Genomic DNA, 238628 nt, shown 5'->3' on the forward strand with positions numbered 1-238628 from the left:
TGGTCGAAGAATTCTGGTACAGATTGTACACCACGTAATTTTTGTATCATGTCTTATAAAACACTATGATGTTTTTTTTTTTTTTTTGAAGTCTAATTACACCGTAAGTTTAATAAACGAAACGTTTTGGCAAAACAGAGATAATTGGCAAACAATGTACAATATTCAAAATGATAAATCATTGATACTTCGTCGTAGAGGTTTTATAGAAGATCACTTGTCTTTCCTATGTTTTTTTGTTTTTCACTCTCAAACAATATGTCTATCATTGATCTATGGATGCACTGAAACTGTGTGTAAATTACTGTAACTCACAGGATTTATTTAAATGCAGCCTTATGGCAAGATATAAAATAAATTCTTGAAGTTTCTTTCACACCTGAAGTTTTGTCATTCATTCTCATGTGTTTTTGTTTTTAGATTCTATTTTTTTTATTTTTAGTGATGTTGAAGCTTCTTTTTCTTTTATGTACTTAATTATTTTCTACCACTTGTATTTCTGAACGTTTTATTAGTTTTTGAACACCGATTTAAGAAAGAAAATTGCGCAATAAAAAGGAGAATTAAAAAAAATAAATAACCACTTTGTAAAATCAAACATGAGGACATAAACACAAAATGCAGTATGCTCATTTTTTTTTTTTTTAAATTCTGATTTAAAAAAAGTCAAAGCTTTTTTCGTCTGAACACATGTTTGCTAAATTAGCGTTCTGATATTTTTCAAAAACCATTTTAACTTTTAAATTTAATCTGCGCAATGGAAAAAAGTTAGAAACTTTAAATTGTTTGATATTTATTAGGAAACCTTTTAAATTCACCAAATAATTTTAATTGCCTTCTCTTGCGTATGATTTTTTTTTTAGCTCTCTAGCAACATAATGTTTTTTTATCTATGCATGCAATAAAATCGTGTTCCTGGATTACACTGCAGCTTACTCTTTTTTTTTTAAGTGAAACTTTATTTTAAGAAAAGCAGTAAGTTACCTCCTTAAGCCAGGGATGAGGCAAAACTACCGGTATTTTTTTGTTCTTATGGTTAGATGTTAAACAAATTTATTATGATAGTTTCGTTAACAGTAGTTACGTCTTCGTTCACTCTCATGCGTTTTTAGATGTTTTTTTATTTTTAATTAAATGAAAAATAAAGAAGGTTTTTCTGTTTTTTTTTTTTTTTTTTTTTTTTTTTTTTGAATTTCAGCTTGCAACTTTTTATATATGTGAACAAGTTATTAATATTTGCTTACAGATTTGAGAAACTAAAACTGCAACATAAGAAGTAATAACTAATATGAATTATTGAAAAATATTTGTCCTGTTTGTAAAAGAACGTCGGCAAAAATAAATCCCAAAACAAGTATGATCAATGTAAGTATTGTCTTTAGTTTTAAACTTTTAAAAGTATACAGCAACAAAACAGAAAATTCTAAGAGTTGATGCAAAAGTCAAAATGCTGTTTTCTTCTGAACACAGTTTAGCAAAAGGAACTTGTTATTTATTTATTTATTTATTTTTAATTTTCCTTTAATTTTTAAACTCTGCAACTGAAAAAAGTTTTAAACATTGAATAGATGGACATTCAACAAGAACTTTTTTTCAGCTTACACTGTTTTTCTTCGTTTTTTCCTTGGTAAAGTACACAAAGGCGCAAAACGCTCAAATGAAGTACGATAATTTAAGAATAAGTATTTAACACTAATAAATGTCAAAAGTAGTTGTTGTGCTCGCAAAAAAGAAACAATAAATGTCTGGTAAATAATGCCAATAATTTTTAAAAAAGCTAAACTTTGTAAAAGTTTTTATAAAGAAATTCATTAAAAACGACACCGTATGAAGTTTTCTTTCGAATCTTCATTTTTTATAGCTGCTGAGGAATCAGTGTTGAATTTAATCTGCAAAAGACACTTTTTGAATTAAGTTTTACAAATTCTTTTATAATTTGTTCTTGTCTTTAAAATCAAAGATACCCAGGCCATTTGTAGTTTTGGTGTTTGACAAATTGATAATATCAGTTGTATTGTAAAATTTTAAATACATCAACATATTAGAAAAATTTCTCCTAACAAATGGTTATAATTTGCAAAAAAAGTTTGTAAATACACAAACGATTGCTTACTTCTGAAACAAAAAAAAAATCCTTTAATAAAAAACAATGAAAAAAAAAATCATTAATTTAAAAAAAGACAGCATCTCTTGTAGTAAAAGGAGTGCAGAACATTTATCATTTATTCCTTTTTTTATTTTCTTTCTTTTAATTGTTGCTTTCGCAAACAAAAAATTAAGAAAATTTCCAGTTTTTTTATTACATTGGAGTTAAGAGTATTGTCAAAAAGATAATAAAATTTGAACCAATGGATTTAAAAGAAACATTCTGAACTTTATTGGAAAAAAAAAATGTCCAAGATATTTTTATTTTGATTTTAAGCTGGGCAAGTGAAAATTTTGAAAAAAAAAATGAGTATTTTGTTGTTTATCAGGAAACGTTTGAAATTCATTAAAGAAAAGTGTAAAATATGCAAAGGCATGAAAACCCATAACTAAAGTATAAACTTTAAAATGAGTACAAAACATGAAAAGGTTTTAAAATATTTTACTGCTTTCAAATAATAAGAAAACGTATATGTCTGATAAACAAGGCCCAAAACTTCAATTCAAAAACTTGTAATAATCTTCACTATGGGATATATTTAAAGATCCTCCTTTTGATTTTTCTTTTAAATCATTTCAATTTATGAAATTGCACAGAAATACGAGTTGAAATTAGTCTAGTTAGTTTACAAATAAATTTTACAAATCGTTTTATGTTTATTTTTCTTTAAAATGAGATGTTAGCATCACGCTTTTTGTAATAAGTAGTGTTTTTTAAATTAATAATATTACTTCTAATGCAAAATCATATAAAGTCATCGACATATTCGAAAATACCTAATTCACAAAAGACTATCATTTTCATTTAAAAAAATAAAAGAAAAAAAAGCTTGTAAATATTTAAAAATTGTTTTTTCCTCAAAAAAAAAAAAAAAAAAAAAAATTCTTACCTTAAAGTCAAAATAATGTAATTTTATGAAGACAGTATTTTGTCACCGAAGTACAGACCATTTTTTTTACTTATTTTTTTTTATTTATTTATTTATTTTTTTAATGGAAGAAAAATAATGAAAAGTCGAAATTGTTCAATGATTTTGAATTTTGACTCTGGTCCAATGTAAACTGTAAACTAAACCACCATGAGACACCAGAAGTGTCTCATAAAAGGTGACAAAGATTTAACTCTTTCCGCGCTTCTTCTCGTCTAAGCTTCCTTTGGCTGACGGAGGGAATATGAAAGGGGGCGGAGGGGTGAAGAATGAGGAGAAGAATGAAAGGGGGCATTATGACTTCCCTCGCCTGAACGCTTCTTAAAGAATCACAGCCAAGGACGAAGTCCTTGTACGATTGATAAAGCAATGCGCATTAATAATCAATGTCTGCGACGAATCAAAAGGGAAACGAAATTAAAATCATCACATTACCATCCCGCACAAATACAAAACAATAAAAGTTATCCCTTATACGGTGTTTTAAAATTATGCAGGTTTAGATGCGGCGTTTCTCCATCCTTTCCAATCCACCTCCTTCCTCCAGACGGCTGGCGGAGATAGGGGGGAGAAACGCCGCACCAAAACCTGCATGTACTACTGACAGAATCCCCTTTTACTCTTCAAAATGTGCAAAGATTCTTCAACTTTAGATCTAAAAACTTATTAAATTCAAATGAACATAAAACACCAGCAATCCTCGTGGCAGCTGTTCATAACCTTCCACCACTGCCTTGTAAATACCAACTGACTCATAAAATTCACTGATAGCACTAGATGGTTTCACCGTATTCATGGCTTGCAGCAACATCAGTTTAACCCGCCTTAAATTCTTATTATTAAAATCCATGTCTGTTACTGGTGCCGTTACCCTAAATAAATAACATTTAAAAAAAAAAAATCTTGAGTCGAAGACAAAAACATTTCAAAAGCTATCTTTTAAAGCGATAGCTTTTAGCCAACGTGAAAAACAAAACACAGCCTCCCATCGCTCCAACTTCTGAAGCTCTTCAACTTAGTTCCCCCGAGACTTTTTTTTTTTTTTTTTGATATTCAGAAACCGTAAATAAGGGTAAAAAGTCACGACATTGATCAATAGTTTCTCCGCTCACGCAGTGAAAAGCAAGAGTGTTTTAGATTTGTTACCTGTTACTTTTCGCGTCACAAACGGCTTTCGGATCAAGGTCGAAATCAACCGAAATATAATCCAACATGCTCTTGACCCAGGAATCATTTTCCGACGTTCAGCGATGAAAAGTCAGTGATTCGATAAAGTTTAACCAAATCTAAAATTAAATATTTTTTATGGGATAATCTACTACAGGGATTTTCAACCGCGGACTTGGTCCAATCCTCAGATTATACCTCTCCACACTGAAAAAGTTTACGGATTGAAAATAAGTCAATAAATAAATGAAAGATAAATAAAAATAATTGTGAAATATTGGACGATATTTTTTACTTAAGGCCATTAATTCAAGACCTTGAATACATAAATTTGTCTTTGAATGCTGGTAACACTGAAGTGTGCTCACAGCTCTTTCCTCTCCTCATTGAAAAAGTTATCGGATTAAAAATAAGTCAGTAAATAAACGAAAGATAACTAAAATGTGGTTGTAGAAAGTCCAACGTGTATCTAGAAACTTTTGTTGAATCTTCTTAATAAAAGATCAAACCCAAACACCTATTTACCTGGGGGGCATCTCTGTTTGCTGGAAATAAAAACAGTCCACCTTTTATTCGGGACTAGCGATACCAGTACGACTTTGCCCGTAGTAAAAAAGTAAGATCATTTGGTTCGCCTCTATATTTACAAATAATGGATGATGAATTTCTCGTCAATATGGTACGTTAATTTTCTCGTCCATGTTATGGTAATTCGCTCGGTGCAGAAGAAATTAACTACACCAATGGTGGTAAAAATAAAATCATAGAAAAAGAAAAAAAAAAGTTCAAAAAATTGCTTAAAGGTGCACACCTCAATGCTACAAACTAATTTTGTGCCAAATTTCATGAAAATCGGTCGAACGGTCTAGGTGCTATGCGCGTCACAGAGCTCCAGACATCCAGGCAGAGAGAGATCCAGACAGAGAGACTTTCAGCTTTATTATTAGTAAAGATTACCATCAACTCTTCAATTGATGATTATCATCGTGCTTTTACAAAAACCTTAAAATCTAAGAGATAAGTAAAAGTTTCTGAATGTATTAGCGTTGAGATTTCAATGCTTATATTCTCGCCTTTTAGTAATAATAAATGATGGTAAAATAATTTCTCAAATGTACAGATGCACATTTCTTTATTTTATTTATTTATTTATTTTCTTCACAATTTTATTCATTCATGTTTTTTTATGAACAACAGCTAATACAAACAAATTCATGAACTTCTGACATTTCCTATCAACCGAATTCAACTCTATTTTTAAAGCTCCTGAATGCTAGACACAGATCTATATTTTATTGCTGCTATACTTCAAAACTACTGACGATTACTACGGCAACTGGCAATTGGTTTTTGCTATTTTATTTCAGCTAACATTAAAGATGCATATTACTACTTGAACTTTTGGCACATATCATAAACATCCATTAAGAATACAGAGAAGTCCATCAAACATCGTCTTTTTTTTACTGCCCCACGTTGACATCCATATCCGAATTTTCGCAGTTACGACACAATTGCCCGAAGAACGGCGCGGTACATCCCCCACCTTCTCATCCACTTTTCCATGGCTCCCACGTTCGAATTTCGAACACGCAAACATCCTCTCCTGCACTCATTTTTCTCTTTTGTAGTAAAAAGATGTGTGTAGTCCATGAACAGGGGAAGAAATATTGCACTCCTCCCCCATAAACCAATTGATACTTTTCATCTCCATGACAACGAGTGAATTTAAAAAAAAGGGAAGAAAATTTTTTTTCAGGAAGATTTCATCTTTAAGATATTGATCGTTTACGGAAAGATTTTGAAGACTATGCTTGAAAAGTTTTGATGGTAAAATACGCTGAATAAATTGAAGCATTTAAACAAACTTTTACTATCCAATTTTGGAAAAAAAAAAGGACCGTTCAACAAAAACAAAAGATTCTTTAGAATGTGATTCAAAAGTTTTGATAGAAAAATTCTCAGTAGGGGGGGGGGGTAGTTACAGGTTTTAAACAGCCTTTACTAGCCAATTTTTAAAAAATTGCCAGTTTAGAAAATATTCTTTAGAATATGATTGAAAAGTTTTGATATTAAAATACTCTAGAGTAATTAAAAAACTTAAGATTTTTTTTTGTTTTTCTATTGAAAAGTATGACCAATTTGCAAAGATTCTTTAAAATATGCTTGAAAAGTTCGGATAGTAAGATATTCTGTAACAATTAAAGAATTTAAAAACGTTCTTACTATCCTATTTTGAAAACCTTGATCGTTATAGAAAATGTTCTTTAGAATACGGTTGAAAAAATTTGATAGTAAAATATTCAGTAGCAACTAAAGTAATTAAACAGACTTTTACTATCAATTTTGAAAATATTGATCGTCTAAGAAAAGATTCTTTAGAATATGTTTCAAACGTTTTGAACAACTTACTATTAGATAAAGTATTTAAACGGAGTAAGTATGGAAAACACTTACTGTTAGATGAAGTATTTAAACAAATTTCCACTATTCAAAAAAGTTTTTCCCTACATATCACCGCTTTATATTTAGAAACTAGCAATACCCGCACGGCTTTGCCCGTAGTAGAAAATTAAAAGGTCATTTGGTTCGCCTGTACATTTACAAATAATGACTGATGAATTTCTCGTCAATTCGCTATGTTAGCTTGTTCACCCATGGTCGCATATGGTAGTTTGCTCGTTCACGTTTTGATAATTTGCTAGTCCACTTTATGTTAAGTCGTTCGTCCCCGTTATGATATAAATTTGATTGGTAAAATGTTCCTAAAATTGGAATAGAAAAAGAACAAAATCGATTTTTTGAAAAATCACTTCGAGGTGCACACCCTCATGCTACGAACTAATTTTGTGCCAAATTTCATGAAAATCAGCCGAACGGCCCAGGAGGCGCGTCACATACATCCAGAGATTCAGACTTTCAGCTTTATTATTAGTAAACAAAAGATGTTAGATGGAGATATATGAGAAAACTAGATCACAAGATACATATTCTCGATAAAAATTGATTCGAATTTTTCGTGTTAGCATCAACACTCGCTTTTGCGATACATAACAAAGGCGGATCCAGCTTTTAGTTTTGGAGCAGGTCAAAAAATGACAATCGGGAGGTGAGGGGTATGTGAATTATTCTATTATTTATGGGATATCTGTTTTTTAGCCCGAGAATTTCTCGAAATTGAAGTCTCAAAACAGGTATTTCGCTATCTTTGGATAATTTAAAGGGGGGAGCATGACTCCTCTCCCCCGACCAAACCCTGGATCCGCGCTCGATGCTTGTACGAAAAATATTAAAATATATTTAGTATTCACACTCGTTGAACGTGTTGCGACTATTCCTTTTCATTTACTTACCTTGTACAATGTAATATTTTTGAAGGTAAGGAACCCTAAAAAAAACATCCGAAACGTTACTGATGATTGCCGTGTGAGGTTTCGGGATTTCACTGGTTTTAATCCACTTCCTGTGAAAATCAAGAAACATTGTCAAAAAGTTTCCTAAACTGCTACAAGTAGCACGAATGTAGTTGTTGAAAAATATTTTTAGCTTCCAGTTTAAAAAATAACTGAGCGTAATTATTAAGTGCATCGGCTTCATTTCGATTAAGGCCTGTCCAAACTGATTAAGTTCCCAAAAAGAGCGACTAAGTTTCTGGATTCCGTAGCTTTGCAAGCATTGCAAACGAATTACATTCTTGATACTTACTTTCAATTCTGGCTTAGCTTTGGCCATGTTTGCAATACTTTCTTTGTAAACCAGGAAGATGCCAACAAAATATATTATACCTACCTAAGTTTACTCTGAAGGTTCAAGAGACACGACTGGCTTTAAACTAGAAGAGTTCTGAATTCTTCAGAGAGATGCCAGGATAATTTCAGGTAGGTTACCGAATTAAAGGAAAACATTCCTGTTTTTATAACAAGGGTGACCACAAGTGGGGGGGGGGGGATTATGGTGCAAGTTGCGCCATCAAAATATTTAAATTTATATTTTTATTAATTTATTTAAATTTATTTATTGCGTAGCACATTGCGTAGCACAGCACTTTTCTAATAAAATAAAAATAATAATAATTACAAACAAATAAACGAAGGAATAAAAATATTTTTAAAAAAATAATAAAAAACAGAGCTAAAAAATGAAAAATAGAAAAGGGAAAGAGGGTTGAGAACAACTTGGGAGGGGGGGGGATTTGCGCCATTGACACTATGGGCACCCCTGTTTTGTAAGATATAATACTGGCAGAAATTGGGCACATCTGCTGTCTATTATTCACCAGGAACGTTTCTGAATTGTTTTTACAGTGAATATGTTCCTACAATTCACTCGCACACTCACATTCAAAGGGAGAGAGAAATTTTAGTTATTATGTCATTAGAATTTAAACATAATATCTTCCCCTCAGAGCAACAGTGAGACATCAAATCCCAGAAATAACTCTAAGCATGACCCCACTGAATACTTACGGGCCGTGGCAATAGCAGAAACCCATGGCAACAAAGAGGGCGCTAAAGGGCACCCCTGTTTCCATTACTTTGCCATTAATTGGTGGATGTAGGGAATACCAGTGGCGCCTCTTAAGGTCAAAATGGGCGACGTCCAATCAAAAATATAAACAAACTTTGAAACATTGATCATGATTGGTGGGTGCATGAGCTGCATTGAAACGTTGACATTGATTGGTGGATGAATGAGCTGCATCGGTTTAACACAGAAAAGTCAAAAATGCTCTAAGATATCTTACTGTTGCTCTGAGGCGACGATATGCATTTCAGTTATTCACGGTAATGAATAACACCACTTCACGGGGTGTGGGGTCATTTTTGAAGCAACTTCGCACGAAAAAAAAAAGTTCTTGCCACAAACAAATCCTTTCATTTAGATACATCAGTTTCAACCTACACAGAACAAACAACGCAAATCAACTTCACAACATTTTACCTGAACCATGTAACCAAACGCAAAATAGTACTATAATAGAAAATGGAAAAATTTAGTTATTAGAAAAAGACAGATGCAACAGTACAGATATTTTTATATAACTCTGTTCATATAATTTTTACAAATGTTCCACTTTTCATACCGTTTAAAGAGTTTTTTACTGTTTTTCTGTATTTTAACAAAAACTGCAGAGTTATGTTAAACAGAAAGCATTAAAATTTTGAAGAATTTAAAAGCAAGATTTATATCAATGCTTTAGGGGAATACAGGATATTTCTGAATTCTTGGGCAAAACTTTAAGGGGTGATAGTACATACCAGGACAAACAATATAACGGCAAAAATAAGGGTCCCAAATGTTTTCTCAAGGAGATAGGCGCCATTAAAGTTTAGGGTCCAAAATTTCAAATGATAATAAAAAACGGAAAAATCGGTAGATTCGTTTGCGGTTTTCTCTGAAATTATTCTTTTCATCAGCATTTTCTTGAAAATAAATTCTGAAGATGTAGTTTAAAAAATCCCTATAGAGGGCGTTTTAGACCTTGGAGTAACGAACAACTATTTTTTATCGCTATTTTTGAATCTCATTAAATGTTTTCTAATACTGGGATTTAACTTAAATTTTCAGCATAAAATTAGAATCATTGGGTGTGATTAAGTAGCGCAAACTGAACTGTGTTCAGTAGTTAAAATACACTCTGTCACAAAAAAAAAAAAAAAAAAAAAAACATTTATCCAAAAGGGAAACGAGCTATCTGCAAGAAAATTAAAAAGGGTTTGGACTATAACAAAATAAGGAAATGATTACGAATTTAGAACAAAAGATGGTTTTATTAGGAAGTTATGACACAATAAAGGTTACAAAATCGTAAGTTGTATAGCCTCCACTAGCAGCTATACAAGACAAAACAAGGCATCGTATGGAGTGAAATAGGTTACCTATGACCACTGGGAATAAATCGGGATTCATCGTTAAAGATAAAAGATAAACCCAGTCAATCAATTGCAGTGAAAATCCAATCGACGAAAATCCAATCCATCGCAAAGGACGCCAGTTCCAGATCCCAGTTTCTTTTAGTCTGCTCAGGATTGTTTTTCTTGATATCATCAGTTTCTTGGAAGGTGTTAAACGACATGGGACCAATGTTAGCAACCTTGTTGATACGGTAGTGGCCGCTCTTATGATGTGCTATCTTCGAGCTCACTTATGTTTCTAGAATGCCTTAACCGACCGCCATTTTTTTTAACCACACTTAGCTACTACCATATCGCTCCGACCGAGGTGGCGGCAGAAACGCGCGTACAATCAATCTGCTTCTCTGAAACCTACTGTACGTCCCTTTAAAAGTCCAATAATTGTTCGCATACTTCTAAAAGTCACAGTAGCGTCCTTACAACTCTGCAGTTTCGTTTGAAGTCCCCTTTGACAAGAGCCTTCACACTTTCGATTGTACCTATCTGCGCATCTTGATTGCGCATAGCGCACTTACTCTTTCGTCACTGGCGACAAAATTTAAATCATCTCTTACCAAACTACATTCCTGTCGAATTTGTAGGTTGCAGCTCAATTTATTCTTGATGTATACATTTTTTGGTGACTAAGTGTATTTCAACCTTTGAAGACAGTTCAGTTTCTGCTACTTAATCATTCCCAACAATTCAGATTTTTAGCTCAAAATTTAAGTTTAAGTTCACGTATTAGAAAACATTTAATGAGATTCAAAAATAGCGATAAAAAAAAAGTTGTTCGTTACTCCAAAGTCTAAAACGCCCTCCCCCTATCGGCATTTTTAAAACTACATCTTCAAATTTTATCTTCAAGACAATACTGATAAAAAAAAATAATTTTAGCGAAAGCCGCAAATGAATCGACCAATTTTTCCGTTTTTATGATCATTTGAAATTTTGGACTCTAAACTTAAATGGCGCCTATCTGCTTCGGATGACTTTTGGGACCTTTATTTTTACCATTATATTGTTTGTCCAGATGTGCACAATCCTCCCAAAGTTTTGTACAAGAGTTCAGAAACACCCTGAACAATCTTTTCTTAGCTGCTATAATCTCTCATTTTCACGTTAAAAAATTACTTTGTAACATCAACTTGTAATTAATTTATGAACAATTCATCGCTAAAAAAACGAACTGGCGTATCTCACTTTCAAGCATTTTGCAGAAAACCGAATTAATGATTTCCAGTTTACTGTAAATGTGTACTGACACTGTACCGGCGCTAAAAAGACGAATGGGCGTACCTCACTTTCAAGCATTTTGCAGGAGACTGAATTAAAGATTTCCAGTTTACTGTAAACGTGTACGGACATAGTACCGTCGCTTAAAAGACGAATGGGCGTATCTCACTTTCAAGCATTTTGCAGAAAACCGAATTAAAAGATTTCCAGTTTACTGTTTCGCTTGAGAACCGCCACCAGTGTGAGGGACTGTAACTTTTTTACTATTTATTGTAGAGATACGCCCATTGGTCATATTATAAAATCGACTTTGGACATTTCTATGGTGGTCATAACTCATTTTTCGATTTTTTTTTTTTTTTTTTTTTTTTTTTTTTTTTTTTGAGATACGCCCATTCGTCTTTTTAGCGACGAATTAAGACATTTTTGCAATTTTTCTTTTACTATGAACAGTATTTCAGACACATTTTTATGATCATCAAGTAATAACCTAAATGTAGTCAAAAAAAAAAAAAAACATTCATTCATGTCATGTTGAAAAGACATACAATTCCGAATGCATACAGGTTGTTACGTTAAAATAAAACAAGATAGAAAGAAAATTCGAAATAAATTCTAAACGTCAAGAACGTGAGGGAATGTGAGACCACGTGAGAGAAGCACAGCTATGAATCCCACAGTGAATTGAAACTATAAAAAATAAAAATAAAACAGGCGGTCGTGTTCTAAGAATGATTGTTTTTGTGCCTGCGGAGATTTCTTCTTCCTCAATCTTTTGGCAGGATTCGCATTTATTTTGAAGGTGCGATGGCAGCAGCTCGGGTTGAACGAGGACTAATTTATTTCTTTTGGCAGACAGATCACGTGGATAAGCGTCAGAACTTCAGCTGTAATGTGGTTGATCTTGGATGAATTGATTTTTGTGGCATATGTTAACCACATGTCAACGTTTATCTATCTTTCTCACTTTCTCTCTCACTCTTTCTCTTCATATATATATATATATATATATATATATATATATATATATATATATATATATATATATATATATATATATATCCTATTTAGAAGACTTAAATGTTGCAAGAGAGCAAAAATTTCTAGCTAACGCCAATTATCGACTTTACTGTTAATATTTTTCAGCTTATAACTTCTTAAAGTTAACCTTGCATTAAAATAAAAAATAAAAAAATGCATGGAAAAAAATCAATTTCTTGAAGAAAATTACAAATTTTAGGCCTTTTGCTAGACACCTAGATCTTTTTTGATTTGGATAAATACTTTTGTGATACATGTGAGGCTATAGAGGCAACGTTTTATCCATATGAAATTTTGAATTTGCACATTTTTCTTTTGATTCGGCCTAGTATATACAGTGCTGGTTCACTCTTTCAGGCGCAAGTCGGCACAGGTTGCCGTAGTTCAAATTATATGAAACTTTTTTTTTATAATTGTTATCACCCCAAAGGAAAAAGATAAAAGGTTGTGCGACTTGAAAAATCGACTTTCGTTTTTTTTTTTTTGGAGGGGGGGGGGGAGGGGCGACACCCTAATATATATAGGGGTAGGGTATGAACAGGGCCGTCCCAAGGGGGGGGTGAACGGGGCAGTCGCCCCGGGGGCCACAAAATGAGGGGGCGCCGCAAGGCGCCCATCGTTCCGACGGAACACGACGGCATTCACACGAAATGAGGGGCGCCTTGCGGCGTCCCTCTTCGTATAAAATGCATCGATTGTATAAAATTAGGGGCGCCTTGTGGCGCTCCCTCATTTCAGATATCATAGATACGCAGCCATAGACACACAAAATAGAGAATCATAGCAATGATTCTCTATTTTGTCCTAGAGCAGTGATTCTCGACCTTTTTTACTCTGCGACACACTTAAGAAATTTCTAGATCAACGAGGCACACTGAACTTAATTTCGCAATGGTAATAAGAAATGTTTTTATCATTCACTGGTAAAAAGACTGGGGGGGGGGGTGGATTTTTTCATATGAATAAAACAATCCTAACTAACGTAGTGTATTTAAATTTATTTAGAAAGTAGAAATATTTCGAATGTATTGATGTTGATAATGAACAACAAAACTACCTATATCAGACTTAACAGAAAATTATGCTCGATGTGTTTCAAAGCATTTCTGTCAAACATGTCATTAAGGTGCACAATGCAGTTAAACGATGTATCAAAATATGTTTCAAGAAAGAAGCAAGCGAGAAATTAAAACCAAGCACCACCTGCCTTGAGGAGCAAAGACGTTTGATGTTCGGCTCTATGCTGAAAAGAGCTACACGAAGTTCTTGATCCAGTCTCTTTAGAGATGTTTTTTTTTTTTTTTTTTGCAGTTTTTTTTATAAGTGTGAGGGCTGAGAAGCTGAGTTCGCAAATATATGTTGTTGAAAATAGTAGCAGCAGATCAATAGCAAAACAAGAGATGCTGAGATACTCATTTTTAACCAGCAACCAAAATTCGTCCAGAGGTACTTCGCTTTAACTTTAGTTTAAGAGTACGGTCGATCTTAAGGTCCATAAATTCTTCTCGCGCCTTCAAAGAAAGGTTTTTAACTGATTCATCCGCAGATGAAGAGAATGGATCTCGCCCAAAACATTCAGCAGCTTTTATTCCATGCCATTTCTTTCACATACCATGTTGATGGTCCGTTTGAGCATGTCCAAATGGCGACGATCTTACTCTCTCCACAGGTGAATTTTTGATTTGAACCCGTTCAGCTTGTCCATACGTGTAATCGAATTCTCTCCTTGTCCTTGCGTTTTCCGATTCAATTCGTTAAGGTGTTCAAAAATGTCAACCGTGTACGCTAGTTTTGCTAGCCGATATTTGTCTTGCAACAAACTGGCGTACTGCATTTCGTTTCTTAAAATCGAAAACTGTCGTACCTCGTCCCTCAATTCAAGAATTCTTGATAGTACCTTACCACGTGAAAGCCAGCGAATCTCTGTATGAAGAAGTAGGGAGTACTAATCTGCCCCCATTTCTTCACAAAGTACGGAGAAAAGGTGAGAATTAAGGGACCTCGATTTTAAGAAATTCATGGATTTCTCGACTTCATCCAAAGCTGATTTCAGCTCATCTGGTAAGATCTTTGCCATAATAGCTTCACGATGGTGGAAACAGTGTACGGTTTGAACACTTGGGTTTCGACTTTTCACATTCAACTGGAACCCTATGATAGGTCCTTCATTGCAGCAGTTCCGTCGGTGCAAACACCAGTGCAATTTTCCCACTGGATCCCGTTGCTTTTCAGATATCCATCTGTAGCGGAATATCTCATCACCGGTTGTACCTTGAGGAAGTTCTTTGCAGAAAACATAATGATCTTTAATGCGTCTCTCATCAACAATGCGCACAATGGCTATGAGTTGTGCACAGCTTCCGATGTCTGTTGATTCATCAATTTGAAATGGAAAATTTCCAGCTACTCGTAATTTCTTTACCAATGTTGTTTCTATGTCACCCGAAATGTCATCAATTCGTCTCCTGATAGTGTCGTCACAAAGTGGCACTCGGACCGCCTCCTTCTCTGCTCCAGGTCCTAGCATTCCCCGTACAATTTCTTTGCACGCTGGTAAAATAGGTGTTTCACCGACAGTGTGTGGATTTTTCGCATTATCTTCTTGCAATCACTTGAAGTAACCGATGTCTTTGCCTAGGTAAGAAGGATGTTTAATAGACAGGTGACATTTTAATTTGCTAGGGACCATCGCTTCATTTGAAAGTTTCTCCGTGCAAATGAGACACTCAGGTCATGGTGATTTTACATCTCAGATCCACGAAAAACCGAACGCCATGTATCCTTCGCTGCACTGCTTACTCAGCGACTTAGCCTTTTTACTTAGAGGTCCATCTGTATCAGTACATTCAGTCGCAGACTTAGCAGCTGATGAGCCTTCTCTAACCAAGAATTTTTCCATATCACATTCGCAATTAAAGCAGATGTTTTGCGGCAATCCGAATAACACACTGAGCGTATGCAGACAAGTCAGAATGTCATTTCTGGTGAATTGAGCGTGAATAATTTGTGTCTAAAATGAGACCAATAAATAATAATTATAGTAAAGTCAATAGCGAAACATAAGTTTGAAAAAAAAAATTTTTTTTTCTTTTTTTGCAAATTTGTTTTTTAACAAAAAAGCAATACATATCTGATCGTTGGCGTCAACGTATGCAACAGGTAAAAGTAAAGACAGCTGCAATCTTAATTACTCTCGGAATTGTTCAAACAGCAATAACCGAAAATATTCATTCGTCTTAGATTTTGTTTTTGCACTTTGATTTTTTTTTTCTTTTAATTTCTACTCTGCTAAGTCTCAGAATCGAGATTTGAGAAGCAACGATAAAATGAAATTAGGATCCCTGCCTGGGGGAGGAGGCGATACTCCCGTTTGCAAAAAATTTAGAAGAAATTCTGTATAGTAAGTTGAATGTTGATATCGTGAAAATTATAATACGTTTTCAAAAATTGAAAGTGATAGAATCACAAGAAGATTTAAAAGAGGTGGGGCAACAAATCCCGCTTCTCTCCTTGTTGGGTATGTCTTAATGCACATGATCGACAGGGTGAATTGAGAAGTTACAGAACGATACAAACGATATTCGGTCGTAACTTTAAAATAAAATACATCAAGGCTCTTTCTTCTTGTAACTACGAAATTACCGCAGCACAGCTGGTTCTTTGTCGCGGCGCACCAGTGTGTCGTGGCGCACCAGTGTGCCGCGGCACACCGGTTGCGAAGCCCTGTCCTAGAGCAGAAAAATATTCCTGTCTCTCAGTCTCCAAAACATTCGTTTTCTTTGCATCATTGAAACAGATACAATTTCTGAAATCATAACTGTTTAAAATCAAACAAAAGGCACTTCTGATTTGTCTAGTTCTCACCAAAATTGCTTGAATTCTGCCCCTGCATGCAATGACGTAACCAGAAAAAAGTTTTTAAGGGGATACATTGAAAAAACAAAAACAAAAAAAGATTTTTTTTTTTTTCGATCGGATTGAAGGTGTCCGGTCAAAATTTTGAAACTTTTTGTTTTAAAACGCAATTGTAGCCTTAAAACGCGATTATAGGCCATGTTTATTGACGTTAGGGTAAGGGCTCAGAGACTGTTTCCGATCGATTTTTTTTTTAAATAAATTGAAATCAATTCTTTCTCCCCCTGCAAATTTTCAAAATTGAAGTTTCAAAAACGCAACTTTAGACAAATTTTGAAGATTTTATGGATAGGAGGATCTGGAGCATTTCCCAGGAAAATTGTTCAAAATTATGGTTTAAAATATTCAAGCAATGTTTTACTTTCAGGGGCTGAACCAATTAAATTTTTCGTAAGTGTCGTTTGAAAAACCCATTGCTTGTGATATTAAAGAAAGACGGCAAGGGGACCCTTGCACGAATATTTTCTTGAACTCAAGTCTTAAAAGCAATTTGTAAGGCGATATTTTGTAATTTCAGGGCCAGTGATTCTTCGAAATAAGAGCTCCGAAACACAATTTCTGAGCGATTTTCGATGTTGTTGAGTATTTGTGGGTTTCTCCCTAAAACTTACAAATATTTGATGCAAAAGAATAACATCTTTGTTTATAACATATAAGAAAGCTGGTATTAAATTGGTAGAAGTAAAACTAAAAAACTCTTGAAAAGAATCATTGGCTGAGTCCAGATCGAAATTTAATTTTGATTTAATTTACTTCGATAAATATATTTTCTATTTATAATCAGCCAATTATTTATTCGTGTTCTTAGTTTGATCAATATGAATAACTAATTCAATTTTAATTGTTTTTTATCTTGTGAGATAACATTTTCCTAGATAAATATTTGGATTTTTAACATTTCCATTTTTCAAAAAGTTTTTGCTGCATTAATGTTTCACAAATATTAGAAACAGATTTATTGCTTGTGATTTAATGTGTGTTATTATGCATAGCCCTTTGATTGTTCTGTTTATTAATATGTAAAAAATTCAAGTATGTATTATGCACTGATGTTATAACTAACTTGATTTTTCTGTGTATATGGGGGGACGCCAGGAAACTTTCGCCCCGGGCGCCGTCAGCTCTTCGGACGGCCCTGGATATGAATTGGTATAGGAACGCATCAGAAAGCCGTTCCGGTACTCCAATTCTGTAAAAATAAAATTCCTCTTTCACGTAAAACTATTCATGGCTCATGATTCCATAATTTCTCATTGATGTTCCAGGATTGGAATTTTTTCGAATTCATCTCTGGTGATTACTCGTAAAAAAATTTAAAAAAAAAAGAACCTTTGTGTGTGTGTGTTTTTGCTCTTATAATTTAAAGAAAACTCACATAAGGAAATCCAGCTTAACACAACTATGTTAGAAACTAAAGATTGCATTTTCAGCACTTAAATAAGTGTTTTTTTTTTTTTTTTTTTTTTTTTTTTTTAGTGACATTAAATTTGGGAACAGAAAAAGCAATGAAAAAAAAAAAAAAAAAACCCGGAAATGTAAATTAAAAAAAAAAACTTGTGGTCCTTCTCTCTTCCCACAGAAAATTCAAAAACTATTACAATTCATGCTGCAGTCTGTCTAGAAAATGACAAGTCAAAGAATAACAAAAAAAAAAAATAAAAATAAAAATAACCTACAATTCTAAAAATCTTCTTTAAAGTTATTTTACATTGCAACGACGAAAAAATTTCGGTGAAAACACAAAGGAATCTTAGAAAAATTTGTTAACATTTCTGATCTGCGGGTGTTACAATGTCAGCGTTCACGACTTGAAGAATTCTGCCAAACAGAGTGGCCGGAAACAGGCACTTAGACAGAGTTAAAAGCCTTGCTCATCACTTAGATCTAATGTTATCGTTTGGCTCCTGTGGGGGAGCTTCATTTTCAAGTCGTTCTTTGGCCTTCAAGACCTTACATGAGATCAAAAACAATACGAAGTCTTTAAACTGTGACTTATATTCAAAATGCTAATTACAACACCTTTTTTTTTATTTCATTATTATTATAATTATTATTATTGTTTATTTTATTACATTTTTAATTTAATGATATATTTCACTGGATATATTTTTTGTAGCAATATTTTTTATCAAGAACAACCTGACAGCATTTTTTATATGGTAGACAAAAATACTTGATAAGCATATATAATTATTTAAAAAAGAGGGAGGTTTACATCAGCTGTTTTTCCCCTTTTTTAAGCCGAAGCATATCCAAATAAACTACATCCGATTGTTAAAGATGATTGTAATGAATATTTTCCATAAAATGCTAGTGAATAAAACTCGAAGTTAATACGTCTACATTATGTATGAATGAGCATTCTCCCTAAATTTTTAACAAGAGAATACTTTACTATTATCCTATCTAATGCTAATGTTGCATAATTATTTTTTTCCCTCGTTCCCTATACCAGCCTTAAGTCCGCTGGCCATATGTGGATCACGAAGCTGATCATGTGGGGCCCGCTGATATGTTCGATGTTACAAATCGAAAAAGGTATTTTGAAGCCTTCCAAAACAACCAGTCATCTTCATTTGGCATCACGAATGGCTGACGCAAATTTGACGTCAAATAGTCAGAAATTAGTTTCTAAAAAACAGTTGGAAACTTAGTATCAATAAAATAATCACGCAAAGTATGATAACAACAATTCTTTGCTTGTAATTTTCTTTTCGGTTTTTCTTCTTGTTATTTACAAATATTTAAATATATTTTTGTTTCATATATTCATATGTTCTGGTGCACGAGATTTATCTTAGTATAAGATGTGGCCCGCGAGTAAAAAAAGGTTGGACACCACAGTTCTATAATGTATGGTATGTTCAGAAGACACTTGACGTTTTTTCCCCCTCAAAATTCCATTATGTGCAAAAAATATTTCCCTTTCGATCAAAACATTTACCAAATCTACGTACATAAAGGAGCTTTTGACGGAATTCCTTTGAGAACGTTAGCAACCTACTGTGCCGTTACGTTGAACTTCTAAGAATATAAAGACATTTTTAAACAAAGGACCAAAAGAATTTCTCGCCTCTACCCCACAAATGCCAGATCAAACAAAAACAGTCCAATGCAGTAAAACGAAACAGAAGTAGATACAAGAAAAATAATACTCCAGCCTATTAGTCTTATCGTCTGCCCAACAGAGCGGAAACACAAGCCACGGCGATAATGAAAATATAATAGCAAAGTAAGAGCAAAATAAATAATTCCAAGAAAAAAAAACATTAAGGGATTCACAGACAAAGAAAATGGAAACTACGCAACAGGTCTTAAAAAAAGGTAACATTCCATCCTTGCTGTTGCCACCGAGCTGAAGTAATTATTTCCAATAATAAGTTGATATCTTAATTAAAGTAATTAAGAGTTGTAACCAAGCATTATTTAAGAGCAGTTTTGACATCGGATATTTTCTTATCGGAAAATCAGTTGGTTGAATGAAAGGCATACCACTTCAAACTGAATCGTTTATTATAAACCTATGATAAGGGATAAAACAAAAAGAACGAACTAGAGCGTAACACAATACGAATAAATGCATCATGATTTACAATTATATGAAATGAACAATAGATAATGTTTTCGGGGCTTAAGATTGTTTAAAACGTTTTAAAAGTTTGTCCCAAATTCATTTTTCCAACTGAAAAGTATGATCTTTTTCAGAAAGTTTTGCGGAGTTCCTGAACAATTCAAAGGTTTGTATAAGCAGCAGCAGGAGCACCCCGATGGGAGATCACGAGAGGTCACAGTGACCTCCCGTGATAGAATCACTTGTATGATGGACACTTGACTGTAAGAAAATATTTTGAAGTTGTTTCACTGAGCCAATATATGTACTCTATTCTTTTTTTCCCCTATTCTTGCTGTTATTTAACAGTAAATTTTCTGTTAAATAATAGAAACAGAACTGGTACATTTTAATTTCTTCTCTCCTTCTATCATCTGTATTTGGTTCCTTTTTATATTCTACCCAGAAAAGCACATGTTTTTACTAATCAATTTAAAATTTTCTTCAAATTAAATAATAAAATATTTTTATCCCTTTTTCTTTTTTCTTTCCTTTTACTTCCTTTTACAAAAAAGAAAGTATTGTATTCGCTAAAAAAATTTCACTCAAAAATCGACTTTAATTTCCATCTTACTCACCCGAGAATGAATTTTGAGGTTTTTTTTTTTTTTTTTTTTCGACTCGACCACAGTTGGATAAGTGCCTAAGAACGTATAGACACGCGAAATATCTATTTTAACGATTACCGAATTAATTACGAGTTTTCTCGTGACGTCTGTATGTACATATGTGCGTCGCATAACTCAAGAACGGTATGTCTTAGAAAGTTCAAATTTGGTACGTAGACTCCTAGTGGGGTGTAGTTGTGCACCTCCCCTTTTTGTTGCATTTGGGTGTTTCTAAAGGGGTCTTTTGCCCTTTTTTTGGGGGGGGGGATCATTGTTAATTTCGATTTAAACTCAAGTGGTGTTATTATTTGGCGGACACTTGGCGATATATCGCCAGTCTTTTGGTCGCCAAGTTTTGTCACTAACTTGGCGACAAATTTGGCGATTTTTTTTAAAATCTGATTTTAATTTGATCACTGTTGGTGATATTTAGAGAGTAAATTATTGAATCACATTAAAATTGCCAGTAATGGAGAAATGATATTAAACTGGAGTAAAAGGAAGTCATGTGATGCACACATCAGCTCGTTTTTTCACATTTTACATTCAACTTATAAACTTATTTAATGTATTCTTTATAACAAACATGAAAGCATCTCTTTCTATGACTTGTACGTTTAAAAGCATGGTTTTCGGCTAAAAAGAATTAAATTCCGTTTCAGGTTTTTTGAAATCTGCAATTTTCATACTCTATAGCAAACGGAGAAATTTCAGAATATTATATTTTATTTTAAAAAATTCTAAATTAAAGTAATTCAATTATTTTAAAAGAATTATAGAAAATATTTTTTTTCTGCTACTGAACTGACCAATATTTAAGTTAGTTAAACAATTAAATAGGGTGTTCTACAATTATTATCCTCAAAAAAAAAAAATCATATTGAAAAGTAAATTAAAAATAGAACCAGGTCTAAATTTGCATAGGACCTCACGCGGGCTCAGTCCCTGATAAATATTATTTTCAATTTTCCATGATTTTTCACATTTTGGACGGAATTCATACTATTTACGCATCAAAATAAGTTCTAGCGACTGCAGGGCATTCCTTTTGCTAGAAAAAGTTCAGCATACAACAAACCTTTCCAAAATGAAATATACATTTCAAAAACTATGCTTCCCCTAAAAAATAAAAAATTATTTATTTTCAAACTATAGTAACGTTGCTAAAACAAAACATTGTTAAAGAGACCATTTTAAGAGAGGCGTTCATTTCACTGTGACCGTATATTGATTTCGAAAGACAAAGTTGACCTTCTCAACAAACCTTTTGTGGAGGATGCGAAGGCAAACAATCACCAAGAGAGAAAAAAAATAGCTTTCCTTTTATCTACATACTTAAAAACCTTCCTCGTTTCCTTGTGTGTTTAGAGATTCCGCCATCCTTGAATAAAAGAAATTCTTTGTTCTTTAATTATGCCAGTTCGTTGGGGCTTAATTCACTTTTGTTGTTTTACATATGGCCAGACGTTCATTAAACCATATTCATTTCTTTGTTTTTTCTCATAATTATAGACAATTCATTTCGTTGATGTTTTAGAATTTTTAATTGAAAAATATGTAAGTAATCATTTTCGAAAAATATTTTTTGGTATGGTTCAGCTGTTGGATCAAACAGAATAATGCTTCTAATTATGAAAATGAGAGCTCTCGTATTTCATTGTGTTAAATCAATTTAAAGTTCAGAATTCGAGGAACTGAAAATCACAATGTGAAAAAGCAGGCCCGGATCTATGATTTTGGGGCCCCCTGCAACAAAATTTGTAGGCCCCCTCTCCAAGGCCAGCAGTGTATTTTTGTACGTTAATAAGTGCTAGTTATTTTTTTTCTTCAATTTCTTCGGTTGCTGGGTCCCTTAGGGACGTGGGCCCTTCTGCACTGCGAGGTCTGCGGGTGCGCGGATCCGGGCCTGTGTAAAAGTCATTGATCGCGATTGAAATGTCATCACATTTTAATTGCGTTCATACAAATCACGATTGAAATATGACGAAATGTTATCAAGAACATGAACAATTAAACAGGTATTCTCTTCAGGGTTTGAAATTTTTTAATTGAATCGATTTTGCTTACAATGTTCACTGTTGCCTATTAAATATGCAAATATAACACGTCTAAAAAATAAAAACATAATTTTCATCAAAGTAAAATAAAATCTTAAAATAGAATGCAAGGGAGAGAAAGAATGATGAAAGGATGGATCTTGGAAAACGATTGCTTTATATGTTTCAGGAAGTTTGATAGGTGGAGTTAGTAGGAATTAAAATCTGAATGGTGATATTGTGCCGCAGCTTAAGGATTTAATACATGGTGAAAGGTAGCTGTAGACGGGTCACTTAATCAAAATGATCCTCAGTCCCTTCAGAACTGGTATAAAGGACATGAACATTCAAGAACTACTAATCATTTAAGAATTGATTAAATTACTTGGTTTTTGAGGTTGACTCTTTATATTCTCCTAATTATTATCTTGCAAGAATTTCTCGCTTTGGGATAGGCAACACCCCAAAATAGGGATTGAGAGATTTGGATTGGCATGAAGTTTGTTTAAGTTCGATAGGATCGGATTAAAAAAAAAAAAAAAATGCTCTTTAGATTGATACTTCTTTATTGAAGAGGAAAATGCATGTTTAACGGAGGTGAGTTTATGTTCTTTTAGGTAACATGTTGAACTGCATTACAATTTTGAAAATCAACAAATGAACAGGAACTATACAAAGAAGAAGAAATCTTTCAAAACTTTAATTAAAAAAAATTTTTCACAATATATTCAGCATTATGTTCGGAAAAATACGATAATATTTCATTTTCAGAACGTTCGCAGTGTCACATAGAAACAACTTCTACTTCAAACAATAATCGTGTGATATGGCAATGATTCACGCAAATAGCGGCTCTTCGCAGAAATAAGCAAGAACGGAAATGACCAATACCGGAAAATTCTGAGACAACTTTCCCACAAGTTCCTCTCTCCCAATAATAATCCCCAACGGGCAACTCAGAGCATTATCCCGCAACGATAACAATGAAAAACAAAGAAAGAACAAAGAAGGGAAGCAGAAAAGGGAAGACATAAACAAAAGATGGGAATTATTTCTTTAAAAAACGAGCAAAAGAAAGCAGAAAAGGCATAAAATTAGATAATGCACATATTGGAAAGGAGATCTCTCCTCCAGCAGCCGACAACGCCCTCTGGAACCATGGAGTGAATTATCATCCCATTAAAACCGGCAATGATAGTTTCTTCTTTTGTCTTTTCTAGACGGTGGTCTCTCACTTCGTAAAAAATGACTGAAGTAAGAAACACATTTATTATTTGAGTAATGAATACTCGCGTTTTAATGAGATTGTAACAGCGTAAATTCTCAATATAACGATACCTTGTTTTACGTTTCTCATCAGTTATCGAGTTCCTCAGTTCGAACACCACAAGAAGACAGCTGTTCCCAAAGTGGGTGCCACGGCACCCTGGGGGACTTCAGGGAGAGGTTAGGGGTACCGTGGAGTATCCAAGATTTGAAATCTTTTTTTGTTAATGAAACAAAAGTTCTATGAATGGGAGTTTGAGGAGAATGAAACTCTCACCTGGTTTCAGATATGCACTTCAATAAAAAGTAACAAAGAATAGTGCATCAGTACTCTTTTAAGATTATTAAGAGTCATAGCCATAAAAAGGTCTTTTGCAATTAAAAAAAAAAAAAAAAAGCGGGAACCCTGTTACAGCATTTTGCTAATATGTAAACATGATGATTATCAATCTCTATATACGTATGTATAATACTGTGCCATTTAAATATGGATGAATTAATTAACGTATATAAATTAGAGATACAATGCATGACTAAGGCAGGGGCGGCAAATAGGGGGTCAAGAGGGGGCGGTCGCACCCCCAAATTTTTTGAGCAGAATGATAGAAAATGGGTGAATTTAATTTATGTAAGTCGGAAATCAATGTTCATTAAAAAAAAATCTCGCTGGTTCTTAGTAACTACTATTTGATGAAACTCGACACATTCCCAGACTGGAAAAAGGGTTTTTCGTTATTTGGATGATGACTTAGAAATTCATGAAGTATTTTCCAGCCTTTTCAAAACATAGAAAACTGATAGCGAACCATGGTTAATTTTAACTTAAAGAAGACATTTCCTCATACAGGTTAAATATTTCATACTTGTGTGCCCAGTGTAACGATGGTATGTCCAATAGGAGGTGGTGTGACTGCATGGTTTTCACAAGAAAAGTCCTTGATATTTTACATTCACTTTTACGCTCATTTTTTAAGTGTATTTTTTTTAATGAGTGTTCATCGCTTTCTTTTGCTAGAAACACGTTTCAGGTGCTCAATGCATCATATGCTTTCATATTAACTTCTTAAAAATGCATGTGCTTACTAAATAAAATTTTAAAAAAGTATCAAAAAATACCTTTTATGGGGCTCTATAATTATGCAATCTCGGAGTGACACAAGATGGTCTTCAAGAGTTAAAACCATAAAAACATGTCTCTATAACTTCAAAGCAGTGATTTGATGACTGGAAGAATTATTGCAAAACGATTCTTTCAATGGTGAAAAAGCTCATGCCCTTTAGCATGTATGACTTTGTTTGAATTTTTATTCAATTTGTTTGTATTGAGGAAAGTTTCTGAAAAATGCCTTACTCTATCAAAACATTTTCAATCCGCTACCCTTAATTTTCGGACTATTCAAGCCACAGTTCAATCTACAATTGATCTGTGCGTTCGTAATACTATAGTTCAATCCACAATTGAAACTGAAAATAGATTTTACATAGATGTATTTATTGTATTTCAATCAATCATGAAACTTTTCAAAAAACACCTTCCTCCGAGCCAATTAAAAAAAAAAAAATTCCACATGATGATGTGAAGTCAAACATTGATTTTTAATATTTTGTATGAAGTAATAGATTCAGTTTCGAATAAAATTAACGCAAGATTTGGTGATAAATATTTTTCTGTATGGTTGGCTCTATATTATCTGGATTGGATTTTGAAAACGAAAAACAAAATGTTTTAATTATGAGTAAAATTTTTAGCATGAGGCAAGAAAAAATTACAAGCAATATACCGACAGACCGGTTATCACATCCAGAGACTGTAGTTTCGTCCTTTTATGAACTCATCAGTCTGGAATAGTGAATAACAGAGTTAGAGGTAGATGACATCTCATTGAAACTGAGAGCGTCGACGAGACTAGATTATTCGATGATGAAAAATTAAGGCCCTCACAATTTTTGAAGTTGCCAGAGTGATTTTGAAGAGTAAGATATAAAGAGTGTTTTCTTACATAACTTTGTTACTTCAATTATTTCTTAAGTGTTCCAATCCGCTCCTAGTAGCGAAAGATTTTTTTTATGTCTCAGGAAGTTAGAAAATTATATTTTCGAAGTACAATGGGCAAAAAAAAACTTTTTCTATTTAGCTGTACTGGCAAAACAGCTCGACACTGGGCACTGATAGATTAGTAACACGATTCCCTGCTCTTCCATTTTTCCAAAAATCATGCATTAAAATTTTTCCAAAAGGTATAAAAACTTTAGTATCGAGATGTTTTTTATGATAACGTATTAGAAAACGAATCAAAATTTTAATTGTTTCTAAACGCTATTTTTTATTCATATTAAACCGATTTTATGAGCATTCCTGTTAGCTAATGTGTGTTTTGTAAAACTCGGTAATACATATTTAGAAAACTCGACCCCCCAAATGAAATGCTGAAATGCCGCCTCTGGACTAAGGTTCCGTGAGAAAATTTTAAATCTTCAAAGGTTGCCGCGACTAGTAAAAGATTTGGAACCCATGCATTTAGGGATAAATTTCAAATACGGAAAAGAAGAATCCCATTTATCGCGCCTCGGTACACCGCAGAATCGATTATACAGCAGGTGCCATCATGTCCCTAGCTATTCGTATTAACATATTTAAAAAAGATTATTATTTTTTTAATTCGAGAAGACTATTGATTCTCGCACGTCCAACTTTTTTTTTATTTGTAGAAATGATATCTATTTACTCAAATGGAAGAAAAACAGCGCTTAATTTGTACTTAATTGCGACTATTTATTAGGTACTACAGAAAAGACATAATCAATAGAAAAGTTTATTTTTTAAAAAAATGTCCAGAACTTTTATATTTAGCTGAAAATTCTAGAAGGACTTACTCTTTGCTTTCCCCCACTTCAAAAAAAAAAGATTTTTGGACGGTTATCTCGTTATGAATGTAGGAAAAGGATTACTTCGTCATTCGAAAAAAAAAATAAAAAAAATATCAAGTCATATTTTATCCTCAAATGAGGATTAAGTACTGCTAACGCTCCTTCAGTGGATGAAAGTTAGAGATCAATTGTAAAGTTTGGTTTAATATTTTTAATGCCTTTACAATTTTGTGATGTGCACGTTTCCTTATTTATACATTGACGCAGTACCACATAAAATCTAATTTTCTGTTCAAGGCCAAAGCTATGTAGAAATACACATGAAGAATTATGACTTAGGCCAAATTTACATTACGAAAAGTTAATGATTTTTGAACTTGAACTTAAACAGAAGATTAATTTTCAACTAATGAAAAAATAATGCAATTGATTTGTCCGTCTATTTTATTGTTTTCCAAAAATCAATTCTATCTTTTTCATTTGAGGAAACATGTTAAGGAAATCTTGATATGAATCAGCACTCAAATCCTTATGCAAGGAATCCTTCATTAGGCACATTGAATAAATAAATTAATTGATAAATAAAATGCTGATGTAGCTGAGAGATGGCGGATGAACTGGAAGAGCAAAAACAGAACACTTTATTTTTTAATAGGTAGGATCTGCGAGAGCGAGCAAGAAGTTACGTTTTTACTGATCGTGCAATCTCGCCGATCATGCCTACTACAAAATGAACTGTACCCTTTCCGCTTCCAGTTCATCCGCCATCTCCACGTGGTCAAACTTTAAATGTAGTAAGGATTATAATTTTTAACACGCAAAGTCTGGAGAAAAGTTTTCTTAAGAATATTTCCAAAAAGACCACCATATTCAACTTTACAAAATACACTGGACGCCTGTTAATTGAATCAGTGGTTAATTGAATCAAAACCGTTTTAATGAATCAAATTGTCAAAAACAGAACAAAATCTAGCTTTACTGAATTGGCCGCTTTATTGAATCAGCCACTCTTTGGAATCAAAACTGTTTAGAACAAACGTGATTCATATAAGCGGCGGCCACTGGTAAAAACCGCAAAAGAGAATGGGGTGGTTTCATTCAGTCAAAAGTACTACTTTTAGCCGTTGAAATGGATAGAATGAGCAAAAAAAATTACATGCACCCAGTAAATACTTTCATTTTCCCAACAATGTTTTTAAATTAATTTTTTTAAATGTCCGATTTTTCAAACAAGGCGTGGTCTTTATGACGTCACAAATGATGCAATTTGGCGCATCTTTCTAATACGTTTCCACGTTATGATAATCAAGCAGCGAATTAAAATTGCGCTCTACGCTTGCTATCAGCCCTATCGTTGCCAATACAAGTGAGTAAAGATGCGAATTAAATATTTTGTTCTGTGAATGGCAACATTGAATGGCATTTCATCATTTATGATGTCACACGACAGAAGTGTAAACAATAAAAGCGCGCCAATTTAAGTAATTTTTTAAAAATATTAAACTTTAATACATTATTCAAAAAATGGTCAGATCCTATGTTTTTAAGTATGCTCTTTCAGAAAAAAATACTTTTAAAATTTTGGAAACGACCCCATTAATAAAGAAATAAAAATAATAATAATTAAACGTGGTTGATTCTTTCAAAATGAAGAACCACAAAGAAATATTCAAAGGCACCTAAGATTTTTACGTGATTCTTTTGCTCCACATTTTATTTTTTTCTTCTTTCATTTTTGATAGCTAATCTTGTGAATTCATTCAATTTGTTCTGCAGCCTGCAGCGGTGAGTTTACTCGTACAAGAATAGTGCAAACTCGAAAACGAATTAAAGTAATGCATATGAGGCATAAAAATGAGGCAATCTAATTTTAGAATGCTTTATTTTTTAATGGTTTATTTTATGGTTAAGAAACAAAATGCATAAGTTAACAAACGAAAATCTAAATGCATTTTTTTTTTTTTTTTTTTTTTTTTTTTTTTTTTTTTGACACACTCCCTTGCAATAAAAAAAATGTAATTATACATCCAAAATTGAATGAAGCATTCTTAACTTCATTGGAAACGCTTCAGATAAGAATTACTTTTATAAAAACAAAAGAATGATAAAATATATTTGGGGAAGGAAAAAAAAAACACAAGTATTTTGATGCGAAAGTAAAGGTATTTTGCAAATTTCGCATTTCACTTTTTACGTCTCTGAAACAGATTATTATTTATCATTATCTTGTACGTAAACAGCTCATGACCCATGAAAAAGAAAAGATATTTCTACATAAAAATCTTGACTGTTTTTCGGTAGAAAATCAAAATGTCAACGGTATGAGATACTGCTTTTAAACAATGTGTTTATTTTCAGATACTAAGTCTCATATTAGGATAAACAAAAAAGGTTTTTCAAAATGTGTAATAAATTCAGAGGAATTACTAAAAATTAAGAGGAATAAGCAATATCTTTTTTGGAGAGCGCCCTTCTTCATTCAAAATTGTTTGCTAAATACGCCGGAAAATTTGACAATTTTAAGGTTAAACTATATGATGTATGTGAATTATCCTTCTTTCTTTCTCTCTCTCCGACCCCCGTTTTCTCGAGCAACTACACATTATGTTTCAATAAATTTCAACACATACTGTTTTTTCATTTTCCCGCTTTTTTACGAGAACAGTTTTCAAGCACTTTTTTTTTTTTTTTCAATTATGTGTGCAGATAAAAAGAACATGTTTACTGTCGTACTTTGATCCAAACGTAACTGTACCGCTTTTTATTAGCACAGAATGTAAGCAAGCCCTTTGTTACTTATTTAAAAATTACTTTAAGCACCTCATTTCTTAAATTTTGTGCAAAAACTTATTGTTATGTAATATTAGGCCACATTTAAACTGCCCATATGTGTCCCCAATGCAGTGTCCAAATGTGCCGCATAGTTAGACGTTTATAATTTTGTTAAACCAAGCCTAGTAGAAATCTTTTTGATCAACATTTGCTTTGATTTGTTGATCATTATTGTTCAACAAATAAGCTTTGTATTTTCACATAATTAATTTTCATAATTCAATACAAAGGTGTATTAATTAGGATCCAAATAAATCTAGCATAAATTACATTTTAAGTTTCAAAACGGCGTGATTAAAACAACTCAGAAAATTTTCCTGCCCTCAAATTTTCTTTGGAAGTGGATCATAGTGCTGCTATTGAAATATATATATTTCATAATTTTCATTTAGATAAATTTGGGAATATTGAGCCGTCCATATGTGACCTGTTAGAATGTGCCCCCTTCTCCCCCACTCTGTATGAGAGTGAAAAACACTGTGAACAAAAGAGGACTCGCCAAAAAGAGTAAAAAATAAAATGAAAGGAAATAAATTGAAAAAAAAAAAAAATAATAACCAACGAAAGTCCACCAGTCACCATCCCCTCTTTCATTTTTAACACAATCACGTCTTCCAGTATCTGGGTTCGGTTAAAATTTGATTCCTTTTTTCCTTATTTATCTACTAGTGGTACCCGCACGGCTTTGCCCATAGTAGAAAATTAAAAAGTCATTTGGTTCGCCTGTATATTTACAAATAATGGATGATGAATTTATCTTCAATATGCTCTGTTCATTTGCTCCCCACGTTATGTGTGATTCGCTCGGTACAGAGGAATTAAATCCATCAATAGTGGTAAAAATACAATCATAAAAACAGAACAAAATCGAATTTTTGAAAAATCGCTTCCATTTGCTCCCCCTATTTGCTACGAACTATATTTGTGCCAAATTTCATGAAAATCGGCAAAACAGTCTAGGCGCTATGCACTTAATAGACATCCAGACAGAGATCCAGACTTTCAGCTTTATTATTAGTGAAGATTCATACATACATATCGACGTTGCCTACAATGCTACATGTAGGGGAGAATGTTGTACCTTGACCATGGTGTACCTTGCGCCATGCATTCTAATCAGCTAGCGCTTTTACCTAGTGAGGAATCACGGTTCTATGTCAGCCATGACAGTCTCCACCTGCCAGAGCGAGTTGCAGGTTAAAACTCCATGTGGACAGTGATTGTTTTGTGATTTGTGCAAACAAAAAGTAAATAATTCCAGCGTTGCTCAAATGAAATAGGACTTTTAAAGATTAGTGTTACCCAACTGATTGACCACTATATCCATTGCCTATCTCTCGGTAAGTGTATTCAACATTTAGTCTTTACTTTTTACGTAGCTGTTAGGTTAGGATAGCCACTCTTGTATAAACATGCACCCTCGTGTACCTTGAAACCAAGCTCTATCTTGTACCTTGAACCACTGGATCAAGGTACAATAGGTTGTTGTGAGTGTTTTTTTTTTTTTTTTTTAGGTAGGATTTATTCATGACTCGAAGTAAAACTGGAATCAAGAGGGATCCAGTAAATGTTGAGGAATTGCAAAATGCTATTGAAGCAGTAAGAAGTAATGATCCTGACAAAAAAAAATGACTTTTAGAGAGGCCGAAAAAGTGAGCAGGTCAACCATTACTAGGCATTCAAAAAAGTTGAATGAAAGATGGTCCAACAAACTTGAATACAACGTAAGTTATGCAGTTAAGCGAGTACAAGAGGTCCACGAGCTTCATGTACCATGGACCAAATTACATAAAATTTGTGAAAAATATACAAAAATAGAAAAATATTTTTTTTATAATCCGAAACATTTTTTTACTTATGCAAAAAGGCTTGAAGTTAAGTTTTAATAACTAAAAACCGTAAAAATCGCATAATATTTTTTTGAAAACCAAAAAGTTTTAAAAGTAGTCCAAGGTACAATAGTCTCCCCTACGAACATTTTATGATAGGTTTTCATTACATAAGATTTTCATCAACTTTTCACTTCTGACTTCAATGACATTAGACTGTGCAACAGTTGAAAGGTGAAAGTAAATAGCGTGGGTCGTCATTTGAGCGTGGTTTGTTTACTTTTATATCAGCTGCAAAAAAACATATTTCGCCAAACACCCACGCCAAATCATAGAAGTCTTTCGTGCTTCTTATTACAATTCTGTGATTAGTTATTTGCATATCAGCCGCCAAAACAAAGTATTTCTGATTGGACAATTCAATGGTTTATGGCCTAAGTCATGCGGAAAATCGTTTCATCCATCAATCTAAAAAAAAACTATCAACTTTTTATGTCTGTACACCTTCTTTCCTCGGTTAAGGTTAAGGTCAAAAAGAAAGCTGATCACGATATTTTCGTTGCATTTTAAAATGTGAATCGATAAGCAATTCTGAATAACTTTCACATGTGGAAGCATTAAACTGACGTAAAAAAGTGAACTGAATTGAAATATTTGAAAATATCTCGTTACAACGAACTTCAAGGGACCTCAAATTGTGTTCGTTGTAACTGGAATTTTGTTGTAATGGAAGACACGCAATGTAAATAGAAACTAAATCAGGACTGAAAGTTTATTTCGTCAAAACGGATAATTCGTTGTATCGGTATATTCGTTATAACGGGAATTCTACATAAATGGCGCCCTAATTTAGCAAACTGAAGATAGTTTATCTTATTGCAAAAAATTATTTTTCATGAATTGATTAAAGCAAAATTTAAATATTTCTTATGCAATATTTGTATCCCTTTGTTTTTACAAAGAGAAACATATTATCTATTCCTCCTTCGGAAACTGAATTTTAGTTATAAAAATTATGTGCATTTTCGCCATCCCACTGGATTGGTATTTAATTTTACAAGCTGTAATATTTTAAAAAGTTATGATTCGCGGTAAAGTAAAAGGTACAAAATAATGTATTTTATATGCAACATTTATCATTGAACACTAATATGTTTGCATCCAAGCCCAGATCTAAGGACTCGCAGACAGTGCAGTGCGGGGGGCACCTCAACCCTAGAAACTGAAAAAAAAAAAAAAAAACCTAGCACTAAGACTCATTAACGTTGCAAATAGTATACATTGTTGGCCTTTGGGGAGGGGCCCAACAGATTTTGTTTCAGGGGGGAGGGGCCAAAATTTATAGATCCGGGCTTGTTTACATCCTTTTAAGTTTATTATTCTATATTTATATATTTACTATACAATTTCACTTTTTAAATTTCATATTTCCAGATTTATAGTATTCAAATACACAACAATCACCAAAAAAAAAAAAATTACAATATCGCAATGTTAGTAGCTTGGCAAAGAAACTTATTTTAGCACAATCAATGAAAACAGATCACAAGTTAAGAGTTTGAAGATAAACATTATCTTTACTAATAATAAAGCTGAAAATCTCTCTGTCCGGAGGATGTCTGGATGTCTGTAGGATATCTGTAGGATGTCTGTAGGATGTCTGTGACGCGCATAGCGCCTAGACCGTTCGGCCGATTTTCATGAAATTTGGCACAAAGTTAGTATGTAGCATGGGGGTGTGCACCTCGAAGCGATTTTTCGAAAATTCGATATGGTTCTTTTTTTATTCCAATTTTAAGAAAAAAAAATATCATAAGATGGACGAGTAAATTACGAAATTATCATAACGTGGAACCGTAAGATGGGTACAAGCCAACTGGCGAGAAAATTCACCATACATTATTTGTAAATATACAGGCGAACCAAAAGACCTTTTCATTTTTCTATTACGGGCAAAGCCGTGCGGGTATCACTAGTAGGAAATAAAATTAAAATGCAAATGTATAAAAACGTGGACATTATACAATAACAAACTCTCCTTCTCTTTAAATAGGTAGATATATTGTTACAAATCCTGTAAATAGTAATTATTGTAGTAACGTAACCTGTAAATAGTTTCCCGTAATGAATATACAACCCCTTTTTCATTCGGCTAAAGTATACGACCCCTATTTTATTTTTCTTTTCATTGATAACGGTCTACGCATTTCGGGAAGCCGAAAGAAACGTGTAGAATGTTGTGGAAAATTCTTTTCGGTGTATTTAAGCCGTTAGCGATGGATAAACAGTCAGTTTCGGTTGATATTTCGAACTGAGAACATTTTGCTCTGTTTATAGCGAGGCATTTCGCTGTGTTGTTTTCGTATTTGGAAGTAAATACGTGTGTAAACGTTGAGTTTACGGTGTTGTGTGATAATTGCTTAATTGCTGATGAATAATTTAGCAGTTGTTGAAGATCTTCCCTGTACATAGTGTAAATAAATTTCCTGTGTTTTTATCAAGAACTGTGTCTTCATTTCAAGAAAGTGGAAGTCGCACCGAATCCGTTACAATTGGCGCCCAACGTGGGGCTACTTCAGGACTTTCTTGCAGTAAGTGTGACTTTGGACATTTTTTTTTCATAAAGACTTTTTAAATTTGGACTTTATTTTTATGGTGATTACTCGCGCAATGGATGAACAATTAAAACAACTTCTGGAAGCAATTAATGCTGTGAAAAGTGACTTGAGCGAAAGTATGGCGGCTAATCAAGAACAATTAAAAAGTGATCTGACTGCAAGTATGTTGGCAAATCAAGACCAGTTAAAAAGCGATTTAACGGTGCTGAAAAAGGACTTAACGTCTAACCAAGAAGAAATTAAAAACGACCTTATTTCGGTAAAGACTGTGATGGAAAATAAATTTAATGACATAGAGCATCGAGTTGATGCTATTGAAGAAAAATTTGATACCGTTGAAAGCCGATTCAATGCTGTAGAAAATAAATTTGAAGATGAAGATAGAAGATTTCATCTACTTAAAGAAGAGATCTTTAAGGACGTGGAAAGGAGATTGGCGACCGCGGAAAGCAGCTCTGTACAGTTTGGCGCTCCCACATCGGTTGCTCGACCGTCCATTAAACTTGCCACATTTGATGGGAAAACTTCGTGGCAGGTTTACAAAACTCAATTCATGATAGTGGCGGAAGCGAACGGATGGGACTCTGCTACCAAGGCCTGTCATCTTGCAGCATCCCTGAGAGGTGACGCAGCGGACATTCTCCAGACCCTTCCGGACAGCCAGCGCCTGGATTTCGCCGCCCTCACATCTGCGTTGGAGCTTCGCTTCGGTGAGAAGTGCCAGAAAGATTTCAGCCGACTCCAGTTGAAGTCCCGTTTCCAGAAAACCGGGGAAACCCTGCAAGAGCTAGCGGCGGACGTCGAGAGATTGTCTCATCTTGCTTTTTGTGACTGTCCTGCGGATGTTCGAGACAACCTGGCACTCAACTACTACATCGACGGGGTTCGAGATCCGGAAATCCAGAAAGCTCTACGGATGGCGGATGTCAAAGACCTGAGTTCTGCTGTTGTGTATGCGATGAAGTTAGAGGCCGCCCAGCAAGCAACCCGCAAGGATCGCCATTCAATCCGCGGCGTGAAAACTGATGAGCCTGATCCGGTTTCGTCACGTTTTGCTGAACTGGAAAAGCAAATAAAAGAAATTGCAGGAATCCTCAAAAGGACTTCGGCTCCCAAGGACCATAATGGGCAATCACTTAAGTGCTGGAAATGTGGTGGCGAGGGTCACTTACGAAGAAACTGTGAAGCTCGTCAAGAAACCAGAGGGAAGAGCACCTCTCCCTCGCAGGTCCAGGAAAACTAAGCCATGGCAATCTCGCGGGGCGGAGGTCGCCAAATTGGAATGAGCCCCATCCCAAAGTTTTCCAGATTTCATCGACGAGTGGCGGCAGTAATGGACTGTTTGTTTACGCATATGTAAACGGGTTTCCATGCGAATTGATTATTGACACTGGAGCCAATGTTACGATCATTAGAACAGATGTGGCTCGTCAATTTGGACTCAACATTCTGTGGACGCCGCCCTGCGTTACCCTCCAAACTGTGACAGGTGACAAGATCGAGATTGAAGGTAAAGTGAACTTAGAAATTGTGTTTGGAGATGCCATTTACCATCATACCGCATTCGTTGCTGCTATCATAGACCCCTTCATTCTCGGATTGGACTTTTTAAAGAAGTATGACTTCAACCTCGACTTCAAGACTAACGAGCTGCACTCGACGAGAGAAGACATAGCAGTCTTTCCCGCAGAAAGTGATGTAAAATCCGCTCATCAAATAATTGCCCAAACAGATTTATCAATTCCCTCAAGGTCAGAATCATTAATACCCGGCTCCATTGAAGAAAGCAATAGTTTTAGATTTGGACTCATTGAATACCCCAACTTAAGCAATAACCCAAAAGGAGTGCTGGTAGCATCTACGCTTGTGGACCTTTCTAAGGATGTAATTCCTGTGAGAGTCGCCAACGTGAGTGAAAGGCCAAGGAATATCCGGAAAGGCGAAGTGTTAGCAACTTGTACTCCCGTAAACTGCATCATTAGAAGAATCAATTCCCCCGAGACTGTGTCTTCTGAGTCCTTGACATCGAAGTTAATTGGGAGTGCACCCTTATCGAAGGATCAAAGAACTGCTGCGGAACAATTGGTGGACGACTTCAAGCATCTGTTTTCATCTACATCGGAGGATGTTGGCCGTACGAATTTAACGCAGCATAGGATTTACACTGGAGAACACCCCCCTATTAAACAGCATCCAAGACGACTACCGTTCGCTAAGAAGGAAGAGGTTGAAACCCTTCTGAAAGAGATGAAGGAGAATGATGTAATCGAACCGTCATCCAGTCCTTGGGCCTCTCCCATCGTCTTGGTCCGAAAGAAAGATGGCTCCACCAGATTTTGTGTCGATTACCGACGACTGAATGAAATCACCAAGAAAGACAGTTACCCTCTTCCACGGATAGACGACACCTTAGACACTCTTTCCGGACACAAGTGGTTTTCGACCCTGGACTTGAAGAGCGGCTACTGGCAGGTTGAGATACACCCTGATGACCGAGAGAAGACAGCGTTTACAACTGGACAAGGCTTATGGCAGTTTAAAGTGATGCCCTTCGGCCTCTGCAATGCACCAGCTACGTTCGAGCGTCTTATGGAGACAGTGTTAAGAGGACTTTCCTACGAATCCTGTCTGGTCTACTTAGACGATATCATCATCGTGGGACGCAGCTTCGAAGAACATCTGGCAAATCTTAGGAAAGTGCTGCAAAAGCTTAAGGAAGCCAATCTGAAGTTAAGCCCGTCCAAATGTAATTTGTTCCGCCGGGAAGTGAACTACCTTGGTCACATCATCTCTTCTGAGGGTGTACAAACCGATCCAGAGAAGGTATCTGCGGTCAGGAGTTGGAGTCGTCCCGAAAACATCCATCAGTTGCGAAGTTTCCTGGGGCTCTGCACGTACTACAGGAAGTTTGTGAAGGGTTTTTCCAACATTGCACGACCTTTGCATAAGCTGACGGAGAGCAAGCAAAAGTTTGAATGGTCAAAAGAATGCGAAGATGCATTTCTACGACTGAAGGAGGCTTTAACATCAACGCCTATCCTCGCCTATCCTCAGCCTGAAAAATCCTTCATCCTGGACACTGATGCGAGCAACGAGGGAATTGGAGCTGTTTTATCCCAAGAAATTGACGGAAATGAACATGTCATCGCTTACTGGAGCAAATGCTTATCAAAGTCGGAGCGAAATTACTGCGTCACCAGAAAGGAGTTACTGGCCATAGTGAAAGCTGTAGAACACTTCCATCATTACCTCTACGGCCGAAAATTTCTGCTTCGGACAGATCATGCCTCGTTAACTTGGCTTTTGAACTTCAAGAATCCAGAAGGCCAGATAGCCAGATGGATACAGCGGCTCCAGGAATATGACATGGAGATCAAGCATCGAAAAGGGTTATCTCACGGGAATGCTGACGCTTTATCAAGGAGACCCTGTCCTGAGAACTGCCACTATTGTTCCCGAATCGAGAAACAGTATGGAACGACTAGCCCTACCGCCTATCAGGTGACAGTGACTCCAACATCATCAGAACCTGATCCATGGAGTGATGACCAAGTTCGAAAAGATCAACTTGAAGACCCCGACATAAAACCAATTTTAGAGTTCATGGAAAGTGACAGTCGACGCCCTAGCTGGCAGGACGTTTCCATCTTCAGTCCTGCAACAAAAAGATACTGGGCTTTATGGAACTCACTCCATTTACGGAACGGCGTGCTACACCGGAAATGGGAATCTGACGACGGCAAGACATCTAGGTGGCAGTTACTACTTCCTCGATCCAGGATTTCAGATGTTCTGAAAGAAATACATAGTAGTGCGACTGGAGGACATTTTGGTGTCTTGAAAACTCTCAATAAAGTTCGGGAGCGCTTCTTCTGGAGCAAGGCGAAGGATGACGTGGAGAAGTGGTGCCATTCTTGTGACGCCTGTGCTGCTCGTAAAGGACCGAAGAAGAGAAGCAGAGGGAAGCTACATCTGTACAACGTTGGAGCTCCTTTCGAACGAATTGGGATCGACATCCTGGGTCCTCTACCAAGAACTGCTGATGGGAACAAATACATTCTTGTTTCCATCGACTACTTCACCAAATGGCCGGAAGCATATCCCATTCCAGATCAAGAGGCTACTACCGTAGCAGAGACTCTAGTCCAACATTGGATCTCGAGATACGGAGCACCTTTGCAGATTCATTCCGATCAAGGGAGGAATTTCATCTCTGCTGTGTTTAAGGGCCTATGTCAAATTTTCGGAATTGAGAAAACTAGGACAACACCACTACACCCACAATCGGACGGCATGGTGGAGAGATTTAACCGCACAATCCTGAATAATCTCTCACTTATGGTATCCAGAAATCAACAGGATTGGGACAAGAAGCTACCTTTGTTCCTGCTGGCCTACCGCAGTGCTGTCCACGAGACTACCGGATATGCCCCATCTCAGATGCTCTTCGGACGAGAGCTTCGGCTACCTTGTGATCTCGTCTTCGGTCGTCCTCCGGATGCGCCTTCATCGCCTGAGGAGTACATCCAGGATCTCCAGGCCCGGTTGGAAGACGTTCATAACTTCGCACGAGAGCGAATCAACATCGCGGCGGAGAAGATGAAGACCAGATACGACACAAGGTCTACTGGACATGAATTCAACGAAGGCGACAAGGTTTGGTTATGGAATCCCATCCGACGGAAAGGTCTTTCACCCAAATTGCAGTCGCATTGGGATGGACCCTACAAAGTCCTTAACCGACTGAATGACGTCGTAGTGAGGATCCAAAAATCACCTAATGCAAAACCTAGGGTTGTACATTATGATCGGTTAGCCCCATACTATGGCCATAGTTCATGAGTATTACGTAAACAACCATGGTTGATAACATCTTATTTGTAGATAATTTTTTTGCTTTTAATGTTTAGTAATATTTCTTGTTATTATTGTGTTTCCTATGCATTATTGATTATTATTTAATGTGTGTATTTGTGAACATGTGATAGAAGTTTGGCACCCTTTCTGGGGATTGTACTGCCCGGGACGTGCAGTCCTTAGGAAGGGGGCAATGTTACAAATCCTGTAAATAGTAATTATTGTAGTAACGTAACCTGTAAATAGTTTCCCGTAATGAATATACAACCCCTTTTTCATTCGGCTAAAGTATACGACCCCTATTTTATTTTTCTTTTCATTGATAACGGTCTACGCATTTCGGGAAGCCGAAAGAAACGTGTAGAATGTTGTGGAAAATTCTTTTCGGTGTATTTAAGCCGTTAGCGATGGATAAACAGTCAGTTTCGGTTGATATTTCGAACTGAGAACATTTTGCTCTGTTTATAGCGAGGCATTTCGCTGTGTTGTTTTCGTATTTGGAAGTAAATACGTGTGTAAACGTTGAGTTTACGGTGTTGTGTGATAATTGCTTAATTGCTGATGAATAATTTAGCAGTTGTTGAAGATCTTCCCTGTACATAGTGTAAATAAATTTCCTGTGTTTTTATCAAGAACTGTGTCTTCATTTCAAGAAAGTGGAAGTCGCACCGAATCCGTTACAATATTTTTGTGGTGGTCGCGGAAAAAAATTATCTATTTTTTTTATGATACTCAAAATTTCGATCACAAAAAAGTAATTGAGGCAGTGAGAAGCAAAGATATGTAAGTGGATATTTTCAAGTTTTGAGTAAAACGCGTTTAAAGATATGATCCTTGATAGACTTTCATTGATAACTTTTTCTAAATCATGCTGTATAGCAGCTCCTGTCAAGAATACACGCGCTACTCTTGAACCAAAATTGAGGAGATGTTCTCCTACAATTAGTGTGTACTCCAAATTTTTATATTTTGGCACTTACATCCCTTTGCTTCTACTTCCTCAATTGATACTGTTTACCTGAAAGGGAAATACAAAAAATATAATCTGAAAGTAAAGGCAATGTTTTATCTATTGACTTTCTAACAGGATTTGTTTTGCCCTTTAGACATTAGGGAAAAAAATTTCCCTGACTTTTCCAGGCCATCCAGAGTAACAGACCTAGTATCATTTAAACCTTTCGCCTGATATTAATCTCATGACAAAATGTATCGTAGTTAAAGCACCATGCATAAAATATTAAATTCCTGGGCACAGCAATTAATGGGGTTCTGATTAAGTAACTCAAATACACTAACAATTTCAACAATAGTCAATGTAATGAAGAAACGTTAAAAATTTTATTTCCACATTATTTGCATAAATTTTCAGAATGTCCTAAAACAATTATTTTACTTATCAAAGGGTGCCTCCCCAATTCAAGGATGGTGGCGCTCTACCCTTAAACTCTACAAGCAAACCCTGAGAGCCAGGTCCCCCCCCCCCCCCCCAAAAAAAAAATGAGATTATAAACCACGAAATATCCATTTAAGGATTCCAATGGCAAAGTCTGAACCATGATCCATACAGGGGTGCCCACCTAGAGGGGAGGGGGTCATGGCGCAGACTGCACCATTAAAGTTTTATGGGGGGGGTTGAGGGTTATTTTTCTCATTTTAGGGGGGGGTGCTCTTGCTTTTGGGGAGGGGGTCTTCGAGATATTTAGGGGGTGCGCCCTTCGTAGGGGTTTGGGCACCCCTGATCCATACCCCTACCCCCGGTAGGCATCTCTGAATTAATCGTGCTCTCAAAACTTCAGCTATTTCTCCCAAAGAGGATAGAAGACTATCCTCCTTGATTACTCCAGCATCCCTAAAGCGAAGAGAACACTAAGCCTAACAAGGACTGTCAAAACATCCGACACCAGGAAGAAGGAAAAGCCGGTATGAAACAAGTCTTTGAACCGCCTCCAATTCAACAAAAACTCCCGCACGTTCCACAGAATATTTAAACTTCCTCAGTCAAAATGACAGCGGACATTCAAATACACGCAACGAAGGTAACAAAAAAAATAAGAATGAATAATATTTATTTCTTACCTGTAGTATTAAGCCAGCCTTCAACTCTTGCAGGATATTCATATAACATCCCAGTGCGTTTTGTGTACATGTTAAACATGGATTTTAATAGCTGCACAGAATTAAAAATAGAAAAGTGTTGCAATGATAATCCAAATCACGTTTTCTATATCCTATTGATTCCAAAAATCCATCCGATCGCACGCCGGATTGTCGGGTTTTTTACATGTCAAAACTCTCGATTTCTCCGTCCGATCGTCACAGCACCTTTTCGTTGCAGTCAAAATAATCGTCTGCGCTGGAGATCTCCGAGGCCTCGCGCAGCGGTTCGGTTCAGTGGTAGATGGCGCTGTGACATTTATTTGTTATTTTTGCGCACACGTGAATTCATTTTGATGAAAACTCGTGTCGCGTCGCGTTTTTAGGGAATGTTCGGATGCTTTTGACCTATTCGCAGCTTCAGGAAACCTCGTTTAAGAATGCTCAGAAGGGGTTGAATAAATGAGGTAATTCGGTCAGGTAGAAACAAAAAAAAAAGTCTTCCTTTCGGATTTGGTATTTAACTATATAAACGGCTGGCAAAGAGAGGAAAGAAATACGGTAATTGAAAAACCACGATATTTTGTGTTTTTAAGAGCGGTATCCGCACGGCTTTGCCCGTAGTAGAAAATTAAAAGCTCATTTGGTTCGCCTGTACATTTACAAATAATGGATGATGAATTTCTCACCAATTTGCTATGATAATTTGCTCGTCCATGGTCGTATTGGTAGTTTGCTAGTCCATTATGGTAATTTGTTCGTCAACGTAATGATAATTTGCTCGGTAAAATGTTCTTAGAATGGGAATAGAAAAAGAACAAAATCGAGTTTTCGAAAAATCGCTTCTAGGTGCTCACTCCCTATGCTACGAAGTAATTTTGTGCCAAATTTCATGAAAATCGACAGAACGGTCTAGGCGCTATGCGTGTAACAGACATACAGAGAGACAGAGACAGAGAATTTCAACTTTTTTATTAGTAGAGATGTTCATTTTAACTTAGTGTTTTGAATAGTTCTTCCAATGTTTGTTTCGAGAAAATCTCTTTTTAATCAAATTTTGAATAAGCAGCAACAAAACTTTTTCCTGTTTCAAAAATTCGAATATGAATAGTTAAAAATAATAAAATAATGATAACAAATAAAGTAAGAAAAAAAATTGCGGTACTCTTAAAATAGTGCATAAGGGGAAAAAAATTAATTTTTTTCTTTAAATCTTTGCTAAGGAAGTGGGGGACAAAAGAAAATTCATTGTCAAAATTTTTAAACAGAGAGAAGAAAACTACATTTCAACAAATCATTTGTATGAAAAAAATAATTAGCTCTCTCTTTTGCTTGTGCGAAAAGCAAAAGTTTTCGAATTGATTCAATCAATCAATTCATTATCTTCGTCAGCTGTCTTGCTGTTTAAGCAAATATTTAAACTTTTATTAATAAGTTAGATCAAAATTTGTATGTTATTCCTATTTTCCCGAAAAGTTATTAAGATTTTTTTTATTATTGCTTAAAATTAAATGAAAAATTAAAATAGAAAGATATATCAATACCAATGATATATATCATGTGGAAATCTTTAGAACGAAGAATATCTGATCGAATCAAACTATTCTTTCAAAAACTATAAGTAGAAAAAGGGGAGCAGACAAAACGACAGACATACATTTTCCCAGTATTATGCCTCCGACTTCTACACCTTACGTATTATAAAGAAAACTAATTACTACTCATTGAGAGATATATGTTCGTGAAATTTTGTCAGGTTTATAAAGGGTTCGATTAGTGTTGATGGGGCAGGCCCGACGAGAGGTCATGTCAGCCTAGTCGGAAAATAGGGACCAGGCCTTAGAGGGGTCCGAAGACACTCACACAAAGAAAAAAAAAAGAAAAAACAAAAAAAAAAAAAGCAAGCAAAAAAAAAAAAAAAAAAAAACTCTAAAAAAGTATAAGTTTCAATGTATGAAAATTTGATTTGGTGTGCCTATTTCTGTGTCGCATAATTTTTTCTTTTTGAACTAATTAGCAAGCTATATTTCTGACTCAAAATTATGATTGTTATTTTCATTTACTCTGTTGGTATTTACTGTAGCGGCACTTTATATACAGTAAATTGTTTTTTAGTTTATTACTTTCTTTTCTTCTTCTTCTTTTTCTCTTCTTCTTCTTCTTCTTTCTTTTTTTTCTCTTTTTTTTTTTTTGGAGGGGGGGAGGGCCCGGTGACAAAAGTGACTAGGAGCGCGCCTTGGCTCTCTGTGGTCCTGTGATGAGACCGTAAATCTAGTAAAATTAAAGTGAAAGTGAGAGTGAAAAGTTCCCCTCTTCCCGAATGGGTTAACTCGAGACTCGACAACACACTTAGTACTAAAGAAATTGATGTAATTGTTGAAATTATTTCTACGATTTATAACTATTGTCCAATAAATACAGCTATAAAGTTGGAGTTGCGTGAAGGAAACGAAGTACAGTAAAACCTGTGAAGTTGACCACCCTTTTAAGTTGACCACCTGTCTAAGTTAACTGTCTTTTTCAGGCACTGAATTAGCCTTTATCGTATAAATCAACCTCTATAAGTTGACCACCTGCTTAAGTTGACCAGTAAAGTAGTGTACCGCAAGTGGTCAACTTACACAGGTTTCACTGTATCTATCTATAACTTTTAGCCGATGAGGAGAACAGAAAAGTCACCAGAGGGGCCTGACTCCCATATTTTTTAAAAATAAGGGCCGAAAATTCGGTTTTATTGGTGTAAAAAAAAAGAGTGGGGTGATCTTCATAGAAATGAAATTTCAAAAAAAGAAAAGAGAAGAGAGGAAATTGAATGAGTAAATGAAGAAAAAAACGCGAATTTTTTTTTTCTTCTGTAAAGTTTAAAAGTATATGCGATTTATAAAAAATTTTTTTAGAAATATCTGAGAACCTGTTCATTAAGATTTCCCAGCAAAAGACAGCCGAAATGTACACGACAAGTTAATTTTTTACTAGAAAATCGCCCGTCATGGAATGACAGATGAACATTCTTTCACATTTGAACGAAGCAATTTCCTGTTTGGTGATATTTTGACAGTTGGAATGGTAACCCTAACTCTAGTGGATTAACCCTAAACTCCAGTAGGTGGCGTTTATTGTTGACTACTTTTTCGTTTCTTCATTCCTTTAAAATGACATTCTTACCTGTGAAACAGTTAAGTTACCAAATCCAGTTCAGCCTTGTCAAAATACAGTGTTTCCCTGCATGTCAAACATTCCCAAAAACTATTATCAAATCATCATGAAGTGGCGCGAGTTTCATTTTTGGGGACGTCAGCATTACTCGATCATTGGTTGTTATATATATGAGGATTTAACGGAAACAAAAATATTCGTTACATTATTGAAATCCGTGTCAACCCTCAGTTTGAAACACCGATGGCACAAAAGAGGGGAAAATACATGGGCTGCCAAACTTTGAAATAGAAATTAAAATAGAGAGCAAGAGTAAGAGAGAAAAAGAGAGATTAAAAAAATCGCAATGAAAACTCGTATGAGTAATGCTACCTAAGTAATTGAAGGTAAAAGAAGAAAGTAAGATGAAAGTTTATCGATAAGCTCGGGATATATGAAGTTTAACATAAAATTAGGTGAAAAGAATGTGTGTGTGGTCCCAGGTATCACTTCAGTCTAAAACGTTAAAAGTGTTGTTACTATAGTTACAGACGCTTCTATTTCAAACACATCAAAATACTAAAGTTGGAACTGAAAGTTGCATTATGAAAAATCAAATGTTTTTCTAAAAAAAGTAAGGGAAGCAGGTCTGCCATTTTTAGGAAGGGGGGGGGGGCACAGTATATATTCAGTACATTTTATAGCAGAAAAAACAACAGATTACATACGCACTTTTAGACTTCAATTTTGGAAAAATTCCGGGAGAAACTCCCGAAATCTCCCTCTCACTAACTTCACCAAAATCGTTAGAAAAACAGCGTTTTCGAAATTTTGAAAAACACCGGAGTTAAATCCCGAACTCCATACCTTTCCGTAACATCATCAAAAGTGGCCCACAATTGCGTTTTTAGGACTTCAATCGTGAAAATAATTCTAGGAGATACTAGAACCCCCCCCCCCCCCCGTCTCTCTTAAGATTGTCGAAAATCGCCTAAAATTGTGGTTTTGAAACTTTGATTTCGATAATTTGCCGGGAAGATCCCCGGAACCTCATTCCTTACCCTCACGTCATCAAAGGTGTCCTGAAATTGCGTTTATGGGAGTTCCATTACAAAGAAATTTCGACAGAGAAACCCGAGCATCGTTCCTTGAAAATTATCGAAGCCTGAAAGTTGCATTTTGGGAACTTCAATATCGAAAAATTGGTGGTAGAACCTTTAGCTCCTTCCATTACGTTTCCAAAGATGACACACAATCGCGTATTTTAGAACCTTAAATTTCAGAAAATTTTCGTATCGTCTAACATTGCACTTTTGCAACTTTAATTTCGAGAAATTCCGACAGAGTCCCGAACGGGCCGTGGTAGCCTGATCGGTAAGGCATTGGACTCGGGACCGGAGGGCCTCGGGTTCGATCCTCGCTGGTCGAACACCCACTGTCGTCATTAATGGGGACTAGGCGACGTTAAATATGCTCGTGGTCTCAATGTCCTCCAAGTGAAACGATACCTCTGGGGGTGCTAGTACTAGGTAGCTATTAGCTCCTGGACTAGTTCAAAATTCTCACTAACTGTTCGATCCGGTGATGGTGCTGCCATCTATCGGTATATAAAATAATGGAGGCAAGGCACTTAGTATGCAGTCCTCGACATAAATACAGTTGAAGTCAGTTGTGACTCTAGAATAGAAGATAGAAGAGTCCCGAACCCCATCCCTTCCAAGTCCATTGGCCTGTAATTGCATTTTTAGGAGTTTTATTTCAAAAAACTTTCGGGGGAGAGCCTCTAAATCTCTCTATCGTAAATATAATCCAAAGCTGTCTAAAATGCGTTTTTGGAACTTGAATATCGAGAGGCTGAATGAAAAGTTCCCGACGTCTTCCCAAACTAAAGATCGTGCACAATCGCATGATTGCTCATAATCACTTTGATGTCAAAAAATTTACGCGTAAGGGTCCTTGAACCTTTCTTTCTTCTAACAACATGGAAAAATGGTTAAAATTACTTTTTTGAAACTTACATTAAAAAAATTCCAGGGTGCAGTTCCAAACCTTCCTCTAACAGTCTATCGTCATCAAAGGTAGGCTACAGTCAGTGGCGGGTACAAGGGGAGGGTCATGGAGGATGGGGGTCACGCACTTCATCCCCCAAACCAACAAGAACAGTATCCGTCCACATTGTGCTCAATCACTTTATGCATAAAATGTAAACGATTAACATCTTATCAATTCATTAATTATTTTTGTGAACCACTTAGTTTCATTCTTTGTGAAATTAATTTGCAAGTCCCCCCCCCCCCCCCCCGTTAGCTGTCTTATTCCTGGCCGATTTGGTGTTTTTTATTGACCCGTAACCAACTGCTACCTTTTTTTCCTCCTCATATGTAAGCAGACCTGTCATTTAGCGTGATTAAGGGGGTCGATTGCAACCCATAACTTTGAATATTTAATGTTTTAAAGCCGGCAGATTCTTGAGAAAATCTGCAGATTATTTCTTAGATGGCGGGGGAAAAAAACGATGAAGTTTTTTAATTGAAAATAATTTAAAATTGCAGCCAACGAAAATTTGTGCGTATTTTCTGGGATATAATGCACTAGCATGTTTGAATGATTCTTAACTTTAGCTTGATTATTGTTCGGCGCTGAATTTTATTTTACTGTTATTCTAATATCGGATCATTTTGCAGACTATTTTTGGGTTTTTCAATCAATGTCTCAGACTTCTGAAAGAAATTCTGCTTCCGGTCTTATTCATTTCGGGGAGGCAATCGTCTCCACCTCCCATACTTTGAATCGTGATTGCTCCCCCAGAGTTCTTATGCACTTCAAGGCAATGCTAAGGAAACACGGCATCAACCTGGATTTTAGGTATGCATTTTTTTTTTTCTCTCAAAAGCTATTAACTTCCTAGCAAAACCAACGGCTGCTAAATCATAGAGTAAAAAACTATTTTCGTGCAGGCATTTTATTTTTGCCGCAGCTTCAATAGTTTTACGCCGGTATTTACATTCAAAGTTGATGAGTTTCTGAATAACAATTTCCCTTCACCTCCTTTTATTTTTTGGGATTCCTGGAAATGCCTTCGACACTTCTTTTTGATAAAGAATAAAATAACGTCATTAGAATGATTTGATTTCTTGGAGCTAAAGAATAGGATAACGTATGTGAAGAATAACCAGTAACGTTCCTTTGTCATTACTCTGAAACATTCCAAGACCGGCGTGCTCCCCCCCCCCCCTTTTTTATCCACGCAAAGATTTGAAAACATACTTCGCCGACCAGAGACCAGTGTGGAACCCTATAATTATGAGACCCCATCCGGTGGGTTTAATTTCCATTGCATCTCCAAGCACATTTCATGTCCCCGCCCTATCAAAGAAAATCAGAAAAACTGATTCAAAACTTTAGTTAATCGCACTTTCTTATTTGTATTACAACATACATTCAGCATCGTGGGAAATGAGATACAAAAGAATCCCAAGCATTCCCTCCCCCCCCCCCTTTCTACCAAGCATTTTCACGTCTAGAAAAAGAAAGAAAGCACTAGAAAAACAAGAGCTACTCTTTACCTGCAGTTTTTGATAGAGCTTTTGCAAATCACACATTCAAGACAAATGCCGTATTTTTTTTCTCTACAACATGAGCCCGTGTATTTTTCAAGTTTCAGCAACTTATTTTTAAACATGCTCGTTCAGATTTAATAATTATTGAACTAATATCGATTTATCGTTCAGACTATTTTTGGGATTTTAACTTTGCGTCGGAAACTGCTGAAAGAAATTCTCTTGGCGGGTTTTTGCATAAAAGTGGGCGTGTTTTTGTTTCTCGATAAAAAAAATGTACGCCCTTTGCTCCCTCCCCCCACCGGAAAAAATTCGAAATGACGACACTGTATGTGCGAATTGTCTTGATTTCTGTACTCATATTCGTATAATTATCATAATTGCTCCTTTCTAAATCAGAAAATGAATTCGCTTACTTGCTCTCTCTTATATACATATAAGATTGAAAAAAAATCGGAGTTCCTCAAACTCGTTACCCCCCCCCCCCCCTCCTACACTTTCCATTAGTTTTGATTTCACGATGATTAAGTGGACTTTGTTGTATTAAAAATATAGATTAATGCAATTTTTAGGAAGAGGTCCAAAATCAGATTTTACTGGGGGGATCTAAAATTTGAAGTACGCTACTGCTACACTATATTAAAAATTTATAAACTTGGGGGCGGCGCACTGCCAAAAATATAAATATACATTAATGCTCCGTTATAAGCATAGTTAATTTACTTTTTAATCTTAAAAATATCTGGAAATATAACTTGAGTGAATATTAATAATACAAGAAAATTCATTGCTGAAGATCTGTGATGCTGCTCATGTGCAACATGCAATGCTATCAAGATTTTTAAAAAAAGTTACAACGTGAACATTTTTTCGGACATAGGATTGATAAAGGTTGATATTATGCTACCTTCCTGTATCTATAAAAATGTTTAGAAAACTGTCGAAAACGGAAAAAGAAAATGGGGCATTATCGCCGATAAGGGGTGAGTGACGAGGGAAAACGACTGTCGTATTTTTATTCGGGGGAAGGGGGGGGGGTCATTTCCCACAAGAATCACCAAGTATAGTATCAGATGCATTTTGAGAGTTTTTTTCCCCCCCGCAGAATGAGTAATATTAGACTCGGATCTTTTAATAATTAAATTCACTTATGGATAATATTCTTTATAGTATATTAAGAATTTATCTATCACGATGTAAGAATTATTGTTAGGGCTGCGTTATTTAATTTTTGAAGCATGTTTTGCAAAAAGAATCTCGATCCAACACTACTTTGAAATCCCAACTGTCCTTGAAAACAAAATGCACCATCGTTGACAAAAGACAAAGATTTTGTCGAAATTGTTTGGAAGCACGATTTCTAATTGCTCGCAACGGTTTCAAGGGCAAGTTCAGGAAAGCCCACGCGTTCGCTGTGAATGTCACGTTGGTGTTTAGGGATATGATAAGCAATTAAGAAATATTTTCACTCTTTTCTTTCTTTCTGAATTTGTCAACCGTGACACTTTGCAGTCACACACGACTGAGCGGGAGAAAGCATTCTAATACCGTTGAAACTATTCGAACCTTGACGACCCCCAGCTGCATATAATGAACCGTGAATGACTGAGGCGGTCAACACTATTAGAACAGGAGAGAAAGTGGTATTATTCTACATTTTGTTTTCATTATTCTTATTGTTATTTTTACAGCTGCGTAAGGGTTCAAAAAGTAAGGTGACAAGGTAACAAGAGCCGTGACGGGGGTGACGATTCTCTGCATGAATACAAATCACGCTGAAGATGACGAAAATGATCAGAGCTTTCAAACGGTATCCACTAACAGGGCAAAATTTCAGTTAGAAGATGGTTGCGTTGAAGAAAACATGTTCTGCCAATGAAGCAAGAATTGTGACAATATATTTGCGTTAGGAGGTATTGGTCCAACTTCCTTACAGTCCCGACCTCGCACCTAGTGACTTTTATCTCTTTGAATCTTTGGAGAAACACTTGGAGGTCTGGCATGGTAGAAATCATCGTCAAGAATGAAATCGCATCATGATTACATGCTGAACCTGCTGACTCGGTTCTGAACTGCTGACCTCCCAGTTTCTTTTAAGATCCAAAGAGATGGAAATCACTTGGTGCGAGGTTAAGACTGTAAAGAGTCAAACACCTCTCAACTTTAAAAACCTTATCACATCTCTTGTTTCTTTGGCGGGACATGTTTCCGTCGACGCAGCCACCTTCTAACCGACATTTTGTGTTGTTAGTGGACAACCAGTTCCATCAGGCATCACTTGCTCTTGAGTCTTGCGTCGCCATCTTGTTTACGCCGGCAAGTTAACGGATTAAATTTTTGTTTTTTTAGCTTACTGACCGGGCTTTTAAATTATTTATAATTAAAACAATAGATAATTTTAAAAATATAAACTACTTATATTCTTAAATTATTTTATATTTACTAATTTTAAAATGGACGTTTCGATTCTTTTTTTTTTTTTTTTTTCACAAACGAAGTTAATGAAAGAGTTTAATGCACCGGTCAAAAAGAAGGAACTATACTCCGATGAACGGATCATTAAAAAGAACGACACTGCAACGCCTATACTTTATCACAAATCGGATTGGCAGTTCTCTTCGCAATAATCCAACTGTAAAACGAAAGCTCGATTTAAAGGCGAAAAATGAGTGAGCGTAAAGATGAGACATCCATAACCAAAACATTGATACTATTTCTAAACATAGGGGAATGTGGGGCAAAATTAAATAGTTAAAATAAACTACTTTTTTCAAAATGAATAAAAAATGAAAATTTGTTCTGAAACAAAGACAAAAAACAATATATTTTTGCAAAATTTTCATTGATACTTTTTTTTATTTTTGGTAGTAAATTTGCACCTCCAAAAAAGGTGGAAATTGTTCTTTTTTTTCTCTTTCATAAGGCAAAGAGAAAAACGAGATATTTTTCTTCTAAAATGTTTTTTTTTTTCGATTATTAAAGATATTTTTGATGAAATAAATGAGAAAATAAAAGAATGAATGAATAAATGTAAAGAAAATGAAGCAATAAAGAAATAAATAAATAAATCAATTAATTTATGAGTAAAATAAATGGGTGAATAAAATTAGGAATGAATGAATAAATGAATAAGGGAATTATTAAATGAAGGGATGCAAATTAAACAATTAATAAATGAATACATAAGTGATTTGATAAAACATTGAATAAGTAAATTCAACGAGCTATTTCATTTTGTCCCGTCCACTTTGTCCGCATGCATTTGACTAATGTACAAAGCATTTAAAATAGAAATAAGCTCAACATTAAACAAATAAATACTGAACCGAATATTAGTAGATCTTTATTACAATTTAAAATGCTAATAACAAAAACTTTATCATTTAATAATAACTTTTTTTTTGACTTACAATAAAATTTTACAATTCAAGTATCAAGTTTTAAAAATTGCTTCGTGTTATTATATTCTTAAATTTTCTGTGCTAACTTTTTCTTGAATGGAATAGACTACATGTGTTACTATATAACTAAAATACTAAAATACAGATAGGTGGCTCTAAAAGCGTAGTAAATATTTCAACATTTAACTTTGCCCCACTCTTTCATATTGCCCCACATTCCCCTACTTCGTATTTGTAGACCTGCTGGAGACGAAAATGTATGATTTGAACTTTAAAAAACTACTTTCTTCACAAAATCATCTTCAAACAATGATGACACCTACACTCTTGTTTAGAAACACATGGAACTCCCGGAATCTAGTCTACCATTCGCCAATGGTTTAGTTTCAAAAATGGCCATGAGTGTGGTAATCGAGAATAGAGCTTGTTTCCTTTTACATCATGTTTCCTATTCACCCCCAACTGGTTTTACTATTAAAAAAAATGAGATGAAAGCATGTTTACTGATACGTCAAAAGCATTTTCTTATAAAGTTTGTTCAAATTTATGTAGCTTAAAATATTTCAATTCTTAAGTAGTAAAATAAAATATGGAACTGAGTTAACTCGAAGAAGGTCTTTCGAACACAAATAAAAGTTTAAAACATTTCAAAAGCTGATATGTTGGGACTAAGGTTGTTAAGGAGAACAGGCAGACCAACAAAAATACATTTTCCAAGCATATAAATATCCAATAAAAATTAAATTATGCGTAGAATTCATATAAAATAAAAATAAAAGTGTAATTTTTCTTTAAACTTGAATTCTCCAAAAAAATAGGAAAAATGAAAATCTTAGTTTCTATTTTAAAAGATCCTTGAAAAAATCTTCAAATTTTCTTTTAAAAAATTCTTTGAGCCAATCTGTGCAGTTAAGATTCTTTCTTCATTTTTAGAGTTTCCTGCAACAGAGATATGAATACGGAAGTAAATTAAACTCAAGATTAACTAGCGAATCAAAAAAAAAAAAAACATACAGAAAGGTTTCTCTGTACATAGAATTAACTTTCTGTTTTTACGAAGAACAACGAGGGAACCATTACAAGATGTCACTAAACTTTTGAAAACTGGAAAAAAATGTATTTTAAAACACATTTTTTTCTAAAATCCTTGTTTCCAAGTGTGTTTCTAATTTTGTGGTAATTCATACTTCATTTTAATTTTAATTTCTGAATTCTTACAAAAATATAAATGAATTTTACGACAGGGGCGAAGCAATAATGAAATAACTTGAGCTGAATATATTCTGAATGGTTGTCTGTCATTGTAATATTTTTTTGGCGAAAGCTGTTTAAGAATTCAAAAGAACGAAGAAATTTGCAAAAAGCTGTTAATGAACAACGTATTGAATAATTAAATCTAATCACGGTTGTAATCAAGGTTAAACAAAAAATATCAACCTGCTCAGTTTGCCTTGAAAGCACCAATTTCCTAAAAAGGAGTAACCGGCAACTAAAACTAGGGTGAAAAAAAAATCTTAAAGTAACTTTTAAATTCATTAATCATTCTCATTAATTCTGACCTTGGTTGGAATTAAATAATATTTAACAAGATCAACTAGTAATTTTCAATAGTTTTTTTTTTTTTTTTTTTTTTTTTTTTTTTTTTTATTGATAAAGAACGCACTTAGGTGAGTTCAAATTCTGAAGTAGAAAATATATATATATTATTTCGAACTTACGTTATGAAACATTGAGCAATTTATTTTATTAATTTCAGGTCTACAATATCAAAGAAAAATTGCGCAATCCAAATACTGTAAAAACACTTATTTTCGCGAGCCGTAATTTTCGTGAAAATGAAGATATCTGATTTCAAAAGCTAAAAATTTCGTGAATTTTACATGAACTGAACTTTTTTTAATCAACTGCAAGTTGATTTAAAAATAAAAGTTAAAATATTTAACGAGGCTTACATCTTCGCAATGACAATCGGTTCGAGAGAATCGCAAAAATAAATGCCTTTACGATAAATAAAAAGTTTCTTTTTTCCCACACTTGTGCCACGAATTGGCGATTTCTCGCTCTCTCTCCTTTTCTTTTAGTTCCCCCCCCCCCCCCCCCCCCCCTCGAAATTTGGACCTATAGCTTCTGAAAAAATTCATTAATAGATTAAATATTTAAGAAAAAGTAAAGTGCTTTTTAAAAAATAGCAAAATTTTTCAACGATGTGGAACGTTTGATGATTTTTTTTTTCTTTTCAAAAGTTGGGTCTATAGTTTCAAAATTCATTTAAAGAAGGGAAAATTAAGTTAAGAAAACTAATAAAACTATAAATTTTTAATAGGAATTTGTAAAAGAAAAAAACTTACCGTTATGAAATATTTGACGATTTCTTTCTTTTACGAAAATTGGGACTGCTGTTTCAAAATTAGTTTTAAAAGGTTTATTAAGTTAAACTAAAAAAAAAAAAAAACCTAAATTCAAAAATTTAAATATTAAAAAAATAACTTACATTAGGGAACATTTTTTGATGATTTTTTTCTTTTGCAAAAGATGAATCTATAACTCAAAGAAAAATTATTAATTTCTCAAAAACTATAAATATAAAAAGTACATGGCTTGAAAACCTACGTTAAATTTGACGATTTTCGCTATTATGTAAGATAAACGGGTGTATGGTTTCATAAAAAATTAGATAGTTAAAAAAAATAATTAATTCAAGAAAACTAAATATATAAAAAAGAAAATTTCAAAAATTGAACACTTGTTTTTTAAAAACTCACGTCACAAAATATTGGACGAATTTTCTCTTTTGCACAAGTTGCTTTCCGTAGTTTCAAAGAAAAATGAACCAATCCAAGAAAAATTAAGTAATTAAAAAAATTTAAAATACACAGTAAAATTCGAAAAATGGAAAAATTCTATAAAAAAAACCCTTACATTAAAATGGTGAATTTTCTTACAAAAGTTTGGTCAATAATTTCAAAGAAAAATTAATTTGTACTAAAGAAAACAAAAAATAAAAAAGGACTTAAAAAATAAAGACATGTTTCTTCCTAAAATACGTTATGGATCTGATGACTTCCCTTTTTGTTTTTTAAATGAAAGTTGGATGTATAGTTTCAAAATAATAATAATAATAACAATAATTTATGCAGGGAAATGAAAAATAAGGAAAGTAAATATTTTTTAAAAGAACTTTTTATTATTATTATTTTGCAATTTAAACAACCAACAATTTATTTCCTTGACAGAAGTTGAGTTTATAGTTTCAATTGTTTCAAAAAAATTAAATAATAAAATAAAATAAAATAAAATAAAATAAGATAAAATAAGATAAAATAAGATAAGATAAGATAAGATAAGATAAGATAAAATAAAATAAAATAAAATAAAATAAAATAAAATAAATAAATAAATAATTGGTTAAAGAAAACGAAAATTTAAAACAGTACTTTTCAAAAAATAAGCCATTTTTTAAATACTTAAGTCTTGAAACATTTGACTATTTCTTACTAATTACTCTATTTTTAACAGAAGTTCGGTCTATAGGGAAAAATTTTGTTTCAAGAAGAATAAACACAAAAGTAAATTATAAAAAGAGCATTTTTGGCAGAATCTTCCTAATGAATTTGACAATTTTTCTCTTTTAGAAAAGTGGGTGTACGTTTCAAAATGAAAAGGATAATTCAAAGAAACTAAAAATTAAAAAAAAAAAATTTTAATGAATATGAAAAAAAAAATAAGTTTGAAACATTTCATGATTAGTCTCTTTTACAAAACTTACGTCGACAGTCTCAAAGAAAAACAACAAATTTGGAAAAAAAATATTTCACTCAAGAAAACTAAGAATAAAAACAGCAAATTTAAAACAAAAACACCACTTTTTAAAAAAAAAAATCTAGAAATATTATGAAACATAATACGATTTTTAATTTTTTAGACAAATTTGATCAATAGTTTCAAAGAAAAATTACATAATTCAAGAAAAGTTAACTTATTTAAGCAAACTCAAAATGAAAAAAAAAAAAGAACATTTTCTTTTGTTTTACTTACGTTATGAAAAATTTGACGATTTCCCTCTTTTACAAAAGTTCAGTCTATAGCTCAAAGAAAAAGTTTTCATTTCTCGAAAACTACAAATAAACAGTAAAAAAAAAAAAAAAACAGGTTTTTTAAAACTTACTTATTAAATTTCGCGATTTCTCATCTTAGAAAAGTCGATTCCGTAGTTTCAAAGTAAAATTTGATTATTTAAGAAAAAAAAAATGAGTTCACAAGAAAACTAAATATAATAAAAAAGTAAATTTTATACAAGGAACATTTTCTTTTAAACTTACGGTATGCAATTTTTTCTCAGTCATTATTTCACAAAAAAAATTAATTAATTCAAAAAAGTAAAATATTAAAAAAAAATAAAATAAAATAAAAAAAATGAACCTCACTTGCGTTGTGAATTTCGGATGAATTAATTTATTTATTAATTTTTATAAAAGATAGAGATGCATTTTCGAAGAAAAACTAACTGATGCACGAAAATTAAAAATGGAAAAAAGTAATTTTTTCAAGAAAATTGTAAATAAAAAAGTTATTTTTTTTAAATAAGGACAATTTTTGTAAAACCTTCATTATGACTTTGCGAATTTCTCCCTTTTAGAAAAAGTCTGCTTATTTGTGCTAAACAACGTTGGATATTTCTGTTTTATCATGATTAGTCTCTTTTACAGAAATTCTGTCTATAATTTCAAACACAAAATAAAAAAAAATTAAGAAAAATTAATTCAAAATTAATGGAAACTAAAAATAAAACTGGTAAATTAAAAAAAAAAAAGAAAAAAAATCATTTTATTTATTTTAACTACCAAAATGAAACAAAAGATGATTTCTTCTCTCTCTTTCTCTCTTTTTTTTGACAATTTAGGTTCATAGTTTCAAAGAAAAATTAAATAATTCAGGAAAAGTTAATTTTTTAAAGGAAACTTTAAAGAAAAAAAAATAAATCTTAAAAAATGAACGTTTTTTTAAATTTACGTTATGAAACTTTTGACCTTATTCTTCAATTATTTTCAGAAAATTAACAATAAAAAAAACGTAAATTAAAAGAAAGGAACACGTAATTTAAAAGTTATATTATGAAATATTTGACGATTTCTCTCTTTTGCAAAAGTTGGATCATCGGAGAAAATTAATTGATTCAAGAAACTAAAACAAATAAACTCATAAAAATAAATAAATAAATAAAATATGTGTAACATTTGACGATTTCTGCTGCAAAAGCTGGTCCCAAAACTTTGAAGAATTAATTAATTCAATGACACAAAAACAGAAACTGTAATTTTAAGAAAAATGAAGAACAATGAATATAAAAGAATAGCACTTGAAAGCTTTTTTGTTTATTTATTTATTTTTTGAATTATGACTGGGATCTGTTCGATCATTTACAAGATTGGACGACCCTGTTCTTATTTAATTATTAGAGGCTGTTTGATTGCATATTTAGCGATTTTTCAGATTCTCAAAATACAAACTTTAACTATCATAACAGCAATAGAAAAATCAGTGACGCATAAGTATTCGGAGTTCCTCACTTACGTCCAGTGGCGCCGCAGAAATTAGAATCGTCTAACCACGAAACACGCAAAATGATACTTTGGGGTCACTTGAGAGTGCTGAGGGGCGGTCTGCACAGTTATGCTGTAGCGACTCATACGGTCATTTCCCGCATCCATTTCATGGAGAAACATGACGTGATTCGGGGGAGGTACTGGCTTTTCAAATCAAATTTCTAACTATGCTGTTCTTTTGATACACCCGATGGACAGGAGTGCTCCGATGGGAGGTCACGGGAGATCACCGTGACCTTACAAAAAATTTCCAACTCGACAAATTTTATCTGACGATTCGGCAAAATCTGGAACTTCATTCCGCAAAACTATCATTATTCTGCGAAATTTGGAGTTTCATTCCGCAAAACTATCATCATTCGGCGAAATTTAGAGTTCCATTCGACAAAATTATCGTCATTTGACGAAATTTGGAGTGTCATCCGGCATAATTATCATCATTCGCCGAAATTTAGAGTTTTGTTCGACATAATTATCATCATTCGGCAAAATTTTGAGTTCTATTCGGCAAAATTATCATCATTCGGTGAAATTTGGAGTTCCATTCGGCAAAATTATCATCATTCGGCGAAATTATTATCATTCGGCGAAATTTGGAGTTCCATTTGGCAAAAATTATCATCATTCGGCAAAATTTGGAGTTCCATTCAGCAAGTTGAGAATTTTCGCCCTCCCAAAGATTTGAGTTCGGGGTGCCCCTACTGATGACCTGTTATTAAGAAGGACAAGTCATCGATGCATCGACGATAAACTAAATGCTGAAGCATAGGCGGCTGGTGCCCCAAAAAAGTGGGGGGTCAAAGGATGTGCGGGGGGGGGGGGGCAGGTTTGGTGACGACACACCTTTACAGCTAAATTTTTTCTTCAAAATTCGGGCAATTGAATTTTTATGTCATTATTGATGAATTGACCTTCTTCCAAAATTTCGAGAAACGGACTCAAAAAGCGGGACCAGGTGGCCACAGAAGATTCCCTCCTACCAAAATCAAAGTTCCATTTTAATTTTTACATAATGATAACAGTGAAAAAGCATAAAACAAGCAATTATTAAGTCAGTTCTTTCTTTAATCACGTGAATAGACCATCGCTATCATTTTTCATTCGACCCTTATTAGTTTTGTACTTAGAAAAGTGGAGGGGCCAAGTCCCTTTACCGTTGAAAGTGAGAGGGCAATTGCCCCCCTTGCCCCCTCGTACGAGCCGCCTATGTGCTGAAGAGTTAAACACGAAAGATGAAATATTTCACGCAGTACAAATGCTTAGCACAGGCCCGTGTCCAGGATTTCACAAAGGGAGGGGTTTCAAAGATCTTTTAAAAATCATTTCTCGCAGTGGCATGAAAACACCTCTTGTACCAAATAATTCATTCCTGTTTTATGGTTATAATCAAGCAATGGAGTACTTTAGGGGCCAGAGCCATTGATTTTAAAGCGCATTACTATTCCTAGGACGAGATAACAAGTATAGTATTATATACATGTAGGGATGTTTGTGACCCCTCCCCTATTTCCCCAAATTCCGGCTGCGCTAGTGGATAGAATGTTGTTTTACAGCTTCTTCAGAAACAAGCCTTTTTATCTGTTAACTACACTGCATATTGCAAAAGGTATTAAAAATTTCGCACAAATATTTTTTTTTTTTTTACATGCTGTATACCAAAAAATATTCCCATTGGATGTTTTGTATTGTCAGTCTATTCAGTGGTTCTTTTGCAACTGGTTTTCTAAAATATAATTTCAGTTGGTGAAGAGTGGGCACTCGTAAATTGCTGAAAAAAAATCAAAGAAAATGACTTAAAAAAAGAGCACTGGCATAAACATTAACACTATAACTAAGTTAAATATCATTTTCTTCATATTGCTTTTATCATTATTCTCCCCCAATGGGAGGGGTTTAACCCCTAAAACCCTCCCCTTGGACACGGCCCTGGCTTAGCAAAGCAAGGTGTTTAAGGAAGAAATCTGAAGAGAAAATTCCAGACATGCGTTTCAGATATGGGGAGAAGTTCTTTCTAGTACCTAAAAATGAAGCTATGTGAAACATGACTTTTCTTTATTTTTTCTTTAATTTCGACGTAGCAATGAAATTTAAGCAGAAACGATTATTGAATCACCTAATCAGTATCTAAATGAAAAACATAATTAATGTCGAATCGGCTCGAGGGCCAGCAAGAAATTTCTCCCAGGGGCAAAGAGTTCTAAAAACAGTCAAGAATTTCTCTTGGAATGGGGGGAGGGGGTTAACAGGTCATTGATAACATGTTAGGGTTGGCAAAAGTAGTTCAAAATCACAGGCTCAGGCTTTATTACCCTCTCCTCCCCTTCCCTCACACGCCGTGTCTTTAAATTGGGATTTAAAATAAGCTACTATAGAAATAAATGTAGCAATAGAAGTTATTAATAACTGACCTATTTGTCATAGCTTTCTGAAGAAATTTATTAGTTCCGCATTGGTCAAGAACTTTACGCAGATAATTCTAACACTAGCTCAGCAACAGAAGTATTAGTTTGGACATCTTCGCGCGAAGAAAAATATGCTACGGTGGTGATCAAAATGATGAGGATAAAAGAAAATCCCCAGATCTTGGCTGCATTTGGTCGGAAAAGTTATGCAAATTTTATGACTTGAAACTAATGGTAAAAGACACTTTTTTTAGTAATTTTGTTGGAAATACATAGAAATTTCTTATTCACACAATGAAGTTTGAATTTATACATTTCTGGTATTTGGACAAAATTATTAGGACAATTAGATTTGTATGTTCTAAAAAGGAAAATTTGCTTGTTTTTTGTTCTGCACACTGTAAAAGCTCAGTAAACGATTGGGGACGTCACATTCCATTTTTACAGTTATGCCATTAGGTACTCAACTTAAAGAATTTGAGAAAACGAAAGTGGTTGCTTGAAAAACTTCACGACTTACTGTACGTCAAATAGCAACAAATCTGAATGGATAAAGATGGGTCATTTAGAGCTTTCTCAATCATCGCTGCAAATAAGGATCACAAAGACGAACAGGTAGGAAATCTTCTATATCTGTGCGTGTGAAACACATGATAATGAGACGAGCTTGCTCCAAAAAACAAACATCAAGACATATTAGATGGGAATTCAAGTTATGATGCAGTTCTCGAACTATTCAACATGTTTTACAAAAAAAAAAAAAAAAAAAAGAGAAAGCTTTATGATATGAAACTTATGTCACGAACGACTAAAAAAATTCATAATGGATCAATGGTTGAGCGTTGCCAAAAATGCGTAGTTATGGGTAAAAAGGTGGGACAATGTCATCTTTTCTGATGCGAAAAAGTTTAATTAGGATGAACTAAATGGTTTTTGCTACTTCTGGCACGATCTCTGGAAAAAAAATCTCAACGCGTACATTTAGAGGCGGTTCAGTAATGGTCTGTGGAAGTTTCGCTACGAATGGAAACTATACCAATGTTTTTTGTGAATGCAAGAATGAATTCTGAGAGTGATGTTGATGTACTGAACAGTATTTTTTTAAAACCAAAAGCTGTTAAGTACTATTTTGAACAATTTGTTTCAGCAGGACAATGCCTAATTACATGTTTCTTAAACCTCCAAATCATTGTTTAATGCTTATTCCGTGAAATTGCTGTACTGGCTCGACAAAAGGATCGATCTAAGTTCAATGGCAATTTTGTAAGTCATTCTAGCACCAGAAGTATGAAAATATGGCATTCAGTGTCGAAGCAAGAACTTATTTTCTCCATCGAAAAAGTCACGATAAAAAATTTGCAAGAATGTTCTTCAACTTCCATGATATCAAGACTGATAAAAGTGATTGAAAAGAAGGGTGAAAGTATTGATTACTAATGTTTTTCAGGGCAAAATGCTCATTGTCCTTATAATTTTGTCCAGTTTTAACAGTGACATTTTTTTTTTATTTATCACGGCAAAACATTTATATTTTATCTTTTTGAATATACTGCTTTCCACAACGATTTCTAGCACAAAAAGGCACTTTGTGTATTAATTTCCCGGAATAATTTCAGAAATAACTTTTTTGTTTGTGCAATTTTCTGCTGTCCTTATAATTCTGACCACCACTGTATTAAAATTTGCCAGTTTATAATGAGACTTTTTAAAACGAATTTCAAGTGAAAAAGCGTTCTGCTGAAGCTCTACTTAAATATGAAAGGAAGTGAAAATTTCAGTATGAATGAACAGATCACATGAGGTTTCAATGCATACTGACGAAAACGTGTAAAATCACTTTAAAAACATGTATAATATGTAATGTCGTTTATGGTCACAATAAATGACGTTGAACGTTTACCTATCACTTTACAGTAGTATAGTGATTATATACTACTAAACTAATTAAAAATGTGTTTTTTATTTTTTCAAACATTTCCTCCACAGTCAGAGTTCTTACTCATAGCTATTTTACAAAAAACAAAAAGTAGTATGTTTTCAGTTTCATTATTTAAAACGGTTAATGATTTTCTTTGTTAAAATAACAAAATCCAGATTTTTATTATGTCTCATGATTTGCTTTTATACGAATACTTTCTGAGTGAAATAGAGTTGCATAACCGTTTGGTTATCAGACAGTTTTAGGGGTTATTTCTATGATAAATTTTTATATGGTTTTCTTATCTGAGAAAGAAATGTAACAGATTTCTATCGAAATTTCGAAATGTCTCAATAAAAGAGAGATAGAGAAAAAAAAAAAAGGAAATGGTTCCGTTCCTCCTATCATTATTCAAAATTATCATTTAAATGAACATAATTTGATTTTAATCTACAAATTTGATCCGGATTATCCGGAGACACGGATAAACGGGGACCGGATAACTGAGGTTCTATTGTGCTTAAGATTGTTAGGATATTGGACCAAAGAAATGAAATTTGGCATGGAAAATGAGAGAAATACACACACACACACACACAAAGGTTTTGAATTTAAGAATCTGAGAAAAATTACTTGAATTAGAGCGAAAAGTTTTTCTTGGTAAATGGAAGTTATTTTACTGACACAATGAATGCTCACAAAAATATTGATAAAACCAATTTATTTATATTTCCCCATTTATTGGAACTTTAATGACAAAACAGAAGGGACTTCAATAGGCTTGCCAGACGTCCCGGTTTACTTCACGTCCTGGAAAAAGATAAATTGACCAAAAAGGTTTTAAAATAATCAACTGTAAAGGATTGTTTAGGATAATTACTTTATCATTTGTAACATTAACTTGTAAAATTAATACTGGATTAGCTTGTGAGGATTTTTACAAGATTAAAACCAAAAAAGATTGTCTAAAAAAGTCCTACAAAATGAAAAGTATATCTAAATATTACGTGAAATACACCGCCAGCTCAGTCATTTCCAGCCGAGGACTGCAGTTTCGTGCTTATTAGCACTCATCAGCCCGGCATAGGAAAGTGACTGAGCTGGAGATGGAAAACCTCTTAAGGAAGCCAAGAGTGCGAAACAAACTGGTAGCTAATATAGAATTAGCAGACCAGACGAGTGACCGAAGCAATGGTTCGGTTCAACTCGAAGATTGAACGCAAGGCAAGGTATATTCAGTAAATTACCGCCATTAGCCAGGGCTAAAGCAGAAATACGTGAAATACACCGCCAGCTCAGTCATTTCACGTATTTCTGCTTTAGCCCTGGCTAATTGGCGGTAATTTACTGAATATACCTTGCCTTGCGTTCAATCTTCGAGTTGAACCGAACCATTGCTTCGGTCACTCGTCTGGTCTGCTAATTCTATATTAGCTACCAGTTTGTTTCGCACTCTTGGTTTCCTTAAGAGGTTTTCCATCTCCAGCTCAGTCACTTTCCTATGCCGGGCTGATGAGTGCTAATAAGCACGAAACTGCAGTCCTCGGCTGTAAATGACTGAGCTGGCGGTGTATTTCACGTATTTCTGCTTTAGCCTTGGCTAATGGCAGTAATTTACTGAATATATCTAAATATTGTTCTGTTTTTTTATTCATCATTTAAAGTAACTAAATTAAAATAAATTGTAAATATTTACTTCCAAGAAGTGAAATGTTCAAATTTTATCTGCTTATGTAATTTTTTATTACCTCTGTTTTAGGTTAATAATTAGTAACCATTCATTCACAGCATTGATAATAAACTCCTGTAAAACATTCCAAAAACCAGCCGCAAGTGTGTAACATTTTGAATACTAGCGACGCTGGGGGGGGGGGGGCACTCCCTCGTCCCGGTTAAACACTTCAGAAATCTGGCAAGCCTAGTCTTAAGTAGTACTTAAAGGGAAAAGTGGGACACTTTAGCAGGACATATTTAGCCAGAGGGACTGGGAGACAAAAAGCGGGACCGTCCCGCCAAAACCGGGACGTCTGATCACTTAACCTTTGCCTGCCTCCCCCCGGAAAACATTGAAATGACTGGCCTAGGTTTTGAATTTTTTTTATTTCTTTCTATCTAAAATGTATTCCAAAAGGTAGAACGTAAATCTCTTGCCTAACTGTATCGTGACTCATCAGACCTTGAAAGGAACGGTCACAAAATCTTATAAATCACCTCATTTTGAAGTCCAACGAATAAATAATCGTCATGCTCTGCTGACTGTGTAGAACCAAGACTCATGTTTGAAAAGTACGTCGAGGTTCTGTTGTGAAAGAAAACGACATGGGGAGAACAAAAAGAACAGACGAAGAAGTCTTTGTACTCTCGGATGTTTCTACTGTCTAGTTTTGCAGCAAATAATGCAGATTACAGATTCGTGTTTCATTTCTTTGGGGCCGTCATGCCATTACATTTTATTTCCCATGATACATGGGAGCCCCATCAGCCCCCTTTATCATGGGAATTCAAATCTTGTTGATTTTCAGTCATAAATAAGTTGTAAGATTTTTGTTAAAAAACAATACAGGATAACATTCAGAAGTTGACATCTTCAATGCAGGACCACTGCAAAGCAGTTATAAAGGTGGATTTAACTAATATTGAAGCGTTTCTCATGACTGTATGCAGACACTATGGTAGTTATTAAGAATTTACATGGGCTACAGAATTTAAGTATTTAATGCTTGATTAAACGGTTTCTCAAATGTTGCATTTTCCACCTATTTTTATTTTTCAAAGTAATCAACAGTAAATAGTTGATTAATCCCAACAAAATGTTACTGTGATTAATCCTACAATTGAGACAGTGAGAAGCAGACGGATGTAAGTGGACTAGTTAAAATTTTGAAAAAAAAAAAAAAAATGTGTTTGAAGTTCAGATCCCAGGAAGGCTCTTTTTGAAACGTTTTTCTAAATCATGCTGTAAAGCAGACCTACCAGAGCTATTAGCAGGGGCGTACCTAGCACGTGGCCACGGAGAGGGGGCCCGGGAGCCTCCTCAAAAAGGAAAAAAAACTTTCAGTGTATATGCTGCTAACTGAACTTCTTTTCGGTCTTCGGTGTTGGAAAAGCAAAAACATCTCTCACTAAACATTTTAGCCCATTATTCAAAATCTGCATGTTCACAGCATCAATTGCTTGTGGGCCTGTTACTTAGGGGGATATCTTGCAGACAGGGCCGATCCTAGCAGGTGTGCAGGTTGTGCACCGCACAAGGGCGGCCAAAGCAAGGGGCGGCCGCAGGCCGCATCACAGTTTTTTTAATCAAGCAAGATTCCTCAAGAATTTCTCACAAGATAACTTACAATAAAACAAGTAAATATGCTGAATTTTAAATGTTCAATTATCAAAGTAAGAGCCGATTTGCCGACAGCATAGCATAGTTTAAGAAAAATAGATTGTTAGGGAACATGGTGTTGGTTTATTGTCCATTAATATCTACTCTTTACACACATGCTTAATTTGGTTGCAAAATTTGTGACAGAACCGGTAATCAAGCATGGATACAAGGGAGGAGAGATGAGGGAAAAGGTCCCCTCCTGAAGCATGAAAGGGTGCCAGGACCCAGGGCGGCCGCTAATGTTTACCACCAAGCTTTTATAGACCTAAACAATGAAGACATATTTTATATATTACATTTAAAAAATCCTATACTGATTAGATACTCTCGCAAGCATTTCAAACAACAAATTCTGTTTTCAACAATTGCAGATGCGTGGAGAGACAGTGGAAAATTGCGACTCCCCTGAGAGTTAAACATATATCAATGACGAACTAAATTTTTTTAATTTTCCCCCTTTAGAACATTTTTTTAGAATTAAAATCACGAATGAACTGCCCGGTTTCAGATCAGGGCTCTTGTCCCGGGTAGTAAATTTAAACGTAGCTCCAAAACGAAGATCCAAAAGAATGCCATGACTTATTTAACGAGACTAAAGAAGGCTTAAAATTGCGTTTTTAGGACTTTAATTTCGGAAAATTTTGCTGTTTGAACCACGATCTTAAGGACCCAGTTAAATCTCTGATTCACTCCTTCCACCTTAACTTAATCAAACATAGCCTGAAAATGTTGGCTTTAAAATCCAAAATGTGTTTTCAGACGGCAACCCTTCTTAATGTCATCAAAAATTGCTTAATGATATTTTTCGTATTCCTTTTTTGAAATTTTTGCGATGGCGGGCCCCAAAATCCATTCCTAAACACTACTACCAAAGATATTCTCAATTAGCGTCTTTAGAGAGGCCTTTAATCTCACTCCCTTAGTTTGAAATTGACTTCAGTTTCAAAAAAAAAAAAAAACAGTTCGTGGGGGAATACTGTACCCCCGCTTGGTCTTTGTCCTATCGTTATCAAACAATGCCTAAAATACGATTTTGGGACTTCAATTTCTAAAAACTCTGAAGGAGAATTGCATGACTTATGTAAATTTTTACTGCGCTAGGACATATATACCCATCAATCGTCGAAGTGAGGTGGACAAAAGTCTATAGTTGTGTTTTTCAGATATTATAATCGAATAATATCCGAAAGATTCGCTGAAACTTCCTAGTTTTGTTAACGTCACCAAAAATAGCATAAAATTGCGCTTTTAGAAATATCCGCTTGGGAGATCCAAAACCCTTCCTTCCCAAAAATAGCCTAAAATGGATTTTAGTTCTGAAAAATATTTCGGTTCGAAATATTTTCATGTTTTCCATATCGTTTTCAAATATAGCCAAAAATGGGTTTTTGAAACAATAGTGCCAAGAAAGTACGGAGGAAAGCCGCCAGATCCTCTACCGTCACCAAAGATAGCCTACATTTGCGTTTTAAACTTCAATTTCGAAAACTTTCAAAACTGCTTGTTTAAAACTTCAGTTTCGGAAAATTTTCAGGAAGAGCGCCGATCTTTCCTATGCTACGGTCACAACAAATAGCTTCAAATTGATTTCAATTTTGAAAGAATTTTAGGGAAGAACTCCAACATTCCTTTCCCCTGAAGTCTCTAAAAAATTCCTTAAATTGCGATATTTGACGTCAATTTCGAAAATTTTCTCATGCACCTTGAATATACCCGACTCTTTTCTCCTTGCAACCAAACACCACCAAAGATTCTTAAAACTATTTTTCGTACGCCAATTTCGATAATTTTCTGGGAGCATCCCTTCTCCGTCCTTTCTCTGCTGTCACCGAAGACAGACTATAAAATGCGTTTTTACGACTAGTAAATTTTGGTATCTATTACTTTCTTCAAAGATATAAATTGTACCTAAGTAGTTTCTTATTATAAAACTTTTCTTCCTTTTTATAAGTTCGCCATTCTTGATTTTTTGTTTTTTTCTTTTTTAAATTAGAACATGATACAGAAATTTGAAGAAATATTTATATGGACGTCAAAGATTAGTCAAATTATGCAAATTACTCTTGAGGGGCGGCACATTAGGGGTTTGCACACGGGCGGCCGACAACCTAGAATCGGCCCTGCTTGCAGAGACGTTTAAAGAAAATGCTAAGGCAGCTATCTAAAAACATAAATTAACTTTATTTGGATTCTACATACGAAAGATCTTCCAAATTGCCCTTGCAAAGCGAACTGCCACGAGACAACCAACATCAACAAAAATCGAGCTATCGAATGCCACGAATCCACGATTCATGAACAGAAAGACATCTAACTAAATTGAACCGATAGGTGGGAAATTTGCATATCGAAAAGCGCCCTCTTGCGCACAGGTATACTCGAGGATTTTTATGGAGATTTTCCACAGCTTCCCACCATGAACTCTAAGAGTTCATCAATAGAACCTATAAAAAGAACTATAACAAAGGCAAATACATAAGGAAATTCTTCTCCTCACTAAACAATAACGAATGCAATAACTATAGGCTGATAAATTATAAAGATTATTATACAATAAACTATATGGTTACAAACTTATATAAAATATAATTTCAAATAGCTTTTTATGAATTAGTTTTATATTATAACGCCTCTATTTATTTTTCTCTGAATTTTTAATTTAAATTTTATTGACTGCTTTAGAATTACTCTAAACAAAAGATATTAAGGTCAACTGCAATTTTTCAGTGTTGCAATTAAGAAACCATATACTTAATTTTATACTTTTTAGTGCGAACCAAGCTTTAAGATATAATCTTTAGAATTGAAAACATTTTTTACATTTTATCACAGATCTCAAACTTGAATATTGTTTCGTTATTTTTGATGCATATTTATAATTAAATGCAAATAATCTGGAAAGACGTGCCTTTTTTTTTTCAATTATTCATTTTTAAAGTTTGATAACGAGTTTTGATATCAAGTGCATTATTATGTTTTCCAGATGCATACTACAATAAAATAATACAAAAAAGAATGTTATTTAACCAGGGGCGCTCGATGAGAGGTCACGGGAGATCACCGTGACCTCCCAAAAATAATTGCTCAGTAAATTTTGTCAGAAGATTCGGAAAATTTCGAGACATAATTGCAAAATTTCAATTTTAAATTTGATTTGCAAAGATATAAATCGTCAATTTGAAAGAATCAGATTAAAAACGCTTTACAAGTTCTATTTGCAACAAGCTGCACCCCTTTCTGGGTTTTAAACTAACATGTACTAACTTGCGGGGCTCCTGAGTATTGCAAAACAACAGTTTGTAAGTTTGAAAAGTCGCTTTCAAATTCGTAGTCTCTAGTAATATATTTTGCTTTCTAGCTAAGGACTTCAGATGAGACAAAGGTTTTTCGTTAAAATAGAAACCCTGCTGATCTAATTAACAGAGAAAGTTGTAACAAGCTTCTCATTTGATGCAAAAAAAAAAAAAAAAAAAAAAAAATCTGTTTCGAACGACATAGAGCGTTGAGGGGTGTTGGGAAATCTCATCACTTTAATAGGCAATTTACGTGAAATTTTAACTTAAGGGGTCTAAGGACCTTTAAACTTCAAAATTTTCGATTTTCTGGAAAAAATATATGTTATGCATAGTTTAATTCTGAACAATTTGATACCTTATTTATTACTATACGCCAAAAACTTTTAGAGTTATTGTAAAAATGCCTAAACTTTCCCCATAGAGATTTATATTAACAGTAGCTGTTTAAGCCTCTTTTTCTCAGGTGCCGGTTTCTTCGGTTTTCTCGTTTTGCGCGCATGATATCTCAGAAAGTTTCTTATATTATGTCCGTAAAACTTTCAATGTATGTTTATTTGGTTTATATTTATGACCTGAACCTAAATTTATTTATTTTTTCAAAATTATTTATTTATTTTTTTAAAATTTGGTAAGTTAACATCGAAAATTTCCAAAATTTTCGGTAAAAAATATTTATTTTTAAATATGAACTTTAATTTTTAGTTGAAATTTAGGTTGAGAACATTAAGATGTATCAGACAAACATGCATGAAAAGTTTTACGGAAATATATAAGAAACTTTTTGAGATATCATGCGCGCAAAACGGGAAAACCGAAGAAATCGGCACCTGAGAAAAAGAGACTTAAACAGCTGCTGTTAACATAAATCTCTACGGGGAAAGTTTACGCATTTTTGCAATAACTCAAAAAGTTTTTGGCGTATGGTAATAAATAAGGTATCAAATTGTTCAGAATAAAATTACGCATAACATATATTTTTGCCAGAAAATCGAAAATTTTGAAGATTAAAGGTCCTTAGACCCCTTAAAAAATTATTTATAAAAAAACTAACTCAAAATTCAAAATTAAAAACATGTGGGCTCGAAGTAATTTTGTACCAAATTTCAAGGTAATGGGGTCTGGATGCAGGTCAGCCACAAACTTCCCTTCACCATTTCCTTTGACGTCATTTTTTTTTTTTTTTAAATTACAGCAAACCCTCGTTTTACACGGGAGTTACGTTACTCGGAAATTCCGCGTGAATCAAAACCGCGTAAATTAAGATTAAGACTTATATCAGTGTTAAAATAGGGGTTAGGTTCCGTAGATAAAAAAAATCATTCTAGGGATTACTAATTTTATAATAATTTTAACGTGTACTTATATCGATTTCTATGCACAACACGCATAAAGAAAACAAATTAATTTAGCGTTTATGAAAAGGAGCTGGTTTAGGGTGGCTCAAAAAAAACTTTTTTTCAGCTAGAGTCCAGGACACCCCCTATTTTTTTTAGACTTCCTAATAGTATTGTGCTGTAAAAGTTTCAGCTTCTTACTCAAATTTTAAGAGGGTGCTCAATGACCCCTTAATTTAACATTAGCCGTAGCATAGAAAATGCCACATGTTTCGAAACATTTAATTTCCCTCAACTGTTTTTTTGTAAATAATTATTTTATTGCAATATATATACGAATATTACTAGTGTATATTATAATATGTAGCATTGTTTTTTCAGTTCAATGTATTTTTTTAAACCCCCCTCGACTTACGAAGCTTGGGGGAGGGAGTTGAGCATCGTCTTTCAGTTAAAAAGGAAATTAAACTTCTTCCAGTATATTACTATCCATACGTCTAAAAATATTGAGGGGTGCCCCGTTATACTCTGCTTCTTTGCAGAGCATTAACGCATTCATGATCATTTCCATGATATAACCTTCCTTCACTAACAAATCAGAAAAATCATTTCTGTTGTTGAGGAATGACTGAAAATTTTTGTTTTTTGTTCTGTGTCATCGATGTCGGTATGCTCAATGTTTTTGTCCTCCTTTGTCCAGTGAGTTCTGAACTGTGTGAGTTTAATAACTTTACTTCTGGAAAAAGCTCTCTGGAACCATTCGTATAAAATGTGTCCAGTGGCCCAAACTCGATTATTAGCATGACAAAATGCGGTTTATTAAGTGTTATCTGAAATCTTTAGGAGTTTAGATTTTAAAAGAGGGAAAATTTTATCTGTTTGCATTGACGCATCCACATAAAACCGAAACTCATCCGCGTAAAATAAAATAAAGGTGTCAAATCTTACCTGGTGGGCATCGAACCTTTTTTTCACAGTACATAATAAAAGCTCATGATCATCACATTTTCTCGAAGAATATTTCATTTTACTAGAATGGGGAGCAAGGGCGTACTTAGGGGGGAGCAGAAGGGACTCTGTAAAACCTGGCCCCCTCCCCAAAAAAATTTGAAATCACTCATTGTAAATAAGGATTTAATATTTTGCTCTGGCCCCTCCCAAAAGATATTTCTATATACGTACCTGATGGGGGTGGGGTGGGGGGCGCCGAGCAGAGGTTCTGTCGCTGTTCGAAAATGACCTAGTTACGTCCCTGAAACTGCGTTTATGTCATAGCACATTAACTGGTAGTAAAGTCTAAATCCCAGAGGAGAATTTATAATAATAAGCCTTAGGGAATAATTTTTTTTTTTCAATTATTTGAACAGCTATTAATTCTTGAAAAGTACATATAGATCTTAACAAAAGATCTAGTAAATGTGATTTTAAAAAAAAAGGCTTATTTTATTCTTTTTGATATCTATGCATAAAATATTTCACCATTTTGTTCAAAACGCTTTTTGATCATTTGTTTAGGATTTAGTTGCATTCTTTAAAATGGTTCAGAAAAAAAAAAAAAAAAAAAAAAGAAGAAAAGCCTTTGTTTTCTCAAATATGTTTTCCCCTTCATGTTTAATCATCCTAAAGGGACACAACATGAAAAGAATTAATTTTCTATTGATTTGCCACCTAATGATATAATTAATAAAATTTTATAAATTGTAATCGTTAAACTACAAAATTAGCATTACAACGCTTGTTTACGGTGTTTACTCACATAAGAGTGCATGTTTTTCAGATTTCCTGTAGTCTCCCCCCCCCCCCCCTCCACCTCGCACAAGGGCCGGCTGATGTTAAAGATTCCAGGGCCGAATTTCCTTCCCAGTCCGCCCCTGTTTAAGACCATATGAACTAACCCTGAGTATAATAGTCACTCCATAGTTCGGAGCGGGGGGTTTGTCCCCCAGAAAATTTTCAAATTTGTAGATTTAAAAATACACTTGAGCTGAGCCTTGACAATGTTTGGAAGAGAATAGGTTCGAGGGAAGTCCTCTGGAAAAGCTTCGGAGTTGTAGCTCTTAAAACGCAGTTTTAGACATATTTTTGGTCACAGGGGAGGGGGGGGGCAAGCCCCTCCCCTTTCCTGAAATTTTTTTATTTAAAGTCTTAAAAAAATGCATTTTGAACTATCTTTGGTCTACAGAATGTTAGGGGTCGCTGAAGAAGTTCGTTGGGCTCACCCTCAGGAATTTTCGAAATTGAACTCTTAAAAAATCGCGTTTGCAGACCATCTTTAGAAACGTTTAGAGAACCGACAATTTTTTGGAACAGAAACTCTCAAAATGCAATTAAAACAACTCTTTATAAAACAAAGACAAGAAAATAAAAAGATTTAACAAATAACGACTAATCAGTTAAACTTTATTTCAAATTTTAAAACCGTTGCTCAGTTTTTCAGAAACTCTCAAATGCATTTTGGGTGTTACCCTCCAAAAGGGTGTCAACTGGTTCAATGCCCCGTAGCGATGCTACTTTGATTAATACAGTAGACCCTCGTTTTACGCGGGGTTGCGTTCCAGGGAAATGCCGCGTAAATTGAGAGCTTATACTAGTATTAAAATAGGGGTTTGGTTCCGTAGATAACAAAATACTTCATTCTAGTGATAACTAATTGAGGCGGTGAGAAGCAAAGGGATGTAAGTGGCAAAATTAAAAATTTGGAGATAACCAGTACACATGGTAGGTGAACCTCTCCCCTGTCTTGGGGCAAGAGATGGTACTAGTAGCCCTGGTAGTTGCTGCTATACAGCATGATTTAAAAAAAAATTTCAATGAAAGTCTACCTAAGATCCTTAAACGCGTTTTACTCGAAACTTGAAAATAGTCCAATTACATCCCTTTGCTTCTCCCTGTCTCAATTGTATAATAAGTTTAATGTGTACGTATACTGACTTTTATACATAACATACATCGAGAAAACATAAATTGGTTTCGTGTTGTCTATAAATCATAAAGAGGAGCTGGCTATGATAGTCTTTTGGCAGTCATTAAGAATTTTTATCTGTAATTCTTTGCAGAGCATTAACGCATCCATGATCAATTGTGTCATTTCCATGATAGAGTCTTTCTTCACTAACAAATCAGAAAGATCATTTCTATTGTCTAGGAATGGTTCAAAATTTTCAGTGTGAACGTTTTTGGTTGTGTGTCACCGACGTCTGTATTTTTGTCGGTTTTGGCCTCCTTTGTCACTCCTAAAAGCTCTTCTTCCAGTGAATTCTGAAATGCGTGAGTTTAATAACTTTACTTCTGGAAAGAGCTCTGGAACCAATCGCATGAAATGTCTCCAGTGGCCCAAGCTCTATTAGTACGCCAAGATGCAGTTGTTACGCGTAATCTGCAATCTTTAGGAGTTTGGATTTTGAAAGAGGGGAAAATTTTATCCGTTTGCATTGCCGCATCCGCGTAAAACTGAAGCTCATCAGCGTAAAATCTTAAACCGCGCAAAATCGAAGCCACGTAAAATAAACATGCGTAAAACGAGTGTCTACTGTAGATTAAATATAATTTAAAATGTTGGAGAAAAAATTTAGAACTGAAGTACTTATACTTTTCCAAAACTCTTAAATCTAATTTGGCATCAGCCCCGCCCCCTTTTCAGAGGGTGTCTCCCATTGTAACTCTCCCCTCTCCCCGCGTAGTGATGCAACTGCGTTTGATAGAGTAAATATTAAAATATTTGGGGAAATTTTCTGAGCTGAAGGTTTTGTATTTTTCAAAAACTTGCAATTCCACTTTGGGTTTAACCCCCCAGACAGGTGACACCCAGGACGAACCTCCCCCTCCGTAGCGATGCCACTGCTATTAGTACTACCACTTGCCCCAAGAGAGAGGAGAGGCTCACCTCCCATTTATACTGGTTATCTCCAAATTTTTAATTTTTATACTTGCATCCCTTTGCTTCTCACTGCCTCAACTGTATTCTATCGCAAAAATACCATCATTACATAAAACATATACATTGAGAACAACACTATTTGTATCTTTTCCGCTTTTTTCAAGTGCATTGAAATGAATGAGGGATAGTGTATGTCAAAAATTTCGCTTTTTATTGCAATAAGGGGATCTTTTACAACACAAATCCCACGTTTTGACTAATAAGCCCATGTGTACACATCATAAATGATACATTTTAAGAATCCACATGCGCATTGTATTTTTGTAGTTTGCAATAACTAGAACCAATTAGTGATAGGTGTAAAGCGTCGGGTAACTGCCAGGCGGCTAACTAGTGGATAGAACTTTGAGATTTCAGACATAAAGTCCCCCACACTTCATGCTTTTTATGAGTCACTAACTTCATAGGTCAAAATAAATGAATTTCAATAAATATGGATTAGAATATATTTTTTATTCTCTATATATACATATTTCAACTGTAACAATTTAGAACAGAGAATTCAATTAGGCACTATTATACATTTACATCAATTCGAATGATTCTTACATATTTAAGGTAATAATTGATTTAAAGTTAGAGGCTAAAATTAAAATCTTACAAGAAGGGGAGATTGCCCTCCAGCAAGTCTGTCATTGAGGGGGTTAGAAAGTAATGTATTGTAGAAAGTAACATATGGGTGGGAGGGATGATTGTTGATTGATATAATATATGTATTAGCCCTGTTCTCTACCATCTTCAGAAAAAGAAAAAGAAATACGGGCCTACCCTCCAACTTTGTGGAACAAATCTTATTTGTTTGGAAAGGGGGCGGGGAGAGAAAAGTAGCAACATTTAATTGTTTTAACCTTCTACATATCATATTGCAGTCCACATTCAATATATCTTTTTCCCGCAACTTTATCCAAATTTTAAACAATCTGTCTCTATCTAACATCTTTTCCACCAATATTCCAAAAAAAAAAAAAAAAAAAAAAAAAGAAAAGAAATTAGAAATGTAGTAGGAATAATAGCAGTCTCATAAAAAAAGTCCTTTTTTTAATCAATTAGACTTAAGTCAAATTTCAGAAATGAATGTTAAAAACTTTGAGAGAAAATTTCAAATCCCAAAGGCAATAGATTTTGCTTTTCATTTAATGGTAATGTAAAATAAATTGAAAAAAGTTTCAGGCCAAAAAAAAAAAAAAAAAAATCTCCTCTTTCATAAATAAATGTTTTTATTTAATAATAAGTAAAACCTGCCATTGATAATAACATCTACATTTTTTAGGGCCACAAAGAGAGCAGGGTTTTTTAGGGTCATCCCCTGCCCTGCAGAGGCAGAATGCTTGACCTTGTTCTTTTTTGACAATGCTAGCCTAGTAATATTAATGCTAGTATAATAATTATAGTTGCACATAAAGATTTTTACAAGCCAATAAACTGAAGGGAATAAAAACTTAAGCCACTGTACGCCTCTTACTCAAAAGTTTTTGCTGTACTTTTGAATACTATATAGATAATAATTAGAGCAATTTTGTGTGCACTATTAAACAGGCTGTATTTGGTAGCCCACATAAGCATAGCAATACTAGACAATTGACAACAAGTACTCACTTTGTATGAAATTGATTATTTCAGAGGGGATCGGAAAAATTTGGGCAGTAATCCCATCCCCCTTGAATTTTAGCCCCTGAATAATAATAATAATAATAATAATAATAAAAAGAACACACATGGTTGGCATTTGGCTTTTATTGATACAAAGATTACACAGGGGAACACATTTTGGTGCACGATTTTATCAAACTGATTTTATGTGCAAAATATCAGTATGACTTGATTTTTTTTCCTATCAAGTCTTGCTTAAAAATAATAATGGTTATGTTTTTAATGTTAGCATGTTAATTTAGGCTTAAAATATAGGTTAAATTAAAACAATAGTTTCCAATATACTTCAGTATGACATTTCAATAAAATAATAAAATGTAAAATCTACAATAGTTAAATATAAAAAATAAACTAAAATTGTATTGTTCCACTGAGAAAGGTTCTGTTTGGCTATTTTGAATGAAGTTTTTTCACACAGCCTCCTTGCATATTTCTGTAGTAATGCTTTTATTTAAGCATCCCACCTGCCTTGAACTTCTCTTTTGATTTAATTATTTTTACTGTCAAATTTAGCGACTTTCCGGGTATAATGGAAGACATCTTTTACACATTTTGCACACAGATGCAGAAGTTTAAACTTTGAACTTCTCGTCAAGCCTTTAAATTTGGCGACTTTTCTTAAAATTTTGAGACTTTAAGAACTTACGTTTTGATAATTGGGGATTCGAGGGCAAACATTTCTGCGTGATAATAATAATAATAATAATAAAAAAAAAAGAAAGACTCAATATATCTTAATTTTTTTTATTATTTCACTATTTGTATGATCCCCTGGAAATATTAAAATATTAATTTGTGTATGGAAAAGGAAGATTTTTTTTAAGTAATAAAATATTACAATGATCATCACTTTAATTATGAATATTTTAAGTTCACAACTAAGATTGAACAAGTAGTATTATATATGTATACATATATACACACAATCTCTGCCAAAAAATATTTTATAACTTGAGCTAGAGGAAGCTGAAATTGACAGAAATATATGTACACTTTTTTTTTTCAGGAGAAAAATATTTTATTTACATATATTCAGATTAACATGAAGCTTATTTGTAAGCACTAGTATCTCTATAGTTTATAACAGTAGAGAAGAAAAATAGACTATAAAAATATTAATATGCAGAAACAATCATCAATATAATTTAAAAGACAAATATAAATTACTCATGGAATGCAAATAAGCAAAAATATAAATACTAGACTTTATATGAAATCAGAAACAACAGCAGGCACAATTTCTACTTTTTACATTTAAAGATGTGTGCATAGTTCTGTGAAATTTAGGTAATCCAAACTTTAACTCTACATATTACTAGGTATTGAAATACTGATGTTTTTGCCCAGGTAATCAAATCATGCACAAATTATTCATAGAATGGTGGTCTAAAACTAAGGTTATAAACACACCTGTGATATACAGGGTGTGGAAAAAACTGATTTATGTGTAGAAATATTAAGAGTAGAAAATGTTTTCAAATAGATTAATTGGAATTTCATTTGAGTCGAGGGATTAAACTGATTAAATAAAAGAGAAACTTTTTAAATGGCATATTGTCTGATAAGAATTTAAGGATTGAACCTTGAAACTGTGTAGTTTATTGAACTTTAAAATTCAGTTCCTGAAAATTTTAGAATAAGGTTGGAAATTTTATTTAATAAAAAAATAAAGGAATAGCATAACGTATGACAAATGAAAATTAGGAAACTTACGGATCTGAAGAAAAGAGAAAAATTGTGCATAAAATTTAAGCAGGAAAAGAAAAAAAAGAAAATGCTCTATTAATGAAAAAAATGCTTTGATTAACTGGGCTAAGGTAATGCCTAACAAGTGACTTCTTCACCCAAAAGCTTGAATTTATTGTCAGAGGACGGGGCTTCTGCACTGTCTTCACTATCAGCTTCATCATTCCTAGAATCATCTTCCTCTTCACTATCTGACTCATCGTAGTCTTCTGTATCCTCCGAAATTTTTACAGTTTTGATTTGAGATGAAATTGCTTCCCCATGTTTTCCACGGTGCGCTTGCACAGTTAAGATTTCATGGAGACCAGCATGATTTTTCCACATTTCTTTAATGAAAGAAGCAAACGAATTTAAGAATATTATAATATATATATTTTTTTTGTTTGCTTTATTTATAAATACAGTTGGTGCTCAATTTTGTGAACTCTTCTAATTTACAAACTAGGTACCAGTCCAGAAAAATCGTACATTGAAACAATAAAATTTTCTTTCATTTTTATGAACTGGAAAAAATTACTTTTTTACAAACTCCCAGAGGTCACACTCAGTGAAATAGGTTTGTAGTAGCTTTTGGAGCAGGGAAAATCAAATTTTGTAGCAGGGTAGGAGCTTTTATATAGATATTTATGTTGGGAGGAGCTCAAGGCAAATATGAAAAATTTCCAAATTTAGTTTAAATAATTAAAATTTTATTCACAATGAGTAGTTTTTGAATTTACTTTGGGAGGACCTTGGTTTCCCTTAAAACTACCATTGTAGCAGAGGGGGAAGAAGGAACTCCTTTTTTTCGTTCAGATGCATAAACCGTAATCTTAACTAATTCAGTTTAAAACTTTCACAACCTTAAAAGACTCCACTGTCATCATCAAAAATCTTTTTTAAATAAAGTATTTTTAAGACTATATTAATAATAAAGCTATGATGCTTTATAATTCTAAGGAATAACATGTTTGATTGCCGAAATCCTTAATTTCTGGAAAAAAAAAAGTGACATCCTAAGTGATTTTTAAAAACTTTGTAAACCGTATCTCTGGCAAGTGTAGTAAAAATTAAACACATTTTTGCGAATATTGCTCTCTTGAGCTGACATGGATGCAATCGGGTTGAAATTTTCGACAGGGAGTGACAAAAGAATACAAGTGCTTCCTCAACGAAAGTTGTGATATGAGTGCTTAAAACAATCATCAACAGAGTAATTAATGTTTTAGTGACAAATTGCATACATTACAAAATAATTGAGCATTACAGAAATGGTTGCAATTGAGTTTTAAAAAACATGAAAGACCATGCCTGGCAGGGTTAGAAAATATCATGATACTTTCGAATATATCAAAAATATCGGATATTTTGCTATCCGATACTTTTAGTCAGTGCAAACTAGAGTCGTTTAACAGTAACTGCATCTTCAAATCACTGCTGTTTTTTTTATATTATTATTATAATATATAGAACTGTAATTAATGTTTCTTTCATTATTTATGCATAAATATACATTTTATGCAAAAACTTACGTAGTTTAAATGACATTAAATGACTGACATCTATAATAATTTGCGATAATTTAATGCTTGAGGATAAAATATAACATAATTAAAGTTAATACTGGCTGTTATATTGGTTATTGACTATTATATTCATGTACTCTATAAAACTGACTACAAATATACATCACCCCTGTAAAAAAAAAATCAAACAAAAACATCACAGGTATTTCAATATTAATATTTCACTTTTAAAATATTGTTTATTTTAATTGAGTTACTTTAGCACCAGCTGCTTCACTCAATTTTCTTTTGTTATTCAAAAATAAAAAATATGTATTAGTCAGTGCACAGCCATAAAACATTATCCTTTATCATACCAACCAACCAACCATTGATTTTTAACGAGGAATTGTTCATCTATATTAGTATTGTTACATTACTAAACTTAAAAAATAAAAAATAGAAAAACAATATAAATTACATTATATCATGTTTATACATAGCGTGTTATTTTTATTAATAAATGGATGGATAATATTGATATGATTAATACACATAATTTTTGTATTGCAAATCTTGCAGTTTGAAATCGAAAATATCAAAATGTCATGATATTTTCAAAATAAATATATTCTGGTGCCTGGTATGTAAAAGCGTAATGACAGCCAAAATGCGTAAATCTTAAAATGCCAAAATTAGCTTTAAAACAATAGAATTTTTTTTAAAAAAGGTATAACATTTTGTTTTGGTGTAGGAAATGCTAAAATAATTTGTAGCAGATTTTTCTGTCTGTAGTTATTTGTCAAAGGATGGTGACCCCTGAACTCCACATAATGTCGAAGTTCTCCTTAAGAATTCTAGCAGCTAGACTGAAATTCTGAGGGAAAAAGGCAATCCCTTTCACTCTCATTGCAATTTTATATTTCCCTACCATAGATTCTATTCCTACAAAGAAATTACTTAATTTAAATGATCAGTGCACATGGATTAACAATCTGAATTTTTGGATGTTTGGGTTTAGTTTTATAGTCTGGGTTTCAATGTCTGCATTAAGAAATTTCTATTACAGCAGATGCCGGTAAATTGAATCAGTGGTTAATTGAATCAGTTGCTTTAATGAATCAAATTGTCAAAAACAGAATAAAATTCAGCTATATCGAATTAACCACTTTATTGAATCAGCCGCTAAATGGAATCAAAACTGTTCAGAACAAATGAGGACTGTTTTATCAAAAGGGAATATATTCATTTTCCAAAAATGTTCAGGTGGTGAGAAAAACGAGTTAGGGTAAGAGCAAATTAGTTTTATCAATTTCTCTGGGTACACAATTGAGCACAAAAGCACAGCAAATCATAGTCCATAGTAGGAAATGTTTGTGTAAAAAAAACAAGGAGATATAGCCATCTTAATTTCGGATATGTGCGCTTTTGAACGAAAACCTGAATGTTAAAAATTCCCATTTCACCAAAACTCTAATATTTCACCTTCTCATATTCTCTTATCAAAGTACATGAACCTAAAAGTTGTGGATTAAAATTTGAGGGTTTTGAACATAGGTGCTCCTTTGGATCTAAAAGTCTTCATACAACAGATTCTTTCAGGATATGTCCCCTTTTGTTCAAAATAAAACGTGCAGGGGACAGATTTGTTACCATTTGATCAAAAAGGCACACTTTACCCTTAAATAAAATAGGATTTTCCACATTTGGACTTTTTGAGAGTACCTTGAAAAAGGTCATCTGAAAGATTTAGAAAATGTCATAAAATGAATTTTTTTAAAAAGTGGATAAAAGTGGTCAAAAGTCCCTTTTGATTACTCCTCGAATGTGATTCATATAAGTGGGGGCCACTGTTGTATCGATTAAAGATGAATAATATTGTTTCTAATCAAACTAAAATTAAAGATTACTTCAAGGAGGGATGCTTAGATAAAAGTGATTAAGAGAATACTGTTATTGAATGCACTAATTTTGTCAAACTAAGACTTTTTTAATTAATTTTTGACATAAGAATTTTCATTCCTTTCATTTTTGGATTACAAGTGTATTCAGGGTCAAAGGTCAGTTAAGTCATTGACACATGACTTAACTGACCTTTTGAGGTTTGAATATCAGCTTTCATCATAGTTGACATCTCCTAATATAAAAATATGACCTTTTTACTGTAACTAAATTAGTGAACTTGTAGTGCAGTGGATTTTAGTATTTTTGCTCAAAATTTTGAGGCCATATTTCTCAAAGAAGATACTTGACTTGAAAAAAAAAATTGATTTGTAATGTTCAAGGGCCACTTCTGGCAGGTAAGGGATTACATTCTCGAAGAAAGTGCAAAACGAGTCTCACTCAGTAGTGTAACTAGGGGTTGGCAGGAATGGCTCTTGCCAAAGGCACAGCAGCTAGGGGGGCGGAATTTCAACTGATTTTTAAAAAAAAATGTTTAAGATTTTTTTTTTGACCATAGAACTTGAAAAATGCTTAAAAAAAAACCTCGCAAGAAAAAGAGCTAAAGACACATACATAACATCTACTGAGAAGGAACATTGGGCATCATTGAAAACAATTCTAAAAAAGAAAATAAGGAAAAAAAAATACAATACTGCCTCCTATTTGTTGAATAAACAAAATGTTCCAAAAAAAAAAGTTTTTTGGAGGTCACAATGACCTCCGGTGACTTCTCATGTGGGCAACCCTGGAGGGGGGGGGGGACGCAATTTCTTTAGTTTGCCAGGGGCGCTAAATCCCATAGTTACGCTACTGATCCCACTAGTGTATAGGTTGACATGTCCATCTCGTCTCTTCTTGGCAGACTGTGGAGGATAAGGAGGCAAAGTGCTGCTTTAGTTTATATCAGTGGCGGATCCACAGGGGGGGCGATTGGGGCGATCGCCCCCCCCCCCCCAACAGACTTCGTGGTTTTTTTTTTTTTTTTTTTACTATTAGGTTGCATACCAAAATAAATCGTTTTTGTTTGAACACTTTCTGAAGAATAATCTAATTTTTTTTCAAATTCAAAATTTATACATTAAATTTTTTTCATTTATGCTCAAAATTTAAATGATAAATGTTAAAAATGGAAAGCGTATTTCCTTCTCAGCATTTGTTTTATATCGTTCGAAGGTGTAATCATTCCTGCATATTTATAACTGGTGCCATACATACGTTTTATTTTTACTCCTGGGGGGGGGGGGGGTATTACATATTCCCTTAATTTGCGGTTTTTTAGTTGATTGATATGAAAATACGGGGTTTTTTTTCTCCTGTATCTATTTGATAAATTTAATTATTTTATATATAAATGTGAGTTGATAAAGTCAGTAGCATTGCTACGGTGGCGCGGATGGGTTTGCCCTAGGTGGCACCCGAAATTGATCTTCAACTTTTTTTAAAAAATTTAAATGCTTCAATTCTAAAAAAAATTCCCCAACATTTCAATTTATATTAAAAATTATTTTGCAGGGCGGGGCTAAGCCGGGTGACACCCCCAAGAGTGTGACACTAAAATGAATATGAGAAATTTCGATGTTTCAATTCTGAATTTTATTTCCAACATGAAAAAAAAATATTTTTTTTCTATCAAACATATTGGTCTCACTAGAAGGGCATTTGAGGCGGCTGGTACTCATATGGAGTGGGGCGGGGGGGGGGGGGGAGACACCCAAAACGCATGTAAGAGTTCCGGAAAAATGTAAATACCAACAGAAATTCGCATATGTTTTATAATCTCGCAAATGCATTGGTATCAATACGAGGGAAACGTTTATTTCGGATGATATCCCTCTCGGGGGGGGGGGGACACAATTTCGTTTTGTTTATGAATATTGTATGAACTTCGTTTCTTTCATCGAACATTGAATAAGGTTTTTTTTCGCCTTCGGTTGATGGGGAGGGGTGAGGGGTGATAGCCCAGATTACCACCCCGGTTGACATTCAAGTTTGCTACGCCACTGATTAAGTGTAATTTAACAATGTTGTAACAGAATATGGTTTTTTAACAGATCAATTTTTTTTTAATTGTTAAAAGATCTTTTCTGTCTCTTGTATTTCGCAGTTCCTAGTAAAATCTTATTCAAACAAAAGTAAACTACACTTAAAACGTTTTATTTTGATCCTAAATTTATTTTAATACTGGTTAAATACTGGAAAATTATGTTTTGTATAACGAAAATTAACCGCTTTATTTGCTTCTGGTTCTATCATAAAAGCAATTTTTGTTACAAGATTTATTTCGATACATCTTTATTTAAACTTTTGTTTCGCGCGCGCCGCTATTTGTAGTTTTTTCTTCTTCTTTAAACTTAATCTTGTTTAATTGTTTTTATATATCTCGCTATCAGTTTTAATTTCTTCGCTTTACAAATTATTGTTACTATTGCTAATATAATAAAATTATTATCTTTGTTATTACTGTTATTATTTTGACTTATTTGTGAAACTTCAGTTAATACTTTACAATACAAACTTTTACAATACAATAAGCGTTACTTTACAATAAACAATAGTCAGAACTTTCAGTCATCTCCGTGTCATAGATGTTTTATATTTCAGATAACTTTATGTAAATAGTAAATAAGCCAACTCAGCAGTTTTTAATCGTTTGCTTTTGTGATTTTTTTCTATTTTATTCAATGCTTTTATAAGATAGAGAGTAATCCTTTGACATCTCATAATTTTCCTTTGAATAGAGATGAATAAATAAACTGTGCTTTTTCTTAATCGAATATCTTTTTTTTTTCTCAACCTTCAAGAATATTGTGTAACTAGCTTTTGCCCGCGGCTCCGCTCACGTTGATGTAGTTTTTTTTCAATTGATTCAAGTTAATGGTCATTACAGGCAGAGGTCAAATAGTTACCAAAACATTGTTTGTCTCTAGTTTCGCCGACATTTCAAATTTCCTGCCCCCTTAAATGTATCAAAAGGTATGATCAAAACTGAAAATTAGGGGGAAAGAGAGTAAATGAAATGTTGGCAAAACTGAGAAGAAACCCAAAAATCACAAAAAATAAATCACGAAAACGTTCAGGAGTTGTAAAGAAGTCAGTTTGGGTAATTCCCAAAAAATCCAATTCGAGTGAGGTCAACTATTCTTAAATAAAGTGAAACAGTTCCCTTAAAATCCCGATCTCCATCAAATACATAATATCCAGCGCTACTTTGGCAATCTAAATTATTGTATAATGTGTAACTTCGTACCGTAGAAATCGTCCCAAAATAGGGTCAACAATGATGCTACTTGAAATGTTTCCAATAAACAGTAAAAATTTGGCAATTGTTTGAAATTGAGTTCAAAGACAAAGTAATGGAAGTTTTTACGCTGTTTATGAATTTGCGAATTAGTTGGCGAATTATTTTACGTGTTAACAAATTTCAAGAAAGAAATATTCAAGAAATGGCGGTACTTGGTTACATGGTGAAAACCGAGAAACAGTATTGCGTAGTCTTTAGCTTCAAAAACAGCGACAGTTGAAAAAAATGCCAAATGCCTTAGCTATTGAAATGATTCCACAAAAAAGGTTTGGCTAGATTCCAGCTGATCGATTAAATACCCAGTCAATACAAATAAATAAAAAAAACCATTAATTGCCTCAAAGTTGCATTAAAATGGAAAAAAAATCAGCCAAATCCATGTATTATTTGCCAATCTTGTGCAAAAATCTTACTTCAAGATTTGACTTGAGAAAAGCCTTGAACAGTCACGAAAAGCAAAGATAGTCAACAATACAACAATAGTAGTTATCGACAGGGAGTTGAGATGATACACTAAATATTGTATTGAGTTAAGGAAAACCTTTGAACATGGAACTAAAAAGCTCATAACTCGTTTTTTATTCTACTCAGAAATTTCGAACAGGTGCCATCTTCAGCAGAAAAATCAGAGCTTTCGATGGACATATAATGTTAATATGTGCAAGTATTTTTTCATCCCCTTATTAGAGAATTTATACGAAAATTGTGTTTTATTGCCCCCCTAAGGGGGTTTTGCCCCCCATTATGGGACGAAAACTACCCTATGTGTTATTCTGATGCATAAGCTATATTATTGTAAAGTTTCATCAAAATCCATTCAGTAGTTTTTGCGTGAAAGAGTAACAAACATCCATACATCCATACAGACAAACTTTCGCATATATAATAGTAGTAAGATAATATGTATTTTTACCCAAGTGGTAATAAATTTACCTTATGTTTGACTTATTTCTATTGCTATTATTTTTTCCTTATTATTAGTTTTTTTTATTTTAATTTCCTATTTTCTCCTACTTCATTTTCATTCTTTTTTCTTCGAAAAAAGAATTACACCGGAGTCTGAGAAAGCACGGCAATCGTCCGAGAAGAATCCTTCCTACTCAATACCTTTAAGTAATCGGAACCATATGTTTTTTTCGACCCATGTGTTTACCCCAAGGGAACAACGCGGGTGCAGCTTTATACCATTCGTTTCGAAAGCCGCTTTTCCCCCAAAAATCAAGACAAAGACAATTTCAAGGAAAGGAGCTCTTTACCGGTTTTCGTGTCAATTGTCGTCTTGTTCTTATCAGTGGTTTGGACTAACCGTCATTTTTTGCGGGAGGAACACTAACACATATCCTACACGTAGTGCTTTATTGAAACGTTTGCTAGTAAAGAGTTGTCATTCAAACTCTCCAGTTTTCCTGGCTTAGATTCGAGGATATTTTCAACTTTAGCGCTTTTGCTATTATTAAATATGGATTCTGGAGATGATGGCTGCGATGGCGGTGACCGTGCTGGTGCTCAGAAACGACGTAGTGGAACTCTGATTTCGTACTTTGCAAAAAAGTCACGAAACAATGCTAAGGAAAAGGAATCTGTTACATGCTCAGATGCTACGACATCAAATGTTGCTACCAGCCGGCAACAGGCAACAGCTGATGGTTGCAGTTTTTCGTCAACTACTGAAACTGGGGTACAAGCAACTACATCTTTATGTAACAATGCTGGTATTGACGGTAACTGTACAGATATTGGCTTAATCAACGAAAGTACACTCAACGATTTTCAAAAACATGAACTGTTGACTAACCATTGGAAACCTCCTATCAAATTTCAGTTTCCATATTCAGAGCACAAAAAGAATGGTCGGGTAGAGAAGAGGTATGCAAGTGCAAAGTATCTCGAACAATACGACTGGCTGGTATTTTCTCCTTCACAAAAGGGCTATTTTTATAAGGCCTGTGCCCTCTTTGCTGTTTGTGGAGGATTTAAGAAAACTGTTCCGTTATCTAAACTCGTGAAGAAACCTCTGAAGAGTTTCGCCAAATTGACAGGAAAGGATGGAGACCTCACAGTCCATGCCTGCAATATCTACCATAAGGAAGCATCGGAGGTCGCTGCTAATTTTTTACAGACATATGAGAACCCTGCATCTGAGATAGTGAATCAACTGCTAACGCATAGACAGGAGCAAATGGACCAGAACAAGAAAGCTTTGGTATTAATAGCGGAAACAGTTCTTTTGTGCGGCCGCCAGAATATCGCTTTTCGTGGTCATCGTGACGACGGGGTGCTAGTGCAAGAGCCTGTGACAGAAAATGAAGGAAATTTTAGGGCGTTACTCCGGTTCCGAGTTTCGACAGGCGATGAAAATTTGGAGCGACACTTGCGCACATCTTCTTCCCGCAATTCCTACGTCAGTAAAACTGCCCAAAATGAACTGATCGAATGTTGTGGCAAAGAAATTCAGAGGACAATTCTTGAACGAGTGAAGAAATCAATATACTACAGTATCATTTTTGACAAAACAACGGATGTTAGTCATTCATCCCAGTTGTCCCTTGTGCTCCGGTACACATTCAAAGAAACTGACAACGTGGAGGTGCGGGAGGACTTTTTTTCCTTTGTGAATTTATATGAGTCAATGGAAAAAAGTGATGAACAGAGCGAACTTCGACTGACCGGAGAGAAATTGGGAAAGCAGGTGGTGAAGCTGCTGAAGGAGAATGGCCTTCCACTAGAAAACTGCATTGGTATATCAACAGACACCTGTAGCATTATGGTATCCGAACAACACGGTGCAGTAAAACAAATTCAGAAGACAGCATCAACCGCTGTTCACAGCCCATGTTACAATCACTAACTAAACCTTTCTCTTTCTAAATCAAGTTCCGTTGCTTCAATTAGGAATGTGATTGGTGTAATTAAACAAGTTGCGTCATTTTTTAACGGCTCAGCGAAGCGGACCGAAGTCATTCGGCGGAAATTAGGGAGCCAGCTTATGTCACTCGTAGAAACAAGATGGGCTGAGCGGCACGACAGTGTCATGAAGTTTCGCGAGGACTTTGCTGGAATTGTAGATGCGTTGGAAGAAATATGAAATTGGCAGGACTTAAGTACTTCCACAAAAGCGAAAACGCTAACCCTGTCACTGTGCAACACAGAATTCATTGTTTCTTTGCTCAGCTTATCAAAAGTATTAAGCTTAACCGTTGCGCTAAGCCGGTACCTCTAGCAAGAAGATTTAGACATAGCAACTGCTACTGGAGCCGTGGAGGATGTTATGGAGGTGTTGACCAAGCTCCGGGAAAATGCTGATGAAGAGTTTAGCAGTATTTTTCAAAAGGTAATAGAAATTTGTGAGACCATAGGTCTAGAAGTAAAAATACCGCGCATTACAGTCAAGCAAACGCAGCGAGGGAATGTTCCAGCTGAGAACGCAGAGATGTATTATCGGCGAAAGGTATTCCTGCCTTTACTTGACTTTATTTGTCAAGACATACAGTCTCGCTTCAGTGCCGCAAATTTGGAAGCCTTGGAGCTGAAATATCTTCTCCCAAAGCACCTAATAAAGAAGGATGTTAAATCAAGTACCATTAATAATCTGAGTAGTCGATACTGGAAGTTGGCTAAAGCCAGCAGTGAGCACGAGATGAGAAGAGTTCTGGCTGCCGAAGTCACTCTCTGGCAAGCTAAGTTGCGAAGGATGGCCAGAAATGAAAGCAGAACACCAACAGTAGCTGAAGCTTTTGATGAGTGCGACAACAGTGTTTTTCCGATGATTAAATTCCTGTATCAACTTCTGTTGACACTACCAATAAGTGTCGCAAGTGCTGAGCGTAGTTTTTCGGCCCTGAAACGCCTTAAAGACTTGGCTAAGAAATTCTATGTCTCAAGAAAGATAAGTGGGCTTGGCACTTCTCCATGTTCACCAAGACATTGAGCTGAAGGCTGTAAATGTCGTGGAAAGATTTATGAAAACGAAGAATCGTAGACTGCAAATAGGAGAATAGAGACACAGTTTATTTTCCCACCTCAAGAGCAGCATCCAATCCCTGCCTTCCACACAATTTTCATATTTCTCCAAATTGTTGGAAATTATGTCTTTAGCAATTAAGGGTATTTATTTTACAAACCAGTTTTAAAAAGTAATTCTGATATTGTATTTAAAATTTCTTTTATTTGCCGTTTTTAAACATTTAATGCCTCTCATTCTGAAAAAGGCAATTTCTTTGCATCCGATATGGGAATAGGATTTTTCTGTTTTGTTTACTACTTTTTATAAAGAGACATATTTTTTTTATTATTAAAACTAATTTAAACATTTTAAAACGAAGCTGCGTGCCTTTTGAGAGTGTCAAATGTCATTAAATGCTGACTTAATTTTACTTTTGTATCAATTGTTTTAAATTTTGTAGTTTATATACATAACATTTCCAGCTAATATCTTACTTCTGCATAAATAAGTAAATGAAATATTAGACTAAGGGAAAACTAAAAATTAGTTGTGAGTATTTTGATTTTACCTTAAAAAATAAATCCATTACTGCTGCAAAGTGTAAATGAAGTATGTATCTTTTGTATATTAATTGTAAATTTTTTATTTATTCATTTACTGTGTTTTTTATTTTGATGTTTTTATTTTCAAAACTGAAATATCTTCGAATGCGCTATGCAATCGAACTTTTCTCAGCTTTCTATTTCGTATGTTATAAAAGGTAAACAAAAGCAAACATTATTTTTATTTTTGTTTAAATCATGAATTGAAATATTTTGAACGAAATTCTAGGCTCAAATGATAGAAGTTAAATGCTGTATTACTATTTTAATTTTTTTTTCAAAACTGTTTTAATTTTTGAAACATATACGTATTATTTTTACTTTTCAAGTCTGTGTTTATAAGTACGTGAAATCTCAGAATCAACTCAGATTGTATAGATTAAGAAATTTGCATTTTCTAACATTTAAATTATTTTCTATATTCAGTCATAAATTGAATTTTCATTAATTTCAAAATATTTCCTTTTCGACAGAAAACTCTGTTTGCAGAATTTGATATTTGAAATTAAAGTAAATATTTTTTTCAATCTTTAAAACATAAAAATTTCTGAATAAATATTGAATAAAACAAATTCTATTAGTGAACTTTGGTAGTTGCTTGTTTTCATTTTTTCTGCAATCATTAGACATTATTTTTATTCAAAAATGTATTACTGAGGAGATTCATAGAAATGCCTCATAAATCCATGTCATATCGATCTCTGAAAATCCCACGTTACATTAGAATGGTATTTTTTTTCATTCCATAATAGGATTAGAGAAAATTTATAAAAAATGACGATATAAGGGAATGTATTTCCTTTATTTGTAAGACTCAATTTAAAAGCTCATGAATGATCTTCGCAACGAAATAGCTTTTGTGCGTCCGATACTTTTGAGCGCATGTGAGAACGGATGGGATGGAATCATAGGCGGCTCGTGGGGGCAACTGCACCTCCTTTTCGAAAACAAAGGGTCACTGCCCCTCCGTTTTTCTAACTTCAAAGTTATAGATCGACTGGAAAATGCTGGTGCTGATCGCTTCACGTGTTTAAAGAAAGAAGAATTGACTTAATAAGGGTACTTTAAATGTTTGTCACGTTTTTTGATGAAGATTAAATTGGAGCTTTGAATCGAAAGAAGGAAGTCTACTGTTGATATTTGTCTCGAGATTTCAGGTCGTGTCCCTAGGTTTTTTTTTTGAGACGATCATTTAACCAACAACAAAAATACCATAGCCCAATTTTATAAAATTTAAAATAAAATAATAAATAAATAAATAAATAAGGGCGCTGCCCACATCCCCCCTCCCGTGACTTCTCTGACCCCCCCCCCCCCAATTTTTTGTGGACCAATCGCCAATGGATAAAATCGCCCCCCCCAAAACAGGCCTCTGGATCTGCCACTGGTTTATATACTAGTATTGGGAGATAAAGGGGATCAAGCTGCAATGAAATGTGATCCGCTCACATTTATAATCCAAACATGAAACAACTGAAAACTTAAATCTAAAAACTATGCTTGTTGTACTGGCAACACCAAAGGAGGCATTTTCTGCGCAGGATACTTAATTGACTTTTGAGGTAGAACATTTACAATTTCTGAGATTTCAATTACAGTTGACATCTTCTAACAAAAAATACGACTTATTTTACAGCAACTAAAATTAGTGACCATTTTAGCATTTATGGTCAAAAATTATGAAATTTTGAAGCCACAGTTCTATTTGGTACTATCTGATTTGGAAAAAGAATTATATCTGTGATGTCCATTGGATTTTGGCAGGTATTACATTTCGCTCAGGAAAAAAAGTGCAAAATAAGACACTCTAGTTCACACAATGCCAAGATTTCAGATTTAATGATTAACAAATTTGTATTTATACCCAGCATTAAAGTTTGAAAATGCTGTACCGGAAAACTAGCAAAATAGCAGCAAATGCATATATGTTCTAAGCCACTTATTTATTATTTTTTAGGACCAAGTGGAACAAGATATAACTTATTTACAAGATAATAGTTCAAAAATCAATTTTAAAACAACTTTCTAACCAAAAATTTATAATTTCAATAATGATTTTTAGAACTTGGGCAATTAAATTTAAAAAAAAAATGACTGAAGGTACTTGAACTTACCTTTTTCTTTAGTAAAACTCGGAGGATAGAATGCTAAGCAAATTGTCCGTCCATCTAATGCCATTCTTAAGATATTATTAGCAGCACGATATACATCAGGTCTTGAGGTCTTTGCAGTATGAAAGCCACGTTTTATAGCCCAAGCTGCAAAAACATCACAATTGGTTATGCGATGAAACTCCCACCATTTATTTCAATCCCATTTCATATTATTCTGAATTTTACAAATAGGGATCCTTTAAGTTATTATATGTGAAAAATGCATCAAACAAAATTTTGGCGTTCAAATTATAAAGAACGTTCAAAACTGCCATCACCGAAAGACAAAATCTAACAGACATTGGAGAGACACAAATATTATTTATGAAAATTTAGTAAAGAAAAACAGAAATGATATTTTTTGTTTTTTCCAAATTTACTCAGACTTTTATTATTAAATCATACAAAATTTGCTACCAGTCAGGAGCGGTAGTCTTCAACAGAATTTTTCATGTCATCAAACTGAACAAGGTCATCAAGTTTTACAGTTAATGGGGGGAAATGCTTTCTGATGTATTTTGAATATTTGATGTTACAAAAAAGACTGGAAGTTGTGCAATATGTGCACACTGTTTTTTTTCTTTTTTTTTTAATTTAAAATATATTTGCTTAACTTTAAAAGATTTTTCACAAGAAAGGTTTTTTCAAAATTTTACCATAACCATGGGACAGTACAGGGTCCATTATGAAAGTAATGAGCATTTACTGGCAAAATATATTTATTGATCGTAATTGGTACAAATGTTCAATATTCTTCAAAATACATTCCTCCTGCATCAATACACTTGCGGAGACGTGTTTGCTACGCCTGAAAGGCACCCTGAAACTCTTCCAAGGGAATGCCTCTCAGGAGCATTGTAACATAGTGTTGGATGTTTCCCAAGGTTCCCCAATGTTTTCCTGTCTTCTCTCTCTTTCTTGAGTCGCGGAAACAAAAAGAAGTCACATGAAGCTAAGTAGGGACTGTAAGGTGGTGAGGGATCACCGGGGGGGGGGGGGACATCCATAACGGGGTTCGTCGGCGACCTCCTCCTGGCTCCTCTTTGAATGCTTTGTGCCACTTCCCAGACTGTGATCTTGAAATGCAATCATCCTTGAAGGCTTCTTGCAGCATCTGGAATGTTTCGGTTGCATTTTTTCCAAACCTCACGCAAAACTTTATGGCGTATCATTGTTCAAGCGAACGCTCCATTGCGTTATGTTACAAAAGTTGAAAACATACTTCAAGCGGAGGCACTTATCTCCGCTCACACTGCTTGAAAGCAACTGACGACTGGATGCATTGAAAGGGCATATCCCGCACCACATTTCCCCATCCGGTTTTACCGTGCTGCCATCTATCGTCGCGTCACAATAACATTATGCTCATTACTTTCATAATGGACCCTGTATAAATAACATCAATAAGCAAATCATTTATAGAAAAATAATCAAATAAAATAATTGTGAGTAGCATACAGACAAGACTATTAGTACTGTAGGTGTGTATTTTTTAAGCCCTGATGCAAAAAAGGAAGGGGTTAATAAGTTTGTCGTGTATCCAGGGGTGCCCACAAAGGGGGAAGGGGGTTCTGGCACACAATGCGCCATAGAAAATTTTAGGGGTGTTGTTATAAAGGGTATTTTGGGCTCTCTTTCGGAGGAGGGGGAGGGGGATAGGCGGCCCTGATGCATCTGTCTGTGACATTGTACCTCCTAAACAGACCAACTGATTTCGATAATTCTTTTTTCTTGTTCGAAAGATGACTTGATTAAGAATGTTTTTAGCTAGGTCTGATCTTTGTAGAACTTTCTAATTAACTAGCACTCTTCTTTTAATTTTGGCAGTAAAAACTTAATTACACATTTAAAAAATAAGTACCAGAGAGCAAACTTTTCCGCATATGATGGAATACATTTGGAACTTCCAAGTTGCATAGAACTGGAATTATATAACCTTTTTTTAAAAACTAAATTTGAAATATAACTATAAGGCTTTATTCACATGATCGGTAACAATTTCATTGTTTCCAGACAAGGGAAGAATACTCAATGACTTAAAATTTTTATCTGTTGCCATTTTCTGTTTGTCAACAAATAAAATACTTGTAATTGATTTTGGTATATAAATTCAAGGCTTTAAGATATTCATATTTTCCTCTTGAATATGTTTTTGTGTCTCGCAAAACTTAGCGTGTGATTATATAATCATAACTTAGTAGTTGTCGTTAGATATCCTTTTCTGAGTTTTGCACATTATCTGGATAAAAATTAAGTATTCTCAAATTTTATATGAGTTCTGGCCTACAAGGTTCATTTTAATATGAGATGAGGTAGTTGGAGTCAGAGTATGGATTCTTCAAAAGTTGAATTGAAACTTTTTATTAAATTACATGTTCAGTTGATTATGGTTTGAATTTCATCTTACTCTACTTACTATCACTCACTTTCTCATAATGTGGGTAAAATAAATGGGCGAAACCAAAAACAACTACATTTTACATAAAATTAACAAAATAAAAAGTGCAATAACTAGCTTTTTTACTCTAATCTCAAGTGTTACTTGCAAGAGCTAAGTTAAAGTAAAAGTTAAATAAATGCACATTTTGAAGTTGCAACTAGATTTGACATTAAAAGGATTAAGGAGGAGGGATACCTGACAATGCTTCCAATTCTAAACTACCGACAGCTATGCAACGTAATATTTCAGATATTATTTAAAAGAATTCAAGCTAAACAAATAGAATAAGATGAAATTGATCTAAAAATTACAATAATTGAATGTACCTTCACAAATATCAAACGATGACCATTTAAGTTCTTCTCCTGGTTCAGAATATTCCAATCCAGGATGTTTTAGTTTAAGAATATTTTGAAGTGGAACACGTTGGCATAAAAATGCGATAGCTGAATACGGTTCTCTGAGCTGAGCTATAGGATAACATCCCATCAGAACCTAACAATCATTAGGGGAGAAAAAGTATCAAATCTACAGAATTCATTTTTAAAAAAAAATCTAAATCTTTTTCATTCATACAATAGAACATCTTATTAAGCACATTACTGCCGTGACTTAAATGAAATACAGTGAAGTACCATTTATACGTTTTTGAAGGGACTATATGAAAAAAGCGTACAAACGGAAAAAACGTATAATAGGTATAGGTTAATGTGTATTAGACTCTGCAGGGACCAAATTGATAAAAATGTATAATGGATAATAAAGTATTAAAGAAAAACTTATAAACAATGCTTCACTGTACATTCAAATGGTATTGAGGTGATTGATATGATGTTCATAAATTGAGGTGCTGTTGCACCTCCAATAAACATTAAAATGCATACCGGCTATAGCTAGAGGGGAAAAAAAGTAAATGAGCTTAAAAAATTAGTAGAAGTTATGTTCTATTTTCTTACATTGCAAAACCATGACTTTAGTTGCTTCAATTTTAATTGGTATCAAAATATATTTATCATAATTTAAAAATTATTTTCACTTACCTGAATGGGTTTAGGAACTAAAGATGGAAAGACTAAACCAGGGCAATCACAAAGTCTAATATTTTTTGTCAACATAATAGTTTGGTAATGCTTTGTATGACCTGGTGTTCTTGAAACACTCACAACCTAACAGAAAATATTTAAAATTATTTTTTCTTTCTGCAAAAGTTTCTTAGTTACATAATGCACATCAACTAATTAATAATTTCAAAATTAAATAAGTTATGCATTGAAGTAGGGAAAAAAAAGCAATATTAATTTTGCATAGAAAATGAACAAAAGCTAACCAGAAAAATAACTTATAAATCTGAAAATGGTTTTAGTAATATGTGTTCTGACATCAAGAATTAAATGCAACATAAAAACAATTTTCAAACCTTTGGGGGAAAAAATAACTTCTTAACACTTTTAAGTTTTGGAGCAATCAAAGTCGATAATAGCCCGGTCAAAATAGACATTCGAGTTCGGAAAAATTCCCATAAAGCTGAAAATTGGTACAGACCTTAAGAACATCATTATAAGTGAAATGTCAAAAGTCCTCATCGATCCGAGTGGAGCTAAAAATTTTATGCAAGGTCAAAGGTCAAAATTGAAATTTTTTTTAAAAAATTGAAAACATTCATACAGTGCTGAAAATTGGTACAGACTTTAAATGCATCATTGTGAATGATATATGAAAAATTCCCATCGATTCCACTTGAACTAAAAATTTTATGGAAGGTCAGAGGTCAAAATAAACAAAAAAAAATTAAAACATCGGAAAAATTCACATAGAGCTGAAAATTGGCAGAGACACAAAATACACAATTATAAATGAAATATAAAAAATCCCCATCGATCCCACTTAATATAAACATTTTATGCACGGTCAAAGGTCAAAAAATGTTTTTTTTATTTTTTTTTATTTTGCAATTATTTCAAAACATAACTGTTATTATGAAAAGCGCATATTAATTTGTAAATTATACAACATGTTGAAAAGACGTTTTTATATGAAGTTCAACTCTTTCTTGTTCAAATTATGTGAAAATGGTGAAACAAGTACAACATTATCCCTTATTTAACGGATATAAGATGCCTCTCAGTACCTATTATCCCTAATCAGATTCTTCAGGTGCAACAGCAACAATTTTTTTTAGTCTTTGCATACAAAGGTTGATCAAAAGTAACAAGTAATGCTTTGTATTCTCCAAAGCACAAAGTAAAGTAGTGTATATACTATTGTAGTTATTTGCAGGTTGGTGAATAAATGGTAAGAACAAAATTCTAGACATTGAAAAATCCATATTATTCTTTGTGAAAACTTCAATATAACCGTTCCAACCTGATAGCGATAAATTATTCCATTTCCCATACAACCATAACAAATCTATTTTCCGGAGTAAGAAAGAAGTTGTATCACTTTCATAAGCAAAATTCTGAGCAGTTATTTTACTATATCGTACTACACCATTATTGTGGTACTCTTGTGTTGGCACATGAGCTTTTTCTGCAAAATCTTTCGCTGAAATAATTTGTTTCATTCGCGATAAAGGATCTTCTGCTAAAACTGAACTTCTAGGAGTAATAATTTGGATTATGCCCATTATGTGTAGAGTGTTATGGCCATCTAAAGTGTGTAAGTTAATACCAGCATTGTCTGCTGCGTATTGAATAAATGTCCCGGTTTCTGGTGGTAAAATATGTGGCTGATGGTTAAAAACTGTAGCCGCCTCATACGCCATAGTATCATTATACGAAGCACTTAAACCAAAAGACGAGAAAATTTGTATCAAACGTTTAGATCCAAATCGTCGATGAAAAAAAACTGAGAGACCCAATTGTAATATCGAGATGAAAGATCTAGGACGAACAGCAGCCATAATACAGTGGCTGACACTAGTACATATTAATTTCAAATGTTCCAATTTAGATCGTTTTCTTTTTAAGATAATTTGCTCCAAAAAATAAGTCAATGACTCCGGAATGTCACTATTAATATTTTCAAACATTTGATATGGCGGGGGATAATTGTTAGTGTCGCACTCGACAGATCGAATATCTTTTTGAATAATTTCTGCTGCAGTCTTTAGTACCCTAAATGTTTCCTCTTTTGCTGGTTTTTTTTTTTTTTTCGTACCAAGCTTTGTTCAGTATATCGTGCTGAGTGTAAACAAATCATTGCTAAACTTCCACGTTTCTCGGTTATAATCATTCTATTGCCATACCTTAACTTTAATCTGTTTTTGATTGTTTTATCATCTGGGATTTCAGTTTTACAAATATTTTTCAGTTCTTATGGTGAAAACTGAAAATCATCATTATTTTCAATATAATCAAATATTTCTGTTATTGCCATAGTAACAGCGGGATTTTCAGGACGACCTGCTTTAAGACCTACAGAACGCTTTAGAAATGAAGTGTAGCAATTAGAATGGTACTCCGCTTCAGCAGCAACTAAATCGTATTCATATTGTATGCGTGCAATAACAATTTTTGCCACGTCATCTGAACGATTATGTGCAATCTTCAGAATATTATCTTTAAAGGAAAGAGTAGCAACTTGACAAATTCAACGACGTATATTCTGCTGTTTTTTCTTTTCAGTCTCTTCATTTGCTTCATCACCACAAAATAAGCAACAGTTTTTAAAACAAAATGTTGTCTCACCTGATCGGACTCTAGTACGAGGTGGACTGCTCAGAGATGTACTGGCCTCTGTCTCTTGTTGTCGTTTAGCTGCCGCAATGCTCACTTTCGGGTGTACATTTTGCGACACTGTACATGAACTGCCACCGACTGTTTGTCTTCCAAGTATTCAACAAACCCATCGTTCCTTGCACTACTTGAATCAATTAAAGGTTTTAGTCCGCGTTCAACAGTAAAAATTTCGCCTTCAGTCAAAGATTCACTGCAAATGAAGCAATCTTGCGACATCTTTGAAGAATTATTTGTTAAGGGTACGTATTCATATCAAAAATAGTATCAATAAACCCGACTTTTCACAACAAAGAATCACTCGCTGTTAATAGGAGCACTTGTGCGACTGACTTTGCTCATACAAAGGAATCTAAGCGCATCCACTCTCCCCTGAATGTAATTTGATCTTTTCAATTTGAAGGGGGGGGGTGTGAATCGTAAGAGGGGATAGGCATAGCGGTCAAGTGTAGTTTCTCGAGGTCACTCGAAAGAAAGAAAAGGAGCTTCAGTACTATTTCCAAGTTTCAAAAACTGCAATACCTTAGGAATGTTATCATTTATTGGGGGGGGGGGCACAAATATTGGGCTTTTTTAACACCTAGGCAGATGCAGTTTCTGGTTTTGGAAGTACTCGTTATCAGAAAGGGATCAAAGTAATTTTAGGGCACAAATAGGGGGTTTAAGGTCAACGAAATATGTCATCAAAATGCAGCTTTAATTTTGTCGCTTACGGGGGGGGGGGGGGGGGGGGGGGGGAGGGCTGGGGGGTTAGACCACCAAGGCACAGCCTCTAAATCTCCGCTTGTATGTACATAAATGCATAGTTTTCAAACTTTGTATCCTCTATTTTAAGACACTTACCGTTTAAGAGATATTTGTGAAAAATTGATTTTCTGAGCTTCGACCTTGAATAAAACGTTTAGCTCCACTGGGATTCGTTGGGAACGTTTGAAATTTCGTTTATAATGATGTCTCTAATTATTTCTATGGTAATTTCATAGTCAAAGTGCAATATTTAGACAAAAATTGGGATTTTAGGGTGAATTTTTAGAAATTTGAGTCCTTGAACTGCAGTTTTAGACTTTATTTTATCGCTTTAGGGAGAGGGGGGTATGACCCCTTGACCCATCCACTGAATCCCCTCCCGTTTGTGCATAATTATCTATTAATTATTTATTAATTATCTATTAATTTTCAATCTTTGTATCCCCTATTTTTACAATAACACTTACCTTTTAAGAGATAGTTGCGAAAAATCGATTTTTGACCTTTGACCTTGAATAAAATTTTTAGCTTCACCGGGATCGATGGGGACTTCTGACACTTCACTTTAGTGTTGTCCTTAACTATATTTGTGTTAATTTCATAGTCAAAGTACCAAATAGGGGTACAAATAAGGGGTCTAAGGGATTTTTTTTTAATATGTCTCCAATGCCATTTTAACCTATATTTAGTAGCTTTAGGGTGGAAGGTATGACCCCCATGACCCATCCTCGGAATCCCCACTTGTTTGTACACAATTGCATACCTTTCAAACTTTGTAACCTCCATTTTTTCCCTGACAATTATCGTTTAAGAGATATATATGAAAAATTGATTTTTTGACCTTTTACCTTGCATAAAATTTTTAGCTCCTCTCGGATCGATGAGGACTTTTGACATTTCATGTATAATGATGTTCTTAAGGTCTGTACCAATTTTCAGCTTTATGGGAATTTTTCCGAACTTTCGCTTTTTTTTGGTCTATTTTGACCGGGCTAAAATTATGAAACAAAGGTAATAAAATAAAAAGCTAACGAAAAACAAGTGTAAAACCGGGAGAAATACACCTGAAATGGGAGAGTTGGCAGGTCTGCCATATATAATACTACAGTTAAACTCGATTAATACAAAATGTCAAAAATCCAAATTTGTTCGTATTAGCCCTTATTCGTAACAACCATGAATCAGTGATACTGTCAAAAAAAAAAAGAGGAAAGGAAAACCTATATTTAAAAAATATTGCTACTAAGACACACATTGTAACCTAATATTTTGTACATTCATAAAAAAATCCACTTATTTCTTATAAATGAATGTTTTTGGAAAATATTGAAAAAGGAGGACGACAATTTACAATTGCAGAATAGGTGGTAATCCACAGTGGAAGATGAAGTTTTATCTCCGAGTAAATTGAAATGTCCACAGGAAAATAAATGTATGGTCTTTATTTTCAATGCTAAATATTTACTATTTTCTTCTTAATAAAAAATGGGACTTCTTCTACCTAACAAAATGATGAATTATTTGTAAAAAAGAAAATTACAGCATTCAACCACAAATATTTTAAGCAAAGAGGTCAGAAAATTTTGTTTGTCTAAGCCGAAACTTTCAATTTAATGCATGTATTATACGTGAAATTTTTAATGTAATTTCAGAGCAAACCAAATTTAATAAACCAACTGTTTGTTTTAGCTGTGATTTTGTATTAAATATGATCTTATTAAGAGAGTTCAACTGTACTTGTGATTCTCACTTGTAGCAGTTTGATTTGACAAAAAGTTAGTGGTGTGTGTATGAGGAAAAAAAAAATACACTCTTGTCATCCAGTTGAAGAAAAAGTAACTTTTACTTTTCAAAGATGTGAACTGATACAGCTTACTCAGATATTTAGTTTAATTCAGAGCTATTTAATCATATTCTTTTAATTATTTGAAGGATGTAATTGAAAAAATAATATTTCCCAGCTGCTGCCCAAAAAATTATGAAGCAGTTCAGAGGTTTTGCTAACTTGACAAGCAGGGGAGGGAGAAGCGGGCCACAATCCCCAGTATAAATATATAATTACACTAGTGGACCCGCACGGCTTTGCCCATAATAGAAAAATTAAAAGGTCTTTTGGTTCGCCTGTATATTTACAAAAAATGTATGGTGAATGCGCGTCACAGAGATCCTAACAGAGAGAGATCCTGACAGACAGAGAGACTTTCATCTTTATTATTAGTAAAGATTATAGTTTTTTTAATTAAGTTCTTAAGACTATCAGAATTGTTTTATTTTCTATTATTTCTAGCAGACTTTTGAAGCAGACAGCAACTAATTAATTGAACCCTCAAATCAGAATAATCTCCTAATTTTAACTTATGAAATTTGGAATGAGTTCGAACAGTTTTCAAGCGTGGGACAATATTTTTGAGCTTGAGGTCACATTTTTAGTAGGGGCCCCCTGATGGAAAGTCACTGTAACTCTTCAAAATTTAAAATTTTCTTATACAACAAATTTTGAGTACATAGTATTGCAAAAATTTTATTTATCATTTTTTAACTATATCTAGTGTCTTTTCTCATTAGATGTAGGTATGTATGCATGCACTTTTTTTTTCTTTACTGTTTTAAATCTTCAGTAAAATACAGAGTCTCATTTGGTAAATTGAGAATTTCTCCCTCCAAAAAAGTTAGGTTCAGAATGCCCCTCAGTTTTAGATAACTAAAACTAGATTTTAGTTACACTCATATAAGCTTTTTAAGATATTAGTATTTTTAAAAAATATAATAATAATCTATCGATATAAAATTAAATAAAGTTAATCTAACAAACTTACTTTCCTACCACATATTGCATTCAAAAATGAAGATTTCCCAACGTTGGGATGACCTGAAAAGGAAATATATACATAGATAATAAATATATATACATAAACGGATACACACGCATATGTCTGTGTGTGTGTATATATATATATATATATATATATATATATATATATATATATATATATATATATATATATATATATATATATACACACACAAGGGTTTTTTTTTCAAGGTCCGATCGATTGTGAAATGAAGACCACAAAAACAATGGAAATTCTTTTATTTGGAATATGTACATACAACTTCCTACTATTTCTCGAAGTAGTTGCTGCTCCGATTAAGACATTTGTTGAAGTGTGATACAAATTTTTTGAGATCCTCGTTATAGAAGGCGACCGCCTAAGCTTTCAGCCAATTCTGTACACTGATCTGCAGCTCGGCGTTGGAGCCAAACGTCTGTCCTCCTAGCCAGTGTTTCATGAGACAAAACAGATGGTAATCGGAAGAGGCGTCAAGTCTGAGCTGTACAAAGTATGGTCAAACGCTGTCCAGCAAAACTGTTGCAGGAGATTTTTGGTTAAACCAACAGTGTTTGGGAGCACATTGTCGTGCAGAAGGGCAATGCCTGATGACAACATTCCTCTACGTTTGTTCTGAATTGCCCTTCTTTCAGCATTCAAAAATCGAATTACAGCACACACTTCACACTTGGCGGGAGATGCAATTATTCGAAGCATGTTTCCTTGTTTACGGCATGCTCCGAAATAACGATAGCGACCTGATGCACTACACAAACTTACTTGAGAGAATGTGCAACAAATCTACGCACAGCGTAATCGGTTTGACTTTCTAGTTTTCACCCCGCGATCGATCGGACCTTGAAAAAAAAAAAAACCCTGGTATATCTATATATATATATATATATATATATATATATATATACATATATATATATATATATATATATATATATATAGAGAGAGAGAGAGAGAGAGAGAAAGAGAGTATCTGAAATGCTTCAACAAACCAACAAACTTAAGAGGATGATACAGTATGAGACCCTTAATTTGGAATCCCAAAATCTGGAAAACCCAAAATCCAAAACTTTTTTCCTTAAATATTTGTTTAAAAAAAAAATCCCATTTTCTTTTTCAGTTGCAAAAGTGAAAAATTGTTAACTCTGGACAATAATTGATAACTTTGTAACTTTACTGCATTTAAACGATTTTTAAAAATATATATTAACTCTCAAATACTCACCCACAAATCCAATTGTAACAATATTGTCTCTATATTTTTCACCACTATAAGGACTTGTATCATTAACAACAGTACTTTCTTTATTCCTTTTAATATCATCTGTACTTTCTTCTATTTCAAATGGAGAATCCACGTAAGAATCACCACTGGTTCCAATTTGGGATGCTTCAATGTCAATTTTTTCTCTCCAACTCGTTAAATTTACTATTAAAAAACATTTATTACTCAAATGATTAATGCAAACATTATAAAAAAAATGTTAACATTTTGTAGCAAAATTCCATACATGAACTATTTATTCATGTATAGATATTTTCATACACATATTTGTTTGATCTGCTAGCTAATTCATACAAATTACAACAATATGAAGTCTCTGACTTATGGATCTACAGTAGTCTTAGTTCAATGTGTTAGTGGTTTATGCTATCAATCGCTTTTTGTTATTAAAATCAATCGGTCCCTTTTTTCTCTATTCTTTTGTATGTTAAACTTATCATTTTATGGGATCATTATCATCCTTTAAGAGCCATTGTCTGTAAGGATCAGGCAGGTTGTGATTGTTGGGATTTTTAATTTTCTTTATTTTTACATAGGTTGTTCCTTGTCATGAATGTAATATAAATACGAAATTTGAGCTTTGTCTGACTCACCGTTTTTGAGAAAACATTTTTTTTGTTTAGGGGGCGTGGCACATTTTTGCTGGTTTTCCAAATTTGCAGATTTTAATGTGCTTGTTGCTTGAAGCGCCCTTATAATGACATGGATTTTTTAATTCCATATTTCTATATGGTCTTGTTAGATACTGTTACAGCTGTCAAATCGGTGACACTACGAGGGCGACGCCCACAAACTCCGTTTAAAAATGACCGAAAATGAATTTTTTTCTATATTCAAGGTCAATTTTCTCAAAGCGCCTTCATGATGACACTAACATTTTTAGATCATTTTCTAGCCACACTTACATACATCAAAAATATGTATCAAAATCGGTGTCACTATAAGGGCGCCAGAAGATATTGGAACTTTTATTCGATAAATTTCACAAAAACACAAATATTTAAAATCTAACTACAACTGTCGCCTCATAGGAGAGATCTGGTACTACATTAGGTTGATAACCAACATGTTTGTCTAACATTTGCACAAAAAAAATCGGTGTCACTCCTATTATTTTTGGAAATATAATCGTTCAAAGTTAGTACGTTATGGCGCTTTTTTTTAATATTTATTTATTTAATCTTTTCACCCCCAGAAAGTTTTTTTGAGCATATTTATTTTTAATTTAATACAAAAAAGTGTATCTTTTAACATAAACAGCTTTGGGCAGTTAGAGCATCTTTTTCTTTAATAGAAAATGCCCGTTTTGATATAAACCCCAAGTGCTTATATTGTTGCCCAAGTGCTTATATTGTTGTGTTCTTGGCTATCAGCCTTTTTAACAGCATTAAATTTATTTCAACACGGAATGGGTGCATAAAAATAGCTGGTCTTCGACTATAACATCATGTATAGAAGTGATGCTGAACCTACGGCCTGCGGACCACACGGGACCCGTGAAGTTCATCTATGTGGCACGCAGTTGTTGCCTAATTAGAGTAAGATGCTCTTACTTTAATAATTTTTAAGTTCAAGGGAAACAAACATGTTTTAAAAGAATATAAGTTTATCACCAGATTACTTATTAAGAACTCCTTCCTCCTGGTCTATTTTTATTACTGGTTGTTTAAGTGATTTACTAGCCTTTTAGGAAACATTCTGAGGATCTCATAGGCATTAAAATTGAAATGAAAATAAAAAGAAAATTTATTTATTCATTTTGTAACAAAATCAAGAAAAAAAAAATCTTACGAAGTATTGATCACTGAAAATAATATATGCATAATAATTGCTTTAAATGTTCATATTCCATCAAATTTTCAATATTTTTACTTCAAATTTTAGTATTATATTTTGATTGTATGCTGTCCCATTTTCTGAAAGTTTGGTAAGTTTAGACAGAAAACTTTGCACTTTATAAAAGTCAAAAACCTGCAAATAAAATAATTTTTTTAAAAAGAAATGTTTACTGCTTTGTGAATATAAGTGATACTTTCATTAAAATATCAATATGAATAGTAAGTTTATTTATTTCTGAAATTTATAGATTATTCCCAGCTATTTATAATGAAATGTGACCAAAAACCTTTTTTTTTTTTTGTTTCCTTAATTTGTTACTGATCCCCTAAATGCATAGGCGATTAATTTTTCATTGGAAAATGTTTTCTCATTTATGTGACAAAGGTTACAGAACAATTGAGGCTGTGAGACGCAAAGGGGTGTATTTGCCAAAATTAAAAATTTGAAGATAATCAGTACAAATGGTAGGTGCACCTCTCCTCTGTTTTAGGGCAACTAGGGTACTAGTAGCTCTGATGCATGCAGTTATATACCATAATTTAGAAAAAAGGTTCAATAAAAGCCTACCTAGGATCGGAAATTTAAATGCGTTTGACTCGAAACTTTCAAAAGTCTACTTACATCCCTTTGCTTTTCACTGCCTCAAATGGTGGCTCATTTTTTGAGAAATCTATAAAAACATGAATTTTTGAAAGTGTACCAATATTTTTGGTTATACAGTCGGACCTCGATTTAACAAACCTCTATTTAACGAATCTCGTAATTTAGCGAATTTTTCTCTTTCCCCGACTAAAATGAAGGCAAAAACCCAGATTTACCGAATAATAAACCCTGAATTAACATATTATTTGAACAGCTGAAAAATCATTTTTTTCGTTAATTTGAGTTAAAATATTGGATTGTTTTCCAAATGATATAGCCATCTTGCTTGAAGTATAAATAGACTTTTCTTGGAATCAGCAATGTTTGACGGGCCAGGGGGCAACCAAAGAATAGCAATTCTGATGCATGAAGTAATTATGAAACTCTCATTAAAACAGTTACTTTTTCTAGTGCTTTATATGGAATGGAAACTAAAACCATATCTCATACAGAAGGCTGTAAATGACACAGTATTTTTTTCTTCCATCCATAGAGTCGAAAGAGAACTGTTTCAAATCAAGTAGTATCAAGAAAATTGTCAAAATCTACTACTCAGCGCAATAAAATTCTCAATTAATTACTGCGTAATAAGTCGCGGAATGCAGAATAAAAAGTGCACACTTTCTAATTATGGATATTTTTGTGCAGTTGCTTTCAGATAAAGTAAGTGTAATTTTTTTTCGTATTCGGATATCATGAATAACCCCGATTTAACTTATAAAAGTTTCGGTCCCAATGAATTCGTTGAATCAGGGTCTGACAGTAAAGTGTATATATGAATGCATATTACCTATTTATTTACATTTGCTCATGCATCGAAAGAGAAGCTTTAAACAAAAACATAACTACCTTTATCACCAACTATTTCTTCACATAATTTTAAAAGGTTTCGTGCTCCAGCAACAGCCATGTGCAAGTTTCCAACCCTTCGCCCTGAAATATATTAAAGTAAATAAAAGTATGCTAAAAGCAAAAGTAAATACAGCATGCCCTCTTATAGAGAAGCAGCAAAAAGCAAATTTATGGCTTTAAAATAATAATTTCAATTCCCCTTCCCCTTTTAATGCATATTACAAACCTTTTTCTAATGAAATTAAGGTTATTACAAATTGTTTACTTTGTCCCTTTGACTTTACTATACACGGGTGCAACTGCCATTTATCAGCAAGTAGAGCGGTTTGAACTTAAAATATTTACTCAAAGTGTGGAGAAAAAACCTAGAGTGATACATTATTTGATAAGTTTTTCCACTTAGTTGATTTTCATCCAATTTTAATACAGTCTGTTGAATTGCTTAGAAAGAACAAGTATTTTACATTGGGGTCAGTCATGGTCAAATCACCAAGGGGAGAAAATTTGACTTGATATTAATCATGTTTATGGTTTATACTAATAACCATCGATTATGGACTAACCAAATAGTCATATATTAGGTCTAAGCGACATTGTAAAGCACATTATATTTAAAAGTTATAAAAAATCCAAAGAGAACTAGCATGTTGTGGTCATCACAAAACTTCCTTCTATATATTTCATATAATTCTGATCCCTCCCCATGATTGATGAGGAAGCAATATTCCCAACAAAAACAAAATTACATACGCCAAAACTTGACAACCATCCCGATTCTGGATTTATCTCAAAAGCAAAGCAAAAAAATTGAAAATTATTTTAAAAACCTTGCTTAAAATAATTACAAATATTTATTTGTTAACAAACAAAAGATGGCAACATTTAAAAAGTTTAAATCATCACGATTTTCTAGTCATTTTCCAACAATTAAAATCACGTGAAATATGCAGACGACAGTCTATTACAACTTATCTTTCTTATTGTTGCATTTATAAAGATATTTTTATTCAGATAAAAAAATAAAATAAAAAATCAGCCCCCATGGAGCGACTGACGCCAAAATTGTACCAACTCCTGTTTACATATGGATTCACATTTATTCCAAATTTCATTCAGAATGTAGCATTACTTCTTGAGATATGGCACTCACAATGGAGAAAAAAGAACGTTCAATTGCGCCACCCCCTTTTCAGCTGTTGACACCAAAATATAATCAGCTCTTATACCCTCTAAGGGCTATTTCTTGATAAATTTTTGTTTGATTCTGTTCATTTTTTCTTGAGATACAGCAGTTACAATGGACGATAAAAAACGCTCTATAGCTCAACCTCCATTTGAGCTATTGACAACAAAATTGAATCAGCACCTGTAACTGTTAGGGGCAACATATGGACCAAATTTTGTTTGATTCCACCAGTTACTTCCTGGGGAATAGCAGTCACGCAAAACTCAAGAAATGTCCCATTGCTCCACCCCCCTTGGAGGAATTCGCGCCAAAAACCAATGGGCACAAGTTCACATAGGCACATATGTGTACCAATTTTCGTTAGATTTCGAGAGGTAGTTTCTGCTGTAGAGCGGTTACAAAAAACTGGTCACACAAATATCTAACACACACATGGACACAGACAGACAGACAGACAGACATTTTCCAAAAATGGTCGAAATGGACTAAGCACACCTCAAAACGTTCGAATCCGCCAAAATTCGAAATTCGCAAATTTGCACGAATCCAATACTTTTTTCTATATATTAGATATAGAAGAAAGTAAAAATGTTGTGCTTGGTACAGTGAAACCTGTGTAAGTTGACCACTTGCGGTGCAATACTTTGGTGGTCAACTTAGACAGGTGGTCAACTTATAAAGGGGGTAATGATTATTATTATTTTTTTTTTTTTTTTGTAAGTCTTGCACCATGCATTCATTTTTTGACTAATTGACACTTACTCTTTCTGTTCAACTCACTTTCATTGTTTAGCATTACTTTGAATCAATAATATAAAATGTTATTCAAATATTTTTAGAGATTATTTCCCCAGAATGATGTATAGTATGTTATGCAAATTTAAAATTTCAGTAAATTAATCAAAAAAAAAAAGTCTTATTGTTTATGAAAAGTTACTCATTTTATATTAATAGTTCCTAAAAATTTATAGTTAATCAAAAAATAAAATTTTTTTTGTTTAACAACAAAAGAAAAACAAGTTTGGAGAATAAAAGGGTTCTTAGTAGTTTTCCCATGTGGTTAAACTCAAAAGGAGGTTTAGTTATGCTGCTGTTTCATTAGTTGGTAAAATGCTGGTCTGGCATCAAAAATATTCCTGGAAAGCTATAAAAAAATAATAAAAATAATAATTTGTTGAATAAAATTTTAAAAAATAAACCAAGTGGTCAACTTACAAAGGGTTTTTTGCAATACTTCAAACCAAACTTGGGGTTCATTAGTGGTCAAGATAGACAGGTGGTCAAGATAGAGAGGTGGTCAAGTTACAGAGGTTTTCTTTCATTATATAAGATAGGACTAATTCCGTTCCTGACAAAAGCGGTCAACATAGACGGGTGGTCAACTTACAAAGGTGGTCAACTTTACAGGTTTTACTGTACTATACTTGGTGGTACGAAAGTTCAAATTGTCTTTACTAGGGAGCTGTTCCATACAGAGAGACTAACTTCATTCTTTTGTTAACTTATGTTTTTTTCATAAGTGTCAACTACTAGTGCAGTGTCAACTATTGGTGATTTTACCGTAAATGAGTTCACAGTAAATATCATTTCAAGGATGAAATTTTAGTTTTATCCCCATCCCTCTTTATGTATCTTTTTAAATCTGTCTTATAAAGGTATAAATATTGCTTTATTAGTTGAAGTAAATAAATATTTTACTAATAATAAGAATAATGTTTTAAAAGCATGTTACATACTTAGTTATCAACTTAGGAAGCGTTCTCATAATGATTAGAAGTCTTACTCATACAACCGATTGCTTTAAAAATATTTTGATTTAGAAAATTTCATTTATTTAGCTAAGAAATTTACATCATTATGGAGCTCACAAAAAAATTGGGTCCGATGAGTAATGTAATGTATGAAAGGTTGACAATATGCAATCTTTACTGATAATAAAGCTGAAAGTCTCTCTGTCCGGATCTCTAAAACTGTCTGTCAGGATCTCTGTGACGCGCATAGTGCCTAGACTGTTCGGCCGATTTTCATTAAATTTGGCACAAAGTTAGTTTGTAGCATGGGGGTGTGCACCTCAAAGCGATTTTTCGAAAATTCGATGCGGTTCTTTTTCTATTCCCATTTTAAAAACAAAATTATCATAAGATGGACGAGTAAATTACGAAATTATCATTAACGTGGAACCGTAACATGGGTACAAGACAATTGGCGAGAAAATTCACCATACATTAGTTGTAAATATACAGGCGAACCAAAAGACCTTTTAATTTTCTATTACCGGCAAAGCCGTGCGGTTCCACTAGTTAGAGAATATATTTACTGCTAAAGAAAAGAACATGTTCAGAACTAAGAGGGAAAAATTAATAATATGAAATCTAAATTCTGTCCATACCTCTTTTACCTTCTTTAAGTATCATTCCAGCATATGAAGCAAAACACATTACTTTAAGCATAGGAAAATGCTTCTTAAAATACTCTTGCCAAGCCAGAACTAAAGGAGCAGGAACTAAATCTACTTTATTCAGAACAATAACCATGCTTTTCTTTAAATCTTTTGACACATAATCATACAAAGCTGGGGAGAAATGATATACCTAGAAGTAAATTTATAGGTTAGACTTTGCAATGCTGTGTACAAGAAATTTTGCCATGAAATATTGCTTAGAAGTGAGTCACATTAAAACTATACATATTCCGAAATTCATACAGTCACCATTTAGCATATAAATTATGAAGACAGTTAAATATTCATGTTATATAATAAAGCTGTTGAGTTAATCAATATAATGAAAAATTCTAACCTATTCCTACCAGGGTTTGCTGATATATATATCACAATACAAGTCCAATACTTATTTTTTCAACTACGGTACTTTCAATATCAAAACTATATTAATCATAGTAATATTATAAAAGTGTCTAATTAAATATTAAATGTTGGTCAGAAAAAAAGAAAATGTCGTATGACTGTGCACGGACTAAGGCATATTTTTTATTTCTGAATCATAAAACTGTGTAAAAGTAGCTAAGAGAAGAAAAAATGAGTAAAGCAGCTAATGCTAAATTAATTCCATTAAAAATGATAAAAATGGTAAATGAAATATTAGGTATAAATAATGCAAGAAACCTTAATTTTAAGACTAGATACTGTAAGAACAATATAAGAAAATAAAGAGTGATTTTAGGATGCAGTTACTATTTTGAAGACATTAGTTTTAGAGATGGGCGCTGAGTTTATGAATTGCGTAAAAGAATCAAATCTTTTAACTGAGAGAATTAAACACAATTAGCAAAAAATGAACGGCAAGTCTTTTGGCAAATCGCCAAGTCAGTTAGCCAATTCACTCACTTGGAATTCGCCAAAAGAGTTGCATTTGAGGATTTGTTGCAGGTCCATTCCCAAGGCAACGATTCTTCTGGACTCAGTTGTGCGATAGATTCTTTTTGGGAGTCCATTCTTTTTTTAGTGAATCACATCTTTTACTGAATTAAGTGCTTTAGTGAATCGCCAAGTTTGCCAATTCACTCACTTGAAGATTGGGCACAGGGGTCCTCTGATGCTCTAGAATTCATTCATATGTTTATGCTAATTCAGCGGGTTTGACCCCATCCCAGGGGGGTTTCTTTTACTAAGCCACTGCTTAGGTCAGATCTTTGCCAAATTTGACACAGAGGGGTGTTCTCATCCCACTAGGGGGCCTAACCCCTAAGGGCACTCCCTTATAAAAAATCCATGGCTAATCCCACCGCCATGGGGATTTTCCTTATACAAATACCGTTTACGTCAGACTTTTGCCAAATTGGCATAAAGGTCTTTTGAAGAAGGAATTCATGAAGGTAGATTTTCAAGTCCCCCCTCCCCCTTATGGGGGTTGTGACCCATTTGTTTTTGCCAATCAAATTGACAGCTTATGTCAGATCTTTGATAAAAACTTGGCACAGGGGTTCTTTGATGCTCTAGAATTTAGATAGGGATGCTTTCATTATTTTGCGGGGTTCGATCCCACTGGGGGTTTCCTTTAGACAAATCCACTGCTTACAAATTGACAGTTCATATCAGATCTTTGCCAAATTTGGCACAGAGGTCCTTTGATTCTCAAGGATGTAGGAAAGGGGATTTTCGTTCCTTAGGGGGTCTCCACCCCCTTGGGATTTTTCTTCATGCAAAACCACAGCTTATGTCACATTTTTGCCTCATTTAACACTGAGGTCATTTAATGCTCAGGAATTCACAGAGGGTGTTTCTCTTCTCTTTTGGGTGTTTAACCCCATTGAGATTTTCTTTATACAAATCCAACTTACCCCTGATCTTTCCATATTTGGCACACGGGTTCATTGATGCTCAAGAGTACACTTTGATTGAAAATACCGGATATACAGTAAAATCCCTCCAATGCGAATACTAAAGGGACAATTTATTTTGCCCGCAATAGAGGGTTGTCCGCAGGATAGGGGTTTAGTATTATTTGCCTCGGAATCGGGGAATTAAAAACTGTTCCCATAAGAGTGGCGTCCGCCTTTGAAAGGTGTCGTTAGGAGGGGTTTTACTGTATATCAAAATATTTGATGTACATCAAAATATTAAATGTTTTTGATATTTTTGGACCCTGATTTCTACACATTAGTTGATGCTTAATACAGTACTGTGGTTGGCAGTATGTATGAGAGAACAAGGGAGAGAAGCCCTTAAAAAAAAAAAAAAAAAAAAAAAAAGATAAAGATAAATAACAAAATCAGAAGTATTCAGTAAAACTATCAGTTAAAATATTTGATCCACAAGTAATAGAGTGATTCTAATTGCGTTTCTCCTAGTCAGGTTTTCTAGATCTTGGAATGTTGGGTGTCATTAGTAGGGAGAGGGAAAAATAAATACCAATCTCAAGAAATAGATTTTTCAGTTGTTCAGTTGAAATGGTTGCATTTATCTACAATAAGTTATTTATCGCAGAAAAAAAAATTTTGAAAGTGTGAAACACCGAAGCTAAACCACTCGGGGATAATTTTCAGGGATAATTGAGAGGTTACTGTACATACAGCAGAACCTTGGACTGTGAATAAAACATTTTAAACTATAATTTATAAACTATTCAAAATATACATATCATACAGCAAATCTGATGTCGGTAACTTGCAAAACAATATCAGAAAACTCCAAAACTCTCCATAGTTGTCGCCATGTTTCAAGATTCATTTCAAAATGGCTTAATTCCTGCTCACCAAATTTTGATTCTAAGTTGTCTAAATACTCCTATAAAAAAAAGCATCAAAATTTAATAAAATTAGTCATTTTTAATCTAACCCCCCCCCCCCCCCGCAAAAAAAAAAAACACACACACACACACACACAAAAGAATTAACTATTAATTATGTAGAATGCATGCATTATAGAACATGATAATTGAGAAACATTGAATGTGAACCATTATACAAGATAAATTTTCTTGTAACTTTTCAATCAAGCTTTTCAATTTACTAAACATAGCTCTAAAAACAAACTATGCCTTTCATAACAGGTGGTACAAAAATTTCAAGATTTGGGTGGGCAAATTAAAAGAAAAAGAAACGAAAGGAGAAGGAAAGACTGCAATCTTACAAAAGTTGAACATATTTTGTAGCAGGAAAATTAAGTGTGTATCAAATCATTCATAACAATTTTATGAAAAGACATATTGCATTTTTTAAACATTTGTATAAAAGGGACACTTGTATTTATGAAGCATTTTCCCCACTTTTTATATTAATGAAATTGATTACAAGGTTTCATACTTATTAAACACAAACGCAAACTAGACTAAACTTTTTGCGAGTAATTTCAAATATTAAATACAATCAATTGTGCAACGTATAGGAACTTTTCTTCAAAATGATTATCGCTATCATCCTTTCTTTCTTTGTAACTATTGGTTGCAAAAAGATCATCAAACTGTAAATGAAACAATCAATCTCCAAGTAAAAAACCAAATCACTTAAATGAAAATGATCAAAAATTCTTTGCGTTATAATTATTAAAATGAAAGTATAGTCTCATGAACTTGTACCTTATTGTTGACATTTTTCATTTTAATTCAAGTTGACTGTTTGCAACCAACAAGGCTCTCCAAGACTACCATAATTAAATGAACACAATAGAGTAAGAGCCCAGTTTTAAACCTCATTTCCGTACAGTAGCGTAACTAGGCAGGAGTGATTCTCACCAGAGGCGCAGCAGCTAAGGTTGCAGCATTTTGACTATTTTTTTTCTTTTTTAATTGATCATATCAGTAGAAAAATGCTTTTATTTGAATTTAAAAAAAAAAAAAAATTAAAAAGTCTCACAAGAAAAAGACCTAGAGGGGAAAATAAAACAATCCTTAATTCTCAAAAAAAAAAGGGGGGGGGGGGGAGTTTTACTCATGGTGTGAAATTCTAATCCGATTCGTTCAGTTCACTAAAGACTAACACAAATAATTAGCACACCAGGCAGCGGTGCTGAAGAGCATTGAATGATTCCATTTTTTTCGGGAAAGGGGGGGGGGAGGCAATTTTGTGTGTATAGTTTAAAATGCATAGTTTTTCTTAGGCTAAATAGTTATTCTCATTCTAGTAAATGATAACAATTCTTATTTGAACAAAATATTGGGAGGTCATAATTAGCAAATATATAGTAATTTTATTTTGCCTGTATGTAAACGGTTGTGTTTTTTAGTCAATTTCAGATTAGCAACACTTTTTGTATTTTCTTTGCTTTCCTAATTATAATACTATGATTTTTTAAATGCTTTGATTTTTATTCAAAAAAAAAAAGTTAAGGTTTCTTTCAATCTTTTAGTAAGCGTGGAAATTATGTTTATTGTAAATTTTCCTAATGGTGTGATACAAATTTTATTAAAAGTTGAAGCTGTTTTTTAAAAAAATAATACATACATTGCTATAAACAAAACTTAAACATGTTTATTCTCATTTGGTTCAAGAACGTACATTATTTATATTTATTAACGAATTGCAAATATTATTGGTTTTATTGAATTCATGTGAAATGGTGGAGGGAGAACTAAAATTTTTGGGAAGGGGAGAATTCTGAATATGCCGAATAATCCCCAATTTTACCGACTGATAAAATTTGAGCATACATACATATACATACTTAATATCTACTGCGAAGGAGAATTGGGCATCATTGAAAACAATTTAAAAATAGAAAATAAGAATATTAAGGTTACAATATTGTCTCCTAATTTATCAAATCAGTTACAGGGTGGCGACAGGAACTGTGAAAAAAAGTTCCCTGACTTTTCCCAGATTTTCCTCATTAAGTTCATCAAATTTCCCTGATTTACGTTACCAATGATAATGGTTTTCTTTCTTTGCTCTACTTGAAATCCATTGTATGTTTGTATAAAATGCAGTATTTTAAACGTTTTAAGTTGTGTAAAGTTATTGAACTAAAGATATATTTTAAAAAGATGCTACTTTTTTAATAAAATGGTTTTAAAAAAAAACATATCAAGTCAATTTTTTTTGGGGAAAAACCCTACAAAGCAGTATATTACATTTTTCTACATGGAAAGATTACAGAAAATTAAAAAAAAATACTTTACTACCAGAAACCGTTTAGCATAAGAACTTTAAGAAACTATTAAAATTACTCCTAAAAACATATGTGTATTTATGATAGAACTAAAAAGTAATTGAAATTATTTTGAACTAAGTTTTCAAACAGGATAATAATTACTGCAAGAATAACAAGTACTAGTGAAAGAATAGAAGTAATGTAATTATTCTTATATAACTAATTGACATATTTATGCAAAACAGATGAAACCATTTGACATCCATTCATAAGGAGCTTTTCTCTAATCAAGAACATAGGTTTTTAACGAATGAATACATCATTTTAACAATAAAAAAATAAAGATATTTACTTAAGAACACAAGTTAACTCTATTTCAAATGATTTCAGAATGTAACAAAAAAAAATCTTAGATTGCTTTTGTAACAAACAACTTTGAAATGCAAGAAGAAAAAAAAAAAAGCAATTAGTTAATTTCAAAATATATAAAAGAATAATACAACTGGGTTATAAAATTAAAGAATCACTTAAATCTGAAGAAAAGAAAACCTTTATAATCTGCGGTGACAACAAATAGTATAACGGCAAAAAAGAAAGTTTTATTAACTGAAAGTTCAATTTTAGCAATTAAATTAAAAACGCGAAGAAGTAATAACTTCTTTAAATAAGCTTTTATAGTATTAACTCAAAAACCAAAGATTTCTTCTTGAAATAGTGATTACAGTATGCTAATTACTTCAAGACAATGAAATAAAGGCGAAGGAGCTAAGGCATTAATGAAGGCTTCCTCTTTGCCAGTATGGTTGTTTATTTGTTATTGTTAGCATTGAAAGTGTAAAAGGAAATTTCAAGCTAGGTAAAACAAACAACCTAACAGACACAAAAGCAATCTTAGGAAGGTCATCCTGTGGTTATAAGTAAGATTCAATACTTTGATGTTGAGGAAAAAAGATGTACAAATACGCGGCAGTCTATAATCGCACTTCATTAATTTTGCTTTTTTCTTTGAACAGATAATTGGTAGAAAATGCATAGGGAATTACAGTACTTAATTTTGTAAAGCAAAAAAATTTTTTTTCTTAATAAAATCAATTTCTCCTGATTTTTTGTTATTTTTTTCCAAATTCCCTGATATTCCCCTGATTAATAAAGTTCCCTGACATTTCCCTGATTAATAAAGTTCCCTGACATTTCCCTGATCTGTCGCCACCCTGAGTTAGTCAACTGTCCCCTCCTCCAAATTTTTTTGGAGGTCACAGTGACCTCCGGTGACCTTTCATCGGGACACTGCCATGAGGGAGGGAGGGGGCGCAATTTCTTAAGTTCGCCAGGGTCACCAGACCCCTTAGCTACGCTACTGCTTCCGTTGGCTCAATCTTTTGAAATATCAAAAGGGAATTCAAACAAACAGTGTTAATAAATAAATGCACAATTATAAAAATAATATAGATTCCCGTTAAGTCTTTTATTAAGATAAATAACAGGTTTTATAGTGTTTAAAGACTTCATTCTTACTCGAAAATATTTTTGCTCACGAGCATCTAGTTGCTCTTTGGTGTAGGAAAATTCCCAACACGGACGCTTTGGCATATCGAGTTCTGATCCAGGAACAAAAACATCTTCATAGCTGACTTCAAGGCTGCTCTGAAATGGAACACAAAAAATTTAAATCAAAGTGAACTAAAAGGGAAATCAAAGTAAAGTAAAACTAATTTTAATGTAATATGCATCAGAAATGAAGAAATTCTAAACTCTTAACAGACGAAAGGAGAAGCAGAGATTATAAGAGGGAAAAGAAAATTCGAGGAAAAAGAAGGTAAAATTCGAATATTGTGGAAGCTTTTTAAATGGCACATGCAGTATATTGACAGTATGATTAAGACATCTAGAGACTGCAATTTGGATCTTGGTTATGAACTCATCAGTCTGGAATAGTCAATAACCGAGTTGGAGGCAGATGTCATCTCATTGTAGCTGAGAGTGACAACAAACTGGTAGCTAAAATAAATTTAGCACACCAGCGAGTCTGCAGCAATCAGATTCAATGCGTTGTTTGGAAGTAAACCTTGGGTATTAAGTAGTATATTTGGTACATTGCATGTTGTTCAGCCTTAACCCTGGCTTAAGAGCAGTAACTTACTGTTTAAAGTAGAAGTTTTCTGAAATCACGCTGGATAGCAGCACCCGTTACAACCCCCACAATGTCACAAATAGAATGATACGTCTCTAGTCATTTCCACTAATAATCTCTAAACTTTAGAAATCTTCAAACTTTATTTTTATCTCCCACCCCCTCTTGGGTGCTAGGTGCCTCAATTTTGTTTTGGCAAAGATTATCAGTCATTTCACAGATCTTATCTTTTATATTGAATAAAAAATTAGATTTGTAACTGTTAAAGCATCCATGATCATAAAAATCAATATAATTAACAAAAAAATAAAACTAACTTTCATGTATTCTGCTGTGGGATGGCAAAGGGTAGTATATGTGCAGAAATGAGTTTTTGAGACTTTAATTTTACTAATTACGAGGCCTTCGGAGTGGGACTGATTTTGGGATAAATGAGTAGGAGTCGGGAGTTGAAATTTTAAAGTTTTAAGAGTCGGAGTAGGGCATTTTTCCTCAAAGTCTACAATTCTGCCAGTATTTGCAGAGTCAAAGTCAGAGTCGGACTAATTTTGGGGCAAAGGAGTCTGAGTCAAAGATTCTAAAATTTCAGGAGTCTGAGCCGGAGTTGGTTACTTTCCCTAGAACTCCCCAGCCCTGCTTACTACCCATACTACCAGCATTATCATATGCTTTTGGTCCCAGTTAGAAAAAACATATGAGGTTCTACTGTACTTTTAAAAACAATATTGCCACTGAAAGATACAAACTCTCAAATTTTATTTTAAAAACAAAACAAAACCTACTTACTTCTGGTAACCGTTCAAAGGGTTGTTTTGCTAACTCAAGTCTTTTCTTCACATCTTCATGTTTCTCTTTTTTAAAAACTAAGCGATACCTATCAACAGAAAATAGACCTAAATGTCAACAACTAAAAACACATTTAACTCAATAAACAAGAAGTATTACTTCTGTCTCCTAATTTTCAAAGTATATTAAATCATAAATCTTGAGCTTGTTTATGATTCAAAACATATTTGGAATAACAAAAAAGGAGAGCAAAACAGCTGCATTTATGCCGAAAAAAGGAAAATTCTCGTCCAGTAGATTTAGCATATTAGAATCAAAAAAGATTCAAAAGAATTTCCTTTCGGCACAAATTGCAGCTGTCCAACTTCATTCTTCTTGACTTTCTTCTATAGGTGCATAACCAATTTTAATTAATAATTAGCAGTTACCAATATCTGGCATAATGAAAAGTAAAATCTATATAAAAATGCATATTTAATGAATCATTTTTTTAATGTGTCCTTAGGGCCCTCCTGAAACATAATCTGGCTCCAACGGTGACTTTTGAAAACATTGGACATGAACATCATTTGAAGCCACATTTTAAATAAGAATAAAAGTATTTTAATTAGAGGGGTTTCAGAGGTAAGTTAGGGTAATGAGGTTCTTGGTGTGTTTTCAAAAATCTTGCCTCCCCACAGTGAAAAATTAGAATTTTATTTTGAGGAGCAGGTCTGCTCTTCAAATTTTGACGCTTAATCATTTTGATGTTTTATCATTAAAAAAAATTAAAGTTATTTGCACATTGTTAATTAATAAAAATTGGCATCTAAAATCATTAAGTACACTACATCAACATCTAGTTTTGTCATTCACTTTTCAAAAATGTTCAGTTTTTTTTTTTTTTTTTTTGCATCACAATTTTTTTGATGCATTAATGATATTGTATCATTTTTCATACCTTTTGAATCAAAAACCACAATGCAATACTGCTTATTTCTTATGCTGCCGACAGAATAGAGATGTGTCGTTCATGAACGAACGGGTAAAAAAGAACCAATTCTTAAAATGAACGGATTTGTTTGTTCACTTAAAAAATGAACGACCGTTCTTTTGAACGGCGAGCAATTCAAAACATTGTAAAAATGCACTGGTGATAAAATTGCATTTCTTACAAAAAATACATACATAATATCTTCAAATTTTTTTACTCGCAATTAATCTTCAATCTCAAATTTCCTTTTTCTCAGTGCAGTACAATACATTCATTTGAATCTTTTTATATCAATTTTCTTCAAATATTGAAGTTCATTTGTAATTTTCCAATGTATCCATTAGTAATGTCTTTTGTAACTTGTTTGGGCTACTAACAAAACTGTTTTGACATTCTATTTCCAGTTTCACGCACCTGCAAAATCCTTTTCACGCTTTCAGTAGCCAAAATTATCTAAAAATATACTTTTCATCATTTTTCTGGTGATGATTTTGTCTTCCATAACATCTACTACTTTTTTACTTGCTTTACTTTTTACTTGCTCAGCGACTTCCAAATCTCTTATTTTACATTCAATATCCAGAGATTTTTAATAAGTATTATTACTGTCTAATTTTTTTCTCGATTTAAAATACTGTTGCATTTTTTTTTCAGTTCTCATCGGTATTGTGGAATAATTTTGAGCTCCTTAATATTTTAAAGTGAGTATTTTTTTTAAAATTAACTTATCTGGTACTCCTTCTGAGCTACCGATATATTTGAACATTTCGTTATACATAGGCTTGCCAGCCAGACGTTCCGGTTAGAGCGGGACAGTTCCGGTTTTCAGACAAAAGCCGGGTGTTCCGGCCGGTTTACTCTGTGTTCTGGTAAAAGATAAATTTGATTACAGATGACCAAAAAAGTCAAAAAGAAACTACATGTGAAAATTTAAATAGGAAAATTACTTTTTCATTTGAAACATTGACTTTAAAAATTAATATCGAGATAGAGCTTATGATTATTTTAACAAAAAGGGAAAAAAAACCAAAATATTATTAAAATTTTTATACCTCAAAATTGTTCAAATTGTTTTTTCCAACTGAAGTAGCTTATAAATATCATTACTTAAGAAATAAAATGCTTAAACTTATCTGCTTGCTTCCTATTTTATTTATTACCCCCTGTTTTAGGTTTATTAGTAACCATTTATTCATAACAATGAGAATGAATGAACTACACTCTAAAAACCAGCTAAGGATGTCTAACCTTTTGATACTCATGCAGAGAGATCACCAGCAACCTTTCTAAAATGAACGAAGTCGTTCAAATGAATGAGTTAAATGAACGGATAAAAAAAATGAACGATTGTCTAAAGAACGGATTATTAAAAAGAACGACATTGCCCGCCTCTACTACAGAACTATTCCAAAAGTTCCATTAAAATTCAAAAAATCAAGATTCCCAATCAAAAGCTTAGACACACATTAAAATTTAAAATAATCCACTTACTTAAAAACCGAAACAAAAATTTCATAAATAAGAAAAAATAGGAAAATTATGCTTTAAAAAACAGGAAAAAAAAAGGAAAATAATATTCTAAAGGGGAAGAAAATTTTAACTACATATAAAATATCATAATAGCAAAATTAACTATGAAATAAGAGCTATAAAGCTGTGCCGTGTTTATTAAACATATTACAATCAATGAAAACAGTTAGAAATTTTATTCACGATAAAAATTATGGGAAATTGTTATGCTTAAGAGAATGTTTTACTTATATATTTCAACTAGCTATTAGCAAAAGGCTTCAATGGGGGATTCACTAGGGAAAGGTGGGGCAAAGTGACCCTCATTGCGTCAGTGATCATCATTTTCTGAAACCAATAGTATGGAATTAAAGAAATTAGTTGCAATTGCTACTATTTTGATCAAGTAAATTAGATAAATTTTGATTTGAATTAGTTTCAGATAGTAGTGTAGTCGAGGGTGGACTATGTTACCTACTTTTTAAGTTTTACTCAAGCTCGCCCTTTCCCTCTTTTTGTAAACTATAATAATTTTCATATTTGTATATGTGTATTTCTAACTTTTTTTTCCCATCATTACCTATACTATACTGGTATGATAACACGATGCCATCCTTTAGATGACTATAGAATTGCGCTTTACAGTGTTCAAAGTTTGAATATTTCCATATTTATTTAAATATTCAGTGTTTAAATATTTCCGTAATGAGCCCCTAAAAGTTCCTCATTCTCTCAATGGTCCTCTAAGACAGACTTAAATTGCATGTTTAAAACTTAAATTTTGGAAAACATTTAAGAAAAGACCCTGACTTCCTAAAGTCACCAAAGGCTAAAACTGACTTCAGTTTTGATAAGATTCAAGAGAGAACCGCATCCCCCCAAATGTTACTTTTAACTGCAATTTTTGGCGTAAATTTAGAATATTTCTTCAAGATTGGTCCCTAACCCCTCCCCCTCCTCCCACACCCTTTCTCTTTTAGGAAGAATATGGATTAAATTAGTTCCCCTTTACTTCCTTAAATGAAGTTTTCAATTTAAGTTCAATATTTTTTGACGGTGTAATGTATTAGATATGTCTTAATGAAAGGCGGCAAACAGGGGATTCGCCCGGGCGGCAGAAACTGTAGCTACGTCACTGTCATTGAGCTTGTGAGACCCATTTGGGAAAAGTTAAAATCAGTGAAATTTGTCCGTGAACCTCACTGCAATTATTGATTTTAGAATGCAAATCACTCCTCCCCCCCAGAAAAAAAAGTGATGGAGCATCCCTCAAGCATTACAGAATGTCCTTCCAGAATAAAAGTCATTAAAAAAAAAAAAAAAAACCTTCAAAAAAACTTTTTTGAAAATTCCAATATCACAATTTGTGTTATGGACCTACCCGCCCCCCCTCCCCGGCACCCCGGTTAATTAGCATTTTTGTTTATATTAGAGTTTATTATTTTACTGTTATGGAGTGTGGTTTCTGGGATTTTTGAGTATTTTTTTTTTAGGAATAGAATTTAAAAAAGAAAGGATTCTTTTTGTTCCCCCTTTCCCCCCAAACCCAATGCACAAAATGCTGGGACTTATTTTCCCCTTCTTATTGGAAGGGTAAGAAGTTCTTTGCATCATATTTAAACATTTTTTTTGGCCGGGGGGTGGGGGGGGGGATGTTCGTGTTTTGCATTTTTTTGCTTAGTTTTAATGCACTATTGAGGGGGGAGGGGCAAACAGAGACAGCTTTTTCTTTATCTGTAAGGTTGTTTAATTTACATATCATCAATCAATAGAGTTAAAGAACTTTACAGGCACACTGTGTTAAAAAAACAACTTTACAGGCACAGGAACAGTCTTTTTTTTTTTTTTGTAAATTGAGGTTGGATAGCTTTAACTTTGAGGGAAAAAAAGCAGATAATCGGTGCATCATTAATTTTTCACTTTCATAGCAGATAACCTGTAGATAAGGCGTACAAAAAGACAGTAGTCTGGGTAAATAGGCGAAAGCAAGATTATGCATTGAAAAAATAGGAATAAAAAGGAAAAAACAGGAAATATTTCAAAGATTTTAAAAAAGTAGGAAAATAGGAAAAAACGGGAGGTTCTGCAGACCCTGAATGTAGATCTGGCAATAATTTGGCTGAAGCGTTCACGTGACTAATCAAACATTTCTGTCTAGCAAACAGTACCGTTCCTTGTCGATGGTGAGCTTTTGAACATTTTTTTTTTTTGCAGAAAATAACATTTGACTCCTTACAACTATAAAAAAAATTGGAAAATATTAGGGACAGTAACTTTCCTTCAATTGTAATTTCGAAGTGCCATTTTAATTCCAAAAACACATTTAATTATTCAAAAAAAGTTTTAAACCAAATGCAAGAACGAACATACCTGTTAGGATTATGTTTTGCACTGGATGTAGGTTGTTCATTTATGACTTCAACATCATCAAAGCTTTCTTTGTTAGAGCTCATACTATGAACTAATGTATCATCTTCTAAAAAATAAAAGTTATTTTAAAATGTTTATGAGCATGGTCAATGATTCCCCAAATGGAGCTTTCTCCCATAAAACACATAAGCAAAGACAATTATTTACTGAGAAGGGCCTCCCAAAAATATTCTTTATACAGCAAATTTTGCAAGACAATTTGACAAAGTTGGAGGCAATAGAACAATATTTCAATTTTTTGAATGATGTTTAAATGTCATTTCTCAATAAATGTAGGCATATAAGCATGCTCGTATTTCATCATTCAATTAAGTTCAGAATATCATCTGGCAAATCAAGAATTTTGCCTTCCCAAATACTTAACTTCGGGGCATAGCTGAAATTCAAAAAGCAGACAATTTATTTATTATTTTTTTATGTGGTTTGAAACCAAGTTTCATTAATTTTGCTACAATAAATCAAATATTTCGGGGAATGAATCTTCGAGGTAGCTATCAAAATTTAAATAAATTTGGAAGACATATTTGAAGAGAAAAATTATTATATCTTGGTTATAACTTACTGGAATTCGTCCCTTCATGTTTTCTTTCCCTACGTTGCTGAAGTTGAATTTTCTTCTGCTTCGTACTGAAAGGCACTTTTCGTTTTCCTTGCGGCATTATGAAATGTGTTTCGAACGAAACCGAACCGAGAAAGAATAATAAAGTCCTACAAGTATTTCAAATAAGAATGCTTGGAGACCATAGATTTCAGTTCAAAGAGGAAAAAACCGTTCATCTCTCAAAATATTTGATCAAAAAATATAAATAAATAACGCAAGAATTACAACCAGATTCCAAAACTCAAAACAACAAACTCAGCCAACTGAGTCACAGTCAACAAAATTAACGGACCAATCATTTCCCCTTTTTTATTGTAAACCTAATTAGTTAGCGCAATATCTACAGTCGATTTGTTAATGAAATCACAACAACAGTAGGAAGAAAAAGAAGATGTTTATTTTCTTTTTTAAATTAATCTTTTGTTAAATGACCAATGACATGACGTCCAATGCCAGATAAGTTGCGTTCGATGAGCTCGACCGGGAGCGACCGGTTAGTTAATCACGTGACAGCTAATGATCACTTGCTCCAATCAACCAATCAACTGCCTAGAATGGTAACCGGTTGATCGTAGAACGCATCGGTTAGGTACCAGTTACTAACCGGTCGACCAGTGAATTTTGTCGAACGCAACCCTAGTGTAGTTTATACGAAATACTCGTGGACTGATGGAGCACGATCGGTAGCGACCGGTTGATTTATCACGTGAGAGAAATGACGTCAGCGGTTACTAACCGGTTGTTCACGAACCAATGCTTCATCGAACGCTTTCGGTTGAGCACCGGTTACTTGCACAGACATGGCGCAGACGAATAACACGCAGGTGAAAAATACTTATAATTGGTCAAAAATGTCACGTGGTTTCCTCAACCAATCAACCGGGAACCATCTTAAGTTGCGGTTCGGTGAGGCTCATAGAACGACATCGGAAACAGCCAGTTAACCGGTAGCTCTCAAGAACGCTGCGGTTAGCAACCGGTTACTCACCGGTCGCCTGGTGAGTTTCGTCGAACGCAAGAACACACACAGCACAAGCTTGCTTGCATGTTCACGATGTAGAATCATTTGTTATTGTTGTTTTTCAAATTCGAATTAAAGTTTCTTGGTGAATTATGGAAAAACGTATTTCATTAGATTATTCAGTTGCTGTCGAAAAATCTCGATCCAACAACTCCTACTGCAGTGTTCCTCAGTGCAATTCGCACGGAGGAAGCCCGGAGCTTAGTTTCCACAGGTAGAGATTATGCATTTATAATTTTACTTCGATGTGATGGATTTGAAGTTTTTACCACATCCGAAAGTCCTTCAACTTCTGACATGTTTTGTACTTGGAGAAAAGCATTTTAGCTTGTCACTATTGTTTTTTTGAACTAAATGTAGCAGAAATCGTGTTTAACCGATTTGACAATTCAACTGAGAGCTGTTTTGCTAGAGATGTCATATTTCAGGTGGGTCATGGCGCAGACTGCTTCATTGAAATTTTTAGTGGGGGTTGTTTTGGTGGGTATTTGTCTCATTTTTAGGGGAGAGGGGCTCTTGCTTTTTGAGGGGATCTTTGTGATGTTTAGGAATGTGCGCCCTTCAGAGCTGGCCTTAACGAATACGGGGACCTATCGGAGAATCCTGGCAGGACCCTTTGTGAATAATTGCATTTAATTTGAGACACAAAACAGAATGAGAGAGAATTTTTAAAAAAACGTTAGACAAGTTTAACACTAAGAAATTCTTGATGCACAATTTAGTGCTCTGACAGTAATGTACCAAATGCTTTAACCTAAAAATGTAATTCTAGACTGTCTTTGGTGAAGTCAGCAATAGGACAGACAGGGGCGTGCACATAAATTTTGGGGCTCCTCACAATTGACTTTTATGCCCCCCTCCATTTTGTCCCCCCCACGTCCCTACATAAATTTCGCGCACTCATTTTTAATGTCCCTTCTCCTCCCTGTGCATGCCACTGAGGACAGAAGTGGGGGGTCGGGCGAACTCCCCTGGAAAATTTTATAAATTTAGGTCTTAAAAACTCAGTTTTAGTCAGAAGAAGAATTTTAAGAAGAAAGAGGGGTTCAAATTCCACTCCCGGAAGAAATTTGAAAACCGAAGACAAAATAGCAAATTGAGGCAATTTCGGTAAATCTAAGGGAAATAGAATAGATATTCTCTCGACTGAATTATTTCAAACTGAAGCCAAATTTAAGCTTACTGTGACAACATGAGGGGATCGGATGATCCTCCAAAAGTTTTTCAATATTAAGTATAAAAACGAAATTTTATGCTATTTTGATAACCACAATGGAAAAAAGAGATGACAGCCTCGAGAATGTTTTCTGAAACTGATGTCAATTTAAGTCTATTTTAAAGAAAGTTGAGGAGAGCTGTTTCGTGGAATTTTCTTGAAGCTGAAGTTCAAGCTATCAGTGGTGATGTTAGGGAAAGGGATAATAGATTCGGGGGCGCTTTCCTGGAATTTTATCGAAGTTGGAGTCTTAAAATAGCAACTTGAGGCTACCTTTGGCCATGTTAGGAATATCCCTTGGGAATGTTTTGAAATTTAAAACTTTAACACTTTGTTTGAGGCAATCTTTGGAGAACTCCTAACAATCACCTTAGATGAAAGAGTAGGGTTTGGAGACGTCCCCAGTGACGGGTTGGTTAAAGAAATCGGCCCTGACATGAAGGGATGTCGTGGCCCCATAGCTTCTAAAGATACTAATTTTTACAAAAATGATTAGGAAACGATATCACTTAAATATGAGGAAATTATTCAAAAAAAAAAAAAAAATAAATAAATAAAATAAATAAATACTTTCTTTAAAACAAAATATAACAGATGGGATTCTTTTCTGTGTTTTAATAATGAACAATTGATACAAGACAAACTAAACCTTTGTTTGTAAAAAAAAAAGGGGTGATAGTAATAATCTATTTAAGGGCAATTCTTTAATAGTAATAATCTATTAAGGGCAAACTTTTGGACATGCATCAAATTTCAAAATTACTTTTTTCTAAAATCCTTTACAAAGTAAATTATCTGTCTTTACGTTTGGTATTTGTGTAAAATATTAACAAAAAATTATTCAGTGTAAGATTCATGCCTTTAATTTTTTTTTTTTTTTTGAAACGTATGGAAATAATTTAAAAAAATTTTTTTAATGGTACATTTGCTCAGTTAACGTTTTGGTATGTCCAAAATTGTGCCATTTAGCAAAGAAAATATTTTTTAAGGGCATTTGAGGAGCTTTTTTTCCATAATTTATGTTAATTCTTGTCTCTATACAGCATTATAATTTACCTCAAAAATTTTAGAGTTAATTAAAATGAAAGTTATTTGGTGTTGAAGCTTCAAAGTTGAAGTCTGTGTTTGCTCCCACCTTTTGAGAACTGCCCTTAAGTATTTTTAAGTGCCTGTTGCTGTATTGGTTATTTCCATAATGATATCTTCTAACATTACTTCAGTTAGAATAGGGAGGTTATTAGGAAGGCAAGGGATGTGTGTGACCCCTTAATTTTGTCAAAACACATGTATCAGTACAGAGAAAGATAGGGAGAAGATTGATTTTCTAGCATGTGGAAGTCATTAAATATTAGCATTAGAAAACTAATTGTAAGTTTAACATTGAGTCAGAAATATGGGGTCCTGGAGTCTCTCCCCCGGAAATTTTTTCAAATTTCAGTCCTAAAAACGCAATTTTAGATGATCTCTGGTGACGTTTGGGAGAGTGGAGGTTTGAGGGTCCTCCTCCAGCAATTTTTCGGAAATGAAACTCCGAACTTGCATTTATATATTATCTTCAATAATGTTAGGAAGATGGAGTCTGCGAAAATGTCAGAATATTAGCTCTGAAAACGCAGTTTTAAAAGATTTTGGGTGATGCTAGGGAAAAGAGAAATTCAAGCAACCATCCACCAAGAATTTTTTTGAAATTGAAATCTTAAAAAGGTGATTGCAAGCTTTTTTTTTTTAAATAAAAACTAGGACATCGACAGTCATTCAAAAATTAAGTCCCAAAAACGAAACTTTTAACAAGCTTCTTTGATTATAATAGGAGGATTAATTATGGCGAGGCTCCCCTTGGTTTTTTTCGAAATTGAAGATTGAAAACGAGATTTCTGACGTGCTTTACTGATGATGACGAAGGGGGAGGGAGCGGGTGGGACTTTCTTTGAAATTTTTCAATACTGTAGATTCGAAAACGGAGTTATAAACAATCTTTCATGATGTTACTAAGAAGAGAGGATTGAGGGCTTTCACCTGGTAAACAATCAAAACTGCGGAAAGATAAATTAGAGGGGTAATATTTAATGCGGAAAGATGAAGTTAGTGGACAATGGAAGATATAAAAGTCTGAAGTACCTGTCAGTCCATGACACCATGACATGGAGTTTCTACATGGTACAGGATCTGTAAGTGAGAAACGATCGATAGGGAAAGGACTATGGCCAGTTGCAAAAATTGCTTGGTGTGTGGTGTTTAGATTTTAATTTCAGGTTTTAATTTAATTTCTGTTAATAGGTCAAAAAATCTTCTGTCATGATGTTATGGGGATTTGGGGGGTTTTCCTCTTTTTTTTTCAGATTGAAGCCCAAAAAAGTTAATTTTGGACGATCTTTGATGATTAAGGGGCCTCCGAAATTTTTTCGACATTGATTTCCGACGTTCTTTAATGATGGGGTGGGAATGTTTCTAGGTCGATTGCGGCGGAAATACTCTCCTCGAAGTTTTTCGAAGCTGAAATCCCAAATATGCTGTTGTAGGCCATCTTTAATGACGTTAAATTAAGGAATGGAGTTCGGGAGTTTTTCCCAGGAATTCCTTAAAAATCTAAGTTTTAAAAACGCACTTTAGGCAAGCTTTGGTGACTAAAAAGGAATATATAAGCTTTTAGATCCATCTCTTCCCCTTTTTGGCTACGTCCCAATCTTCTTTTATATATTTTATTGATAAAAAAATATGAAACACCCTCCAACAGTGTTCTCTTTCAAAAAAATTTACATTTAGATTTTCCATAATAAAATTTTAAATTTCCTGCCTAGTAATTTTATTTGCTTGAAATGCAAGCCATCTGCGGAACCAGGTAAAAAAACTTTTCTTGAACTGATCTGGTGCTTTGGTGACCTTAAATAACCTTAAGGGTGCTCTTCACTGAGAGTCTGAAAGCTTCGGATCCAATGCTAACCTACGGGGAAAGTTAAAGGTTATTTTACAAAATTCCTTTGAAGTTTTCGGGTCAATTTTTTTTCTGAGTATTTTTCAAGCCTATGTCTGTGTATTTTAGTTTTTACTTTTTTGATACGTCCATTCTTCGATTTTTTAAAATTCGAGAAAAAATGAATTTCTTCGAAAACGAGGTACTGTTGGACCTTTCGCTCTGTAAAAAAGCTGCAAATCGTGCTATCGAAATTTTAAGAACGCCCCAACACGCAAAATATTTCCAGCTCTCTTTTGAGACTAAGTTTGAAATGATGCGACCATTTCTAAAAAAATATTGGAGTTCCAACCATCTGAAATATTTTCGAAAAAGCTCAATTTCTCTACTAAGCCACGCCTTTCACTGGTCCCTCCTCTCTTGAGGGGAAAAACCGGGTGAGGTGTATAAGATTTACAATCATTAGCGCAAACGACCGTTTCCATTTACTACTCCCCTCTTTTCCGGAGGCATTTTTCAATGAAGGAATGAATGAGTGCTTTTGAAAGTGAATCCACATGCTTGGAAACATCTTCACGATTTGATTTGTGTTTAGAAAGGATATAGTTTTTAAAGAGTGCTTCTGAGATAATTCTTGTGAATTCTTGTGCTAAATGACCTCCTGAATCCAAATATGACCACCTTTTCCCATTCACACGTCCCGCTTTTTTGGAAATGTCGTCCGCAATTTTTTTCAGTTTTTGTGTTTCATAGCCATTATTTTTATTTGGAGGGGAAGGGATCGTTATATTATACATATTAATACTTTTCTGAGGGGCTAGAGGGGGGCTACGTTTGTACGCAAGAACATATGGAGGAAATTGGTTAACTCATGGGGGGTATTACCACTTATTATATTTTTAAAATCATCAAAATCCATCCTTTTTTCTAAGGGTTTGTTTTACAATTTTTTCTCTTATTTTTTGGCATGAAACCAGAGTATAGGACTCACACCTATAAACCCTATATCCGAAAAAAAAAAATCACGTTGTAAATTTAAAAAAAAGGAAGTATCGCATTTTGCGTGAAGTTGCATCGCAGACCTTCAGTGAAGAACCTTTCCGTGTTATTCAAATTAATTCACGGATATTATTAAGATTAAAATTATCTTAAGTATGCTTATAATATAGCATTAATGAATATTTCTATTTCTGGGGATGCACTACCCCCATTACTTTTCACTACATCAAGAAGGCATAAACAATGGAGCTGGTGCATCCAAAGAAAGATAAATATGTATAGTAATGCTACTTCATAAGGAAATTTAAGGGTGCTTTTCACTGAGAGTCTGAAAGCCTACGGATCCAATGTTAACCTGCGGGGAAAGTTGGATGAAGGTTTTACAAATTCCTTTGAAGTTTTCATGTAAATTTTTTTCCGAGTATTTTTCAAGCCTCTATCCGTGTTGTGTACTTTTTGCTTTTTTGAAATATCCATTCTTTGATTGTTTAAAACTCGAGAAAAAATGAATTTCGTTGAAAGAGGTGGTAGGTACTGTTTGACATTTTGCTCCATAAAAAATCTCGCAAAATATTTCAGGCACTCTTTTGAGACTTTGTTCGAAATAGTGCGACCATTTCTTTAAAAAAAAAAAAAAAAAAAAAAAACGGGGTCCAAAACCGTATTTCAGATATTTACTAGACATTTGGAATCTATTTTTGTCTATATTATTCTATGTTACTGCAAATGTAAACGCATAAAATGCTTTCCACAGCTCAACAAACAGTTTTGAAAATAATTTCTCGAGCCAAACTCGTAAAAAATTCTTTACAAGGTATGTACACATTGATCATGTAATTCATAATACAGTGAAATCCAGTAACAATGAACTTCAAAATCGGGACTGAAAACTTATTTGGTTGAAACGGGTGTTTCGTTATACTGATATACGTTGTAACAGGATTTCACTGAATTTTTCTTTTGAAAACTTTCTAAGGAGAAAAATGATACATACCTGCATTTCTTTAAAGCATGAATGAGTATAAAAAAATTGTTTTAAAGCAGGGGTGGGTTCCCAGGATCGTGACCCCAAATGGGGTCGTGTAGCGTTTCTTATTCGGTCGAAACGTTATTCCTACCACAGTATAGTTGTGGGTGGATCGAATCTAACATAGCAGTTTTGTAATGTAAGATCTAACGTAGCTTTCACAATGTTGCCAGGTTAGGTCCACACCTAGCGATACTTTACTGACATGTAGGCTACGGGATCACAGGTCCTTCCGAACTCCCCGTTTCCTAACATAATTGAAGAACCTGAAATTGTGTTTTTGGCGTTTCAAGTTCAAAAATTTGCTGGTGGAAGATCACAGGACCTCTTACTTACTTCCAAATACTACCAGAGTTCGTCTAAAAGTGCATTTTGAAAATTTTATTTTCGTGAAAATTAAAAGGCATAGTCCCCAAACAGAGGGCTTGGGAAAATAGGGAGTATTTCTGAGTAAATAGTATGCTTACGATAAAGATCATGTTAATTAAATATCGAAATGGTTCCCTCTCCTAAACAAGAAGCTAAATCCTTTCTCTCGCTGTATTTACATATTATTAGGAATTAGGAGTCAATAGAATAGAAAATGTGGGATCTCAAAAAAGATTTTTGTTCTATACGAATGAAAATTACTTGATAATCATTTGATTAGAACATTCATTTTATTCTGTGACTGAAGACACAATACGATAATTTTTCGGCACAGAAGTGCGTAACACAAAACTTAAAAAGAAAAAGTTTGTCTTGATTTTTTTTTTCTTTTTAAATTGTGAACCCTTACTTGTACTTATAATTGCTTTCCTAAATGCAAGCTGTTCATTTTCATTTTTGTTTTAACTTTATGTATTTCCTGCAAATCTGTTTCTTGCCCTTTTTTTATTTTTTATTATTGATTCATTAAATGCAAGATGCATGAAAACGAGGCAGAGCGATAAAAACTTTAAAATCTGGCAGAGCGAGGCGTTGAGATTTTTTTTCACCTAAGTATTTCGAGTTTTTTTTTTTTTTTTTTCAGGCAGATATACATGTAGGTAATATTTTCGTGCCTCCTGAGAAAAAGGACAACCCTTAATATTTTTTATGACAACTAACGAGGATCAGACACTCACAAGACTTATTAGGAAATTTTAATAAAAACTCAATGTGTTGAAGTAGAAGCATTATATACACTATATGACCAAAAGCATTGGGACACTTTCAAAAATTCATATTTTTAGGGATTTCTCGAGAAATAATACACCAATTGCTCTATAATTTGCTTCGCATAAAATGTATACTCTAGTTGTCATTTTCCAATAAAAATTAAGTCTGCATTTAGGGGACCGACAACAAATTGAGGAAAAAAGTTTTTTGATCATTTTTCATTGCAAATTGCTGGGAATAAGCTATAATTTTCAGAAATGAGTTAAAAATCTATCAAAAACTTATTTTTATATTTTTGTGAAAATATCTCTTATACCCATGGAAATATAAGCATTTCTTCCGAAAATGCAAAAAATTTTTGACGGTTTTCTCCTCATATTACGCAGAGTATTTCGTCAAACGTTACTAAACTTTTAGGATATTTGACAGCATTTTAGAGAATTATAATAATAAAATTTGAAGTTAAAATATTGAAAATTTGATGAAATATGAACAATTAAAGCTATTAATTTTTCACTGCGCATGCACGAAAGATAGCAATTTATAACGTTCATAATTCAAAGCTCAGATACATCCTACAATCCATGAAAAAAATTCCACCGCAATTTCTTTAAATTTTAAAAAGTTATCAGCGATCTAATGAGCCGAATTTCTATAATTCTAGGATAGACGACGAATGGTAAGGGATTGTGAGCAAACTGGCAACACTTTCCTGCCATCGTTAGACTGATTCATGATAAGAACGGATTATTTGTTGCTGGTCCCCTAAATGAATAGCAGACTTAATTGTTATTGGATTTGACGTCTGGAGTATACTTTTCATGAGAAAAAAAATTACAGAGCAGAGAGCAATTGGTCTTTTATTTCTCAAGAAATCCGTAAAATTGTGAATTTTTGAAAGTGTCCCAATACTTTTGGTCATATAGTGTATGTAATACCTCATGTATTTTGCCGAATTTAGTAACTGGGAATCTGAAACTCTAAAAGTGCTAGGTTTAGTTTTATTCCAAAATTTCAACGCAAGATAGTTTACAAACATTGAGAGTGGGGGAAGGAGTGATTTTTGCCTTTGAGTTTGGAGCAGGGTGAGCACCCCTGCATACAAACAAAGATCACAGAAAAATCTTTAATTTTTCAAATTCAGGAAATCCTTATCCGTAGCCGTCCGCGACTTTGCCGTTGTTATGCTCAATTTGAAAGAACTTTCACCATAACAACCCCTTGAGAAATGCTATCGTAGCCTTCTCATCTACATATAAAATTAGATAAATAAATAAATATTTTTTCAAAAAGAAAAGGATTCAAATATAAAGATTAGGGGAATTTTCTGGTCACCAGTGGTTGAGAAAAGGCAATTATAGTAGCCACATTTTTTTCTATTCGCCACTGCATTTGTAAAACAGGTAACTAACCAACAAAGTAGTATTTAATTTAGCACTAAAATATAAATATTATCAGTTCAAATAAAGGTTAATGTAACTAATTAGTGGCATTAATGTTTATTGTACAATCAAGTATTAACTATGCAAAGAGGATCTAGTTTCATTTTTAAGAAGAATGTTTTCTGGCAACTCGGATAGGGTTGGGGAGAGTGGCAAACAGGCAGAGGAAGCGAAAAAATTTCGCCAACCGATAACTAGTTAGTCTCCAGTTTTATTCGGCACTCGATTTTTCAAATATATTAAGTAGGATCATCCATTTTTAAAGAATATTTTTTGGTTAGAATTTGGAGTTCATTTCGTTAAAATTCAGTGTGGTCATGCGGGCTATCTTTTTTTTCCTTCCTTTTTTGAAATCATCAATTTTCAATAACGAACATTTTTCTAAAAATAAAACGAATTTATGAATTTATTTATTGCAAATATTCATTCATTCGTTAATTTTTCCTAGATGAGATCTGAAACCGTATTAATGGGGGAAAAAATCTTCGTTTCAAAAATTAATTTTAGTGCGAATGCAAATAAATTAATATCACAAGCGGGATTGCAAAATGCCGCGCCTTTTACACTGAGTAATTTTTCTTTTACCTATGTAGTCAAGACTCAAGAGGGAAAGAACTAGAATTTCCTTGGAAGGGTCTAAAAAGCTGCGGTTTCATTTCGCCGACAGCTATACCTCCCTTGACTTGCACAGCAGGGGGAGCGTCCGGTCTGTCCCCCTGCAAAATGCGACAGGTCACATGATCCACACTTTCATCGGTCACCGTTCGTTCTATTGGCTGTTGAAGTGTCAATCATTTCACTGATGTACACTGCTTTCGTTTAAAGAAAAGGCCCATTTTCAAGCGAGATCGTTTTTCTTCCCCACTGAAGAGCAGCCTTAATGATCTTTGGTCTTTTTTTTCACTCTATTTTATTTTAAATATCATTCTTTTTTCACCTCTTGATCATGTTTTTTTTTTCAATTTTCAATTCATACACTATTTTTGCATTCAAACACTTGGAACTACTGGTGTGACTATTAATTTCAATATTTTCAATCTCTCTCACTATATTTTAATTTTTCTCCTAGTTAAACCATATTTCAGATGCCTGTGTATTTTTCTATATGCATAACTCTGATTTTCAGGATGATATTTTTCATTTAAAAACAAGGAAAGGTAAACGGTAGAAAAGGTCGGTGTGTTGGCAGCAATTATATTTTTTATATAATCATTTTTAAACTGAAGGGTCTTCCACCGTGGGTTCGAACCCTTCGAGGGATATTGAGTGAGAGAAACTGAATAATTTATTTTTTGCAAAAGAAAATGTTAGAAACGTTTTGGAAGTCTTTACTTAATCTTCATAATACAGAATTTTGGATGCTCCAAGTTTTGTTTTAAGTTTGCATTTTCTGTTAAAACTTTATTGAAAAAATACTTATTGTCACTTTTATTGCAATTGTTATGAACTATAATTCATAACAATGGTGAATTGCCATTCATAAGTAAAGTAAATGTGAATTGTAATTCATAGATAAAATTGAAAAATGGACAAAAGTATTTTAACTTTTAAATACTGCCTTTTTTTCTGTTTTTCATTGCAATATTAAAATGAAATTTGCGACCAATTTCTGAAAAACTGGTAGCACCCCCATGGCCCCCTTAGCGACGGCCTTGCACCTTCCATCCGCGGGCTTGCAGAAAGAGGGATTGAAGCTAGAGAATTTACATTTTACTGTTTGTAGACAGGGCAACTGATCGGCCCAATACGTGATTGGCCCACCGGGCAAATGCCCGCTTGCCCGCCGGGTGTATCTGCCACTGGACATACCTTGACAATTTTGTGACATTGAGTGTAGCGTATGTGTGTAAAAGTGCGCGTGTGTATGTGTGTGAATGTGTATGTTTATGAGTGTGTGTGTAGGACATGGACGTTTCTGACTATGAGAAGCGGGTTCTGGGGGACAGTGCTCAGTATCAGAGGAGCTGTGCCTGCAGAGGACGGTGGGGTTGAAAAAGGAACCAAACATCAAGGATGGTCAAATAAAAACACTTATCATTCGTAATTGCTCAAAAAAAATAAATAAATAAATAAACCATCGATTCAGCATTTTAATTTTTGACTCATAAAAAAAAATTGAATTTCACTTTAAAAACTTGAAACGAGAGTTCTAACAAAAATAAAGAGACTTTTCATTTGCATCCTAATAAAGCGAAGTTAGCTTGAAAAAAGAACAAAATATGATTCTCATATCAGATGGAGATGTTAAAAGATGGCCTTTTTCAAAATGTAGACATCTAAAGAAAAAAAAATGGTATGTAAAAGAGTTTATTTAAAGTTAATCATCCTTGTTAGCATCGAAAAATCAAACCCATATAATTTTCTCCCAAAATAAGTTAAACATCGCACCCACTGTAAAAACGCAAATATTGACAAGCTGGTAAAATGATGAGAATATTTTCTAATCAAGTCATTATAAAGGTTTAACGCCAGACTCTAAATGGGAAAAATTTTGAAGTTTGTAACCCTATATGAAGCGATCATATTTTTCCCTACCCTTACTATCCCTTTGCAGTTCTAAGTACATTTCACTGATATATATTATTATTACTTTTGTTTATTAAATCATGAGCAGGAAGAAAAGTGCTTACCAATGCCTTGCCTTTTCAGAAAAGTTTATAACAACACAGCTGCTAATTAGCTGTGATAAAACAAACAAAATTATTTGAAACCAAACTTATTTTTAGCTGTTAATTTCTTTCCAAGAAACAAACAACAGGCATTATATTTATTTGGCAGCAGCAATTATTTATCGCTTGCAGGAGCATCACAAGAGTGCCGATGTTTTTTTTTCTTTGCAAAATTAGCAGATATTGTATAAGCTGATCCCTCTGATTTGACTTTAAAAAAGGTTCCGAAAATTGGAAATATGTGTTATTTTGCTTTCGGATTTGCTCTTTCAATAAACAATTTGTGAAAAATCCGTTCTTGTTGATCAGAATTTTGTGAAGGTTCCGTTTGGGGATTTTGTGAAAAATCCGTTTCGGTTAATTTAACATAACTGCAAAAATTTAACTTGTTTATTTTCGCTGACAGCGGTGAAAAAATCTATAAAATGATTTCTTACTTTTGAAGTTTGATGAAGTATTAAAAAATTTATTGTTCTCCCCCCACCCCAAAGAACACATCTGAGAAACAGTAAATATTATATACTGTGATTTGCTTTGCAGGGTTCGTACGGGTCATGGAAATCCTGGAAAGTCATGGGAAAAAAACAAGCAAATTTCAGACCTGGAAAAGTCATGGAAAATTGAAATTTTCATTGAAAGTCATGGAAATTTATTTCAAGTCATGGAAAAATGTCCTGGACAAAGAGAAAGTAACTGTAACTAAAAGAGCTTTATAAATCTTAAGTGATTTAACAGTGTAGCGCATAAAAGCTATTAAAAGTGGAAAACTGAAAGATCCCAAAATCACATCTGAATTTTAAAATCTCATTGCATCCACTTCTGTCGCAGCCGCTTGCCTTTTTTTGAGATGTGATTTTTCTGCTTGGACATCACTGATTTTGAATAAATTGTTATTTTCAACACTTCTTATGTTTCATATTCTGTAGTAGCGAACTCGCACGTTCTTGGTTTTGCCACGCCCAGTCAAAAAAGGCAATTTAATTGCATACAAGTTAGGTTCCATCACTTGTAAGAACTTTATTATTAAATTTATCAGAGTTGATCTTAATTTATTGAAGATTTTAGAAAATAAAGAACTTGAGCCAGGCAATAGAATACAGAAAAAGAGGAATTCTAATACTCGAAAAGAGTAGTGCCCAACATACGGCCCGCAAAACTAATCTATGCAACCCACTGCTACGTTCAATGTCAGGAATCTAACTTGTTCTGGAATTTCTGAACCTATTAATTTATATGCATTTGAAAATGTGCAAATAAGTAAACAAAACAAGTATACTTTTAAATGAGAAGATTAAAAAAACCATTCAGTAATGAATCAAAAGAGATCTGGTTTAGAAACTTAAGGAACTAAACTATGCAGCTTTATTTTAAAGAACCAAAATACTGTCAAGTTACGTGGATGATTAAATGTTCTGTTGACACTAAAAGGCAACTTTTGAAGCAAATTTATTGAAACTTAGTGATGACTCACTCATTCAACCTTTGTCGCATTCAATATCATTCTGCTGTTTATAAAAAAAATAAAAGGTTACATATTTAAGCTTCATCATATTCGTTTCACTGTATTTTTACTTTACTTAAATTTATATGATGAAGACAAATAAGAATAGTTTAGTTTTTCAATTGTACACTTATATTTTTTCCATTACAAGTAAGTGCTTCAATGAGGCTGTGGCATTCATGTACACGTTTTGTTAATGCTCATTTTCAAAAATTAGTATGTTTGAGATTAAATAGTGCTATTCTCTTCGTGTAACAAGGTCATGAAAACTTTCATTGAAGTCATGAAAAAGTCTTGGAAAAGTCATGGAATTCTTTCATCCAAATCGAGTATGAACCCTGGCTTTGATAAAAGCAAATTACTTGATGATTTGCTTATTATTTTTATATGATTTGCTTTTTCTGATTTTAACCCATAACAGGGGCGGTGCCAATAGTTTTTTGTTTTGTAACCTTTATCACCTTCCTTGCTTATCAGTAGCTTTTGGCAAATGCAGCTGGTTTAAATTTCATTGCATTCTTTAGAAGCGGTCTGTGAGCTTGACTACAATAAGTTTCACTAAACTTCCTCATCATCTGAGATTTTTTTGAAAATGTTGAATTGATTAGCTTTTTTTATATTAATTTTTTGTCAGAACCTTGTAAATGGATCTTCAGTTATTCAAATCAATTGGGACTGAGCCCCATTCGGATAATCAAAAATTTGAGTAATTGGATTTTTCCAAAAAAGAGTTATATTTTAATCAATTACTGTATGTATGTTGAAAATGAGAGAAAGAAAAAGAGCTTTTAATTAATCAAATAGATCGGTAATTCTTTTGGTGCTAAGTGTATTCTGTACTGTAAGTGAAATTTATTGCTTGCTAAACGTCTCTCAGTCAAAGTAAGCTGTTTGACTAGCTTCATGGAGGGAAGGATAACAGCATACAATGACAGAATCATTGTTTTGCAATTGCAGCAAGTGTAGTCTTAATTTTTTGCTCAAATACTGAAAACGATTGGGATAATGAGAGTTATATTGTATGTGTGTGTATATATATATATATATACATAAAACTTATTAAATAGAAATGCTACACATTGCCAATAGCATACAATTGGACCTGTTTATCATGAATTTTGTGCTACAGAAGAAAAATTGGAGATACAAAAGTTCTGCAGGTCGCTGCTAAACCGGTTCCATCCCCCTTTCCCAAAAATCGCTACCACTGATTGCTAATGTTAGAGAAAATGCTTTTTGTCTCCAGATTTTGCTATTGATAAAGAAAACTGAGAATCATATTAAAACAACACTCAGTTGTCTGTATTCAAGATAGAGGTTTTTGTAAAAACTCATCAATGTTAAAAATGAGCAAAAACATTGAATTTATACTATAGATGCAAGGAAATAGAAAATTTTCGACATAGAAAGGGTTTTGAGAAAAACAGGTTTGCTGTAATTTAAAAGATCTGTAAATGTACAAAAGAAAATGGCTTTTTAAAGAAAGTTATCATTTGGTTCAATTACAATTCTTAACTATGATGAACAGTGGCGCACACAAGGGAGGGGTCCCAGGGGTTCGCACCACTCCCATAGCTCTCGCATTTTTCCCAATTGATTATGATTCTATGTATTTTATGCGTAAAATATTTCCAAACAAAGATAACGGTGAAATTACTTCTTATAATTGAAAGAAATAAAATCCTCTTTTTAAAAGATTTTTTACACAAATGTGCACTTTTCCTATAACGAATTGCACAAGAGAGAGATCTTTCTCGACTTTGAGAAGTCTAAACACATACTAACGGAGTAATGCATAATGAACCATTAATGGGTTCTTTGCACTGCTGAATTCAAGCAGTGTCACCATCACGGGCATCACAAAACTAGATTTTATTCTACAATATTTTGTAAGCCTATAAGAACAGACAGGTGACTATAGATGGCAGACTGCTGACTGTAAATGAATAGTGTAATGATCATGTTTTTAGTTTTGTAATTATATATTAAAATAAGATTTTTCTCAGTCTTCAGACTTTGTGCTTCTTATACCTGAATTTGCTTCGCTATTTTCATTTTTGAATAATGAGAAAAGTAAATGCATAAACTCTTTTGCTTTCTGGTAATTAAATATCTGTTATTTATATTTTTTATTAATTAGTGCTAATTATTTGTTCAATAATTTATTTTTTACTGGTATTTGTTCTCGAGAATCGATAAAATCAAGTGAATATATTTGACGGCATATCGGAGTATAATATGAAAATGGGGCTTTCAACTCTGGGCCCTCCCCTTGTAAAATTCCTGTGTGCGCCACTGATGATGAACAACAATGTGATCCAAAACTTCTTCAGGCTTCAAATTTGGCACTGCCTAGGGTAATTTTGGTGTCACATAAAAAATTTTGGTCGTAAAATGTGAGGAACGACTCCTTATTTTTAACACCGTGACCAACTACTTATACTATTTAAATTTGTATTGGAGTTGGAGTAATACAAAATGCAAAAGTATTGAAGTGAATGTTTATAACTGGTTTAATGAATTGTCTGGTTTTATTTAAATTTTTTTTTCTAGATTTCCTAATGATGAATTAGAAAGGAAACAGTGGCAAATTGCTCTTAGGATAGGAAAAGAAATTACATATGGTATGAGGGTTTGTTCACGACATTTTAAACCCACAGATTATTTTCCCATTGTTCCAGGTAATTGAATGCTAATTAAAATTGTAATTTTTAAATTCAGAATAAAATAGGGCAAGTCAGGGCACATTGGTCCACTTTTCTACTTTTCATTTTTTATCTCATCAAAAAATTAAATGAGTCTCAATTTTTCGAATATGAATTGTTCATTGCATATTTCCCAGGTTATTTTGAAGATGTTCAATTCATTTTTTTAACAGAACTTTGAAGTGAACTAATGTGCCCCAGGCTCAAGGTACAATTGTCGCATTACACAAACAACTTCTGCTAAAAGTTAATTGATCAATTTTGATGATTAATATTAAAAAATAACTTAATATTCTTTTGTGTTCAGAATGCAAAAACATAAAGTTTAAAGATCAATGTTAAGTATATTGTATTAAACCAAATATTAAACTAACCAATTTCTACTTTTGCACTATTTATGATAGAACCATCCACATTTTCTGAAGATCAGCTCAAATGTGGTCTTCATCAACTTCGCTGATGGCTAGGATATTGCTTTTCTAATTCTTCTAAATACAAATACAAATGTGACGACCAGCAACAGGCTCTGGGCCCAGCTAGGCTGGTCCTAGTCAATTTACAATCCCCAGTGAAGATCAATGGCCCTCTTAAAACTATCTACTCCCTTGCTCATTACCACCTCTTCCGGTAAGCTGTTCCAAGATTCCACTACCCTGCTAAAATAATAATTTTTCCTAATATCCATGTTAGCCTGAGATTTAAATAGCTTAAAACACTGACCCATTGTCCTGTTTTCAGTGCTGAACTTCAGCCCCGTAACATTTTCATTTTAATAAATTTAAACAATTGAATCATGTCCCCTAGGTCTCTTCTTTGCTCAAGACTGTACATTTTTAGCCTTCTAAGCCTGGAATCATAGTCTAAATGAGAAAATTCATTTATTAGCCTTGTAGCCCGCCTTTGAACCCTTTCCAATACATTAATATCTTTCTTAAGATAAGGAGACCAAAACTGAACAGCATACTCCAAATGAGGTCTTACCAAACTTCTATGTAAGGGAAGAAGAACTTCCTTAGATATTTTTGAAATAGATCTATTGATAAACCCAATCATCTTATTGGCTTCGTTACTAGCTATGCTGCACTATATATTGACTAAACTTTAAATCCTGACTTATTAAGACGTCCAGATCAGTAACTTTATCTGCCTGACTAATGACTGAACCTTGCAAATAACTCGTACATTTATTTCCATGCCCTAAGTGTAGCACTTGACATTTTCCAACATTAACAGCCATACTCTATTTATCAGCTCACTCCGTAATATGATATAGATCCTCTTGCAGCTGATTTGTTCGTTCTTCATTTTCTACAATTCCCGTAACCTTGACATCATCAGCAAAACAATTCCTGTTCCCAGAAATATTTTTATGAATAAAAGTTTTGTTCCTCTAAAAGTTTTTTTTTTTTTTTTTTTTTTTTGTGTTTTCTAAAATTGGACTTACATATCTTGGTTCTTGGTCTAAAAAAAATGCTGTCATATTTTTCTTTGCGACAAAAAAAAAAAAAAAAACTACAAATAACTATTAACTAAAATAACTTACTTTAAAAGAGAAAATCAGTTTATTGCTCCATTATTTATGAAAATCATTTTAAAAATTTAAGTTATGAAAGTTACTCAGCACTGCCAAATAAACAACAAAATTTGCTCAATATAATTTTGACATGTGATTTCATTATAGGATTTTCAAAACTAAGTGTCATTCTTGGTCATAAATTAAAATGAAAATTAAAATAATGTTAATAAATTAATAGTATTGAAATTATTACAGATCCAACTTGCCCCTACCATTTATCAGGTATTAGGACCATGTGATGGCAACTGCTTTTCTAAGTGGTTGCCAATTACAATATTGTCAATATTGAGTAATGTTTGGTGATAAATAGCACTTAGTTCAATCAAATCACTATTAACAACAAATTGATTGCCAATACTTGTAAATAAGCACCACCTTAAAGCACTTAACTGTCAGTATTGATCCTACTTTCAGGGGTTACCTCTTCCATGAAACTGTTACTCACATTCTGTGTGATTCAGAAGGTTTTTTGCCTCTTGATTTGAACACCTTGGTCGTAATTTGTTCAAACGTGGAGAGATTCATGACATTCTTATTAGATGTTTGCTAAATTTTTCTTGAGCAACTGGTCCGTTTTAAAACTTCTGTTTGAGGACTAGTACAATAGACTCCTGGTCACAGTGCTTGGTTGGGTTGAGCTGCCCTTTCTTTTGTTACATTTATATCATTTCAAGCACCACATTTTTGTCGTATTATTGAATAGTGAGTGGTGTAAATCAGTAATTAGCATTATTCATTCATGTTGGTAAGCTTGGTTTCTTGATCCCCTTAATCGATAAACGCCGAAAACAATTAGGATACTTGTAATAAATTTCATTTCCTTTTTCTTTTAGAAATAAATTGAATAAATTGCATTTATTTTGCCATTCAAGAAAATATTCACACATCATCAAAATGTGTGGTTCCAAGTTACTCATCCTTTTTTCAAAATTGTATTTGATGCTGTTTTGCATCCAAGCTCAAATTCTGAAACAATTTCTGTTGGGAATTAAGATTTGAAATTATTGAATAATTTACTCAAATGAGGACGTGTAATTAATCTAAACATTTTAGGCCAACTGAATGCTTAAGCACTCATATATATTTCATCATAGTGATAAGCACACTGGGATTAGATCAGCAAAGTGACCCATAGCCTTATGTTGAGGTTTTTGGAATTTATTTATATTTTTTCGTATGGATGAAGGTTTAATCTGCCTCTTTGGGGCTTCAGATTGATTAGACTATACACCCTTGTGCAAATTAATTGAAACAAACTCAAAAAATTGAGAAAACTAAGAAATGTTTTTTAAATTTTAATTTACTTAAAATCAAAAGTTTTTATTACATAATATGATCTCCACAGCTCTTTATTAACACTTGGACATGGTTTGGCATGGAATGCTCCAATTTTTTGCAACCTTTTATAATATTTGTGTCCTTGTACCAGACATGAATTAATGCAGTGATTAGCTTCTCTGTAGTCAAACAGTCCTTGTGGAATAGACAGTTCTTGCATATAAGCCAAATATTCTCTATTGGGTTGATATCAGGAGAGTTCCCAGGGCCATTTTAATGCCTAAATTTGGTTCTCAGACATGAATTTCTTGACCATTTTAGGCAAAAGCTAAGGGGATAGATCCTCCTGGAAAATCCTCATTCCATTTCGTTATCGGTTTTTCAACTCTGGTGAAATCTTTTTTTTTCAAAACAGTAATATATTGCTCAGAATGCATCATACCCTCAACAGGCTTCAAAACATCAACTCCAATGTAACCGAAACAACCCCAAAACATCTTTTAAGGGTGTTTTACAAATTTGTTTATGTGACTATCCCGAATTCTTTTGCCTGGAAATCTCTGCATGTGTTAAGTTCATTGGCCACAGACAATTAAATAACTTTCATCAATAAATAATGCTTTTTTCTAATTTTCAACAGTTCAATTATTTTATTAAATCGCCCACAAGTAGCACTTTTTCTTCATTCGTTGGGTAGGAACCTCTTTCTTCATAGGCCATAACGAACAGTAGATGAGTTGATATATATTCCATGTTCTTTTAAATCTCTATTAAGGGCAGCACTAGTCTTTTAAGGGTCTTTTTTGTTTTACATAAATCGAAAAAGACATCTCTTGGCGTTGTTTTCGATTTTCGACCCCATTTCCCTTTCGAATTTGGAGGTATGGATCCTGTTTCCCTATTTTGGTTTATAATACGGTCCACTAATGCAATACTAAAGCCAACTATCTTAGAAATCTCTCTATAAGTCCTTGATGTATGTTCCAAAAGAGCAACCATATTTGAACTCTTTCGGGGATTCACATGCATCGCTGACGACAGTGAAATCTCAACTGACATGATCATAGCTGCAGCTTTCATTTACGGAAAATCCTGCAAATGAGCTCACAAACCGGTCTGGTAAAAATTGATGATAGGTGAAGGATTTATTCATCTCATCCGTATTTTTACATATTTTAGTATGATTGGTGAAGACTACTAGGAATGATTTTAAAATTAATGACAAAAATATTTTGTTCCAATTAATTTGCACAAGGTTGTAGAATAACCACATAGTTAAGAAAATCACAGCTTATAAGTTTTGTTGAAGTGCTCAAAAATTATTTCTTTACAATTTTGAAACAGATGAGAGTTCACACTAGGGGAAAAAATAAGGTAGAATTTCCCACTCTGAACAAAATTTTAAGTAGGATTTTTATAATTGAAGTGGGAATACTATTTTTTAAAATTGCTTGAACCTTTTGAATTAATATTTGTTTGAACAAAATATTTGCATATCATTTTGCGCATAACATCAAAAATGAACATTCCATTTGTTTGCAAGAAAGAATGAGCATCTTATTATTTCAAAGATATTGATTTTTATAAATAAAAATTTACATTTGAATCTTTTAATTTCTGATACAAGGCAAGATTATTTTTTTAAATTAGTCATTTTCTAAATGGTGTTCTAATGAAGCCCTCTAAATTGTTTTCAAAAATGTTTCAATTACTCAAAAAAAAAAAAAAAAAGGTTCGAAAATGGCAATTTTGTTAGACAAAAGCATTTTGGTGTAGCTTTGAAGCAAAATGGGTTAAAAATATGTTTTGTTTGGTGCAACTAGGAGCAGAAGATAAACTCACAATTCTAAAAAGTGTTCCATGTACATTGGGTGTCTTTCTTAAAAAATATGAAAAATCCAAGACAAGAATTTTCGCAATTCACAAATTTTTTAACGTATGTCCGTGAATGTTGATCACGGGGAACAGTCCACAAAGAGATTTTTATTGAGTGAGATTTTAGGAAAAGTTGTGGGAATCAAACGATCTTGCATCCTAGCACAAATCTTGAAGAAGATAATATTTTGATCCATTGCAGTTGAACTTAACATTGGTTCTACAGTCGACTCTCAATAACATGCAAGTCCCAAGGGACCAGGTTAGTTCAAGTTATTTAAAGTTCCTACAGCCTTCTCAAGTGTTTGGGGCCAAATGAAAATGATAAAGGAATAATTGCAAGACTTACAGTTATCACAAGTTGACTGTACTTGCTATTGTGCTTAGTGTTATGGTTTCCTTAAGAAAGCTCTATGTGTGGTTCTTTTCATTTTTTCATTTCTAATAATAATAATTCAAGAACTCGACAATTTAACAATTGGGTTGGACTGACTCTTCTAAGTACACACACACACACAATTTTCTGTTTGTGTTAGTGACTGATGCTACCAATGAAGCATTAATGGATAAATTTTGATATTATGTACTCTTGAAATTGAGATTAGTGATTTAATTAAGAAAAATATTCTTCCTCTCAAGCCTTTAACAAGCTATATGTGGTGGCTATGTTTGTCAGAAATAATTTTGTTCAAAAATGTTTTTTGTGGGAATTTAGAAAATAATTTTACAATATTCAATGGAATAATTATTTCATTCTTTTTTTTTTTTGGAGGGGGGGGGGGGGCTCGTGCTCACTGCTTGATAAGCAGTACCCTCTTTTTTAATTAAAAATCACAAATTTAATGTAATTAATCAATATTTAATTGCTTGAGGATTTTATGAATAATCTGTTTTTAAAACATAATGAACAAACAATCATACAACTTGAAATGTCCTTTCCTATTCTAAATGCCTCAGCTTTCTTGTTAATTTATTAGAGGGAAATCAAAAAATAAATTAAAGTTGTTCACCAAACCAGATATGAACATTAAGAGAAGAACTTTTGCAGTATTTATCTATGTATTACTCAAACTCCAATACAAATGAAAGTAGTAAGTGGTTGGTTATGTACAACAAATGTAAAGATTGAAATAAAATTTTTACTTCTTTAATGAAACGAAATTTTCTCGTCCCTAAGGTAATACAGTTCAGTAATTCTTCATATACAGTGAAACATCTATTGGCGACCACCTCTATACAGCGATCACCTCCATTAATGAACAATTTTCCAAGGCACCGATTTTTCCCCCTTATCTACTCAATGTTAAAAGTCTTCTAGAAGCAACCAGCAAAGCTAGTCAACCCTCTATAAACGACCACCGACTGGCCAAAAATTTACTTGCATACTTTTCCCCACCAAAAAAAAAAAAAAAAAATCCATATTTCAAACTGGTTAGTTGACCTTGATACATTGTTTACTGATAGGCAACAGGTGTAAGAAAGGGGGGAATGACAAGTGAAAAGTCACATTGCTGATAATCCCTAGGGTCACTCCATCCCTAGGTAAGCAAGTTTGGTGTGAATGTAAAGGGCGTACAATAAGAATGACAGTTCACTTCCACGAAAATACTTGTCTAAACTAGTGCTTAAAACATGTGTAATTAACGAGTTACTTTAACGTTGGAGCCGCAGATAGAAGTAGTTAGTTCTTACAAAAAACGAAACCTTTAAAGGAAGTTAGCAGATGTTTTCGGTTGTGGGAAAGCTCAAATTATTAAAATTTTGGAGGACAAAATTGAAACCATTTGCATGAGCGTGGCATTTTTACCCGTGTCACTTGCACTTTATTCCCGGAAGTTTAAAATTTGGCCCTTGATTGCCGGGAGTCAAGTACAAATATATGTTTTAAAATGTTGCGTTTTTACAAAATGATAAATGATACCGACCACCTTTTAAAATGACAAAATTTTCAAGGAACAGAATGCTGCTTGAATTCTAACCTGCCCTCTATTGAGCAATCACCTTGAAACAGCCTGCCTCTAAAAACAACCCCATTTTCTACATAATGAGAAAAAGAATAAAACATCATATCCCTCATCAAAGATCTTATCTAATGGGGACCAAAGATATGAAAATAGCCTTTCTGTTTAAGAAGTGACTGAAATGCTTTCCCCGCTTTGAAAGAGCAGCGCTAATGTTTTTCTTAATGGAGTTCCTGCATATGATGATCGAGATAAAGCTTTGGTCACCAGAGAAGTATGAACGCATCTGTTTGGAAGTACCAGATGAGTGCTTTCAGATTCACCCTTTCAGGCTAGTGCATAAGTAGATTGATTATTATTTGAAACGAACTTCACTCACTCTGTTTCAGAAGAACACTTTTCGGGAAAAAAATTTTACTTGAGTACCTACACTCCTATACATGGCTGCAGTTTGCTATCTAAATGTGAATTGACCGTTTTCTAAACAATTCTTCTAGAAATTTTGGTAATCGTTTTCCTAACACATGTTGGTTGAACAGCACCTTCTGAACAGATTAACTGGACTCCCTCTCTCTCTCTCATTGTCTTGTTCGTGATATAGGGAGAGTAAATTAGTGACAGCTTAATTTTTTAAACCCTTCCATATCCCATTTCTGAGAGCACCCTCTTCTTGGAGCTTTTTCGACCAACAATTTCATTACTTTTTGTCACTTCCGTACACGTTTAACGTTATTGAATATTTTTAAGCAACCTCCATTCAGCGACTACCTCTCTTTAGACCACTTTTCACCAGAACGAAGTTTGATCATTTTTAAAAGGTTTCACTGTACTCACATGATGGTTGGTGTCATGTCCATTTGAAGTCAAATTGGTCCATGTGCCAAAATCATAGCTTTGGAAATGTACAAATTTTATTTTTATAGAGGTTTTCCTGAAAGGGAAATAATATTGTACTTGTTTATGTTGTTTTTTCCCAATTACTATTATATTTTTTTTTGGAGTTTGAGTATCATATAAATAAATATTACAAAAATATTAAGATAAACATACATCGCTTGTTTGGAAAAAAAAGTGCCACAATACGAAATTTTTATTTTTTTTTTTATTTTTTTTTGCTTGAAGGCCTTTAAAGGACGTTATTTTCTTTGAAGAATAATGACAGATTTTTTGTGCGAATATTAAAACACTGGAGAGCATAACAAACTCTTACTTTTCTTAATGCAAATTGCCTGAAGAGTTCAACTTCAAATACTTCCCTGTAAAATTTCATTTCTTCATATTGTGGCACTCTTCTTCCAAATGAGCAATGTCTGGTTTGGTCAATCATCAAATTTAATTTTTCAGATTTCCTTCTGTTGAGTTAAAAAGGAAACAGTGGCAAACTGCTCTTAGAATAGGAAGAGAAATTTCAAATTATATGAGGGCTTGTTCACTGCATTTTAAAAGCAACGATTATTTACCATACCCTCCAGGTAATTGAATTTGCTATTTTAAATTATAAAATATGTCATGAAGATCATTTTTTATCATTATCTAGCTAACAATTAAAAATTTTGAGTGCTGAAACATGCTTATTTTTCTTAATAAGGAAAGTTTGGTTTGAAATGACTCAAAAACTTGACTTTGTTTCTGGTGTCATTTTCTTGGAATAATTGAAAACTACAGGAATACTTAAATTGTCCTTTCTGACCCAGAAAAGTTATTCACTTTTTAGGAGGGTGGTACCCTTTTGCTCTTGGACGGGGGTGGCACTCCTGAAAGAAAAATCCATTGATTTGAAAATTTTAGCTTTTATTTTTGTGAAACAAGTCGGTTCACCCTGTAAAAAATAATTTTTCAATCAATCATTTTTTTAACTCTGAAAAGTGAAGGGGGCTCCTTTATTTTGAGAAGTGAGTGGACGGTTTCTCCCTTCATCCCCTTCCTCATACAAACAGCGTTATGTTCAACGGTGTGACAAAAATTTGCTGCTTGATGTGTGTGCTGTAACGATTCTGCCGTATTAACGGGCATGCCACAAAATTCAGGAAGTTCACCAAGTTATCAACAACCCTTGCATTCTTCTCTCCGGCATGCAATGAAAAACAAGGTTTAAAAAATATGTGTAATATATGTTTAACTAGTTGTAAAAAAAATTGTGCAGGGATGGGGGGTTTCACTTTTTACTCTCTAGTGCCCCCTCCAAAAACTATGATTCTGTATCTGCCTCTGGGTACTACTTTAGAATTTCTATTTATAGATAACTTTTTAGAGGCAAAGTAAGCTATTTGCCCCGCTAAATACAAATACTTGACCACCGATATGAATAGCTGTATAAAACTCCATTCTGTTTTTGGCATCTGCATGTGTGAACTAAAGCTTGCAACTCTTTGGCTTCATTGTTCTTGACTTGTGACGATTTTCCCGTGATAATAATTGCATAACTGCCAACCTCAAGATACAAAAAATAGGAGCACTTAAGGGAAAAAATAGGAGCACTAAGAGTTAAAATAGGAGCATGAAATCGTGGCCTGCGCTAAACCTTCCTTCTGTACCATAAGTTTCCATAAATTCTAAGCACTTATAAAATGCTTTTCTGAATTTTCATGTTAGATTTTCAACAAAACTACAACCAAGTTTAAAACAAAACTATTTTACATTAAAAAAGCAACATTACATACATACATATTGAAAAGTTTAAAAAAAAAACATGATTACTGTTTGATTTAATAAAACTGCAATCTTTTTTAAAAATATGCTTTTATACATATCCTACATGCATAAGAACATATTGAAGATTTAAAAAAAAAAAAAAAACAATTATTTCTTATACTTGGAAGTAAAACAACTTCATAGTAATGGTCAAGACTATGAAATTTTGAAAGTGACCAGTGGCAGTAGACTCCAAAAACTTAGTGGCCACCAATGTCATTAAGTTTTGAAATACAAACTGGAGGGGGGAGGCAATTTTTACAACTTCCCTAAAAAAATAATAGATGAATAGGATTTAAAGAGAGATATTCAATACTTTTTTTGCACATGGAAAATTTAAGTTAAAATAGGTTTCTGATTTATTTAAAAAAAATTTTAAAAAAATTTTAAAAAAATAAATGAATGAGAAGTCAGCAGGAACCTTCAATTTAGATGAAATAGTTTCAGTTTAGCAAAGCCTACAAGGCAATAAGGATCAAATATATAAAATTTCCCCTTCAAGAAAATTATTTAAAAAAAAACATAACTTTTTGCCTTCTGTTATTTTTAATAGTTTGCATTGAGACAAACAACAAATTCTGTTTTCAAGAACTTAGGCTATTAATAGTCTTGTTTACTTCATGTTGCAAATGACAAAACATGGCAACAACGCGAAAAAGTCAAGACAATAGATTTTTGAGTTTGTTGCATTAAAAGTAATTATAAATAATTAATGAGCCTTAAAAAAACTAAAATTTAGACGAAATAGCGAGTTTTTAGCACATTAGAGTCTAAACCAATGAGGTTAGAATAATATTCTGAAGAAAAAATTTTGCATTTTTCACGAAAAAAATTTAGAATTTTCCGAAAAAAAAAGCCTATTTTGCATTATTTTCAATAGTTTGCATTGCAATAAACAACTAATTCCAATTTTGAAAACTTGGCCACTTAAGAGTCTTGTGTACTAAAATCTCGCAAATGACCAAATATGGCGACTAAGTCAAAAATTCAGATATAAAATTTTGAATTCATAGCATGAAAATAATTTAAAAATAAAAAATCCCCATGAAACTACAATTTAATTGCGAATTTTTAGCACATTCGTGTCCAAAGCAATAAGGATAAAATGAAATTTTAAATGGTATAACTGTTTTCATATTTCTCAATAAAATTATTTAAAATAACCAAAAAAAAAAACATTTTGCAGCACATTTTGCTTATTTTCATTAGTTTGCATTTAAAAGAAACACCCAATTCTGCTTTGTCTTTGAAAACGAAGGCGCTTAAGCATCATCTGCTAACTTCCATCTTGTGAATGACCAAATATGGCGGCCACGTTTTACACGTAGCTGAAATGCTCGATGAAAAAACGACGATCTCCAATCGGCGCTCCCCCTCAGTGTTTATCCTGACACTAAGCTTCCAAAGCATCAAATTGTCTTCTCTTTTGTGGAGTTTGCGCACAATTCCTGCCTTCGAGTATAGGGAAATTTCTTCTTTTTCCTCAAAAATTGAAAAGTGTACAAGCAAAGTCAAAAAAACAGAGTTTTTTTGGAAAAAATCGGATTTTCGGAGTATGCTATAAAAATCGGAGAAACTCCGGGGAAAACGGAGCACTTGGCAGCTATGTAATTGTAAAATGTGTTGAGCTCTTTTACAAAAGTTTTAAAATTCCTTCTGATTAGTTCATAAAACGTTTTAAGTTTAGAATTTTGTAGTATCGGGTGAATACACAAACATTCCCTTTTTTACTGCATCTTTAATTTTTAAACTATTTTTCTAGAAAATTTAATGTTTTCAAATTTATATTTATAAATCAGTTTTGCTTACACTTCGAATGGTATGTTCAGGGTGTCTGGGCACCTGAAAAGTTGGGAAAACTTATGGATTTCGAAAATGGTCATGGAAAGTCATGAATTTCAGCAAACAGTGCTGAAAATCATGTAAACTGGCAACTGGTCATGGATTTTGAGTTCAAGATATTTATCGAATTGTACAAATTAGGTGTAAAATATACGCACTTTAGCATTTTCTAATGCTTTTACGTATCAGTCCCGATTTTTGGCACATTTCGAAATCCGATTGCATCCCCTCTTATAATACTCACTCGTTTTTCTTTACCATGTGATTCTACCGTTTGGAAATTAATAATTATGTGTTATAATTTTTAACCCTCTTTATGTCTCTAATTGTGTAGTTCAGGACTTGTAGACTTCTAATTTTGCTGCTTTCATTTGACTCAAAAATTTTAGTCATTTGAAATCTGTGTTGATTCAAGAGACTTATAAAAATTATCATTAATTTTCTACAGTGTCTTAAGTTAATGAAGATTTTTGAAAATAAAATTAGTCCAAAGAATTAAGGATGTTTAGGACGTTGATAAAATACAGAAATTAAGGAATTTTCACGGGTAAAATTTTTAAAAAGTACGAAAATGTTGCAAAAATCACAAATTTGGGAATTTTTTCATTACTTATAGCTTATCCTAAAACTTTAAAAGTAATATATCTGGTACTGTCTGGTAAATTAATTATTAAGCATTTCAATTTAATATTTATTTTTTTCTGATTATTTAATTATTTTATTTGCTATGAACCTAATTTTAGTTTACTAAATTATTGCTAGTAGTCCGGTCAATTTAGACAATGGAAATAACAAAAATTCCGGGAAAGCTAAATTTTTGTAGAGACTTAGGGTTTAGCATTACAAATAAAATGCCAAAAGTCCCCGTCGATCCCATGTGTGCTAAAAAAGTTATTTGGGGTCAAAGGTCAAAATTTTAGGTTTTTTTTTTATTTTTCTCAAAAACGGTAAGTTTTATCGAAAAGTACCTCAGACCAAAGTTGTAGATCTCAAAATTCTCTATAAAAATGGTCCTCATGATTTTTTTTCTCCAAGACCAAACCATTTTCCAGATATTGCCTACTCTCAAAAGACAGCCAGTCATTTACAGAATCCCCTCTACTCGCATGTCCTTGAATAACATCTGGCTATTCTAGTCCGTGTGACGTCGTTCACATACCCAGGAGTGCCCAACCCACTAAGGGCAAAGGTACACCCCCCTCATCATCATAGAGATCCCCCCAAAAGCAAGCCTCCCCCCCAAATGAAAAAAAACCCCTCAAAACAATCTCCCTAAAATTTTTTGATGTCGCAATCTGGGCCATGACCCCTCCTAGGTGGGCACCCCTGATGTACCTGCTTCTTTTTGAGTTAAACGTGCAGTTTGAGTGAATAAACGTATTTATTACAAGCGTCTACTGTTGTTTGTGCTGATTAATATTTAAGAAAAATGTCACAATTTTGCTTTATTTGCAATAAACTTTGGACTGAAGGTGAAACTGTTGTGCTGCGCAGTCGTGGAATGCCAACTTTAATCGATGCAAGTGTCGGGTGAAGTTATAAGAATGCTGATTATTTAAGAAGTCAAAAGTCCGTTACAAGTCGCGTCGATTGCAGAAAATCATACACCCGGAAAAGTTCAATCTCTGCAGCAACGTGAGGATGAACAGGCCAGTACTTCAAAAGTAAGTCCTCCTCGTACTGTAGAGCGATTAAGTGAATTTGAATCCAGCTTTTGTTTTTAAAAACACTGCTTATTTTGTGACTGTGAAGTGGATGAGGAGGCTGAGAAGAAGAAAGCGCAGAATTATCGCAGAAAAATTCATAAAGCATTGACTAAATCATACTCAAAATTAAAACGTGCAAGGGCAGCTTTTGACACACCTCAGAACGATTTTTAGCTAATTGTAAAAGGGATTCTTTGAATGCAAGTGTAGAAAATTTATGAATTTTACTGCGATAATTCTGCGTTTTGTTCTTCTCAGCCTCTACATCCGCTTTCTTGCCACAAAACGAACAGTGTTTTTTACAACAAAAGCTGAATTCAGATTCACTAAATCCTGCTCTAGTACGAGGTAGACTTACTTTTGAAGTACTGGCCATGTTCATTAGGGTGGATTGAAGAAAATCAAAATCTGATAAACGCTAAGTAAAAGCCCGGAAAAGTTGCCCTTTATAGAGATATTTGTTATGCAAAAAGATTTTTACAGCAAAAATATCTTGAGGTGTCGCTCGCGCCTTGAAGTTGACCATAAATACTTAAAAACTGGAAAAAGTTACAATAATTTCATCAAATATCGAAATTTGACATTATCGCTCTTAAGAGCAGACTTTTTGGGTAGATTACACATTGCATAAGATCATTTTAATAATAAACTGTATTTTAAAGTTCCACACATGTGTTGAATCTTGAATTTAACCAATATAGTGTCAGAATTGAATAACATCGTGATGCTCCGTACTTAGAGAAAAAATATTAGAAGTTATGATTTGTAAAAGTTTGCTTTCATATTAATTAATTCTTACATAGATAAGGAAAAAATAAGTAATAAAGGCATTTCTTATATATTAAAAAAAAAATGTTAATTCTCCACTTAGCCCATAACTTTGACTCTAAATGTCAAATTTACCTATGATAGAAAACAAAGGTTAAGTATAAAAATTTTAAAAAAATATGGCTTGCAACAGCCCACATAAGTCACCCTTTGAAACAAAAGAGGTTAAGAAATTTTAATGGGTTTTGAGCCCTCAAACTGTAACCACAAATGATTACAATAAAACATAAGTTTGGCGTGCGAGTTAAACTATAACACTTCTCATAATTTTCATTCTTGATTGAAATTGTGGCTTGATGGTATTGTGGCTTAATATTTCTAGATTCTAATTGGACTCGAATAAATTCATCCCTTTTGGTTATACAACAAACTGTACTTGACACTTCTTTCTCTTATTTTACCTATCGTCTCACTGCTTTAGTATGATATGTGAGGTTTTGAAAACCATACTACTCAGTAGGTACACCATCAAGCAATTTCTTTCAAAGTTTTATCGGAAACCCCCTTTTTGAAAGATTGAGCTGCCGAGTTTTACCAGTTCTGCTTATCGATGAGCTCCATAGTAGTCTCTCAGCTTCAAAATCGAAATCTGAAATTATAAATGTTCATTGTCCATCTTCGAACTGGTCGTCGTAATCAGTCTCAAAACAAGTTCTCTGATGATGGTCATCCGCAATGCCTAGTGTTATATTTTTTAGATTCTCAAAGTAACCAATTTGCAGAACGAGAGCTGATGATCGAAAAATAGTACAATGGCAATTTTGAAGAATTCGATTGTACAGCGAAAATTTACAATTCCAGATTTCAACTTGAGTTCTTTGATAAGCAGAAGTGGAAAAACTCGGATCATCTTCTTAAAAAAGGAATTTCAGATAAAACTTTAAAAGAAATGGTGCTTGAGGGCATAACTACTGAATTATATGATTTCCAATACCTCACGTTATACTAAAGCAGTGAGATGATGCGCAAAATTAGATGAAGCAGCTTCAACCACGGTTTGTTGTCTTACCAAGAGAGATAGATTGCTCAGAGTCATATTAGAATCCAGAAATCTTACCCACAATGGGTAAGATTTCTGGGCTATATCACTAACGCCAAACATTGTCAGGAGTCAAGATAATAATGCGACTCACCAGTCAAACTATGTTTTATTGTATGAAATGTGGTTACAGTTTGAGAGCTCAAAAAACATTTAAAGGGGGGGCTGTTTTGAGGGGTATTTTTCTCAGTTTTTGGAGGGGGCTGTTTCTTTTGAAGGGGGGGGGGCTCCGCGATATTGAGGGGTGCTCCCATGCCCTTAGTGCAGCGGTTCCCAACCCATGGGCCGCGGCCCACAAGTGGGCCGCAAACAATATGTTACTGGGCCGTGGACACTGGTCAAGAATATGAACCAGGACTGTTGGGGCCTTAATTTCCGTTTTTTGCAAAAATTCACTTATTAGATGTACCGTCACTCAAAAACTCCACCTGGCTTATCGGCAATAAGGAACTGAAGAATTTTCATGTTTCGTAGGAACTTCTATCATTGAAGATGAAATCTAATGAATTAGAAACTCCTTTAAAGAAAATAGCCAAACGAACTAGCATTAGCTTCAAGTTTAAAGTGCTCCTCCTTTGCTGAACTGGCATTACAAATCAGTGTAATTGGGAGACTGGAGCTGCTTTTCGACAACCTACTATTTGAATGAGACTTTTTATTGCAGTTTTCAAAAAATAATGTAGAAATGCATTGAATGTAGCGAGCTATTTAAGACTATCCAGTTTCAATGCAGATATCAAGTCCTTCGTAACAGCATCAAAAATCCCATGGAGCTTTAACTTTGATGACTTGTTTTTGATTTTCCTTAGAGCTGTACCAGCTAAATGAATGCAATAAAAAGTTACTTTCTTCCTTAAAAATTATTTTAAAAATTGTTCTTGTATAGTAGTTATTTATATCAGTGGTGTAACATAAGGAGAGGAGGAAAATGACATCTCCAGAACTCGTTTTTAACACACTTTCAGTCCAAATACGGTATATTATTTACACTTAAGGACAGTTATGAGCAAATGCCCCTCCCCGAAAAAGTAAATTTAGACTGTGCAAATAATATATAATAGTTATTGGGCCTCAATGGTATTTTCTTCAAACTTGGTGGGCCGCAGAACTAAAAAGGTTGGGAACCACTGCCTTAGTGGGTTGGGCATCCCTGGATATGTGAACGACGCCACACGGACTAGAATAGCCAGATGTTGTTCAAGGCCATGCGAGTAGAGGGGATTCTGTAAATGACTGGCTATCTTTTGAGAGTACGCAATATCTGGGAAATGGTTTGGTCTTGGAAAAAAATCATGAGGACCATTTTTATAGAGAATTTTGAGATCTACAACTTTGGTCGGAGGTACTTTTCGATAAAACTTACCGTTTTTGAGAAAAATCCAAAAAACCTAAAATCTTGACCTTTGACCCCAAATAACTTTTTTAGCGCACATGGGATCGATGGGGACTTTTGGCATTTTATTTGTAATGCTAAACCCAAGGTCTCTACAAAAATTTAGCTTTCCCGGAATTTTTGTTATTTGATCACTATTTTTATGTCTAAATTGACCGGGCTATAGTCAGTTTTTTAGAAAACATCTAGCTTTAAAAAAAGAGAGAGAGAGATTCATTATTTCTTTATAAAATCAAATTAAAATATTTAAAAAAAAATTCAAAAGAAAAACAAAAACAAAAAATAAAATAAAATAAATAAAAATCAAACTTTAATGTTTTACTGTTAACCAGTAGTTTTACATCAATTGCTGTATGTTTAAAGCTTCTTTTATTTTGAAAAATCATTTTGCAGTTGAAACTTTTTTCAGTACTTGTAGTGATTGAAAAATTGTTGCATATCAGCTTGTTGGGAAAAAAAAAATTCTTACCTATTTAAAAATTTTGTATATTTTTTTGGAATCCAAAAGATATTTTCAGAAATTTTATATTTATAAATGTATGTCCTTGATAGCAAAATAATTAGTAAGTTAAAATTATTTCACATGCATCACTAGTCATTGTTGCATAAATTCTTTTTTCGGTATAATAGAAGCTGAGCTAGTTATATTTCACTTTAACTTGAAATTTTTAGAAACATTCAGTGAAACCTGTGTATAACAATACTGTCTATAATGATAACCTGTCTATAACAATATTTTTTTTGACCCCAGCAAAATGTCAGCATGAATGATCAAACTGTCTATTACGATAACCTATTACTATAAATTTTTTAGGTCCCAACGGTATTGTTGTAGCCATGTTTTACTGTATATAATTTAACTATCACAAAAACCTAATTTAGATATTCTTGCAAAATACAATGTTCTTTTCTAGAAAAATTGCATCCCCTGAGTCAAGGAAAGTTACGAGCAGAAGTTATGGGAAGTTAGGGAAAGTCTGGATTTCAAAACTCGAAATGCAGCAGATACCCTGTATGGATTTTGATCAAAAAAAAGTCATATTTCAAAAAATCAATAAATAGAAATGAAATTTATTGTTTTATTTAAAACAAAAATTTGTCACTCTTACAATTTTTGAAAATTTTGTGCAATTGTTATAAAAGAAAAAAATATTTCTTCTTATTTCCTCCCATTTCTCTTGTTAAGTAAGAGGACGTATTCGAAGACGCTTAAAACTTGGTGTGGTTCCGAGCTTGAATTTGCCAAAAGACAATTTTAAAGGTAAGAAATCTTATAAAATGATATGTTCATTTGTTCTATTTGATTAGGTTAAATACTTAATAATTTACCAAAACAATTTTTTAATTATCTTGTTACTGTATTTCGCTTAAACGATAACTGGGTTTCCAAGGCGTTCCTGGGGCAGGAGACCTGTGCTACCGCCTAGGGAGGTAAATTTTGTGATGCCAAAATTAATAAATGAATATATTTCAGTGCCTAATGATCCCAGGGGTCTGTCCTTCTTTGTAGATCCTTCAGGATCCCTTATTTGTAGAAAATTAAATAATTCTGTGAAAAGTCAAATTTTAAGCTTAAGATCTGTTCCAAACATCTTAAGTTTAAAACAACCTTTTGTGTTTTATCAACAGACAGGAAATATATAAGCTCGTTCCATCCTAGTTTAAAGCTATTAGGTTCAGAAATTAGACGAACTTCTAGCCCCAAGTATCTTGGACTAACTCTGGATGCAGAGTTAAAATTCTCTAAACACCTTGAAAATGTGTCAAATAAAGCATTGAAAAAGCTTAACATCATCAAAAGACTTCGTGGTGTTTCCTGGGGATCAAGTCCAAAAACTCGCAAGAATACCTACACTTCTATCATCAGGCTTGTTCTCGAATATGCAGCACCCATATGGGCATCGGCAAGGCCTACTGTTAAAGAAAATATCTACAATGTTCAATACAGAGCCTCTAAAATCCAGGGTTGTTTGGTTTAAACCACGTTGGTTTAAACCATGGTTTAAACCAATTGTTTTTTTTTAAAAAACCATGCAGTTTTTTAAAAAAATGGTTTTAAAAAAAATCCATTTTACAGGTTTACATTGATTTCCTCACACATATTGAATAAGAAACAAATTAGGATTGGAAAAAGCTTCAAAGCTAGTCTTTTTGTTCAAGGCTTTCAAATAAATGAATTTTTTCTAAAGACTGTTGGAGAAAACAATGGTTCTTTTGGTCTAAAGCAAAATATTTTTAATCTGTTACAAACAAAAACTGTAAAATTACATTTATAAATAAATAATAAATCGGGTGTCCGAAAAGTCCTTGACACATTTAACCTAAAATACCATTGTTATGTGTCGAGGACTTTTCGGACACTCTGTATATGTAATGTATTCAACTCATTTCAGAAATATGTGCAGGGGTCTGTCCAGGATTTTTCACAGGGTCCGTTTTTTGTGAAAAATCAAATAATTTTGTGAAAAATGAATTAATTTTGTGAAAAATCAAATAATTTTGCAAAAAAAATTTTTTTTTTTAAACGAAATTTTAGAATGTAGAGATGGCACAAACTGCATCAATTAAACTTAAAGTTAGGTGTTTTCCTCTTCTATGTCGAGAAAATCATTCTGGAGTGGTCTAATATTTGGCGGGGGGGGGGGGGGGAGACATCGCTCTCTCAAGTATCAATATTTATCTACCATTCTACATTATGTTAAATTATACTAGAAATATTTCGGTACAGTATTTAAAATAATTGTAACAAAAAAAAATAAATTAATAAAATAAAATTCAGAATAAGGTTCAGCATTTAACTTTTTGACTCAAGACACTCTTAAAAAGCACAGAATTTTGTTTAAAACTTATAAATTCCGTGATTTTAACAAAAATAAAAAGATATTTTAATTGTTTACCTCTTAACAAAGCGTAACAATCATCAAAAATTCTAAAAATCGGATTCCCGTAGCGGATGCAAAGAGATCGCAATTCTCAAAGTGAAGGCATCAAAAGTATAAAAACAGCTTGTGAAAGAAATATTTTTGATAAAATTATTTTAAAATTGCATTTTAGAGTCCTATGCTAAACATTTCATTAATATCTGTGGACACAGTTGAAGCAAAAAAAAAAAAAATAAATAAATAAATAAATAAAATAAAATAAACCATCTATTCAGCATTTTAATTTTTGATTTAATAACAGAAAATGGAATTTTGCTTTAAAAACTTGAAATGAGAGTTCTAACAGAAATAAAAAGACTTTTCATTTATTTGCATCCTAATAAAGCGAGGTTAGCTTGAAAAAAGAACAAAATATGATTCTCATATCGGATGTTAAAAGATTACATATTTCAAAATGTATACATCTAAAGAAAAAAGAAATGGTAATTAAAAGAGTTTATTTAAAGTTAATCATCCTTATTAGCATTGAAAAATTAAAACCCATATAATTTTCTCCCAAAATAACAATTAAACATCGCACCACACCCACCGTAAAAATACAAATATTGACAAGCTGGTAAAATGATGGGAATATTTTCTAATCAAGTCATTATAAAAGTTCAACGCCAGATGCTAAGTGGTGATAATTTTGAAGTTGGTAACTCTATCTGAAGCGATCATATTTTTTCCCCCACCCTTACTATCCCTTTGCAGTTCTAAGTTCATTTCGCAGATACATATTATTATTGTTTATTAAATCATGAGAGGGGAGAAAAGTGCTTACCAATGCCTTTTCAGAAAAGCTTACAACAGAACCACTGCTAATTAGCTGTGATAAAACAAAGAACCATTATTTTTATTTGGCAGTTAGAATTATTTATCGCTGGAAGGCTTGAAAGAGCATCAAAAGAGTGCCGATTTTTTTTTTCTTTTTTCAAAATTAGCCGATTTTGAAAAAAAATATCAATACATATTATATTAAATATTATATTAAATATATTATATTAAATATCAATTATATATTATAATCTGATCCCTCTAATTTGTCTTAAAAAAAGGTTCAAAAAATTATCGGTTTATACACAGAAATATGCGTTATTTTACTTTCAGATTTGCTCTTTCAATAAACAATTTGTGAAAGATCCGATCTTGTTTATTAGAATTTTGTGAAATGTCCGTTTTGTTTGATCGGGATTTTGTGAAAGGTCCGTTTTGGTTGATCGGATTTTTGTGAAGGGTCCGTTTTGGTTGATCGGATTTTTGTGAAGGGTCCGTTAACGGACCCAAATATCCTCTGGTCAGACCCCTGATGTGTATAAATCTTTTTACAATTACATAAAATCAACTTTACACCACAATAACATATGCATAAATACATAGCAACTTTTACGTTATAAATTAATATTTTTATGTTATTTAGTACTTTGAACAAAAAGCAAGTTTTGAAGCTTTTCCAGAGCCTAATCAATTTTTGAGTTATGAATGATATCTAAATGATGAAAATATATGCACTGCACTTTTCTGAAGCTGGTTTTAGTAATGTTGAAGACTTTTAAAGACGGTTGCATTGCATTTTTCAAATTCTTTTTCCTGGCTTTTCCACCACTCAGTCACTGTTGCAAAAGATATAATGTTTTTGGCAAAAAAATTTCTTGAAATAGAATTTGCTACACATTTAGTTGTTCTAAAGAGTTTGCATTTAATATTTTTTAAACTTCAATGTTGGATGCAACATGTATGCCAGTAAATAAGCTGTAATTTCAGCCATGTTACACCAATTTTTGTATTTTTGATTTGGTTTTTTGTTTTAGCGATAGTCGATATCTTTTCCAAGTCTTTCCAAAATAAGAACGGGGTCGAATATAGAGCAGCACTTTTTTTTAAAACTTTGTCAGTACAACAGCAATCGATTTTTTGACTTCAATCATGTACTGTTGTACATTTTGCTTTACTTCAATATTTGCAACATTGTGTATATAAAAATCAGCGTTATGTAAGATCAGAAAGAAAAAATATGAAAATTGTTCTTTTGAAAAATTATGCTTAAAAATATAACTTTTACCTTTATTCGATAATTATTCATATTATGTTGGTTTTATAAAGTTTTTTTCTTGGATCTTCATTATATTTTATCTTAACCCGCATCACAACCACTTCTTGAAGTATTTCGTATCATAAAGGGTCTATATATACATGCATACTAATATATTAATCAAGTCAAACATTTCAATCAATATTTCCCCGCAGAAAGCTATTTTAATTATTTAATTTAGTTACAAGATTTTGTTCTTATCTCTTTAATTAATCAAGAAATTAGGTATAATGTGACTATTGAATAACTGTTAATTACATGGAACCTTAATTACCTTCCGAAAATTGTTTTTCTCGCAAATAGTATTTAAACCAAAAAAACCTTGGTTTAAACCAAAAAAACCTGGTTTAAACCATAAAAAGCATTTTTTTTTTTTTTTTTTTTGAGAAAACCGGTTTTTTTACCAACCCTGCTAAAATTATCACTGGAGCTGTTTCTTTAAATGAATAACATCAAAATTGAATAGGAATGCGTCCTTGCCCCTTGGAAAGCAGCAGAAAATCAACAACCATTAAATTTACTAACAAAATCCAAACCCTTGCTGATCGCCATATCTAAAGTAGAACGTTTGGTGCATGGAGTGGAAAGTGCAGGCTGAAGAGATCCTCAACCCTCCTGATCATGATATAAGGAATGATATCAACCTCAAATATGAGACTTTTAAAATTTATAAAGAGCCTTACATCATCCTGTGCCCTCTCCCCAAACTAAAATATACTTAAATCTCTTATGGCCTTGCACCAAGAAAGAACCCACAGTAATAATCAATGAAAAAAGCGACCAGGACTGGATTTAGGGGAGGGCAGGCGGGGCTACTGCCCCGGGGCCTCCACAACAAAGGGGCCCCCACAATAATTTTTTTTAACAAAATATCTTAACTTTCACGGGTCAGCAAAATTAACGTTTTTTTCCCCAGACATTTTTTAAAAAAATTTCTACAAAGAATGCTTGCACAAAAATAATATAATTATCGATACATCAGAAAGCCCTGATTGCAAGTATCCATTTACTATCAATTTTTTATTTGATCGAGCATTTCAGTGGCAATATATATTTTTTTCATTCATTTAATTTGTACTTATGAGTTAAAGAGAAATAAAGTAAGTAAAAAAAAAAAATCCGAAAAATGGTTAATTTTGCAGATCATCCTTACAACTTCTCACTTCTTGAGCTCAAAAATTTAAGAATTATTTGACCAAATGACTTGAATGGAAATTTTTTAATGAAAATATCTTTTGAACACGTCAATTTTCTCCCGCTTTCCCCTTTTTTTTCGACATTTTTTAATAGTAACGAAGAATTCGGAATTAATCATTAAAAATCTGTTATAATTTTCTATTAGCAATAGATTGCATGGAGCGCTCTTTTTTTCAACCAAAGAAAGAATTTGCCCTTTAAGTTGGTGAAACCCCTATAATATATCAAAGTATCGGATATTTTCGAAAATATGATCTTTTCGAACCATGATTAGGGGCCTCCACTCCTTCGTTGCCCCAGGGCCTCCACACTTCCAAATCCGGCCCTGAAAGTGACCATACCATTGAAAAACTCATGACCTCAACTCAAGATCTGACGATCGCCTACACAGATGGCTCTTCCAACTCCAATCTGGATAGAGGAGGAGCAAGAGTCTTTTTCATCGAACCAGACAGAGCGTAGGAATGCCACGGTATTGATGTTTGGAAAATCTCGAACTACACATGCGAACTCGTCGCCATCAAAAACGCTCTGGAGATTTATCTTTCTAGGGAGGACTAGAGTTCCAGAGGCATCATCATTTTCTCTGATTGCAGATCAGCATTGCAGGCGATCCAGAAGGGCAAATGTCAACTTAGCCATCAGATCATTGAGCTCACAAACAAAATCATTGCTGCCCAAAGATCCTGCATTTTATAATGAATACTGACTCATGTAAATATTTTTGGTAACGAGAAGGTAAATGAGCTCGCAAAGGCATTCCGTAATTCTCCTCAGCCATCCAACTCCCTAACCCGCATTCACACCATCACTGTTGCTGGCCGAAGACTAATCGGTCAACAAGCTAAAAGAAACTCCATTCCAGATTTGAAACTATGACAGAGCCATATCGACTACTATATCCAGACTTAGGACAAAACACCTAAAGGGGATGAGGATTTCTGCGAAGGTACAGAGTAGTTGCACCAACTTTCGTCCTCATTGCCCAGATGACATCCCACTGTCTCGTCAACACATCTTCAGCTGTCCAGCAATCCAGGCCAAACTTTTCAACATTGGCTTAAAAGACCCAGTGGACCTACTCTATACAGATAAGGCTGTTGAAGTTGCAAAGGCTGTCTACGACAGCTTCGGAGCCATATAAATGCACATTATCATAGACACGACATCATCATCAAATGATTTTGTGAAATAATGAGTAATTTTGTTAAATCAAAAATTTATACATTATTCAGAAGAGGTGGGGGGGGGGGGGATTCATGGCATAAACTGCACCATTCAAAAAGTATTTTTGTGGGGTTTTGTTTTTGGAGAGAACGCTATTATTGAGGGTTCGCACAGTATTTGGTTGAGGGAGAGGGGTGGGGGGGGATCATTGCTCTCAGGTTTTCCTGATTTATGAATATCCATATACCATTCCACTCAGGGGAGGATACAGACTTGCATTTTAGGGGGGCCATGCCAGAGTTTTGGGTGCAAGAAATTTCTGGATGTTTGGTTGTTAATAAAAATCACCAACCCCCACCAGTAATAAATATGGCACCTAGTAGGTTGTAAACAGTATTATTTAACTTCAGAAGCAGTGAAAGAAGTATTATTTCAAATATTTGCTTAAATAAATAAGTAGTTAATCAAAACACTATGGCAAACGCATTTAATTCATGAAATATTTAAATACAATGTGAAATAATATGTTTGCATGACAGTCTACATCAATCCGGCTTGAGTGCAAATATTAAATTATGATCACAAACGATGATGGATGGATAGTACTGTCAACAGTTTTCATGGGCCATGACCCCCATGACCCTTTCCTTGTATTCACCCCTAATTCCGCACAATGTAAGATTATACTAGAAATTTTAACTGGAAATGTTATATGCACAGTAAAAACTTTCAACAACAAAAATAAATTCAGACACCTGTTCAGCATTAAACTTTTTGGCACTTAATAACACTCTTAAAAAAGGGAATTTAGTTTAAAACTTCCATCTTGCAAATTTTTCATTTATTTTGAAATCTGGAAATTAATTTTATCACTGCCTAGCTTTGAATGGCCGTTTTGAATAACTTTTCTTATTTTACTGAATATTTTACTGCAAGTAAGCTTTTTGTAAATTGTTTCCATAATTTTTACATATTTTTTAACAATGTAATTATGTGTTATGCAAGTGTTTTTTGCAGAGTTATACACACTTTTCTTTTTCTTCGCAGGGAAGGGGACAGATCTGCCATTTGAGAAGGTCAGGGAGAGTACTGTCCCTTCCCCCGCCTTCGGAAAGTTAATGTATTTCTATAAATTTAGGCGTAATTTTTGTTGTTTTCCAATGCAACATTCATTGGCTATAAGGGCGGGGCAGACCCGGCTTCTGGGGTAGGCAAGCTAGGCGGCAGATTTTAGGGGCGGCAAATTTCGAAATTGAAACATTTTTTTTTTTAAGTATGAATATGTTTCAGCTCCAAAAGATTCTCTGCTTCAGCGCTATAGGATTCATTGCTTCAATGCCAGTGTGTACCAGTGCGTGGATATACAAAACATTGTTTGGAATTTTTCAAGAAGCTCAATTTAATTTTAGAAGCGGCAAATTGAGTGATTTAAGTCTTTTAAAAATATTAATATTTGTTTCAGTGCCATAAGATTCACTACTTTAATGTTAAAAAAGATAATTCAAAGTGTGTACCAGTGCTTGGATATGCAAAACCCAGTTTGGAATTTAACTAGAAACTCACTTTAATTTTAAACACTTTACTAAAATTTTTATTTTTTAAATATATTATTATTTTTCATTAATAATATTATAATTATTCAATTGAGGTGGGGGCACTTGTCTATATCGCCTAGGTCGGCGGAACTATAAGACCCGGCCCTGGGCTGGGCCGAAAAATACATTTTTGTTATTTCAATGAAGTGTAGTGCGGAAAAGTGCCATTAAGAACGGAAAGTAACTATAGGTGGCGCTATAAATTGGATAAAAATTAAACCATCTTGTCTGCTATAATGTTCTGCTACGGTATTAAGTTAGCAATGAATCCTTACTTTTCTAATTGTTTTTAGCGATATTCTTGCCTTGTTTTCATATTTTATGCTTGGTTTGTGAGGATGTGGTTATTCTTAATGCATTAATTATTCCTGAATTAGATTTATTGGTTTTCTTTTCATATTATGATTTGTAGTATTGGTATTGTTGCATGTCCATTCTTTGACTCTTTTCTGTTTACAATCATTTCATATCTTTTTCTACTTCTAATTTTAACTTTGATCTATTGTCTGCTATCTTCCTTCTGTCACTGTTGGTCTTTATTTCTACAGAGGAAGATGGCATATTTTTATTTGCACTGATCGTGCTTCAGCACGAAACTGCAGTCCTCGGCTGGAAATGACTGAGCTGGCGGTGTATTTAACATATTTCTGCTTTAGCCCTAGCTAATGGGCGGTAATTTTACTGAATATAAAATTTCAATGCTTAAAATACTCTCACATCCTTCACAATTTAACCTCTGGTTTTGCTAATCAACTTTAGCTGAGGGTAAAATATTTATCTTCGTGTTTGTTGTTTCTATATTCAATTCCTTTGGTGCTTGTAAGTAGCGAGAGTCAAAAAAAAAAAAAAAAATAAAATAAAATAATAATAATAATTTGAATTTTGACATCTTGAATTCAAATTATGTTTTTCGCAATCACGAAAATGTATGTAGGGGTGTGTGTTTGTGTCCAGGCATGAGTGTGGGTATGTGTGTGTATGTATGCGTGTGTGTATATGTCTGTGTGCAGGCATGAGTGTGTGTGAGTGTGGTGTCTGTGTGCAGGCATGAGTGTGTGGGTATTTGTGTATGTATGCACGTGTGTGTAGGACATAGATGAAACCTGGAGGCGGTTTTCGCTAGGGGAGCAGCATCGTGAAGAGCCGGTCGACGGTGATGCTGCAAAGGGTGCTGGTGGGAAAATAAAATCATAGGACATCAAAACAGTCTAATGAAAGCAATAAGCAATCATGATTGCTCAAAAAACCGTAAAGATACACTTCTGAACATTTCTATAGTGCAGACTGCGTCATGACTCCCTAGTAACTTCCCATCGATAGTCACTTCTTTGACCACCAGACAAGGCGGTTGGTAAAACTAGCATTTGTAAAAACCCCAACTGGATTTTAAAGGAGCACCTGGATTTTTTCAGGTAACTTTTAAATTTTGGTTTCTTTCAAAATTTAAACTTATCATTTTTCAATTAAATCATGGAAAAAGTTAAATACACAATAAAAGTAAAATCTATATATCTAAACAAAATATGATGTATGTTAGTGATTGTGTGTGCTATGTCCTTTATACAAATCCACAATTAGGGCCAGATTTTTGCCAAATTTGTCACAAAGGTCCTTCAATACTTGAGAATTTACATGATGGGTTTCACCCCACGGTGGACAACCATGGGAGGGGGGTTCCTTACACAAATACAGTTTATCAAATCTTGTGCAGAGGCAGTGGCGTAGCTACATTTTCTGCCGCCCGGGGCAATTCCTTAATTTGCCGCCCTTTGGTTGAGAAACAGTCAAAAGTATTTAAAGGAAAAATAAGAACTTAATTACGAAGAAAAATAATATGCTCTATTCAGAAAAAATTTCTAAATTAGCCGTAAGAATGCATTTTAACCTTTTGGTGACACCAGGCAGGAGCTTAGAGGCCGGCGCTCTGTACAGGAAATTTTCCTAATTTAAAGATCTAGGTATGCAATTTTATGGTTTCTTTGGTCTTGTCAAAGGGGGTAATGACAGGGTTCGTACGGGTCATGGAAATCCTGGAAAGTCATGGAAAGAAAATAAGAAAATTTCAGACCTGGAAAAGTCATGGAAAATTGAAATTTTCACTGAAGGTCATGGAAATTTATTTCAAGTCATGGAAAAATGTCCTGGACAAAGAGAAAGTAACAGTATCTAAAAGAGCATTAGAAATCTTGAGTGATATAACAATATAACACATAAAAGCTATTAAAAGTGGAGAATTGAACGATCTTAAAATCAAATCTGAATTTTGAAATCTCATTGCATTCACTTCTGTCACAGCCACTTGCCTTTATTTGCCAGGTGATTTTACTGCTTGAGCATAACTCATTTTGAATTTACTATTATTTTCAACATTTCTTATGTTTTATATTCTGTAGTAGTGAACTTGCACTTTCCTGATTTTGCCACATCCACTCAAAAAACGCAATTCAATTGCATCAAAGCTGGTTTCCATCATCCTTAAAAACTTTATTGTTAAATTTATCAGAATTTATCTTAATTTGTTGAAGGTTTCAGAGAATAAAGATCTTTATTCAGGCAATAGAAGACAGAAAAAGGGGAATTCTAATACTCTAAACATTAGTGCCCATACATACGGCCTGCTAAACTAATCTATACGGCCCACTGCTATGTTCAATGTCAGGACTCGAACATTATGTTCTGGAATTTCTGGACCTATTAATTTATTTGCATTTGAAAATGTGCAAATAAATAAACAAAGCAAGTACTTGTGAATCTGAAGATTTTTTCAGTACTGAATGTTTTTTTTTACACAAATATCTGGTTTTGAAACATAAAGAACTAAACTATGTGGCTTTACTTTACATAACCAAAATGCTGTCAAGTTATGTGGATGATTAAATGCACTGTTGACACTAAAAGGCAACGTTTGAAGCAAATTTATTGAAATTTAGTTGATGCTAATTCAACCTTTGTCCCATTCATTATCAGTCTGCCTGTCTATAACAAACATATTAGACATTTAAGCATCATCATATTCGATTCACTGCATTTTTACTTTACTTAAATTTATATGATGAAGGCAAATAAGAATAGTTTAGTTTTTTAAGTGTAAACTGATATTTTTTCCGCTATGAGTAAGTGCTTCAATGAGGCAAAGGCATTCATGTAGAAGTTTTGCTAATGCTCATTTCCAGAAATTGAAAAGTTTTATATTAAATAGTGCTATTCTCTTCGTATAACAAGGTCATGAAAATTTTTATTGAAGTCATGAAAAAGTCTTGGAAAAGTCATGGATTTTTTAAATCGAAATAGAGTATGAACCCTGTAATGACATCCTTTTGGATCCGTGCTGGGGTGCCTGCCTTAATGTTGAAAAACTCGGAAATTGCCGCTTTCCTAGATCCAATACTGCTATATTACAGAATTTGGATGGTTTTTTTTTCACTGATACAGGGTGATAAGATTAATGAGCCCTATAAGTTCGATTAACCATACTGATTCATAAGAAGAAAAAGTTGCGTATCGAAAATCATTACTTTCCATGTGAATGTGAAAGGTTTACTTAGACATCAATTCACTAATTAAAAACCTTCTGCTTAAATGAATGTCTCAGTTTGAAACTCGCTGTTTATAGGAATTTTACTGATATAAAGCAGTAAGATTAGTCGCAGTTATTATTTGAGTTGTGAGTAAGTACTTTTATAAGATAAACACAGGCATCGCAGCGTTCCTATATTCCTATATTTTCCTATATTTCTGAAAAAGGTTCCTATTTTCCTATAATTCCTATATTTTCCTATATTTTCAGTTTCCGCTTCCTTTTTTTTTTACTTTTCCCCCCGACTTTTTGCTACTGCATTTCCTCGAGCGACGCGCAGACGCCATTTTATCTAAGCAGGGCTCCCAGATGGTCCGCTTTTCGCGCCAAAGTTCGTTTTTTATGGTTCAAGTCCGCTTTAACATTTCAGTCTGATTAGTCCGCTTTTACATAGTTTTTACTTAAATATCACATTTTAAAAGTTTTTTCATTTCGTTAAAAGTTACTGTACACCCAAACACGCCGCCGCAGCGCGTGTTAAACCAAGTTCGTACGCCCATTAAAAAAACCTTGAAAGGTTATTGGGGAAAAAAAAGGTCTTTTTTTTTTTTTTTTCAAGTGCTTGAAAACCTTGAAAATGTATGAAAAGTTTCTTTATTGCTTGAATTCTTTCAAAAATCATTGGATTGTGTTTCAATAGTGCAATTTTCTGAACATATATAGATTCGGTTTGATTTATCGCGAAAAATTGCTTCCGTGTTTAAGGTTTCAATCCCTTTGCATCTTGTTAATATTTTGATGTTTTTACAATCCAAAGTGATTTTGACATGACCTTAGCTTAGCTTATTTTTCGTTTAATTTCAATAATTAACGAAGGAATTACTTTGGAAACTATGACAACATTGAACTTACTCGGATTTCGCGGAAAAATGCTTCTCGCGTTTGAAATTTCAATCCTTTTGCATCTTGTAAATATTTTGATGTTTTTGACAATTGGAAGTTATTTTGACATATGCTGATATAGATTAGCTTATTTTTCATTTAATTTCAATAATTAACGGAGGAATTATTTTGGAAGCCATGGCAACATTGTACTTACTCGGATTTCGCGGAAAAATGCTTCTCGCGTTTGAAATTTCGCGCGAGATTTCCTTTTGCATCCAGGGCCGATCCTAGCAGGTGTGCAGAGTGTGCACCGCACAAGGGCGGCCGAAGCAGGGGGCGGCCGCAGGCCGCATCATGTTTTTCTTATAATCAAGAAAAATTCCTTAAGAATTTCTCACAAGATAACTTATAATAAGTCAAATAAATATGCTGAATTTTAAACGTTCAACTATCAAAGTAAGTGTCGGTTTCCCGACAGCATATAGCATTGTTAAAGAAAAATAGAATGTTTGGGAACATTGTGTTAGTTCATTGTCCATTAATATTTACTCTTTACACACATGCTTCATTTGATTGCAAAATTTGTGACAGAACCGGTAATCAGGCATGGATACAAGGGAGGGGAAATGAGGGAAATGGCCCCCTCCTGAAGCATGAAAGGGTGCCTTCTAAAAGGAGCACCGAAGGCGGCCACTAATGTTTACCTTCCAAGCTTTTATAGACCTAAACAATGAAGACATTTTTTTACTTATATAAAAAAAGCTATACTGATTAGATACTCTCATCATAAGCATTTCAAACAACAAAATCTGTTCAATAATCGTGGATGCGTGGGAAGAAAGTGGAAAATTGCGACTCCTTTGAGAGCCAAACATATATGAATGACGAGCTAAAATTTTGTAATTTTCCCACTTTACGGCAATTTTTTCTAATTAAAATCCCGAATGAACTGCCCGGTTTCACATCAGGTAGGAGGACAGGGCTCTTTCCCTGGGTAGTAAGTTTAAACGAAGATCCAAAAGGATGCCATGACCTCCTTGACCAGGGGCGGCAAATAGGGGGGTCAAGAGGGGGCGGTCGCACCCCCAAATTTTTTGAGCAGAATGATAGAAAATGGATGAATTCAATTTTTGTAAGTCAGAAATCAATATTCATTAAAGGAAATCTCCCTGGTTCTCAGCAACTATTTGATGAAACTTGACACATTCTCATAGAAAAAGTGATTTTCGTTATTTGGATGATGACTTAGAAACTCATGAAGTATTTTTGGCTTTTTCAGAACATGGAAAACTGATAGAGAACCATTTAATTTCAGCTAAAGAAAACATTGCCTCTTATAGGCTAAATATTTCACACTTGTGTGCCCAGTGTAACGATGGTATATCCAATATGAGAGGCTCGTGAAAAGTGTTGTGGCAACATGGTTTTCACTAGAAAATTCCTTGATATTTTACATTCACGTTTACGCTCATTTTTTAAGAGTATATTTATTTAATGAGTGTTCATCGCTTTCTTCTGCTAGAAACACGTTTCAGCTGCTCACTACATTATAATGCTTTCATAGAAACTTCTTAAAAATGCATGTGATTATTGAATAAAAAAAAATATATCAACCAAATACCTTTTATGGTGCTCGATAATTATGCAATCGCGGAGTGACACAACATAATCTTCAAGAGTTAAAACGATAAAAACATTTCTCTATAACTTCAAAGCAGTGATTTGACGACTGGAAGAATTATTGCAAAACGATTCTTTCAATGGTGAAAAAGCTCATGCCCTTTAGCATGTATGACTTCGTTTGAATTTTTATCCAATTTGTTTACATCTGGAGAAGGTTTTTGAAAAATGCTTTACTCTATCAAAATCTATATCTTCAATCCGCTACTCGACTATTCAAGCCACAGTTCAATCTACAATTGATCTGTGCACCATACTACCACAGTTCAATCTACAATTGAAACTGAAAATAGATTTTTCATAGTTGTATATTTCAATCAATCATGAAATTTTTTTAAAAAATTCTTCCTCCGAGCAAATTTTAAAGAGGCGCGAAAAAAAAAAGTAAAAAAAAAAAAAAAAAACTCCACATGATGATGTGAATTCAAACATTGATTTTTGAATATTTTGTATGAAATAATAGATTTAGTTTCGAATGAAATCAACACAAGATTTGATAATAATTATTTTTCTGTATGGTTGGCTGGGATTATGGTTATTTGGATTGGATTTTGAAAACGAAAAATGAAATGTTTCAACTGTGAGTAAAATTTTTAGCATGAGGCAAGAAAAATTACAAGCAATATATTGACAGAATGGTTTTCATATCCAGAGACTGCAGTTTCGTCCTTATTATGGACTCATAAGTCTGGAATGGTGAATAACAGAGCTGGAGGCAGATGATATCTCATTGAAGCTGAGAGCGTCAACATGACTAGATTATTCAATGATGAAAATTTTAAGCCCCTCACAGTTTTTGAAGTAGCCTGGTTGATTTTGAAGAGCAAGATATAAAAAGTGTTTTCATGACATAACTTTGTGTTACTTCAATTTTTTTTTTTTAACTATTACAATCAGCTTAGCTAGTAGAGAAAGATTTTTTTTATGTCTCAGGAGGTTAGAGAAATATCTTTGAAGCACAAAGGGGAAAAAAAAACTTTTCCATTTAGCTGAACTGGCAAATTAGCACAACATTGGGCGCTGATAGATTAGTAACTAGTGATTTTTCCGGATATCCGTATCCGCGGATATCCGAGGAAAAATAAAGATCTGTATCCGTATCCGTATCCTTTACTTTTTTGACGGATCTTAAACGGATCATTTCAATTCTAAAAAATTTTAAATATTTGAATGAAAGACTCTTAAATTCCGTTTAAATTAGGTTTTATTCCCTATTTAAATTATAAGGTATCATTTCAGAAGCCAATTTTAACCCCCCCCCCCCCCCCCCACATTGCAAAAGGAAGTGGAAATAGGTATTAAAAGTATGTATCAGTGTGTCCTTTTGTGGCATCGTAGCTCCTAAACAGATTAGACGATTTTGATAGTTCATTTTTCGTTCAAAAGGTGACTTGATCGAAAGTGTTCTTAGCTTGGCCTCGTTTTTGTAAAACTTTAATTACCGGAGATATTAATTAAAAACCGATTTATCGTTTTTCACAATTATGGTTGTAAAAATTTACCCGTACTTTAAAAATGTTGGCCCTAATTGAAAGAACGAAGTTTTCTGCGTTTGATATTTATTTGAAACTTCCAACTTCAGTAGGAACTATAATCTTGTTAAGTAAATTTTAAATGCAATTCTAAGCCTTTATACGCATGATTGGTAGCGATTTCATAGTCGGAAGATAAGGAGAAAAAACTCAATGACTTAAAATTTTTATCTGCTGTCAGTTCATATTTGTAAAAAAATGTGTATTCTGACCCGCGAAATTCATCTTAATATGAGGTCGGCTCTTTGGGACATGTTTTTTTTTTTAAATTTAATATTAGTTTTTGTTATTGATTTGGGGTTTCTGTTATTCTTCATTTTTGTTTTTCTCGGCATCCTTTAAAAAAAGTGAGACTAAATTCTCTATTTACTGTTTGTAAAGTGTTCCCGGCTCTGTATTTCGTCGGTCGTAGAAGTTCGGGGGAATATGTCAGCGCTGCATTTATGCTGAAATAAAATGGGAAAAATTATTTGTAGCCTGTCTTGTAGCAGCTTTACACTCTTGCTCCTGTATCCTACATCTACCGAGTAAGCTAGAAATAATTTTTCACATTCCATCCAAGCATTAATGCAGCGCTGGCCCATTCCTTCCAACTCTCCCGCAATTTTAACGGAGATTTCTTTAAAGAGTAAATCATAGTCTTGATTATATTTTTGCCGCAGTTGACATTTTTTGAAGAAACTGCCATTATTCTGACGAGAATACATTCCGTAACAAATTTTACCCTTAGATAGTTGAATTGGGTTAAAAAAAAAAAAAAAAATGAGATCCGTATTCGTATCCGCGGATCTTGACACTAATGATCCGGAACCGTATCCAGATCCGCGGATCTACTTTTTTAACGATCCGGCACATCACTATTAGTAACACGATTCCCTGCTCTTCCGAATTCCTAAAATCATGCATTATAACTTTTCCAAAAGGTATAAAACCTTTAGTAGCGAGATGTTTTGTATGATAACTTTTTAGTCAGCGAATCAAAATTTTAATTGTTTCTAAACACTAATTTTATTCATACTAAACCGATTTTATGACAACTTCTTGTTAGCTAATGTGTGTTTGGTTTCGCTTTGGGGTTATACATATTTAAGAAATTCGACCCCCCAAATGAAATGGTGAAATGCTGCCCCTGTCCTTGACGAGACTAAAGAAGGCTTAAAATTTCGTTTCTAGGACTTTAATTTCGAAACATTTCACTGGTTGAACCACCGATCTTAAGGACCCAATTAAGTCTCTGATTCACCCCTTCCACCTTAACTTAATCAAACATAGCCTAAAAATGTTGACTCCGAAATCTAAAATGTGTTTTTAAAGGACAGCCTTTCCTAATGAAATCAAAAATTGCGTAATGACATTTTTCGGATTTCTTTTTTGAAATTTTTGCGATGAACTTTTTGCAATTACTACCAAAGACAGTATTAGTTAGCTTCTTTAGAGAAGCCCCTAATCCCACCCCCTCTCACTTAATTTATTGAAAAATAAAGTAAAATTGCATTTTTCAGACATTAGTTTCAAGAACTTTCGGGGAAAGACCCCGGATCTCCCTTTTCTCCAATGCAATCACTATACCTCAAAATTTCGTTTTTAGACGGTTCCGTGGAGCCACAGAACCCTTCCTGCCTGAACTAGCCTGAAACTGACTTCAGTTTCTAAAAACAGTTCGTGAGGGCACACTGAACCCCCGCCCGCTCTTAGTCCCATCGTTATCAAACAATGCCTAAAATACGTTTTTGGGACTTCAATTTCTAAAAAATTCCGGAGGAGAACTGCTTGGTTTATGTAACTTTTTACCGCTCTGGTGCATACCCATCAATCGTCGAGGTGAGGTGGACAAAAGTCTATAGTTGTAATTTTCAGATATTAATATCGAAAAATATTCGTAATATCCACCGAAGCTTCCCAGTATCGTTAACGTCATCAAAGATAGTATTAAATTGCGCTTTTAGAAACATCCGCATAAAGCGTCAAAATCCTTTCTTCTAAAAAATAGCCTATAATGGATTTTAGTTCGGAAAAATATTTCGGTTCGGAATATTTTCACGTTTCCCCTATCGTTTTCAAATATAGCCCAAAATGGGTTTTTTAAACAATAGTGCCGAGAAATTACCGGAGGAAAGCCGCCAGATTCCCTACCATCACCAAAGACAGCCTAAATTTGCGTTTTAAACTTCAATTTCGAAAACCTTCGATGGGAGACGATTGAATCTCCCTCCCTCTAGCAACGGCAACAAAGGTAAACCAAAATTGCGTGTTTAAAACTTCAATTTCAGATAATTTTCGGGAAGAGCGCCGATCCTCCCTACGCTACGGTCACAAAAAAATAGCTTCAAACTGATTTCAATTTGGAAAGAACTTTAGGAAAGAACATCAACATTACTATCTCCTGAAGTCTCGAAAAAGTTCCTAAAATTGCAATATTTGACGACAATTTCGAAAATTTCTCCATGCACCTTGAATATACCCGACTCTTTTGTCCTTGCAACCGAACACAACCAAAGATAACCTAAAACTATTTGTCATATGCCAATTTCGATAATTTTCTCGGAGTAATCTCCCCTCCCCTCTTCCCCCTCCTCTGATGTCACCGAAGACACTATAAAAATGCGTTTTTAAGACTAGTAAATTTTGGTATCTATTACTTTCTTCAAAGATATAAGTTGTACCTAAGGAGTTTGTTACTATAAAACTTTTCTTCCTTTTTATAAGTTCATCATTCTTCTGTTTTTTTTTCCTTTCTTTTTAAAATTAGAACTTGGTGTAGAAATTTGAAGAAAGATTTATATGGACGTTAAAGATGAGTCAAAATATGCAAATTACTCTTGAAGGGCGGCACATTAGGTCTTTGCACACGGGCGGCGGACACACTAGGATCGGCCCTGTTTGCATCTTGTAAATATTTTGATGTTTTTGACAATTGGAAGTTATTTTGACATATGCTGATATAGATTAGCTTATGTTTCATTTAATTTCAATAATTAACGGAGGAATTATTTTGGAAGCCATGGCAACATTGTACTTACTCGGATTTCGCGGAAAAATGCTTCTCGCGTTTGAAATTTCAATCCCTTTGCATCTTGTAAATATTTTGATGTTTTTGACAATTGGAAGTTATTTTGACATATGCTGATATAGATTAGCTTATTTTTCATTTAATTTCAATAATTAACGGAGGAATTATTTTGGAAGCCATGGCAACATTGTACTTACTCGGATTTCGCGGAAAAATGCTTCTCGCGTTTGAAATTTCAATCCTTTTGCATCTTGTAAATATTTTAATGTGTTCCACAATTGGAAGTTATTTTGACATATGCTACGTTAGTTTAGCGTATTTTTCGTTTAATTTCAATAATTAACGAAGGAATTATTTTAGAAACCACGGTAACATTGAGCTTATTCGGACTTCGCGGAAAATTGCTTCTCGCGTTTGAAATTTCAATCCTTTTGCATCTTGTAAACATTTTGATGTATTTGACAATTGGAAGTATTTTGACATATGCTGCTATAGATTAACTTATTTTTCATTTAATTTCAATAATTAACGAAGGAATTATTTTGGAACCCATGGCGACATTGAACTTACTCGGATTTCGCGGAAAAATGCTTCTCGCGTTTGAAATTTCAATCCTTTTGCATCTTGTAAATATTTTGATGTGTTCCACAATTGGAAGTTATTTTAACATATGCTACCTTAGTTTAGTTTATTTTTCGTTTAATTTTGGTAATTAAAGAAGGAAAAAATTTGGAAACCATGACAACATTGAGCTTATTCGGACTTCACGGAAAATTGCATCTCGCGTTTGAAATTTCAATCCTTTTGCATCTTGTTGATATTTTGATGCTTTTTACAATCCAAAGTGATTTTGACATGCCCTTAGCTTAGCTTATTTTTCGTTTAATTTCAATAATTAATGAAGAAATTATTTTTGAAACCATGGCAACATTGAACTTACTCGGATTTCGCGGAAAAATGCTTCTCGCGTTTGAAATTTCAATCCTTTTGCATCTTGTAAATATTTTGATGTGTTCCACAATTGGAAGTTATTTTAACATATGCTACCTTAGTTTAGTTTATTTTTCGTTTAATTTTGGTAATTAAAGAAGGAAAAAATTTGGAAACCATAACAACATTGAGCTTATTCGGACTTCACGGAAAATTGCATCTCGCGTTTGAAATTTCAATCCTTTTGCATCTTTTAAATATTTTGATGTGTTCCACAATTGGAAGTTATTTTGACATATGCTACTTTAGATTAGCTTATTTTTCATTTAATTTCAATAATTAACGAAGGAATTACTTCGGAAACCATGGTAACATTGAGCTTATTCGGACTTCGCAGAAAATTGCTTCTCGCGTTTGAAATTTCAATCCTTTTGCATCTTGTTAATATTTTGATGCTTTTTACAATCCAAAGTGATTTTGACATGACCTTAGCTTAGCTTATTTTTCGTTTAATTTCAATAATTAATGAAGGAATTATTTTTGAAACCATGGCAACATTGAACTTACTCGGATTTCGCGGAAAAATGCTTCTCGCATTTGAAATTTCAATCCTTTTGCATCTTGTAAATATTTTGATGTGTTCCACAATTGGAAGTTATTTTAACATATGCTACCTTAGTTTAGTTTATTTTTCGTTTAATTTTGGTAATTAAAGAAGGAAAAAATTTGGAAACCATGACAACATTGAACTTATTCGGACTTCACGGAAAATTGCATCTCGCGTTTGAAATTTCAATCCTTTTGCATCTTATAAATATTTTGATGTGTTCCACAATTGGAAGTTATTTTAACATATGCTACCTTAGTTTAGTTTATTTTTCGTTTAATTTTGGTAATTAAAGAAGGAAAAAATTTGGAAACCATGACAACATTGAGCTTATTCAGACTTCACGGAAAATTGCATCTCGCGTTTGAAATTTCAATCCTTTTGCATCTTATAAATATTTTGATGTGTTCCACAATTGGAAGTTATTTTGACATATGCTACTCTAGATTAGCTTATTTTTCATTTAATTTCAATAATTAACGAAGGAATTATTTTGGAAACCACGGTAACATTGAACTTACTCGGACTTCGTGAAAAATTTCTTTTTGTGTTTGAAATTTCAATCTTTTTGAATCATGTAAATGTTGAAATATTTTTCCCAATCGAATGTTATTTTTCCATATGCCACCTTAGATTAGCATGTTTTATGTTTAATTTAGTAGAAAATAAATGTTTTATGGGAAACATGCCAACATTGAACTTGGTTCGTGAAAATATGCTTCTGTGAGCTTTCAATAGTTTTGCATCTTATAAATATTTTTATATTTATGACAATTAGAAGTTATTTTGACATGATACGTTTTAATTTTTATTTAAATAACTAAAAAATTAATAATTTTTGTGTTTAATTCGAGTTTATTTAGTTTTTCAAACTTAATTTTGATTATTCTTTGCTTATTTTCGTTTATTACTGTTTTTTGTGTGGGGGGGGGGGATATTAAATTTAAATAATTGAGTACATAGCATTTTAAAGTAGCATTTGTATATGAAACAAAGTTGAAGTATGTAATTTCTTCAAGTTGAATTTGTGTACATCATTTCATTGTCATGATGCCTGCTGTTGTTCTCATGTGCCAGCTAGGCTGGCAATTTGGGGTGCGCTGCTTCATTTTTCCAACCGCACTGTCATTTGGTGTGAAGTCCGACTTCCACAGTACACACATGTCATAAGGACCAGTTTATAGGGTAGGCAATTATTCACAGCATAACATTAGATTCACACAAAGAAAGGACAAAAGAAAGTACGTCCATGCCCGAGCCGGGATTCGAACCCGGACCTTCCTGTCGCAGTCAGACTTCTCTGACCACTAGACAAGGCAGGCGGCATGATGCCTGCTAAGGGGGGATTTGTTCCCCCCCCCCCCCCCATAAAAGTTCAAAGCACTCATGGCCCTGCAATCATGGAGTAATTTTTTAATGTAAGCTTTATGATTCTTGAAAATATACTTTGAATATGAAAATTGCAAAACTAAGCCTCATGTGATCTGCTTCCCTTTGTGATTGAGCATTTCAGACATTTTTAGGAAAACTTTGAATACAGTAGATCTGTTTGGTGTGTGATAGATTCATATCGGTTGTGAAGGGTATAATGCTATTAAGAAGCATTACAAGACAGAAAAACACAAAAATAATTTTAAACTAAGGAAAGATGAAGCACAGCTTCATCTATCCTTCTGTGGGACTACCAGCAACCCCCCCCCCTCCCATCCAAATGTTTGTGTAAATAATATTATTATTCAATGGATAAAAAGAACAGTTGTGCAGAAGATAAAGGAATTGTATCATTAAAAATCTCAGTATTATGGTTAATTAACAAATTATCTTCATGGATTTAGCAGCAGGCAGCTAATTTGCCTTTTGGTGCTTCCTTGAAATTAAATGAATGGTCCTCCCAAGGTCATCTTTTTAATCCTAACTGGTCCTCTTTAGTCCTCTTTTTAATTGAAAATGGTCTCCTTCCTTTTCTAAAGCTAAAATGTGTTGAGTGCCCTGTACCGTGTTTCTTCCTGAGTGGAGCAGCGTTTGACTTCAGCTCGTCTCTGCAGCTCAATTCTGAGCCCATGAAGCTCCTGCGCAAGTCCTCAAAACTTCACTTTCGAACTCGGCGTCGATGAACTTGGGCGATCATGATGGGCGCATGGGCTGTGTAGGTTTTGATGATGTCATTCTAGGAAGGGCTCTCCGGGCCACTTACCGTTTCAGGTCTCCACACACACGATTTTTTTTCTTTTTTCGGAACTTTGCGTTTGGCTACGGTTGCAATTATTGCTACTTGCGGGATAGCTCATCTCAACTTCGATTGTTTTGATTTTAATTGTGTGGAATGTAGATGCTGCAGTTCGCGTATCAACTAAACGTTCATTTTAATAGTAATGCCTCCGAAGAGGCCGCACAGCCAAGTTTTCAAAAAAGAATACGCAAAGCTGTTCTCGATTTTAAAAGAATTGAGGAAGTCGGAAAGACATGCACACTTTGGGGTCGTTCCAGACACAAATTGGGTCCGCTTTGCGGCCCCTTCACAAATTTACGCATCGTAAAAGCGGCCCCATTCACAAAATTCCACATTCAAAAGCAGCTCATTCACAAAATAAATATACAAACAACATAATAGGGTAAATCTGGAGCTATCATTTTTTTTCCAACCGGAAAGCTACCAGACCAGCAGCTACGTGTGAAACATAGTCGCCATATTTGGTCATTCACGGGATGGAATCAGACAAGATGCTTAAGTGCTTAAAATTCTAAGAACAAAGCAGAATTGTATTTTTAGACTTATTTATGCGTATGTATTGCACTTATGTCAGGTAGTGTTATTACATATTTTTAATCAAATAGTAGTGCAGTCGAACCTGTTTATCTCGAACCTGCCTACCTCGAAAACCTCTCTGTGTCGAAGTTTTTCATTTTCCCTGCACATAAAGTATTAATTCAATGTTTTCCCCCATGTTTGTCTTGAATGAAATTTTCTGAAAACCTGCATAACTCGAATTTCGACTTAAGTGTCTTTCTTGAATTCCATCCACAACAATCTTTATTGACTAGAATTTGGAGACAGAAAGCACTTTTCTTAATATTAGCAGTCACATAATCCTCCAGAATTAAAACTTTATGTACAAAAAGCAAGTTTTCCAGCAATTAAATCCATTCTGAAACTGAGAGGAAGGGGACATTGTTGATTAGTAAAATTGCTCCCAAAGTTTTACTTTCGAGTCATTGCGCCAATTACTTATTTTTAGAACTTTTTTCAAAACTTCTGTATCTCGAAGCCTCTATATCTCGAATTTTTCTTATGTGCCGTAAAATTCGAGATAGACAGGTTCGACTGTATTGCATTTTGAAAAAAAAATGTCCTACTGGCCTGCCTTGTTATAAAAATTCCTGTATGTCCTCTTTTTTTTATTTTCAAAATGTTCCTATATTATTTCGAAAAATTCCTATATTGTTTGCAAAAAATTCCTATATTTTCCATCGAATTCCTATATTTTTTTCAGAAAATTCCTATATTTTCTATCCAATTCCTATATTTTTTTCAGAAAATTCCTATATTTTCCTATATTTTTGTTGGCAAATGTCACTTCTATCCCTGTAAACATAAAATTAATTCTGGTCTGAATAAAAGTTTTGTAATAAGTGACCAGTTAAAGCAATTTCAGAAACAGATAATGCTACCCCAAAGATGAGCAATTAATTGCCCACCATTTCAGGCCTCTCTTTTCTTACTCTTGTTGTAACTTTCCTCAAAAAATAGTTTTTTTTTTTTTTACTAAGGTAGTTTCCGAGTAACTTTCTTAAAATCAAGTGCTAGTTTCATATTATAACGAAAAGTTTTTTTTTGCCTCCAGTAATTGATCAGAAGCATGATTTCCCTATTGGCAAATGTTGAACTTTTTTCACATCAAGAGCATGAAATTGCCACCCCCCAGCAAAATGCTGCCCGGGGCGGACCAACCCCTCCGTCCCACCTTAGCTACGCCACTGTGCAGAGGTCGTGCAATGCTTAGGAATACACATAAGAGGGTATTCGTCTACCTATGGGGAGAACGCCCCATAAGGAGTTTTCCTTATACAGCTCCATAACTTACAACAGATCTTTGCAAAATTTGGCGTCTTTTTGCGATTTTTAATTTGTGGTAATTCCTCTGCTTCGTGTTGTCATACATAAAAAGTAGTTTGCTCATTTGTATATTTTTTAGATGTGCGTAACATTTACTGTCTGGCTACAGATTGTATGGAAAGACAAACATCCGTTTTACAGCCGGAAATGGACGAATCTATTGTTTTTTATCGATGCCAGCTTTTGCAGAAGCAGAGTCTCATTCAAATGAGTGGAATACGGGCATCAAATTTTTACTTTTCCCCCTTATTCACATAGATTCGTCTTATCTGGACGTATAAAAATTCCATGCAATCCTTGATTGGACAGTATGTGTGTTCGGACAATATTTTAGGTAACTTTTTAGTTCCGAAAAGTAATGACTTGACCATAATTATTCAATTCCCCTCCCCTCTCCCTTTGTTTCTTTTACTATTTGTGTATTAAAAAAAAAACTTTGGAAGGACTACATATTTGTTTTAGATATTAAATTCAATGCCTCTTGTAACGGTTCCGTATTCTTGTGTAACGGCTGCATATTAGCTATTTCCCATTTTTTAAAAAAGTACTTATCAGACTAGGGTTCGTACGGGTCATGAAAATCCTGGAAAGTCATGGAAAAAAAATAAGCGAATTTCAGACCTGGAAAAGTCATGGAAAATTGAAATTTTCATTGAAAGTCATGGAAATTTCTTTCAAGTCATGGAAAAATGTCCTGGACAAAGAGAAAGTAACAGTAACTAAAAGAGCATTAGAAATCTTGAGTGATTTAACACTATAGCGCATAAAAGCTGTTAAAAGTGGAAAATTGAACGATCCCAAAACTATATCTTGAATTTTGAAATCTCATTGCATCCACTTCTGTCGCAGCTGCTTGCCTTTTTTTGCGATGTGATTTTTCTGCTTGGACATAACTGATTTTGAATAAACTGTTATTTTCAACACTTCTTATGTTTCATATTCTGTAGTAGCGAACTTGCACATTCTTTGTTTTGCCACGCCCACTCAAAAAAGGCAGTTCAATTGCATCCGAGTTCGATTCCATCACTCGTAAGAACTTTATTATTAAATTTGAGAGTTTATCTTAATTTATTGAAAAGTTTAGAAAATAAAGATCTTTAGTCAGGCGATAGAATACAGAAAAATAGGAATTCTAATAATCTAAAAGAGTAGTGCCCAGCATACGGCTCGCAAAACTAATCCATGCGACCCACTGCTACGCTCAATGTCAGGAATCTAACATGTTCTGGAATTTCTGAACCTATTAATTTATATACACTTGAAAATGTGCAAATAAGTAAACAAAACAAGTATACTTTTAAATCAGAAGATTGAAAAAACCATTCAGTAATGAATCAAAAAAGATCTGGTTTGGAAACTTAAAGAACTAAACTATGCGGCTTCATTTTAAAATTTCAAAATACTGTCAAGTTACGTGGATGATTAAATGCTCTGTTGACACTAAAAGGCCACTTTTGAAGCACATTTATTGAAACTTAGTGATGACTCACTCATTCAACCTTTGTTCCAGTCAATATCATTCTCCCTGTTTATAAAAAAAAATGTTACATATTTAAGCATCATCATATTCGTTTCACTGCATTTTTACGTTACTTAAATTTATATGATGAAGACAAATAAGAATAGTTTAGTTTTTTAAGTGTACACTTATATTTTTTCCATTATGAGTAAGTGCTTCAATGAGGCTGAGGTAACGTTTTGTTAATGCTCATTCCCAAAAATTAGTAAGTTTGAGATTAAATAGTGCCATTCTTTTCGTGTAACAAGGTCATGAAAATTTTCATTGAAATCATGAAAAAGTCTTGGAATTTTTTCATCCAAATAGAGTATGAACCCTGTCAGACTAAAGTAAGCAATAATTATTTCAATCAAATTCCAAGACTTTTTTTTTTTAAATTGTTGGGGGGAAATGCTTTGATTAACTGAAAATGGCCATCTTTTTTTTAACAACAGCTCAATGCAAGGTTTCCAAGAGAAAAAGCCATAGTTCAAAAGTCAATTCCGATCACCCCTCAATTACATCCACCCTTACTCGAAACAACTTCGAGATGAAGAGATATCTAACTCCTGCTCAAAGGTAAAAACGTACACTGTGTTCCAAAATGAAATATATATACATTGCTTTCCTTTTGATACATCAAATAAATGTCAAACGTATTTTTTCAATACTGCATTTGTCCATAAAACCTCACCCCAGGAGTTAACTAGAATTTTCTCGAACGTTAATGCATAAAGGCGCTCAAAAAGACATTTGCACGATGGCACCGATCAGGCTTGGTGCGGGCCTGCATACACGTAGATTTGCACATGTGTTAAATGTAGCCTCCCCCCCCCCCCCCCCGAAAAAATATTTCAACACCACTGTTAGTATTATTCCACAATAACATGCAAAGCAGTTCTAAAAAAATATACATTTTGATACATCACTACAAGCATTTTATTATACAGTGAAATCTCTCCGAGAAGCCACCCCTTCGTTCAGTGAAAATGCGGACACAGAAGAGGTGGCCATACTTAAGAGTTTTCATTATTGAACTCGAGCTGTACTATGAATTATATAATTCAACACTTTTTAATGATGTTTCAAGAAAATAAAGGGGTCAACATACACAGGTTTCATGGTATCACTAAATGAAAAAATGCTCCTCATCGAGTTCTGAAAATGTAATAGCAATAACACAGCAAAAATTATCAACTATTGTTCTCCGAGCGGCTATCAGAAAGAAAAACTTTTGCACACTGAGAACAGTGGTGTTCCCATAGGGTATATTCTATGTATGCCGTATATTCTCAAATATTTTTTAGACATACAGCGTATACCTTCAAGTTTCAAAAATTTCCATATAGACATGTTACGTATATCGTTGCCTCAGAGCAACACTAAGACATCTAATCCCCGAAATAATACTAAGATATCCTACTGTTGCTCCGAGGCAACGATTTAATCGCATACAAATATTGTGCGTAATGGATTACTGGGAGTATACCCTCAGAAAAATAGATGGGAACATCACTGTATGAGAATAATTTGCACAAGCCAAAAACCTCATATTTGAAATTGATTAAAATAAGCAAGTAAATAAATACAGTATAACCTCGATATCTCAAATCTCTCGGGACAGGAAAAAAATTCGAGATATCGAGTTTTTGAGCTATCAAGGTTTTACAAAAATTGCACTAGAAACTCTCACAATTACACACATGGGTCATTTTCCCTAAACAGCGCAATTTGGACAGGGCAAAGAATGGCATTCACTGTGCCAGGGGAATGACACTCAAGAGGAAATAATGCGTTTTACTGACGATATTATAATTTATGTGGGAAAAGGAAACACTACTTTTATGAAATTGAAAAAGATAAAATGTCGTGGTGTCCAAAAAGTAGTTATTGTGATTATTTGTTTCCCTTACATTTTACAGGGGAAGGACGACAGGGGAATGACAAAAATTAAAGTTAACTTTATATATTGTCATAACTGCAAACAACAAATATCAATGTCACTTAAAGTAGGGGGGGGGGGAACTCTATACAAACAAGAGTCAATCATTCATTGAGCGATTATTACAAAATTAAATGAATTATCAAAGACAGGGTAATGACAGTCATTAAAAATACTTATCAAGATTTAACTTGAGATCACCCGAATAATACTCGACACCGTGTATTTATTCAAAAAGAACTAATTAAGATTATTTCTATGATGAGACCAGAATTCAAAGATTAAATTATGAGTTAATACAACTATTACCAGGTGTGAGAAACATTCATTACATTCCTCGACAGAGGAATGACAAAAAATCAAAGGACATTTTTTACTATTTTTTTTTTAAATAGTTCAAACCTTGAAATTTTTTTATTTTTCTATTTTACAACATTGCATAACACTTGTTAAGAGGTTGAACAACAATTTCTGTACAAATATGCATGGCTTCCTGAATCTTTAGAGCTGATTTTGCTTTAAGGTGGAGGTAGGGACACACAGGGGAATGACATTTATCATGTCAAAAAATTATTTAAATGTATAATAATAATAGGTGTTCGTTTTAACTGATTTTACAAACATAAAAACATGTTGTTAAAGCATTCTAGCCTCAGTTTTATTTCTATACTAGTTAATTTGTTATTTTTGGAGCAAGGACAAGAATTTAGCAGTTTATATGCATTTATATATGTACTATGAGACCACTTTGAATTACGATCAATAAAGTAGTCTTCAATATTTTACCAGATTTGAAATTTTATAATTGTTGTTCATTTCAAAATCTCTTCCTGTGCACCAGGAAGAGATTTTGAAATGAACAACAATTTCAACTTTGTTTTTCACCTAAAAATTTAAAAATTCTTATCTTCAACTAGTAGCTCCCCACATTCAAAAAAGTTTTCAACAGCCATTTTGTAGTAGTTAAAAAAGCAGAATGATGGAAATGAGGAACGCATTTTCCGTTTTCACTTGAAAACTGACTGGCGAAAAATCAACCCCCTTTCCTCAAGTGGACAACATGTTCCAGAGAAATGCGCAAAGATTCTAAACTCTGGGAAAAATACAGCACCCCTTTCATACCAACACTTCCCTATTATCTTGCTTCAATCCCCTAATCACAAAGTTTCCAAGAAGAAAGATGAAAACTGCTCCCTAAAACTTGTTTTACTACAAAAATTGTCAAAGAAAAACGACAACTGAAACTTGCTTCTGTGCAAAAATTTCGACATATCAAGGGTTTCGAAAAGTAAATTTTGAGATAACTATGGAAAATACATAGGGGTTTTTATAGAAAATGCAGGGGAAAAATGTTTTTTCGAGACATCAAGGGTTTCGAGATAAGGAGGTTCGAGACATCAAGGTTCAACTGTATGTGTTTCAGTATTCCAGGGGTCGAAGTGGTCCTATATATCCTATATTTCCTATATTTTCAAAAAAAGTATGAAAATCGTCCTATATTTCCTATATTTTTGGAAAATGTCCTATATTTCCTATATTCCTGTTTTTTATCCAATTTATTTCTTTAAAACAACAGTAAACAAACTATCTGACTTCGGATTTTTCGTCGAAAGTAACGAATTTCAAATTAAAAAACACAACTCACTAAATCCTGCAACAGGAATCTTCTCTCATTGGTCACAGCAATATGACGTCACTGTAGTGGGTGGAGTTTCGAGAACGAATTCTGAAGTTTGTTTTAGAATTTTGCGTTTGGCAACAGCAGTTTGTTTTGTTTTCCAGCGTGGTTTTTTTTGGTTTTGTTTTCGTGGTTTTTTTTGGTTTTTGTTTTCGCGGGTATATTTTTGTGTTCAGTGCATTTTCTGATCGGAATGTTATAATAGTCTTTTTGCAATCTTTTCTTTTTGTGGAATTTTATAGAACAAAATATCTGTATGTTTGTGCTACAAAGCATTGGTTATTTCCTGTTAGTTCTCAACACAAAGATGGTTTTTATTTATTTATAGAAGCTATGTTTGTGACACTTCTATCCCTGCAAAAATTGTGAGTTGCTGTGTTAATTATCAATAAATTTCACTTTGTTCTTTTTTTTGTCTACAAAGTACACTTTTTTCAAAAATTATTCTTTCAACTACAGGAAAGTCATTTTAGGTGTAAGTTATAATTTTGTTTGAAGGTTTTTTTTAAAACAAAATCATTGATAAGAATAAATAAATAATATGTAAGTATTATTTCTTTTTTCATAGCGAAACTATTCATATAATGTGTCCTATATTTGTCCTATATTTTTTGTGGAAAATGTCCTATATGTGACAAGTCGATCACTTCTACCCCTGGTATTCTAAAAATTATTTTATTTATGAAATCCTTGTGCAATTTCATTTTTTCATGCATACAACAGCAGCATGATGTGATAAGATCCTAGAACATAGACCATTCTCTTTTTTAAATTAATCTTTGAATTTCAGGGGGGGGGGCGGGAGGGAATGTTTGTTCAATGAACCCAGAATTATCTTCTATTTATTTTTTTAGCCTGGCTTAATTGTGCACATGTTATGTATTGAATATGCACACAGATTTAAAAAAAACAGTGGTAAACCATTCCCGCGAAACACGGGAAAGCACTGTTTGGAAAATTTAGAATTTTTTACTTCTATTTTTTAGCGTGGCTCAAAAAAAGATTAAAAAATAAATCAGCGCTATCCAAGACATGTTTTCTAAAAAATAAACCTTCAACATTTACGGAAAACACTTCAATTCTTTAACAATTAAAAAAAAATAGTAGGAAATAACAGAAGATTCAACGGATACAAATATAAACAAACAGGAGCAGACGCCCTGTCATAACACCGAACCGGTTACGAAATTTGCATACGCTTTCCGCCTTCGTGTAAATGAGCAACGATTTCCCTCTGACCTGTGACGTCACATGTCTGCCGTTCGATGTCCGAAAGCGGGAATCTTGTAAAAGGGGTCTAGCAAAACTTTGTAGCAGACAAGCAGGTTTCGTTCGTCGTCGTTATCTGCAGGGAAAGACATCCATGCAGATATCAACAATGACGTCATCAAACTGATTAGGTAATCGGTAGTTCTATTCGAACACGACCCTAGCTTGCCAGGTGCTGATTAACTGCAACCCTCAAAATATGGTTTGAGTTAGTGTTGGTAAATACTTTCTACTTGTGATATATATGTCTTCTTTTTGAACGAGACTTTAAAATTGTTAGATCATGAATTTCCCGCAGCATTCACTTGGAAAGGGCAGAATGGACCGAACGTACTGTAGTGTACCTCAGTGCTATTCTAGTGGTTATAAGAATCCTTATTTAAGCTTTCATAAATTCCCTTGGCGAGATGATAGAGAAAAATTACGAAGTAAAAAGTGGGCTTTAGCTTGCAGAATCGGAAAGCAAATTTCGCGCAGAATGACTGTGTGTTCCAAACATTTTAAAGATTCGGATTACTTTTTGAAAGGTATAGTACGATATCTACTGCTTTTCTGCAAGGTCATGGAAAACTAAGGGGAGATTTCGATAATTAGTACTCTGGCGATCTTTTTCAATTGGCATCAAGTTTTTGACACAATGCATGCTCGAAGGAAATTTTTCCTTTGCTTACTTTGGGTTTATGTACTGTTCAAAAGGCTTAGCAAGATTCATGCAAATATAAAAGAGAATATAATATTAAATGCTTATTCAATGTAATTATTTAAGCAATTACATATTTTCTATCCATTTCCCCAAAACTAAAGAATATTTCGATTCAATTAATTGTATTGATGATTATTTATGATCTAAAAAATAAATAATCAAGCATTTGTCTAGAGTACCTAATGTTACACCTTTTGTTGGAACTCCAATTTAGTTTTTTCTCCTTAAGTTTCAGTGTATAATTTATATTTTTGGCAACAGGAGAAACTATGAATACTTTATTATTAAGTTCTTAAGAGCTGGCAACATATTTTGAATGTGTTAAGTTAAAATAACCAATTTTTGTGATACATGTTTTTTTTTTTGGATTTTTCGGGCATCTTGTGTGGACCTCATGGGTGGCTTGAACATCAAAATTCATTTGTGTTTTCAGGAATAAAATATGTTTTTTGAATCTCAACAACTGGCGTCCAAGAATCAGGACTGAGAATACAAATTAAGGTTTGTTTTAGTTTTACATTTGAGCATATACGAATTGTTGTCATGGATGCTTCAAGATTGAAACGCAAGATTTTGCAAATGTCTTTTACGAATCATACGAAAGTTATAAATGAGGAAATTAAGAAAACGGAAATTGATGCAGGTGGGTTACTAGAAGTGAATTCACAATTGTGCGATAAATATGAACATTTGGAAGCCAATCAGGAAAAAATTAACGATTTATTGCTTGGCAAAACAGAAAAAAAATGCCGACAGCGAAAAAGACTTCATAAAAGAATTTGCCGAAGCTGAAATTTACCGAGAGCAATATTTATCTTTGAAGGCTAAGATAGAGTATTTGTTGAATAGAATCGATTCTGATGAACTGTCAGCTAAGTCACCAAATAACCGGAAGTATCGTTTGCCTAAACTGGAGAATCAAAAATTTGATGGTGATATTAAACCCTTTTTGGGATTTTAGAGTCAATTTTCCAGAATCCATGAAGATGAAGACATGCCATCTGAAGACAAATTTCAGTACTTAATTCAGGCGATCATCCCTGGATCACAAGCTGCAAGTCTAGTTCAGAGCTTTCCTCCTACAGCTCTAAATTACCCTAAAGCGATTGAGTTACTCAAGGAAAGGTTTGGAAGAGATTTGCTAGTTCAAGTCTACGTCAGAGAATTACTCAAGATGGTTATGATAAATGCTATAAGTGGAAGGAAATGTACGGACTTAACAACTTTACACGATCAACTAGAATCCCACTTGCGATGTTTAGAGATATTAGGTAGATCCAAAGAAAAGTTTGCAGATTTTTTGTCACTAGTTGTGGAGTCTTGTCTTCCCGAGGAAGTTCTAAAGGCTTGGGAAAGACATAGAGTATTCAGTAAACAAAATGCAGGTGAAGAAATTTCTGAAAGTAGTCGGAGGTCTCTAGAGAAGCTTATGATTTTTTTAAGACAGGAAGTGAATGTTGAAGAAATGATAAATTTGACCAGATCAGGATTTGGATTGCAAGTAAAACCCAAAAGGGAAACGGAGAGTTCTATAGATTGTGAAGTTCCTTCAGCTTCTGCCCTTACTTCCACACAAGGAAGATTTGAATGTGTTTTTTGTGGTAGCTCTCACACAAGTCAAAATTGCGATAAGGCAAGAACAATGAATGTGAAGGAAAAGAAAGCAGCAGTCATACGTAAGAGACTTTGTCTGGTGTGCTTGAAAGCCGGCCATATGGCTAGGCAGTGCCGCAGTAACGTGCGCTGTGTCATTTGCTCCAATAGACATTTTCCAATTTCATGCCCTGAACTTCCAAATGTAAATTAAAAGACTTCTCCTAAGATAGAGTTTAAAGAGAAGAAAACATCTGCACTCTTTACGGTTCCATCTCCTATGGGAACAATTTATTTAAAGACACTTTTTATACGACTGGAAAACAAGGGACGAAGCCAATACGTTCGTGCCTTAGTGGATGACAATTCGCACCGTTCTTACGTAGAAGAGGGATTGGCTAGAGAGCTTAAGCTTAGTCCTGTAGGAAAAGAGGTATTCTCTCAAGGATTGTTCGGAGGAGAACAAACTCCTGAACATTACCGTTACTATATTCAAGTGGAAAGACTTGATAGAAGGTTCTCATGTCAAGTATCAGTATTAGATCAACCAAAGATCTGTACAACGATTCCTAGAGTTCATGACAAGAATCTACTGTCCGAATTAGAAAGTCATGGCATTATCTTAAGTGAAATTGGAGAAGAAAACCCTCCCGTAGAACTACTAATCGGAGCAGATGCGCTAGGACACATTTTGACAGGAAGAATAGAAGTACTAAGGTCTAGTATTTCTGCCTTAGAAACAAAGTTAGGATGGAGCATTTTGGGAAGTGAGAAGAAGAGTTCGGTTAATGGAATGGTTAGCGTTTGTATGCAGAACTTTGAAATTCTGCGTATTTGGGAATTGGAAACTTTGCGCATGGGCAGTTCTCAAAAGGTGGGAACAAAAAAGTTAACTTTGAGCAATTTCAAAAATTTTTGAATTTGATATCAATTTTGCTTTTATTCTATAGTATGCATACCTAGAACACAATATATGAACATGAAAAGACAGCAGGTATTTGTAAAAATTGTTAATTAGCAAATTAAATTAGCAGTCTGTAGGTAACAGATTTTGGACATTGTTGTCCTGTAGGTAACGGATTTTGGACATCATCATAATGTAAGTTTCACCATTTTTGACAACTGTTAATCTGATTTTTAACTTTTCCAATGAAAATTTTATTTACTACTTTTTGAATTTTGCAATTTAATGATAAAGAGGATAGTAATGAAGTACTTGAATGGCTATACATACTGCTCTTTACATATAATAAAGTTTTGGAATGATTTTGAAGAAGTTGATGAAAGGTAGAAAAAAGCTTCATGGAAATAATTATACAAACTTGTAGTTTGATTTTTTGGGACAAATAAGGAATAAAAATAGAGACAAATAAATACAACATATATATTTTTAAAGGAAAAATAAACAAAATATGCTTTAAGAAAGAATGTAAAAAGTGACATCAGTTTTAATAATGAATATATTTTCTAATGTCATAAGAATTAAAACGATGCCTAAAAAAATTTATTGAAAAAAGAAATTCGTATTTCTATTTGGAGATTGTTAAATTATGTTTCCAAAAGAAAGAAGAGAAAAAAAAAATTCTAAAATAATAAAAGCGGCGGGAAAAAAAAAATTTGCTAGTGCAGGTGATAAAGTCGCCAAAACTGGTGCAGCTGACGATTAACTACATTTGTCAAACTAGAATCCCCCTCTGGTAACCTTTAGTTTATCGTATACTATGTTGTCGCCAACGGAGGTTTGCTTGGCGATTTTCGCGCAAAATGGCTTTCGTTCGATCATAAACAGCCATGTTTCTACTGTAATTTATGTATTGTTCAATGTGTAACGTATTAATTATGCAAAATACCTATGGATTAAAGAAGATAACATCATAATAATCTTTTTTATTGATGTTAGAAAACAGTGGATTATAAAAAAATTATAAATAAACGGACAGAACTATCGGCGTCAAGATCGTAACGCCATTTGGACATCTCACATGTATGTTTAAGTGACTTTTAAACAATTAAAAACTGATTCTGAGGATCGATAAATACCTTTAAAACGAAAACATCATATACTTAGTTCTCAAATAATAGCATTGTAAAGATCGTAACTTTTGGACATGCATCAAATTTCAAACTTACTTTTTTCTAAAATCGTTTACAAAGTGAATAATCTGTCTTTACTTTTGTTATTTGTGTAAAATATTAACAAAAAATTATTCAGTGTAAGATTCATGCCTTTAATTTTTTTTTGAAATGTATGGAAATAATTTAAAAAAAAAATTTTTAATGGTACATTTGCTCAGTTAACGTTTTGGTATGTCCAAAATTGTGCCATTTAGCAAAGAAAATATTTTTTAAGGGCATTTAAAGAGCTTTTTTTCCATAATTTATGTCAATTCTTGTCTCTATACAGCATTATAATTTACCTCAAAAATTTTAGAGTTAATTAAAATGAAAGTTATTTGGTGTTGAAGCTTTAAAGTTGAAGTCTGTGTTTGCTCCCACCTTTTGAGAACTACCCGCACAGAAGATCCTTCAGAACGAAGAATTAAGAAAATGTTGGAAGAAGAAACCTTAATACAATTCCGTAAAACTGTCAAGAAAGGAGGACATAGATACGAAGTAACCTTGCCTTGCTTGGCTGGACACCCTCCTGTGTACCAAAGTTACGACATCGCTGAATCCAGATTAAATTCCGTAGCAAAATGTTTATTGAAAGATGGTTCTTTCGAATCTTATGATGCTGTATTCAAGCAATGGCAGTTGGAAGGCATTATAGAAATTGTACCTGGATAAGTCAATCCTTGTGACTTGTCTTCACGCTCTTGTGATTGGTCAAATCTCTTACGAAGGCGATGGTGGGAGGATCCAATGTGGTTACGTGAAAAACCAGAACTTTGACCGCATTCTGAAATAATACTTTCGGATGAAGCAATGTTAGAACGACGTAAGACAGTTATCACCACTTTAAATGTAAACTTCAAAGCAGGGTTGGCAGGTTTCTGCCGAGGCGGTAAAAACCACTGGTAGAAACCGGTTAAAACCGGCATGGCAAAAACCCTTTCTGCCACATTTATGGCAGAAACTGGCAGAAACTCAAAAAATGACATAAATGCAATTCCTGACATACAATAGAAAATGTATAAGAAAAATAATTAAATATTAACCCAAATACAATTTATTTACAACACTATCACCATTCAAAATCAAATTTTACATTGGTTACACACTGCAGCAGCCTGTAACAAAATACAAGTTTTGACGCTGTTTCTAAACCTAAACAATTTCTCAATTTGTTGTGCACAAAGGAGAAATTTGAGAAGATTCTTTCAATCCCAGCAAAACTAGCTGGCATTATCAGCAAAGAACAAGCAAGATTCACATAACTTTCATCTATAGCACATTTTTTCAAATTGAACCACCATGCGGTAGCTGGCGTAGTTGTTATAACAGGGTGGCGACAGGAATTGTGAAAAAAAGTTCCCTGACTTTTCCCTGATTTCCCTGATTAAGTTCATCAAATTTCCCTGATTTACGTTACCAATAATAATGGTTTTTTTTCTTTGCTCTACTTGAAATCCATTGTATGTTTGTATAAAATGCAGTATTTTAAATGTTTTAAGTTGTGTAAAGTTGTTGAACTAAAGATATATTTTTAAAAGATGCTACTTTTTTCATAAAATGATTAAACATATCAAGTCAATTTTTTTGGAAAAAACCCTACAAAACAGTATATTAAATTTTTCTACATGGAAAGATCAGAGAAAATTTAAAAACAAAAATACTTTACTTCCAGAAACCACTTAGCATAAGAATTTTAAGAAACTATTAAAATTTCCCTCAAAAACATGTGTATTTATGATAGAACTAAAAATTAATTGAAATTATTTTGAACTAAGTTTCCAAACTGTATAATAATTGTTGCAATAATAACAAGTAATAGTGAAAAAATAGAAGTAATGTAGTTACTTTTATATAACTAATTGACATATTTATGCAAAACAGATGAAACCATTTGACATCCATTCATAGGGAGCTTTTCTCTAATCAAGAATATAGGTTTTAATGAATGAATACAGCATTTTAACAATAAAAAAATAAAGATATTTAAAGTAAGAAAAACAACGTCAAAAAAGCACAAATTGCCGATTACAGCAGACACATGTTTCTGCGTTTCAGGGAACGCCTTTCTCAATGCAAAAAGTAATGAGCTTATGAACGAAAAGACATCAAGACATCCGACAAAAGATATTTACTTAAGCACACAAGTTAACTCTATTTCAAATGATTTTAACAGTATGTAATGAAAAAAAATCTTAGATTGCTTTTGTAACAAACACCTTTGAAATAAAAGAAAAAAAAAGCAATTAGTTAATTTCAAAATATTTAAAAGAAGAATACAACTTGGTTATAAAATTAAAGAATCACTTAAGCCTGAAGAAAAGAAAACCTTTATAATCTGCGGTGACAAAAAATAGTATAACTGCAAAAAACAAAGTTTAGTTCAATTTTAGCAATTAAATTAAAAACGCGAAGAAGTAATAACTTTTAAGCTTTTATCAGCATTAATTCAAAAACCAAAGATTTCTTCTTGAAATCGTGATTACAGACGCTAATTACTTCGAGACAATGGAATAAAGGCAAAGGAGCTAAGGCATTAATGAAGGCTTCCTCTTTGCCTGTATGGTTGTTTATTTTACGTAACATTAAAAGCGTAAAAGGAAATTTCAAGCTAGGTAACATAAACAACCTAACAGACACAGAAGCAATCTTAGGAAGTTCATCCTGTGGTTAATAAGTAAGATTCAATACTTTGACTTGAGGAAAAAAGATGCACAAATATGCGGCAGTGTATAATCGCACCTCATTAATTTTACTTTTTTTTTGAACAGATAATTGGCGGAAAGTGCGTAGGGAATTAAAGTACTTAATTTTGCAAAGAAAAAAAAATTTTTTTTTTCTTCACAAAATCAATTTTCCCTGATTTTTTGTAATTTTTTCAAATTTCCCTGATATTTCCCTGACTTTTCCCTGATTAATAAAGTTCCCTGACTTTTCCCTGATCTCCCTGATTTCCCTGATCTGTCGCCACCCTGTATAACTTGATTGGAAAAATAGGTTTCAGGAAAAGGGGCCAATTTGTTTTGTAATACTATGGTATAAGATACATAATCAGGGTTAATATTTGTGAGTAAAGTTCGGGCACTTTCTTCTTGATTACATGATAAATTTACTCCCAAATACTTTGGATGGAACATATAGCCTAGTAAATGGTTATCAGTAACTGCTTGATTAAATCTGTGCATCACTTCCTTCTCAAAAGCACACATAAGAGCGTCTTTTGTTAAATGAATCCAAACATCGCAAGCATCTGCAGTTGAGCAGTTCTCTTTTTGAACTGAATCCAGCGCAATAGTAGCAGGTTTTATTTGCAGCAGCAAGTGTTTAACTTCTTTGTGAATCATCTGATTATTTATAATCTGAACAATACCTTTGTCATGAATATCATCTTCATATTCTTCTAGTATTTGTAAATAATATGGGCAATTCTTCATAAATGACTCTAAGCAGTCCACCTGGCTATTCCACCGTGTATTACAAGGTGTAAATGTGGTTTCACACCTTTTGGGTACTCCTTTAGCCAAGCTCCTTGCCTGTGATGGTTTCTGAAATATTTCTGGACTGAAACCACATGTTTAATAAGAGAATCTGGTGTGATATCCAGTCCAAGAAGATTTAAGTAATGAGCTGAACACCCATAAGTTGTAACAGATGGCATTTCTTATTCAATAATTTTCCTCATTAACTCCATCTTGTGTTCATTATCAGTTACTAAAGATAATACTTTGCAGCCATATTTCGTTTCAAGCTCTATTATTGCATTTTTCGCTAAATCAGCACAGTAAGTTGCAGCAGCAGGAGCTCTTTGAGAATAGCTTTATTCAGTTATATTAAGTGTAAAATGACAAGTTCCGAGTTTAATGAAATAAAAAAAATCTGTATTTATTTAAATATTTGATATATTACACTTTTTATCTCGAATGCAAACAAAATAATTATAAACAAACTGAAAAATTTGTTACTTACAACATTACAGGGCTAAAATTTCTAACACATAGCAATTTCAACTATGATACATTTTACTTTGCTTTGGAAATGTAAGTCTTGTTATTTAACATATTTTTACACTAATTATTTATAACTATTATATTAAGTTTTTGAAATGACGAAATGGGGTTATATTTTTTATTTTACTTAATTGCGTGTCATTAAGTAATTATTAGAGCTATTAAAAACATTTTCTAGTTTTTGCCAGTTTCTACCAGTTTCTGCCGGTTTTTACCGGTTATAACCAGTTTCTGCCACTGGCAGGGCAAAAACCAGTTTCTGCCGGCAAAAAGCCAACCCTGCTTCAAAGACAAATTTAGTAATCAATTTTTATATTTTTCGAGTTATTCTAAGATTGGGCATGACTGGATGGATATTGAGATTTTGCAACAATATCAGAAGAAATTCACTTAAACGAATAGGAGAGTTGTCATGTGAAGAAATTAAAGAAGTTGAGAATGCGCTAGTGGGAATAGTGCAAGTAGAATGGCCAGCAGACATGCGTGAAAAGTACAGCCGCTCAATACAATTTTACGAAGAAAAGCAAATTCTAAAGGTGAAATCAATACTCGTCCTCGCAGATGATCCGGTGAATTTCGTTAGACGTATAATTCTACCCGACCATCCCATTACGAGAAGGAAGATTGAGTATATTCATAAAACTCTTCTGCATACTGGAGTGCAAACTACTTTGACAAGTATACGCGAACGTTTTTGGATTCCTAAAGGCCGAAGAGTAGTCAGAGAAGTGCTTGTAAAATGTGTAATCTGCAAGAAGTTATCTTCCAAACCTATCACACCAGTCACACCTCCACTTCTTGATGACAGAATTAACTGTGTTGCTGCATTCGAGGTAACCGGAGCTGATTTGGCTGGCCCGTTATACTTGAAAGGTGGAACAAAATCTTGGATCGTGGTTTTTACATGCTCGGTCTACCCCGCTATCCATATGGAATTAGTGACGTCTCTCTCTACTGAAGCATTCATGCAAGCCATGCAAAGGTTTTTTGCTAGGAGAGGAAGGTGTTCCATTATGTATACAGATAGTAGAACTAATTTTTTGGGGACATCAAAGGCTCTACTAACTGTCAATTGGCAAGAAATAGAAGCTGAATGTGCTGCACAAGAAATAAAATAGCATTTCAACCCACCCGCTGCACCTTGGTACGGTTGCTGGTGGGAAAGAATGATCCGCACAATCAAGGTGCAGCTAAAAAAGAGTTTAGGACGTGCCTGCGTTACTTACGAAGAAATTACAACATTGCAGTGCGAGTGCGAAAGTGTAGTTAATAATCATCCACTGAGGTACGTGTCTGATGATCCCAATGAATTGAAGGTACTTAAGCCTGTAGACTTCAAGACTTAAAAGGGAATGAGACTGGATTTGAACATTGTTGATTCAAAACATCTACACAAGCAAATTCGCTATATTCAGGGATTACGTCAGCAGTTATGACGACGCTTCCAAGAAGAATATTTAGCTGAACTAATACTAAAGCCACATTTGTCTTCTAAACGACAAAACTTAGCTCTTGGTGACATAGTACTCGTTGGCTCAGATAACACAAAACGTATGAACTGGCCTTTTGCACGTGTAATAGAACTGTTTCCCGGCAAAGAATGTATTGAACGTGTGGTCAAACTACAAGTCAGGCCAATGGAGAAATCATAAGACCTGTTCAAAGAATTTATCCTCTGGAATTTAGTGTTTCTGACAACTTCAGACAAGATCATCAGGAAAGAAGAAAAACACCAAATCCGGAACCTACGGAAAAATCAGATCCGGAACCAGGTGATCTCAATGTTCCCGAAGAAGTAAAAAGAACTCGAAGTGGCCGTCAAATAGTTCCCGTTAAACGTTTGAACTTGTGAACAGAAAAAAAACTTTGATATATTTTTTTTTCATGTTATGTTTATAATTTGTTTTATTTTGTATTGCCAGAAAGTATATCTTCTGCAACACAAAAGGTGGGAGGATGTTGGAACTCCAATTTAGTTTTTTCTCCTTAAGTTTCAGTGTATAATTTATATTTTTGGCAACAGGAGAAATTATGAATACTTGATTATTACGTTCTTAAGAGCTGGCAACATATTTTGAATGTGTTAAGTTAAAATAACCAATTTTTGTGATACATGTTTTTTTGGATTTTTCGGGCATTTTGTGTGGACCTCATGGGTGGCTTGAACATCAAAATTCATTTGTGTTTTCAGGAATAAAATAAGTTTTTTGAGTCCCAACACCCTTTTATAAAACATTATCATTCAAAAGAATTCATTCTCCGTTTTGAATAATTAATCATGCATTTTATAAACCTTGTAACGTGTTTGACACCTGTAAACTGCACTTTGTTATGAAGTTGTGCAATTATTCTTTGTCTGTGAATTCTGTTGCAAACTGCTATTCTTTCGTTTTGCAATAATATTAAGGATTTGTGTTATATTTTTTATGTATCTTAAGGTGTATTTGATTTTGAGAGGGGGGGATGCAAAAAAGCAGTTGTAACGTGTGTGACAGGCTCTAAAATTTCAGACTACACTTGTCTCATTTCACTTAGTTATGTTTACTGAAACTGTCTGAATTATTTTCAAAAGGCACTTTTTACATATTTTGAAGGAATAACATAAATTAATTCAATTTCATATTCATAATACTTAAATTAATGTGTATCTTGAAACACTTATCTTGAAGCTTACGATCAGTTACAAAATGCGCTTCGCACATGTGAAAAAGTTAAGAAATTGAACAATCTTTGTACAGTTTATACAAAAATAGAAACTTAAAAAAAATTTAAAAAAAGACAAATGAAAGTGCCCCTAGTTTCTATTATCAAGGATGTCCTGAAATGTGAACTACCCACAAGACCCTGCTACTTCTGAAGGACTAATTTTTCTTCACAACTCCATTAAATTTGTGGTATAGAATGTCAAGATGATCTGGCCATATCCAATATCTTCCTGAATTTACCATGACACCTACTTCAATGTCATCTTATGCAATACATAACCACTTCTCCTAGAAATATGTTCAGCACACCAATTTCCGGGTAATTTGTTAAACTTTAAGTTTGTCAAATAAGAGAACTGGCAATGATTTTTAATAACAATATCTGGCTGTTTTTTTCTTGTACCAGCCATAAATTACTTTAATTTTCTATGAGTTTCATTTGTATCACATATTTTTTTTTGTATGCCATCGATTTTTGGCACAACACTCCATGGATTTTCAGTTGAAATTTTTTTGTATGTATTGTGTGACATTTTTTACTCATATGGATTTTGTACTACTTATCCATGTTTAGATATTGAAATTTTGAACACTTTGATTGGTTATGAAAATGAAAGTCAACATAAGTTAGAACAATAGTTATATTTATTTTTCAAGTAATTTTGTAGAGAAGGAAATGAAAACTGGGCTGGAAATTGACTTTTCTAAACCATGAACACACTGTTCTCAATTTCCTTATTTATGTAGCATAAAAATGTTTTTTATCTGATGTTAGTGGCTCTTTTCTTATTAAATACCATACTTATAAATAATAGACAAATGAGAAATAAATGAATTTTTGAGGATTTTTTTTTTTTTTTTGCTAAAGAGGGACAGACCAGTTTCTGTGAAATAAGCCCTAGTTGAGATTTTGGCACTATCACTAAATTTTGGGCAGTAATCATTTATTTCTGCTACTACAGCATCACAGAAATAGGTTAATGCATACTCTCTGGGGTCAATAAATTAGTCATCAATTGCAAAAAAATTGCCAAGAAACTCAATTATCAAACTGTTCTGAAATTAGACAGGTTGACTGTCTTTAGTTTGCCTGTTTGAAAATCATTTACAAAAGTTCTTATTGTATTTTTTAACAATTTTCACATGAAATTACAGTAATTGAGCTCACGATCTTCAAAAATTTTCCCAATTAACATTATTTCTAGCACTCTTAATTACATTAGTTCACTCTCGTTGGCATTCAACAGTTTAGCAACAAATAAAAAAATTACCAAGAATCCCAGTATTTGAGATCTTTCCACTAAAATTTGCAGTAAGAGCGGTATGGAAGTTATCAAAATAAATTATAAGGATAGTAAATGTCACCTCACATCAATAAAACTCTAAAATTAAGCAAAGGAATTAATATCCATATATAAGCGCATTTAGAGCAAAAACAAATTAAAATAATTCTTGTGCAAAACTTCATTACCTTTTCGCGAGTGTAACTGCTCACGACATCTATAAAATTTATTCATAGCTTTTCAAGATTAGTAGGAGAAAAAAATAGTGAAATATCTAGACACATAAGGTTACCATAAAGCAACACATAGGAAAGGGTTACCAAAGTAAAATATTTATTGCTTAAAATTTGCCAACCATGCCAGATTCGAAAACTGAAAAGGTAGCAAAGGAAATTTAAGTCAAGGCAAAAAGATTAAACCAAGAATTTTCGTCTATGATCACTTGGAGGCAGAGTGCAACTGTACTTTCTTTATTTAGGATATTAATTGCAATATTTCTTTAAATAATTTCTGCTTCCCTCCCTTTTTCCATTTTTAAATGTAAGAACAGGATGGTTACACAGCCTGGAAATCAGGGAAATTTTAATTTCTGGAAAAACTCTGGGTATTTTAAGAATTTCTCAAAATATCAGGGAAAATTATAATTTTTAATCTCCAAACCTCTTGGAAATCTAGAATAATTTCAGTGTTCCTATTATCCAAAGAATTGGGTCGTGCGGGTGCCATTTATGATAAAAATCATGGATAATCTGAAAAATACTTTAAAATGGGGGAGGGGGGAGAATGCTTAAAAACTACTGCATTGCACGTAAAATATGATACAAAAGTTTAAAAAAAAAAAAAAAAAAAAACAGTATGTATGTCAAAAAATGTTTTTTTTTTTTTTTTTTTTTTTTTTGTACCAAGGCATGATGATTAAAAAAATGGTACTCATATCGCAATATTTTGTTGTAAGTTGAACATTTTTGTCATTATTATCAAAATATAAAGTTCTTGTTATTAACATTTTAAATATTAATTGAGACCTATCAATATTCTGTACAGTATTTATTTAGTTAATATTGAGCTTATTTGTATTTTAAATATTTTGCACAATTAGTCCAGAGCATGCAGGGCAAAGTGAAATAGTTAATTCCATTGACTCTTTCATTTACTAAATAACTTGCTTATTAATTTATTAACTAATTTATTTACATTTCTTCTTTTTGTTATTCACTTATTTCTTCATTTATTTACCTATGCATTCGTTATTTCATTTGCTCATTTATTTCCCAAATTCATGTATATTTATTAATGTAGGTATTTATTATTTTAGTGTTTTACCTTTTCCCTACTCATTCCTTCTTTTATTTTCTCATCATTTCCTCAAAAATATTTCATTAGAAAAAAATTGCGTTTTTCAATTTGCCCCATAAAATATCCACTTTTTTTTTTTGAAGACACAATTTATTATGTATGCAATATATTGTTCTTTCTTTAAGTATTGTAATTTTCAAACCAAATTTCCAATTCAATCACTTTGAAAAAGCTGAGACATCTTAATTATTTCACTTCGCCCCACATTCCCTTACATGCTGCATGTGATCTAAGGCATATGAGAAACTTAGGAGCTACCGCTTACATTCAAATCTTATACTTCCATGCTAAGCATAAAAGTCATCTCTGGACATTTTAATAAAATTGAGTTATTGTCACAGAGTGGTTTTTTGAGTGTTTTGTGGTTATTTGAGAACCAGGAATTTAAAAAAAAGTCTGAAAATGGCACCTGAATCAAATAAATGGCAACATAAAACTCTTAAAAGCAATGTCTCAGTTTGAGCTCGACTGCAGATACCACTTCTGTGCTAAGCATGGCAGCATAGAGGTCGCCTGAGTGATGTGGCACGAAGATATAAATGCAAGTCGGATATTTTTCGGACATACCACATATGCAATATGTTGGGCTTATTCAAGTTTATGGTTGGTATAAAGTGAATATCATTATTTGTTTTCTATAGTTTGACTTAGTTAAATAGAATGTATCATAAACCAAAAAGTGTATCTTTACTTATTTATGTATTTATTTCTTTTAGGATATCCTACTACTAGGCGCAAATTGAAACAAAATGCTATTCCAAGTTTAAACTTACCAAGCACAGTGATAAAAAATCATGAATCACCTATACAGTGCGAAAAAGAAATTGATTTTAAGCAATTTATTAAAAAGGAAAGGAATTCTACTGATGAATCTGATTCGGAAAGTCCTCTGCAGTAAGAGCAAAAAATAAATTTATATATTGTTAAGAACTTTTTTTGCAGAAACTAGGAAGTGTCACCTTATAACTAACTGACTTTCTTTGGGGACTCATGACAACTTTCACTTGTACAAGAAAAAGGAAACCAGACATTTTAACACATGTTGTGTTGGAAATTCCCTCAGAAGAACATGTTTTCCTTAAAATCAGCCCATTAACAACTAGACCAGCAGTTGACAACTGGCAGACCGCCGTCTTCATCCGGATCGCAGTAGGTTGAAAACTGGTCTGCCAAAAATGTTTTAAAAGTGTAAATTTGATTTAAATCAATTATTTGAAAGTATTTGTCTGTAAATGCAGGGGTAGAAATTCTCCAATATTTCCTATATTTAAAAAAAAAATTATTAAAGTGTCCTATGTTCTCATAAATATTTATAGAAAATGACCATTGAAAAAACTTGTCACTTGATTCACTTTCTTTGAAGGCTTGACAACAAATAATTTGAGACTGTTCAAAAACAAAATACTTGTATATATAAAAAAAAAGGAATCTCTGCTGGCAGCTGCTAGTTTAATTTTATAAATTTAGAGTAGTTTTGACAATATTTAAAAAGTGTTTTAAGAGAAAACTTCAGTGATTCTTATTTTATGAGAAGCACTCCAAACTATTGATCCAAGCACTTAGTCAATGAATCAGCTCTAAAAGCAAAATATGAGGAAGATTTAGCCGATAAAATACTGCAGGGGTAACTATGTAAAAAAAAAAAGATGAATAAACTCTCTCTGGATTCAAAATTTGAATTTCTTGCAAAAGTTAGTTTTAAATTATTGTAACCCTATATTTTTAGCAGAATTTTTCATTGAAAGATAGGTTTTTCAGAAATTTGTATCCCCATCTTAGAAAGAAATCTTCCAAAGCTATATCACTGAAAAATATCTTGGCAATACTTTGCCCTAAGTACTAACAGTGAAAATCTCGAGGCAAACTAACAGAGGGAACACAAATAAGGTTAAAGTTTTTGAGGAAAAGGGAGTTGATAGTACTCTCTTGGAAGTCAATTAATTCATTTTAGAAAACTTTTTGCACTGACAAGTAATGATCAGCTTTCTAAAGGGGGATTTTCAGTAGTGAAAGTCATTTCAGCACTTTCATGCAGTCTAGTATCAGTTGAAAGATATTTTTTCTCATAAACAAAAATATACTGACAAAAAAGGTCCTTAAAGGTTTGATGCTATCATAAGAGTATGTTTAATCAAGATGCGGTGATTGGGAAGCAATTAGTGCATATATTATCAAGGAGAAATGATTTTGTTTTGTCAAGATATATAATTTAAAACAAAAAATTAAATAAGTAATGGAAAAATCTCAAAAAGGTGCTTAACAATCAGAGGCAAGAGAAAAGCTTGGTGTGCCTTCAAAAAGCAATAAATTAATGGCCCTTAAAGATTCTGCTCAATCTGATTCATGTAGGCAGTGAAGGAATGAAAATTAGCCTTAAACATAAAAAAATATGTATAGTAAAAACAGAGGCTCCGCTAACTCTTATTGATGCTAGTGAGTTTTTTAACTGTATGTAGTATATGATTAATTTAATCTATTTTTAATAATTAATGCTAGAATAATTAAAGAATATGTACTATGCATTGTTTTTTTTTTTTTTTTTTTTCAAGCAAAATTATTCTTAATATGCGTCCCAAATTTTCTTATAAAAAATCTCCTACAGGGTTCGTACGCTCCGGGAAAACCTGGAATTTTCAGGGAAAATGATATAGTTAAAAATGTCAGGGAATTTTCCAATTCCCCCAACCCCCCCCCCAACCCAAATTTTTTTTTCCAATTTTTTTCCCAAAGAATTTTGTGCTGTGAGATCTAATCTTCGTTTTTATTGATGTTTCCTGAAAAAAATTTAAATTATTGAGGTTAAATGACGCTGGCAATAAAAAAGTGGCAACTCGGAAAAAACTTTCACAGTCGCCATTTTTGGCCCTCAATAGTTCCCAAGGAAAAATTTTCTCTTGTGAACAGGAATTATGCACAAACTCAACAGGGGGAAGACAATTTACTGCTTTGAAATCACAAGCCTGAGGGTGGGAGAGTCAGTCAGGAAAATCGTTTTTTGACCGGAAAGTTTTTTCAGTAACGTGTGAAACGTGGGCACCATGTTTGGTCATTCACATGTTGGAAGTAGACACGATGCTTAAAAGCCTAGGTTTCCAAAAACAAAGCAAAATTGGATGTTTTCTTTCACTGCAAACTAATGAAAGTAATGCAGAATGTGCTACAATTTTTTTTAATATAATTTTTGAAAATGTACCTAATTTTCTTGAAAAATGAAAAATTTTGTTCTTAAAATTTAATTTTATCTTCATTGCCTTGAACGCAAATGTGCTAAAAACTTTTCTACTCAATTGTAATTTCATGAAGATTTATTATTTTTTAATTGTGTTCATACTACAACTTCAAAAGATTATTTCTTAATTTTTGGCGTAGCCGCCATATTTGGTCATCCCCAAGATGGAAGTACACAAGACTTTTTAAGTGCCAGGGTTTCCGAAAACGGCATTGGATGTTTATTGCAATGCAAACTGTTGAAAACAATGCAAAATGTGCTTTTTTTGTGAATAATTCGTAATTATTTTCTAGAAAAATGCAAAATTTTATCTTCAGAATTGTTTTTATTCTTATTGATTTAGTCTCGAATGTGCTAAAAACTGACTATTTTGTCTTAGTTTTTTTTAACGATTATTAATTATTTAAAACTATTTTCGTGCTACAAATTCAAAAATCTACTTATTATCTTAAATTTTTCACTTAGTCGCCATATTTGGTCATTTGCAAGATGAAGTAGACTTAAATTTCCAAAAAGAGAATTGCATGTTTATCTCAATTTACACTAATGAAACAAACATAAAGTGTGCAATAAATTATGAATTTTTAAAAATTAATTATTTTCTAGAAGAGAAAAATTTTAATGTAAGCATGATTTAATATGCAAAAGAAAAAAAAACTTATGATTATATATTGGCATTGGCCTATGATCGGCAGATGTTGATTGTCGTTATTATGCATAATATGGTGTGTCGATCTATGCAACAAGTTAATCATATTTATACTGAAAAATAGCTTTGTATTTTGCTCACTATGTTTTGTGTTGCATACTAATAAGAAAATAAACATACATATGGTATTGTAAACCAAAAGCGGATGCTATAAGATTGCTGTGTGATTACAGCAAAAACTTTAATATTACACATGAGACGTGGCATCAAAAAAATGCTAAAATAAGTACTTTGTTTTCAACAAGTTTTGAATGAATGAAAACAATTTTGATCAAAATGTTTAAAAAAAACTTAAATTTTGAGAAAAAAAAAAGAAAAAAAATCTAAGATTTCTTCTTTTTTTCAATCTAAGGGGAAAAGTTTCAGTTCTTTTGCATGGCTGCTCTAAATAATTTTAATTATTTTGAAAATATTGTAATTTAAACTTAATTTTGAATGAAGCGAGTAAACTGGAATTTTCTAAAAAATTACCTGGAAAAGTTGGGGAATTTTGTTTAACCACAAGTGTATGAACGCTGTATGTGTTAAAAGTCGATCGCTTCTACCCCTGTTTAAGCAATCATTATAGTTTTTCAGTATTTTTTTTTTTTTTTTTTTTTAAAGTTTTGGAACACTTTTTGTAGAAAATTAGTGATTAATTTTTAAATATTCTGTATTCAATCCTTTTATTTAGTGGCTGTCCATAAATGATGTCGCACTTTTTTCCAACTTTTTTGACCGCTTCCCCCCTTTTTACAAAGTGCCACACTTCACCATACATATCCTCTCTCCATCCTTTGTCACATGTCACTATATTTTTTTACCTATTATAAAAATAATGCATGATGTCATAGTATTTTTTACCCTCTCCCTCTTCTTGTCACTGACTCACGTCACAAAACCCCCTTCTCCCATGACATCATTTGTTGATAGCCTCTTACTTGAAAATTAAACTTGGAACATACCACTTTTAATTTTAAAAAATGTCTAGAGAATTTTTACAACTTTAACCCCTGATACAAAAACTGTTCATATATAAGAAATTTGTCTCGTGTTTATGCAGTATGGAACCCCAATTTTGGAATCTCAAAATCAGGAAAACTCGAAGCCCAGAATTTTTTTCCTTAGATATATTAAAATATATTTTCCTATTTTCTTTTTCTTTTACATTTAAAATTGTTAACGGATGACTATTGCCTGTTGAAAACTGTTTACAGCTTTTTACATTTCATTAATACTCGCGTGTCGTGTGAAGTATCTCTGTCTTGCTGTAATTGTGCAGCAATATTTAATTGCCCGCTTACAGCTCATGATATTGATTTTCTTATTAGTATACAACACAAAGTCTAATAAGTAAAAACAAAGTTATTTTTAGCATAAATATGATTTATTTACTGTATCTATAGGCATGTTATTTAATGCACAAAATAAAAAGAAGTAACACAAAATCCCAAACATTCCTGATTTGGGATTTTATGTACTGTTAAAAAAATTATAATGTATGTATATCTTACTGTGAAAGACAAAAATCTGGGAACTGTTGACATTCCCTAACATCTATATTTATATTTAAATTAAAGGTTATAGTTCTAAAAAAAACCTTTCTCCTCTCCTTTTTTTCCTTTAAAAATTTTAGGAATTTTTTCCTGAACTTGCAATCACTCCCGATAACATATTTTAATTGACATTTGCACACTTTAATTGCTCTGAAAATTTTTGAATTAGTGAAACACATAAAACAATGGTAATCATTCATTTTATTGCAGTCCTGTGAAAACTGAAGCAGAAATAGCCCCTGCATGTATTATTTGCAAAGGCAAACATTTGGCGGATCAATGCAGTCTTGTGAACACTGAAAGCACAGAAGCCCCTACATCTGTCACAAAAAATTCTCGAAGTAAGTCATTTTCACCAAAGCATCAATTTTTAACAACAGTGTTGCTACAAACAAAGATTTTCTCTTGTGATATATTTTATAAATTTATCATAAAAAGACAAAATCTGGAGTCTTATTTTCTTAATTGGAATTTTATTTTTGTTTTTTAAATTTAAGTTTTGTAATACTTATTTCTAAATGTATAATACCCTGAAAGCAAAAGAGAAAGAAAACAATACATACTAAAATCCATCGCCTCTAAAATTTAACAATATTCCCCTTCAAAAGCTTTTCTTGTTGCACCATTAGACCTCAGTATCAATTTTCATCATACTCAGGCTGCTCTCTTTACTGTTATTTTGTGAAACTAAATGTTCTTTGAATGTAGACGATAGACTTCTGAAAGGAGCCCTCAATTCTCTATCGTTACAAAAATTGACCTAAATTTATCTTAAAACCTGAGAATAAGTTGATAATTCTGAGCTCATCCTCCTTCTCTTAATTTTGCAAAAAATTGCTCAAATTTGCAATTTCAGAAGTCAGTTTTGCTCATTCTTCTGGGGACCGTGGGTGTTTTTTTCCAAACTACAATGCGAAGGGGGGGGGGGGGGGGGGCTCCCTCCTGCCGAAACCTCCTCTCCGTACCAAAACTTCTTTTCTAAAAGCTTCAAGGGGAATATTGCCCATTCCCTTTAACTCGGTTCTGCTTCTGATGTCACAAAAGACAGTCTGAAATTGTTTTTTTACAACTTAAAAATTTTGCTGCATACTTTTTCGTCAGAGAGATAAATTGACCATAAAGAATCTCAGAGCTGCAGCCAGGGAAAGCGGCGCCTTCTCAGCGGCATTTTTTGCCTCCTGCAAGTAAATATTTAAAGAAAAAAAATTTTACACCTTCCAGAAGTCTGACCAGAGGGAATTTTGGTCCGTTAACGGACCTTTCACAAAATTCCGATCAACCAAAACGGACCTTTCGCAAATATCTTAAATATTTTACTATGGGGTGACATCAATAAAAACTCGAAAAATGTAACAATTATAAAATATTTTTAGTTTATAAATCTTTGTTTTGCATGTGTGTCTCCAAGCATTTTATTTGACTTTCCCATTGAGTTTATTTTCTACTATTGTATATAATAGTCTAATCAAGTCCAATAGCTTATTCACACTGTTAAATTTTATTACTTTTAAGTAAATTATGATCTAAAATTAGCCGCACCAATGTGTAATTAAACTTTTTTTCAGATTTATGAAATTCTAAAGCTAATGATTCTATTTTAATTAAATGATTAATTCATTACCAAAAATGTATTACAATAATATACTAATATTATTACACCATTACAATAAATTTATGTATAATCAGTTTATTTTTCATTTTGTCCAGTTTTGTCCATTTTGTCCAGCTTCTTACAGCGTCCCGGACTTTTTACAAAAAAGCAACCCCGCTTCAGATTAGATGCAGGGTTTTTTTTTTTTTTTTCCAGATTTCAAAATTCTTTTATTTTAAAACCTTATGCATATATGTTTTGAAATTATTAATAGTATTTTCATTTCAATGTTGCTTGTTACTAAAGTAATCTATGATTTTTTTTTTCGACAAGTAATGAAATCATTTGAAATTGAGTTGTGAAAATAAGTAAATATATATATATATATATATATATATTAAGTTAAAATGCTGTATCCATTCATTAAAACCTAAGTTCTTGATCAGGGAATAGCTTAGTATGACTGGTTGTTGGAAGATTTCAATTTGTTTTACATAAATATGTCTATTCTGCCCTGTGCAGGTAAAGGGTAATAACTGCACATTTTTTTTTCTTTTCTTTTTTGTCATTTATTGTGCATTATCTTTACTGTACATAGTCATTTATTTGGTTTATGCTGAAAAAGAGGCACGAAAAAGCGTCTTAATTCCAACATTTTCCTATTGTTAGTACTGAATCCACCACTCATTTTTTCAAATATCTCGAAAACTAATTTCTGCAGATACTTCCATTTACCTGCACATGGCAGTATTATTTAAGTAAGTGAAACTACATTACTTCTATTCTTTAACTATCACTTGTTATTTTTGCAGCAGCAATTATACTGCTTGAAAATTCAGTTCAAGATTATTTCCATTTAAATATTTTTAGTTTTATCATGATTACACATGTCTATAAGGGTGGTTTTAATAATTTCTTAGAATTCTTATGTTAACTGGTTCCTGAAAGTAAAGTATTTCTTTTAGATTTCCTATAATATTTCTCTGTTGATAATTAACATACCATTTTTACCAAAAAAAAAAAAAAGAGCATCTTTTCAAAATATATTTTTAATTAACAAATTAAACCATTTTAAAAACTGCATTTTATTTAATATGCGATGCTTTTGAGGGAGGGCAAAGAAAGGAAACCATTATCATTGGGAACATAAATCAGGGAAATTTGGTGAACTTAATCAGGGAAAAGTCGGAACTTTTTTTCCAGTTTCTGTCGCCACCCTGGTGCATTAAAAATGACACTTATGACATATTTAGCACTTAGCAAAAATGACAGTAATAAAGTAATTGAAAGTCGAGAAATAAGGTTTCAATTCTTATTTCTAGTACTGCCTATATTTATTCTTTTTGTTTTCTCAGTTTTACTTATTTTGCTGTTTATCTTACAGTTTTTATATTTTGAGTTTGTTTAATTTTTTCTTATATAGCTACTATTCGAATAAGTAATCTACCTGCAGAAACTTATCATTCGGATTTGCACAAGTTATTTGGATCTTTTGGAAAAGTAGACAAAATTTATATAGTGAAGACTTCTTTAAGTGGCAAGTGTAGTGTAAGATGTTATTTTTGATTTTTTTTTCTGAAATGTTACTAATTAGGGGTGCACTCGTGTATTTTCAAGTACTGGAGCTCCAGTGATAAATAATTAAGACCTGTGTCTATTAGGGCTCGACCGATGGCATTTTTTGGCCGATGGGCCCAGGGGCGTAGCTAAGGAGGGGGTTTTGGGGACAAAACCCCCCCCCCCGAAAAGTTAGTCTCAAAAAAAAAATGACATACCTGCCAACTCTACTGGTTTTTCCGGGAGATTTCTGGATTTTGATCATTTCTCTTGATTGTGTATAAGATGTAAGGAGCATTTGGTTGTACTAAGAAGGAAAATAAAAAATTCTTTTATTTCCTAACTAAGAACGAGAAATCCGTCGTAAACACCTACTGTATTATTTAATGATCTACTGGATTTTTTCCCCAGTAGATGTTGGCAGGTATGAAATGAGAAAAAGAAGAGAGAAGAGAAAGAAAAAAAAAGAAGAAACGGGAAAAATTCCAAGCGATTATACATATATATATATATATATATATATATATATTTATATATATATATTTATTTATATATATATATATGTATATATATATATATATAAATATAAAAGAAGTAACCCCCCCCCCCCCCCGAAAGTCGGGTCTAGCTATGCCACTGGATGGGCCAATGCCGATTGTTCAAAAATAGCCGATGGCCGATTGTTTTCCTCCAAATAGCCGATTGCCGATGGCCGATGCCGTTGGCAAAAAAAAAAAAATTTGAATTTTGATATTTTAAACTCAAATTATGTTTTTCGCCATCACAAGTTGCGACCGGACCCTACTCATTGGAGTTATTGTTTCTAGAAACTGCTCCTGTCCCCCCAAATCTGACACTTCTCCTGGGAGGTTACGTGTGTATAGTTGTGTGTGTGTGTGTGTGAGAGTGTGTAGGCGCGCATGAATGCGTAGGCTTGTGTGTGCGTAGACCTGTGTATACACGTAGGCATGTGTATCTCTCTGTGTGTATTGGCACTTGTGCATGTGTAGGCTTGTGTGTGCATAGACTTGTGTATGCATATAGGCGCGCGCGTGTGTGTGAGTGTGTATGACCGTGTGTAGGACATGAACGCCACCGACCAGGAGAAGCGGATTTCGGGGGACATTGCTCAGGACCGAAGGGACCACGCCTGCAGAGTACGGTGGGTTAGAGTGCTGTAGAGGAAGGCAGGGGGGGGGGAATAAAATCAGCGTAACGTCAAGGACAGTCAAATGAAAACAATAAGCAATCGTGATTGCTCAAAAAAATCTAACAGAAATAAATTGATAAGATTGTCAGGGATTTAAAGGATCATTGATTCAATTCACTTTACTTCCTTTCTACGAATAAGGAATTGTAATCACACAAAAAAAATTAGATTTCGACCTAAATTTGTATTTTACGATCACCAAATTTAAACTTCACAAGTTTTTTCGGCACATATGTACATGCATATGTACCTAAGAACATATAGATGACCGAAATGTCCATTTTGAACGCCTCCTTAGTTAATTATCGCTAATTCTCTTGTGATGTCTTCATGCGCGTAAACTTGCGTCACTCAAAAACGTTAGGAAATAGTAAGTTGAAAACTAATACGTATGTAGTATGATCTAAAAGTTCGAGGACAAACTGTATAAAACCTTACCCTGAATAGTTCACATTACTGAAGAACATCTATCTACAAAATAGTCATCTTGAACGACTATGCACTTCTGCCAACGTTCGTATAGCTTTTAGAAGGACTCCTGGAAGACATTTATCGCAACCTCCTGTAAGGCCTCTTGCGCTGCTACTTTAACTTTATCGTGGGAAAGAAGGCGACTTTCATGTTGAGGATGCACGGTTCGATTGGTCAATATTCTGATATGACAAACAAATAACATAACGTTTCGTCAGGCTTAGCTCTGTGTGATGTTTACCTGTTCCCAACAAAAAAACATTTGCATGGACGCCGCTTTCTTCCGTCAGGAGAAGATAAAGCTGCATCACAGAAGGTAGCGAAAAATGGTTTCCAGGAGTGTTTCCAAAAGTTATGTGAACACTGGCAGAAATACATACTGACTCAAGGTGACCTTTTGAAGGTGGATGTGCTTCAGTAATGTGAACTATTCTGGGTAAGGTTTTATACAGCTTCTCACCCGAACTTTTTGACCGTACTACGTACAATCTGTATAGGGTGTAGTTATGCTTCTCCTTTTTTGACTGCTGTGTGATGGAGGACAAAGAACAAGAGCCAAAAAAAAAAAAAAAAGAAAGAAAGAAAGAAAGGAAAAAACAAGGAAGAAAAACAAAGAGACTGTTTAATAACCAATTGATTTTTTTTTTTTTTTGATTGAACATATAACTAAAATTTCAGTAATACTGTAATAATGTATGCATTTAGGTACACTAAATATAGTTAGGAAACATTAAATTATGTTGTTTAATCATTAAAAAAAATAATAATAATAAACTATGAAACTGTCAACAAACGCAATCGAAGTGGAAAGATTGCACGTAGACATTTTTTAGTCATCAAACAAAAAAGGAAACAGATAAATTACAATATTAAATCATAATTGGAATATTTTCATACTTATTTAAAATTTATTAATAGAAAAGTTTGCATTTTTCATAAAAGCTATAACAGTGACATAACTTTTGCATAAAAAAGGAATAGCCATGAAAAGAGCGAGGTCCGTAAAACGCAGCTACAATAAACAAACTCATTAATTACACCAAGTTAATAACTGAATACATATACTACTTGATCTGATGTTTGCTCACATATTATTGAACAATTTGATTGTTTAATCTTTTATGAAGCACTACAAACAAGTTCAAATTAAATTTTTCAATTTAACAATAATTTTCTGAAATTTAAAAAATTGCATAATAGAAAATCCTTGAAACTTTTCTATAACATATTATTAAAAATATGATGCAAACGAAAATAACTTATTCATTGATTTTATATAAATACATTAAAATAGTTACTTAAAACAGAAAAAAATTCGACCGCTGTTAATGATGCAAAAAAGATGGCGCATTACGAAATATAGGTGAAACAAGTATAAGAAATATGCAAAATGACATTTCTAGAGCAAAAAAAAAAAAATCGCTAAATATTTAAGAAATGCTTGAAACGACGAGGGTTGGTTAGTGGGGTCACATTTTGATTTTGGAGTAATTCTCAACATTAAAATTCGGCCCCAACTTCAGCCTCATTTTTTTAGTACAGAACCGCTACCACCAATGCCTCGAGGAGTTTCTGAATCTACTTCAGCACTTCCGAAGAAAAAGTTTAAAAGTCCCTTTGATTTCCGAAATATGTCACCATTCAAAACGTCTTTAATCAATATCTTACATTAATGCTGTACATTCTTCCTAAACAATAGATAAAGCTTGAAAAAAAAACCTCTAATTTTATGAATGGTGTTAGTTTTAAACAACTAAGAAGTATAACTAGAGTTTAATTTCAGAAATTGAGGGAGTGAGAGGAGGGGCACGCAAGTGTTCTCGAAAATACAAAAAATAGTCATAAAATAAGAGTTTAAAATAATCATAAACATTAAGCAGAAAAACCCTTCTAAAACTTGCAACAGAGTTTGTTTTGACTTGCAGTGGCGGATTTAAAATATAGCAAATGTTACAATTGCGCGAAAGGCCCCATAACCATAGGGGCACCGTAGGAGTTACAAAAATGCTTATGATAAGTGTTTTACAATTTCTTTGATAGAGAAATAGGGCCCCCTAATGGCGGATGGAATAGGGTGTCGAAAATGTATTTAAATGTATGTAACGACGGGCCCCAAACTTGTAGCTCCGACGAAGCGGTACAGAAAAGACATTACTGCGATTCATATTACAAATATCGAAAAATTAAAAATTACAGTCGGTTTAACGGGAATCTAACAAAATGAAACAAAACCGGTTTCGCCATCTCATATTTGTTACCATGGTCTCCAATTCGGCAATATATCACCAAATGATAGTCAGTCTAATACGCTTATATTACTTTTCCATTGAAATAAGTAATTAATAGCCACAAAAATGAGTAAATAGGCTTTTTAGAACACCCGATTGAAACCAAAAATGAAAGTGCACAACTGAAACGTACGTACACCCCACATGCGAAAATTTAGCCTTCTACAACTTACCATTTTTGAGTTATCACTTATAAGAGATACATACGTACATCCAACCGCAAGAAACAATGCAATGATTAACTTGTTTGGTACCTGAATGCAGTATTAAAACTCTTTCAGGGGTGACTAAAATAGAAATTCATACTGAACTTTAAGCAAACAATTTAATGTAAAAACAATAACTCCTTTTACTTTGTATTAAAAAGTAAAACAACAAAGGTTCTTTTCTTTTTTTTCAAAAACATCGGCCAAGTCTATCGGCTTTTCGATGTCTTTTAAGGCCGATGGGCTGATGTTTCCTGCAAGTTAGCATCGGCCGGCGATGCCGATGGCTAAATTGCTGAACCATCGGCGCCGATGCATCGGTCGAGTCCTAGTGTCTATGATGACAGATTTTCAGTTTAGGGAGCATGGCTGATATAGTAATTATCAATAATTGTCACTAGTGATGTACCAAATATTCGTTCGGATTTCTGCATATTCAGCAGACAAGCCGAATATTTGGTTCAGCCAAATACTAAACGAATTTAAATGTTCGTTAATTGGTAAACGAACATTTTTTTTATGCAAGGTGAATATTACTATGTTTTAATTTTATGAAGCAATAACATGAACTGTCAAAATTTGATACATGAACAAATATTTAAGGGGAAAAAATGCTTACTGTAAAGATGAATATTTGGCCTGAAAAAATAAATTTGAGCAGATATTATGTGGAAGGGAACAATTTTTTCTAAAAACACAGTATGGGGAATGAAGTCTCAGTGCATTCCAGCACAAGTGCACTCCTGGTAATTGTTTTAATAATTAACAAACTATGCTTGTTGTATTATAATAGTGAAAAACCCTAAAAGGAGCTCATAGTTAATAACCAAAGTTCTCATAAAATTTAGTTTTATTATTATTATTTATTTATTTTTTATTTTATTTATTTATTTTTATTTATTTATTTATTTATTTTTATATTATTTTATTTATTTTTTTGTCGATTTATAAATGCAAACATATGGAACAACATTTACTTTTTTTACAACTTTATTATTTTTTACTTTATTATTTTTTAAATTGGGACAGAGTAGTGGGAGTTTGTATCATACATTAAAGAAATCAATTTAAATTTGGAAGATTTTGTTAGTATAAACATTTTATTTTACATTTATTTAAACACATAATTTCATTTTACCGTTTTGTTTAAAATAGGAGTATTTTATTTAATTTTTGCTTATGTGATGATTCTTAACTAAGCAACTTAGATCTAAGTATTGTAATAACTTGAAACTAGTGTATCCTGTTTATTGGTAGCATGTTGACAATTTCAAGTATTTTGATGTAGAGGTTTAGGCATTAATATCTGTTTCATAAATGGTTGATAAACATGTTGACCTCTACCCTGGGCTATCGTTTCCGCCTTATTCTGCTTATCTGTGGAATTTAATGTGTTAAGAATCTCAAACATTTGAAAGCTTTTTAAGTTATAACAGTGCCTTGGGGCTATGGGGCGATTGATTTATAGCTTTAAGTGAATAATTTCAACAAAGAGGTTTTCTCTTCTCGCCTATTTTTTATATTGCTTTTGAAAAAGATAACTATGGATCAAACGCTTTTATATTTTTTCTATGTCACTACTTTCTTATGAATGTAATATTTATATGATTGCTATATCTCCCTCTGTGCTTTTAGAGAAGCACTTTTCTCCTAAGCTAGCTATAAAGCGATAACAATTGATTTTTTACAAGAATAAAACAAAATATATGAAAATTGAGCACCAGCCCTCTTTGAGAGATATTCCTATAAATTTAACACTTAAGTTTTTAACACTAAGGTTTTTATCGCCAAAAAATCACCTTTACAATTTATTTTTAAAATGGTTAGATTGAATTTATTAAAACTTTTTGTGCACTATTGTTTATGGTTTTTAGAATATTCTATAAATTTTTGATCAAAAATTGTCCACAGACAAGCCTGTGGCAGAGCTTTTCCCAGAGCACCTTTGAAGAAAGATGATTTGCCTTGTTCTTTTTATCTCAGCTGATATTTATCTGCAACCAACTCCATTTGAATTTTGTCAAAGTATTTATTAATCTCTTCCCCTTTCCCCCACCCCACTTTCTCAGATCTTTTTTTTTACTTTAAAATTTTTTGGCGGCCATTTGAAGTCTAAAGTGCTTTTTTTCACGAAAAAGCTTTTCATATAGGAAGTATTGCTCGTAATGCTTGTTCATGAATACACACACCCATTCTTTTGAGTTATGAATAAATATTAATTATTGATGGACCTGAGGTTTATTCCAAAGTGGGTGCTGTGGCACCCTGGGAACCTCAAGGAGAGGTGAGGCGTGTTGCAAAGGGTGCACAGGATCAATATGTACTGTATAACAGAAATGAACTAGGGTTGCATGGAAAAATTAGATTTCTTCAAAGGATGCTACAAGTCAGAAAAGTTTGGGAACCCCCTGGAATGGACGCAAAGGGAAGTAGTGTGGTTGTGCGGTCCACATCATTTTTTTTTTTTCTTCTCATTTTCTAGTTGAACTAAATATTATAAAAAATTCAACAGGTTCGTTCAGGTTTATTTCTATTCTTGTGTGAATTTTCATTCATTTCATTTTCGTAAATTATTTGTTATGTTTGTACTTTTATGCCTATAGCTTTGCTGTATACTTTTAGGGCTTAGCTTTCATTCATTATCTTGATCATGAAGAAGCATCAAGAGCATTTCTTCTAGACGGACATACATTTGGGACAAACATTTTAAAAATTGAGTGGGCCAAGTAAGAATACTTTTCATTGTTTTTGCTGATTTTTAAATAAAGGCAAACTGTTAAATCTTTTTTTTTTTTTCTGTCTAACAGATAAATTAACATCAAAAATGTAACCATTAATTTTTGAGTAATTGTATCTTTTGCGATAAAGAAGAAATACTCATGATCATTTTTACTAATAATGGCAGATTTATCATTTTACTATAAAGCAAAGAGATTATAATTAAAGTAATTTATTCCTCAAATGATGTCACTCTTTGATGGGCAAGGGGTGTTTGTGAAATTATCATAAGGGGCAAGGTTAACAAGAAATGTGATATCACCCCTTTTGGTTGCAAATAAAAGCATTTTTTTTACTGCAATATGTTCATGTTTTTTACATGACATACAGATCTGCCAACTCTTCTGCATTTCATGGAAGCTTTTGACATTCAGTCCCTGTTTTCCGCTTTTCTACGCTGATGATCAATCCTCCGCATTTTTGTATAACAGAACCATTTATGCCTCAGACTTAAATTCATAATGTCAAAGGAAAATTATGTAGACTTTTTTTGAAAAGTCTTCTGGCCATTCTTTAGATATTGCTTAAGCAGCATAGAGTTTGAGAGGGAATTTTATGTAAAAAATTTGCTTAGTATTGGAATAAATTAATTATTAGGGACAAGACTGCAGTTTCTGGATGTGATAACTGGGCTGTCGGTATGTTGCACGTAATTTTACCTTAATCATGGCTTAAAAGTGGTAACTTGTTGCTTAATATAATTGAGGGTTAGATAATGAAGTATGAAGTGAAAAGGGGGGCACTTGAAACCAGCGCGAGCACCGAGACCACAGGTCTATTGTACTATCCCCGCTTAGACTACTAAAGGAGCCCAGTAACAGAAATAAATCTCAGCAGTTGCCTAACCGAAATTCTAGGCAGTTCCCGGGGATCTACATAGTGGTATCCCAAGTGCTCAAATCTTTGTGCAGAGTAGAAGTCACATTCACATAGCACATGAATTGAGCTTTCATTAGCCATATGACATCCTCTACACGAAGGGTTGTTGGTAACACCCATCAGATTAAGGTGAGTATTAAGAGAGCAGTGTCCAGTTAGTAACCCAACAGAGTTCTTGATCTCATTCCTACTCAAGTTAAGCAGTTCCTTGGACCTGAGCCAGGGAGGCTGCTAGTTCAGAGTCTTGGCCTGTCTTTGAGATTCAGACTGGAGCCACAAGCCATATGATTCATCTATAAGAAGGTTCTTTGCAGTAGTCCTTACTGCATTGTAGGGCAGGCAGAGGACAGACTCTGGTCCCATAAATGGTACATTGGAGCCCTACTTAGCTAACTGATCTGCCAATTTGTTACCTACAATGTCACGGTGACCAGGAACCCAGTAAAGGGAAACCCTATTACTGCCAGCTAGTCTTACCAGTGCATTATGGCACTCCCAAACGGTTTTGGTAGTGAAACAGTTACGATTGAGAGCTTTCAACACAGCTTGGCTATCAGAGAATATTCTGATAACCTTCCTGCTTATGCCTCGTTCTAGGCAGTTGTTTACACAAGCCAATATGGCTAAAATTTCTGCCTGGTAGACAGTAGTAAGCTTCCCTAATGAGAAGCACAGATTAGTGTTATTGCTGCTGCAATATGCACCAAAACCAGTTCCAGATGCAGTCTTGGAACCATCTGTGAACCAGATTTCGTGTGCATTGCCAATGATATCCTGTACATCTTTCCATTGCTCTCTGGACAGAAAAACAATGTTATCATTGGCATTAAAGCTGAATTGTTTTAACATCCAGTCAGAAGGCATCATAAAGTAAGGATGCTTACTAGTCTTTGCACACAGTTTATCGTACAGAGACAGGTAACGAGGGGACTTCCAGAGACCCATGAGCTTGAGGCGGTACCCACATAGAATCACCTCCATTTCCACTTGCTTATGCAACGGAAGAAGGCTAAGAAGGAGTTCAAGGCTATGGGAAGGAGTAGTTCTCATGGCACTAGTGATAGCAATAGTAGCCATCCTTTGTACTTTTGCGAGGCAGCCCTCAGCCGTTACGGTACAGGTATTAGCCCACCAGGCAATTGCCCCATGGCCGTAGGTACAATTACTCTAGTATAAACCCAATGAGCGATTTTTGGCGAAAAACCCCAATTATTACCAATTGCACGTCTGCAAGACCAAAAGATTCTCTTAGCTTTATGGGCAATTTGCTTAAGGTGAGAATTCCATGTCAAAGTTTTGTCAAAGATCACACCCAGGTACTTGACCTCACTAGAGTAGGCAAGAGGAGAACCAAAGAACTTAATTATCTTCAAGTCTTTGAGACGTTTACAAGTGAAGGGAACTAAATAAGTCTTATTCGGATTGACTGCAAGACCTGCCTCCAAACACCACTTTTCAATTTCCTTAAGGGCAGACCCCATGAGATTTGTAACAGTATCATGGAACCTACCCCTTATAACAAGGTTTATGTCGTCTGCGTAGCCAATGCAGTACAGACCTTTGCGAGGAATTCTTTCCAGAAGTTCATCAACCACCAGGCACCAAAGCAAAGGGGAGTGAACACCTCCTTGTGGGCAGCCACGGCAGTTACCCACCATCATAGTTTTGCCCAGCATGCAAGCTTTTGCCATACGGGTTGTTAGCAGACTATTAACCCAGGTACATATCATGGGATCAATTCCCTTGTGTGCGAGAGAGTCATTAATAGTCTCAGTAGAGACCTTATCAAAAGCTCCCTCAATGCCAAGGAAAGCAGGGAGAGCTACTTCTTGTCCATTTACTGCACTATCCAGAGCTGTTGTCAGCTCATCAAGTGCAATCTCAGTGGACCTTCCAGGCTGATAAGCATGCTGGCACTTAGAAAGAGGGTTGGTTTTCAAAACACAATCCCTGATGTGCCTATCGATCAGTTTCTCCAGAGTTTTTAGGAGAAAAGAGGTAAGACTGATGAGTCTAAAGGCTTTCGCCACATTGTAGTTTGGCTTGGCTTGGGTATAAAAATTACTTTGCAAGTTCTCCAAGCATAAGGCACATAGCCAAAACAAGACAGGACCTGTAGATCCTACAAAGATGTTGTGTGATAATATCCACACCCTTCTGCAGGAGAGCAGGTATAATATCATCTGGTCCAGCAGATTTAAAATGCTTGAATGAATTAATGGCCCACTCACAACTTTACCAGGGGTCTCAATTTCACGCGCTAATTTCCACCTTTCCTTACTACCACATAAGGAGTGTAGCGGAATATCAGGATGACTTTCGTCATCTTTAATTATAGAGCCAGGAAAATGTACCCTAAACATCTGTGGTAAAGTACTTTCCCTATCTTCAGTAAAGAAACCATCTTCCTTTTCAATGGAACCCATTTGACAAAATTTGTCTCTAGAGAGTTTTGGCAGTGAGAGACGCTGTCGAAATGGCTACAGAACTGTCTCAAGTTATCCTGTTTACTAGTTCTTATAGCCTTATTGTAATTATTGCGAGCTTCATGGTACAAAGACCAATCGCCCGTTTTCTTGGCTTTATTAAGTCTTCTGCAATTCTTTCTTAATCCACTAAGATTTTTACGCCACCAAGAAACTTGTCTTGGTAAACTAGTGGAGATTGCATTGCAATTATGTTGATAAGATTGGAGTATAGAATGTTGAAGTGAACCAACAGCTAGTTCCAAGTCTATCAACGAAGTAAGTTTAAAATTCTTACCTGCTAGGGAGACCCTTAGATCTTCCTGATAGGAATCCCAAGTTGTTCGTTTGGATTCCACCAGTACGCTTAGTGCAGGACCTGAAAAAGTCATAAGGATTAGTCTATGGTCAGATAGGGTAATCCGGTTTGACACCTGCCAATCATTTACATAGTTCAGTGCTCTGTCGTTACATATTGTTAGATCAATGACTTCACACGTCTGTTTTGGGTAATAAAGGTAGATTTATTACCTCTGTTGAGCATATTTAGGTTGTTACCTAACAGGTACTCTAAATGTTCCTCACCTCTCTTGTTGCAATCACTACTTCCTCACACAATGTGGTGAGCGTTAGCGTCATAGCCAATAATGAACTTCAGCCTTGCATGCACACAGAATTTTACAAAATTCCTGGCTGAGGTCGCTAAAGGAATCTTATCCTCATAGGGTAGATAAGCTGACATGAAACATGCTGAAGCACCATCATCATTAAATACTCGGATGGCGACGTTATCACCGTCAAGAAACTTCGGTAGGCAGAGAGCATTCAGGAGCTTGTTAACAACTACGCAGGCTCTCGGTCTACTACAAGTCAGATCATAGAAGAGATTACCACAGCTACCCAGACCGAGGATTTTCCCGTGGTTGACCCAGGGTTCCTGTACTAGGGCAATGTCAATTCTTCCTTCAGCCAAGTCTTTACTGAGAAGAGCAGTAGCAGACTGGCAATGATTAAGGTTAAGCTGCGCAACAATGATGCCAAGCACCGCCATTGCAAAGAGCGGGGACCCACTAAGGGGCAGTTTCTTTGTTAGGATGAGTATCCTGCAAGAGGGTCTCATCCGTTAACGTGACATCGGAATCTGCATCTGAAACATCAAGATTTTCTATAAAGTTCGAAATCGAACTAGTAGTGGATTTAGGAGAGTTAGAACCATTATCTTTGCTCTCAATACTTAAGTAGGAGTAGATTCAGATGGTGTCCCATCCACCGAAGTTTCCACCTCTTCCATTAGGGGGTTAGATAATAATTAACTTCATTCTCTTAACACCTAGTGGCTCATGAAGCTGCTAGCGTGGCATTACATTCAATTTCGGCTCCTTGGCCAGGGTTCCCACGGGCCCTCAAAAGTCCCTATAAGGGTCCTATTTTCAAGTATTGTTTGTAGGGGCCCCTCTAAAGACCATATTTTGTAGTCAAAAACTCTAAAAATTAATCAAAGGCCCTATTTTTTTTAGGATTTGTGTCATTCTGTATCAAATCAATGAAAAACAATTTCTTAACTTGACTTCTCAAATTTTCATGAAACTTTTCGACACCTTACTCTTTTGATGCCTTAAATTTATCTATATTTTTTAAAAACCTATTATCATAAGTGATGTGTAATTAGTTTTTGAAGCTTGTTAAACAGACCTTTTTTTTAAAAACATGCGAGCAGTGTTTTAAAGTGTTAAATCGAAGTTCTATGGGAGCAGCCGAGTTGTATAACAAATTTATTAGGATCATTTTGAAGGTACTTACATGCACTTTAATTTTGTATGCAGTTAACTCCTAATTATGCACAGAATAGGGTGGGACCGTAACCGTGGATAACCAAATTCTGAGATAATAAGTAGAACACAATATTAGTCTATGCCAGAGGTTCCCAACCGGTGGTTCGCGAACCCCCAGGGGTTCGCGAGGTGCAGGAAGGGGGTTCGCGAAAATTTCGGTGCAATGGCGGATTTTTCCTAGTTTGGTAAAAAATTATAAAATATTCAATTTGCACACATAGTTACTAAATTTTTTTTTTAATTTGAAAACGCGCCAGACTCTTGTATTAAGCTCAAAAAAAAAAACAAAATCTTTCAGCGGTTTTATAATCTTGGTTAAAAAGAAATTTTCTCTTTTTTTTTTCGATAGACAACAAAAAGAGATGTCCTTCCTTCTTTATTGCGAGGCGCCATGCAGAAACGTTGTATTGAGCTGTGACGGGGATCACGATAACCTTAAAAAGGCGCCATCGCGTGGAGTCAATCAAACAATATACATAATATACATATGTCGAAAAAAATAAAGAATTCTCAAACAATGCATCATAGGGGTATTATTTCTAATCTGGTTGAAATATAACTAGGGAATTTCCGTCGAATTCAGTCATCGAATAGCAGACATGACAGCAAAAAGCTCCAAACTTAAAATTTATTACTGGATTTTACCCATCTGTTCGTTTTCAAAAATATATAACATCAGCATGCTCATAGTTCTGGGGAAATAGTTGTTAACAGACGTATTTAGAGATACTTTAGAGATGCTTGAAAACAAGTGATTTTGTTTGCAATTGGTTTTGCTACGTGAACTTGCTACTCTGTTTGTGAAGTTATAATCGTGTTGGTAATTTTTATGATTTAATAACTTTCTGCTGTTATGGATCGATGGTTGAAAACTGGTAGTTTGGTTGAGCGACAAATGGACAAGCAGTCAATCGATCAACCCTCAACATCAGCAGTAACTTTCGAATCAACACAGGATATTGAAATAGATAGCTGTAATGAACTGCCGCCTCCCCCGACTAAACAGAAAAGTGAACTAGGGGAGAAAAAAGGAAAAAAGCGAAAATATGACAGTGACTATTTACAAATGGGCTTTTATTTTACTGGAGAAGAGTCTGAACCTAGACTGCTTTGTCTTATTTGCAACGAAGTTCTAGCGAACAGCAGTTTGAAACCGTCACTTCTGAGAAGACACCTCGAAACAAATTATCCAACACACAAGGACAAACCTATCGAATATTTTAAAAGAAAATTGGAATATAATAAAAAGTGTAGCGTCTCTACGTTCCTGTTAGAATCCAACGAAGATAGTAAAATGGCCCTTGAAGCTTCATATCGAGTCAGTTATAGAATTGCAAGATCTGGACAGCCACATACAATTGCAGAAAATTTAATTGGACCGTGTGCTAAAGATATTGCTAAGTGTATGCTGGGAGAAAAGTCAGCAAAAAAAAAATTGACCTGGTTCCGCTATCAAACAACACAGTATCGCGCAGAATTACTGATTTGGCAAGTAATGTGGAGAAAGAACTTGTGAATAGAATAAAAGAGAATAATTTTGCGATCCAGCTTGATGAGTCGACTGATGTAGCAAACGCTGCAATATTACTTGTCTATGTTAGGTATATTTTTAACGATACAATTAAAGAAGATGTACTATTTGCAAAACCTTTGAAAATCAACACAACTGGAGAAGCAATTTTCGAACTGGTCAACAGTTACTTTGAAGAAAATGGAATAGATTGGTCTTTGTGTGTGGGTGTGTCAACGGATGGTGCAAAATCAATGACAGGAAAATTTGTTGGCTTTGTGGTGCGAGTAAAGAAGATCAACGAGAAAATTGAATGGACTCATTGCTGCATTCATATACAAGCATTAGCATGTAAGCGTATTCCCGCAGAATTATCCGCTACTTTGAATGATGCGGTAAAAATTGTAAATTTCATAAAATCACGTGCCACAAACTGCCGTCTATTTCACGCGCTTTGTGAAGATTTGGGAAGCTTTCATGTTACTTTTTTTCTTCACACAGAAGTTAGATGGCTTTCCCGTGACAAAATTTTGACACGCTTATTTGAATTGAAGTCAGAAGTCCAAGCTTTTTTTGTTGATCATCCATTTCACTTGTCCACTTGCATATTCGATCCTCTTTGGATGCAAAGGCTTGCATATTTAGCTGACATCTTTTCAAAATTAAATGAATTAAATCTATCCTTGCAAGGTGCAGTTGTTAATATTTTCGTTGTATATGATAAAATTGAAGCTATGGTAAAAAAAATTGAATTTCTGGATCCAATGCCTGGAAATGGGCGAGTTTTCTTGTTTCACTTCTCTTAGTAGTTTTTTATCAGAAAACTCAATGAAACTTGATGAAAGCGTTAAAAGAAATGCATGTGAACATCTGCAACATCTTGAACTAACTTTTGACGAGTATTTTCCTAATAGGCGCAACGTCCCTCTCTCAAACGACTGGATACGCAATCCTTTTGAAGGAAATCCATGCTTAGAGAACACCCTGACATTACCTGAAAAGGAAATGCTCATCGAGTTATCCTGTGATAATTCATTGAAAACTACCTTTAAAGAGCTCTCGTTAATTGACTTCTGGCTCAGTGTAAGAAATGACTATACCGTTTTGTCCAAAAAAGCAATTCGAATTTTATTACCATTTTGTACAACATATCTGTGCGAGAAAGGATTTTCCTCCTATACTTATCTCAAAGATAAATACCGAAGCAGATTGAATGCAGAGCCTGATTTAAGACTCAAACTGTCAGACATTGAACCAAACTTTCAGTTTCTTTGTTCCGTCAAACAGCCACAAATATCGCATTAAGGATTTTTTCCCCAATTTAAAGTATGCTTAAAAAAAATAGTTGGTTTATAAAACTTATTGTTTATAATTTTTCTTGTAGATGTAGTTTTAACTTTTTATTAATGTTTGCACTTAATGATATTTTACAATTATATTTTTGTTTATTGCAATCAAATGCTGCAAAAAATGGAAAGCAAACATGCTGTTTTTTTATTGTTTCTTACATGTTACTAATTTCAACATCAAGGGGTTCGCGAACTTTTTTGCCTGTTCCAAGGGGTTCGCAAAGAGAAAAAGGTTGGGAACCGCTGGTCTATGCAATAGCTTTAGATAGATCAATAATATTTGCATCCTAACTAAAATAACATTATAATAAAAATGCATGTAAAGCTGAAAAAGGATCATTAATTATAGCAAATGGAGTTCACACATATGCGAGCAAATGGTGCAAACAGATTAATTGAAATATTTCAAGCTAGGTTACCCCAAAAATGCAGAGGTGAAAGTTTTTTTGAACAAGGTTAATGCAGTCACTCGATTACACGCATAAGTCGTACAGATATGAAAATCAATATAGTGCAAATTTAAAGCAGTAAGTACACTGGTGTGCAAAAATTAAGGACGAAGTCGAAAAATTAGCATATCAGCTGAACGAAGAGGCAGAGTGGACAGAAAGACCAATCAGGAGATTAAGTAAGGTGATGTACGGTAGCACATGCGCAGATATGCAGGCAGACGTAATGGGGGAGTGTCTGAGTAGTATAAAGCATGTTGTTGGTGTAAGATCAGTATTTATGGCAAAGAGATTGCACGCCGTATAGCAGTTAAAATCACACAGAGTTGCTGCCTCAGCAAGAAATGGCGAATAATCAATCTGTTAGACGACATCTGGATGCTTTTACCCGAGGTCGAATCATTGGGAAGTTGGAGGAAGGCCGCAGTGTGACAAGTGTGGCTGCAGGGTTCGGAATTGCTCACAGCATCGTTTCATTACTTTGGAGACAATTTCAAACTACAGGAACAGCGGGTTCAGTAGTGGTCGTCCACAAGGAACCACACCCGCAGATGACCGGTATATTGTCTTACAGGCCAGAAGAAACAGGCGGCAGACAGCGGGAGAAATTGCTAGACACACGACACAGGCGACTGGACGACCGATATCGTGTTTTACCGTGGCCAGAAGACTGCACGGTGGTGGTCTGTTTGCACGACGCCCTATACAGTGTGTACTTCTAACCCCTGCCCATCGGAGAAGGCGTTCTCTGTGGTGCCGGGAACACCGGAATTGGAGAGACAAGGAATGAGGACGAGTACTCTTTACAGATGAGAGCAGATTCAGTCTGAGTAGCGATTCTCATCGCATACTCATCTGGAGTGAGCGGGGAAGCTGCAATCATCCCTCGAACATCATTAAAAGGGACAGTTATGGAGGTCGCGATGTTCTCGTTTGGGGAAGCATCATGCTTGGTAATCGTACAGACTTTCACATCTTCGACGCAGGTTCAGTAACACCCGTTATTGTAACGAGATTCTTCTTCCATATGTGCATCTTTTTAGAGGCGCTATGGGTCCGCAGTTCCTTTTCATGGACGACAATGCACCATGTCATCGCACAGTAGCTGCCGAACAGCTCTTAGAGAGTGAGGTTATTGTACGTATGGATTGACCGGCACGATCTCCGGATCTCAATCCCATCGAGCATGTATGGGATTTTCTAGGCAGACGCTTGGCCGCTCGTACCTTACTACCAGTAACGATTCGGGAGCTTCGATTGGCGCTGCAAGACCAATGGGCAGCAATACCTCAACAACTCATTGACACCCTCATTCTCAGCATGGGCAGACGCTGTGAAACCTGCCTAGCAGTCGGGGGAGATCATATCCCCTACTAAAGACCAGATGTTTCTTGCTGGACACCCATCACAGGGATGTTTTGGCCTTCAGTCGCATTGCGCTCCATGCTACTTTTTCAATAAAGCTTCTTTTTATCCCTCTGATTTATATTTTAGTAAGTGTTGCTTACGTTACACATGTCCTTACGTATTGGGGATCTTACGGTATTAAATGTGTTGATTTGGAAAGCTTTTGGACAAAGTTCTATTGAAAAAACAGTCTCACCCTTAATTTTTGCACACCAGTGTAGTGTAGATAAAAATATCAGGTTTCAAGTAGTCCAGTTTCAGGGACCATGAAAGGCTTGATGCCATTGGAAGGGAAAGAAAAAAAATAGGGATGTCTAGGAACAGGTTTTGCACTAAGTTAAAATGTAATGTTTATCAACATTTAGTTAATCATTGCCAAAAAAAACCTATTTTTGAATGTGTGAAAGCTGGTGGGTAATCTGCTCTGCGGATAATCAAGAGTTTAGTATATAGTTAAATAATTTTCAAGAAACACTTTTTTGCAAAATTAAAAATAATGTCCTTTAAAATTTTTGAAAAAAATATTATCTTAAACATATTTTGATGAATACATCTAATGTGTTTCAGTGTCAGAACGGAACAATGAGTAACTCAGCAGTTACAGTAAAAATTGTGGAAAAGTTTTATGTAATTTTTGCAAAATTTCGCTTTTGAATGTTATAGCTCATGTTTAATGAAAGCAACAGAATTTAAAATTGCTCATTGTAAAGAGAATTACATTCACTTTAGTTTGTAACTTGAATAATTTTAGAGAAAAAATGTTTTTCACAAAATTTTAAAACATGGAAATTCAAAAAAATTTTCTGATGGTGTTCTTTAAATTTTTTTAAAATACAGTTTGATTTTTAACTCTGAAATTCTCTGTATTCATTAAAGTAGAATCAAAATCATGTATTTTTGTCCAAAATTTTTAAAAGACACTATCTTTAAAATTTTTGAACTTAACATTTTATGAAGGAATATATATATATATATATATATATATATATATATATATATATATATATATATATATTAGGGTGGTCCTTATTTATATGGAAAAAAATAACACGTCGGTCAATAATAACACGTGCCCCTAGGCCGTTGAAGTTTAACACTTTTGATAAATTTCCCACAAATCTTCGAGTTTTTACTTCAGACTCAGTACATCGTTTCTTTTAGGTTTGCAAAATATTTTTAGTGAGGTAGCACTAAAATTAATCTTTATAATTTCTTTATGTCATCGAAAGATTTTACGGTGAATAAGAATGAAATAATGCTTTAGAAACTTTCCTTACTCGTACGCTTTTCTCAATGTATCTCGATAGTGTGTATTTTTTTCCGATAGTCTTGGACGGTCTGTAAAATAAATCGTTTTTGTGACTCATATTTGGTAAATTAGTTGCGAAATTCTTCGATTAATATTCTGCTCCTCTTTCAGTTGTATCATTCACAATTTTCAGTATTTTAACGATCTTTCTTCCCTTTAAAGAGTTTCCTTCATTTTGCCATGAATCAGGATCAAATAGAAAAAATCTTTTAGTAATTGTAGCTTATCAAACAGTTTTATTGACTCGTAATTGATTCTATGAAGAGGAAGATATTTACCAAGAAAGTATTCCAAATCATCTACAGTTATCTGAAATTTGTTAAACAGTCATCACACACGTCTTCCTTATCACAAGCATTTTTTTTTTACTAGTGTTTTCCTATCTTCAAAGTTAATTCCTTCATCCAATACGGACAAAGCTACTAGTTTATCCCCTAAATACCATAAGTGATTTATAAATTTTCCAATCACTGCTTCTGCTGCATGTTTGTCGTCATTTTGTACGCTGCTAGTTTTTCAGACATATTATATTATTGAAAGAAGCCTCGATTGGGTTGCTGCGAAAAACCATATCTTCATACAGAATTTAATTGTAAAACAGCATTGAAGGGCTTTCTTTTCATGTAAGGTAAATTTAAATTGTTTCCTAAACATAAAAATTTTCAAACAAAAATTCCTTTTACCACCCATGTGGCTCAGGGATAAGCTCCATGTTGCCGAAAACATATCCCTGTAGGAGGAAATTCACCAGGAAATATTATAAGTTATGAGAATTATCTGTAATCTTTCTCGATTCCGCTTTTTACGAACAATAAATAATATGTCATCAACTTCGTCTTTTAGAATTTAAGTGGTGTGTGTACTTGATTGAAATGTTATAAGTTCTGAATGATGGAGATCTTTCCACAAAATTTTGAAGCGCTTAAATAATTGAATATCTGATCTAGAACTAAGAAAGGCAAGAACTTCTTTAAGAACACACTCTGCAGTACGATTTAAAGTGCATGATTATGGCAATCCTCGTGTAATATATCACCGTACAATTTTTGCTCTAAAAATGCATGCACAATTCATTGGTATTGCAAGTCGTTGTATCAAACACTACAGCTAGAACAGTTAGTAATAAAGAACTATCATCTAAGATATCATAAGCAACTGAAGAAATATCTAAGGAATTCCGTGTAGCTGTTCAATATTAGGACCTGAAGCTATCACGGTAATCCTGTCAGCGTTCCTTTTCCAGTTACATCTGGATGTAGCTTTGTATCCCAGTGAATAACTACAAAATCTAAATTTAAATTCATGAAATTTAATTTTACCTTTCGAAGATTTTCTCTTGCTCTCTTAAGGAATGTACCACTGATCACTAGGTCATTTAGATTCAAATTTACTGCATCTATATAGCCTGTAAATAAATGAACGACATCTTTATCCCTAATATGGCATTTGTCTAACAGTGATGAAAGGCCAGCAGATATCAATAGTTGTCAAGCTTTTTTGCATTGAGGTAAACCAGCTGTAGAAAACAAAAGTTCAACAGTTTAGGATAGATATCCATTTTGGTTTCTAAATCTTGGAGAATCACAAGAATTTTGATGATAATAAAGGACTATGTACTGAAATAGAAGAAAATGAATTTAAAGTATATTTCTACACTGTTCTGATCTGGATATTTTTTTAAAATTTATATTTTAGCTATGGAAAATACAGTATATTTTTATGTTAGGAGTAATCGAGGATTTTTCGAAATTTATATATTAAAAATTGTATAAGCATTTAGGTATGTTTATAACTAAAGAACAGCAAATTAATATATAATTGCAATACTTATATTTATAGCATTGAAACCTTGCGACTCGATTTGCCACACCTATTACATACACAGGGAATTTTGTAAATCAACACCCCCAAAGCCTGGAGGAGGCAATTTGTTGCTGTCAAAGATCATTCATTAATGGCCTAGGCCATTCATTAATGGCCTATAGAATCCCTTGTGTCCATCTTGGTGGGAAGAAACGTTCCCCTGCTGCTTGGTTGGAACAAGCTCAGAAAAGCGTTACGCTTGATCCAAGGCCATTGGTGTACATGTACCCTCTGTAACATGTTAAATTTTACAGAATAAAGGTGAGAGAATGGTTGGTTTAGAAGTAGCAACACCTATTGAGGTTCAAAATTACTTTAAATATAAAACGTTAGAATTATTTTTACATGAAAATGAGAAAATCCGGAATTTTTTCTTCGAAAATCAAAGAAGGGGGCCCTGGGGGCATGTGTTAATATTCATGGATTGACTTAAAATTTTGCAGGGGTCATTTATTTGTATAATGGAACAAATTGAGGTGGCATCGCGTAAAATATCTGCAACTTCAAAAATAAGGACCACCCTAATATATATTCAAGTCACATAAATGTATTAAATTAATGCGAAGGTAATTTTCTATAAAATAATCTACCGTACAAATCTATAGAACTTTAGGTATAACATTTTGAAGCTCTGCTGTCAAGTAGAAAAAAAAAGGCTTTTTAACACATTTCAAAATTACTTATCAATTATGAATGATAAATAAAAAAAATACATATAAAAAAATTTAAGACATCTCAGAGAATTGGCGTGAAGTGTCCCTAAATAGTTTTAAAATGTGCCGTAAAAAGGCCCTATTTTTAATCTGCTGGAAAAGTGGAAACCCTGTTTGACCAACCAACGGCATTTCTTTCTTTTATGGCCATCTGACGTCAGGTTAGTTAGGCTGATAATAATACAAGATATAAAATAATACAAGGATAGCACTGTTACACAAATTGGCTGCACAATAATTTTACATTTGTTCAAAAAAATTATTTGAAGTTAGTTTTCCCTATGATAGAAGATATTTTGAAGCTTAGAACTGGCACAGTTACAAATTTTGGGTAGTTATTGTTATATGTTGGCAAGATCGGCAGAACCAAAAAGAGTTAGTGCTCAAAATATAAAGTTATTATGAACATATTATTGAACTTGCACCTGCTGGACTATAATAATGTAGGTAATGTGGTGAACAAGAGCAGGGATTTTGTTCGGATCGAGTGAAACTGCTTGTAGTTCTCAAGGGTTAGTGAGCGATACTAACCGTGAGGCGAAAGCCCCCTAGTAAAACAAAATGCTTAACTTTTTTTTTTTTTTTTTTTGCCGAAAAAGTTGGCAAAGGGTGCAATTTACAAAAAAATTCTCTTATAAATAGCCGTTTAGCATCAAACACTGGCATGTGACTGACAGTGAAAGTTTTAAGATTTATTATCCCTTGATTTTTTTGTGAAGTAAACTGAGTTAAAAAGTATAATGGAATTCCCAAACATACTTTGGATGATTTTGAAAATATGGTAACTGATTGGTTTATAGGATGCATTAATATCAGTTGGTTACTACGTTTTAAGCATATATATTTTTTAAATCAGCCAAAATACATTTTGTGAATTCAATTATACTATTAAATTCAGCTTTAAAGTAAGCAACAAACCATTGTAAAAGAACTAAGTATTTTTTTTATGAATGTCAGTAACCCGTGGTGTTTCGATCTTTTTATTTTAATTTTTGCTTTGAGTTGATTATTATTCTATTCTGATCATTCTTTTATTTGTCTATTCTAATATATGATGTCGAATAAATACTTTTGGGTTTGAAAAGTAAAATAAGAGACAACAATGTTTAATTACATAAAATTGCAGATTATTGCATGCACTAGTTTTGGGGTTAAAAGGAACCGCTTTTTCAATGCAAAATAAATGAGCTTATGGAACTTTTATCCATAAGCTTACTTATTGTGCATTAAAAAAGGGATTCCTTTTAACCCCAAAACCTGTGTATGCAGTCATTTATTAAATCATACTATGGATACTGTTAGTACAAAATAAGTTGAATTCACTGAACTAAAATTGAGTGTTTCAGTGTACTCATTTACTCTAACTTGCTATTACTAAAATATAAGAAAAAGATCTGTTTAAAAATAAATGCTGTTGCATCATTTAAATTGATATTATTTTGCTCTTGTTCAAGAATTATGAACAAGTGTAAATTCATTGTATTTCATAAAGGAGATCTAAAAGCTCTATTTTTTTATCTATGAATTTACTAATTTGTTCATATATAGTGTTACAAATTCTGTAAATAGTAATTATTTTTGTGATTAATTTATTGTAATCTAGCTAAATTTGGCATTTATTAAATTATCTTTCATCTAAAATTATTGTAGTAACGTAACCTGTAAATAGTTTCTTGTAATGAATATGCAGCCCCCATACATTCGGCTGAAGTATACGATCCCTTCATTTCTGAATGATAAAATTTGTGAATGGAAAGAAATAAGAAAGTGTAGAATGGAGTAGGATTTTCTGGAATATCTGAGAAGCTTTCTTTCAATGTCTATAAATAGCTGTGCTGCATGATAAAAAATCAGTCTCGATTGAGAATTTGTATTCAGAGTGTATTAGCTCTGTTTATTGCGAGGCATTTCGCTGTGTTTTGCGTATTTGGATGTAAATAGGTGTGCCATCGTTGAGTATACAGTGTTAACTGATATTTGCCTAATTGCTATAGTGAATTTAGCAGTTGTTGACGATCTTTCCTGTACATAGTGTAAATAAATCTCCTGCGTTTTCTCAAGAACTGTGTCGTCATTTCAAGAAAGTTTGAAGCTGCACCGGAACCTTTAACAATAGCTTTAACTGTACTTAGAACATATATTGTAATTTTTCACTAAGTTTGTGTTTATGTTTAGCAATTTCAGGGAAGATTATTTAAAAATATATTAATGTATTTTTACTATCAATTGAATATTATTTCAAAATCCCAAAGAGTTTCATGTGACAGATCCAAAAACAAATGTTTTATATTTGGCAAAATATGGTATTTGGTGCATTTATAGCTTACACTCTTTCTCCCTTTATATTGGGCAACATGAAGATTTTTCAGTTTTGAGCAATCGGGAATTGCTTATCATCACCTGACCAAAGTTGTTGATGTTCTGTTTTTTCATTACCATGACGACAAGGGTATTAGATTAGCTAGTTGTTTTAATATTTATTAAGAGGACAAATTGGCATTTATTCAAGGTTTAACTTAAGGCAGATTCATTTTTTAAAAGACATATGTAAAATTACATTTTTTTTTTCAGAAAAAACATGAACATAGATAAACTTAAAAAACAAAACATCTAAATACAAAATTTCCAGATTAGTAATATTCTTGCATTTAAAATTGATAAGAAATAAAAATACCATTAAAGGTATACACTGTAAATTTAATCTTTATGATGAGCATATAGATGCAATAATGAATCTTTATTACTGCATCCTGATGACCATTTATTTTTTATGGATATGACTCGTTACCTACGCTAGAAAATCACTGGTTATAATATGAGGGGTGCAAACTTGGTCATTTCCATTCCATTCATAGAAACAAGAAACCAATCAAGTAGGGTTCTATTGCAATTAGTGATTGCAAAAAACATAATTTGAATTCAAGAGGTCAAAATTCAAATGATTTTTCTTTATTTACTTTGGATTGTAACTGATATTATTCTCCTCCTACTTTCTAAAAGTCAAAAAAGAGTGAATTATATTGTTTACAGATTTTTTTTTTTTCTTTTTGAACTTTTCATTTTGTGCATTTTAATCTTATGCAGTTTATTGAAAGTAAAACTTTTCAATTTTCTAGGGGAGGTTCTGATGGATGAATAATTCCGAGGAATGAATATGAATTTTCGAAGATAAAAAAAGTGCTTTAACATCATATTTATACATTGTTGATATTGAAAGTTTTTTCATTGTACAAACTCATGTTTATCTCTTATGTAAATATTTGCAGTTATGAAATAAATATTCTCTTTAAGTTTAGTTTACATCTGAAAATATAATACATCAAAAAATATTATCAGAACAGAGCATTATTTTCCTAAAATTACAAACTTTTTAAAAACTGTCCTAAAATTCCAATATAAGCATGTGTATGTGTGATAGAAACTTTTGTCAGACAAAATTGCATGTGCAAGGTGGGTTTACCATCACCATTGAAGGGCTAGATACCTAGCACCGGTCTCTAACCAGGATTGCCAGGGGCTAAAAGGTGCCCTAAAATGAGTAATTTACCTTCATTTTAGTTTCCATATGAGGCTCATTCTTCAAAAAGTAACTTTTCTGTCATGCGCCTTTTACAGAAAAACTTAAAGGAGCAATTCACTTAACTGCTTTTTAATTTCATCAAAAATATAGCTATTTAAACCTGCCAACAAGTTTTTAATAATAATTTTTATTTTAGTATATTTTTGGTTGACAATATGTGAATTCTCACCTCCATGGCATGTCACACACCTGGTGTGACTGTTTATGTCGCTTAATAACTTGTTTAATTAAAAGTAGATATTTATTTATTATTCCTTTCACAAGTGTCTCAAATACTAATTGTTTAAGTATATTTATTTTTTTTAATATTGTGTTTTAGTTCGTTTTTTGGGATAAGTAGTCGTATCATACAAAAAATTCTCACCTCTGTTACCTAAACAGAAAATGCCATTCCTCATTAATAATGACATCAGATTTTTAACCAACTTCAAAAAAAAAGGTTATGATTTCGTATTGCGGCTTTTTGTGTGTGTTTTCGAATTATTCCAACACTACTGGACCGATTTAAATTTTTTTTTTGTTTGGAAGGGTATACTTCCCAGATGGTCCCATTGTAATTTGGTCTGGATCTGATAACGGGTCCCGGAGAAATCCAAGAAACTTTAAATTTCGTACGTCATGGTCACGTGGTGTTGCTGTGATCGGTGTATTTTCACACCTAAGCTTTTGGCTTTTTCTTGAACGATATTTAATTCTCACGGCACATGGATAATTAATTTTCTCAACTCTGCGCCACATGGTAATTTTTTATTATAAGTATTACTAATGTATTTATTACTGCGTAGCAAAGCAGTAAATTTAATATATTTTGCTACTTTAATAGTTGAATCAATTACCTTAATATTTTATTTACTAATAAATAACTTTATTTTGGCACTAAAATATAACGTTTATTTAATATTCCAATTTTTAAATATATTTAGTGTTCAATTGAGGGAGAATTGAATATAGAACACCCCTCCACCACGATTTAATTTATATTCTTCAATAATATGCATTATAACTGTGTATGATTTCTGAAGTTTGACCAATATTCTGGATTTACTACTTCACGACATGGGTGCAAGACCTTCCGTCTCAGGACGGATTTCCGTCTTGGACAAATTTCCGAGACGGAGGTCGGGAGTTTTTACTTAAAAAAGAATAATTGAATGTTTGGAAAATATGCTTTAATTACTGGACCGTTCCATAACAACGAATTTACATCGACATTCTCTCGATTTTCTGCCATGGGCTTGTTTTGTTTGCAACGTTCATTTGGAGGAATGGCTTTTCGACTCGCGCCGTTTGACTTTTTTTAGGTACAGCTCCGTTATTTCCAATTCACTGCATTGCAGACCGAGGAGTTGCTCGCTATTCTCCCTGATTTTTTGAAATAATCAGGGCTCTAATTGAAAATTTAGCTTTTTCTCATGCTATTTTCGATCATTCTTTCGTTTTTTTCATTTGCGGTTTTTTTTTTTTTTTTTTTCAAACTTTACACGCATAAATGAAAATGATGTACGCTCTTAAAATGTCTTAAGAGTTGAATCTGAATCACCGATTGAGAATGATTGCTGACGAGTTGAAATAATTACCTCACAGCAAATGGCGTCCACCATACCAGGTAAAACGGAAACTATCGGGGATTTCAATTTCAGGGGTGATTGTGTTCCGGTATTTTCATCTTGATTTCTGGTATCTTCATCTTCGAAAATACCGGAACTTCTATATTTTCAGAAAAACCCACTTTTGTAAAACTTAGGGCGATGTTTAATGAAACACCAAAAGTCCGAATTGAAGTTTTGTTTGGTATAAAGCGTAAGCTACGGCCATATTTTGTAAACTCTATGGTAATTATCGAAGAACAGCTGGGTTGGGGGATGGAATAAAGGCTAGATAAGAAGAATCTTTGAAAAATTTCAAGAAATGAGAAAAATTAAAAGAATTTAACTCCCACCATGCACATGGACGTATTAAGCCCAATTAAAGCTTCGAGTTTTAGCCCCAACAAATAATTATGTATATAAATTATTTATATACATAATATAATGTGTACATACACGTAATATGTATATATATATGCCCATCAAAACACTTTTTCTTCTTGGGGGAAAAAAAAAGTTCGGGTATTTTTTCATGGAGTCACAATCACCCCTGTTATCAATGAAAATGGGAATTTTGGAAATAAACGAGGGGAAATTTCAAGCTGGTTGGAAACACCGATGAGCAACCGTTACTGCATTCTTGACAAAGACTTTAGGAATCACTAAATTCCAATGTCATTGAATCTAGCACTCGCTAGAATGGAAATATGGGAGGGGGAGGGAGAGAAAGGAAAGGAGAAAAATAACGGCAGCATGAATTTGCGAAAAAACGCTGCTGTCGCAAAGAGGATAATCAGTTCGCAAATTAACCCGCGATACTGAGGTCTTAAAACGTTGATATTTTTGACAATCTAAGAGGGGGGGGGGGAGGTGTTACTCAAAGGTTACAGTATAAAATATCAAAAAACTGAATTGAAAGTCATTTTTGAAACTAAGAGTGGTTTGATACATCTCCCCTGCTAGCTCTTAAAAATTTAAAAGTCAAAGTTTTAGGCTGTCTTTAATGATGTAAAAGGAGGAAGGGGGAGGTTTTAAAAAAAATCAAAAATTGGAGTCTTAAAGACATTAATTTAGGCAATCTTTGGTGAATTTATGAGAGATGGTTTTGGTGTTTTAACATGAAAATGTTTTGTAGCTGATGTATTAAAAACTATTTGAGGCTATAATTAAATGGACTTGAGTGAAACGGCATTTGGGACCCTCTCCCGAAAAGTGTTTGTAATTGAAGTCTTAAATCTTTTAGGCTGTCTTTGGCAATGTCAAGAGGAAGGGGCTCTCTTTAGGCAAAATTCCGACACTGGAGTCTTAAAAGAGCAACTTTAGACCGTCTTGGGGTTCGGGGTTCCCCTTTCCCAAAAAATATTCAAAGCTGAAGTATTCAGAACTCAATTTTAGGTAATCTTTAAAAGACTTAAGAAGAGGGAACTCGAAGGCTTTCTCTCAATAAGTTTTAGAATTTAAATTCTTAAATCTTCGGTGATGAAAAGGGGGAAACAGCAAATTTAAGTCAAATTTAATGAACTTAGGGGAAGGAGTTCGGGGGGGGGGGGGGGCCTCTCCCCGAAAATTTCTCCACGCTGAAGTATTGAAATGCTATTTTGACTATTTTTGAGTGAGTTAAGAGTTAGGGAATTCAGAGGTCTTTCTCGAAACATTTTCGAAATTGTAGTCTTAAAACTTTGGGTTGTCTTTGGCGATGTGTGGATGGGAGTTGCTCTCTCAATAGAAAAAAAAATCTTAAACAAAAACTTACACTGAGTTCAGTAAACACAATGAGAGGGGGGGGGGGGTATTCCGCTCCCCAGTCCGAAATATTTTCGTTTCTGAAATTTTAAGAGCTTTGTTTTGGACTATCTTTGGATGACTTAAGGGGGAAGGGTGTAGGAAGGTTCTTTCAAAAAGTTTCCAAAATTAAAGTATTAAAACTTTTAGGCTGTCATAAGTCATGTTTATAGGGAAGAGGGGTACTATTCCTACAAAACAATTTAGAAACTGAAGCCTTGAAAATTGAAATTTAGGACATTTGTGGTGAACTCAGAGGAAGGGTTTCGAGAGTTCTCTTCCGAAAATGTTTTGATGCTGAAACTTTAAAGCGCTACTTTAGGCTATATTTGAGTGCCTGAAGAGGGATGCGATTCGGGAACCCTGCCTGAGGTTAGGATTCAGTTCCCCTATTTTTTTTTTTTTAATTAATGAATATTGGAAAGGATACCTTGTTTAAAAAATATATCTACTTCACTGAAGCGATTTTTTATTGCTAATTTTACCACCTGCTATCTTATGAAAGAATTCTTTTTCAAATGAAGACTGAGTGGGGGAATATCATTAGTCGGCCATACCCTTCCCCCCACCTTTCCTTAATTTCTGGTTTGTTGGCTCTACCTTATGTAGACATTCCGATCAGAACTGATTTATGTTGCAAAATAACTACCTTATGGCCTAAGCGATTTTATTGCTACAATAAAAATGTTTACGATCGGCAAAAACTAATGGTGCGGTGCCGCCAACGCTTTTAACCGTAACATTATCCAACATCGTCTAAAATTGCGTTTCTGGAACTTCAATTTCGAAATAAGTTTGAAGACAGGAGGAGGGTTCCTGAACTCCATCCCTTCCATAGTGCATTCAAAAAGTGTATAAACGTTATGAAAGATGGAGTACAATTTCATTTTTAAAACTTTGGTTTCTGGGAGGGCCCAGAGCACCGTCTCCCCTTTCTCTAATATTTTTGAAGGCTGCTCAATATTGTTATTTTGGAACTAACAGTTTGAAATAATTGATGTAAGAGTCCCTGAACCCCTCCTTTCCCAAAACTTTACAGAAATGGCATACCATGGCGTTTTTTGAACTTCAATTTCAAAAAATTTCTGAGGAGAGTCCCCCAGACCCCCCCCCCCTCCACTTTTTGCCGGATTTTAGATTTTTTGGAATTATGATGTCAAAACGCTTAAATATTACAATTTAAAGGCTTAAAATTTAAATCAAACACAGATTCCAAAACTGGCATTGTTAAAATCTACAACATTAATACGCATAAATTTTTCCTTAAGCCTGCATGCAGGCGGGGGGGGGGGGGGGGGGGAGCTGAAAATGTTTTCCGTCTTGAACACATCACCAAACTTGCACCCATGCTTCACGATGTCGCCAGTTCAATTTGAAATTAGGGTTTTGTTAATTAGCAGGCTTCAAAAAAAGGAGGTTCTGAACTCGTCGGATTTGTTTTTCTTTTGTACAATGTTCCCATAAATACTCGAAGACACTTGTACCCAGGGGCGTGCACAGGGAGGGGGGACGTCTGTTGGCCCAGGCCGGAGCCTGGAGGGGGCCCAATATTATTGTAACTAATGGTGAAATATAGGGGTAAATAATATGGAGAGGGGCCCGGAAAAGTCATTTGTGATGAGCTCCAAAATTTCTGCGCACCCCCCTGCCTGTACCGATAAGGAAAGGTTTTTTTGTTTGAAACAGCATAGTTCCTCGGCGGTCTAATGTTAATCAAGTTCAGGTTTGATGAAATTGAGGGAACTCTTCAAATATATTCGCATTTAAATCGATTTGTACTTTATTAACTTTGTATATCGTCTCACTTAGTGAACCGGTTTTTATGCTTTTTTTTTGTTTAGGGGGTAGTCTAATTTAGGTTCCAAATCTTTGATTTACCCTATTTCTTCTTTAGGGAAAAGTTACAGGTAAAACAATACATTTCATGCAATTTCCCTCACAAACGATTAAATATAAAACCCATTGATAAACAAAGGCCATAAAGCAAAGGTTTATACTTTCTTTACCTATAGTTAAAGAAAGTACTAAAAATATATATTATTAAGAGTAACGATAATGAAAATTTTTAATTAAGGATTCTCTGAAGCAAACATAAAATTCATTCTTGTGGAATTTTAATCTTCAGCTATAGTGGGGTCATGTGAAGAAACATGCGACTTTTATCAGGAGTTACATGACACTAATTGCGAAACATAAATTACAATATTACAATTCTAAAATTTACATTTTACAAATTTAAACTTAAAGCGATTTCGTTTTTTTTTTAGTGACTTGGGCATTTGCTTTCGGAAAGCAAACTTTGATCAAGTTGAACAAATGATGAAGAGAATTTTTTTTGTATAGTTACGCATTTGAAAAAGCCTTTCTTCAGTTGTCGGAAGTCTCCGAGACGCTTGCCGTGTTATTTACACCACTAAAAAGCAAAAAATAAATTACTTTTAAATAAATAAAAAAAAAAAAAAAAAAAAGCCTTCAAAAAATACCCAGGAACTAAAAAGCACTGATTACACTTACATTTTTTATTTCCTACTCAAACATAGAAATGAAAATTTTACAATTCCAGTACAAAAATCAACTAAACTAAACACCAAATTATAAAATAAACAGATTTAAATTATTATACGATGAATTATTTTAAATACCTAACTAATTATACGATCTGTTAATTTTTAATAACCTTTTGAAGTCGTTGCCTCCTATAAACAACTACATAATCCTAAACTAAACACAATTTAACTATATGCGAAATTAGTCTTTAAAACTTAACCTACTCAGTTACGTTAGGTAGTAGTTTAACAACTACACAATCCTAAAATAAACACAATTTAACTATATGC

General features: G+C 33.6%; 3 protein-coding genes across 7 annotated transcripts in view; 1 reads left to right on the forward strand and 2 right to left on the reverse strand.

Moving 5' to 3' along the window:
• LOC129224570 (ras GTPase-activating protein nGAP-like) overlaps positions 1-41174 on the reverse strand; it is a 471622-nt gene extending 430448 nt beyond the window's left edge. Inside the window, exon 1 of the mRNA XM_054859047.1 lies at positions 40928-41174. Within this exon, the coding sequence (XP_054715022.1) occupies positions 40928-41006 (79 nt within the window). The 5' untranslated portion in view covers positions 41007-41174. The remainder of the gene's footprint in view (positions 1-40927) is intronic.
• A 32171-nt stretch (positions 41175-73345) lies between these two features.
• Positions 73346-121537, reverse strand: LOC129225316 (guanine nucleotide-binding protein-like 1). The gene is made up of 13 exons (XM_054859908.1): positions 121242-121537; positions 120620-120725; positions 115768-115855; positions 114366-114494; positions 110409-110549; positions 107694-107895; positions 104116-104199; positions 100726-100929; positions 99471-99523; positions 93211-93336; positions 92497-92665; positions 89692-89835; positions 73346-76629 (listed from the first exon to the last, which is right to left on the reverse strand). Exons 1-13 carry the CDS (start codon positions 121336-121338, stop codon positions 76382-76384), a joined length of 1791 nt encoding a protein of 596 aa, XP_054715883.1. The 5' UTR covers positions 121339-121537; the 3' UTR covers positions 73346-76381.
• A 771-nt stretch (positions 121538-122308) lies between these two features.
• LOC129224233 (eukaryotic translation initiation factor 3 subunit G-like) lies at positions 122309-232143 on the forward strand. Of its 5 annotated transcripts, none has more exons than XR_008580682.1 (8): positions 122309-122515; positions 137760-137887; positions 155287-155361; positions 200210-200387; positions 205177-205307; positions 207981-208094; positions 214912-215015; positions 231960-231987. XR_008580682.1 is itself a non-coding variant. In XM_054858653.1 (8 exons), the coding sequence occupies exons 1-8, from the start codon at positions 122394-122396 to the stop codon at positions 231976-231978; spliced, it is 882 nt and encodes a 293-aa protein (XP_054714628.1). In that variant the 5' UTR covers positions 122309-122393; the 3' UTR covers positions 231979-232143. The 5 variants fall into 5 exon arrangements, 4 of the variants coding, with proteins under 4 accessions (XP_054714628.1, XP_054714629.1, XP_054714631.1 ...); XM_054858653.1 differs by having other exon boundaries at positions 207981-208105; positions 231960-232143; XM_054858654.1 differs by lacking the exon at positions 137760-137887 and adding an exon at positions 145946-146073 and having other exon boundaries at positions 207981-208105; positions 231960-232143.
• Positions 232144-238628: the final 6485 nt, after the last annotated feature.

The sequence above is a fragment of the Uloborus diversus genome, chromosome 6, assembly GCF_026930045.1.
Source record: "Uloborus diversus isolate 005 chromosome 6, Udiv.v.3.1, whole genome shotgun sequence".
Lineage (NCBI taxonomy): Eukaryota > Metazoa > Arthropoda > Arachnida > Araneae > Uloboridae > Uloborus > Uloborus diversus.

Bases quoted from the DNA above. Each gene is read 5' to 3' on its own strand.
- LOC129225316 (XM_054859908.1), bottom strand. From the start codon at position 121,338: ATGCCGCAAGGAAAACGAAAAGTGCCTTTCAGTACGAAGCAGAAGAAA. The intron at 120,726-121,241 runs GTAAGTTATAAC...TTTATTTTTTAG, and splicing joins ACATGAAGGGACGAATTCCA to AAGATGATACATTAGTTCAT. The intron at 93,337-99,470 runs GTAAGTTTGTTA...ATTTTCTGTTAG, and splicing joins ATGCAATATGTGGTAGGAAA to GTTGTGAGTGTTTCAAGAAC.
- LOC129224233 (XM_054858653.1), top strand. From the start codon at position 122,394: ATGGAAAAACGTATTTCATTAGATTATTCAGTTGCTGTCGAAAAATCT. The intron at 200,388-205,176 runs GTAAGAGCAAAA...ATTTTATTGCAG, and splicing joins GATTCGGAAAGTCCTCTGCA to TCCTGTGAAAACTGAAGCAG. The intron at 205,308-207,980 runs GTAAGTCATTTT...TTTCTTATATAG, and splicing joins TGTCACAAAAAATTCTCGAA to CTACTATTCGAATAAGTAAT.